The following is a 285,674-nucleotide window of genomic DNA, read 5'->3' as shown; positions in this document are numbered from 1 at the left end:
GGGGAGCGGCGCTGGCTCCGCCTGTCCTCGCCCTTGGAAACACAAACCAGATCGGAAATAAATTGTCTGCTACCGAGGAAGAAATTTCCCCAAACTGCCAGGTATTCAGGTTCTTCAGGACCTGTCACTTCTGCCTTGCAAGCAGCAGCCTGGTGAGCACTGAGGCCGTCTTTTCTCAGCTCCAGCTTTTCTTGGGTATATATTGAGAAGCAGCACTTTACCTCTCTGTCCTTTATTACAAGCATTCTGATTGTTGAAAGTGCTAAATGCTCTGAAACACCTTTCTCTAAACAAGCAGACATGAATTGAATAAAGGATTTTTTCTAACATGGCAGATGCTTCCAAATGGAGCAGGGATCCCACCTGATAGTTCAGTTAAAGGACAGCTAAAATGGCATCAGTGTGAAATGCAGAATGACACCTGTAAAAGTTAGCAGAAATTTCCCAGACAACAAAATGACCGAGCTTCAGGTATTAGAGGAGACTCTCAGATCTCAAAGCAATAGAGAATTGAGCCTGTCACAGTAGAAATTTTTATATAAGTTTGGTCAGAACAAACCCTCTTCCTCTTTATCTTCCCCTTCCCTTTTCCTTTCCCCTTCCTCTTCTGGAGTCATCAGTGTATTTCCACTGGCTTGCTGTTCTGGGATGGAGCTGCTTTTCTCACTCGCCTGCACAGCCTTCTGTGATAGACCAGGTTTTGAAAGACCTGGAGAAGCAAACATTCCTTGGCAGCCTCCGAGTTTGAGATCTGCCAGTTCACCTGTGCATGATGAAGCAGTAACTTGGCTGCAGAGTGAGCTTCCATTTCCCAAAAAGCCACAAGACCATGTCAGCTAGTGATGGAGTAAAAATACATGAAAGGAAAAGTACCTGGATTCAGCATGCTACTTTCTGGGCTGCCTTCCCAGTCTTAGATTCCTGTGACTACCTTTTACTGTGACCATTACCTCAGCATCCAGGTAACCCCAGCAGATGATAGAAATTCATTTATTTAGAGAACACATGAATTGCTACTAGAAAAATGTGGGAATGCACCTCATAACGTGTGCTTTTTTTCATTCATTTTGAAAGTTTTAGGTTAGCTCTCAGAGAGAGCTCTTGTAGAGAATGTTATTCCAATGCACTATGTGGAGCAAGGTTTTTACAACTGCTGCTATTAGATGATAGGAATTAGGAAAAAACGAATATAAAAGATTTTCAAGGCTTTGATGGAAAGTAGCAAAAGCAGTTTTTAGCAGCTTTATGGAAATATACTGAAAAGGAGATGTCCTGTATCCAATAAAAAATTTTGCTCCTTTGTTTGGATGCTTAGCATTCCCAGTGTCACCAGCTCCATGAGAGTGAATGGCCTCTCAGTCCAAAATTTATGGATATCTACCAGCTGCATATTTATTACCAGAAACTCTGCATACATTTTACACTATTGCTGTTGTACATTAGTGTAGTAGTTGGACCAGAATCAGCAGTTCTGCTTCTGAGATATTATCTTAATAGCTATATCCTTCTATAATTGTGGTCTTATTTAAAAGCATAATCTCTTGCTCAGTTTATTATGACAAATAATATTGAAGTTTTGTGCACAAAGGAAATAATTAAATCCTGAGCTCACAGCTTCAAATTGCCTGGTGATTGAAGAGCACATAACTGGTAATTACACATAGCTTTTATTCTTGTTTGTATCATCAGCATACGCATAATCATATGTTTCTTCTAAAGGCATTTCTTGCCTCAGTTTCCCTATGTGTTACAGAAACTTTTCATAATATTGTGCATATTTCTGCCCACTGGCCTTTGTACAGTTCTTTCAATACACATGCTTGTAATTCCTGTCTGTTCTCCTTACGTAACCATGGAGGAGCACAGAGATTTAAAGGAGGTCATATCAAAGAAATGTTGATGACAACTACGTGCTCCTTTGCATGGGTATGAAATGTAAGGCCTTGGGGAAAAGCACATTTTTGCCAGAGTGTGTGTGTTGGAGGGAAAACATGCTTCATCCTGAAAGATATTCTGTATTTTGATTTTCCATGCAAAGCTCTGAGTTAAGTTTATTTACTTTTAATTTCCATTTTAAAGATTTCTTCATGACAGGCATGGTTGTTAAATTAATAACTCTTTCTGATTTTGATCTTTACAGCTATGTTTTAATTACTATAATGATTAGATGGCTAAGATGAATTTGCATGGTACTTGACTGAATTAATCACACTTAAAAAGATTCTCCCAGAAACTTTAAACATCAGTGGTTTATGGATCAGTCCCTGAGCCATGTGGAAAAAGCAGGTTCCAGTGCTGGAATGGCCTCAGTAATTTCTGCATTGCCACTTTACACTGTCATATGTCATAGCACTTGCAGCAATGTTTAGATTACCATTTTCTGGCCCAGCATATGCAATGATATTTCATAACCTTATTTTTTATGTCTTTTCAGTCTCCAAGGACTTTATCACCCACCCCTTCTGCAGAAGTAAGTTTGGTGGAACCTTTGGGGGCAGTGTCCTACTGTGATTAGAATTATTCCCTCAGCCAGTGCAGGCATTGGGTTTGTTGTCAGTCAGATCCATCTCTGTTTGCCACATGAGCATGTTTTCTCAGTATTGAAACTTAACAAAAACTATTTCTAAGAAGGAATCTTGAAGCTCTTACTGTACAAGAAGTGGAGCTGCCACTCCTCCCACTAGAGCAGAGCCCTTTGTCCAGCAGGCGTCACTTCTGGTGCATTCCTGCTCCTCGTGGCACAGGTGGATTCAGGTCTCAAGAGGTGCAGGATTTACAGCAGAAATAACAACCCATGTTTGCTGCTGAAACATCTGCAGTTTTGTCTTGAAGAAAACATAACTGTGGTCTGGTTCGGTTTTGCTTTGCCAGAGGAGATAATTTGAACATCATAATAACGTGGAACAGTTGGGAAGTCATTTGTCAGGATACTATAGATGCCCTTGCAGAGTCATTATCATTGCATTATCCTGTTCCTTATTTGCAACATAAAAGCTGCACTTACTGCTACTAGTTAAAAATTGAGGGACTGTAACATTTCTTGTAAATCTTCATGCATTAATCAGTCCTCTCCCTTTTATCCTGGTTTAGTTTGCTTCATGGATGGGTAGGGGCTGAGGGTGTAGTTTGTTTTGAGGTTTTTTGTTTGTTTCTTTTATTGGCTTTTTTTACACCCAGGAAACCAAGTAAACTGGATTTTGCTGTACAAGGTGTCATGGTTTCATATACATGGGGAATCTGATTTGGATATAAATACCTGCTGATATAGCTGGTGACACATGGTCAGTTTAGCCACAGAGGGCTCTGTGCTGCAGCTATTGAATTCTTTCTGGTCTCCGAGTTAGCTTGCTGATGGCTTGTGTGTCTTGTGCAGGACAATGCAGGACACACATGCTCTGGATGCAGCTTCCTTTGTGGAGTCAGGGAATGTGGGCAAATCTAGGATTATTATAGAGTTTAGTAGAAATTACAGGTGGAGTTGGAACCTTCCACGACTGAATTCTGACTACAAAAATGGGCTGGAGCAGGTCCTTGGAGAGCAGTGCTAATGAAGTAGGTTGAAACCTTAAGGGGTGTTGCTATTTCAGTCGCTTCTGCTGATGCCTTCAGATCCACAGGACTTTAGTGCTGCTAAAAATGTGCATTCACATTTACCAGTGGCTGCCTCTGTCCTGCAGGGCTACCAGGACGTTCGGGACCGCATGATTCACAGGTCTACCAGCCAGGGCTCCATTAACTCTCCCGTGTACAGCCGGCACAGCTACACCCCCACCATGTCCCGTTCCCCCCAGCACTTCCACAGACCTGGTAAGGCCAACTGCATTGCAGATCCGTGCAAAAATATTGTTTCTTTATTATGCCACTCAGTGGTGCAGTGAAGCACTTCTTTCTCTCAGAAGTGGAAGTTTAGGATTGAAAAATTGTTGTGTATTTTAATGTCTCATTTTCTACCTGTTTTTTTTTTTTTATTCTGGATTGACATAGTCTTTTGCACTAGGCTGACTGTTTCTTGCACCATAAATATGCATCTACTGGTTTTGTTTCCAATAAATTCTTCTGAAAATATTTGTATGTTTCTGAAAGCAAGTGAAAATTTGCAGCAGTGAATTGCAAAGTTCATTCTGGGGTTTGAGAAAAGTATCACGTATTGGAAACAAAAGTTATGGCTTGACTGTGCAGAAGTTAGCAATTTAGGTTTATTCCCATGTAAAAAATTTACTTTAAAGCTTGGTGCAGCCATAGAATCTCATATTCAGAAGAAAAACACCCATGTGTTCCAAATTGCTTGTCATTTTTTAAGACATGGACTCGGAAGGTATCTTTTTAATTAAAGCTGTAGGCAATTGCCTGGGAACACTTAAAACATACTTTACTTTCTGTTTTAGCAGTGATGTACAAGTCCTGTGTACAGTATAGGAAATGTACAGGTCATTCAGGTTCCCAGTGCCTTCAGAATTACTGGTTATATATCTAAAAGCAAGATATGAAAATGAACCGTTCATCCACACCCAAAATGCATAAAAATGTATGGCTAAATGCTACTCATTGAAGACTTTTCAAGACTGATTTTATTGTGTATGGTAATGAATTAAACCTTTGTGATCTGTTTTTAAATTAATTGATACAATTGCAGGGTTTCATCTTCCTTGGTGATTACAGCTGAACAGTTGGGATGCCAAAAGCCCATATGCAATAGGAGCTGCATTTTTAAAATTAAAGATTTATCATAGAGCCACCACTGTGGAACTTGAATGCTGTAGCCATTTCCTAGTGGGGGTGGGCTGAAAGCAGCCAATTGTGTCTGTCAGTGAATGCCTTATTTAAGGGACCCAAGGGAGGTGGGACAGAAGCAAATTGTGTCTCATACTTAGTGCTGACAGCATGGCTGTTTTTTAAGATGACGTTACAACTGAAACTGAAAGAGACTTGAAAACGTGAAAAAGCTGCAAACTTCTGTCCCTTGGTTCTCCATGTCTGAGGGGATTTTTCCATTTTTATCTGTTGTCTCAGGGATATGAACAAATCCAGGTCCTATTCCAGACTTGACTGTGATTGAGTTTTACTGTCTGTGTTCAGTCAAAGACCTTCCCCAGAAGCAATCTCTGTTTATGTAACTCTTGTGATGGGCAGATGGGCTCGAGCCAGACTTGTGATCCAATGTAAAATCTTCCAAAGTCCACAGCCTGAAGGATTTTCTGGAGAGATACTTGTTCAAGCTTATCTATGTTCAGATGATCTCATCTTGGGCTCACCTGTTACTGGTCCTTATATGACACAGAAGTAATTCTGTATAATTTGTCATTTGATGTTTCCTACCTTGTTTTGGGGTAATTGTTAAAGCTACTTTAATAATTTTCCTTCAATAATTATTTATTGAGTAATGGCACAAAAATATATGGATTTTTCCTCCTAAGAGCACTTCTTTTCACCACGTTATTTTGCAAGAATAATTTCTCTCTGAATAAACCCAGTGGCCCCAGATCACTTCTCTTTTGCTCCCAGCTAGCCCTTGAGAGAGAAGTGAACTGCTGTACTGACGTTGTCAGGATAAGGTTCTTCAAAAATCGAGTGCTACAAGTTCTGAAAAAGTTTGCAGCCTTTTCCTCCCCTGGTGCCCTAGCTGATGTTGGCAGCATTTTTGGAATGTCTTAAAACAATAGAAAACAGCTTGCATGCCTCTTGACTGACATTTTTTGGTCAGGGACTTTTCAAACCAGCTGCTTTCTTAACTAATTGAGCGTCAGTGTTTGTGATGTTTGCATGCTGGTAGCAGGCTACTTTCTGGTAACAAGGCATTGCTCAGAAGCTCGTTAAGCCAATGATGTTATGCTAAATTAGCCATGCAGTTCAAACCTAAGCCTCTCTCCTAACACTTCCTGTAATTTTGTCTTAACATTTACTGGCCCTTTGGTGCGTCTTTAACCGTTCTGTTGTTTTTTTTCTCCTTCCTTCTTTCCAGAATCCTAATTGTTCAATGCCTTTTTTTTTCTGCTTCCTTCGAAGCCTCCTTCCCTGCCTGTCTCTCTTATTGCTTTTCTTTGTCTCCGTTCTGTCCTGCCCCCGCCTCCCCGCCGCCGCAGAGCTGCTGGCTCTGGGCGCGCGGCGCGTGGCACCCCCGCGCTCCAGCGGCCCCGCGCTCCATGACTCCCGCCCCAACTCCCCATTCCGACACCACTTCATCCCCCATGTCAAAGGTAAGGAGCCAGGCCTCTCTCCAGGGAGTAGCCTCCAGGCTGGAGATGTGTTGGCGCCCTGGCAGAGCTGTCACGGCGTGTCTCTGGGAGGTTGCCTATGGCTGTGGAGCTGAGCATGCCTCGAAATGTGCTGTTGCACTCAGAACTACGTGTAGAATAGACATAATGTCCTTTTTTTGGAGGAAATATGTCATTTCTAAGGGCCCTAGTTGAAGAGTCACCAAGCTTTTACCTGGTAGAAATACACAGAAAAGCATTGTCATTTATTACTAAGAACCTGTATGTGCCGAATTTAGCTTCTTTCTAAAGCAGTACACAGCAATCCCTTCAGCAATTAGTTTATCAAATTTAATTATTACTGCCCCATTCTTAAAACATGCAGTGAAAATTTGATTACAGCATTACCTGAATGAGAGGAAGGTGACCAAAACTGTGAAGAAGAAAAAAAAGATTATATAAAGATCAATGGGAAAAAGGAACTTAATCTTTGTTGTTCACCTTGGCAATAATTAGGGCCCAACAAAGTAAAATCAAAATCTCTAGGCCTCTCCTCAGTTAGTGCAAATCAGCAGGCTCTGCTGAAGGCAGTAGCACTGCAAGGATTTACGTTATTTGAGGATCTGGTCTTTTTTTCAATTTTTACTTTCCATGGTTTGATTTGGAGGAGGATTCTTCTTTCACTGTGTCCCTTCAAGGGACTCATTTAGCTCAGCAAGCTTTTAGTTTTGTTTCCTGCTTTTTGTGAATGTGGTTTTACTCTGAGTTCTGTTGGAGCACTTGGCTGGGCCATCTCTTCTGTTTGGGGGGAGAAGGTCATAGCTTATATCACCTACAAGAGCTCAAAAAGAGAAAGTTGAGTAAATTGAACATAGATTCCAGTCTGGCACCATAATACACATATTCATTCTGTATTCATTCAAACTGGAGATAATCAAAAGCAGTTGCAAGAAAGATACTGTCCTTAAGTTTCAAGAAATGCTAATAGATCTCAACATCATAGCTCTTTAAGTATTCAGATCACCACCACTAATTTTACTCTTGCTTTTTTAAAGGTGGTTTTTGATAATCTGCACTGTCCACTTTTCTGCTATGTCTATATTTTTTTTAAAAATCTCACTCAAAAATATTGGGACCCTTAAAAATAGCTATACTGCTCATTTCAGCATGCAGTTAATTCATAGCCCTTGCAGTTTCAACATTTCTTTGCTGTAAATCCAAATTAATGCTCACACTCTTTCAGGTGGCATTCATTCTTTTTCTGTTGAGAAAATAGCTTCTTCAACAGACAGATGAGAAGAACTATTGGAAATCCATGCTTATTGTTTTCAGATTGCAAAGAATCACCTTGGCATGTAGGTCAGGTATCTTTCTCAGTTATTGTTGGAATTGGGATTGCAAGTGCTGTAGACAGAGGTGGGAAGTATGGTTTTTACCAGGTATGTCCTGAAAGATGTTGTAGGAATCTTCAATTTTCTGAAGCCTGGACAGCATTTATGTGTCATAACTCAGCCAAGCTCCTGAAAGCTCAAATTTTTGCCACTGTGACAGAAGAGGTACCATGTGATCTTTTTAGTGGCTCAGCCTTTCTCACTTGTACTTTTAACAAGAAGGTGACCTTGATGTTGGTTTGTAAGAAAGATTTCACAAAACGATAACTTTTGGGGTTTTCCATTTGGGAATCAGAAAATACAGATCATGTCTCAATTGCTTTGGTAAAGGGCAATGATTTCCCTGCAGCATAATGATAACTGAAGTGTCCTATGACACATTACACCTGTGTTATTTTGTATACTCAGGCCAGAAAAGATGACATTAGGACCAGTTTCAGTGTGTTTTCATACAACATAAGGCTTAAAGAACCATAGTGATTAAACCTCATAAACACAGCCAAAAGTAAAGAAATCAGAGCAGTGAAAGGGGCTAAACATGCCGTAGAGTGAGAGTTTGTTGATGTAACATATATGGTGAAAAAGCTGGGAGAATGTGTAATATGCATCAGCTTAGACTTCATTTAATCTAATTTGGACTCTCCATTGAATTTGGTCTTGTCTCAATAAAGCACTGTCTTTGCTATGAAAGAATCAAAACAAGTCCACGAATGAAAGAAACCCTGACCCTTCTGAAGTCAGAGACAAAACCCTCATTGAGAGCCAGGATTTCATCTTGCATGCCTAGAATTTTTCAGAGGCATTCAAGAATATTACAAAGCCCCCATAAGATTTCCATGTAAAAGAGTTCCAAAGTAATGTGTACTCCTTTGCTCACAGACCTTCCCATGAAGAGTCTACCCACCTTCATAGAGAATTTGGACGTTGGTTTTCACAGGGGGAACCTGTTTCCAGGGTTTTGTGGATGTAGGTGGAAGTTCTCCTCTGGAAGACAGTTATGTATTGGCTTTTCAATGATTTTCATTTTTGTGTGTGAAATAAGGGCTACACATCTGGACAAGAAGATGTTCAGGTTTTGTGTTTGACAAAACCTGAACAGGAGTAAGGGTTTCAGGTACTGTTGCTTGTTTTCCTATGTCTGCTCAGAAGCAGAGCAGCTAAACTGGAACCTGACAGAAGGCTCAGTGTTGGTGACAAGTTGACAGAAGGCTCAGTGTTGGTTACATATGGGTTTTTTGGCCTGATTCTGTGAGGTGAGCTTGTGAATCCCACAGTGAGCCCAGTGGTGAGCACTTCAGAGGGCAGCAGGGACCTGCATTACACCGGGCTGTGTGTGGGCAAGCAGTTCTATTCCTGGCTATTAGGGCAGCTTGCCTAACAAATTCAGCTACAGAAAACAACTACCTGATGGAGCAAAGAGAATGACAGTAAAAAAAAGAATTTTCCTTTTGCTGTGCTGTAGTGACTGATTTTTACATTAAGCCTGTTCCATTATCTCTTAACATCTCCCAGCCTACACACAGACATATTCAACTTCATTACAAGGGTGTGAGAATTAGGTCTTTCTACAGTGTTGGTGAACTGGAGTGCTCTTGTTGCTTTGGGGAGTTAAGAATAGTTACAGCATATCTGCAACAGTAAGAGAGCCATTTCTGTGCAGGCAGGGAACCCAAATTTCATGGGTTTTTATGTAAAGCTGCAAGCAGGCTGGCCATGAGGCCCTGGGAGACAGGCACAGGCAGCCAGGAGCTCTGCTTTCCTCTGTGCATGTGCACATTCCACAGATGTTGGCACTGCTTCCATAAATTGTGGGTAGTTTTGCAGCTGCATCCCAAGCACTTAAGCCTCGTTATGAGAGTGGGCTCCTCAGGGATGGCCGAATGGGAATCTTAAGTGGATGTACCATTCCTTCTTGAACAGATTGGAGTCAATGAGGCTGACATCTTAGGAAGTGTAAAGGGGAGTTATTTGTTACTACTAGCAGGAGTCATTAGGTACCCCAGGAAATAGAAGCCAACAGAGGCATCTGTAAAGCATCACGTGCAGGATGATACCACAGTAACTCTGTCTGGTGCTGGGTGCAATATACAACATGTCCAGGTCTCTCTGAACAAATTATCTGTGTCCCAGATTCAAGACCAGCCAGCATACATTCATGGGTGTGAGCACACGTAGTTGTGTCTAGAGTTAGAGAGGGGTCTAAGAAGGATTTCTTCCCTGTATTTGTAGTGTTAGTGACAGAAGCATTGCAAATTGAACAGCCACACATTTAGCCTACCAGCTCCCAATGGGTAAGATGTGTTTGTGACACCTCTGTTGAGACAAGTCCACAGGTCAATAAATCCCTTTTGTTTTTTCCCTTCCATTGAGTATAATTGCCAAAGGAGGCAAAAAGGCAAAGTGACATGTTCTCTATAAACAGCTAACTGTATCTCAAGACATAAAAATATTGATGGGGTTTTTTTCCTGATAAAACAATGATTTTGCTGAAAAGTAACTCAATTTCTTGGTTGAATCAAGAAACATAAGTAAAATTAAGTGAGGTGTTTCACCATCACAACATCTCACAGGGTGGAGAAGTAGAACACAATATTGGCATTGCTAAGTAAAGGGCTATAGATTGAGATAAACAATAATGTTTAACTAACCATTCATGCAGCTTTTCAGAAGTAACAAACCTAGCCCTTACTGTTAGCTGGCCAGCATCACTGTGCCCAGAATAGAAAATCACCGTCAATGCATGTGGTTGAGAGAGCTTCATGTCATTTAGGGCTGAAATGTCTCAGTGCTAAATACAGAATTTTGCACATGTATTCTTCTGGACAAATTTTGTATATCCAAGCCCTCCTGAACATTGCATGTAATTTTTAAAACATTCATATGCAGTGGTTAACTTGTATACTGGCTGAAGCCTCTGGGGCACATTTCAGCAAGGTTTGTCAAAGAGCTTTTTTTTTTTTTTCCCCCCTTTAGTGCCTTTTAGATTGCTAGATGACTGTTCAAGTAAAAGAGGATTTCTTGTGTAAATTGTAAAGAAAACTTCTTTTTTCCTTCTCCCACACCTATTTCCCCACCTCAAATGGATAAATAGTGTGCTGAGTTTATGGCTTTGGGTCCTCTAACAGGACACAGGAAACAGGCCTGAAATTTATTTTATCTTCTGTTTTATAGCCCTTCTGTATTTGTTGTCATTCCCTCCCCCACTCTCCATTATTTTTTCCCCTGCTTTCTTATTCAACATTTCTAGGGTATTTTAAGCCCTTGTGCATACTCTAAAAATGGAAGGGATTTGATGTTCCCCTACTTTTCACTGCTGGGGTCACCCCCTCCCATGTGAAACAAGCACCCCTGTGGATGGTTTTACTTTGTGTGAGTTTACTCTAGTTTGAAGAACAGTACAATAAAAGAGGCAGCTGCATTCTTTCGAGGTACACACACAGAGATGTGAATGGATATCTGGCTGTTAAGTCTTGATCCTCAGGCTCCACCATCGTGGTTCTGCAGCAGCCCTCACTCAACCCTGACACAGCACAGAAGCTTTCAGGGCCGTTGGATTGCTGTGCTGCACTGTTGGGAGGCAAAGGGGTAGTCCCAGTAAGAGTAATCCTCCAAATGGCATAGACTGTGTGTGCAAACTAGAACTAAGGTTTTTAGGTACTAGATTCAGCTTTGCTGAATTGTGAATTGTCATCAGAACCAAGTTTTGCATTGACAGAGATTTGGAGAGGCACGGACAAGGTGTGTGCAACCGCCAGATGGGCTGCACTGCTTTACAAATTATTTTGCCGTATCAGAATTTTCCTAAACCAATGAAAGAGTGTTTATGGAACAGTTGTGCCTTTTGATATGGGCCAAGTGACCTAACAGCTATTTTCTGTTTCTGGTTTCTGTACACTTTTGGTTTAGTGAACTGTAGTACCTGCCAGCATCTGCTTCTATCTGCTTTGGGTTTGCATATCAACTACTCTGCTCCGTGTTTGCGCCTTTTAATTCCAAATATCAATCTCCGTACTAAAAAATCATTGCTAAGTAACCTTCCATTCTTCTTTTCTATACTGCCCATCTAATCACCAGCTACGAGCACACAGCTCCTGCCTGCATGCCGTCAGAAAGAGTCTGAGCCGCTCAAACCTCAACTCCAGCCTGAACATGAATTTTTGTCTCTGCAGGAATATCAGGGGGGGAAAAAAGTCACCAGGGCTACTACCAGTTCTCCTTATTGTTTGTATTTATACTTTTGGTTCAAACTTCTTTTCTCCCTGGAGGTTTTGATTCCACCAGTTTTGTTTGGGTTTGATTGGGCTTGCTTTTTTTTTTTTTAATTTTTAATTTATTTTTTTTTAAATTATTGCTCTCCCTCTTCTCATTTTGTTTTCTCCATTCTTTCATTGGAGGCAATGAGCCGTCCAGCGGTCGGAACTCCCCTGTCCCCTATCGGCCTGACAGTCGCCCTCTCACTCCAACTTACGCTCAGGCCCCTAAACATTTCCATGTTCCAGGTAGGAGCTGGCACTGTGTGTGTCTCGCTGTCCTGTCACAGTGTAGAATGTAGCCTTTGTAACTTCTGTCTTGTCTCCATCGTTTCACACCGTTTACCATGGGTTGCACCCTCAGGGTTTGGAACTGCTTCTGGGCTTGCTGAGAGGAGTAGTGCCTTAAGAAACGTAGCGGTTTATTGTGATTTTTAGCTACTCTCTTGGTCAAGTGTTTCATTCTTAGAATACTTCATTTTTCATTGTTGTTTGATGGCCTGTGAGCTGTACATGAACTACGTAGGGCCTGATTTTTCTCTCAGTTGCACCAGCTGAGCGCCAGCATAGCTCTCCTAATTTTAGAGGAGTTGGTTTTGAGTCACACGCAGAAAAGAGGTGGCCAGTGAGCCATTAATATATATTGTTCATTCAGATTGTTGTGGCCTGTTTCAGTCCTGAACACAGCAATTCTAGTTTAGTGTCCCTTTCTTTTTAAAGCAGGTGAGGTTGTTTCTTGTTCTTTGCAATGGCTTGGTGTCCTCAGAGAGACCTGCAGATCCACGAGGATATGTGTGCCTTAGGATGTCCTTTCTACAGAGAGCAGTCTCTGCTTTGAAGTGAGCTCTGCAGTTGTTCCAGCATCTGAGAAAACCACGTCTTGGATTTTGATGGGATGAGCTGTGTGTCCCTAGGGTTTGGACATGCATCTGGCTGTTTCAGTGCTAGATGAAAGCCTTGTTCTATCCAGTTACTTTGAGATTCCCTTCAGCCTGGTGTTCCTTCTCACTGCCAGAGGTTACTGCCCTTCCTCCTCCCCTCAAATCTGGCAGACAAACAGTTTGTGCAGCCCCCCTTTCAGTCAGGGTGACCTGGCTTGGCTGAGGTTGGCTCTTTTAACCGCTTAAGCTCACCTGGCTCTCAGTGCCTCACCTAAACTCAAGCCTAATTGCATGAATAGCTGTGAGAAATGACCTGGAGCTTGGTGTGGGAGCTCTCCTCGCCGGCTGGGGCCCTGCAGCCATGGAAGGAGCTGTGCTCCCATCCTCCCTGGAGCTTTCTGGTGTCCGTGTGCGCAGAAGGACTGCATGACTACCCTTGAAATGTTCCTACCTGTTTGCTGGTCAAGTGGCCATAACAGATCCCACACAGGATTTAAATACCACAGCCTTTGTGTGCAATGAGTTTGCCTGTTTATTTAAGGATGTAGAGTTCTGCAGAGTAAGATTTGCCTCTGTTTCAATAGATTTTTTAAGTTTAACTTTCCTTAACACCAAAGGCAAAGTTGTCTCCTATAAGACTTTAATTGGATCTGTGATACAGCACATGCGTTTCTGAAATTCCTTTTCATCTTTCACTCTAATGTAACTGAAAACTTTTTTCAGGCAACATAAAGTAGCAAAATGGGTTTATGACATTAATTTTCTAGCTCCCTGTAGCTCAATTTGCTCTTCTAATAAGATTTTGGCACATTTTTGCACTGTAGTGCTGATTTTGGATTAGCTTCTCTATTTGTAGCTCTGCTGAATACATGAAATGTTGGCTGCGGTGGGAAGGTAGTTTAGAACAAAATGGTTCCTGTCTTAGATTATTATTTGGAAAAATATGGTACAATTTAGATGTGCTATAGATTTTACTGCATTAGAGTTCTGGGAAGTGTTTATTCTGATTTACATAGGTAATATGCAATATGGTGGGCCTTGTGTAAAAAAAATTACAGAAAAAAGAAAAATCTGTCCTTATGGTTTGAGAACTAGTAGCATATCAGTGAACACTGCATAAAGAATCCCTTTGACTCACTGAAGTGTGGCTGTTGTTGCCTGTTCAAAGCAGTTTTCTAGGTGGCTATTTTGTTCTCTGGATTTTGAAGTGAATTGTAGGCTCACTGCATTCTCCTCTGTTCAATCCAGCCAGTCAGTTGGAAAGAAAATTGAGCTGTTCTGACTGAAGCACAATTTTCCACAGAAGTTATTTGGGGTAGTTTTCCCCAAATGGCTTGTATCTTCACCATTGAAATGTCTTGCCTGCTTACATTTCTTCTCTTTTATCCCACTTTAAAATGGATGGTTCATGAGTTGATGCATCCACATGTTACAGAATCAGCTCCAAAGGACTTCATACCACATGTCTTTGACTTTTCACTTGTTCCTATGTTTTCTTTTCTTTAAATAATCTGGTTTTGTATAATACTAGAAATAGTTTTCTGGCTTTTTCTTGTGCTACATCCTTGATTTGGTCTATCTCTTGCTTTAGTGGTTGAGTTATCTTTATCTACAACTGAAGTAGTTTTCACATTCCCTTTTTTCTCTTTCTTAATATCACAGATCAAGGTGTCAACATTTACAGGAAACCACCCATCTACAAACAGCACGGTAAATGACCTTTCCCATTTTATTTCAAAATTGAAGTGTCAACTGAATTTAAAAGTGTGCAGTTAGTGAAAAGCATTCAATTTTTGCTTTGCAAGCATAAAAATTTAGTAGTCCAAGCTTGAAGTGGCTGTAATTGCATGTCCTGGAAAGTGATTATGTTTTAAAGCCTGTTGTTTTGTTTGGATTATATGGTTTAATCTTGCCATGTGGATGTTAATGGCAAAATTGCTATTAGCTGAGATTTTGCTGTTTGCATTATGATACCTTCCAACATTTCTCTTCTTTAAGCTTTTATTTTAAGAGTACAGATACTGGTCATGTTAAAATGGGTTAACAGTAGACTGATCTCTGACAGGGACTTCACAAAATATCCTTATTTTAAACAGATACAGTACAATAATTTATTTCAGCAGCAAAGATGGAGATGTTATACTCAGACTGGAATTCCAGATGTACCTTTAATGTGGTTGTAAATAAGAATCTTTAATTAGTGAAGATATTATAGGTGACTTATCAGTGACAGGGCTAATTTGACTCTCAGCCATGTGATGCAGCTCATGTAGTTTGCTGTACTTGTTTTTCCAGGTGTTTGGGTTCTGAGTTGGACAGCAGTGTTAGTGCTCTGAGCTTTTTGGTGTTGGTGTTGTCATAGCAAGTCTGAAATGACAGTGATGGCAGAAGCCCACAGCCTTGCCTGTCTTTAGTCCACAGGGAAAGGCTGCATCATAAAGGAGTGTGTTCACTCTTACAAGGAACAGTCATAGCAAGTCTGAAATGACAGTGATGGCAGAAGCCCACAGCCTTGCCTGTATTTAGTCTCACAGGGGAAGGCTGCATCATAAAGGAGTGTGTTCATTCTTACAAGGAATGTTATAAAGGAATCATCATGAAGGAGTGTGTTCACTCTTCCCTCCTGCTGTGGACAGACAGCTGTGCATAGGAGATAGTTTTTATTTACCTCAGTGAAAGACAGATGACTCCACTATTTGTAGTCTCTGACTTTTCATCCCTTTGCAGATGTTTTATCCAGTGAAATGTATTTAGGGTTAAGTAGCAAGTCAGCAGCACTGCAGGGCTTAGATGAACAGTTGGCTGAGAGCCAGTGAGCTGGGGTGAGCAGGAAGCCCACAAGTCCATTCTGTAGTTAGGAGTGAGCACTGCAGATTACACTGCTCTGGTATCACATCAGGGTCTTCCCCTCTTTCTTTTTTAAGTTTCAGACCATAAACTCATTTTGAAAAAAAAAGTCTTAACATTTTTTCTGTTTATTTTTATGGTTTTAATGTATCTCCTCACCTCCCATTAACATGTGAATGTTTAACCACTGACACCACCAATTCTAATGCGTAAGTACTGTTTGAAGTCATGCTTTTGTAAACTCTGACCACCTTCCTCCATGCCTGCAGTTATGCTTAGACTTTTCCAATCATCAGCTGCTCAGAATCTCAGAATTCCCAGTGATATCTAACACTGACATTGCTCAGCTACCTGGAACATGTTGGATGAGCAACACAGTGCATCACTTTGTTAAAAAATGTCTTTCCAAAGGTGATTTGAGCTAACATTTTCTGGCTCAGACGTAGTTAAGGTTGGGTTTAATGTACACTGAATCCTATTAGATGATTCTTTTTATTTTAAGAAGAGAAAGCCATAATGCACATCCTCACATGCTTTGACAAGGCTTTGGCTTAAAATGGAATTTAAGTGGAAGCCCTTTTACCAAGCTATTTTGTTGGTGAGGTTCATTGCTTTGCAAGTGCCTTGCCTTGTCAAGTTGATCTTGATGGAGTTTAGTGTTTATTAATAAGTTCATATCTGGTTCTACTACTACTGATTGCTCTAAGCAAGGGCATGCAGCACAAAAAAATCCTCTAGTTAAACTTATTTGTTTCAGGTTTCTTCTTTGTTTTGCAGCTTTTCACAGATGAAATAATTAGCATCAGTAGTGTTAGGATTTGTACTGTTACTCTGATCTATTAGTTGGTTTCCCGTAGAGGGAAAACTTATTAGGACATAAATCTGAGCTCATCTTCATAAATAATCAGCTGTCCTTAGGAGATATTGACAAATCCTGTTAGGTTGCATTTTTTCACTCTTGCATAATCATTCTTACACTGTGAAACCCTAGTTAAATCCAAAGCTGATTTGGGATTATCTTTGGGGTGGGGATGCGGGAGGAGAGGAAGCTTTGATTCCAATCTATTGGCAAGAAAAAGGCATTGCTTTGCTTCAAACTGCAGTTGGAAAAGCAAAACATGCAAATGTTTGCTTTTGAAAACTAACTTCTTGTAAAGTATAAAATTTTGCCAAAATGAGGCTGACTTTGTGCTGCTCCAGATCATGACATGGCTAAGTTCCCTGATTGCCATCTAGATGCAGCTGCCTTGGCAGCACAGAGCAAGTCCTCCGAGGATATCATCAAGTCCTCCAAGTTCCCAGCAGCTCATGCACCAGCACCCAACGAGATACCAAAGATTGAGACTGACCACTGGCCAGGCCCTCCCTCCCTGGCTGCCATAGGTATGGAAACACAAACCCTTCATCTCTGCAGCTCCAAAGGTACTGCTGACCAGGGGACATGGACAGCACAGCTGGAAAAAGGTGTAGGAAAGGTGGTGTCCACTTGATGCTCACCACAAAGTGTAGTTCTCCTGGTGAGACCACTGAGTGTCTGAGTCTAAAACTGCTGAATTGCACTGAGTAGAAGAGGCTTTGCTGAAGGACTTTGGGATTGATCACACAGATATTAACCCACAAGCAAATTTTTTGAACTCTAGTACAGTAACTTAAAATGTGTGGTGTGTCACACAATCCTGACTTCTCTCAGCTATTCTGTTTAATCTTTTAGTCCAAACCTAATAGCAAAAATTCCACAGAAAACATGATTGTTGCCAACCACATGACTAATTTCATGGCAAGAAGCAACAACTGAATTGGAACAATTAACAAACTAAATAATTCCTGATTTTCAGAGTTACTGTTCCTACAGACTTTGTATTTTTCTTTTGTGTTGTAGCACTACCTATGTTTTATTTTCTTTTCTTTAATCCATGTGCATCATCAATTTAATATTTTTTCTTTGTATTTTTTCCCTCTGTTGTGTTTTTATTGACCCCTGTAGCATAAAATAAGTGATCTAGCCTGGTTCATTCCTGAAGTTATGGCTGAAGCACTGAGGCATTGCTTGATTCAGGTCTCTGTGAGGGAATGTATGGCTTTCATAACAGTAGGATCTTCACAGAAGTTTTGGGAGAGGAGACACAGGGTGGGAGAGCTCAGGAGACCAACTGAAGGGGCTGCACATGCAGCAGCAGCTTTTTGAAAATGTCCTTTAGTTGGGATTGCAACCTGACAAACATGTAAAGTCCCTGAGTCACAGGAATAACATCAACATACTTGAAGCTCTGTCATTTACATACTTGAAATGTCTACATACTTTAAACACTGTGAGTTTGTCTAGCACAGGTTGGTAAATCAGAAAAAGCCCTATGCAGAAAAAAGTAGAACTGCTGTCTAAATGCTTGCAGCAATAGCACATTCTGTGTATTCATGGAATTGTCCTGGCATCCAGACTGGATTATTTCTTAAGAGTATTCAAGAAAATAAAAATTATTCAATAAAAACTAAGGAACTAAAATGTAGAACACCTGTGCCTTTATTTATTTTAGCTTTATCCAATGGATCAAATTAGTTTACTTAATTTTAGACTAAAACCAATGCCTTGTTTATTTCAAATACGAGTGTTCATTTAGAAGACTAATGTAGTTTCATTTTCCATTTGAAATGTTAATTCAGATTTGCTTCTCTGAGTCTAGATAGAAGAGTAAATGTAAATGAGAATTTAGGTTTTCAGCTGTGATCAGTTGCTGGTATTATTAACTCTATGTTTCCAGAAGCAGCAGCGTGAGCTCCTTTCTGTATTAGGGTCAACCATGATTTTTGTATCCAGGACCATATCATGGTTTGGAACTTGTGTGTAGTTTAAGTTCTTTTTTAGTTTATAACAAGCCTGATAACCATAGGCCAGGCTACCCAAGTGAGTTTTATTAAGAAGGAATTTTTGAATAAGTCTTTTGGCTTTGCGAGGAAATACTGCTTTGTTTATTCAGCAAATCAAACTGACCAGTTCTGTGAGCTAGCATTGAAATCTTCGAGCTGCAGTTGAACTGATGCACAAAGCTCTCTCTGTGCTGTGGTTTTGTGGAAGCAGGAGCTGACATGAGACGCAGATCAAGTGGAAGGGAGGAAGATGATGAGGAGCTGCAGAGACGCCGGCAGCTGCAGGAGGAGCAGCTCATGAAGGTGGTTATAAGCTTGTCCTCGTGCTGTTTCTGAGCACCATCCAAAAGTGCCCCTGTGCTTTCTGTAAGCAAATCTTACCACTGTCTTGGTCAGCTTTATTTTATTGATATGTTTTTTTTTAATTGCCATTTGTAGCTCAACTCTGGTCTGGGACAGTTAATATTGAAGGAAGAGATGGAAAAGGAGAGTCGCGGTAGGTCAGCCCTTTCTGCCAGTCGTTACGATTCTCCAGGTAATTCATGGAGGCAACAAAGCTAATCATGAATAACGGGTAGTAAACAACACAGAATGCACACACCCAGTAGACACACATATCAAGTAGTGTCCCAGAAGAGAGACAGCTGGGAAAGCTGCTTGATATGTGTTTGTGTGGTGATCTGCCCTGAAAGAGTGGCCTGATTCATCAGTGGCCTGGTTTTGTGAGGGGAGGAATGTCGTGGTTGTTTTTTTAATTAGAAGAAATATGAGGCTGAGGATTATTAGGCAATTTTGAGGAGAGAGCTGCTTTAATATAGATATGGAGTGGGGTGAGGTGTTCAGTGACTGACATCACACACAAGCTAATAGGCTGGGTTATTAAATTACAGTAACACATTTTGCTTACACTGGTGGCTCCTGTCGCTGCTTAGTCTCTTCTTCCAGGGAAAGATATTCACCATTATTGACCAGTAGGGCTACATATTCCAAACACAGCCAGTGTTTTGACCTGGGCTGATATTTTAATTGGGTGTATTTTGCTCCAAAGCAGAAGCACAAAAGCTAACTTAGATTAGTGACTTAGATTATTTGCCTTGTTGCACATTTTTTTGTATGGCTGTGGCCTTCTCACATCTCCAGGGAAGAGTTTGGGGGTTTTATTTTACTGTCTTCATTCACCAGCCAGTGTAACATGAAAGCTGTACTTTGAGCCAAGAGGAGACAAGATGAGTCTCTCTGGAGTCATCCACTGGAGCAGTTGCCAAGCAAACGAAGATTTCCTTGTGTTCCCTGTTTTATAAATGTGTTGCCTTGATGGCCTTGGAGAGGATTCCTCTGGCTCTCACTGTCTTTAATTTTTATGGGGCCAGAGTCTACCTGCTCAAGTCAAAGCTTATGATGCTTTTGTTAACCTTAGCACATGTTGGAGAGCTCCTTTATTTGAGACGTGTCCATCCCTCTTTGCAGGATAATCAGTGCCATCCTGAATTCCCTTTTGGAATCAGGGGTGATGCCAAAGCAGATGCCATGGATGATCCATGAGCATTATTTTCAATCCAGGGGAGACCACCTTGATTTTGAGCCTGGAAAAATCAGTGTTCCTTATTAATGGCCTGCCACCATGGCATGAAAAACCTGTTTGTAACTTACAGAATGTGTGGAAGTTTGTGCTGAGTTTGGGACTCAGTTTCTTACAGTCAGTGTGTCTCAGTTGTGTGTATGTGTATTTTGTAACAGGTGATTCCTCAAGTGCTCTAGTTTTTTAGTGTCCATGGGATTTTTCCAGTAAAATATTTTCCCTTCCTCATTCAACAGCACATGCTTCAGCCTCCAAAACCTCTTCTCTCCCTGGGTATGGAAAAAATGGACTTCACAGGGTAAGAAGATAGTGATTTTGAGAAGTGAAAGGTGGCTTTAATTATCCATGGTATTTATTTCCATATCAATTGTATTGCATTTCCAGTTTGATAAATGTTTCTTATAAAACCACCTGAAGTCAGACCAAACCTATTTTCCCCTCCCACAAATTACTTTGTTAAAAAGGCAAGAAAGCAAAGGAAGAAATGTTGTAAAATTGAGGGGGAAATAAAAAAATTAAAGCAATTTATTTCTCCCCATGTACCAACCTGCTTGTAAAGTCTTGAAGTGTGAATTTATGTTCTGTGCCTCTTTTTCTGTTACAGCCGGTCTCTACGGATTTTGGTCAGTACAACAGTTATGGGGATGTGAGTGGTGCTGTTAGAGGTAAGGATGAAGAGCCTTTTACAGCCTATTAGTAATAAATGTAAAAATGTTATGATGTTTGATCATTTCTGCTGTTTTATATTAAGGCTGTGGATATGATTATTTTGTATTTGCTCAGTACTTTTTAATTTTCTTTGACAAACTCCAGTTAACTCAAAGCACTTCGAATAGCTGTTTAAAATTTTGGGTTTATTTTGCTAAATCTGTTATGTAGAACGGATCCTTGTTCATACTTTAGCATTGGGTCAAATTGAAAGCAAATAACGTGTGCATCATCAGGAATATTAACTGAGTTCTGTGAGTTTTGTGTTTTCTTCTCTGAAAATTACTATCCACTGTGCAGTCTGGAGCAATGTGCCATAGTGAAGAAAGGGAGATAATGCCCTCTAATCCTCATTGCTGCTCATGATCTTCAGTATGACTTTGAGCTGGATGTGGTACCAGTCAGTGCCAAATAAAAATTGACAATATTATTTATGAAAGTTACAAAACTTGGAGAGTTAATGAAAAGAACTGCAATACTTGGAGTGTTTGACTCTACAAACTAAGTCCAAAATTAGAAATGTTGCTGGCTTTAGAGAATCAGATGGGATTTTGGAAAAATCAGGTAGACTAGAAAACAGAGAAGGATTCTCTGGTAGATTGTGACTGATTCCTGTCCTTCCACACTCTAAAGCTGATGAGATTTCTCTTTTGATTTTCAGATTTCCAGGTAGAGTACGGGTTCTCATCAATCAACTGACAGCAGAACCTAAAGCAGCTACTTGTTCAACTCTGAATTTCTACTACAGGGAAGGGTTTCTTAAGACAATAGCTTTGATTTTCCTGCATGTTTAAGCATAATCACAATGTAGATCCTTATCAACAAAAAGCAGGCACAGCCTTGGATTTCTCTTTGTTACCTCCCCAGAGCCGAGCTGAGACAGCTCAGACCTGTTTTGTGACTTGCCCTGTAAACTGCACTGTCTGTTCCTGAATGAGTTATCTGTAATATCCTTCTCTGGACACGTGAGGGTGGATTTATTTCCAGCCTCTCTAGTACTGACCCCAGAGACACATAGAAAGTCTCTTCCGGAGGGAATTTTCTCTCATACCAGGAGCTTTGAACTCCTCAATTTTACCCTGGAATTTGCTCTCCAGACAAGATGGCTGTTCAGTAGTTTTCTACAGTGCTGCCATCCCAGATGAGCCAGAAAGAAGTGTGCTTGCAAATAGAAACCTTTTTACTTCAATTACTGCCTGCAGGGCTTTTTTCAGAATGGTTTGAATCTGCCTGGCTCCTCAGCACAATCACAATATGAAATGGCAATTTAAGAAATTGTTTAATTACTTGGATAATTTTGTTAATGGCGTATCAAAATCATGATGATTGGAAAGGGAATGAGGTTATGGGAGGGGAGCAGAGCTGTCCATGTATTGTACTCCAAATGTTATTTCCTTAGATTTAGTACCTGTGTCAAACCAGCACCTTTTTACCCTTATTCCTGTTTGTGTTCATAGTAAAAATTACCCAAAAAAATTACCCCTTGTAAAAAAAAAAAAAAAAAAAAAAAAAAAAAAAGAAATCCCTCAGCTGATACAGTAAATGACAAGAAGGAAAGCACAGAGGTGTAAGAGTGCTTTCTGTGCTGTTGGGTGGGATCTGAATCAATGCTAGGGAAGAACTAGAGAAGAATTCCACCTAGTCACTGGGGTGGGAGAGGGACCACCACCCTCTTGAGGTGCCCATGTCCCCTGGAAAGTGGTGCTGGTCAGCTCAGGGAGGGGCTGTCACCAGCCTGAGCAGGGACAGGAGCTGTGGTGGCTGAGGGGATGGAAGGATCTGCCTGCTCAGAGGAGTAGTGAACAGTAGCCATGGCAATGATTGAAATCATGGCAATGATTGAAATAGTAAGACCAAGAATTAAGACTTGAAGGAAGTCTCAGGGCAAATTCACCTTTGTCTTCACCACGACTTGAGTGCCTTTACCCTCTGTGTGTGTAACCTCTGTGTCTGATGTGTGCCTGTATCCGATGCAGTCCCTCCCGGATGGTCATGTCCCTGGAATGAGAATGGACAGAGGAGTGTCTATGCCTAACATGTTGGAGCCAAAGGCAAGTGCAGATGTTATTCACTTTCCTTCAAGACTTTGAAGGTGTTACTGTGAAATGCAGATAAAATATGGGAAATTTCTTAGTTTCCTTGTTCTCTTTTACCTCACCTCAGCCCCTGCTCCTTATGTGCCAAACCTGTCCCTTTGTTCTGGACTGTTCTGCAGGTGTTGGTGCTCAGGCAGGCTGAGGCAGCCCAGGTGTGATCCCTGGGTTAGGGAAGCTTTTCTAGGGACAAAGTGACAGATGTGGAAGGTGCTCCATAGCTGGTTCTCTGCCAGGCTTCACCAGCCAAAGCACCAGGCCAAACTCCCTGGGAAGGTCTCAGATCTGTCCAGTTTGGAAAGTGCTGCAGAATATTGTGGCTCACAAGACATTGTTGAGGCTGTCTTAAGTCCAAAGATTATGGGAAATCTTTGACTGGAAGTAAGACATCTACATGTCTGTCTGGGTCTGTTCCTCAGCTCTCAGCACTGCTAACCTGAGACCTGTCCATAATTGAATTCCCTGTATGAGAAACTCTTCAGGAGATTTATTGGAAAAAGAGACAGTGTCAGCTAACTGTAATTTAAGACAAAAATTAAAATGCTTTTACAGCTATGTCTAGAGATGCCTGAGTCAAAAATGAATATAATATATGGAGGGAATTCAACCAGGGCTGTGTTTTAAATATTACAATTTTATTGCTGGTGAACCTTCCATGAAATCATGATTTTGCCAAAGTTGCAAGGATCAGAATTTCTGCAGTTAAGTGAGGCGCTCACTTTGCAAACCAGATTATTTCTTGTGCTTCCGAGTCACCTCCAGGCAAACTGTACAAGGCAATAACCCTGGCTTTATAAGCTGAGACCCCAGTGCACTGTGCAGTTACAAGTGGTTGTATATATTATATAAATAAGACTGTGGGGACTCCTGAGATACTGCTTTTTATTCCAAATAATTTCTCTTTCAGTGCAATAGAAATTCTTACAGTCATCACTGCTGTTGATGTACCCAGTGATTTGGGATGCTATTTTGGGTGGCAAATTCTGTCAGTATTATTAATGACAAAATTTAATGATTATTTATTGATGGTTATTTTAATTTAAAAATTTATGGGAAATTTCCTGAGATAATAGATCACTTTCTGTTGCTATTTATAAAGGTGGTGCCAGACCCTCAGGATGTGTGAGTTGGCACTGTTTTTATTCGTGTCAATTGTCCAACACTAACTTACATCTGATAAAATAAAATAAAATAAACCAGTTCAGAGTCAGCATGACACATATGAAACATAAAGATTAATAATCCTGAGAATGACCAGATATTACCAAATGGATCTCCAGAAAGGACAGAATTTGTGCATCTTGCCAGCCCAGACTGAGACATGCCTTGTTGTGAATATTTAAACATAAAATGTACTTATGACCGTAGATCTTGACTTAAACTCTGCCTGTTTAAATATGAAAAGTTACATTTTAGTTTCCTATAATGCTGTTTATAGTAGCCATTTCCAGTATCATACATAAAAAATGTAATTCCAAGTATAGACCTAATTGTACGATTGTGACAATGTCAGAATCTCATAAGAATCATATCTCATAATTGGTATGTAAGCACACATTATTTAAATTATTACTACTTAAAATAAAATCAAGTGGTGTGTTCATTGATGCCTGAATGTTATTTATTATGTTTTGAAAAGTTCATTGGGATAATTGTTAACAATGGAATGAACTTAGATGCTGAGTACTGCACAAAACTTGATTAAGTCAAACGTCTTCAGATGTTGAAATAATGAAATTAAATAACATTGAATAATAGCTCAGCTCTCTCCCGGAGATTTTTGGTGGTCTCACTCGTGTTCCCAGTGAGCAACTAAGACAAGACCCACAAATGACAGTAAAGGCTGAGCCAGTAGCCATTGAAATTTCCAGAAAAACTTCATTGACTTGGATGAGGGGTCTGGGAATGCTGCTTTCCTACAGTGACATGCAATGGGAAGGGCTCTAGAGATGCTCTGGCAGACAGAACATGAGCTCTCCTAATTCCAGGCATGAAAGTGTCTATCCAAGGGGGAAAAAAAATTAGAAGAGTTTTATTTGCTAGGGATTATTCCAGAAACTGATTTTCATATTTTCTGAAATCCTTTCCAAGCAGCACTGTTTCTGTTAGTTGTTTGAATTCTTTAACTATCCAAAAAGGCAAGGAAAATCATGTGATAAATTCTACTGAATTCAGTGGCCCCTGCTAATTAATATTTTGCTTATTCAGAGATGCTGTTGGTTTTATGTACTTCCATGTTTTTAAAACACACTCACTGTCAGTCCTTAGGGCTGTCCACACTCTGGCAGCCATTAGTTAGACCAATGAGTGACAAATGCAATTACTTTAATAAATTTATACATTGATGGATGAGGAAATGCCTAGAGAGGACTCTGCCTGACCAAAGTCAGCTGATGTATTATATGCAGCATAAAAATTGTGGGTTTTCAATGTGAGGTAGTTTAATGCTAAATAAGTTCTGGATTTAAACTTTAGGAAAAAAAGCATAAGGGGAAAAAAAACCACAAAACACCAAATTGATATTTGCTTTGAAAAGGAAAACAAGTATTTTTGTGTTTATGAAAATGACACACATTTTTTTTCCTGTCTGCTTTAGACTATAAATATAAATATCTCTTTTTCCCCCTTCTTATACGTTGTTAACAGATTTTTCCATATGAAATACTCATGGTGACCAACAGAGGGCGAAATAAAATACTAAAAGATGTAGACAGAACCAGGCTGGAGGTAAGAGAAGCAAGTTCCTAAATGCTCTTTCCTGCTAAAATTGTTTGTTTTTTGTGAAAGCTGAAACACTGAAATGTGGGTCCTGAGAAATGTGGGAATATTTCTCAGCACTAATCAGGGAAGGAGGGATCAGGCATTGGGAGGAAGCAGCTGCATCTCCTCAAACAATCTCCCACATCTCTGTCTCCCTGCTCATAGACTGAGCTTCTCACAATCCCCTTCTGCTTTCAGGCCTTGCATTATATACTTGTGGATTTGCTAAAAGCCCAAAATTGCACAAGTTTCATAAGATCCAGACTGGAATGGAGCAATACTTTGTTCTTGGACCATCTCTTAGCTAAGAGTCAGTGTCAGCCATCCTTGAGGACCAAAAGTCTAACTTTCTTTAACTCATCATGTGTCCTGTGACTTAGTTAGAAGACTGGCTGATATCCAAAAATACGAGGATCTAAATCTCTGCCAACAAACAAATATAGTTTACAGCTTTGTGGATTAGGAAGACTTAAGCAGCCCAGGGGAATGCTGGGGATGCTTAAGTCCTTAATCTTCTGTGGAGATGAAAGGAAGGAGCCACAAAAATGTGGGTAATTTGGGTAACAATTTGGGTTTATGCCCATTTTTATTATTGGATATGTGGTCACTGATCAGAACTCAGACCTGTGTTAGATCAGTGCCACGGGGAGACACTTTCCCCATCCAGTGCCCTGTAAAGTGGCTGAATGAGAAGTAACCTGTGCACAGGACAGCACCAAAAAGTGTTTCATTAGCAGCAGAGAAGTGTGCTGAACAGTTAGCCTGGCCAGACATCTTCCTTCTCAGAACCTGGAGCACATCAAGCTGCATCCCCTCTGCAGAGCACTCCTAAAAACCCAGTGTCTGTTGGGATTTCCAGAAGCAGAGGTGACTTGCTAAATCCTGGTACAGGGGCGTGCAGGAGCTGGCCCTGTTCTCTGATCTGTCACTGCCTTTTGGATGGCTTCAGACCAATAATTTTTCTGTCTCTTGCTCATTCAGCAAGTGAAATGTTCCCTGAATGGCTCCTTGGGCACCCAAGTCCATGAGGACTTGGATATGTGTATGGCCAAAGCATTCTTTTTTCCAGCAATGGCTCTTACACAGCAACATAAAATCCCTAAGGTGCTCCAACCTCCTGCTTGTGTCTCTTTGGCTTTGACTGACCATTGCCTTTTCTCCTTTTTTATTCCTTCCTTTTTTTTTTTTTTTTTTGAAGCGTCACTTAGCACCTGAAGTTTTTCAAGAAATATTTGGCATGACGATACAGGAGTTTGACAAGTTACCTCTCTGGAGACGCAACGACATGAAGAAAAAAGCAAAACTCTTTTAATCTCCCTTTAAACAAACCAACCACGAATGATGCATAGAATATTGTATCACACAGTCCAAACTGTTTGGAAGCAACTACTTATCCACCAAAAAGGGAAAATCAACATAGTGGCACCTCTGCAGTTGAACAAGATCAACAATTGCCCTCCTGGAATGCAGGGAGAAAATATCTGGGCTCAGAAACAGCAGTGATAGTTTCCAGGGGTGTCAGCCTATTACCTGATATTGTACAAGATAGAAAACTGTTCTGTTCTTCTCCCTCAATGATATTCCCTTTACTTCTCTCCACAATATGATGGACTTTATTGCTAGAGCCAGGAAGTGCACTTAGGATGCCTTGTAGACTAAAGTAGTTGTAACCACTCCAAGAACTGGAAGAGAATATATACATATATAAATATATATATATATATATATGTATGCGTGTTTGCCTGTGTGCACACATGTATTTATATCTCTCCATCTATCTATGTGTGTGTGTATGTGTGTATATATGTGTGTATATATGGAGAGGGACATAGGTAGGTGTGTAGTGAAGGAGAAGCCCCTTGTAACTTATCCATATGGTCACATCAAGTCTTTCACCCAACAGTTTCTTACTTGGCACTCTTTTGACACAATGTCTTCTTCGTGTAACACAACCTGTGGTGATGGGCACTCTGCTCACCTGCAGGACACGCCACTTGGATTTATGGAAAATGGACTTGTAAATATGTGCTAGGATATAAGAAGTGAATTGCTGTGTGTGTGCTGTCAGTCTTCCCTCTTCCACACTTTCTGCTTGAATTAATAAGGCTGGAGCTTAACCAGCCTTTTGAATAATTTAAGATCACTTCAGTAATGGGAATGATGGAGAAGAGTCAGTTTTCTTGTAATTTACTCCAGGAGGTGGGTGCATGGGGGTGGGAGTGGCAGAGTGAAGAAATGCTATTTTAAGTGTGCCCTGGTTTGCACCCAGAGATTTCAGGATGAACTCCCTGCTGGTGATTGCTAGTACAGCTCATCAGGCTGCAGTGGAGTTGTAGGATTTTACAACGGCAGGGAGAATGGTTCTCTGCTAGCTAACATGCAAATTCATCCCTCTTAGGGAGGAAATGTTTATGAATTAAAAGGTACCATCAAGGTGCCAAGCTCTGCCAATAGAGGCTTTTTGATTAAACTGCAGTAGCTGTTGTCAATATGGCACAGTGCATGGGGCCAAGCACTCATTTTAGTAAATGTAGGTTTTCACTTGTGCTTGGAAAAGAGGGCACAGACTTTTTTTTTTCTTTCCTGTCTTGAAGCATCAAAGCTCCAGCCTTGGTTATTTTTATTTCCCTTTGTGCCTGACTTGGTTTTTGAAGACAGAGTAATCATGCAAGAGAGTTTCTGAGCTGCATTGAACTCCTTATTGCTTTCAGTCTTCTTCCAATATGCTGCAGCTTGAAAAACTGCCTGTACATACCTTAACTGCTTCTGGGCAAGTCCTATGCAGAGGAGGACGTGAGCACCAAAGTAATTGAATGAATGCAGTGTGGCTGCTTTTTCTCTTCCTTGGTGCTTTACTGCCAATGCATAACTGCACTAATGAGCCTGCCTCCTGATAGGAGAGGGTCATTTAGGTTCTGTGTCTGTCAAAGAATATCAAGGTTTCCTTTTTAATGCAGGAACTTCAGGCGCTGGAGACAGCAGAACCTTTGTATTTTCTTTTCTATGAGACATTGGTGTTAAAATCTGGAAGTCGGGAAGAGGAAACAGTCCCGTGTAGTTCTGAGATTCAGTATCACTGTGTTGAGTTCTCTGTATCACCAAATGACATTTCACCATCAGCTGTGCAGGACAGCCCAAACGCTGCCTCTTCTTTGCTGGTTTAGGAAGTCCTGTTGTGACAGATCACTGTGGTTCCTTCGATAAAATCTGAGATGAAGATTCAGTAGGGGAGAGACAGAGAGCAGGGCTCAGCACCTGCTCCGTGTCCCTGAGGGAATGTGGGTCTGTGGGAGAGCCTGGAGAATGTGCCACCAAGGGTCTGGCACACACACACACTTGTGAGTGAGATCTCTGGGTGGAGCCGAGGTTGCAGCGGGGATCAGGGTAACATATTTCACCTAATTTTTCAGAACACAGATCTGAAAGGTTTTTAGAGGAGCTCTGAGAAGTAAATGGGAGTGTCAGGGGCTCAAAATGCATTTTTGAGTGACTGCTGAAAGCAAATCCATACAGTGAAAGAACAGCAGTGTTTTACACTCACAGACTTTGTGAATGCTGAGGTCTCAGAAATTCAGTGTTTGGTCACGTGCAAGGTGTGGCTTAACTTTGAGACAAACATTTGAGTTTTAATGCATTTAAATTATTAAAATTCTCCACATTTTGTCATCCCACATCCTACAGACACTCAATTAGGCATTACAGGTCCTTTAGTTCAAGTCACCTTGACCATACCCCTTTTAGACCTGAGGAGTTGCTTTGTCAAGGATGTGAGCTGCCAGTCTGCATTTTTCTGTCTCCATCTCTAGGTTACTACTGAACTTCTCACAGCACATATGAACACACTACCCAGTCATTTCAGAAATGACTAAGCCAGGTTGTTTTCTTACCTCTCCCTCCTATGCAAGAAAAAAAAAAAAAAAGAAAAAAAAAGAAAAAAAAGAACTCAGCCTCTTAGCCTGTGAAGAATGGCATGGTAATTTGGATCTGCCTCATCAACTGAGAATTTAAAACTGCAGCTTAAGCTTGGGAAGGAATGAAGAGAAGCCAGGGTACATGTTGCAGAAACAACTCATGTCTGACTGGATTTTTGGGCCACTGCTGGCTCCCATCTCACTGGTGTGGAGCAGTCAGTCAATTCACAGCCCTCTACACTAGACTTACTACAGCTTTACTCCTGACTGAGAACATGAAGGGTTTTCTGAGCTTCAGATTCATGCCTACAGTTAATTCTCCACCACCTACATGTAGACACACCCAAGAGATCATCTGTCCACAAAACCCACGCTGCAGCCAGCCATGGGGGAGGGAGGATGTCTGCAGTGGGCTCTCAGTGGTTGTCACTGCAATATTTTCTCTTCTTTCATCTGGTCTTCCCACCTAATAAAAACAAAATGTAGCCCCAGGGAGAATTTTCTTTGTAAGCAATTAATCATTTTCCTGGTATCCATTGAGTAGCAGTTCTTAGTAATTCCCCTCTTTGATATTCCCTTGGGACATGTCAGGAGTTGGACTAGATGATTTTTAAAGGCCCCTTCCGACCCAAATCATTCTGTGATTCCATGAATATGCCTTAAGTACATGCTTGTGTTCTTCCATTTCCTGCAAAGCATTTGAGCTTCTGATAAAGTCCTGTCCCATCAATGCTGTCAACACAATGTCATTACCAAGAGGACTAAAAACTGATAGCTTTTGTCTTCTTTTTTCTCCTTTTCTGCTTTAGGAGTGATATAAGAGCAAGGCCCAGTCAAAGCATTGCAGAATAACCCCAGGTGCACACATGGGGTTAAGTACACCTGGGATTATGCACAGATGCAGATCCTTGAGCACAGGTGCACTTGTAGCACACACCCTCCCCATCTGGAGCTCATAAAATGTGGGTTGTGATGTGCTGGGGGTGTACTGCAGTGTGCTGTGGAAGGTTAGGCTGGGAGGACTCAGTAGTCCCTCAATTATCCCTTTATGTGGGGTAAGACATCTCTGTGGCTCCTGTAGTGCTTTTCCTTCTGTCAGGACAGGTGTCACCTCTCCTTACAAAGTCCTACAGTCCTAAGTCTGTGATGCCACTGAAATGCTTGCTGCCCTTTTCCTGTTGCAGTTGGGAAATCCTTTCTCAGCCATGTAGTTCAGATGTTCTGTTGCTCAAGAGAGCTCGGCAGCCTCTTCTGTAAAAGTGAGCTACACTGAAGTTGGACACGTTTTGAAGTGATTCCCTTTCCACACTCCCTGTGTCTCCTGGCAGGGTGATGTCAGTGATCAGAAAAGGGTTAAGGTCTGGGAAGGAGAAGGATTGGCATAATCTTGATTTCTCCAGGGCTTGCCAGGGTGATGCTTGGCAGGATTAGAGGAAAACGCTGGCATGAGCCTGTAGTACCTGTTTCAAACTGTGGAGAGGTCAAGTTTGGAGTTCATAGCATGTGAGCACCCACACTGAAATTAATGGTATGAAGCTGTTAGAACAAGCAACAGGAACATTAGGTCTCAAATGGTAAAAATATGAACATCCTCTAAACTCTTCAGGGAATGATTTATCTTGGCTCCTCCTGACTTAGGAGGAGATGTTGGCATATTTGGACATAGGCTTCTAGGACAGACAAATGAAAACCACCTTTTCTCTCACTCCATGATTCATTGCTTTCCTCTGGAATGTGTTTGTGAAGGAGGATGTCCACATCCTGAATGTTACCTACAGCAGTGAGGAGCACCAGTCAGTGATAATGACAATGCAATAAAACACTTGCAGGAAACAAGAATTAAACTAATCTGTCTGAAATGCCACTCATCTTTCCGTGCCAGAGGGATGCTTAGGGCTTGTCTCCACTGCCCCTTCCCCATTCAGTTCTCCCCAGGGCACAGTCTGATTTGTGCCCTGTCAAACTTTGTGGCCCTGTCAACACACCCACTAGAGTCCAGCACAGTCTTCAGGGTAGATGCTTAGCAAGGGCTGGTCTTGACAATATGTGGTACATTTCTACCCCATTGCTGCAAAATGAAGAGCTGGAGAGAGCTCCTGAGCACTGTGACAGTAGCACAATGCACCTTTTTCCCTTAGTGTAGAACACTCCTGTCACTGTGGGCTGCAGCATTGCTCTGGCTGGTGAGTTCTGCCTTGTGATTTCTCCCACACACCTTTTTTGTGCTTAATAAGAAACGACAACAAAAAAATCCATCACAATGCAAGGATTCTGAGTTTTCAGTCAGACAACTCTGCTGGCAGGAGCTGTGTGATGCCCACATTTGGCAGAAGTGTTATTAATGTGCAGTGCAGGAAGTGGGAATGTAATTGGCCATTAATGTTGTTTGCCTGTATGCAAAATAAATTATTTGTTGCCCAAAGGGCTTCTAACAGGGAAATAGATTTCTGCTAATGAGTTGCTCAGAAATGCTCATCTTTGTGAAGAGGTAATACTTCCATGTGCACTGCGGTCCTTCTTTTGAGATAAAGCAGAGATGACTGAAGGCAAGCAGTGACCTGTCGTGTCAGGATCACCACAGGTAGTACAGGTGTTGCTCCCAGGACTCACAGAGCTGAGACCCACAGGACCCTGCCCCTGGGCACTGGGAAATGTGGGAATCCCAGTGGTGCCTTACCAGGCTGAGTCTCCAGCTCCCTGAGGATGCTTGGGCAGGTCCCACTGGACACTTGCCTGGGCTGCTGTCACTGAACACCTTCAGAATGCACTTCCCCCCTGATGCAAACCCACTGGCAGCAGTGGAGCCTCCTCTCCCTGGCACTGCAGCCCTGGGGCCAGGGGAGCCTCTGGCTCCTGTGCCCAGCCAGGAGCTCGGTGTCACCCCCAGAGCAGCCCTGCCCAAGCAGTGGGGCTTGGTCATTGTGGACAACTCTTCCTGTAAGGGGGCCTTACAGCTGGGGACTTTTTTTAAGCTTTGGAAACTGAAACTAATTTTTTAAAGGTATACTTTCCTTTAAATCAGTAGATTTTGGCAATAGGATTTTTTATTATTTTATTTTTTCTTTTCTCCTCCCTCCACATGTTACAAATCAGCGTTTAGGGGAGGTGTCCCTGTGTTTTCCATTCATCTGTCTCTTTTCCTGAGTCTCTGTAAAAGTGAATCAATGTCTTGTCTGTACAGTAAGTCTGCTTGTATGCATAATGAGAAGTTGAGCTGGGTTGCTGTTCTGTACAATTAGTGTTTCCACTGTCATACTGCAAACAGCACATATTGCACTCCTGTGCCACTGTAATCTGCATCACTGTTGTACTCAAGTCAATGAATAAAGTTTGGAGCTTTATTCTTAATTTCTGGATTCATGTTGCCTCATTTATTTTAGTTTTTCTTTTTAATTTTGCAGAGTTGTAAGAAAGTTCTCTTACAAAAATAGTATGTGCTCTCAAGAAGAGAGCTCTCAGAGAGGTGAGATATGAATGATAAGAGCAAGACAGCTGACAGCAACAGATTTGAAAATTGTCACAGGCTTCTTGTAGCTAAGCCACTAGAAATAGATAGAAAATAGATTCATGTAACCACATAGAAGTGTTAATTTCGTTGTCAGTTGAGGTTTAAAATGACCTGAGATACCAGTAAGGTGAAACAGACCATGCCATGCAGTTGTGTCAGCTTCAAAGGTAAATTGTTGCCTTTCAGCTAAAATGTTAGTCCCCATCATGAAAATGTTTTATATTTTAAGTTAGGTGTTGGCTTAATCATCTGGAGTTTAAACCTGCCTGGCCCTGGTGTGGGTGTGGAAGGTGGGGGATGATGCCACCCAAGGAAATGGGGTGTTTATCACGCCCAGAATGTGCTGAGCTCCTGGGGTCCAGCAGAGCATCGTGGCAGCAGAATGAAGCACACAGCCCCTCCAAGGATGTGTGCAGCACAAACCTGCACAGTCCCTGAGCCTCCAGAAAGCCCCTGCAACACCAGGATCCGTGCAGATACCAGGTTCTCCATCTTCTCTCTCACTCCTCAGCCCTCTGAGCCTCCCCCCTTGCCCTGCCTTGATGTTCCACACAGATTCTGTCTGGTGACAAAGGTAAAGCTTCCCCAGGGTTTTACTTCAGTGTGCTGTGAGTGTTTAATGGCTGAACCTCAGATGAGATGAGGACTCGGGTTCCTGCTTGGAGAGCAAAGGGAATTCAATACCACTGTGAAATTATCCTTTAGCAAGGTTCATACCTGCCCCATTCACTTCCCAGGCCATGCCTGGATTTTTGCTGTGTTGTGTGTGTGCTGTGACTTGCACAAGAGAAACCTGTCTCTGAACAAATCCAGCCTGGTGGCAGTTAGAGCAGTCCTTTCTGTCCTTTCTAGAGGTGTCTGTCCAGGATTGCATCTCTGGACATCTTCTCTTAACCTCCCTGGGCACTTCACTCCTTCAGGAGCTAAGCAAGGTCTGTGCACGAAGTACCTGCTTAAAAAACCACAAGTGTAAGTCTATGATTTGGCCTTGCAACTTCTCTTGAAAGTTTCCCAAACACAGAAAAACCTCAAAACCAAAGTCTCCCTTTTGAGTGGCTGTCTCTTGAAAGTCACCAGCTGGCAGTCAGCTCCCTCCCTGCTGCAGCAGCTTCAGTGGAGTGCCAGCCCTGGGACACGTCCTGCCAGCCCAGGCTCTGGAGATCCCAAGCAGCAATCCCTGCTGGGGATCTTTGACCTGGCAGGGTTCTGGAGCAGTTGCTCCATCACAGCCTCCCCCAGACCAGAGCATTGGGAAAATTACCCCGACTGCACTTCTCTGTGTAGAGCAAATTCACAAGGATGTGTTCCAGCCATCAGCCCCACAGTGTGACAGTGCCAGCCCACCTAAGCACATTTTTAATTTCTCTCCAGTTAAATACACAAGTCCACTGAAATCTTAAGTCTAGGATTGCTTTTTCTTTTTTTTTTTTTTTAATTGTCAGCCCATTTCCCCCTGCTCCCCTCCTCCCCACAAGTAATGTGAAGTTTATGACCCCTGAGTAATGACTGTGGAATGCTCTGCATCCTACAGCCATCTCCAGGCATCTGGCAATGGGAATCTTCACAGCATGTAAAAAATACACAGATAATACCATTGTAAATAACTCAGATCAAAACAAGTCAAATGTCAATGCTAATTTGCTGTCAAGTATAGCCCAAGACCACTTCCTCCTGCAAAAAGAGAGACCCAGTTCCCAAGTGTGTCTTGCTCCCTACCAAAAAAAGCTTATTCTCCACCAAAAATCTCTCCAAACTCTGAATTAACAGGAGTGGAGGTTTTTTTCCCCTTTGCTGTTTTATTTTTTCTTTAGCTTTTGTGCCTGTCTGCTGCAGAGTCCAAGGCTGGGAAACAAAACTTCAGTTTTGCCTGACATTTTTCTATTGTAAAAAAAAGGACTCTTGGGAGAGATATTTACTGTTTTCTATGGCTCAGTCAGAGGGCAAGAGAGAAAAGTTGTTCCAGGAGTCCCCATTACAAAGCATTTTTTCACATAGGCTCACTTTTCTTTTTTGAAGGCTGGGAGATGAAAGAGCTGGCAGCCTGGAACAGGAAGTTTGCTGTACATCCAAAGGTCAGGTGGGTCTCAGACAGCCACTGCTTCCAGCTCTTTTATATACACACTGCAGATTAAAATGCACATCCCAGGCTGGATGTAGCCATGGCAGGGATGGGGGCCCAAGGGTTTGGGGGGAAAGGAAGAGAGGGGAAGCAGGGAAACAGCAGAGCACAGCCTCTCCTCGGGCTGGGATTTCATAAGACAAAGCACTGGGTGGCTGTTCAGACAGCTTAAGGTATTCCCACGCCCCCACAGCTTTTTCCTGCATCAGATATGTCAGCATGACTGCTTGTGGGGTCACTCTCAGTGACATTCAAGAACTGATCCTTCTTAGAAAAACATTTTTTACTTTTTATTTCATTGCACAGCATTTTTGGGTGTTTTTTTATATATATATATTTTTAAACTGAGTCAGTTCCCTGCTTTGAGTGTATGTTCCAAAATAATTGTGCTGGGCATGAAAAACGGGGTGGGCACAAGTGTCTGAAGAAAAAGCAGAGCACAGTAAACTGCCAGTGATACTGCACTCTGTGTGTCATGAAATCTGTCTCAAGTCCATGGCAGAGAGGGCAGCTGGTGGCATTCCCTGTGTCCCTTCCATTCCAGCAGTACCACCACACCTTCTGTGACTGTCCCTTTGGAAGGGCAGCATTGTCTTCAAGGCCTTTGAGGGTCACACTGCTGAGGCAGGTGTGTGCAAAGCTGTGAGTGTTCCAGCTTTTGCCCCAGGATGAAAGAGGGAAGGAAGGGGGGGACTGAATCCCACCTTCAGCGTGCACCTTCTGGAGGAGGTGGCTGTGCAGAGCCTGGAGCTGCATGCTCTGTGCTGGGCTGGTGGTCAGGGCAGGAGCTGGACAGAGCCCTGCCAGGCACACTTGCTTTGTATCATAATGTTTTTGCTAAAACTGTGGCAGAGCTCTTTGGACATAGGTCAGGAGAAGATTTACAGAGCTGAGTTCCTCTCAGTGAAATTCCCAGCCCAAAGCTGGCACAAGTAAGGGGCTGGATGTAAATTAATAGAGCATCTCTGGGCAGCCAGTGAGGAAGCATCAAAAGGTGAGCCAGGTCTGACAGGAGCAGACTGACAGATTTGGAGGCTGGGGTCTCCACACTTGGGAGTCATCCATTTCCCATAACTTGGGCAATCCCAGCCCCCACAGCTCCAGGCAGTGGAGGGAAGATGGTAGAACCAAACCTCTCTGCAGGAGTAGCTCAGCAATGCTGCCAGAGGGAAACAGGGCTCCCCCTTGACTGCCTCTCCTGGATTTAGGCTAAGTACTGCAGAGGAGACAAAATGCAGCTGACTCCATTTGAGGAGTTCATTGACACAGGCTCTGAGGCTTTATGTGAACCAAAGTGTTTGCTGTGAAACAGGAGACAAGGTAATAATTGAATCAGGGCTCACAATGAATGAGCTGCTGCTGAGAAATGCCTACTTTACAGCCCTGATATACTTGGGATGTTCAATGACTGCCAGGAGCAAACTCTGTGGTATCTCAGTTAGCTCTTACCCTAATTACCATTTACAGAGGAGTTGCTAGATGAATGAGGACTGCAATATAAAGGCCTTTAGTAAGATTTATTGATGAGACTACATGAATAATTCCCCTTGCAATGATGCATTTAAGACCACAGATATTGTGGGAGGAGGAAAGCCAGTGTTTGATATTTTGAATGATTTTAAAGTGTGTGTTTTATTTTTATGTTTCAGCTATTGCTGTTCCCTCTAACTTCCCTTTCAAAAAAAAATCCTCCTCCTGACACCTAGGTTTGTGAAACAATAGTAGGTAATTGAAAACAAGCTTCTTCTGAGGCTAGTAAATATTGGATCATATAAATGATTCTGTGATAACTGGTCTGCCATGGTGCTCAGGCAGCCCAGAGCATAATGCTTCAATGCTCTGATTTTGCTCTGACCTCTTGGCACTCCAAGTTTGTGTTTTCCATAACTAATTGTTCAGCTTCCTGAAAATTACATTTGTGCTCTTTCTCCCTTGGGAGCAATCCCAGCAGAGGACCCTTTGGAGAATTTTCCTGGGCCTGGCCAGTTTGAGTGAAAATGGAGGTACCAGCAGGGCAGGCAGATCACCTGGGGGGTAAAGCTGAAAGATTGACCCTGTGAAGAAAAAAGTGAGTAACATTTGATCATATCAGCCAGGCTGCCAGCCTCGACCTGCAGCCAGCCCACTGCCAGAGCTGACATAAGGGAAGGGTTTCACCAAAGCAGAATTGACCCCCCTGCAGATCCCAGGATCTGAATTTTTCTCCTCATGGGGACACCCAGGAAAGTTCACCCCAAATAAACCAAATTTACCAATCATCACCCCAAATGTCTTTAATTAGATTAGCTCACTGTGTAATGGAGTAAACCAAAACAAATTTAAGACACTTGTAGTATTAGTTTGGTAGGATGTTCTACAGGTCTCTTGAGAGATAGTAAAGCTGCTGTGGCTCTCTAGTTCACCATCTCTCCTCTGCTGTGTCACCTCTACAGCTGCAGCACTGATGCCTCTGAAGATGTGGACACTGTGCAAACACTTGCAGGTCACTTCAAGAAATGTTCCTTGGTGGTGCTGTGGCTTTGTGCTGAAAACCAAGAGCCACAACAGCAGCATTTGGTGTGTGACCAGTGAGAAGCAAGGAGGGGACACAGCAGGCAAGATCTTTTGAAATAGCTTCAGTTCTGAGAATTGCTTATCAGCAGAAACCTCATCCTGTAGCAGGAACCCACAAAGTCCCCTTGCTGTATGTCCGTGGGGAGGGCACCAAGGTGTGTCCAGGCTGGGCCATGTGCACCTGGGCAGTCCCCTCCTGCCCCACGCAGCCTGCTGTGCCTGCAGCTCTCTGCTCCCGGGGATGGGCAGGTGATGGACTGAGTGTCAGGGGCCTCAGGCAGTGCAGGACACTCTTCCCCCTGCCACGTGCTCACAGGGTGACACACACACCATTGCCCAACCAGCCCTCATGGCCCCTGGTCCTGGGCCACTCTCCCAGTTGCTCCTCTCCTCCAAAAAAACCATTTCTGGGCACCTGGCCTGCAGTGTGAAACAGCCTTTGTGTGATATTTTGTCAGCTACAAATAATTGAAAAAGGCCCACATAAAGTCCTAATTGTGTCACAGAACAGGCTCTTCAGTCATCCATCTTCCTATTAAACTTGTGAATTTCAGCTACTCAGCCCTGTTGGAGTTATTTTCCCCTTCCCCTCCTTCCTCTTTTAAGCTTCTATTTATATTCTCTCAGTTGTCTCTGCCAGAAGATCTCATGTGGATACATTAGGCCTTTTCAAAAGGAAAGTTGGATTACAGCGATTTTTCTCCCCGTAGGACACAACAGCTTCATCATTCATAACAGAGCAATACACTATAACTTCATTATAGATGGCATGAAGCTGGCCTATTTAAACAGAATACTTAATGATGGTTGGGAAGGCAGGAGAAATTCAGCTCCACAGCTCTATGTGTGAAAAGAGAAACTGCATTTTTTGGTATTTACCAAGGCAGATTTCTTGATTCTTGATTAAATCTCTTTTCACAGGAACAAAAAAAAAAAAAAAAAGGGGGAAGACTCAACTGACATGGGTGAAACTTATTTATTACCTGGTAGTTAATTCCACTTTGGCAGGTAGTTTGGCATATCCTAACATCCAGTATTTATAGCAGGAAAGGAAACTTGGACTGCTCCATAGTGCTCAGCCTCCAGTGAAACAAACTGCAGTTTATTGGTGCTGTAGGACCACAGGTTCTCATTCTTTCCCCTTGCCCCTCTCAGCAGTGCTGACCACAGACACTCTGCTCCTTGACTTTGACTGAGTGGAACTGGTTAAGGCCTAAAGAAAAGCTGCAGACTGAAAAACATTCTTTTTGGGGAAATGCCAGAATAAATAGTCTTCTGCAAGCTCACAGTTGACATCAGACCACAGTTTGCAGTGATGATGGGGGAGGCTTAAAAAATCCCAGTGAAAATGTAGCAAGACATAAAAATTAATCTTTCCCCATATTTTGATAAAATTAGTTTTTCTTCTCACCCGGGTAAGCTTTCCTGGTGCTGAAAGGTGCCAAGAGTTCAGCTCTGTTCAGGCAAATCCTCCATCTACATCTTGAGAGTCCACACAGATTTTTTTCTTCTAACTTGAGAGAGACTTTGCTCAATGCTGGCTTACTGGTAAAACCTGTAAGAGTGGAAAAAGTTTCTAACTCAGCTGAAAGCCATTATTTCCTATCCTATCCCCTCAAAAACAGGACCATGTTGCCATGAATGAGTGTTTTGGTCACTTAAAGAATCACCAACAAAGGCATCAGTGAAAGCAGGTTTAATGTGGAAGAGAAAATGCAACAAAGTTCACTGACAGGGTTTACTCTAGTAGTTCCTAGGTGACTAAAGCACACAGAGAAAAAGCAAACTAAAATCTAAAGTCAATTTATCTAAACCCAAAACCAATTCCAAAATTGTGGAGCCTGGGAAGAGGGGTTGGAGAAAGCATAAGGATTAAAAGGAATAAGGGGCACCCTCCCATTGAGTCACGAGGTTCATAGTGGAACCCCCTGGCCAAACTGAGCCTCAGAATTCAATGGTTTAGGCCTAAAGGTTTAGCAGAAATTAAATTTAACAGCACTTAATCAATAGCTCAAGTTCAACAATTTAACAAAGCATTAATATGGAATTTACTATAAGCACAACAGCAAGTCACAGGCCCAGCTTCCTGAAAAATCTAAAGTACTTAAGAGTCTAGGAGAGCAATATTCCCAGTACATTTGTTATGGCATATTCACACCTACACACAGATCTAAAGGAGTCTGTGCAAGGTGTATCCCTGTGAAAAATGCCCCTCAAATCAGGGAAGCACTCACTTTGGATCCTTTGCATCTTCTGAACAGGTGAGAGAGAGGTTGAGCCTCGGGGATTTGGGGGTATCAGCCCAGGATTTGTCAGTGTCTGGTGCTGGTCCTTCAAGAAGAGCAAAGGTGGGAGTTGTGGCTCTGAGAGGCTCAAAGCAAGGGCAGTGCTGGGGCAGCCACTGTGCTCCAGGAGAGCTCACAGGGCCTCCCTTTGGACTTATGTTCATAGGGACACAAGAGACTTGGCTTTCAGTCATGTAATGTTCCATCCTGGCTGCAATTCAGGTCAGTGGCTTCCTTTGAAAGTTCAATTACAAAAAATACTGTTCCACTTGGGCTGTTATTCAGGCAAGAAAAATAAGTTTCCAAGGCTGTTTGTAGAAAACAGGAGCTCGTTAGACAGCACTAATTCCTGGGAGCAGACAGTATTTCTGATAAACTCAAGGAGCTCAGTCCAGCTGTTCCTCAAGGCCAAGACCTAAGGAACATTTCTGAGGTCATAGGCCAGGGGGTTCATGGGGAGATGATGCACCACCACACAGGGCTAAGTAGCATCAGAACTTTATATCAGAAACTCTTGGGAAGCTGATGGCCATGTCCTGGAGGTGTTACCAGCTGAAACACAAGGCACTGATAATAGGGGAGGTCTGCTGGTGTGAGCATCCCCATAAGGAGTTTGCAGGGAAAGGAACAAATCATGCTTTGGGCTCCTTTAACTGATATTGAACATTGTCAAAGGAAAGCTGAGGGGCTTCTCTGGAGTGGGGAGAGGGTCTGGGGTAGTAAAAAAGTACAAGGAAGAAATAGTTTCAGGAGGAACACTGTAGCTGTTGAGCACACTGTCTGGTCAGCATGCCTCATACTTTGGCCACAAGAAGGTATTCTGTCTGTCAAGGGAAAGAAAGCAATTCAAGCTATTAGGACTCCCTGTAATTTGGCCTACAAGCAGTTTGGACTTAACAACTGAAAAGGAAATGTCAAAGAATGGGAAGCCAAGAGAAGCTCATCAAAAAGACATCTGGTCCTGCTGTCCTTAATGGGAAATCCCCCCTCCCTCCAGCCACCCTCTTCCCAGCCGCGCTCTTTTGAAACAGTTAATGTCTGAGAGAATCCAAAACATTGCTGGAATGTATCAGTGATGAAGCTTTTGTATAGCTGAGCAGCTAAACAGCTCTGGTTTTGTTTGTGTTAGGGTTGATTGTCTTGCCTTTCATCGGTGAAAGTCAGAAATGGCTGGACAGAAGTCAGTGCAGCAACAGTGGTCTGAGGCCAGCTCCAGCTGGGGAGAACTTGGTCACCTCTTTTATAGCTGGAATCGTGACATGCTTCACAGGGAAGCAAAGAGACCTCAAAAGAGGCACCTATAGGCAGCATACTTACAAATCATCCGAGGTGAAGGAGTCATGCTCTCCAACAGAGTATTTAAGTGAGCAGCTCTGCTTGGAACAGCCATGCTGTCCTAGTGACCCTCTCTGCTTCTTCTGGCCCTTTTTCCACTGACTGAAGCCTGGCAGGCTGCCAGTGCCTTCCTGGAACCAAGGAACAAGTCTGGTCTGCTAAAAGGCACCCAGAGGGGTTATTCCTGGAGAAAGACTGCTGCTCATGCTCCTGAGTGGGTAGCCCAGGATCTTCAATGTGTTTCTGCACTCAGCCACGTGGCAATGACATTTATCACAGCCCCTCCCAGAAAATCGTGTTCCCAGGGCCTGGGTGCCTCAGTTTCAGCATGGGATGCAGAGTGTTTGATCACATGAATCAGGACAGCTGGCAGAATCCAGCTAATTCCGATCTCCTTAGGGAATAAGCAGAGGACTCCATTCAAATTCCCAAAACCAGCTATTCCCTTCATCCCTTAAATCAGAAAATCTGGAAAACCAGCAGGATTCAGCAGATCAGGGTTCAAAGACATTGATGTGAGCTCCATAAACATCCTGAACTCCTGCCAGTACTCCCACCTAAAAGGAAGACTGGGGGCACTTTCAAAGGGACAGCTGAGCAGTGATAGAGCAGTGGCTGCTCTATCGAGTGCCAGCAGTGTGTTCCCAGCTCTCATTCCGATCTCCTTAGGGAATAAGCAGAGGACTCCATTCAAATTCCCAAAACCAGCTATTCCCTTCATCCCTTAAATCAGAAAATCTGGAAAACCAGCAGGATTCAGCAGATCAGGGTTCAAAGACATTGATGTGAGCTCCATAAACATCCTGAACTCCTGCCAGTACTCCCACCTAAAAGGAAGACTGGGGGCACTTTCAAAGGGACAGCTGAGCAGTGACTGTGGTTGCTCTATCTAGTGCCAGCAGTGTGTTCCCAGCTCCCCGTGGTCTCCTCCTTCCATCCAGCTGCAGGTGCTTGCCATTCACCTGGTACTGTCCCAGTCCTGCCTGGCTCCACTGCAACCCAACTCATCCTCCCCAGGTGGGACAAGAATGTGCCATTTTCGTTTTCTGTCATTTCAGCGTGGAAGTTGGTGCAATAACAGTGAAAATGGCACTAGGAAGAGAGAGATAATTTGGCCAGGAGCAGTGGGAGGGCAGAGACTTCTCCCTGTCAGAGACAGCAATGCTGTTTTGCTGGCTCAGCTGTCCCTAGGTCCGCAGGCTTTGTTACTGTTCAGAGGGATCCCCAAATGGGCAAAAGGAATTCTCCCACCTCAGATTATTGGCAGCATGACAGTTCAGTATTGCAGCCAGGGACTCCAAAGTGAAGAAGCCTTTGGCTTCCTCATTTTGTGGCATTTTGTAGGACACACCTCAACTTTAATCTCAGCTCAGGCCATAAAACCCACCTCTGCTCAAATCTCTCTGAAAAGGTTCTATGTCTGCTTGACCACAGCTGTCCACTACTGCACCTTTATCTAAGTGGGGACCCAAGATGATATCTGGAAGCAAAGAGGACACAAGTGCAACACCACCGATCTGAGATCTCCCTGCTAACCCCAGTCTGCCAGGCCATCTTATTCCTCCACCTGTCCTCCAGGTGCCTGTGCAAGTGGAGTATTTGACACAACTTCCCTTCTTTCAGGAGCTTAACAGAACCAAGTTAACTCTACCTCTGACTGAACTTGGTCTTGTTGAGTAAATTCCTGAACTAGGTTTTTACAGCATTGATAAGTGCATGGGGAAGAGAGAAAGAAAAGCCTCATGAAACAACACACAAACTTCAAGTGTGGAGGAAATGTCTACCTTTTGTTCTGCCAGATGGAATATTTTCCCTGAAGAAAGGAAGAAGTCTGACCACTGGGGACTGCTGCAACTGGAATATCTGAGCAGTGTCTGGGAGAAAATACCCCAGAGAGCAGCTCAGCACTATCCAGATCAGGTGTGGCTCTTCCTGACAGTCTCTATCAAGCACAACTCCTCTGAAGTCAGTGGAGGCACCTGCATACAAGTTCTCAAGGCAGGGCTCCTCTGGCTTTCACCATGGAGGAGTCAGTAAGATTCACCACACTTTGTGTCATGCTTAAACCAGGGAAAAAGCAAAGTGTGTGCAAGCAAAGAGAAGAAAGTCATAGCAAAGATTTAGACAAATATAGACATTAAAGATTTGCTGATGCAAAAGGTAGGTGTAGCAATCAATAATAACAATCAATAATATTAATAATGAAACAATGTACACCTGCTTAGTGTACTTAGGGAAAAAAAGAAGTGTTTAGCATTGCCAGTGGAGAAGAGTGATGGTTGGGATCATGCTACTACATAAGGTATTTAGCAAATCATTGTAATTGTTCACAGAGTTTGTTTAGGCTTCTAAATATATTCTTGATTCCTGCTCTGTTTCACAGGAAGCAAAAGAGCTTAAAGGCAATAAGTCCAGAGAAGCAGAATTACATCAGTTGAAAGCCACAGCATGGTACAGGAAAACTTTAGCCAAAAGTGCCAGTTTCACTAGCAGCCAGACTGCCTTTCAATACAGCATGAATGTGCAGGGAAAATAGGATCAAAACATGTCAGCTATAGTATGAACCTCTGCACTGAATGATAGGATGTCAGCCACATAAAAAAGGAATTAAACAAGATGAGCTTGGCCCTCCAGGGTTTTCACACCTGAGTCATCATTAATGATAATAGTCATCATCACTAATAAGCATCACTAATGATAAGAAGAAAAAAAGGCAAGGAATACATGGGTGTACAGGTAGATGGCTGTCATTTTATTGGCTTCAAGAAGCTCCACCAGGAAAACCAGTTTGCAAGTGTTTGCTCTACTTGAGCACAGTGGTAAACATCCAGATTTCAGCACCAACACTGGGAACATTCATTCCTCATTCTAAGCAGGGTCCGGGAATTTCCCAGTTGTATTAAACCCCAGAACACAACAGCCTATTTGAAAAATAATACTCCAAAGTATTTTAGGTACTTCCTACTGCAAGAGGAAGGGGGCAAACAGGAAGAACTTGTATTCCTCTGGCATTACTATTTGTCCCATTGTCACTTGTCCAGCAATTGCCATGGGCCTAACCAGCAGTCCTGGAATTCCAGAGCATCCTTATCATGGGAAGGAAAGGAAGGGACAAGCAGGGAATGTAAAGGCTCTGGGTCCTGAAGACAGGAATCACAGGTATCTGATGTTTTGATCTTTCAAAATAATCTTTAATTAGTTTGTGTAACTGGTATTATCCTTAATTAGCCTTGCTCAGTCCAGAATTCCTGCTCACCTGCTTCAAGATAGAGGCACACCTCAAAGGTTTGCAAGACCCTGCTAGATTTTGAAAGCTATAGCCAAGAAGCAACAGGGAAGAGCTCCAAGAGAAGTATTTCTATGTGGCAGGCATATTTATTTATTTTTCCCCAGTTACTGCAGACTGCTATCTGCTTGCTGGGTTTGATAGTTCAGGCACTTGGCTTGCCTGTCTCTTTGTGTGGTGGGTATGCACTGGCAAGAGGTGAGAGATGCTCCAGCCTCAGCTCCCTTGAGTGGCAATAGCTCTTTATCCAGCCTTGTTCTTGTATGGAGAGCTCCCAGATGGCACAGATCACTCCCTGGTTCCACAGAGATCCTCTGAGAGGTGTCACTCCCACCAAGCACTGCCTGGGAGGGTGGGGACAGGAGGGGCACACAGGGACCCAAGGAGTGTCAGGACAGTGCTCTTCCATCCAGCCTGGCTGCTTGCTTCCCATGTGAGCCAAGAGAATCTGCTTATGGCTATTTTCAGAAATGTAAGGAGGAACAAATGATGGAGCCTTGGGGTGCAGCAGTGACATTTTCCAGGCTACCTTAGACCATGGATGTCAAGGGTTTGTGGGCTGAGAGGTCCAAAAACTGGGCAGTATGGATTCTGTGAGCCTTCTGTTGGCTTTATCAAACAGGTGCCAGGAGAGCAGTTCATAGATAATGGTTGCATATTTTTCCACAGGAACACTGGAGCTGCACACCCAGGTCAGGCACTTAGCCTCAGCTCTTGCTATAAAGGCCCTGTAATAGGCAGGTATGGCTCCCTTGTCCCCATGCCACTGTAAATTATGAAGATAAAATTTCCCCTATAACCCTCACAGACTGCTGTTTGTTACTTTCAGTGTTCTCATTATTGATATACACATTAAATTCCTTCAGCATCTCCAAAACTTTAGCCTGAGGACAGACTGCCACCTGTGCCTCATATTGAGGTCAGACTGGATGCCCAGTTCTCATGTGACTATTTGTGCACTTTGGACATGACAGTTCTGGCTGCCGGGCAGAAGTCAGGCAAAAATGTCACTTGTAACTCAAGGAGAGGGACACATTCCTGTGAGACCGGCTCCAGGAGCCAGGTCCTATCAGGAAGCCTTAATGAATAAGTCACTGGAAAGAAGAGTGCACATTCAGCGGCTCCGGGATACAGTACCCCGGGGTGGAAGGAGAGCCCAGCTTTCCAGCCTGCCAGCGCAGAGCCCAGGTGTATCTCTGGCAGGCTCCTACCTGGGCTCACGGCATGGCCATCCCGGGATAACCAGGGCGCTCCTCCCAACGTGCCCAAAGCCCCTCTGCAGCCAGAGCTCACCATCCCAAACACGGGGCATCCCCAGGAGCCGCCCCCCGCCTCATCCCAGCGCCAGTGCCCTCCTTTCCCGCCCCGGTCCCCAGCCCGGCGCTTCTCCCGGAGAACCGGCCGCTTCCCCACGGCCCGGGCAGGGCTCGCCGGGCGGCAGAGCCGGAGCGGCGGGCAGCCCGGAGCGCCCATCCCGGCCGGCCCCAAAGCCCGGGCAGGGTTCTCTCGGTGGCAGGGCTCTCTCGGTGCAGCCCCGAGCGCCCATCCCGGCCGGCCCCGCGGCTCGGGGCGGGGCGGCGGGCGGGGCGGCGCGGCCCGGCCGGGGCAGCCGGCGCTGCTGGAATTGGAGCCTGCGGAGCCGGGCGACGGCGTGTCCCGGAGCCCTCGAGAGTCGCCGGGCTGCGCTCCCGCTCATCGCCATGGAGAAGTACAAAGGTGAGGGGATGGGAGCGCCTCGCGTGTCCGTGTCCCGCGGCTCGGGGACCCGCGGGGGCGGCGGTCCTGGGGGTGGCAGAGCCGCTGGCACGGGCCCCTGCGGAACGCTGTCCCCCCGCGTGGGAAAGCGGCGGTGGGATGCGGGGACAGCTCCCGAGGCGATGTTTGCCCAGAGTGGGAGCGGGATCGGCTGCGGGGAAGGGTCCCTGCGAGAGCGGGCGAACCCAGTTCCTGCGGCCGGGAGGGGCTGTCCCACGGCGGGGCCGGGCGGCAGGGCGGGGGTCCCTGGGAAAGGCGGACGGACCGTGGGACGGGAGCTGGCTCCCGGGAGGGGATCTCCGTGTGCCGGGACAGGGACAGCTCGGGGATGGAGGGGAAGCGGTGTCCCCGCGGGGACGGGGACAGCTCGGGGATGGAGGGGAAGCGGGGACAGGGACAGCTCGGGGATGGAGGGGAAGCGGTGTCCCCGTGGGGCGGGTGCCGGGAGCGATGGGGAAGGTGCGGGGCAGCGCGGGCAGGTCCCGCCCGGGGATGTGAAGTCCCTGCGTACCTGCCCCGGGCACCTTCCCCCTTCAGGTTGGAAGAGAAGGAGAAGGAGGGAGGTGTGGGAAAATTTCACGTTTTATCCGATCCGGACATCGGGACCTTTTCCTGCCACTTAAAAGCAGCGGCTTGTTGCGTTTTCTGGAGCCGCTCAGCTGTCTGACATTGCCCGTTCCGTCCTTGGTCCTAAGCCGCCGATCTGCGTGGATTTCCCACCCTCCCAGGCTGAGCAGGCACGACATTGAGCGTCTGTTTTCTCAACGCAAATAGTTTTGGTGGTTGGGGAGAGGGTGGGTGAGAACTCCCAGCTCTCTGCCTGGCAGGTCTCATCCGGGCTGGCTGTCACCCACAGCCCATTTATTCCCCCTCAATCAATGGCTCTGGCGCTCCCTGTGTGATGCTGCTTGGTGGTGAGCACCGAGACTGGCACATCCCAACTCCTGGGCGCTTTTCAAACATGAGCTCTCCTTGCCAGCTGAGGCACCCAGGGAGGAGGTGGGATGAGGTGCCCGGGAGTGCACGGAGCACTCGGATGTGTGTGGGTGCTCTGTGGTTTCTGCTCCTGCTGATGTGTAGAAACCTCCCCTGGAGGAGGCGGATCCACCCCTTGAGTAGCGCGGTAAATTTTACCTGTTGAGAGGAGATGGGGCTCTCCTTTTCACTGCTGGCCTCCTCATGGCACTCGAACATTTATGTGGGGAACTTGGTACTAAACAAATGTATTTCTGCCAGACTCCGTTTGTACTTATTGCTTACACCTCAGTAGATGCATTTGAGCTAACAGCTCATTTCCTAATGTTGAGGTGTTATATTGTGTGAAGTTAACTTTTGCCAGGACTGTGTGTTTTTTTTCACTGTGCAATACTTTAGCATTCTGACAGGGCTGGCACTGTGCTGCCTGTTGCATTTTGATCCTTTTCCTCCTTACAACTGGTGCTTTACAGGCCTGATAAGCACAATAATAACACGCTGCAAAAGCAATCTTAAGGATTATATTACAAATCAAATATTGTGTAGTTGGTTTGGGGTTTTTTTCCATCCTGGCAGGGTCTGCACAATTCCATTCAGTTCCAGTAGCAAAGCAGTAGATTCATTAAGATCCAGCTATGTTTTGTATATTGTCTTTTTAAATATGCACACTGCTCCCTCAGAGCAGCGGGGATGTTCTGCACATGTGTGATGAATAAACAGCGAGCACAACTGCTGGCAGAGCCCTGCCAGGGCTTTTCTGTGTTGGTGCTGATGGGTGTGGGGGTGGTGATGAGGCACGGCCAGCCCTGCGGGGCAGCCACAGGTGACAGCACAGCTGGGTCAGTGTGTCCCCAGTGTGGGGGTGACCCGGAGCTGGTGAGCTGTGGGGGAAGGCTGGGCTGGAGGAGAACATTGAGGAGCTTGAGGAGCAGATGGAGAGGGCAGACAAGTGGGTTGTTATTAATAACAATAGGAAATATGTGCCTGTTCTGGTGGGGATAACTTGTTGATGCCGTGCTGTGGGGAAGGCTTCATCCTTGCCACTAGCCTGGCAGAGTGCTTGTGCAGGGAAATCCTGTAATGATGGAGGTGGATGGACTCAAAGGAGGCTGTTGAGCAATGAATTGGTGTTCTGGGAAAATGAATTTGACTACAAAATCTGTCATACTGCTTATGAAATTAAGCTTGCAAGCATCAGCAAACAGCAGCATCCTTCCTTTAAACACGGGCAGGGATGTGCAGTAATCCAGACTCTGAGGTGGCACGTGCAGCTGTCTCTGCTGTTTCAATGGCAGGTGAAGCAGCCTCAGGAATCCTGCTGGGTGGAGTGTGCAGAGCCAGGTGGGGTGGGAGGCTGGGGCTGGTGGCTGGCAGGGTGGGAAGTGAAGGAGAGATTGTGAAACTCTCCTGGGAATGGGTTTCCTTTCCCAGCCACTGCAAATGAGGTCACAAGGCCAGCTGCATGGGAGGACACTGCTGCCTCTTGACTCCTCTTAGGCTGTTGAAGCTCTGAAGGATAATCATGAAGTTCACGAGGGGTTGGGTTTTTTTCCCTGCCTGCCCTAAAGAATGTCTGCTGTTGGTGAAGATGCTGTTTATAAAGGCACCTTCTCCCTGTGATTAGGGAGTGTGTGTGAGGCATAAAGAGCAGCAGACCCAGCAGCCCAAGGGGACAGGAGGGAGACCTGCAGAGAGCAGATGTGACCGAGGGTGCTCAGCGCAGTGACAAGGACAGAGCTGCTGGGCTCTTGCTCTTGCTCCTCCTCTATTTCCTGTGAGTGCTCTCACCCCCTTCCCATGTGTTTTGCCTTTGGATATGGCAACTGTCCCAACTTGTGCTCCCTGTTCTAGGGGCATTGTGGTTTCTTGCCTGCTCCTTACCACGCTTGTCAGACATGGCTGGCTGGTCTGTGACCCTGGGAGGGGAAGAGGTGCTGAGTGCACTGTTACTGCTCAGGGAGGGGTTGGGGACACCTTCATTTACCTGCCATCGCTGTCAAGTCCTCTCAGACTGACACCCTTGTCACCTCAGTCGTGGGTGATGCAGCCCTAAGCTCACAGTCTAAAATGTTAAGTGATGTGAGCGTGGAGTTTTGTGAGATTATTGCTGTGTTTTAAATGTGTTAGAGGTCTGTAATGGAAATCAGAGCAGCTTCCACCCCAGTTCTTCAAAGAGAAGTGTTTGGCATTCATGTTTTACTATCTTTATTGAGCAAAGATTCAAGCTGCACATTCCCTGTCAGAGGGTCCTTGGAAGTGTTTGCAGTGCTCCCCCAAGGAGAGGAACATTGTTTGCCCACAGAGGAGAGGTTGTCTTCTTAACAGAAACCAACAGGTTAGTGTTGATAAGGAGTAAAATGGTAACTTGGTAGAAAGAAGTGTTTGTTTGCTACGTTAATGTGTTTTAACTGGGAGGGGAAAGGGAGTGAGTCTGTTTAGGACTAGGGCACATATTCCTGAACACACAAAGGGATGTGCTTGGGGTTAGAAGGAAAAGTGGAGACATGATTGAAAGACAAACCCTGGTAACAATCTGAGGTGCTTTATAAACTGATTTTAATCAGAGTTGGAAATGGATTGATTCATATGAACAAAATCTGGTCTGTCTGCAGACATATGTGGTTTCTCCTCAGTTGATTGTCCACACAGCTGTTGTGTTTAACTCATTGTCTTGGTGTGGCAACTGGGGAAAGCAGGGCAATGTACTGCTCTGTGCCAAACCCAGTACAGCTTCCAGCTGCTGGGCTGAGCCTTCTCTTAAATGCAGATGAAAATTAGTGTAATGCATAACCTCATGACATACACAGTAATTCTCACTGATGTGAGAGGGACCCTGGTTTGTTCTGGAGAATGGAACTGGCTCTGTTGGGGAATAGGCAGTAGGAGTGCAGAGTTATTTACTCTGCAGGGTCTGAGGACATGGAGCCTTTTTTCTGCAACTGAAACCACAGCCTGTCTCAAACATCTGCCATGCCCACCCTTCCAAGCCCTGCCACCTGTGCCAGTACAGCACTTCTGTCTGCTCTGGCACAGCTGCGTTTCTTGTTCAAACACGGCACACGAGGATGCTCTGAGCTGCATTACGTGCACACAAGGCTCTCCAGTGTCCCCACACCAGGACAGGCTCACTGCAGATGATGGGCTGTAGGGATTTGGCTTCAGCCCCATTCCATGAGCAGTGATGGGAGGTGTGTGTGGAACTGCCACATTTGGGGTGCTCCTTTTGCTACCCCAAAATGATCCCTGGGGCTGACTCCATCTCTTGAGAGTAAGGGGCAGGGATCCATGCAGTGAAGGGCAGGGGAGCAGTACCCCTGTTGCTCTGGGGTCTGTGCCCCATCTGTGTCACTACGCCAAGAGCCCTGCTCCTAAAGCCAGGAGAGAAGCTTTCCTCCTAAAAGAAGAGGAAAAAAAGAAGATAAAAGCTAGCTCACAAGCTCTGAGCCTTTGGGCATCTGCTTTTGGAATGCTCTAGACAGGGCAGGAGCCCTTCCTTTACCTTTGTGTGTAAGCAAAACCCTTTCCTCCCCACAGCTTCACCTCTCCCCCAGGCTGGCCCTGTGTGCCTGGCTGGGGGCTGTAGACATTGCCTGAATGAGGGTATTGTTCCTGGCCCTCACTGATGGCTTTCACTGAACACCCACAGCCAGCAACACAGGGAGTGTCTATGCAAAAATGCTTGTATGCTTTATGCTGGGGCATGGCTGGCTCTGTCAGCCCCCAGCAGCAGGGAGGGCTGGGGGCAAGCTCATGTCACCCAGGCTGAGCAGGGCTGTGCACCAAAGCAACACAGGCTTTAAAATCTGAATTCTGGACAGCTGCATACTTGTTCTTCAATGTTTCCATCTCAACATAAAGTACATATGAAGGATTTGGTGATTTGTCTGAATCCCTTAAGATTTCATGGCAAATTCAGGACCTGAATCCCAAACTCCTTCATCAGTGGCCAATGCTGTCCTTGCAGCCATCCTCCCTAAATCAAGGGAGGATGCTGTTCTTTTGAGAAGTCTTTGTAAACTCTAATTTGCTGTAGCCTGTGGAAAGGCAGGCCACATGTAATGCAGGGAAGTGCGTCTTGAGGCAATAGCAACCCAGAGAGCCCAGAGCTGTAGGGGATGTCTTGGGGAACTAAAAATAAGAGGTGCACCTATCATCAGAGGGGATGCAGAGCATGTGCACCCAGGGCATAGGTGTTCCTCTTTGAAGCTGTCTGGCTGAAGCACAGATCCAGACCCAGTGAATTGGGATCCTGCAGTCACACAGCCAGTTTGATGACCTGCATATTATTGTTTACTTCATCATGGAAGTTGAGTCATTTGTGCTTTTCTTTTGGGTCAACAGACAAGACAGACTGGTCCAGTCTGTGCAGCAGCCTGTCAGCACAGCTCTGTGGGTCAGAGATGTGTCTGACAGGGTCTTGTTCCAAGGAATGCTGGTGCAGGTGTTCATGCAGCCACTTTTTGGGGTGGTGGTGGATTGGGCAGAAGTGTCAGTGAACTGGTGAATTCCCTGGCAGTAGCTGAGAGAAGGCATTTCCATTTGAAGAGCTATGCTGCCCTGTGAAGAAGAGGGATTAAACTTCTTGCTGTGTGCTATGGTGCATGGCTAAAAACCTTGTGTGAACTGAAGGAATGACTGTAGGAGCTCACAAATGAAAAATCTGTTCAGAAGTGTTCAGTAGGAAGCCGCCAATCCCCTGATACCCAACATTCTTTTTTTTTTTTTAAATAAAATTACTAGATTTACTTGAATCCAGGGAGCAGAGCTTTAGGAGGGAAAGGCCTCCAAAACAAACAGGAGTTGCTAAGGGTGGCCAGAGGAGCTGGGGCCTTGGTGAAGCTCAGCACAGTGGTGCTGGGACAGGGAGCAGCCAGGGCTGCAGCCACCCAGAGTGGCTTGGCTTGGGGCTGGAGAGCCAGGCTGGGAGAGCAGCCCTTGCTTGAGGAGCTGAGAGTGGGGCAGTTCCTGCCACAGGCCTGGGAAATGTGCTGGGTTGGTCTGAAGTTCAAAGGACAAGGGCCAGGACTTACTAAAATACATTTCCCCTCCGCCCCTCCGTTGACCTATCGCTTTCTCCATGGGCAAAATTCCATAGAAAGCAAGCCTGAGGATGGTTTGGAGCATGGCAATGTTGTCTTTGGTTGTAAACAGCTCTGTCTGGAAGTAAATATCTGAGAATTATGGGATCAGACTAAAACTCCCACATAACATACAGACTTGGCCACTTGCAATTTAATAAAAGTATTTCCTTTTTCTTTTTTTTCTTTTCCTTCTTTTATACACTTTGGATCTGCCTAGGATAAAAGTATAGCACGAAGCTTAGAAAAAGCCTGGGAATAGGGAACCACAAGTCTTATGTGGCAGTTTAGCCTGTGGGCTTCTTATTTCTGAGTGTAGGAATCTCCTCCAGAGATAACCAGGAGCAGTAGCTACCCCAGCACTGGTGTGATGCACATGGGGTTTTTTTTACTTTCTTTTGTGTTGTAGAAGACTGAATCTTTTAAAAAGTATCTTTAGATTCCCAATTTTGCTAATAATTAATGAGGCTTTCCAGAGCTGGCACTGAGTTTGGGGTGTAGAGGTGGCAGCTAAGCAGCTGGGATGCCTTTTGAAGAAGTTTGCGTAACACTTTGGCAGCAGTGCTCTGAAAGAGGTGGGTCCGAGCCAGGAGATTCTTACAGTTTGTGCTCGAGCCCTTCCCTCTTGGACTGAGAGAGATGGGGAGCAAGTCTTGGTCTGCTGCAAGGAGGGGATCTCTGTCCTGTGTGTGTTCTGAGGCAGCCAGCCCAGGCAGGTGGCGAGGGGAAGTGTGTGTGCAGCTCCTGTGAGATGAGATAAGGTATCTGCAAAGAGATCTCTGATCCAGAGTCGCTCTGCACATCTCATCATTGCTGTTTGTCACTGCAGAGTATGACAACTATTAAGGCTGGGAAGAATGAGCTGGCTCGCAGAGAGCCTGAGTTGCACAAGGTCACAAGATGTCACAAGTGGCTTTTGCTGAAAGTCCTCCACAAGCCTGTGTGAAATTTGGGGCTTTCTTCTGCTGAGGAATGCAACCAAGCCAGCTGCAGCCCCACAGCCTTCCAGTAGCACTGTCAGTTTGTCATCTCTGGAAGGAACCCATCTATTTGTTCAGACAGTCCCAGTGCCAGACAGCTCTGACTTCTGATGATCCTGCTGTGAGTGAGCTGAAATCAGTAGAATGCAGAGTTTTTGGTGCCTGCTGGTAACAGGTATGTGGTTGCAGAGTTAGGGGGCCAGCACTTCTGGTAGCAAAAATACCACAAGTCTGGGAGTTGGGGCTGACTTTAAAAGTGGACATGTGGCCAGCCCAGACTTGTGCAGTGGCTTGTGACAGCTGGAGGCCATCTGCTCCATCCATCCATCCATCCATCCATCCATCCATCCATCCATCCATCCCTTCAGCAGCTTCATCCAGGCTGCCTGGCTGGGGAGCACGTCCTGTCTCCTGTGTACAAACCCAGCATCTTCAAGGATCTTTTGTGTTCTACTGCAGTCTCTAAAAATGTGCCACGTAGTCTTGAATGGTGGGAACGTCTGCTCTTTTTATTGTCATGCTTTTCAGACTTCTCCCTGGCTCTGGGGAATGCAGCATCAGGCAGAGAGTTGGGATTGTAGTGCACAGTTCCACATCTGCCAGAGGATTGCCTGAGCCTGCTAGCTGCTGAAATGCGATAAAGAGGAAGAGAACACTCAGATTAATTGAGCTCAGTTAACAAAGCAGCTGAGCTGTCTTTGCCTTGCTGTGGTTACCTGGGCAGAGGGGTGGATGTACATTCATACCACCCAACCACAGCCAGAGTTTGGTTTTTTTCCCTGTTGGGAGTTCAGTACACAAGCACAGGGGTGCTCACATCTCTTCTGCTGAGGTGTGAGCGGTGTGTGAAGTTGTATACACTATCTGAGTGGAGGTGCCAGGCAAGCCTGGCTGCTTCCAGTGGTCAGGAGCTCTCCTCCCCAAGCCTGAGGTCACAGACAGCAGGGGACACACTGGCAGGGTGGCTCTGGCTTCACCATCCTCTGCTGCAGGGGTCTGGAGTCTGCTGGGCAGCAGGGTGGCTACGTGCTTTTTCTCCTGGATTTTTTCAGTCCATGTGGGTTGTTTACCTCATCTGGGGCACGTTGCACTTGGTGCCTGGGGCTCTAGGTGTAGCCAGTCCTGGGCCTGCAGGTGCTTTTGGAGTTCAGCAACCTCACCTGTCTCATCAGAAGACGGTCACAAGTGCCCCAGAGCTGTGCAGTCACCAGTGTAATGTGCGCGTGACAGTTTTGGGTGGTTTTGGTTTTCTCCCACACCACTGTTTGTGCTCCACACTTACTTGCGTGCCTTGCTCCTCTGAGCAGACATGTCAGAGCTGGATGCAGTTGTTGGTGAGCCTGTGCAGGGTCACAGTGACCTAAAGCCAGTGACCTCTGGAATAAGTTTGTCATGTCTGCAGAGCAGCTTCTTCACCCTTCACCCACCAATTCATCCAGCAATAACTCCTCCAGCCAGGCTGTGAAGAAGTTGTAGGAAGACACGAGGACTGAACTTCTCATGATGGTCCTAATCAAGGGTTACTGGATTCTGTCTATAACTTAAGTAATTACAACACTAAGGAGTTAATAATGTAATCAGTTTCTGCTCACAAGGGCCTGTCTTGTTTCAACAGAAGTCAGCTACCAAACTATTTAGCAAAGCAACACTTGTAAATGATTTATTCTTGAGTTAAGCATGGTATTATTTTATATAAACACGGGTTTTCATTACTGCTTCAACTTTATTCCATTTTCTCTCTACTAGTCGTGTTACAGGAAGCACACACAAATCCATGCACAGTCTCTTGCCTTTCTCTAATGAGCTAGCTGATGCTATTATCTATTTGCCTATGTGCCACATCAGTTTAATTTGCTATAGCTAGAGCTTTGGAAATTGTCCCCCTCATGAGATGATGCTTCTTGGAAACTGGGTTGTCTTCCAGGTGTTGAAAAGAATTATTGACTTGTTTGGTGCTGGCTGCTCTAATACAGTTCTGTGCAGACCATGTAACTGATTAAAGTGTGTCAGAAAATTATCAATGCTCCAAGTGTGGTTTGGCTTATGTTTGAGTCCATGTGAACTCCAAGGTCTGGTTCTAGGAAAATTCACCAGTAAATCAATCACAAAGTGTATTAATTATGCCAATGTATAGTCTTGATTTCTGGGCTATTGAACTGTAATTCTGTGTGGCTGTGATCCACAGCCCTGGAATCACTGTTGATGTGGTCTGTCATGAGCACTTGGATCATGGTAGCCTGTCACACTCTCAGCTCAACAGGCTCTTGCTTTAATCACCAAGGTATGCCAAAATACTGGTGGACTCTCTTTATATGGCTTACACTGGTCTTGCTGAGCCAGTGTGAGCAGAGCAGACCTGGGCGAGGATGCAGGTGCTTGAAGCCCGAGCCTTTTGGCATCCTGCACTGCTTAACTTCTGTGAGTGTAGTTTTCCTGTCCGGTTGTTCAAACAGATGCTCTCTAAGTGTAGACGAGGTCTATTTCTGGAAATTGAAGTGGGAGTTGCCAGAGTAGGGGGAAGTGAAATGGCAATCAAAATTCCCATACTTTATCCTAAAGGCTGAATTCCCATGTCTGGCTGAGAAGAGAAACAAATGCTTTCTGGACCCAGGAGGCTCAGCATTCCCCGAAACAGAATGATTTATTTTTAATTCTGATAGTTCACTGGAGCTCTTAAACCAAAAGAGCAGTGACAGTTTTATTATACTTAGAAATAAAGGCAGCAAGCTCTGGGCGATGCTGAGGCTGAAAAACCTGGACTGCTGTAGGAAGGGAGAGGGCAGGTTCTTCCAGACGTTCAACCCCTGCTGAGTCCAGCCCAGCCAGAGCATGGCCTGAATTGCAGGGGCAGCACCCAGAGGCAAGGCTGGACTGGCTGGAAATCTGTGTTGAGCAGCACAGGATTTCACATTTGTGTTTCTTTGGATTGGCTACGTCAGCCTTCCTTCAATTCTTTGGCCTAAATAATGGCATCCCCTAAGCTTATATGCTGGGTTGTTTGTTTTTTGGTTTGTTTTTTTTTCATTTGCTGCTGATATCACTTCAGCTATGGTCAGTGTTTTATTCTTGTGATAGTCACTACAGCTCCCACAGGAATGCTGAAGCCATGGGGACTGACAGGAGCACAGATGGGTGTTGAGCACACATTGTGTGAGAGGGAATGAAGATCATAAACAGGGTGTCCTATTAGTGCAGTGCAGGGGATAAAATGGACCATCCTTGTGGTTAACATAGGCTGTTTGCTGCCCCTTTGGAACTGGCATTGCCCCAAAACTAGGATGAGAGCCATGGACTGTTGGGTACAATTTCCAGGTCACACATTCTTACATCTTTGGCTGCTTGGTGTCTCTATTAAAAATGTATAGGTCTGGATGATGCTCCAAGGCTTTCTTTAAGGTGTTCTTCTAACACTTAACCCTGATCAGGCAATCTCACTCTGACATTCTGGTTAGCTACAAAATCTTTGCAGTTTGCTTTTGTTCCCATGCTGGATTGAGGGTTTTTTTGGAAATGCTCTGTTTCCAGCATATGTTCTTGTTTTTCCTGATAAACATGCATGTCTGTTGGCCCACATTTAGACGAGGTGGGAAGGGCCAAATTAATTCCTGGTGTCATTCCAGCATAGTCAGTGGGCTGACCACAAAGATCAGACTGGGTCTAACTGCAAGTTTTACCAATTTTTACTGATCCCTTACCTAACTGTGTTTCTGGTGCAATTGATAAAGATGCCTTTGAATTTAATATAATTAAAGCTGATTTGTTATAGAAGAGGGATGTAGAGCTGACAACTCCTTTGCCAATCAGACATGCTCAGAATTCCAGGTGCTAATAGCACTGACGTGCCTGACCCTTGCTCCAGACCAGTGTCTGGACTGTGTTAGTTATTTGGACTATGAAAGATGAGGAGATTCTACCACACTGGAGACATGCTCTATGAAAATGCAGCCAAATCATCTGTGGACACTTCAGCAAGGACATTGTCACCTTCTCTGATCCTCTAGGCTGAAGCCTTTCCAGCTGATGAAATAGTGCTGCTGGGAATGCTTGCTTATCCCGGATTCTGGGATGGGATTTCACATTTTCTTCCCCCCGTTGATTGCACGATTGCCTTTCCTCATTCATGCAGTTGTTTTTTGTTGGTTGTTCACAAATGTGCAGGCCTGCTCTGCCATCGTACTGACAGAAGGAAGGAAAATGTTCCGTTTTGAATATGGAAAGGGAGTTGCTGCTTAGCACAGGCAGAACTGGCTTCTAGATGAAAGAGTCAAATACCAAACTGTTTTGTTTCAGTTTGAGCAGGACGGGCTTTGATCTAGAGGAGATGACTCAGTCAGTAGCAGGGAGCAATTCTTTATAGTGTATTTAGAAATAAAACCTGAAGATTTAGGCTATGATGGCTTTGACAAGTCAGTCATAGCACATATTATGTGAAAATGAAAACCATAAACATCTGAAATGAAGTGTGGAGGCTTTTCTGAAGAGAGAAAAAAACCATTTCTGATACTGGTTGCCAAGAGTTTTCCTCAAGTCAGAAGGGGCTGGGGGTGGGGTAAGATCATTCCTATTGCGATAGGAATAATGAGCAGTGTGGACAAAGCAGGAAGGGGAAAGACTTCCTGCAGCGCAGCTCAAGCCAGAGGTGGGGCCAGGATGAAAACTGGGCTCTCCTGGCCTCAAGTCAGGCTCCATTATCCATCTCTGCTGCCTGCTCTTCACCCTGCCTGGATGCACCATGCCCTTTGTCACCTCTCACAGCGCTCTGGATCAGCGGCGGCCGCGGTCAGACCCTGCTCAGTCACTGGGCTGGCTCCACTTGCACAGAGCAGGGATGGCCGGATTCCTGCTACTGAGCTGCTTTCATCTGGAGCCAGGTGACGGCCCCGATCAATGCAGCTGTGTTTTGTGGCCCTGCAGCTGGCCAAACAAACACAGCTGGAGCGCGGCTGGGTCTCTGCGCCGGCCGCGCACCCGCGTGGAGCCAGAGCCCTGTGGCGTGGCCAGTGTCCTGGGGACGTGGTGAAACACGTCTGGCTCCACACCACGGGCTGCTGGCAGTCCCAGTGTGAGAGCAAAGTGTCGCTGGTGCTCAGTATTTCTGCAGCTTTATTCTACATCCAGCCCCTGAGCTTCATTTTGTTCTGTGCCACTGTCCTGTGCAGGCTGAGAACAAATGGGTCTCTACCTGAAGAATGTTTCTTGGTTCTTCTTGATGGCTGCATGCAGGAGTGATGGGGGCTTCTTTGGCATAGTTGCCTTGTGAAGTATCCTAATACTAATGGTTTATTTCTGCTGAGGCTGAGGAGTTTATTTCTCCTCAGACTCATGATCCCACCTCCTCACCTGCACAATCTCTGGCATTAGTTCCCCTCTCACCAGCAGACAGCTCTTTTCACAAGGTTATCATTCTGCTGGCTTGCTTGACAGCCTGGGCAGTGATGGGAGCAGGAGCAGGGTGCTGGGGCAGGGAGCCAGTCTGTTGGGTAGCAAAGCTCTGTCAGGTGGGCTCACTTGGGATGCTGAAGATGTGCTGGTCCTTCAGTGATGCCTGGGAGCAGAACTCACCTGGTCTGTCTTGGAGCCCTGGTCACAGAATTTCTTACAAAATAGGAGTCTGATTAGGTGGCCCAAGCTGTGCAGGTTTGGAGGTGACATACCTCCTCCTAGAGAGAGAAAAAATCCTTTAGGTCATGTAGGTCATCCCGTGGTCTGGAGAGTGTGCATCTTCTGGTGTTCTTCTCATTTAAATGCAAAACATTCCCAGTGAGATGACTTGCTTCAGTTCTAAGGATTATTCCATGGTCTGGAAGGTCCTGTTACTCTTATGGGTGTGATTTATAAGGGCATCAGATTACTCAGATTGGATGTATATAATGGGAGAATCAGATCATTTTCTTGCTTGGCATGGCAAACAAAAAGCCATTTTCACTGATGCCAAAGAACAGTGATGTGAGAGCTGGAGACAGTGTGTCTGTATCAGGAGATGGGCTGAGGATGCAGCTCCCCACATTGTGTGCTGTCACCAAATCAGAGCTGTGCTGGCTCTGGGTCAGAGCCTGCACTCAGCAGGCAGTGGCTGTCCCACTGTAATGCCATCGTGCAATTTGTCAAGCTGGTGTGAGAGTGAGAGTAGAGGTCGTGCTTGGAGAGGGGCAGAAGCTCAAGGCTTGAAAACAGAAAGTGTTGAGAGTGTGGCTGGAGGGCAGCAAGGGGCTGGCCAGGCACTGGCTGAGCTCCAGGCAGGCACCCATGGCAGGAGGGCTCTGCTCCCTGCAGCTCCTGGGGATGCACCCAGGGCAGCCTCTGGCAGGGTGTGCAGGGGGGGACTGACCTCTGGCAGGTGTGGAACAGGAGGATTGTGCTCCTTCTTCAAGGAGAAAGGAGCAGGGCCACAGGTGCTTTCATCCTGGGTGTGTGGGAGGGAGGTGGCACCTGCTGTCCATCCTGCAGCAGGGAGGGCTGAGAGCTCCCAGATGTCATCGCGTCCTTCTCTTCCTCTCCAGCTTCCCTTTGCACATACCATTAGGATGATTTGTTTTGCTGATGCATTTCCAGGAACTAACACCCATTTTCAAAGACCTGCAGGGGCAGAAGGAGTTCCTTTCTATGAGGGAGCAGATGGTTAATTTTATATTTTAAGAGTCTTACTGTGGGCAGTGGCTCTTCTGCCACACAAAAGGCTTTTTCAACCCAGGGATGCTTCTTTTAGATTAAGTTTTCCCCCTGAATTCAAGTCTTTTCAACAGAATAATTTAAAATGTGGTTTTGATGTTCCCTTGTTCCAGTTTACTCCTGTCTTGAGTGCATAGAACTGCCTTTGCTATAAAAGAAGATTGTGAAAATTACTGGTTTTACCCAGTGGCATCTCATGAATGTTAAAGGAGAAACATTTTCTTGTGAGTAGCACTGGAAATGTGTATGTTCTCAAAGAGACTGGAAATGTGGGCTCCAGTCTTCCAGGCAGTGAACTGAGCCAGCGGTGTTACTGGGTGTTTTCTGAGAGAAGCTGCTGAGGGACCAGGATAGTTTTACAGAGATTCCTTTCTGTTGGGTGGGACGCGTGCAGTGAGAATTTTCATCTGCAGCCATAAAACTGTAACCTTTACAATCACCTGGGGTTTTTGGACAACACTCAGATCTCATCAAATCGATGTTTATGAATTATAAATAACAGTAAATGTACCTAAAGACTTGGGTGCCATGCTGGTTATTAGCTACTCTTAATGTATGTAACAGAATGTAACTTCACTCCAGATTTGGTGGCAATCCCTGAAGCTATGGGGTGTCCATACTGCAGTATGGTCATGGAGGTCTCTTAGATGGAAGGAAATTGATGTGATAAACATATCAGGAAACAAAAAACTAAAAAAATCTGTAGAATTTTCTGCTTGCAGCAAAAGCCATACTTTTTAAGCATAGGACAAAGAGATAATAAATTATGAATTCGGCAGGGAACAAGGAAGTCATGTAGCAACTGCAAAAGATCCAAACATATGGAAAATTCAATTCTGTGGAGAATTAAGTCACCATTATGTAATAAGGATCAATGGAAATGAGCTGATGTCAGTATTGGACTGGCTTAATGCATGGGTGGAAAATTGTGTTGTCTCAGAGAGACCTGCTAATAGGAGTGGAAGCTCTATGTATGTGGCATGCCCATTAGCTGTTGGGTTTTTTACCTAGGGGCACCTGATTCAAACCCAGCAGGAGTAAATAAGCTTTCCACTAACCTGAAACTCATTTGGGGCCTGAAGATAAAAGATCTGTGTGAGGTGGCAAACACTAAGAGCCTGGGATGCACATGTACCTCATACTGGCTGTTCAGGGTGAGACTTAGCCCTTTTTTATCCATCTGTCTGAACCTTTTGCACTGCAGGTTACCTGTCTGTCCCTCCAGGCTGGGCCACAGTGGCCTTGCAGCCTTGGAAAAGCCCTGCCAGGCCAAAGCCCCAGTGGAGTGGAAGGGGCTCTACCTGGCAGGAGGAGAGAGGAGTGTCCCCTGTGCCCAGGGCACGGGACTCCAGAAGTGTTGGACACCAATAGCATTGCAGAAGTGCCCAAAGACCCTCCTGACCTTCCATGGCATGACTGTGATCCTGTGAGACCCAGCATGTGGTGGGAAGGGATGCAGAGCAGAAGAAGAGCTCCTGGGGGAGGGCAGGCAGCCAAAGCACCTGGCAGGGTCCTGTGCTTGATGTTCTGTTGTGACAGGGCTTGGCAGCAGCAGCAGCAGCTGAGCTTGGAGCTCGTCCCTGAAAATAAGCCATCATCAGCCTGGCAGCTGTGCAGGGAACAGCAGAACCTGCTCCTGGCATGAGCATGCTCTAGCTGGTGTCCCTGTCCTCGGGAAGGAGGGGCAGCAGTGCATCCTCCTGGGTGTGCACGTGTGTGCTCTGGGCACTGTGAGGGGCTTGGCAGCACAGGAGTGCACCCTGCCAAAGAAGTGGGAAAAGCTCCTGGAAAAGCTGCCTGGCTCCAGCAGGAGCAGCCCTTCTGTGGCCTCTGGCTGTCAGGCACTTTGCTGGTCCTGAGAATCCAGCCGAGCATCCTTGCTGCTGGCTTGAGAGCCCCCAGGAAGTCTGGGAGAGGTTCTGAGTGTGGCAGTTTTGTGGGGATTTTTTTATGGTTGGTTGGGTTTTGATGGCTTTCTTTTCTGGCTTGTAAGTGAGGATCATGGGGAGGACAGAGCCTGTAAGGGTTTAGTGAGAAGTGCGGGCTCTGGCTACCTTGAGCCCTGGCAGTGATCAGGACACTGCCCTGGGACTTTCTGAGGGTGTGTTTGAGTGATGAGCATCAGGCACATTTTAACTAGAAGAGACCTTCTGCTGGGAAGCAGTGGGTTTCATGAGAGACTTTTCCCCACATGAAATAGATTTGATATTCTGGAGTGTCAGAATATATAAAAACATGCCTTTGAATCAACAGATATGGGGAAAATGTCAGCTGTTAAATGTTAGTGGATGGAGCTGTCACATGAACTGGGTGTGTGGGTGGTTTCGAATTAAGAGATGCTGGAGGTAGGGAGAGTAATGAGATAAAAAGTGGTGGGAAAGTCTGACCTTGACAGTTTCCAGTCCAGTGAGAGCCTGAAGGGCAGTTTGAAGCGAGTGAGGTTTCTAAGTGGGTCAGCAGAGTGGGAGACCTGATTTGCTAAACACTTCTGGAGCACTGGAAAGGGGAGCTGCAGTACCTGCTCTTCCCTAGCCAGGCACTGCTGCTTGCTCTGTGCTGGCTCTGTCAGGCCACCCTCTGAGCTGATTCATCTGGCCAGCCTGATGGGGGAAAAACACCCACAAAACAAAACAAAAACCAGATCCTTTTGTTGCTGCATGTATCTTCCCCTGAATGAGAATGGATGTGGCTCATCAGGAGCTCATGGGGGGGATGCCACTGTAAATGCAAGGAAAGGCTGAGGCAGTGTAAGCAAAGGCAGGGAGAAGGAAGGGGACAGAGTAGCACATGGATCTCAGTAGCTCTAGAAAAACACCCACAAAACAAAACAAAAACCAGATCCTTTTGTTGCTGCATGTATCTTCCCCTGAATGAGAATGGACGTGGCTCATCAGGAGCTCATGAGGGGACACCACGATAAATGCAAGGAGGGGCTGAAGCAGTGCAAGCAAAGGCAGGGAGAAAGAAGGGGCAGAGTAGCACATGCATCTCAGTAGCTCTATGGCTTTGGTTTTTTGGGGGGTTTTTTTGAAGGTTTATGGAGATAACCTTGGTGTTTCCGGACAGAGTAGCACATGGATCTCAGTAGCTCTATGGTTTGGGGTTTTTTTGGGGGTTTTTTTGAAGGTTTATGGAAATAACCTTGGTGTTTCTCAAAGTGAATTTATTGAAAAGATTCATAGGGGACTACAACACAAAGGGAGCAAACAGTTCCTTAGACATTTCTTTTGCATTTCTAGAAGGCCTGTTTATCTTAACTCAAGAAATTCCTCCCAAATCCCTCCTAATCCCTCCTAAAATCCCATTAGAGAGGTGAAGACACCCGTGGCTTTGTGAGCAAGGTTAAAGTGGTAGAGTCTACGTCCCACCCAGCAGCTTTGCAGATGCATTGAAAGTGGCCAGTGTCTTTCCTGAGAAACAGCTGCTCAGAAATTTGGGAGGAAAATATTTTATTCCTCACATTGTGGTGGATTTGAGGCTGACCAGCTGGTTGAGAAGCCTGCCAAGGCTCCACACTGTTGTGGAAATGTACAGTAACTGGGCAGAAGTAGCTTAAAGCCCTTTTTGGACGGAGGGGTGAAAATGTCTCAATGCTGGAAAGCTGTTGAATGTCTTTTTCAATGTAGAAATAAATCAGAAGGGAATTGTGCTGCCTTTGCCAACAAACTCATTCTGGGGAATTTACTGTCCCTGTTTCCATGGGACCTTTCATGCTCTGCCCGTTGGCTGGGGCTGTCCGTGCCCTCCAAAGCCCTCATGATGTTAATGCCTGTGCTTGAAATACAATTTTCAACCTGAAAAACAGCTTCTTAAATTACACTTTTTGACTGATTGTATACATAATCTGTTCTATCTCCATCTGAGAACCAAATTCTCAGAATATTGATGAAATTTTCTCACTGACTTCAAGGAAACTAGGCCCTACATCTGTCAGTCTGGGTTAAACCAGGAAAGACAAACAGAAGATCTCTGTCAAAATGACTGTGTTAGTAAAAGCAATTGCTGTGTTTCCCTGAGTAAACTATTCTGATTTGCTTTTTTCAGCTCTCTTCCTACCCACAACATGGAGAAAAGTTTATATGAAGTATTTTGACTGCTGAAAAGCAAGGATTTTGTTAGCTGTAAATAGAAAAGAAATACATGTTCCCTAGTCTTAAAGCCTGTCTCTGGATGGAAAACTGGATATTTGCTGGCTTGGGATGCAGTGGGGGTACTCAGCTGTGGGGAAGGTCTGGTCCATCTCAGATGTGTGCCCAGACTGGAATGTTATGGTCCAAGGGCGTGGGCTGGGTGGGTGGGCTAGCAGATGGGTAAAGAACTGGCTAAATTTTGGGGCTGAAGAAGAAAAAAGATTGTGGTTTGTGTTCTAGCTGAACTCTTTCCTTTGGGGTGTGTGGAAGGGGCCCTTGCCTGGGGGGAATGGTTGGAGGCCATGTGAGCTGTGTTGAGCCATTTTGTGAGTCCTGCTTGCACATGGGGGCAGAAAGTCCAAGACTGCCCTTGCTTGTCACCAGGAGCTGCTTGTGTGTGGCTTCACAGTGGGATAAAGATTGTGGGGACTGTCAGTATAGCAAGAGCTCTCCAAGCTGACTTCCTTCCTCTGGTTGGAATAGATCAGCCTGCTTTAGCAGCCCTGTCCATCGGTGAAACTCAGATCAAGGCTTTAATGTGGAGTGAATTGTTCTCTTGGGATGAAGCTCAGGCAAGAGGCCAAGAGCCCAAGACTTTAACAAAGAAGCATCAACCTGTTTGTATGATTTTTGTATACACTATACAAATCTTCTGAACAAGATGTTCTTCTAACCCCATGAAAAGGAAGGCCAAGAGAGAAAGTCTGATGCATTAGTGGGAGGCATTCAAGTGCTGCCAGAATGGTGTGATGTAACTTGACACAGTGCCAGTGTTTCTGCTGTAAACTGAATGCAGGTGAATGCTGATTAAAATGGGCCTTCACAGTATCTGTCTACTGCATCTGTTGTTTGGTTTAAGGCAGCATCTAGAAATGCAGGTGAGGGAACCAGATTCTGTCTGTCTGATGATATATGGATATTCTTATCTCTGTATTTTCATCCTGAAACAGAAATACAAACAACCCACAGATACACAATGTTGCTCGCTCTAAATAATCCCAAGCACACCTTACTACTTATGTCTGGGCTTTGATGAGTAGACAGCTTGGGAAAATGTTGGCTTTATTTATTACACCTTATGTCACAGTCTTGATGTGTGTAAAACTCTTAACAACAAGCTTGGTAAACTAAGAGAGAGCAGTGGGTGTTTATTGACTTTATTTCAACACTCTCTTTAACATCCTCCTAGGCAAACTGGTGAAGTACAAGCCCAAGAAGTGGATGGTGGGGTGAGGCGAAAACTGGCTGAACTGCCATGCTCAATGGATTGTGACAGGAGACACAAAATCCAGCTAGAAGCCAGTCACTTCTCCAGCTGCATTAAGGACCTGGTTAAGGGGCAGTTTTGTAGATAACACCAAACTAGGAGCAGTGGCTGATGGTTGTGCTGCTGTTAGGAATGTTAGCCTGGTGGGATGAGCCGACAGGGATCTCCGAAGTTCCAGAAAGAAGGACAAGGTACTGCCCTCGAGGAGGGATAACCCCAGGGATAACGTGCTGGGCCAACCAGCTGGAATGCACCTCTGCAAAAAGCCTCTTGGTGGACACCAAGATGAACGTGGGCCAGCAGTGTGCCCTCGTGGCAGCAGGCCAGCAGCCCCAGGGCAGCATGCATTAACCTGAGAGCACACTTTAGTCCCTCCTAACACATGCTGGTGTTTGATGCACCCTCAGTAAAACAGGAGGAATCTTCAAACAAATTTGGCACAAGCCATCCTACAGTGCTTCTGCATAGTGGCAAATCTGTGTCAGTCAAGGGAGTTTTAGCTTCTTGGAGCAGGGCCTGTGTTCCTGTAACTCATGGCACATCTGTGAGGATCAGCAGCCATCCCATTCTGCTGCATCTGCTTTTGAAACACTCCAGGTATCTGTGGATTTGTGGCTCTAAAGCTATTCTACAGATGAAAATCTTGAGTGCTGACAGTGTGCTGTCAGGGCTGGAAGATGAGGCTTTTCTGTGCTAATGGATTACTGCCTCCCTGATTTTCTCAAAGCGCTGCTAGGAGAAATGTGTCACGCAGAAAGGTGGTTTCATTAGCAGTTCTGCTTGGCTGGGGGAAAATCACTCTATTTATTTATTTGGTTGGTTCAGCATGAAGTCTCTCTTGGCAGGTCAGCCACTTCCCAGGCCCTCCCAAGCTGCTGGTTTCCATTCCTGTGGTGTGAATGAAGGTGAGCTCCCAGCCCTGGGTGGCTGTGGTTGGTGTGGGCAGAGCTGCTGGCCAGGCCAGCCCCAGTCCAGCCAAGCACAGCGTTTGCCACGTAGATCCTCCTTGGCTGCCCTCTGCTTTTGTTGGTCTGGAAGTGTCCCTGGGATGCTCCTCATCAGAGTTAGGGCTCCTACACACTCCGGAGTTCAGCTGGGAAGGAAGGAGGACTTCTAGTGGAAAGGAACATCTGTTACTCCTTAAGTGTGACCACTGTCAAGGTTTCCATCCCTCCAGCGAAGCAGATCTTAGCCAAGGGCCTGGTAATCTGATTTTTTTCAGGAGGAGAGGGAAAGTAAATCTTCAGGATGATTCTTTTTTTTTTTAACTGAAGAGATTAATTTTGTTTTAAATTGCAGTATATTGAGTCAGTGTCTTTGACACCCACAGCTGTCTTGGTGGAAAGCTGCTGAAGGGCCAGGCCAGGCAGGGCCCACGTGTCTGCTGTGGCTTTGTGCACCTTGCAAGGAGCCTTGCACAGCCACTTGTGGAGGATGGTCTGTGCTCAGCTTCGCTCCTCCAGCTGGAGCATTCCTGCTGGAGGGTGTCAGTGTGCCCAGCAAAACAAATGGCATTGTTTTCACATGGTGCAAAACCACTCCCTGCACCTTCCCCTGCACCGCTGCCCGTGTCCTGGCTGTAAATCCTGGGGGAAGCAGGGCTGAGTCATCTGGCACTGAGTGTATTTATAAATCAGAAGGGCTGGAGCTCTGCAGGGCCCGTGAGGAGAGGCCAGCACTTGGAGGATCTTGGCCAGCCATGGTGGGTTCCCCCACACCCCGTGCCTGTCCTCAGGCTTGGTCACTGACCCAGATCAGCAGGTTCTGGCTGTGAGGTGATGGCAGGGGCTGCCTCAAGGAAACCACCGATGTGGCATCAAACTGCTGGGCTAATCTGCTTTCTTTTTCTTTACAAAACCTCACACGTGAGCTCAGGGCAGACACAGGAGCAGGGAAAAAGGCTTGCACAGGGGAAGAGCTTTGAAGATTTGTGATGCCCACAGCTAAGTTGGCTGGTTGCACTCACCCTTTAGCACCCAAGGTGCTTGTGGGGGATGCCTGTGCAGTTCTGGTCATTCTGGCTGGTTCTTGCCTTGGCTACAGCCTGCAGCAAGGTTTGATCTCACTTGTATAAGGGTAAGCAAGAGGGAGCACCAGGGCTGCTCCTGGGGGCACTTTGGAGTAGCCTGTGCTGTGGCACAGGGGGCTGAGCCCAGCCTGGTTCTGTGCTCAGGGTTAAGTGGTTGTTTCTCAGCCTCCTCACATTCCCTTCCATCCTCTTAATAACAAAGTCAGGGAGCTTTGCTTTATTGTGCTGGGTCTCTCCTTCCTCCACCTGCTGTGGCAGCTGATCTCCTCTTAATGAGCAAAGTTGCCTGGGGATGCCATTTACCCAGGGGAGGCAGTTTGCCCTGCACAGTTGGATTGATTTTTTTTTTTTTGGTGTAACTGCATGTCCAGCCTTGCTTGCGGGTGCTGTTAATGTCCATGCTTTCTCTGGAAAAGCTGCTTTTCAACAAAAGGGCTGTGTTTGCAAACCTTCCCCTTCCTGGAAGGAGCAGGGCAAAACAGTTCATGATCCTGTGATGGAGAATTAGAGGTGGTGGAGGGGACGGATTGCTCCTTCCCTCTCCATACATCCCACACACACTATGAGAACAGGGAGTTTGCTGCTGAAACAAATGGGCAGGAAATGGGAGGTGAATAAAGGAAAGGAAAGGGCTCCTTCACGTGCTGTGTGACTGTGGGAGGTGCTGCTCAGGCCAAGGGATCCCTGCTGTTGACCTTGCTGGTGAAAAGGGCTGGCTAAATGGATGTCACCTAAACCTGCCTGAGCTCAAAGCAGTCAGTCTGCATCGTGCCTTGTGACTGGGCAAAACCAGCCTGCACATTGTGCTCTGCTGAGACCCAGAAATTTCTGTGCCAGAGCCCAAAAAGCAGACCCTGTGCCCTGCTGGCTGTTTCACAGGTGCTGCCTGTGAATCCACTCTGCTGTGCAGCACCAGGTGTTGATTCAGGCTTGCTGGCCCAATGGTTTCCACCACTGCTGCATTTCTCTGGCTCCTCAGGGTCCTGGTTGGGGATTTGAGTCCAGGGGAATCCATTGAGTCCATTTCTCACTGTTTGTTTAAGAATGTTTTATTCATTTATTCCTAATCACTTACAGTTCTCATTATTGCTTAGGTCGTGGCTTTCAGCTATCTTGAAATGAAAAGAAAATACATGTTTGTCTTCCAGCACCTTGGGAGCCAAGGGAAGCCTTAAGCAGAGCCAAGATGTAACGTGGCAGTACAAACACTAATATCTGATGTTCCCCCAGATTTGTAATTAAAAGCTGATGATTTTCCCAAGTTTTCCAGAAGGACACCAGCCTACAGGACCCACTTGTCTGGCTGCCATAACTCTAAACCTGAACTCTAAACCTGTTCCTATGGCAACGAGCTGATTGCTGTTGGGGTTTGTGCTGATTTTAGCCCTTTTTTAGGTGTGCTTTTTAGTTTCTTTGAGTGAGTGCTGCTGCACATCTCCCTGCCTCCTGATGCAGGCAGGATCTCAGCACAGTTTCTTGGCCCTGCAGGATCATCCTGTACGGGCTGCAGGCAGTGCCAGGCGCTCTGCAGGGATGTCCTGGGAAGCAGCCCTGCTCCCAGGGGTCCCTGAGTCCATCCCAGAGATGAACGGGGCCAGTGCAGCTCCAGTGGCATCTGCAGGGCACTGCTGCTGCCTCTGGGTCGTTTTTTCTCAGAGTATTTTTGTCAGGAATGCACCTCCTGACCCTCAGCTTGCAGCGCTGCCTGGGAGAGCAGAGAGCCAGGAGGGGTCCAGCCCTGCTCCAGCTGTGAGTCGCCAAGCTGCTCCTATTTTTGGGGCTGGCTGGGTGTTTCCAGGTCCCCTGGGTGCGTGCTGAGTTTGCCTTTGTTAGTGCTGCTTGGACAATAACGAAGACCTGGGAACCAGCTGTGATTTATGATCTTTTTGTGAGGTAAGCAAAGGACAAAATACAAAGCAGGAGATCCACCTCTTCTCTTTTTGCAGAAGGGATGCTTGAAGTTTGAATGCAGAAGTTTGAAGGGGAAGTGTGCAGGGTGGGCTGTGTTGGTGCAAGTACCAGCTGGTTTTTTAATCTGGTTGATGCTCCTAAGCCACGCTTTGTATAGCAAGGGAAAGAAGAGATATTTTTGTCCTGTTGAAAATTTGGATCCTGCTTCCTGCCTGTACTGGAAGGTGAAATATGCTAGGAATGAGCTCTGTGTACATCTCAGGAACTCCTCTCCTCTCTGTTGGATGCTTTGGGAGGTTTTAAATTGACTAAGCACAGGCATGCTCCTGCCTGCTCTGCTGCTGAGACATCCCTGCCCCAGCCTGAGCATGGGCTCACAACCCACCACAGACTTGCCTCAGAGTGAATTCAAGGATGTGCTGTGAAGGGATGGGGGTAACCATGTGCTTGGCATCTTTAGCTGGACCAGGGCCATCAGTAAGTCAGTCACACCCTTGCTTTTTTGGAAGGTCTGCCCTTCCAAGTTGCCAAAAATGGGCTTGTTGGTGGTGGATTAGGGGAAATAGATGAGTTGAACACAACCTCCCCATCACCCTCCCACTGTACTTGGTACATGCAGGGACTAGAGGACTTTGCTTCAAGTTATGTCTAAGTCCTTGCTGAGCAGGGGAATTGTCCCCTTGGGGCTCTCTAGCTCCATCTCCTCTGTCCCAGGCTCCCTCATTTCCCACTTCTCATGGCATCCTGAAAAGTTTTAGTCCAGCACAGCTCCCAGCTGAAGTCCTTCTGGACACCAGATGTGTCAGCTCAGCAAGACATCCTGCCTAAATATTTCCAAAAAGAAGTTCAAGGTTGCCTTGTGAGTCTTGGTTTGGGTGTTGTTTGTTTTTCAACACTGGTTTTCAGTCTTGTGGCTATGCCTGGTAATTCCCAGCTGCTTTGGGCTTTTTGGGCTAATGCAAAAGGGCCATAAACTCAGTCTGCTAGTGCAGTTAACAGGAGCTGTAAGGGCTTTGTAGCACCCCTCTGGGATGGAGTCACTGGAGCTACCCTGATGAATCTCACCCAGGGGAACTCTGTTGGCATGAAGAAGTCTTATTCTGGTATTTATTCTCTCACACAACAAGTTGAAGATTTTTCTGCATCCTGACCCATCAGGCCAGTGATGGGGTTTTTTTTAATTTTTTCTTAGTGAAGGTGCACAGAAGTATTTTTTTGTGCAAGTTCCTCAGGTCCTGGCTGGTATTTCTGATCAAAAACAGCCTTTGTGGTGATGATCATGTCCAGGAAACCCAGGTCCCCAGACCTGAGCCTCAGAGGTCACCGCCTTTGTTTTGCAGGGACTCCTACCCCAAGGAGCACTGGCAGCATGTATAATGTATGTATAGGGAGTTACTTAAATGGGAGAGAGCAGCTCCAGAGGAACTGTGTTAAGTGTGCAGAGGAGCTGCCTGTGGTGCTGTTGGTTTTGGTCCTCAGTCCCTCCCAGCCTTGAGGAGGGCTCCACTGGCCTGATGGGGTTTATTGTTCAAAACAAAGAGAATCCCAAAGTTTGGGCTTCCCATTGAACATGGAGCGGTTTGCGGTTTCCTGTTTCAATAAAGTGCAGCTTGCATTTGTTTGGCTTACATCTTGGTTTTTCCCTGGTGTTTTGGAATCCCCAGAGCTGGACATCTGCATCTAATGTGAACTGGGAAATTTCTGTACTGTCCACTTGTGCCTGCATAAACCTGGAGTTTCCATATGAAAGAGTATCCTTCTCTGGGCTTAAATTCAAGCTCTGGTAAGCTTCAGTGGGGCTGCACAGATCTGTGTGAGATGAAGGTACAGCTCCAGTAGATATCTGTGGTGGTTGCCCAGCACTGCAGCGGTGCTCATGTATCCTCCAAGCATTTCTGTGTTCCCAAAGGAGTGTTCCTTTCATATTCTAAACACAACCTTCCAACTTCGTGCAAGTCCAAGAGGCCAGGAAGACCAAGCTGACACCCAAATCCTGGCACTGACTGCAGAGGTGAGCAGGTGGAGCTGCATGTCCAATTGCCTTTGATTCATGGCTCAAACACCCACGTGGCTGCCTCTGTAAGGGCCAGGCTCATGGTACAGCACTCATCCCTCCTGGAGCAATTTTTGAAGTGGTGTCTTCACTTCCACAGCAAGAAGCTTTGCCAGTCTGCCACTATGTCCCAAAATGTGGCACCCTTTGTAGACCTTCTTGTGAGGAGTAGCTGCCTTTGTACAAAGATCATTCTTTTTCCCTCAAAACTGAGTCAGGAGCTTGGGAAAGAAAGTCCCCATGAAACCTGTGGGCAGAAGTGACATCATAGGGTGAAAACTTTTATTCCCTTGAGATTATGGCTGCACCCACAAGCCTGAGGCAGATGGAATCCAACACAACTTGAACTAAGTACATAAAGAACATTTGAATGCCGAGACAATTTTCAGTAAATACTTTGTGTTATGACATCCTGTGAGCTTCCTCAGAGTGTTACTGGAAGCCTGTTCACGCCTGCCAAACTCCCAGCAATCTTTTTTTCCTTGCCCACTTGACAGATGAGCAGTTTGAGAGCCTGAGCTGCAGTGACCCACCGAGCTGGGAATGGGGCGACTGGCTGTGCCAGGTGCTGCTGCTGGAGCTCATTCCTCCAACCTGACTCACCACATCCCACCTGCACCTGGGGAGACAACAGGGCTCTGTCTGACCTGGGAGAGCTGGTGACTCATTTTGGTTGTCTCTGGCACTGTCTGAATATGAGCTGTTGAGTCTCTACTGTAGGGAAAAAGTTCAAGAAGATGGGTGTTAATATCTTCAGGTGGAGAACAGATGCTGGGGAGAAATGGCCCTGGTGGATCACCAACTTTGGCTTCACTCCAAAGCTGCACTTCTGCCCTTGGAGTTTACTGCAGACCTCTAGTTTTGGCCTTTGCTTTCCCAGAACTGTTGGGACCTCCTGGTGGAAGGGGCTAAATGCTGAGTTTGTTGTGAGCTGCTTCAGCTTTTTGGGGAAAACCAGAACAGATATTTCTGCTGTTTTGCAGCCTTGCGTTTTTTTGAATCACCTGTTCAAAGCTTCCATAGCAGAGATCTCAAAGCAGCAGAAATTTAGCAATGATCCTTGGTGACTGGAAACCACAGAGTTCTGTGTGCAGTTTGATCTCTGACTAACATCACACCTCTCCAGCTGGAGCAGGGCTCTTGACCTGGCAGGTCACTCGCCAGCAGAGCAGACATCACTGCTCACCGACCCTGCAAGCCTTTGAAGCCTTAAAAAAAAAAAAAAAATTTAAAAAAAAAAATCCAACCCCATGATGAAGGAAGATAAACTGTGCTGTGTACGCAAGCCTTTGAAGCCTTAAAAAAAAAAAAAAATTAAAAAAAAAAATCCAACCCCGTGATGAAGGAAGATAAACTGTGCTGTGTATACAAAACCTCTTGTCTAAGAAATGTCTTATCTCTGAGGGGTTTGCAGAAAGCCTCTCCTCTTTGGGAATGATGAAAGCAAGACAGCTGTTAATAAGCTGAGAAGAGAAATGGGAGCAGGAGGCATCTAGCTTTTGATGGTGGCATCTTTCTCATGTTTTCAACAACTGCAAGGGTTTTCTGTAAAAATGTTTTGAGACAGAGGTATTCATGAAACTGCATTTCTAATGTGGGCTAGAGAAAGCTGGGAAAGCAGAAGAAACTTTTTTGGCAGCAGTTCATCTTTCTTAGCCTAGTGTACTTGTGCAATCTGTGTCCCTTTTAAATTCTAATTACTTCCTCAGGCACCACAAACACTCTGGCCTTGTCACTTATCCTTTTGAAGTTTGCTTCTCATAATGCAGCCTCTTCTGAAGCGCTCATGCTGTCGGTCAGCTAACTAGTCCAAAACATTCCACTGCTTCAAAATCACTTAATTCTTTTTCAAGTACAAAGAACGGCTTTCCTGTTGCTGCCTGCTGACTCATGAGAGGAAGGTAGAGTGCCTTGTGTCAGCCAGGAGAGCAGGTTCCTGCAGGCACCTCACATAGGGCAGAAAATCTGCAAAGTGGGATGGCCGAGGTGGCAAGCAGAGGTCTGGGTGCAGAGAGGTGTGTTAGGGGAGAAAATCCATCTTGTTGGGAACCAGCCTGAGCAGCACTGAGTGCTGAGTGTGTGTATCCTTGCCAAGGCTCAGATTATCAGCCCCATCACTGGAGTCATGTGCTTTGGCCTAAAAGGCTGCCTGGGATGAAGGGCAAGTGAAGAAAGTGGACTTTTGCAGGATCTCTGGAATATTTAATGCACAGTAGCCTTTTTCAGGTGTGCAGGACAAACTCACTGAGTGTTGCCCAAGCTGAGTGTGCATTTATGGATTTCCTCACAGTAGCAGAGAGGCAGAGCTGCTGAGCACTGTGCTGTCCTGAGATGCTTTTCCAGCACCTGAGCACAAAGGATGTGGGTGAAATGTGACTGCCTCCAAAGAACTCTGGATATGGATGGATAATCATGGGTAGGGAAAATTAAATGTTTTAATTTGTTGCTGAGATGGTCCTAGAGGTTAATTTTGTTTTCTACATCTCTGAAACAGTTTCCTTCACTTTCCTTGCCCTCAGGAGGGGGAATTTGTAGAGGCATGTTCCACATGGAAGTTTCAGACATTGTTACTCAAAATGGAGAGGAAACTTAGAGTGTGCATTTCTTGAGTGCCATGAGGAAGGAGTTTGATGGCCTGAGCAGCCCTTGAGAGCTTGGCAGTTCTTGAGCCTGTGTTTTTTGCCTGCAGTTTGTGCAGTGTGTGACCTGCTTAGCAGCTTGCCCAGGTGGCTGTGACAGATGTCCCTGTAGGATGGAGCTAAGCACTGCTCCCTGCCCTTTCCACCTGGCTGCCAGGCCAGGCACTTCTCCCTTTGGGAAGTTTTTCACACAGGTGGGTGTGGGGTGGTAGCAAACTCCTCCTGGTGTCAGTGTGAGAGAAATTGCTGTTCTGGGGCGAGTGCTTGAAACAAACCTCTTTTGGGAGAAACAAAAGATTGTCTGGTGTTCTTTGTAACGAAAGGCGAGTGATGAAGGCCCCACAAGATGTAGAAGCTTTTCAGTGGAACCAAAAGGGACAAATGGTAGTTGCACCCCAATTGCTGTTTGAGGTGGGACCCTCTGGGTGGGAGAGCTGATGCTTTTTACCCTCTCTAGCAACATAAGTAGGTGAAGCAGCCTCCAGAGAAGATGAATTCAAATCTCTTCAGTTAAGGATCCACCACTTTGGAAATAAGGATGAGAGGACAACTGCCCTAGGGATCCTCCTGCCCCCTCTATTTTTTGTCTCTTTTCCTGAAACAAACAAATTAAATCAACCATATTGGTATTTTGTCTTATAAATGCCCACACTTTTTATTGTTTTCATGGTCTTCTGCAACAAAATATGCCTAGTCCTAGCAATGGGGAGTGTTTTCTCAGTCATTTGTCTTTCCTTTCCCTGCCTGTTTCTTTCTTAGAAATACTGAGCAGATAGCAATAAAGCAAAGGAAATTGCAACAAACCACACAGAAGCAATCTCTTAACCTGAGAAGATTGAAAGGCTCTGTGGCTTTGCTTTTGGGGCTGGGGGGCTTAAGCCCAGAACTGGTGGAAGGAAAGACAAGTGTTTGAAAAACCAAAAGTTTGAGTAGAGGTTTGCAGTGGCAGCCTGGGATCTCTCTTGAGCCGTGCCCAAGATGTACTGCTCTTCTTTTTCTCTGGTCCTGAATGGCCAGCAGTTTTCTCTGCAAAGCAGGAAGGGCTGGCTGTGCCTTACCAGCTGGCACTGGTGAGGATAGCATCTCTTTATGCCTGTGAGTGCTGGAAAACTGTCCCAAGGGCAGCTCCTGTGTGGGGGATGCTCCTCCTGTCCTGGCTGAACTGCTTCCAGCGCTGCAGGCGGGGTGGAGGACTGGCCAGGCTGCACTAGCACTGAGCAAACAGAGAGTTCCCTTAAGTTATTACTCTCATTAGAGGTTATTAATTCACTAGTGCCAACACTGAGCTCTATTCCATTCATTCTGGGGATGGAAAGCACAGCAGTGTGGTTTGGAGGGAGGGTGGCGTGGCCTGCCCCAGCCGCAGGGAGCCAGGCACGAGCTGCTGGTCCCAAACCACTGCTCCACAAATGATCCCCGGCTGCCAGGGGTGACAAAAGTGTTTATTAGCATGTAATGCTGAGAACAGAGAAGTGCCAGCATGGCTAGCTTATAGCCAAGCTGCAGGGATGTCTCCAACGTGTGTTAAGAGGGGGATGAAAGAGTCAAAAGTTCATTTAGAAAAGCTCCAAGGAAGCTGAGTTTGCTGGAAAGACTTGAACTCGTTCATCAGCAGTTTCTTGTCACAAACTTTCTGCTGAGATGGTAAATGAAAATAATGATCTAACTTTTAAATCTGTGATAGGATTAGTGATACTTTTGGCATATTTATGTAATGGGTTTCAGAGGTTTAATTCAGAGTATTGTTCCCAGTCTGGATAACTGGCTCTCATTCATGTAAACAAAGTGCAAGACAGACAAAGTAAGAAAATCTTTTTTATCCTGTAAATGGTTGTTTTGCTGGTTTAAGAGCTGTCTTTCAATTCCCATGCCTCACAGTCAGGATAGAAAGGGAGAAGTTTTCCAACTCATATGGGGAAAAAAAAATGCAGGTCATTGTCCTGGTTTTCCACTGCATCAGCCCCCATGGCTCCTGCCAGGCTCTGCTGGGGAGGGTGGCACAGGTGCCATGGGGTGGTCTTGTCCTGAGCCTCCTCTTCCCCAGGGCATCTCTGTGAGCCTGACCTGCTGCTGCTTGGAGATGAGCTCAAGCTCAGGTGGTAAATCAGGATTTATTAACCAAGGCTTGTTCTTGGCAGAATTTTGGGTGCTTACCTCTACCTTACCGTATAAGAGGTTCCCCCGTGCAGTAAAGCATCCATGGGCAGGGGGGCAGGGCTGTCACCATGAGTCAAGCCAGGAGCCCTCCATTTGGTCACTGCAGCTGCTCATCTCAGCAGGGAAATGTCTGTGGCTTCTCTGCTCCCTGCTCCATGGGTCAGATCACCCCACACAGGGCCTGCATCTGCAGGAGACAAGTGGGAGCTCATGTGTCTCCTCCTGCCACTTGTGGTGTGCAGCTCCTGTAGCCTCCAAGTGATGCCACCTGTGTTTTGGTGGGACACATTTCTGTCACGTGGATGAGCCTCTGTTGGAAATTTAATGTGTGTGCAGCCATTGCAGAAGTTGGGTGGCCTGGGAGAGGTTCTCTTCTGAGCATCCTCTCCATCAGTGACACTTGTTTTTCTTGAGGCCACCAATGCTTGTTTTTATGAGTATAGGACAAAGAAGCTCCATGAAGAAAATATATTTGGGAGTTTCTTGGCAACAGGAATTAATAACACAGATAAAAAATGGCACCAAAGATTTGAATCCCATTTGAAAACCTGTTGAGTGATGAAAGGGGTGTGAAGCAGGGCAGAGCCTCTTTTTCTCTGGGCATCACTGCAGCATTAGGACAAGACTGGTGTTTCCTAACAGGGCGCACGTGTCTTGAAACATCTCATGTGGTGCCCAGCTGCCTTGGTAATCCATAGCAAACAGAGGAGCTGCCTGTTCCTGGGAGGCTGCTCTGCCACCCTGACTTAGTGAAATATCAGTTTGGAGGTGTGGGAGAGGAGTAAAGGTGGCATCTCTTGAATACAAGAGTGAGGAATGTCCTCAGGTCACCTGGCAGGTGTGCCTTCCCCTCACACGTGGGAGGGTGGTGGGTGGGAGCTGTCACCTCCCTTGGTGGCAGATGCTGGGAGGTACTCACTGAGCAGTGGTGACTCGTGGCAGGAGAGGATTTGTGATTTGACCTCTTTGTAGTATTACTAATGCTTGTTTTCTGTGCTTCTTAACACTAAACTGAAGTGTAGTGAACACTGGTTTGCTTTGAATCTTTTTAGTGAGGAGTGTGAACTCTGGTCCTTAGTGATGTCTGTAGATGGGGGAATTTTGTGGGGGTGGGGAGGATTTTTTCTGGGGGGGAGCATTGGTATTGGGGATTTTAGCACTTTTCTCTGTTGATAATAAAAACAGCAGATTTCCAGAGGAAAAAATCTCTGGTTTGCACATTGTTCCATCAACACTGCTCAGTGACTCAGCTGCATGATTCTCCCTCTTGGAGTTCAGGCTTCCAGATTACCTTCAGGAGGATGGATAAGGATTGCATGCTGGACAAGGGATTGAGCAAGATTATTAAGAAAGAAATCTAGCAATCAATAATGATTGCTAACTCAGAATGATTTAGGCTCTGCCAGCCTATCCTGATACACTCAGGATACTTAAAAAGCCTGTTCTGCCCCTGCAGTAATGCAATAGCCTGGTGTGGTCATTCTGCTTTTCAGAGGCAGGCACAGAGACACAGCCCTGGCTCCTGTGGGCAGCGTAGCTTGAAAAGCTCTTTCTGCAGAGGAAACAGCAAGGAAAGACTGGGGACTCCAGGGCTGTGTGTCTGTCTTTCTCTCTGACCCCAGAGCTCTTGCTTTTGCTTTCTTAAACATAATTGCTTTCCCCTTCCTATTGTTCGTTGGAGAAATGATGCCATTAAATCAACAGAGAATGGTGGGAAAGTGCTTTGATATGAGGCCTTAGGAGGGTGTGTGCATGTGTGTGTGTGTGTGCTTGTCCTCTCAAAAAAACAGCACAACCCCATGTGTATCTGACAGCTTCCTTTAATTTGTGTCTGGCCTGGGAGAGAGAAATCCATCTCAAAATATATTTGGCAGTTAACCTCCTTTATTTGTATTGAAGTGGTACAAACCATGGGTGTTGTTCCAGGGCTGTCGTTCACCATCGTTGTGAGAGTTAATCTCTCCAGGACCTTGCATTTTCTCACTCTCTGTTTTGGGAATGAGATATGCCAGGCTTCCTTTTTCCATGGGAGAGAGGTCCCATGGCTGTGGGCTCAGCAGGCATTGGGGACTGTTGTGTGCCTCTATTCTGCTGTTGCGTAATGTGGACAGGGATGGAAATGTGCTTTCCTCTGCAGAGTGATGAGCAGGGATGAGGCAAAGTCTGCCACAGCATTTTGACTAAAACCATGCTCCAGGAGCCTTGGCAAAGAGCTGAGGGGAGGTCCAGGGAGCACATTGCCCCACTCATGGAGAAAAGGCTGCATGAAGGCAGGGAGAGCAAGGCTGTGCTGAGCAGGCAGCTCTGGGACACCTTCTTGCACAAGGTTCCCCTTCCTATTGTTCAGTGTCCGTGGCATTTGGTTGAGTGGGGCTGTGCTGAGCAGGCAGCTCTGGGACACCTTCTTGCACAAGGTTCCAGCAGCAGTGTCCGTGGCATTTGGTTGAGTGGGTTTTTTTTGTGTTTCTTTTTCTTGAAGGCAGCTGTTCCATGTGATCAGCCACTTCTTGGTAGTCCCTTCCTGGGCACAGCTGTGCATGGCAGTAGCCAGAAAACAGCAGATGTCCTTTGGGCTGCAGGTCAGATGGTCACCAGCCCCTCCAGTGAAGTCATTCCCATAGGGTGATGGAGAGGAGAACAACCCTTCACAAGGCAGAGAAAACCCAAACCAGCCAACCACCAATCTTAGCTGGAAACTGAAGGAGTAAGGGGAAAAAGCAGAAGGAAGGTTTGTGGGAGCAGAAGGGAATCAGTGTAGGCAGCTTCACAGGAAATGGTGTCTCTGTCTAGGATTCAGCTCTGGGGCTTGGCAGCAGACGTGATTTCTGCTTTGTAAAAATTGTTGGGATTGTTTTTCTCCCCACTGGGAAAGGAGCCCACCAGGCCCTGCTCTTGAGGATATTTACCTTAAAAACAGTGTTGTCTTTAATATCCCACTCTGCCTGACTTGGTCCAACTTTTTTTAGTTGACGTCTTAGTTTGGATGGATCGTTAATTACCCTCTTGACTACTGCACTGGTATTTAGTGCTTCCTTTCTGTTTCCCTGGCTGGGTTCTGTTACACAACTTGTGTGTGCCCTGGTGCCCTGCACAGCGAGGCTGTGGCACTTGTCTGATCCACCCCAGGTCCCAGCATGGTCTTCCATGCACTCTGTGGTATGTTCCCATCTGCTGGGGCTATGAGCATCACTGAGCACAGGCCTGCAGTTTGTAGCCTAGCACAGCTTTGGGGACCTTGTGAGTTTGATGGGCAGCTAATATGGTCTATCTGCTCCAAAGAAAGAGGTGCCAGCTTCTCTCGGATGTCATCCAACAAATTTGTTTGGCAGTGGGGGACCTCCAGTGACTCACCAGTTGCTCTGTCATGGAAAGGCTGAGACCCTTTGTAAAGAAGCACATTGCTATGTTGCCTGTGAAGTGTCAAACATACACCCTCCATTGCATACCAGATGATCTTTAAGGTCCCTTCCCACCCAAACTCTTCTATGCTATAATAGATCAATATGGCACTAAAATGCAGGAGTTCTCAGTAAAATCTCCGTGTGACATGGTAATTTTCATGTTTTTCTTCTCTCTTCCTTCTTTTTTTTTTCTCCTTAATTTTTCTTGGATGCCGTTTCCCACCTTCCAGTGGAGGGAAGAGGAGTCTGTTGTTTGCTCAGCTAACTGAAAAAAGCTTTGTGTGCATTTTCTGCTGCCGTTCTGTTAAAGTTCAGAGTTCCTGGGTTAGAGCTGCCACTTCTCAATACGAGTCTTGTTCGAACTTCCAGAGCAGCCCACGCAGAGCTGCTTGGGTTCATCTGTGCAGTTCACAGCCCACAGCCAGCCAAACACATTGTTTGCCTCTGTCCTTCCATGAATCATACTTTGCAACAAAGACCAGCCTAGTGCTCCCAAGGAGAGTGTGAATCCAAGCGGTGCTGGATTTTAGGTACATTAATAGACTAGTCTGGGTGGGGATTTTTTTCTTTCTTTCTTCTCTGTGAGCACTCATTGTGCCTAAAAATCAGACAGCTTTGTGACAGTGGTCATAGCTGTCTGACACTTGTCCGGCTTATTAGGAATACTCTGAGGGGAGTTCTCCAGTTTTACAGTTTTCTTATTTTGAGGGATTTTAGCTTGTCTCAGGATTATGAATTTTGCCTTTTGTTTTGTTTAATCTAGCAGTGATTCTCCAATGAGAAAGTTCATTGTTTGCCAGAAGCATAGAGGGGGTTTTTGTGGGTTTTCCTTTGAAAAACACAAAAATATCTCATTTTGCTGTGGGGAGATTTCTTTTTACTACAATTACTTATATATTCATAATTATTTTTTCTGTGGGTAAAAAAAAGCCTTTTCAACTGGACAACAGTGGGCTGGGCTTTTTATTCTCTTCCCATGAAAAGCAAGAAGATGGAAGGCCAGCCAGTCATTACAGGTGCAGGCATGAGAAGAAAATAATTTTTTCTGATGGTCAAAACCGAAGTGGTAAGCCTAGTCTCACTCAGTGTGAGTGCCTTAGTCTGCACTCACCTGGTTTATTCTGCTCATCACCCTGGCTGAATGCTGGTGGGGTCTCAGTGGGATGGGGATGCTTTCCAGAGGGATTCAACAGATGTTGCTGCTTCTCAGTGTACTTGGATGAACCATCTGCCATCCCTGCTCTGCATTGCCAGGGCCAGCAGCACCTGGGGCAGGGCAGAGGAGCTGCATCCACTGCAGAGGAGCCAAAGCACTGCTGTTCCCTTTTCTTCAGTGCTCCTCTGCACAGCCCGTGAGGAGGGTTGGCTTGTCTGAGGAAGGATCTGCTTTGCTCTTCTGGAAGGTGGCCCAGTGCAGGGGTCATCCAGCTGTTACAGCTGTCACCATCCACACATCTGCCTTTCCTCACAGCTGGGGAGAATGGCCTTCTCTAGCTGTAACCGTGGGTGACTTTTCCCTCTTGCAAAGCCCAACTGTTACTGTAAGACTCCAAATTGGCCAGGGAGGCCTGGGCTGGGTCCTCCTGCTCTTCTGACAGCACTTGCTATTCAGCAGCCTGAATGCTGCCTCTGTGCCTGCCTGTCCTCCCTGCACGCTGCTCAGCTGCCCTATTCATTTTATGCAGCAAAGGAAAAAAGAGAGCAGGGCTAGAAAGGAACTGCTGTCTGCCAAAGCAGCCCCTGGGGAATCCCAGTGCTGCCAGCCAGGGCTGGGCAGTGGGAAGTGGGAGCTGAAAGGTTGCCATGGGATGTGGTGCATGGTGGAGGCAGTGTGGGGAGGCTGGGTGTGGGCAGATATCTCAGGATACTCCTCAGGAACCCTTCTGCTCCTAGAGCTGGCTTTTTCTTGGTTCACAATGCTGTTACCAGTTCTGCTGTCCCTGGAGTTTCCAAGATTTTTGGAGCAGGAAGCTTGGCATGGCACAGGCTGCAGGTATTGGTGCCTGAATGGAGTTGTTTGTCAGCAGCTTAGCCCAGCTCCTCTAGGAGGGAAGGGTGAAGCCAAAAGTACCAAACCCAGACTATGCTTTGGGCAGGAGGGTGGAATATCTCTCAGCAGTTTGGGATCTATGGATGGGGGGTTGGAAACACAATCCCCAGTCTGGGATGTGGGAAAGCTGGTTTATATTCCTGATCTGCTGAAGAATATGCCCATATCCTTGGACCAATCACTTTATCTCCCAGTGCGTTAGTTTCCTGTTAGCAAATGATACTCCTTATCTTTCACCTCTCATCTCAGCAGAGGAAAGAATTTGTCTTTTAGTATATATCTCATTACAGATCTTTGTCCGGTGGCTGGGGCCCCTCTACCTTGATAAAATAAGTAATTGAATTTAGATTAAAAGGTCTAATACAATCCTGCCCAGTGGTTACTGAAACACTTGAATGAAAGTTCATTCAGAGCCTGTCTTCCCATTTCCTCATAAGGCCAAGACATGAAGTAATTAGATGTAGACTTAGGTTGTTATTGTAGCACAATGACAGAGATCAGTGGTTATTGGTAGGAATGGCTTTTATAATCTAGTTTAATGGTCATTTACCTTTCAGTGACCTTGGTGTCAGGCAAAATTGGCAGCTCTTTTGCAAGGAATGTGCTTCCTCAATGAGGGCTTTGCAAGCTGTTTCATTTTTGGCGTAGCTTCTCATGAGCTAGGATAGACACTGCTGCAATGCAAGAGACTTTCAGCCTGCAAAGAAAGGCACAGACTCCTGCCAAAAGAAGCCCTTTTCAGTGCTGTCCTGCTGCCACTGAATTGCTGTTGGAACAGATCAGTCGTGTTCAAAGCATCTTTGCTTATTGCTGCGACCGGAGTTGCAGCCTTCAAACTGAGAGAGCCTGTGGTGGTCAGGGGCAGCCCAGGAGTTGGGGTAAACCCAGTAAAATGGGATGCATTGTCCTGGAGCAAAAGGAGGAAGAACATATCTCATCACCCAGTTAAGTGCATGCAAGAAGAAGAAGCTGGTAATTCTGACTGTAACCCCCACCCTGAAAGTCCTTGTTACATCAGTAAAGATGTGATATTTCTATGTATTTCAAAGTACCATCCTTCCAGTAATGATCATCCACTCACTGCAGATACAAATCACTCAAGCTTCCCATTGGCTGTGATGCTCCTGTGCCTCTCCATCATGTGTTGAGAAATTCCTACAGGTTTTATCCAGTTACTGATGTCTGTTGCCATGGAGAAGAGCATGGCATGAGCTGTGCTGTGATTTCTGATGGTACCCCAGGTCTGTGGCCATGCTTTGTAGGGAACTGGAGCAGGTCATATCCTGGTGCTTGAGGGGACTGGATTCAGTGCAGGTATTCACAGTTACCTCGGCCAAGCCTTGTAATTTTTTTCTGGCAATCAAAACCTTAGAGGTAATCCCTGTTTTCTGTGAAGGGGTCTGAATTTTTGTAAGATCTGTGAAGCTCTTTGTTTGAGGTGGTGCCAGAAATATTACTTAAGTCACAAAGAAGTGCTATGAGACTTTGAGAAGAGCAATACAGCAGTGGAAAAAAAGTTTCAGAAAAGCATCTGAGAATTTCTCTGCCTTATGACTTAGACTTCTGTCTGCTTCTGGTCTCTCATAATGCTGCTCACTGCCATACAGTTTTGCAAATACGTTCCTTGGATTTGTCACTATTGCCCTGCAGAGCAGGAACCATCTCTTTATGTGCTCTCATTTCTAAACTAAACTAAGATAAGGAGAGCAAAACCATGCAGCTTGGAGGGAGAACCATTTGTTTCAGGCTGCTTTGAAAAGCCACCAGCCTGGTTTTACCATGAGCGTGGTGCATCCATACATCACCAGCACAGCACGATAGGTTTTTAGCTGAGATCAAGCAGTGACTTCCAGCACTCAGAATCCTGAAATGGTTTCATGTACAAAGGTTCTCAATTGTTTTTACTGCTGGGACCTTCTGTGATAGTGTCTTGCACAGAGAATCTTACAGGCCCTCTTCGTATTAATTTATTTTACTTGTCACACTCATCAGTCTCTGATAAGTACCAGCTTGTTCTCCCTCTGATAGGAGAGATTGAATGGTCAGTGGAGTTTTTGGGGGGTTTTTTTTGCAGGTATCAGGTTTGGATTGGGAATGTCCAGCTGAGGTCAGAGAGATACTTGCATAGAAGCAGATGGATTATATACTGCTTCTTGCTGAAGAACAAAATTAACCTCTCTTGAGGCCCTGAAGTCTGAATCCATTGAGGTCTGACAGAGTCTTTCCACTGACCTCTGTGGCCCCAGGATCACATCCTAAATGAGCTGCTTTGAGTCACTGGAAGCCTGAGTTCAGCTTTGGTGGGCTGGAAAATGTAACCTACTGTATGGGCTCTGCTATTCATAAGGGCTCAGCCCTGTGTGTGTGCTAGCTGTGCATGCCTGGGAGAAGAATAAAGTCATTTTCTGCAGGCTGGGGGTGGAGGAGGGAATGGGAATTGTACCCCCTTCCCTGCAAACCCACTCTTGTGACATCCACATGGGTAGCTGCTTCTGAAGCTTCAGATTGAGGTTAGGTGTCCTTGGTGCTGTTGTTTCTGGTATCATCCCTGACACATGGATGTCCTGTGCAGCTGGACCTGACCTCAATTTGAATTTTCTGAAGTGGGCCACTGAAGCGGATGAGTATAGCAAGGCCATGATTTACCATGGGGAGTTTCCTTAAACTTGGAAGAAGGAGGGGCTCTGAGGCTTTAGAGAAGCCAGTTGTGAGTAGGTTTGACACCATTCATTTCTTATTGGCATCCAGTAGTGTTATCAGCAAATGCTACCTGCTTCCTCACAGCTTGTTTCTCTGGGCGAAACAGAAGCTAGCAAAGACCTTTGAGTTAATACAGCATGATGCAGCTGTTTTCCATTCCCTCCTGGTCCTAAATCAGACCAGAAGGGAATTAATTGTAGAGGGTGGAGGATAATGTGTGGAAAATAATGTGCAGAGGGTATAGAATGAAGTGTGAATAACTACAAGTTGGTTGATTCCTCTGGAGCTGCTGTTGATTGATCTGGAGTCATTAGGCTGTTTTACAGTCAGTCTGGTGAAGATTAATTCAGTTTGAGAGCAGTAGCAAGTTGTTTTTTTTTTTTCAATTAATGGCTAGCAACATAAACCTTTACAGTGTAATTCATTTAGCAATCTTCTAACATGCATTTACCCCAGGAAGGTTGCCTGGTGGCTAAAGATAGGTGAGTAGGAAGGTGATGGCTTTCTCTTGCCTTTGAAAAAGTGTTCTTTGTGATCTTAAATGTGGTAGCCCTTTAACTAGAATTGCTCAGGTGCTTTGTATTATGAACCCAAAGTGCTAACACTTTCGTGGTTCATGGGTGTGAGCTGTCACTCACATGGGATCAGCAGTGTGGGAATGCTGTAAGTGCAGGGAAGGGAGCATTGCCCCTCTCAGTTATCCCTAAGCTCCCTGGTGGGGTGCTCAGGAGTCACTGCCTGGCTTGCAGGGTGCTGGTGGCAAAGCCAAGCTTCACTGCCCATCCCTGCAGCTCCTCAGCACCAGGGAGCCTTGGAGAGGGGAGGAACAGTCCCAGCTGGGCTTGGCACGTTTCCCCACACACTGTCATTCTTGCACAGTGCTTCCTCTCTGCACATAATACTCTGTTATTTCCTCCTCCTGCCCCTGCTGCTAATTAGCCCACGATAAACTCTGGTGTGAACAAAAGCAAGCAATTAAGAGTGTGTTGCTTCAGCGTGAGCCCTGTCAGAGCGGTGATTTGTTGGTGGCAGGGCTGTGCAGCACCTCCCCAGAAGGAAAACAAACCCATTAGCCTGGCTCAGCTGGGCAGAGCCGTGTCCCAGCTGCTTGCTTTGGGTGTGCAGGGATGTCTTGGGTACAGCAGGGCTTCCTGAGCCTCTGGGAGATGCTGCTGAGCCTTGTGTCTTCAGTTTCATGTGATACCGTGGGTCTGTGGTCACTGCCTAGGCAAGGTGGCTTGAGAAGTTCCTGGATGTGATTTATGTATGTGAGGGGGTGGGGATTTTTTCTTTTCTTTTTGGAATACACACATAGACATTTTCAAAACAACAGACAGAGAAATAATAGTGGAATGAAACATAAAATTGTTGAGTGGTTTGTGCTGGAGGGGACCTTAGAGATCATCTAGTTCCAGCTTCCTTACCATGGGCAAGGACACCTCCTGCTACACCAGCCTGCCAGGGCCCCATCTCTCCCAGATCAGGAGGAGGCTTAGAAAGAGGAAGAAAAAAGCAGGATTTTTGGTAGTCCCAAGCCAAATGAGGTTTGAATGACGTTTTGCAGGACTCAAGGTGCATGTATCAAGACCTTGCAATCTGCTTTTGTGTAATCTCAGCCCTAATGCTCAAAATCTCTTCAGGTTGTCTTTGCTTGAGCAAGAAGTCCTAATGGAAGAAGAAGAGGTATTTACATGGGATTTCACTGATCTGTGAACAGACTAAGGGAAGTTGGAGATTTTTTGGTTTGAGACCCAGTTCCTTTCCAAAGCTAGAGGCAGGGTTCAAGCTGGAAAATTAAATATGAACTATTCCTGGGCAGAAAAAGCAAAGTATTTTGGAAATCATTGAATTAACATATGTCCTCTTTTGACACACCAGCCAGCTGCTCTGCCAACAGTTGTTCTCTGTTTCTGTTGTAGCTCTCGAGCAGCTGCTCACAGAACTTGAAGATTTTCTGAGGATACTGGACAAGGAGAACTTGAGCAGCACTGCTGTGGTGAAGAAGAGCTTCCTCTCTGACCTTCTGAAAGTCTACACCAAGTCCAGTGGTACAGATGAGGAAAACCAAGGATGGGGTTGTGGGCTGTCATGGGAATTGCTGCTGGGTCTTGAAGCAACATTTTCCTGGCTGCTGGTGGGAGTGGGAGACAGGAAAATTAGAAGGAGAAAATGAAACTGAGTTTATTTTTGCAGTGACCTCTAATTGTTTATGTAAAATTACTATAGTTATGTGTCCAGCTTTATAAGCAAAGGATTCCCAAGATTCCTGATCCTTTCTGTTTTCCTTATTAAACCTTAAGTTTATTTAATCCACTTTGTAAGATACACAGGATGTACTGTTTGGCCGAGTTAATGTTTAAGTAGAAATTTTAACTTACGGAATTTCCTGACCATAAAGCACTTAATTTTTCTGCTTTTTATTATTGCTTGGGGTTTTTCCTGCACATTGCCTCAACCAACATGCTCTCTCCAAATGTGCTCAGCAGAGACACTTTTTACATCTGCCTTTGTGGAAAAACTTAGCAGTGTGACAGCAGCTTGTGGGTAAAGAGTTCACTTTTCCCTTTGTTTGCAGGTGGTGATGAGGAGTATATTTACATGAACAAAGTGACAGTCCATAAACAGCAGGGTGACCAAGAGAAACAAGACAAAGGTAGGGAGCTGGAGATTAATGGTTTCATCGTGTCTCAGGGGATGATGAAGGCACACAAGGTTAGAGCCTTGCTCTGGCAGCTCTGAGGGCTGAAGCAGCTGCTGGTTGTGGAAGGGCCATTTTCATAACATTCCCTTGGAAATAGTGGTGCTTGCCAACACTGCGAGGTTATTCCTGGAAGTAGCACTTTGGAGGTCTTTATTTTGGGAGAAAAATGTTGCCTTCTAAGGCTTGAAGCTCCAGTGCCTGAAATATTCAAGGAAGCCTTCATGCTTTCTTTGGCCACAAAACAAGCCACTTTTTGCATCTTTGGGACCTTGAAAGTGCATTTCTTGTTTGCTGTGTTGCTCTGCCCTGGCCCAGAGGGTCTGTGCAGTCACAGCCTTGCGAGGCGAGTTCCAGGGCTCAGCCCTCACCATCTGCAGGGGCAGAGCTCCTTCATCTCCCGGGGGTGTGAGAGCTCTGCAGAGTACAGGCTGAGAAGTCAAACCTAGGTGAAATACTCATTTCCAATTTAGTTTTCCCAGGTTTGGAATTTGTAACACGGCAAAGAACATAATTGTCTCAAAAAGTTCTTCCTCTTTGAAGTTCACCGTGAAAGAGGTTGCTGATAATTGCATGGAGTGAGAGTATTAGTGACACACATTTTTAAAGGCACACCTAGTCAGGGGCTGATCATACCCCAGAGTTTCCAATGCAGAGGGATGAGACAAGGACTCATCAGTGCAGCCTGCTGCTGATGTGCTGGTCCTGCAATAGTTGGGATTGCTCCACTTCCACAGTTGTTTGTTTTGGTTTTATTTCTCTGTGGTGGTGTTTTGTTGTTTTGTTTTTGTTGGTTTTTTTTTGTTTATTTGGTTTGATTTGTTCTTTAAACTACCTGCAGCCAAACTTGGGCTAACTTCAAATGTCTCTGAAGACAGGATGTCCTCCCAGATTACACGTGCAGCCCCAGTGTGACCTCCAGACAGGGCCCTCTGGGTGATGCTGTAATGCTCTATAACAGGATCACACAGCCTCCCAGCAGCTGAGCAGCAACAGAAACATCTCTTTATATAGGTTCTCATTTGGGTGGATAAAGCCAAGCTTGACCATACTCAAACACAGGGAATATTTCAGACAATTTATTTTTAGAGGTGCTTCTTTTGTTTCAGACTTTTCCCTATCAAGGCTATGACCCTGCACACTCAGGCACTCCCTGCAGGACCTGGCACTTCTCTCTTTCTGTTTTCAACAACTTCCCTATTCCAAGTAAAACTTCTGAGTTATTTGGAAATGCTGAAGTCAGTGAGACATGTGTGGGGTCTTAGCCACAGCTGCAGCTGGGTGTAGAGCCCTGATCCTGCCCCTATGACTGGATGGAGAGGCGCCTGCACTTCAGGTTGAGTGGATGGAGGGGGCCCAAGTGTCCACTGGTGTGATATTGATCTTGCAGTGATCATACAACTCCCTCTGTCCCTTTTATCTGCTGCAATTCCATGCCTGTAATGGGATTGGGGACCACACTTCTGTGTCTGAGCTGACAGGACCTCTCTTGCTCTGCAGAGCTTCTTCCCCACATCAGCTGTGCTCCAGGGTGAAATGCTTTCCAGGGTGAAATGCTTTCCAAAGTCCATGAGCTGCAAAAGTCACCCCTCTAAACTTTAAAATATGCACTGCAGAGCTTCTTCCCCACATCAGCTGTGCTCCAGCAGCACAGGGTGAAATGCTTTCCAAAGTCCCTCAGCTGCAAAAGTCAACCCTCCAAACTTTAAAATATGCTATTTCTGCACAAAAATGTATTTCCCTGCTCCTTTTTTCTACTTGAAATTCCAGTGGTAAGGATTTAAGCAGAACAGACACAGCTTTTGAGATGCCTTCCTGTGGCCCAGTAATTGAATTCCCTGCGCTGGGTTATGAAGGCACCATCATTTACTGGATCTCATTTACCTGAGAGATGCAGCAGGTCTCTGCAAATCCACAGGGCTCTTCAGTGAGCCAAATGCCATCTCCTTCTGGGAGACAGCACAAAGGGGCAGGACTTTGGGAGATGGGACTGATGTGAAGGGCTCCTGGTGTGGCCACTGGGATCCTCTTAGCCCAAATGCCAGGTGACATTCACTTTTACAAGGAACAGAAAGGACAGATAAGTAACAGTTGGTACAGATGTGAATTTCAGCAGGGTTTTGGATGGTTTTTCTTTTTCCTCCCTTCTTCTAAGTCCTCTTCAAACTGCAGGTTTTAGAGAGGCATCTTTATCAGAGGACACCTGCAAAATGTTAATGCTTGTCTAGGGAAAAATATTCCCTCCCTCCTGCCTCAGCAGGGAAACAGTCTGTGATTTGTGGTGCTGGTGTGAGTAGCTGGAGAAGGAAGGGGTAAATCCATCACTGCACTATCTCAGAGGCCATGGGTTTTGGGCACTCACTGAGGCCACCCAGGAGTTCTGTGGTAGGAGAAGGGGGATTGAACTTAAGTTTTCTGAGCCTTCAATGTACCCTCCAGATACTAAATCACTCTGCATCCAGCTGCTTGGAAAATGTGACTTTCCAGAAGCAGACAGGGATCACCTGGAGCACACGTGCCACATGTTTGGCCTGGGCTGCTTCAAGAGCAGCCCTCCCTTGAGCAGTGATCACACAGCTGATCAGGGCTGGCTGTGATAAGCCACTGTGCACTTAGCTGAGCAGCCACCTTTGCAGTTTGCCCTGGGAGCAGGGTGTGGTGCTGCCCCCATTTTTTGGGAAAGGTAGCAGAGGAGCAGTACTGACCTGTCTGCAGAGATCAGAGCTAGCAAGGACTAAGCTGCCATGAGCTTCCAGACACTGAGTGGTGTCTGCCCATGCTGCTGCTTCTCCCTTTACCCTTTAAAGTCTCAGCAGTGGGTCTGGCCTTCACAATTTTCCCTCCAGAGGGAAAAACATGCCCTAAAACCAGAGGTCAGCTCTTTTGCTGGGTCTCCCGGTGCCACGTTCCTGGCTATGGCCTGAAATGACATGGTAGCCCTGCCTGTAATTGTCACTCTGCTCCCCACTGAAATAGCATCCTGCTGCTCCAGCACAGCCCAGGGTAGCAAGTGCTCTGCTGGGAGAGGCCACATGTCATCTGTGAAATTGTTTCTGCCTTGCAGTGCTGGATCGGAAGAACTCCCTGACCAATGGAGACTCAGGACTGCATTTGTCACCCCCTCAGAAGAGCCTGCCAGACCTCCCCCCTCCAAAGGTAAGTATCTCACAGCCTTTGCTTTTCACTGCCTCAGCCTGGGGCTCTGAACCCCTCGAGGCTTTGCTGTTGTCAGGTCCTGTGCAGCATGGCTGGGTGAAAGCACCTCTGCCTGTGTATGTTAGTGAGGCAAAGAGTCCTGGTGAGCTCTATTTTAAAAATAATAACAAAACATTGAACTAGGCATTTCCAGCTGCATGTTTCATGTTTATAAAGACTGTGGGCCAGTATGTGGTTGGTGCAGCTGGATGGTGGCCTGGGCTGGTTGGGCACTCAGGAACCCCTGTGGTTCCCAAGGCTTGTGCACAGGTGGGGCAGGCAGCTGTGGGAGCTCCCCATGGATCTGCAAACTGGGCTGTGCCCCCTGCCAGGGAGACCCACACCCATTGCATGGCACTCCAGGCTCAAGGAAGGAGAAGAGAGGTTTTCAAAGAAACAGAGGTGGTGATGACTCTCAGCTGTTGCTTTGGAAATCTCTCCTGGACTGTAAATCAGCTGTGCCTGGGCTGCTGACATGATCTTAGAAAAGCCAGGAATCCCTCAGCTGCAGGGTGGTGGGGAGCTCCCTGGGCTGTACCAGGACCTCCCTCCCTTGCTGCCAGAGCCTTTCTCAGTTTGGCCAGTGCCAGAGGTTTGCTCACAGCTGGAGCACCTGGTGTTGTCTGTGCACAGGGTGCTGCTGTTGTTCTGGTTGTGCAGCCCACAGGACTGTGAGGAGGAGTTGCTGGCTCTGCAGGTTTTTCTGTAGGGCAGCTCTAAGTCAGCTAAACACCATCAGCTCTCAGTGGGATGTTGTCTCTGTGCCAGGAGCCAGCCCAGCTGTCCTAGACACAGGTCATCCTCGAGCCCCTGAGTGTTGCTGTTTGGTAGTTGGTGCAATGTGGGAATTGCTGTTAGCTGGGATTTCAGGATGTGAAGGGAAAGGAGGGCAGGGAGCATGCATGGGGAGGAGGAGGAGGCATGGAGGAGGATGGGGTGGTGCATCCATCAGCTACAAAGGAGGATCTGTTCTTTTCCCAGGAAGGAGGATGCAGGGTGAGGCCCCAGGACTTTTGCCCAGGGACCTGTGTGGCTCAGCTGGAGGAGCTGGGAAAACAAGGGGTAGGATGGGATGCAGCTGACAAACTCTTGGATGCAGTGTGATTGCCTGCTGGGAGCTGCTCCAGCCCCACAGGGCTCTGCCCACGCAGATGGCTGGAGCTGGAGTGCCTGGGAGCAGTGGCCAGAGCAGGAACCTCCCTTTAGCTCTGGATTTCACAGTGGGCAGGAGGTGGAATGAAGGCACCACTGGGGAAGCAGCAGCCAGGTGTCCCCAAGGCATTTCTCTTGAGCTTGGTGCAGCCCAGCTTTCTGACTGGGCAATTGGGAAGTTAAATGAGGGAATTAGAAAAAAAATAGTCTTAGATTTTAGCTGAGAAGGGCACCTGTCCTCTCCCAGACCTGTGCTGGGAATTACCTTCTCCCAGCTGCTTAGCACTGGAGTCAACCTCCCTTGGATGCAGCAGTCAAGCACCTCCTCACTGTGAGCATCTGAGTGTCAGTGAGCTTTGGCAGCAAGGAATCAGAGTGTCCTTCAGGGAACAGGGCTGGGGAGAGCTTTAATGAGTGGAAATTGCTGTTAGGGGGAAATGGATCTTCCCTGTCTGCATGTGCAGCTCCCAGTGCAGGCGGGAGCCACAGCCACCTGGGCAGGGGAGGGTGGAACACAACTCCTTGCACAGAAACTGAGAGGTTAGGAGAGGAATTCAGATTAGATCTGGTTTTGCTCTGCAGATTTTTCTGTGGTTTGGTGGCACTCAAATATCCTGTGGTGTTGCTCTACACTTGCCTTTCGAGGCACGGAAGAAATGTGGTGATAAAACTGTGCACAGCCAATTGTCCCTGGCACCCACAGACACCAGCAGTCACTGGGCAACCCAGCAGGGGTGGCCCACCTGGATCCCACTGATTCCTTTGGATTTGTCCCAGACCAGCCTTTAAACAATGAGTTCTGCAGGCCTTGGTGACCTCTCCTGTGCTGCAGCCCTGGCAGCTCTGCCTGTTCCTGAGCCATCCACAGGGAAGGTCCTGTGGTATGCATGCAAACAGCCAGGGTGGTGATATTTGCATGCTCCTTGTGCCATAATGCAACAGGCAAATGTTCTGCAAGGGCCAGCGTGGTTAAATAACACAATATAGAGCCTTTGGCTGAAGTTAGAGAGTAAACCACTCCACACCCCTGGGGAAAGAGGAGACAAAACAAATACCTTCTGGTCAACCAAGGTGCACCCTCTAGGCTTTCACTGTCTGTAGAAAACAAAACAGAGCAGCGCCTTCCCTGACAGTTGTGGGATGGTGCTAAAAAAACCCACAGCATTTCTTTGTGTGAGCAATTTCTTTATGGTCACAGCACAAAGTGGGCTGGCTACACGCAGGAGGCCACTACAGATGGCAATTACAGACACATTTCCTAGCCAGGGAAGAGATTAAGTAAAGCCCTGGAGTGTCTGGGTTTGTTTTTGTTTCTTTAATGCAACACATTAGGACAAGAAGTTCCTAAACCTTTTAAGTGTTTGCAGGGCCAGTGTTTTCCAGTGGTGTTCTACGTGTCTCTGGAAGGAAAGTTCAGTGTGCTCACAGCATCTGGCAGACCCACATAAAGAGTTTTAACACTGCAGAAGTTTGGGAGGCTGGCAGAGCCACGGGCAGCTTGCCCAAGTGGGAGCAGACGTGTGACTTTGGTGTGGTCAGGGTTCCTCACTCCCACGGCCCAACAGCTTCCCTTTGTGGGCAGCTTTTGGCCAGAAAATCTCTTCCTTCAAAGCTTCCTTTCTGCTTCTCAGCACCAGTAGCTGCTGGTGGAAACATCCGGGGCAGGGTGGGCAGCTTTGCACCTGCACTTGGTGATGTTGGCATGGCCTGCAGATGGGCTGGTCCTGCAGTGCTGCTGCACAGCTGGCCCCTCTTCCCCAGGGGCAGTTGTGGGCTGGCACAGTGCACGATTTGTGACCTTCAACACCGCTGTCTCTGCAAAGAGACCTGCCCCAAAGACTCCTGGAGGGAGTGGGGCTTTAACCCTGGGCATCCTGTCAGGGTTTGCACTGCCTCAGCCAGGGCAGCTGAACACAGCAGGACACAGCATCCTGCTGTCAGCTGGCTGGGGGGGCTTTGACCTCAGTGAGGAGCAGGGACACCTCACTGGGGAGCAGGGGAGTGCTACTGTCAGGTCAGGGTGGGAGATGGGGTGCCAGGTATTTGGGAAGAACATAAGCTCTGTGCTCATCCTACTGATCTGTTCATGCTGCTGCTCTGCTGCCTCATGTCCAACATCTCTGTGAATCACCTGAAAAATAAAAAGTTTGTTTCTTCACTTTTTTCCCCTCATGTATTGATATTTCTAAAGGATCAAGACATGTTTTTCCTGCCAGCCCCTGCTTGTGTTTAGGGAGGGGTTTGGCAGGCGCCACAGGGATTTTCCAGCACTTGGACTCTTTTCAAAGACTTATTTTCCACTGGTGTTGTTTATCCATTTCCTTCATTTTTTGTTAAGAGCACAATTAAAGATTCCCAATATAGTTCCTAAGGCAGAGATCTTTTGTTGTTGGTTTCTATCAGTCAGAGACTTGGAGACACGACCAGAGACTGCTCAGGTTATGTTTTCAGTGTAAAGCCAGGGTTGCACCAATTGTCCTCCCTTCTGGTTCCCAAGATAACCCATAGCACAGAGAGCCATCCCCAGTTTCCATGGGCAGCTTAGGGGGAGGTCAATGCAACAGGAAGAAATCTCAGTTCAGGATAAGGCTGATGGTTGCAATTGCTGCTATGAGTTGGTCTTCCCAAGGCTTTCAGCAGCATGGATGAAGGTAACATTTGTAATGCAATTATACAGTAATTTCAATTTATATTTGAGCTAACTGTACCACATCTAAAAGATTTAATCCACTGGGATGCACTTGAGTGCTAAAAATAGGGGGAAAGGATGTCCTGTTGTTTTGGTGGATCTGTTTTTACCTGAAATCATGTTTCTTTTATGTGTTTGTTCTGCAGATTCTCGAAACAAAACAACCACCAGTCCCCAAGATTGAATCCCCAGAGGGATATTACGAAGAGGCTGAGCCCTATGACATCTCTGTAAATGGTATATCCCAGCTGACCCTTGGGAGGGGGTTCGTGTGGGAGGTGGAGGACATGAGATTTATGAGAATCAGTAAATGAAAGCACAGATATTTCGTACAGCTTTTGGGACAAATTTGTTTTCTGCTGCTCATCACAGTTGATATTACAGACCTAATGCTAGCTGGAAAACAAAGACTACTGAATTACTCCAATTTTTAAACTTTCCTGTAGAAGTTAGTAATATGCTTGGGTCAATATCTTGTCAGTGTAAAATGTTAGAAACCATTGTGGGCTCTCTTTGTCTTGGTGTTTTTCTGGCAGATAGACTGCAGTCAAACACAAGTTTCTATTCAGGACTGAGTGGTGAAGCTGTGGTGGCTTGCATTCGTGTCCTAGCACTCTAATTGTCCCCTTGGGGCTCAAAATCCGTGGCTCTGCTGGTCTGTTAGGAGTGATAACCATTTTTATAATTGGCTCTTTATTCAGCTCTGTCTCTTGTGGCAGTTTAACCATCTGTAAACTTGATTAGAGAGCCACACTTCGTGTGAGGGGAGAGCGTGTGGGTTCCCTTGCACACACCCTCACCCCCTGGGACAGCACCACAGCCTGTCCTGGGACAGTGCCACCCTTGCCTGTCCCCGGTGGGCTCCCCACCCCTCTGGGAGGAGGCTGCTGCATGCTGAGCTCCCACATTCTCACTTTTTACAATGTGTTCCTTCATCCTTTTGTTGAACACCCTTCACTGAGATTGCCTTGCTGTGATCTGATAGCAGAGCTGATCTTGTCATCGCTTTCTAATCCATTTAAGCCCATAGGAGACAGATTGTATCACCCCAAGCAGATCTCTGCTCATCAGCCTTGGCTGCAGCAGAGTGTGTGGCAGGGCAGAGCTGAGTGGCAAGAGTGGAGGCAAGCAAAGAGGGTGACAGATTTGGATCTAAAGCCTTGGCTGTTGAATCTGAGCTTCATCTGGAAGAAGCTGGGTCCTCTCCAGCCCCAGTGTGAGCTTTGAAGCTCTGTGTCAGTGCACAGGAAGGTGGTGCCCAGCTCAGATGGGAAAAGGTTCAGGCTCATCGAGGCCAGGCTGAAAGGTGCTGTTCAGTGCAGAGGAGAGGCCCCCAGCTCTGCCTGTGTTTTGCTGAAAGGCTCTGGGTTATTTGGCTGGGGTGAGGGCTGTGATGCTCTGTGAAGCCCTGCTGCAGCCTCATCCCCATGCCTGCAATGTAAGATAAAGGAGATTCCTTTTCCCCCTGCTGCACATTGGGAAAGTGGATAAATTGTTAAGAGCCATGCATAAAAAAGCACATGCTGGATCAGCTGGAGTACAGCCATGGATCCACGTGCTGGGATACCCAGCTTGTGTTATCCAGGCAGCTGCATAAAGTCGCCCTCAGATCAGAGGCTTGGCTGGCAGGAGTGATAAGTGCACACCCAGCTCCCACCTCTGCTTTCCCTTGGTAACCTGCTGCTCCGAGATGCAAATACACCCACTACCCACCGAAATCTAGGTCAGCCAGATGCCCAAGGAAATGAGAGATGAGAGCTGTGCAAAAAGCACAAACGATGGGAGCACTGTCCAAACGAGGCAGCTCTGGGCGGCTCTGTGGCTGCTGTGATCAGCTGTTGTACCAGCAGGCTCTGTGTTCTACTGAGCACTGCCACAGCTGCACGTGGGGAGAGGAGCCTGTGAAAGCAGCAGAGATGGGGCACAGGATTCCAGTGATTCCCCACCACCGAGGTGTGTGGTGCCTTTGCATCCTGTCATTGCTCAGCCACTGGTCCCCTCTGCAGACCCCACCACATCCCTTCTACACAAACCTCCTGGTGTGCTCCTGGCATGCTTTGTGTGAGCAGGAAGGAAGGAAGCATCACGAGAATCTCTGTGCTCTTTGGCAACTCATGTTGGAGGTGGTTCCTTGGGGGGTGAGCCAGAAGGAGGAGCAGGGAGAGAGGTGGAGCAGCAGGTATGTGGCAGCAGAGGCTGCAGGGGCTCAGAAGGTGAAGTGTGGTGTGCTGTGCAGAGGGCAGCTGGGCAGTGATGCTGGTTTGCCTCAAGAGATCAGGCTGCAGCAGGAGGGCAGTCCTGCAGGTCCCTGTCCTGCCCTTTGTTTCTACAAGCACAAGCTCCCCGTGCCTGCCCCTGCCCGACCTGTGCCCTGTCAGATGTCAGTGGTATTTGTACCTGTCCCACACAGTGGTGCTCACTGCTAGCAGATGATCTGGGACCTTGGTGTGGCTGCTGTTGTTCAAGGGCAGTCTGGACATGCCTGGCTTTGCCCTGGCCAAAGATGCTGAAGCCTCACCCCAGTACGTCCTAGCTCTCTATGCCGGTCCCCTGAAGCTGGACAGGGAGGGGGTGGCAGTCCAGGAAGTTGCTGGTGGTTTTCCACAGAATCACACAATGGCCTGGGTTGGAAGGGACTTTAAAAATCATCTCATTCCAACCCTCCTGCCATGTACAGGAGCACCTTTCACTACTAGACCAGGCTGCCCAGAGCTCCAGCCAGCCTTGCCTTGAACACTTCCAGGGCTGGGGCATCCACAGCCCCACTGAACAACCTGTGCCAGCTCCTCATCATGTTTGCAGTCAATAATTTTTTCCTGAAATCCAAGCTAAACCTACACTCTCTGTTTGAATGCATTTCCCCTTGTCCTGCCCCTGTAAGGTCTTGTGAGAAGTCCCTCTGTGATACTTTCTGACAGTGTTACAGAACGAGCCTTGGAAGACACCCATGTGTCCCCAAACAAATGGGCGTAGTGAAGTCGGACAAAAATAGGAACACAACTAAAATAAGTGGGTGCACTGCCAAGAAAGGACATCAAAGCAAGCCTCCAGATGGGCTGAGGAGATAGGGGTTTCGTGCACCATCAGAGGTGGGACTGTGAGACACTGGAGCAAACGTGGGTGAATTAATTAAAACGAAGAAGTGGGCGAGTCCGCTGGGTCTCAGGGTCCATCTTTCATCAGTATCATTCCCACCCCTCCACTCGGATGCTCTGCCTTTCATTTTCCAGCTCCAGCAGAGGCTGCTGCTTCCCTTCCCTTTTGGGCTGAAATGTGTTGAAGCCTTATCAGCAGCCTTTGCATAATTGGAGGGAGCGATAAGGAGCAACTTGAAAACGGGAGAGGAGCAGCGTGGCTGCCAACTGAGCAGTCATTATTCTGGCTGAGACAGCTCATCAGCCCTGGCTGCTTTTAATTGCGATGATGATGATTCTGTTTCAAAGGGAGTGCCTTGTTTGAGGGGATGGGTTGAAAATGCTGTCCCTGCTTGAAATCTCAGCGTGCAGGGATGGGACAGCCTCGCTGGCCGAGGGGATTGAGGCTGTTCTCTGCTTTTGCTTATCTGTGGCTTTCTCTCTTTGTCTTCTTTCTCTTTCTTTTTGACTGTGCAGGTCTTTTTGGTAGGCTTGCTGCGGCTGGACCCAGGCCAGGGTTGCAGGTTACTGAGGGCGTTATTTATGCCACAATAACTATGGGTATGGCATGCTTTCCAAACCTGAAGTGCCTTTTTTAAACAACAACAACAACAAAAACCCAACCCAAAAATACCCCCCAAACCCTCAGTTTTAGCAAAGATTATCAGATATCTGCCCCTGGATCTGCCTGTTACATGCATGGAGGGTAACCGCCCCTTGCTCTCTGTTTTGCACAAAGCTTTATTTTTTGTGGCTTTCCCTGTGCTCAGGATGACAATGAAGAGGAGAGCTCATCTCATGAGGAACCACACTTGGGGTTGTGGTTGATGCACAGAACAGCATCCAGGGCTTCTCAGGAGTGAGGTGGCAGCCTGAGATCTGCTGCTTAGGTGGGAGCTCCAGAGACTTCCAAAAGAGGCCAGAGGGCCCATGTGGAAAAGGAGGAAGTTTTGGAAGATGAGATTCCCTTAGGCATCCTTGCTGCTGCATATGGAAAGGTCCTGTAGCAGTGCAGAGGTTCAGCTCCTTGGTGTTCATAAGGTTGAGAAACACCTGCACTGTTACTCCATCTGAATTTCTGCCTGTGGACAAGGTCTGCATAGTGAGAATGCACTGATGTTTCCCATAAAAGATGAGCATTTGATACACTGAGGGCATGGAGATGTGCTCCATTCAGAGACTTTGAAAGGGAGTATTTGCTTTTTAAAAAGTTTGTTTTATTGGTGAAGTTTTGATTACTTGAAAGAGGTTGTAGAGTGAAATTTCACTTGGAGTAAGAGTGTAGCTTTGTTAGTGCATCCCAGTTCCTTTTATTTAAAGAACAGATAAACCCAACTGAAACGTTCTTCAGTGAAGCTCCTAATGCCTTTTTCTTTCTCTTTTCTGGCAGCTTTTCTTCTTTTCATTTGCACCAATCTGATAATGTTATTTTTATGTAGATAGTAAGATTTGGTGAGAATCCAAGTTAGATTAAATTCCAGTGAGAGAAACTTAGCAATATTCCTCCATGCTGTTTGGTAGGACAAGGATGCCAGACCCTACACAAATGTTGCCCCAATGTTACCATATTGCTCTGTGAGCTTATGTTGTGACTTAGAGCTCTAAATGCCAGCAGAGCATTGCAAATCCCCCTGCAGTTAGGGAGAACGTTTTCAGTGTTTTTGATGAGCCTGGTACCAGTGATCAGCTGAAAACTCCAAAATTCTGCAATGCCTTAGAGCTGAGTATTGAAAAGTCCAACTCATCCCAGTAACATAGCAATTTGTTTAAGAATGGAAGTAAAAAATGTTCTTACTGCTCCTCACATTTGCCACTTATGACTAATTTTTGGTGCTGCAGCAGTGTATTACTTCAAAGCCCTTGCTGTCCATTAGATGCTGAGTAGAGAGAGGGGGATCTGTTAGACCAGAGAGGGAATGTGAATGACATCTCAAATACAATAGATCATTGCTTGCTGCATGGCCTTGCAAATACCATTTTTACTTCTGGCATTTAGAGGACAAGGGCTGATTGTAGCTTGCTGTTGTCTTTAAAATTGTGTGTATTTGGCTTGAAGTGGAAAGTAGTAAAAACATCTTTAGGGGGAAAGCAGCAAACATCAGGAAATGTCTAAGGGAATGTTCTCAGATTTGTGGTCAACCGAGAAGTGTCTTTTGAGTGTTTGCTAACAGAAGCTATTAGGCACAAAATACTACAATGATATTCATATTGGGCTAGAAAGAAAAAAGGATCTGTGAGGGTAATTTCCCTATTAATTATCCTCCTGGAGGAGAGCCTCAAAAGACACATCCCTGCACTGGAAGCTTGTGCATGTGTGAGCATGGCTGAGGGAAGCATTTGGCTCAGAGTTATTCTAAAAATGGATTTAATGACAGAGCTTTGCTTTTGTTATAGAAGATGGTGAAGCTGTTAGTAGTTCCTACGAATCTTACGATGAGGAAGAGAGCAGCAAAGGCAAGTCAGCAACCCATCAGTGGCCATCCCCAGAGGCCACCATTGAGCTGATGAAGGACGCCCGCATCTGTGCCTTCCTGTGGAGAAAGAAGTGGCTGGGACAGTGGGCAAAACAGCTGTGTGTTATCAAGGACACCAGGTTGCTGGTGAGCAGATCCTCTACTCTCTGTCTAAAACAATCTGGTTTTATGAGCTGAGGAATGAAGCGGCACCTCAGACCATGTTAATGAGCTGGCAAAAAACAAAGTACCCCTAGAAGCAGTGCTTCAGAAACCATGTCCTGGAGATTTGGGGATCTTACTCCTTTTTTAGAAGGAATGTGGGCATGGAATTGCTGAAGGGGCACAAGGACACATTTGTGACCAAAATCACAATCCCCCAAAATGTCTAGGGATACTTTTTAGGAAATCTTTTTGAGGTGGTTGAGCAGAAGGGATACTTACTCCAGGGCTAACTACATACTTGATCCTGTGTCAGTAGAAGGTATTTCAGACCATATGTGCATGCAGTCAGACATGTGTGTACCTGTACATCAGGGATCTCCTGTGTGTAGTCTGTGCAGACTTGTTAGAGCTGTAGGACCTTCTTGTGTTCAGTGCATTCAATGCACGTGTCCCTTGTGGGGCTGAGTTCATGCCAGTGGGCAGGAAGGCTCCTCCTCTGCCTCTCACCCGCTCCTGTCTTCCTTCCCCAGTGCTACAAGAGCTCCAAGGACCACAACCCACAGCTGGATGTGAATTTGCTGGGCTGCACAGTCATTCACAAGGAAAAGCAAGTGAGGAAGAAAGAGCACAAACTGAAGATCATCCCCACGAACGCTGATGTCATCGTGCTGGGGCTGCAGAGCAAGGACCAGGCAGAGCAGTGGCTCAGGGTCAGTGGCACCTTCAGGATTTGTCCCACTGGTGCTCCCATGCTTTGCTGGGAGAGCAGATCTTATCTCAGCCCTGTCCTTGTGTGCTCTGGCTCCCTGCCTCACTGCAAGCCTTTATACAAATATACCACTTCATTTTCATGTCCTGGGATAGATTCTTCCTGCAGCTCCCTGCTGCCTTCAGTGTGCTGAGGCCACGTGGGGACCTCCCAGCCCAGCTGCTGTGGTGGGGGCAGTGGGGGAAATGTCTGGGGTGGGTCCCCAGCATGAATTGGCTGAGGGCAGGGGTAAATGTCACCCTACCCCTGGGACAGCAGCAGGAGGAGCCTCCTGGAGCCCAGGACAGCCCCGGGGCTGTGAGACGCCAGGGCTGCCTTTGCTGGCAGTCTCTCCCAGGGACTTGGATCCAGCAACTGCTGCTGGATGCCTGATGCAGCACCAGGACAGTCCCCAGGGTCACAGGGACAGTAAACCACGGGCCTCCCAGGCTGATGTGGTTTTGCCTGTCCTAGTTGGGGGAGATTAACTGATCCTGTTACTCTCAGGATCTCTCACAGGCTTTGGCTTCTCCCTCTGCACAGGTAATCCAAGAGACCAGTGGTCTGCTCTGTGAAGGAGGCAGTGAAGGCAATCAGTACATCCCAGACTCGCAGCGCCTCAGCTACCCAAAGGTACATCTTGTCTCTACAGACAGAGATAGCACTTAGGCTTCAGCCCTGTTCCTTCAACAGACAGTAGTGTAGGTGCCTGAATTTTAGGTAAGAAAAGACGGATAGAAGTGTAACCAGACCCCTGCACTGCTGAAAAGGAGCATTCTTGGAACCATCTTAAATTTGCCATATCTTCCCTCCCAGACGAACTCAGCATTTGGCTACCCACTGTCTAGGGCAGGAGCTGCTATCTCATCCAGATGGGATGGTTGTGTTCTCAAGAGCTCTGGGAGGGTCATAGACTCTTTGATGCCAGGGCTTGGGCCATCTCTAGTCCAGGTTTAGGTGACACTCCCCTGGGAGCAGCTTGTTCCAAAACAGTGGGAGGGCAAAGAGACTTTCCTGAGTCTCTGGTGGGCACCCAAAATGGACCTGTTTGGGCACCTGGCTGGTTCCTCTGCCCATGGCCCCTATAGGGACTCTCAAATGCCCCCACCAGGCAGGCTGCAGGGTAGGAGCCATAGGGTAGCCCCAGTGGTGCCACTGTCTCCTCAGAGGTGAGCCCAGCTGGGGTGGGGCACATTCAGGACAATGGGAAGAGCACAGTGTGAGTGAGCTGGCTGGGCATGGCTGGGTGAAAGCGTCTGCTGCAGAGAGAGTGGGACCTCATAATATGGGAGAATTGGGAAAAGGTCCTTGCAGCACGTTCTGGCTGGAAGAATGGGTCACCTGCATCCGTGGAGCCTGTGCCTGGTGCTTGTTGACAGGTGGAGGTGTCTGAGAGATACTCTGCAGCCTCCGAGAGCGGGAGCAGCACCGACGGCCACGCAGAGACTGCCGAGGCAAAAGATGGTAAAGCTTTGCCCTGGGAATGACAGGGAAGATGGGCCCTTGACCCTTCTGTAGCTCCTGCCACCTCAAACAGACCTGATGAAAGCTGTGTGTGCATTCATTGCCTGGGAATTTGGTATTCTTACCAGGACTACCTCTTGGTTCCACAGGCTTATTCACACACTGACTGATGTGCTCAGTAGGAGAATGTTGAAGAGGTTCTTTGGACATAAACTTTCCCCCTCCCATCTTGTATCCCTGTTTTAGAGAGAAAAAGACTTAAATATAGTAAATGTTAATGGGTAATGGTCCTTAATTAAATTGTTTGTGGTGTAGGAAAGTGAAGGGAGGTTGGCAAATGCCCAGCAAGAGCTGTGCAAGCACCTCCCACTGCTCCTGCAGTGACTGGCCTTTGGTGAGAGCCAACCCACGTGTAAAGCAGACAGATTAGCATCTTCCACAAATCCCTAACTGATCTTACTGGTGCCATCTTCCTCCTGAACTCCCTGGGCTTTGGATTTTTCCAGCCTGTCCCTAGTTGCAGGTTTGCTCTCTGCAAGGGATGTATGTGAGGTGGGGGCAGGACCCCCAGCTAGGACAGCAGCTGGGAGCTGGGAAAGCCACACACGTGTCTTTTTAATTTCTGGTAGTTAAGAAGAAAGGCACAACTGGCCTGAAACTGAGCAACCTGATGAACCTCGGGAGGAAGAAGTCCAGCTCCCTGGATAGCCCAGAGAGATCCTTGGAGACTTCAAGTAAGTGGCAGCACGAGTCCCTCTGCAGGGATTTGCCTCAGGGCTGGATCTCAGTGTGCAGGGCAGGATGAGCACCAGGCATCATCATCCTCCTCAAACATGCCTGTGCCAGGTGGTCCTGCCAGTAAATCCCTGCAGATTGTGGAGCCTGTGGCTCCCAGGGTGACCCAGGGGGAAGGGGTGGGTAAGCCAGACATGCACACACAGGGCATTTGTGCTGCCCAGGGTGTGGGAGCCTGCAGGGAGAGCTTGTATTTACCACCTGGGACCAACTTTGTCCAACCAGCTGCAGCCATCTTGCTGCTCCCAAGCTATCCTGAATATCAAGGGTCTCATTTTCAAGATTTTTACCCTTTTCACCCTGTTTTGTGTGGATAGGACAGCTTGTCTTTGTGCTTTTGCTCTTTGTTGGTGCCTATGACTTTGTGTTGTGTGGTGATCTCATAACTTACCCCTTAGACATCCCCAGGCACACAAATTAATATGGATTAAATGGAAAATGTGTCTAATGAGCTGTGATTACGTGCAGGTTACCTGAATGTGCTGGTGAATAGCCAGTGGAAGTCACGGTGGTGTCAGATAAAAGATGGGCACCTCCATTTCTACCAGGACAGGAACAGAAGCAAGCTGGCTCAGCTGCCCCTGAGTCTGGCAGGTTGTGAGATCATCCCAGAGCCCAGCCCTGATCATCTTTACTCCTTCCGCATCCTGCACAACGGGGAAGAACGGGTTGTTTTGGAGGTAGGGTGTCTGTCTCAGAGAAAGCTCCACTTAAAATCCTCAGCTTGGGTACCTTAGGAGGTCTAAATGCCAGTGAGTTCCTCCAGAGGAACATCAGTCCAACAAAACAGAGCCTGAAGAGCAGGACTTTGGTTCATCTGCCTGTGGTCACCCAGAATTGTGTCCCACCTCACTGGTAATCCAGGCTGTGGATGTGTGTGATGCTGGCTCCTCTCAGCCTTCATCTTAGGGGGCACGTGGGGTCCTCTGGAGATTCCAATCTCCCCCCCGCCACTGCAGATAACCTTGGATAAGTAAGTTTTGTAGAGTGCATTGCAGATGGTTAATGTTAGATGAGAACAATGCCACTTGAGGGATTTAAGGCTGTGGTGAGGAGGAGCAGAGAACTGCATGTTTTGACAGCAGAGCCCCAAAGCCATGGGGCACACTCCCAAGTAATCCTATCACAGATCTGCCCCTGAAAGTGCAAGTGAATTCATCTCCATCTGTTACTTTCCTTTGCCTGCATCCAGGACTGTTTATCTCTAATCTTACTTCTCTCTGACGACAGCATGGTTATAGTGGGAGGTGGACAATGTGAGCAATTTCCTGTATTTTTCCAGTGGGTGGAATATTTATAGCTAAACAACTGACTTTGAGGGCATGCCATGAAATTGGAAGATGTTTTTGTTGTTTCTGATTCAGGGTCTGTCTGTATCTAAGAAATTTTGCCCAGTTACAGATGTGAAGAAGAGGTGCTGGGAAAATTTACATTTTGTGAATGGAAGAATATGTATTTTGTTGAGATGTCAGACTCAATGTACAGATTGGCTGGCTGGCAGGCTTCCCAGGGACTGAAGTCTCTGCTAAATAAAACAGACTGAAAGCTTAAAATATACTTTCCACTTTGGAAAGTGTATATATATTCACTTGCTCTGAATTTTACTTTGTGGTTACTGCTTTGACTCCTGAAATCAGTGCAAAAGTGGCTGCATCAGCCAACTTCTTCTTGCTTCAGGTGGAGTCCCCTGCACTGGGAGGTGCACATGGCTGTTTGCTAGAGCTGACTTCGTGGCATAGAATTTAACTCTTTGTGTTGCAAAATGTCAGACTGCTCACTGCAGCTGACCATGGTCAGTACCATTGGTACTGACCATGTTAAAGCAACAGACTCTGATGCTCTAAGCTCCTCTCTTCTCTCCAAAGAACCATGGAAGGGGTTTGTGCTCTGGGACCTCTCAGGCTCGGGTCTCCTTGCCTCTGTTTGGCAATCCCATTGCTGCACTCTGCTGGTGCAAAATAAAACCCGCAGGTTTTCTTCATCCACAGCTGCTCCCTGCCAGCATCTCCAGCCCCAGACACTTCTCTTGTAGACAGCTGAGTTGATCATGACTGAAAGGAAAATGCAGACTAACTTGAAATTTTAGGAAGGAACAGAGCAAAGAGCTGCATTTATGTAGCTGCCAAATTTCTGAATCAGTCCATATGTAGAGCTGTACTTTTAAGGTAGCCTCAGGTTTATATCAATACCCAGCAGTTCCTCTTCCCCCTTGGAAGCCCAGGGGATTGCCAGCATGCTTCCCTACCCAACTTAAGCCAGTATCAGCCCTGTGAGTGCAGAGAAACCACTGCTGCAACCTGTCCTGTCTGTCTGATCACCCTGCAGGCAAAGTCCTCAGAGGAAATGGGCCACTGGCTGGGCCTCCTCTTGTCGGAGTCAGGCTCCAAAACAGACCCAGAGGAATTTACCTACGATTACGTGGATGCTGACAGGGTGTCCTGCATTGTGAGCGCTGCGAAGAATTCCTTCTTGTAAGTCACTGGTAATGGGTTGGGGCTGTGTGGGGCTGGTAGAGGGAAAGCAAGCCAGAGCAGGGGGCTCTCCACTTGTGGGAGGTTGGCTGCCATGGAAATAGGTGGTAAATTCACAGCTGCAGCTCAGTCACTTTCTTTTGGGACAGGAGAGCACTTCCTGTCCCACCAGGTTGCAGCTTGCCATGGGGCGTGTGCCTGAGTGGCTGCAAAAGCAGCTTGGGCTCTCAGCCACCCAGTCCATCATGTCACTGGGGCAAGGTGACTGTGCTGCTGAGGCTGAGGGCTGGGTGAGAAAGGAGAGAGCCCAGCGGAAGTAGAGCCCCACTCTGGTGGGTGCTGCTTACGGGGCAGCAGCAGCGACCCCTCTGCTCTGTATGGCTCTGCCTTCTCCTCTCCTGCATCTGGCTGCCTGGCCTTGCCCAGACCTCAGCACTGGTGTTCTCAGATGTCTCAAAATGCAGCACTGCAGAGCAAATCCAGTCCCCCTGATGGGATGTCCTGTTCACAGCCTAATGCAGAGGAAATACTCTGAGCCCAATGCCTACATTGACAACCTCCCCAAGGGCAGGGTGCAGCAGGACGAGCTCTACGACGACGTGGACCTGCCAGACCTGCCTGTGGTAAGACAGCTGCCCTGCTGCAGGGAGCTCTGGGGGGACCACGACCAACATCTGCCCATGGGGAGTCTCCAGCAGTGAAAGGGGGGATTCCCAGCCCCTGGGGAGATCATGGCCTTTGCAATGGAGCAGAACCAAGTATGGAGAGGAGTTGCTAAGGAATGGGAGAGAAGTTTCCAGAAAGGAGCTGTAGGGATCCTCAGGCAGTTGGGATAAAATTCCACAGATTTCTTCAGCAAAGAGCATGGATTATTTGGTGATAGCGGGCTTTTGGAGTGGCCTTTCAAAGATTCCATTTTGTGCCTGTAAGAGCAAGTCCTGTGTGAAAGGACAAGAACAATGGGTCATGCTGGGAATGGGACTGTCACCTCAGGAAAGGCAAAGAATGTGGCATGGGTTGCTGGATGTACAACAGTGTGATATCCTTGCATGAGGCTGCTGCCGCCATCAGAGAGACCTATTGAAGGAAAACAGGAGGGGCCTTTCCTTCAGTACTTCAAAAAGGCCTCTGTGGAATGACTCAGAGACTGGCATTTTAGTTCCTCTAAGATTTTTGGAAAGTACTCCAGATTGCCTGAGATAGTGCTGTTCTGCAGTGAGATGTTTCTTGTACTTCCAGTTGCAGCAAATGGTCTCTTTTGCAGGAAGAAGTGCCCAAGGGTGAGAGCAAACTGGAGGGGGATCAAGACAGAGTGTATCTGGATCTCACCCCAGTGAAGTCCTTACTACACTGTGCTGGCAAGATGTCATGCCAGTCTTCCCCCCTCGGCTCACCATCTCTAGAGAGGGCTGCCAACAAGGCTGCCCCCGAGAGCACAGCTGAGACAGCCCCCATGGCCAAGGAAGCTGAGCCCTGTGCTAAGGCAGCAGAGACCTCGGAACAGGTACTGCCCAAACTCTGACACCAGGCCAGGCTGAATCACTGAGCCACTTCCCTACACCTCATCCTCCCACTTCGTTTCTCCTTTCCAGAAACACCCGGAGAAGCCAGAGCCTGAGCAGGCTGTGCCACAGGTGCCTGCTATCAAAATCCAGACCCAGCAGCAGAGCAGTGTGGCCCCCGAGGTGCCAGGGGGCCCAGTTCCAGCGGGCAGTCCCCAGCTGCTGCCTGCACACCGGCCCAAGATGCCCCTGCCAGGTGGGTGAGCTGCTCAGGTGGCCCCAGGGTGCTTAAAGAGAGGTGGTGCCCTGTGATTTAACTTGCCGCCGCTCTCCAGCAGTCTGTGTGCTGACTCTAGTGGTTGGTGACTTTTCAGACCTTCCCCTGTTTTCTTTTCAAGCACCTGAAAAGGTTTTCTCCCTCCTGCTTTTTCCCCCCTGACTGAGCTTGTTGTTGGTGGGCTGTTTCCAGCAGCAGCAGTGGAAACCAAGCTGGGCAAGAACAGGACAGAGGCAGAGGTGAAACGGTTCACGGAGGAGAAGGAACGGCTGGAGAAGGAGAAGGATGAAATCCGAGCTCAGCTCACCCAGCTGCGCAAGGAGAGACGGGAGCTGAAGGAAATGCTTGGGGGCAGCACAGGTGGGGCAGGGCAAGGTGGGATGTGTGGGAATGAGCCAAGGTGGGGCCTTGGAGAAAGAGGGGGCAATGAACCTGGCCCTTCTGGGACCAGAAGAGATGGGGGGAACCTGGTGCTTTGGGCCAGACTGCACTAGAGCAAGAGCCACAGTCCCTCTTGAGATAAAACCCAAGGAAAATTTATGGGATCCCTGATCCCTGCTCCCCTCAGGAGCTCCCCAGGTTCCCAGCAGGCACCAAGATTCCTCTTCCTACACAGACAAGAGCCTGGAGCAGAGGCTGAAGGAGATAGACGAAGAATGCAAAAGGAAGGAAAGCCAGAGGGTGGACCTGGAGCTGAGCCTGGTGGAGGTGAAGGAGAACCTGAAGAAGGCAGAATCTGGCCCCGTGACACTGGGCACAGCAGTGGACACCACACACCTGGAGAACACAGCCCCAAGGGTATGTGGGGCATCCCTGGGAGGCACAGCAGCTTTCTGACAGCTAGGCAGTCACACAGTCTCAGCCTGCTTAAAAAATTAATAATTAATAATAGCATCATTATTCTATTTAATATGCAATCTTGTATGAATATATAGCTAACATGTCTGTATTGACTATTGTATATAATATACATTGTGTAATAATAATCTAATGAGGTAACAGCAGTAATGGGGAAGTGAAAGGTGGATGGGGCTCAGGAGAGTGGTCATATTTTCCTGTGGGACCTTGAGCAACACCCTCCAGAGCCATGCAGGTCTGGACTCAGCTCTTTCTGCACTTGGCTGAGGTAAGGGTGGTTTTTGCAGGAGAAGATTCAGGATTTTCCATGAAATGGAGATCTCCACCACCTGCATCCTGCTCTGTATCTCTAATTCCAGAGTCCTCAAAACCCAAACACACCACAAGCTCCCCCGGTGTTTTTGTGAAATTGGCATGTCACTGAAAAAATGCACCTCCATGTGAATGGGATGACACTGTGACTAGGAGATGGTGGGAAAAGGCAGCAATCTCTCTCAGTAGTCTGTAGTCATAACCATTTCTGTGATTTTTATTGTAGGTTCAGGCAAAAGGTGCCAGTCCAGCAAACAGCGCAGAGAACTCACCGGTGAACTCAGCAACGGCTTTAAAAAACCGGCCCTTATCTGTTATGGTCACGGGGAAGGGAACAGTCCTACAGAAAGCTAAGGTGAGGCACAGCAGGAAAATCTGTCTGGGACAGCCTCTGCTCTTCCCTTCTGGCAGTGGAGCAAACTGGCTGTGGTGGGATGGGGTTTTGGGGGGGTCCCATGTCTGGGAAACGCCCCTGACCACACAATTCAGACATGTCAGCCTGGTTTTCCTCCAGTCTTTTCTCCTGTGTTTGCTTTGCCTACAATTTAAATGAATAAATACATGCATTGTTTATAACTTAAAGATATCCCTGACCCACCCTGCAGCCAAAATCACCTGGGCACCAGACAACCACATTGATCCCGTGCACACTATGGTTGCCTGCTTTGCATTTCAACTAATTTGCCTTTATTCCCTGGCAGGAATGGGAGAAAAAGGGAGCTAGTTAGAAGCTCATTGTACAGAGACGGACTAAAGACTCGAATTGCCCACGCATGGCCCAGGGGATTCAACCATCTGTGGTGGAGGTTGGGTGTTCAGCACCACCACACACCAAGTGCCTCCTCCACGTCGCGCCCGCGGCTCAGACGCAGCGCTGGAGCCCACAGCTGCTGACACGAGTTACCCCTCATGAACCTGCTCTTTCCAGACAAATCCCAATCACGTAGCTAAAATGATAACAACCAGTGGCAATCCTTCCATCAAAGTCCTAACCCAGCTGATGTAAACAAGAATGTTACTGTACATAGGGGGTGTTTTGTGTATTTCTACTCTGAAGGTTTATCAATGAGTTATTAAGGTTTCTATATTAGTGACTGTAGTGGATTCAGAAGGAACCTCTGCTGTTCCTCAGCCCGGTGGGTTTGTACCTGTCCTGATAAATAGGAATCAACTAAAGTTGTCAACCTGTCTTGCTGCCACTCATCACTTAGCTGCATTTCATCCATCCTTCAGCCAAGGGCTATCCCACACATGAGAAATTCTTCAGACATGAGTGAGAAGCACACAGCAGCCTGTCCAGGGCATTTTTAATCAGTGCCCTGATGCATTCCAGCATCTCCTACCAGCTGCAGGTTTGCTAGAATATTGAACTGCTCACCTTCTCATGCTGTAAGCTGTGTTACAGACTGGCAGCACCAAGAGCTCTGAGCAAAGAAGACCTGCCAGGCAGATTCATCTAGCTTTCTTGAAGATCTTACTTCACCTGAGGAGTTTATTCTGAAAAAAAAAAAAAAAAAAGAAAAAAAAAGGAAAAATAAAAAAGAAAAAAGTAATATTGGAGGGCTTGCTCAGCTGTTTCTTGGGAAAGGTGGATCCCAGTGCATTCTTCAGGGATCCCCTTTCCCAAGAGAGGGGAGGTGAAGCAGTCCCCATGCTGTGACGGTGTCTGGTCCTCACAGAGCTGCAGCTGAAGCCATCCCTCTGCCCCTGTGTCCCTCCCCACTGCAGTAAGGCTGCACTGCCAGGGCTCTGCTGGACGTCTTGGTGCTGTCACCCTTATTTCCTGATAATTAATACAGCCTTTGGGCCCTGGCAGTATGGCCCACAAAGCACCCCTCTCTGGCCTAGCCAAGCTCTCTAATGAAAGAGGTTGGAGATTTGGAACAGCTAAACTCCAAGGCATTGAAATTTGAAGGGTGGCAGTGGGTTTTGAGAAATCTATGCACTCCTTCCCTCCCCATAACCTGCTGACACATGTGATGGCCTGGAGACATTTCTTCCTGTCTCCTCTGAGGGCCCTTCAGACCCAGGCTCAGGAACTGGGTTGACTGGGTGGGCTGGAGCTGTTCTAACCCTACAGAGTTAAAGCAGCACCAGTTCCCAGGATGGGTTGTCCCTGGGCTCCTGTGGCTACACCAAAGCCAAGGTAAAGGCAGACAGGAAAAATCTTGTACCTTCCTCACTCCTGAAAATATTTGGCAGGCCTGAGACCTCCTCTAAAGGGCTGTTCTTTCTTCACACAAAGGCCAAACAGCCAGTGGGAGCACAGTGCTGATACCCAGAGCTGGTGCTGGCATTGGGGTGAGTGAGAATGGCCTGACAAGGACCACAGAGCTAGGGTGCAACAAAACACCTGGTCAGGGTATCCTGGAAGCAAGAAAGGTCACTGCTCCCATTTTTTTTACCCTTTAGTTTCCACTGTGGTGCAGATGTAGGAATTGCTAATGCCAGGCCTCTGGAGCCTCAGCTGGCAGGTTGGCCCTGTGCAAGGTTTTGCACATAGGAAAAAATCATGCAAATAAACTGCTAACTCTTGTGGTTCAGGATCCTGGGGACTTCCTTCTCCAGAGCACCAGAAAGCCACAGACTCCATGAAGCTTTTGTTTTGGCCCATGATGAGCTGGCAAGAGCCCCTCTCTGTGCCCTGAATACCCCTGACACCCCGCTGTCATCCTCCAGGAGTTGTCCAGACATTTCACAGTGCTACTGAGACAGCCGTGGACAAGAGCAGCTCTGCTTGCCCCTTCACAGCCCAGTCAGCCTCAGTGCTCCCGCTGGGATGGCTCCATGAGGGAATGGTAAACATAGGCAGGTCCTGAAGGACACACTTTCCCCAAACAAGAAATGTTAAACAATGTCTCTGTGTCCCCATTGTTTTCCTAACTCAAGGCATTTCCTTTGTTGTAACTGTGACCTATAAAGTGGCGCTTTAGAGGGTTTTATAATAAAATGTTGAGTATATTATGTTACCAGTGGTTTTCTCAGTAATGGGGCTTGTCCCTGCTCTACTTTCCAATAGATTTCAAGTACATCAAATCCCCAATACATTAGTTAGTACAAATGCTTAGCTGTGCAGTCTACAACTGCAGTGCACTACATCTTAAACAGTAGTGAAAAACCTTCCACTACCTTCCTCTAGCCACTAGATAGCAACGGTGTGCAGGCTCACTGCCTGCTGCAGTCTGAGGGAAAACCGGGATGGGCTTTAGCTGGGAAGGAGAGAAAAAAAGTTATTAAAGAAAACAGTTGAGGTCTTTACAGAATGGACACCAAAACAGACACATCTGTGAAATATCCCTTGGTGGCTCCACTCCCACAGCTTGGGGAGGCACTGGAGCTACAGCACAAATTCCTGGGCCAGGTCCCACTCCCTGCCTCTCCAAGCTGACACAAACCTGCCAAGGAGCTCCTTAGTGCCCTGTCAGCCTCTGAGCCCAGGAATCCCCAAATAACTCGATTTTGGGGGCTGGTTTTGTGCACTGAATGGACAGCAGCAGCAGCTGCTTTTGTCCTTCCCCAGCATCACTGCCCCATTGCCTACAGCTGCTTTAGGACACCCCTGTACCAGCTCCAGCTGGTAAAATTGCTGCTTTGTTAGACATTCCAGTGCAATCCTCCAACTGGAGCCAGGCCACCATGGGGCCTGAAGTGTCCCCAGCAAAATTCCATATTCTTCTGGAGGGAAATTTCCTGCTACAAACCATTTTCCTTAGCAAGTTTCCCATTTAAGTACCTCCACATTTCTTGCTTTGGATACACAGAGGCCCACAAAAACTCCTGGGTGTTCCTGACTAGCACAGCAAGGCTGCTAGCGAGCATGCTGATTTCCCAGTAAGACAGAAGTGACAGATTTTAAAGGAAAGAAAAAAAAAAATACATCATATCAGTGGATAAGGCCTGAATGTTTATGTAAGATGTCTCAGGTATGAAGCAAATTAATTTACTTTACTGCAGAGTGAGATTGCAGGGGGGTTGAAGCTGAAGAAGCCAGCTGGCTTTACAGGGAGCATCAGCAGACCTGTTACAGGCTGGCCTTGGCTTTTGGTATGCAGGGAAAATGGCACAGTGGGATCAAACCCCAGCTTCCCTGCTGCAGCCTTTGCAGGACAGCTGCCATCCAACATTTATCACAAACAGGCATGGTTTTGCTTGCTGAGGGAATGTAAGACTAAAGGGGGTAAAAATCATGGTAGTTGCTTAAATCCCATTTTTAAAGGAGAAACAGGCTCTCTCCTGGAGTCAGCAGTGGCCCAGGACCAGCCAAAGCTCACCCAGCAATCCTCCAAGATTCAGAGAGTAATTCAGAGCTCCATCAGCAACAGCAGCCCAGACACTCATGACAAGCTGGCACAGACAGCATCCTCTGAGCTCCTGTGATGCCAGACAGGATTAGTGCTGGCTTTGCAGGGACCCCACCTCCCCAGAGCCTGGACCAGCCTCAAGGGAATGAGCTCCCATCAGGTAAAGGCTCATTAAATATTTCTGATTGAATCATGGCAAGTCTGAGAGTGAATTTAATAAGGGATCATGTCAGAGACCCAAGTCACTTAACTACTTACTCTTTTTCAATTAAAATTTACAAGAGAAAGGGCCTACAGATTAGCCAGGAAATCCAAGTCACATTTTTAAAAAGAAAACAACTCCAAAAACTGCTCAGTAGTGTCCTGCTGGATTAGCAGATCTCTCCAAGACAATCCCATAGATCCTAATATCAGGCTGGCTTTTCCCATCTCCTCCCAACGCCCCATGACTTTCTTACCTTGCAAAGTGCTTTGTCTCATACAAAAGGAGAGCTGGTGGGTGCTGCTGCTGCCAGAGAATGTCTGAGCATCTATCCAAGGCTTCAGGAATCACCTGCTTTCAGGAGGAATGTCAGGAGGAGGGTCTCATGTAGATCCCTGACATGTGGGGATCCCTGGGGCACTAAGACCTCATTTGGCTGTACTCAGAGCCCAAAACCCCATGAGTTTCCAATATCTCACATCATCTCTACTTGACAAATGGATGCACAGAGATAGATAAATCCTGTCCATCATTAAATTCCTGTCTCCAGCATGAGATTTTGCACTCTGCTTCCTGAATCACACAGAGATGTTTGTGTACCTGTGGTGCTTAAAGCCAGCAGGATGGTAAAAATGTAGGGTTTCCCCAGGACCCAGGCAAGCCTGCCTTGTTCCTTGTGCAGCCCACAGGTATAATTAACACCTGTGCATTAAAATAAAGAACTCACAAACAGATTACACCACATTAGCCACAAGCTAAAGTGCTCAGCAGCAGCACTGCACACGCTGTCCTGCAAACAGCACAAGGAGAAGCACTTGCAGAAGGCCAGGAGGGCATGTCCCAGCTCCAGAGCTGTGTCCCAGGCAGTGTGAGGACACTGCTGTTTGAGAGGGCAGGCTGATCCTGCAGAGGACAAAGTCTGTGAGGAGTGAGCTAATGATGCTGTTAGGAAAACCTCCAGGGAGCTGCAAAGCCAGCAGGGTGAGAAGAGGGGTTCCTGGGACCCTTCACACAAACAGGATGCACTCTGCTTTTGAGAGCAGTTGGTCTAGAATCCAGCCAGCTCCACAGGCACTTCTGCACCACAGCATGAACCACGGGCTTGCTGTGAGCCTGGCCAAGCCCTTCTCCCCACGTGAAGAGAACACTGACAGGTTAACAGCAAAGGCAATGCTGAGCTACAGCCATGCCTAAGTAACATTAATAGATTCATTTCCCTTTTATCCCAAATGTCAGCCCTTCAACTAAGCCTCTGTTCTGCCGTGCCTTAGGACACAGACAATCTACCAAAGTGACAGTGAAAAGAAAGCAGAATTTCCTCTTTCTCCCAGCCAGGTTTCTCCCACAAGGCATGACAGTGCTCCTCCTGTCTCAGTGCCAGCTTTCATCCCTGAGAGTGCTTTCAGACCATTCTTCTTTTGACAACAAACCTGCTGAGCAATTTGTGTCTCTCTTTGTCCATCTAATGTTACTATTCAAACACGGGGCCAGGACTTCTGGGTGAAGGGATTTTTCTTCTGCTGGGAACAATAGACTCTATTCTCATGAGCACTGGCAGCCACAGTCAATATCTCTGCCTTGGCCCTCTACAGACCTGGTTGTGCTCTCCTGAGGTGACAGACACCATGGGAAAGTCAGGAGACAACAACCCAGCACTGGGAACCATGGGCTTTGGGGAAGCAGTTCTGTAAATTTTACAGGTTTGGGGGAAAATTGATCTAGTGATGAGGTGAAGCTGATGCTCCAAAGGATGCAGGCATGTGGCCAAACTGTCTTTGTAGACGTGAACCATCACAGCCCAATAAATTCAGAGAAGAAAGCAGAATGAACAAGCTAAAGAGAAACAGAATAAAGACTTGTAATCAGTTCTCCTTCCTCTTCCTCTGTCTTCCTGCTTGTAATGAGCTATTCACTCCAGCACCTGGCTGCAAGTGCACCATCTGTATTATACCCCTTCAGCAAGAGCTCAGAATTGCTCAGACTTCTGCATATTTTTAGACTAACAGATCTCTCAAAATCTGTTTAAAAAAACCCCAAAACAATCACAACCTTAAGACCTGGATGAGGAAATGCAAAATGCCAGAAAGAAACACTTAAACACAAATATTTACTTCAATTATAAAAGATAGAGAGTGCTGGGGAGCCCAGTTTGTGCAATTCAGGAATTGGGAATGGCCTCAACACACCCCCTGTGCTGGAGCAACTCCATCCCTGCCAAGGGCTGGATGGTGCCTGTGGGTGGCAGGAAGTGCTCCTGGATGGAGAACTGCAGCACTCAGCACATCTGTGTCAATGCCTCTGATCCATTTGCCTTTTGCTGTGCTGGAGGGCTCTGGAGAAGTGCTGCAAACCCCTTGGACTCCACTGCACATGGGAACGTGGAGGAAGGGCTGGAGACCTTGGAGAATCCCCCCGGAGAACTCCTGTGGCAGAAGAGAGCACAGATGTGGGATGAGGGTTCAGGACCAAGGGGTAAGGTCACAGTCCACAACAACCAACCAACCATTCCCTTAGATGACAGATATTAGAGGCCACAGGCTGGAAGCCAGAATTCATGAAAACAGCAAGGGGAAAACCCACTTAAATTGAGAACTTCATGCTGTGGGCACAGGGCCACCTCTAGGGAGCCAGAGACTCCCCACGTCCTGGCCATTGCTCCCCTGCTGAAGAGAAGAAGGCAATGGGGAGGCTTTTATACCATGGACAGCATTGAAAGGGGTAGTGAGGGAAACAGCTCCTTCCCATTCCAATCTTTCCACTTAGGAAGCCTAGGGAAGATTGTTTCTTCCAGCACGGCAGAGGGAAAAGGGGAACAGAACAGAGCTTCTTGAGAGAAGCCCTTGCTCCCCACAGCACCCAAACCCCTCCACTTTCCATAAGACAGAGACCACACCAGCACCAAGGCGTGCCCACTACACAGCTGTCCAGGAGTCACAGCCTTTTCTCTGCTTCAGGGAGAGGTGGGATCAGTCTGGAGGGGCTGCTGGTCCTTACTGGTCTCGCAGTGGGGTCCCTCCCAGCCGTGGCACTCGCAGCGGTAGCTGCCCGGCCCGAGGATGCACACGCCCTGGTTCATGCAAGGGTTGGGCTTGCACAGGTTCACAGGGCTTCTGGCTTCTGCAACAGACACAAACAGAGAGCAGGCTCAGGCACATCTGCATTGTTCCTGGCTGAGACCCGCATCCATCAGGAATGCTGCAAAATTGTCATCGGGGGTAATGGGACTGGAGAAAGATTTGAACGTGGCAGAGGGCACAAGCCACAATTCTGGCTTGACACTTCAACCTAGAGAACAGAATGGCTTTTCTACATGTCCTAATCTGGAGGAAAATATTCCTAGTAAAGCTTAAAAGAGTAATTTAATGATAGGCTGCATATCCCAGAGGAAAATGGAGCACCTGCAGAGCTGTGAGCACCCCCAAACTCCCCACAGCAGACATGGACAACACAGAGCAAGACATGTGCCCTGCTCTAACAGGTTCACAATCCCAAATGCCACTCAAGCTCAAACCTCACTTTGCCTCAGAGAGGATAAAAGTTTCCACTGGAGAGGAATAATAAGTTGCCAGCTGGGAAGCAAGGATGGCATGAATGTAAACAAAACAGGGAAAAATTCTGGGTTTCTTTTCTAGGGGGTTTGAGAGAAGCCTGCAAGCACAGCCCATGTTATTAGCCCTGTTGTTATGAAGTATGTGACAGCTTTCCCAACCCTCTCAACACAACAGAGCCCAGCTGTCAGCAGGGCTGGCAGAGTTCCACGCTGCCTTGCTGCCAATACATTAGGTTAAGTAGCAGCATCCCAGAGGAATTTGCTTCCAGTCTGCTGGCAACACCACTGCGGTGTTGGTGAGGGTGCGAAATTCCTCTGCTCAACAACTAAGTGGTGTAGAGCTGCTTGCCTTACTCTTTGCTCCAGGGTAGAAAAATCACAGAGAAAATAGAAAAAGGGGAAGGAAAAAGAATACAAATCCTATCCCCTGTCTTAACAGACATTGTGCTCATTCTCCCTCTGCACGTCAAGTCTCAACCCACACCTGACGCTGGCAAAATTATAACAGAAATTGCCTTTTTTTTTTTTTTGACATTCCTAAACCTGACACATATCAGTCTTTAGCTCCAGTTGATTTTATAGGGAATCAAGCCAGGTTCAAAAACATTTTTGTCATCATGGGATTTCTGAGCTGGGGTCCTGCCTGAGAGTGTATTCCCAGGGACTGGCACTTTCATTGGGCTGGAAAAGCCACTGGCAATGGAATCTGGATCTCTTGGACACACCACTCATCTTCCAGGTGCTGCTGTTCCCCAGGGAGCAGTTCCATGGTGCTCTGCTCTACAGGTCACGTGTCCACCTCATTCCTCCAGGGATGCTCCACAGCATAACCTCACAGACCCTGCTGTGGGGAATCATTCTGCCACAATTCCTCTGAACTCAAGCCTGCTCTCAACATACCTTAAATAAGGTTCTGCACTCTGATGATCCCAATGACTTGTATTTCCATTAATCTGATTCATATATATATAATGCTTGGGAACTTTTCTCCTAAACCCTGGGTGGTTTTTTTCTGGCCTTTTCAGATGAGCCTCAAAACTAATACCATATTCCAGGTATACAGGGTCTGTTTCTCAAATACTTTTATAATTAATCAAATTTTTTAAAGTCCTTTCACAGACAATGGTTCTGTTATTAAACCTTGGATTTGGGAGTAGAAGACTGAGTGAAGGGCTTATCTTCACATCGCCCTTGGTCCCAGCCTATCTTGCACAAACTGTGATTTACCTGTACATGAAATGAAAGCAGCAATTCAGTCTCAGGAAATGATATGTTATTACCCTGACTCATTGAACCTTGCTGTCTCTTCCTCTTCACCCCTGGCATTTTAGCTAATTCCAAGGTACAGTACATTGTTTTTGTAGTAACACAGCTGAAAGCAGCACTGCAACAGAAAGACACTGAAAAGCTCAGGCAGAAACCATCTGCAGAGCCTGCCAGGAGAGCAGCTCCTCACCCCAAAGAGATGATGCTGTAGCTCTTTCTAAGCCTGAAAGACACAGGCATGCCCAGAGATGAAAAGGACCTCTGAGCTGCAGCTAAAACATGCTTCTTTTGATCTTATAAACATGTTAAAACAAGAAAATGGATAGATGTTAAACTTAGGCTATTTTGAATGAGAAAACAAGGCATGGTATTTTAACTAGGGGGACTTTCATTGTCACTGTCTGAAAACTAGAGCTGCTGTCCTTCCTGAAAAGCTGATTTCTAGACAACATGCAAATGTTTCAAACTTAGTATTAGAGCCATATTTTTCACCAGCTGAGGACCGGCACTCATGACTCAAAGTTTTGAAGAAAATTCACCTTTTTTTTTTTCCAACCCCAAAACAGGAGTTTTTACAGAAATATTTGAAAATTCTTCCCTTCCACTTTAAGGATAAGGATTTGGTCCTACAAATAAGATAAATCACAATTTGTCTGAAGGCTTCAAAATGGACACATTGTGATTTTAAGATTAAATGCAGGGCAACACAAAATCTCAAAAGCCTGCATGATAATTTCAGCAGTGAGATATTAAGGATGAACAGGAGTGATGAGGTTGCAGACTCACTTTACAAACACCTGGTAACAAACCTGTTGGACAAGAAGCAGAGACCTCACTCAGGGACCAGCACAAAAAAGGGGCCCCCAGAAACACTGAAGGGGTTCAGTAATACACAGCAAATTCTACAGATTTAAAGCAACAACAGAAAAAGACTAAACTTCTTTTTCCTTCAGAGATAGCAGAACCTAGACCTAGCAGGGCCAGTCACACTATGCCTACTCTCACCTACTGGACTAAATCTTGGGAAAGTTGGCTATTAATTCCTGCAGGATTGCTTTGGGCAGTCATCAGACCTCTGTGTCATAGTTTCCCCCTCCATAAAACGCAAAAGGTAGTATCAAGTTCAGTCAGTAAAGCATCAGAAAACCTACAACAGCAGCAGCTGGTGGCACTGACAGAGTGAGTGATGACTGGAGGCTCTCCTACCTTCACAGATCCTCTCGATGATAAGGCCTTGGTAATACTGCAGGTCTTCATAGGAGGAGATGTGGAGCAGGTAGCTGGGAGACCCAGCAACCCTCAGCAGCGTGTCCCTCTCTGTGTCCCCAATGACAACCACAAACAGCAAGATGCCATTGTGCCTCAGCTGCTGAGCTGGGGCAGCTGCATCCTGCATGCCCCCTCCGTTGGTGAGCAGCACCAGCACCTTGTTGACACCAGGTCTTGCTCCCTTCTGCACAGTCATTACGTCGCTGTAAACATGCAGCAAGGCACTGCCAGCAGAGGCTGAGTCCCCAAGGAAGGGCACCTGGTCGATGGCCTGGAGAACAGCAGAGCTGCTTGTGTGGGTGTCCAAGGCAAACGCAGTGTGAGGTCTGCTGCCATAGGCCACCAGGGCAATTTGGGTGACGTCCCTGTTGATGATGAAGTGCAAAGAGCTGCTCCTGACAAAGCGCCTCAGACGCAGAAAGTTCTCCAGGCCAACTCCAGACGAGGCATCCAGGGCAAATGCCAAATCAAGAGACTGGGCCTGGCAGCCTGTGGAAAGGAGCACAGAGATGGTATCTCTCAGAGCATGTATCTGCTCCTTTCTGACTGAAAAACAGCAGTGAGAGGAAATCGTGGGCAAAATTCAACACTGCTGATCACCCATTGTGAAGGCTGATCTATGTCTCTTTCACACCCATAGGCAGAGATCGATCACAAAAAATGACTCATGGAAGGTTAGTCCCTGGACTGACAAACAAAAACAAGGACATTTGTCCTTCTGTCCTTCCCTCCTCCCTGCTGAAATTCAGGACACCTCTGCATGGTTTGGCAAACTTGCCCATACCACAGTCTTACCTTCAGGATTGCCCACACTGCAGATTTTTCTCTGCAGCTCTGGCATCCTGTTGAAGAGGTCCTGAGGGTCTGAGTAGACAATGGTCTGCTGTGGATTGCCAGTCACCATGGTCAGCTCTGCTCTCATGAAGCTGCTGCCTATGCCAATCAAGAAGATATTTTGGTCCTTCGCATACTTAGTGGCTTCTGCCACTGAATCCTGGGACTTGGAGTCAGTGAGCAGGACAACCACACGTGGGAGATCATCCTGCACATCTGCAAAGACTGGGGTGCTCCTAAAACCGTGCTGTGCAATGTATTGCAGGGCTCTGCCTGTGAGGGTTCTCCCTCCACTGAAATTCAAGGTATCAATGCTCTTTGTGAGACTGAGGGCATCCTTGTGTTGGCCCAGTTCAATGGGTACCTTCACATCATCATCATACTGGGCCACCCCCACGCTCATTGGTGAGTCGTGGCCCACCACAGCCTGGAGGAATCTCTTGAGGAAGGCCTTGAAGCGCAGGAACCCTTCCAGTGTGACCCCTGCTGAGCTGTCCATCAGGAAAAGGAGGTCCACACTGCACTCGAGGCTCAGCTTTGCTGCTGGAAAGGGAGAAGCCAATCAGTCATTTGCAGGGCAGCCCCAGCAGGGGCCAGCTGGAAGCCTTGTGGAGAGGGGACATTGTGTCCAGCAACCCAAACATTTATCCATTCATACCATGAACTGGAGGACAAATGAGCCAGGAGCAGGCTTTGTTTTGGTTGGATGCCATATAAGCCTTTATTGACAGGAAATATCTATGGGAATTCATGACATTTTGGATGGCAAACTTCAAATCAGAAATTACAGCTCCACTCTCTTAGTGCTGTGGGTAGAACACTGAATGACACAATCACATACTGGAGAAAGGAGAGAGTCCAAGCACCAGACCCTCACCTATGACACCCTGAGACACTCTGAAGCTGGAACCTTGGTTCTGGGGAAAGTACAAGGTGTTTTCTAATGATCAGGAGCTCTTGGGTTTTTTACATTGAGCTCCCAAAACCAGGAGCTCCTGCCACACCCATGTGTTTGGGGAGGGGACCAACAGACACATCCATGTCTCTCTCAGGGACTCTGTTCTCCTGATCCCTTGGCACCTGCACTAAGACACAAAGGCAGCCATGCCAGGGTGAGACTGTCAGTACTGGTGCTGTTCATGCCCACACAGTGTCTGAACAGCAGGGCCCAGCCACTGGGCCTGACACAGTCATGATCAGCATGGGAGTAAACTCAGCCTGCCTTTTGCAGCAAAGCACAAGGACTGTGGCCCCAGCCCAGCTGTCCCCAGGGTGGCTCAAAGGGTGTCACCAAGGCAGGACTCAGCTGAGAGGGAAGGAGACAGAGCACAGGTTCATACCCACCACAGTGGATGTCTCCTGCATAGCCCAGCAGGCAGAGGCAGTGGAATCTGTCCAGTCCCTCTGGGACACACGTGCCACCATTCTGGCATGGCTGGGAGTCACAAGGGTCTGCACAGGACAGGGAAGAGAAAGACAGGTCATCATCAGGGAAGCCTGCCCTTCCCCTCCTCTGCCAGCAAGAGCATCACTGTTAGTGGAAAAAGGGTCACAGCTCTGCCCCTCTTGCTACAGTCTGAACTAACACAGGGCCATGTGTACCCTCACCTCCATGGTTATTTCCATTTGGGATGGCTCTCCAGCAGGCTGTGACAAACCAGACAGACTTCATTTGATTTGGAACTATGGCAGTGACACCATATTCATATAAACAGAGAATTGTTAAAGGTCCTGCAGCCCTGACAGATTTTCAGCAGCAATGAAGAGGTCAGGGTCTGGCCTGCTGCTTGGACAGTATTGTACTGATAAAGAAAATGAAGCCACTGTCACCTGAACTTGCAAAAAAGACGGAAGGAGCACAGCTATTTCAAAAGCCATAAAAATAGGCTGGTGATCTTCAGGCTCCCCACTAAACAGGTGCTGCTTATGGTACCTAGTGTATGACTGGAGCATCACTGCATGCTCCCCTGACTGGAGAAGAGTGACTCCCTGCAGGCACTGGGAAGCAGTGCAAGACTCTGCCCCCAGGACATGAACAGATGAGAATTCACTGGCTCCTCAAGTGGAGGAGAAACTATGGGGAGACATTTTAATCCAAAAGAACTCTGGTCATAGATACCCATGAGAAACAAAAAATGGATTAAATATCTACTGATCATAGTGTCTCACTCAGAACAAAATTTTTGAGAAGTGAAAGTAAATCCCTGTCTTTTTGTTCTTTAGCTATTACCTTTTCTGCTTCATAAATTAAAGTTTTGGAATAGCAAAATCCCACCTGGACATACAGTTCGGAAACATCTGGATGGGTGTTTTATCAAGACTCGCTTCCACCTGAAACAGGAAGAATAAGACCTGTCATGAATTTAAATTAACAAGGTGCCTTCAAGGTGGACCTTACTGTGTTTTCAATGGAACAAATTTTTCTTTGAAAACACAGGTTTTCAAAACAAGTTTTTAAAAACAGTCCATTCTAAATGAGATGGCGAAAGGAAAAGGATAATTTCATTGAATCTACCTTTTTTTTTTTTTTAATTCAACTGTAATCTTTCCATTTTAAAATTATGGATGTATTTTTAAGACTCAAAAAATTATTTTGTTTGCTTGCTTCTCTGCCAGTGATCAGAGCAGAGACTCTTCCTACGACTAGAGACTGTTTGCATCAGTCTTCTGAGGGATCTCCATCCCAGTAAAGAGCCAAGGTCAGATAAAAGCCTCATTGCTGTATTTTCTATCTCTCAGCCCCACTCATTTTTAGAGCTGTGGGTGCCCAGCTTACCTGGTGAAAGGGCACAGTGAGGCCTGCACTGCATTGGGCTGCTTTGAGCCTTTCCAACACACATAGCTGCCAGCCAGCTCTTTCACAGTCTCCAGGCTCCTGCGTTCACAAGGGTGGGACTCAACTTTGCAGCCTGCAGCAAAGCAAAAAGCAAACCAGCCTCCACTGCCTGAAAATACACAGGCTGTAAGAGCAGACAACTGTTTTCAACTACCTAACAACAGACTGGACAGAGCTTCCAAGAGCCTCTGTGAGACCCCAGAGGAGAGATTTCTTGTTGAAAAGATCACCAGCCTACTCCACTTTCTGGAAACCTAAATATTCTGTGTCCTTTGCTTTGCTATAGACCTCACACAGCTAAGTTCATGGTTCAGTGACAGCTTTTCAGCCCCTTTGGTGCCTTTATCATTCATGTGTTTGATTTTCTGCCACCTCTGGACCACTCTAGTTCTATCCTTTCTAACCCCTGCAAGCCCTGGGTGCTTCCCCTTAATACATAGCCAAATCCATTAGAAAATTTAACACAGCTGCTTTTATCCCTCTATCCCCTGTCACATGAGCAAAAGCCAATATTCCCATTTTCAGAGGTGAATCGGGATACAGAAAGATTTAGGTTTCTGCAGCTTGGAGGTATTTGGAGAGCATGCCATCCAGTCTGGGCACCAGAAGCAGATTACCTCGAAGTGCAACACCTGCTAATTCCCCTGTATGCTTCCTGACACTGCCTTATGTCCTTCACTCAGTGCCATGTCCAAGCTGAAGGCATGGGCATGGAGGCGTGGCCAGCAGGGTCACCTGGAGCAGTGGCAGTGCAGACAGGGTCACCCAAGGTGCTGTACAGGCCGTTGGCAGCATCGTCAGCATCTCCAGCAAAGAGCAGGTGCCGCTCAGGGGGCTCGCTGGCCAGCACCTGCAGCTCCTCCCACCTGCCAAGCAAGGCACAGGTCAGCTGCTCAGCCTCCCCCACAAAGAATTAAGAGCCAAAACCAACCCTGTGCAGCAAATAGAGAGTTGATGCAAAACCATGATACTCCTCAGTTTCCACGATCCTGGCGTGTTCAGTCTCAGGCAGCAGCATAGCTCTACTAAGTGGAAAAGTTTCCTTCATCAGCTCTGGTGCTGCTTCTACATCAGCCAAGTCAGTGTTTTCCCCATGCCTGTATTACCCTGCAAATTCCTTTTTTTCATGGTTTGAGTGTGGTATTCCCCAATTTAGTGCTCTCACTGAAACCAGGCTTTCCCTTGCCTCCCTTCTCACCTCCAGCTGGAAACACGAAAAGCAAAAATCATGGATTGAGATAAGAACAATTTACTGAGAACAAAAACAAAATAAGAAATCAAGCAGTAACAGCAGCAATAAAAATATGAATAACAAAAAATATAACACAAAATCCATTTACTTGGAAAGTCCGTCTCAACACTGATTGTTTTGTCCATCACACCTTCTCCCCTCCTTGGAAGGAAGGAAGGAATGCTCTTCCTCTCTGAAGGGAGAAAGTCCCTTTCCCCCACCCCTGGCAATGATAAAGTGGTATGGATTATCTCCTAGATATAACCACAGATACAGAAAAAAACCAACGAAAAGCAAAAATCATGGATTGAGATAAGAACAATTTACTGAGAACAAAAATGAAATAAGAAATCAAGCAGTAACAACAACAATAAAAACATGAATAACAAAAGATAAAATGAATTTACTTGGAAAGTCCATCTCAACACTGACTGTTTTGTTCACCACACTTTCTCCCCTCGAAGGAAGGAAGGAAGGAAGGAAGGAAGGAAGGAAGGAAGGAAGGAAGGAAGGAAGGCCCTTCCTCTCTGAAGGGACAAAGTCCCTTTCCTCCACCCCTGGCAATGATAAAGCATATCAATGATAAAGGTATGGATTATCTCCTAGATACAACCACAGCTACAGAAGAAAAAAAATAAAAATCAGCCCTGCTCTGGCAAAAACTAGGACACCTTTTCCCTAAACAAAAACAAAAAAAACCAAAAACCAAACAAACCGAAAAACAAAAACCACCAACCCTGCACTGGCAAAAACTAGGACACCTTTTCTCCTTCCAAAACTCATATCTAGCCTGAGACAATCCCTCACTCTGCAGGACTGGCCATTTGGCTAGCTGGGTGTCTACTTCCCACTCTGGAGAGTTTCCTACCTTGGAAACTTGATTCCCACAGCAAAAACTGTAATGTGTTTCTCCTTCAACTGCATTGCAGGCCTTGCAGTGCTGCCCTGGGACTTTCCATCCGAAATGATGATCAGGACTTCAGGGACACTTGAGTTTCTGCCACCAGGGAAACCCTTGTGGAGAATGTACTTCAGAGCCTGACCTGTCTCTGTGCTCCCACCTCTAGAAAGCAGGGAGATACAATCAGAAAAGAAGAAATCAGAATTCCTCCCCTGCTACTGAATTTACCATTTGGGTTTCAAAATTTACCCACTGGTAATGGGAAATGTAGCCTATTTCTGCTTGTCACCACTAACATATCCATGGGGACGTCTAAGCCTGTCATTCTTCTCATCTTCCTACCCACTGTCCCATCTATTCACCCTTATGTCCTCTCCAACTCAGAGTGGTCTCCAGGAGACTTCAAACATACAGCAGAGTGTTTCTGCTCTCATCTTCCTACCCACTGTCCCATCTATTCACCCTTATGTCCCTCCTCTCCAACTCAGAGTGGTCTCCAAGAGACTTCAAACATACAGCAGAGTGTTTTTGAAATTGGTGCAGTAACCAGAACTCTTGGACATTTCAATTTTATTTCCATCTTTGACAAATGTCTCTACAGCTTCTGTTTTTCCATCTGAACATTGTGGCCATTCCGGCTGTTGAAGGGGTGCCGGGTGTGGCCCTTTGTGACACAGGGTGTGTTGTGCCAGGGCCCTGGGTAATGTGGGACACCGTGGTGCCCAGTGGCCCTTGTGACATGGCAGAGCCCCCCCTGCCCTGTCAGGGGTATCTAGAGGCCCAGGCCCCAGGAGGAAGCAGCTCCCAGGATCCCTGTGTCCCGACGACGTCAGATGCGGAGCAGAAGAGGGTGAACCCCAGCTCTCAGCCCCCAGCCCCTTGCCTGGCTGGATGGAACACCAGCCCTCAGCGGGCAGTGGCTGGGGGCAAGGGGCAGCTCAGGCCTGCCCCTGTAGGACACTGAGGAGGAGGGGGTCTTTGCCCACATGGACAAGGATTGGGAATATGACACGGATCAAGAGCTTTCCCAATGGGGACGCATTGCCAGACGACGGCGCTGCCTTTGGGAGGAAATGATGGCCCAGGAGTATTACCGACTACAAGACGATGTGATGATCCAGGACATCAACTCACAGGGAGTGGGGAGGCACCAAGAGCTGCACCAGAGGTGCAAGTGCAAGAGAGGTGTCAGTGTGAGAGTCCAGTGGGGAGATGCCACACAGCAAGAGCAGGAAGCGGAGACACACGAGGAACCATCTCCTTTGGAAGAAGAAGTGCAAGGCCATCCGGACACATTCCAACAGGAAGGATACAAGACAGACCCAGAGTTGTCCCAAGTGGGAGACAAGAGAGACAAGGACCTATCACAAGGAAAAGACTACAATGTCCAGGAGCTTCCCCAATGGGAAGAAGACGGGAGCGACCAAAAGCTGCCCCAACAGGAAGTTGGGCTGTCCCACTGGGAAGAAGGCATCGATTACAAGATATGGGACAAACCCCTGCACCCAGAGAAGGATGAGGATGCCCAGACTTGTACCGAGGAGGGCCCCACCTCTCCCAGCAGTATGGGCACCGAGGTGGCAGGAGAGGCAGCCCGTGAGCTGCCCAGAACCTCTTCTGCCCTGGGGAGTCCCACGGAGGATGAGCTGGCAGTCACTGCTGCTCTGGCAGGAGCTGATGAGGAGGAAGAGCCCCCCGAGCCCCTGCCTGCTGAGGTGGAAAAGGCACCAGGTTCTCCTGCCCTCAGGGAGGAGGAGCCATCAGCAGTGGCAGAGAAAGCAGACCCTGCTTCATGCTACCCCCCAGACTCCAGCGAGGCTCTGCTGGATTTAGCGAGGCACATCAGCTATGACATTGTGCACAAGGCTTTGCTTGTGATCCAGGAATCTGGCCAGCAGCCAGAGGAACAGAGGGACCTGGAGCAAAGCAGGGCTGCTGAACTGGAAGCAGCAACTGCAGGAGGAAGATGGGAAGAGAGCCCAATCTTGGCCCTGCACAGCCCACTGGGAGCCCAAGCCCCCAGTGAGGAGCAGGAGGAGGCAGATGAAGGATCAGTCCTGGCAGAGCAAGAGCCTGAGGAGGGGCCCTTGGCTGGGGAGCTTGAGCTTTCTCAGTCCAAAGATGAGGAACACACAGAGCTGTCCCAAGGAGAAATCAACAAATACCAAGAGGGGTCCCAAGGGGAAGCCTCAACTGAGCAGGAGCTGTCCCTACATGATGATGGTAGGTACCAGGAAGGGTCCCAAGGGGAAGCCAGAATTGAGCAGGAACTGTCCCTAGAAGAAGCAGGTAGGTACCAGGAAGAGTCCCAGAGGGAAGCCAGCAGTGAGCAGGAGCTCTCTTTAGAAGAAGCACAAAGCCACCACGAGCTCTCTGATTGGGATGAATGCATCGAGGAAGAGCTGTCCCATGGAGATGCTGGAAGCTACCAAGAAATTTCAGACTGGGAAGAGGCCAAGGAGCAGGACCAGTCCTTAGAAGAAGCCCAAAGCCACCACGAGCTCTCCGACTGGGATGAATATATTGAGGAAGAGCTGTCCCATGGGGATGCTGGAAGCTACCAAGAAATTTCAGACTGGGAAGAGGCCAAGGAGCAGGACCAGTCCTTAGAAGAAGCCCAAAGCCACCATGACCTCTCCGACTGGGATGAATATATTGAGGAAGAGCTGTCCCATGGGGATGCTGGAAGCTACCAAGAAATGTCAGACTGGGAAGAGGCCAAGGAGCAGGACCAGTCCTTAGAAGAAGCCCAAAGCCACCATGACCTCTCTGATTGGGATGAATATGTTGGGGAAGAGCTGTCCCATGGGGATGCTGGAAGCTACCAAGAAATTTCAGACTGGGAAGAAGGCACGGAGCAAGGCATTGAGCAGAAGCTCTCCTTAGAAGAAGCCCGAAGCCACCACGAGCTCTCTGATTGGGATGAATGTACTGGGGAAGAGCTGTCCTATGGGGATGGTAGCTACCACGAAATTTCAGACTGGGAAGAAGGCACAGGGAAAGGCCTTTCCCAAGGACCAGTCGGCAGCTCCCAGAATCTCTCTGACTGGGAAGAAGACAGCAAGCATGAGCTGCCCCATGGAGACATTACTCGCTACCAAGAGGTGTCTGATTGGGAAGAGTCCATTGGCCAAGAGGTATCCAAGAAACGTCCCTCCTGCCTGCAGCGGGCACTGCGGGCACTGCGGGGGCTCTTCTGCCCCTGCCTGGCCCCACAGCCCGAGGATTAGGGCTGGCCCACAGCCTGCCCCCCGTCCTGGGGCAGCCACACGGGCTGCCTTTGCCCAGACACAGCCCTGCAGCCCAAGCTGGCCTCCCCAGGACGATTACCCATGTGGCCAGCCCCAATCCAGCACCCCTGGGGGACACTTGGTGACATGTGACTCAGAGGTAAAGGCCACAGACTCATCAGGGTGGGAAGAGACCTTGAATGTCATCCAGTCCCACCATCACCCTGAAATCATGTCCCCAAGTGCCACAGCCAGATGATGTTTGAACATGTCCAAAGATAGAGACTCCACCACCTCCCCAATGAACTTCTTGCAATCAGTGCCTGACCACTCTGTCAGGGAAAAATTTCGAATATTTCAACAGAACCTCCCCCTGGTGGAATCCAAAGACATTTCCTCTCATCCCGAAAGGATTACATGCTGATCCTTTGGGATTTTATCCACCGGGAATGGGCACAGACAGGTATTTTGCACACTGAATGACTCCATTGCACACTGCATGACTTCGCCAAGCACAATTCATCCAAAACAGACAGAAGCTGGGTTTTAGAAATAGTAGCAGTAGTACAAAAACCAAAACAAAAACAAAACACAAAAAACATCCAAAATACAACAACAACAACAACAAAAAGAGAAAAAGAATAGTAGGACTAATAATAATATGAAGAAGTTTGAGAAGATAAAGTAGTAGTAGTAAATAAGAAAATAATTAAGCGTAAGAATAAGAACAAGAAAAAAAAAGTAAGAATAAGAATGAGAATAAGAAAAAATAATAAGCATAAGAACAAGAATAGGGATAATAAAATTATTAAGAATACAAAAAAGAACAAAGGAATAAGAATGAGAAAAAGAATACAAATAGGAAAAGGAATAAGAATAATAATAAGAAAAAAAATAGGAAAATAATAAAAAAGAAAAAGAATAAGAATTAGAGTAAGAAGGAATAAGAAAAGGAATAAGGACAATAAGAAGTTGATGTAGAAGAAGAAAAAGAAGTAAATACTAGGAAGAAGAAGAAAAAGGAGAAGAATAATAGGGATGATAATAATATGATGATGATAAAATAGTAGTATTAGCAAATTATTATTGTTGTTGTTGTTGTTGTAACATCAAGTTAAAATACACATCTACACATCCTCTATCATCACAGAATGGTTTCGTTTGGGACGGACCTCAGAGATCATCTAGTTCCAGCAGATTCTCTTCTGCTCTTTTTCTCTCTCTCTGACACCTCTTTCCTATTTCTCTCTCCCTCACATTTCTCGCAAATAAAATCCATGTTAAATAAAATCTGTATGTTGCCATCATATGATCTCACTTGTATCTTCATTCTGGCAGAGGCATCTCTCCCTAAAACACATTCTCTGCCCAGCCTGTCTCCAAAGCAGAGGTTCTCCACCCCTCTGAGGATCTCAGCTTCTCTCCTCTGAACTCATTCTAACAGGCACATCCTTCTGATGCTGTGCCCCAGACAGGGCTGCAGTGCTCCAGGGGGGTCTCACACAATGGACTGGGAGCCACAGTCACCTCCCTGACCTGCTGCTCCTCACTCCTCTCATGCAGCCCAGCCCAAGGGTGGCTTTCTGGGCTGGCAGCACAGATTGCTGACTCAGGCTCAGCTTCTCCTCCATCCACACCCCAAGGGCTCCTGCTCAGCTTCTTCCCACACATGCCACAGACCTGGTGGTAATAAAGCCACTAGAGCAGAGTGACCATTTCCAGCTGTCTTGTAATTTGTCCAAGGAGTTGTGCTATAAATAATTTCCTGTAATTGCCCTTAAGAGCTGCTTTTATTGCTGTCCAGAACAATCCAGGGGAACCAAACCATAAGTGCCACTCCTTCCTTGGAGCATTCACATTCTTTGTCTGCATTGACACAAACACACCTCATTTTCTTTCTGATCATCTATCCTTTGCCCAAGCACCTGGTTCCTGATTTGCTTGTCCTAGAAAAGCATTTCATCATGCCCAAGTTCACTGTTTTTCCATCTACCCTCTGATTTTCACAGAAACTTTTTTCATTCTGTACTTGCCAGGCATCTTTGCTTTTAACTTCTTCCTCCTCTGCACTGCATCATTTCCAAGCATACTCAGTGACCATGTGTTCATAGCAAGTCCAAATTTGCCTTTTTCTGACCAGATGTCTGTGAGATGTTTCACTGAATAGTGCTTTGCATGAGGAAAAATACCTGTGCATAGTCAGCGTAGTGACTAAATCTTGATGATTTAGCTCAGTACACTGTGCCCATGTGAGCCCTGATAGGAAAAAAGTTAATAAAGAGCTCATTAAATTGCTTATTAACTTGCATTTGGAGCTTCACTGGGGCTTGCCACAGTGGAAGTGTGTTTGAGGCATTACTCCAATAAGGATTTTCTGAAATACAGAGAGATCTGGTCTTTACCTGCTGTCTTTCTTCAGGGACAGCACTAAGAAGGTTTCTCTCCTGGAACCAGCTGCTGACTGATATGAAAGAAATTCATATGAAATTTAGCTTGAGATTACCACCGAGTATGGCTGGAACTGGCCAGCAAATTCCAAAGCTGTTTGGACAGCATTCACAGAGAGAGACCAGCAGACTCCAAATAAATCACAAAAGCTTCACTTTAGTCTGGTGCTGCCTCCTTCCAAGCACTGTCAGCTCCGGGCTGAAGTCAGGAAATGCCTCACTGGCCAAAGGCTCATCAGAACACATCAAGGAACCTCTCAACCAAGATGTCAAACACCCATTTCTTTTCAGAAGCCAACTGGAATCCATCCATAACTATTTTATCAACTGCAAAATGTCAGCTTTTCATTTGAACTAGATGAAATGGCCGGGCGAAAAGTAATTATTTCTGTTTGATCTGTCAGCGTCCCTCTGTTGTCACCAAGGAAATGCAGTGCCAGCCAGCAAATGCTGCTTCACCTTCTCTGCTCTCACAGACTTTCAACAACAACTAGAGAGGGGGAATGCATCTTTTTTTTCTGTAAGTTTTCCCTGTAACAATACACAAGAGGTTTTCTTGATTTGCTAAACTCATCAAAAGAAATACAACAAAATCCAGCCAACTGATCTTGCTTGAAAAATGCAAAACTGATCACATTTGCTTGCAATATGTACAACATCCTGAGAGCAGCAGATATCCATGGGAAATGTTGATCTAACCCTTAGTCCTAAAGCAGATCAGCTAAAAGAGTAGACATCCAGAGGCCCCACCAATACCTCATCTATCATCAACACAAGTGCTGTTTGGGGGTGATTGTCAGACCCTTAGTAGATCCAGATGTATTTTTCTGAGATGGAAAGTTTGGATTTTGGGAGGTTCTAAGCACAGGTCTTCTTTGGACTTCTGGCTCCATTTCCTGGGGTCATAGGAAGACATCCAAGTCTTAACAGTCAGGAAGAAAAAAAGGTTTCTATCTGAAAACCTGATCCTCTTGAATTCAGCAAGCACACACAGATATCTAGAGACCAGCAGTTCATCACTGACTCACAGGACAAAGGAAATTGCAACCACCAAAAAACGAAGCAGAATACTGGTCTGCCTTAGCTCAGCCATGAGGAACAACATGCTTGCTTTTTCATGGAGGATGTATCCCACTGCCTGGCTCAGACAGACAGAAAGAGCTGGAAAACTCCCTATTTACCACATTAAAATAGGACACTGAAAACTGTATCTCCTATCAGCTTTCACTAAGACAGACCAGGTTTCACATTTTTAGTGGATTGTGGATCATGGACCACAGTGTTCATTCACCTCCCTCCCTGGGGACATCACACTGGTGTAAGCACAGCAGAAGCAGAGATTTCTAAACCTCAAAAAACCCCTCAATCCACAGATTATTCATAGCCCAGAAAGAGAAGAGCTGTAAGATAAGCTGACCTGAACACAGTCCTCTTGATTCTCTCTTTCACTTCTTGTTTGGTTAGATAAGAATCCAGTGGGAATTCAAGGTGGGGAGTTGAGCTGAACTGTATCATTCCCACACGGACCTAAAAGAAAAGGTTATGGAAGGTTATGAAAGGTGTCTGTGCCAGTTTTACTCTTTTGATCAATTTACAAACTTGGGAAGACTAAACTGTATGAAGGCAAACTGTTTTTGCTGTTTAGCCACAGCAGTCTAAATGAACTTAGAAATACAACAGGAACTCCAGTATTATCTATACAGACTATAAACAAGGCAAAAAAGTTTATCTGGAAACAACAGGAGCCTCTGCTGCAGCTGGAGGCAGCTCAGGATCTATATTTATCCACTCAGAGCAGCTCACAGCCTCAGGGGCAGTAAGTTTATAAATAACACCTTCTACACCAACCCATTTACACACTGGGCAGGCAACCTTTCCATTACTGAGAGTAGCTCCCTCTGGCACTGAGCACAGCAGGCAACACAAACCAATACTTTTTCTAATAGCTCTTCTAAAACCTTTTTCTCTAGTTGAAAATGCAAATGGACAAATGTTCTGTACTGGGCAATACATCCAGAATACTTCACTGAAGCCTTACAAGAAGTATTATGGAATGTGACAATTTCAAAGGTGAAAGGATTACCAATTTTCAGCCCAGTCTATGTGAGGATTAAGTGAAAGACTAGAGGAAGGATGGTATTTAAAAAATAAAACACACCACCAAATCTGCAAATATTAAATATTCACTGACACAACCTTCCCAAAGACCTGACATTTATTTGGAAAGGCTCTGGCATGGAATCAAGTCCAGCAACCATCCCAGCCTGCTCCAAGGCCCTCAGCTGCGGTAGTGCTGTGGCACTGATGCACACCTGGAACCTCTGTCAGTCTGGCTTATGTCCCCTCAGATGAACCCAGGATGTGTCACTCAGGCCCAAAGGTGCCCCAAGGCTGACTCCAGGGAGCAAGAGCTGAAACTACAGCAGCACAGCACCCATCTCACTCTAGGGAAGAGACCAAGCAGACTGTAGCATTTACATCTGTACAGAAAGGTGGCTAACTTCCCAGAGATTAATTCTGCAGCTTTCCAAGGAAAAGCAAGAGAAAAATCCAACTAATTGATGAGCTTCCAAACAAAAATAAAATCAGTTAAAAAAAACCCCAAATCATAATCTTTAACCTGAAGAATTATGTATTTTCTCAAGTTCAAAAGGAACTGCTTAAAACCTGAAGAATCAAGAAGAATCCTCCAATGCCACTGCTTCACAAACCACATCTTTCTGATACAAATAAATACCCTGCCCTCATGGCAGCTGGTAGGTTGAATTTTGCATTTTCACTCAGCACATTACCACTGACCTTTAGACACACTGCCAAGCTGTTTGAAAATTAGAGGAGATGTTCCTGACACTCACTCTGTCTGGATGGATGTCCAAGGCATCACAGAGCTTGCCTGCAAAGTGCTTGGACCTCTCAAAGCTTCCTTTGCCAATGCTGTAGGAGCCATCCAGGAGGAAAAGCACATCTAACGAGGCAGAGCACTGCATCACTAGGAGAAAAAATATATACACTGTGAAACTGCAAATTGCTAGCCCTGCTCAGGAAGCAGGCAGCCAAGAGCTGAAAATCCAGACAAACTGCAGAGGATGGACAGGGGCAGCCAGTGCTCACAACCCAAACCCCACATGCACCCCTGCTCTGGCCTGCAGCAGCTCCAGCTCAGCTCTCAGCCTGCCAGACTCAGCTCAGAGCTCAGCCTGGTCTCAGGGACACAGAGCAGCCAGTGCAGTGGAGTATCAGCAAATCCAGGGAGAGCTGTCCTCTCAGAGAGAACACAGACAGAGGGGTGAGCAGCAGGGAAAGGGAGCCCTGCCCAGTGGGATCTGCAGACTCTCCCAGTCCAAGGCACAGACATAAATCCAGGAGGCATTTATGAAGTCCCACAGAGCCCAGTGTGTTGCATCTGTAGCACAGATGCATCACAAAATCTTTCCATTTTCTTATTTTTCTAAACACAAATTCACTGAACAGCTCCCAGACACTGACAGAAACACTCTTCATGAAAATCTGCCTTTTATCTCCCCTTCAGAGATGTGTCTTTGTATCACCCCTGCCTGCAGGAACATAACTGCTGCCACGTAGAAGTTTTTGAGGTACTTTTGCTGCAGTGGAAACCCACAATTTCACTGACATTCACATTTAATTTTAATTCACTGAAATAAATAAATGGCAGATTGCAGACTATGAAGAATCATTTTCAAAGCATTAAAAGGGAAATTTTAAAGCCCCCTCTGCAGCATTGTCAGAATCAACTTCAAGGGAAAAAAAAATCCAGAAGTTCAATAGAGATCAAGCACACTGACCCCTAAAGAGCTGTTTTAACCAGTAATGTTACTCTACCCCCATTATTATAATCTTTTTATTGCCACTACTTTTTCCAAATCCTTCCTGCCAGCCAAAACCTGAATTTATAATTAGGGTTTTCTAATACCAGATTACAGGGACTGAAAGTTGTGAGGCATTCCCTTCTGGGTCACTGGCTCTCCTAAGGGGGCACCCAGCCTTGCCCTGGGGCTCTGTGTTGAGGACAAGCTGCAGCACAGCCTCCCTGCCAGCACTGTCCTGGCTTGTCAGCCTTGCCCTGGGAGCTGGGCTGGACCTGGAGCTGCAGCAGGGCTGTCACCCCTGCCTAAGCATGCACAGAGACTGCAGAGCCCCCAGACTGGGCTCAGCATGGAGAAACACTCCTCAGGTGGCTCTGCAGCTGAGGGTGCAGTGCAGCTCTTCCACAGGATGTCTGCAGCCCACCAAGGGACTCCAGGGGATGTGCAGCAGGGAGAAACACCCAAACATCCATCCCTGGGAGGGGACATCTGATGAACACGTGGTGCTGCAGGGTAGAACTGGAGGGCATGCCTGGCATAGGAATGAATGCACTCTATCCCTTGACAGACAACAGAAAAAAATGGGGATCAGGAGAGAATTCACAACAGAGTTTATCAATAAATAATTGCAAGCACAAGGGAGCTCCAGGTGAACGTGGGCCAGCCAGAGCCCATCACCCCTGCTCCCAGCAACCTGGCTGGGCTGGCTTTACAGCCTGAAAAAACACCCACGTGGGAGGTCTGATCAAGGCTGTAATTAAACACAGCCCTGCAAATCAGGATTGCTTGGAGCAGGCTCTGAAGCACTGACAGAAACACCATCCAGCTGGCAAATAGCCAATTTGGGAAAACCAGAGTAGATTGCATCCCAGGAGAGCTAACACCAATGGGGAAGAAAGCCAGGCTGGGGTAGAGGCAGCCACAGTGCTGTGACTGCCAGAGCATTGCTGGGCACTTTATGGACTGAAGAGGGGCTAATAAATGTAAATAACTCCAACAACAAAAAACTTAAAAAATGCCAAAACAAAACACACCAAAACAACCAAAGAAAGAAGGAATTCAGATATAGAAAATGCTTTATAAAACAAACTTACACTGGCCAGCAGCTGAGATCTTGCCAATCATCTCCTGGCCAACGTGGATTTGTTGTATACCCAACACCAGCAAAGCTGTGGGATCAAACAGACAGCCACCCATGAACAAGACATACAGGATTTAACTATAACAGCAAAAATGCTGGTTTGTTGTGTAGGTTTCACAGCTGCAAAACATAGTTTGGTGACACAGCAGTGTATCTATGTCAGGAAATTCCTTCTGGCAGGGACACACAGAGCAGGAAAATGACAAGGACATGACTCCAGCACAAAGGACAGTCTCTCTGCTCACTGCATACAGGGCAAGAATGAGAGCTAGGCCAGCCTTAGGCTTCTGAGATTACAGCCATAAACACTGGATAGATTTATGAACTTCAATATAACATCACCTTTTCCCACATCAGTTAGACACTTCACATATAGATCAGTCACATGTTCATATTCTCAGAAAAGCTGCTTCTCCAGGTATTATTTTCTCCCCTTTTGTGTGAAACTATGTTTCAGAAGTTTATCCCTAAACCTCTGGAGAGGCACTGACTTGGCTCTTATTCCTTGAAGTGAGGAACCCCAGCTGGAGATAGGAAAGCACCCCAGACAAAAACCACTGATGCAAAATGGCAGCTTTAAAACATACCTTGGGAAAGCAGGAAAATGCAGATGGGCTCAAATGACAAGAGGTTCATGGTGACAAATCTGGAAGGGAAAAAAACCAAAAAGAAACAAAAGAGGAGAGGAATAGAAATCCAATTCCCAAAGCCAATTTCTTTACCTGCAGCTGATCATCTTCTTCCTGGATGTCTCAGGTGATGAGCTCAGAAACATTTTGTCTGGGGGGCAAAAGTAATTCCTGCCCTGGGAAGAAGGGTGGGGAACAGATAGAAGGAAAAAACCATGAAAATGAGGGAATAATAGAAAAGGAAATCTCTCAACATACTCCTCTCCTTTCCCATCACATCCGGAGAGAGCAGCCCTGGCAGGGAGGGAGGGAGGGACAGCCAGCCCTGCCTGCCCTCCTCTCCATGCCCACCCAGACCTGACCTCTCCTCTCCTGGGCACCTCCCTTTCCCAGCTGAGTCCCACCAGGGCATGGGAAAGCCGATGGAGAGCCCGAGAGAGCTGCTCGGGGCTCCACCTAGGACAATCCAAGCCTCCTCCCCCCCGAGCTCCCCACCCAGCCCAGGGATCCGTCCCTCGAGCGGCGCTGCTGCCCATCCCATCCCCATCCCCATCCCAGGGCTCCAACACTCAGCCCCAGACTCTTTCACACCTCGTGTTTTACAAGCACTGGCTTTCTGAGGAGATGTTTTTAATGCATAACTGTCCAGCACATCCCATCCCCATCCCCATCCCCATCCCACGGCTCCAACACTCAGCCCCAGGCTCTTTCACACCTCGTGTTTTACAAGCACTGGCTTTCTGAGGAGATGTTTTTAATGCATAACTGTCCAGCAAAGTCAATTTTCTGCTCATTTTTCCTTTGAAATCAGCGAGGCTGCCATCACATCGTAGGTAGATTTCAGTGACACTTTCAAGCATGCCCAGAGTTAGACCAAATGTATCTGGTAGAGCTCTTGGCTTTCTGTTTCAAACATGTATATTTATTTTTTTCTCCAGATTAAAAGCACTCACTAGAGCAGATTCCTGATGGGTCTCTGCCCCTGTCATTGCACAAGGAGATTTTCTTTATGTGTTTAAAGACAAGTAAGCGTGCTTCTTGATAACCAGCTCTATTAGTTGTTTTTATAGAAAATGGGTGGATTTTTCCCAGGAAATTCTTGTTTCTGCAGCAAATTATATATCCCTCACATCAGACAAGACAAGATACCCAAAGCAGGCCATGCCCAGTTACCTGCACAGGTACAAAATGAAGAGGGGATTAAGAAATCCCCTCTGGCATCACCCCACCAGGGATTATAGACACAATAACCCTGTTTTGCAGCACCAGGTGCATCAGGCATCTCCCTTCAGCAGATTGTCCCCACCAAATAGACAGTAAGTAAAGGGAGATCAACACAAAACAGGACTTCATTGGGGAAGCCCCACTGTGTGTCCCCCAGGAGCTTCAAACCCTGCAAATTCCACGGAGGAAAGGTCATTCTTCTGCCATGCCTCAAGGAGATTCTTCCCAGGAGCTGTTTCCAGGGTGCACATCACCCCAAGCTGGACAGGCCTCTGCTTGCAGTCAGATGTGACAGGTGTTGGGGATTTCACATTGTTTTCATACAAAACACTGACAGGTCAAGATGTTTCGCCAACTTGGTTTTATCTTGGGTTTAAATCAGCTAATCTGCAGGATGAATTCTTTGCCTTTTAGCCCAGCCAGACTGTCAGCAACAGGAACTGAAAGAAAGCTTCATCATCACCTGCTGCTCATCAGCAGTAGCCCAGGATTAGCAGCAGCAAACTTAGCAGTTTGCTGGGGGGGTGGGAGTGGGATGATGAGTGAAGGACATTTTCATTTTATCATCTCAGCCATTAAGACAGGGAATTTTAATAACATCTACCTCAATAATGAGTCAAAAATACATATTTTTTTAAATACTACACTAAGTCAAAACTCCTATTTTTGTACCCAGATTCTCTCTTGGACACGTGAATATGACAGCAACTTACTCTTGCAAAGTAAGAGTTGTAACCATGTGTACTGTGTTTGGAGGAGTGAGGCCAGAGATGGGAAAGAGAGGTAAAGGGGAGAAAAGCTCCTCTTGACAAGTACCTTCCCAACATGTCTTTCAACATTGCAAAATATCACTCATTTAAATCGAGGAGAAAGCAGGAAAGATTACACTGCATATTCATTAAAACATATTGTTAACAAGCCAAGCAGCTCCTGTCAGTGCTGAGAAATGGCCCCAGCTTGCTGAGGGGAGCTCACCGCTACGTGCTCATCTGATGTTCAGATGTAGGGAGGGAGAGAGGGAACCAATCTTCCTGTCTCTTTTTTCAGTTCTCTCTCAGCTTGTTTTCCATAAATAAATTTTGCTTTTTTCTTCTTGCCAAGGTTGGGAGGCAGTGAGCAACTTCTGTTAGGAACCCCATGCATCCCCTCTGCTCAGCCACAGGCATTGCTTGGGGGCAGCCCACAGTGGGATCTGAAACTGAAGGGCAAGGAGGAAGACAACGCACTTCTCCCTAAAACAAACATCACAAATTTCACTCTAAAAGTTTTGACAATGTTTTCCTCCAAGGGATAAACAGGATTAAATTTGCAGAAGATTCTCTGCAAAACCAGTTTATTTGTTCTCCCCAGCCCAGTTCTGCAGTGAGGGAGTTTTGAGAGGCTCTTTTCCCTTGTACAGCAGACTCCTGTGCATAAAGAGACCTTGATCTTGCAGCACTGCTCACATGGGGTACTGTCAAAATCAGCTGCAGATCAGATCTTGTACAACCCATGAGCTACAGAATAAAAGGCACTTTTCTGACCCAAGAGTTTTGCTAAACTTACTGTGCAGTTTATTCTGACAGAAGTGCTTATGCTACTGACTTTGCCTGTGGCTAGAGCACACACTGAAGATGACATGGTTGATACCCCAACACACAGATGAGAAGCAGGTCAGAACACACACTGCCTGTCCAGCACAGCCCTTGCTGAATAACGTGGGGAAATCTGATTGTGTGGATGATTTATCTCACAGTGATATCTCACCTTTACTAAGCAAAATAAACAAAAAGGCTACTCTCATTTCCTTCATGAAGCATCCGGACACATTACAGGTATCAATCAGTCCTTCCTTGATTATTAAGTAATGATCAAGTTGTTATTGTGTCTTTTGCAGAAAGATGTCTATTACAGACGCGAGACACAACCTGTTGGAAAGCCAGCCCTGGCAGGCTCAGCATTTCCCCTGGCCGCACCCCAAAAGTGCTAGAAACAAAGTAATTAAAGCACTAGAGCACGGGCTGAGTCTGGTTTCCCGGGCGGTGGGGATTATTTTTATTTTACTAACGCATCACGGCCCTGTTTATTCATTGAAGAGATTCACGCCGTGTTCCTGCCGAGCTGCGGCAATCCCCGCACTGAGCTCGGCATTCCCTGCGGGGGGACCAGAGGCACAGCGGCCGGGACTGCTCCAGAGCCGGAACGGGACCTGGGCTGCGGAACCGCCCTCGTGGGAGCCTCCTGTCCCTCCTCCCTGCCCCGGGGCTCGGAGCCGGCCGCCGCATCCCTGCCCCTGGGACAGCAAGGTGTCCCCCGCCCATGGGACAGCCCGGCCCGCTGGGAACCAGCCCCAGCCCTCCCCGGGAAAGCTCTCCCGGCCAGCAGCAGCCGGAGGAGCCGGGCGGGGCTGCCCTCGAACCCCGCTGCGCACCCGGCTCCGCTGAGCGAGAGAGCCCCCAGCACCTGAGCCCCACACGGCCCCCACCCTCCCGGCCGGAGCTTTAGGCTGTTCTCCGTTTCAAAGGATGGGGAAAAAGCTCTCCGAGCCGCACTTTACCTTTTCTTGGCAGGCTCTGCACGGCCCCGGTGCACCTGCGGGGTTGTGAGCAGCCTTCTCCCCACCTGGAGTGACACCGTGACAGCCCCTCCTCATCCACCACAGCCTGAACCTGTAACTGCGGATTGGGGGGTGGGGAAACAACCCCAGGAACACCCACACTGCTGTAGGTTACATTTAGGAGGAACATTGGTGTATCCACTCCTCCAATAGGCTCCGTACAGCCCAAACTGTCAGCAGCCCTGGAGCACAGCCAGCAGGCCTGGCAGCAGCACCGAGCGCTACAGTCACAGTCCCTCTGCTCACAGCAGCCCCCAAGGAGCTTCATGTAGGAACCAGGCTTTTGGAATGCTTTTTATAATGCTTTCTTTTCCACAGAAAACTATTCTTGACCCATGAGCAGAAGTACCACATTCACACCTGCTACACCTGGAGGAATGATGTAAGGGGCCTGTTTTAAAAATTATGTTCTGTTATTATGCTATTATTATTATTATTCTGTGCCAATACTAGCAGTTGCACAGCACTGAGCTCTTTCAGTCAAAGAAGAGCTTGCACGCCTCTTCCCACACAAAGCCTAAATGATCAATTATTTTTGAATTGTACAGGTAAAACACAGCCTTGTGTCTACCTCACAGTATGCAGTTAGGTACACACCAAATGCTAAATAATAAAGAATTTCAGCCAAACTTAGTAAGCAAAGTATACTCAAGTTTCTTCAACAGTACTTCATATATCAAAATTATAAGGATAAAAAAAGCCTTGTTGCTTTGCAGTGCTAGGTAATTTTTATTAATTTCATACTACTTCCCTTTCAAAAGTGCTGTTATTCTAGATTTCCAGTTCACTTTTGAGGGAGGATGTGGACAAGTGAACAAGAGGTGTGGGAGTACTAAATCATCAGTGAGGTGCTTTGCATGGAGGCAAAGGCTTGTGCAAGTCCCAGAGAGTCCAAGGACCCTTGACAAAGCCACAGTCTTAGTTCAGAACCAGGGGCACGAATAGAACTCCAGAAATTCAAGTGCAAATATTCATCTAATTATTAGTTACTGCAAGAATATGATGCAACAAAAACTAAGAGGCAGGGGAAAAAAATGGAGGCAATTTGAGTGTAATAAAACATTAAGTCAAAGGAGAGTATTTCGCAACAATTTTAATCTCAAGATTCTTCTAATCTGCAAAAGCCCAAACTTGAAGTGTTGTAAGTGGACAAAAAGGCTGACCCTGCAGTTTCAATCAGCAAATGTCTACTGTGTTCCACAAAATATAGTCTGACATTCCTGAATTAGTCAGAAATGACTGATAATCTCTTAATAATTTGATTCGGTATTTTTGTCATAGCCAGGACTGGGTCTTTTTTATTACAATGTGAAGACTTGATGGGGTAGAAATCCTGATGATGTAGCCACACAAAAAACAGCTTCAATACAATTCACTTCAAAATAGCATTCACAGATGCATATTATACAGCATAAGTGTAAAAAAGGAACTGTGCACATTAAAGTGTTTACTGATTTCAGAGAGAACTACCTGTGTGCAGTCCAAGACAACATTCAACCTTTAATGATACTGAAATCAAGGTTATGAAGAACACATGGAGGTCTAACTTCAGACCAGAAATCAGGTTGAAAGATGAGTAATCAAAAGAAGATACAAAGTTTTTCAAGTAATATAAATGGTACCAAAGTGAAGTGAGCCTTACATTTATAATAATTTCAAATGCAAGTCTGCAGAACAGACTCACAATGTAATGGCCATTCCATAAACTTCTGTGCATTCAACAGGAAAATACATGCAAAATGTTTACTAGCACATGGTGGCATAAGAACAGAACAAAGTTTTAGCTTGCAGCTTTGCAATCCTCCAAGTTACATACTTGTGTCACAGTAACAATCAAGCATACAGATAAAAGCAGTACTTAAACAGCACAGTTTCTACAAAGTGACCCTCATTGTTTAAGCTGATGCTCTTGATCTTCTAAAAAAGGAACTGCAGCAACTTGGTGGACATGAAAATGAAATGGTGCGTGTCAGAGACTTAGTGCTTCAACAGATTTTTCATATCAGTGAATCCATCTGGATTCCCAAACTTGTTTAAAAGGAAGAGTAGGACTTGTTTATGCTTTTCAAGCTGTGGAATAAGCAGAAAGAGTTAGAAATATACAATTCTGGTGTTTTTTAAATTGCTGATCTCAGATCAGGGTAGATGCTAATATGACAAACTCAGCTAAATACTGTATTAATTCAATAAATAGATTTAGTTCCTTTCTGTTGTAGAATTTTCTGGAGGGGGAAACAGCCAACAGAACTGTAGCTGACTTGCCCTTGTCAATGTATGTGTCCCTCCCCCCTTTTTTCTCCTGAAGCAGCTTCCTTAAACTAAATTGATTAAATACTCAAATTAAGATTGAGATCAGCATCTTAAATTAGATAACAGAGAAAAGTGACACTCCTGAGACTTCAAACACTTGAAAAATGAAGTAAGAGCTGTCTGTGGGGCAAAGTACAGACTAATGAAGTCTGAGTGCTCTAAACACCATCCTCCCTCAGCTTCAGGGTGCTCTAATTACCACCATATATAAAAAAACCTGAGAACAAGTGTCAGGATACATTTCACTAAACTTCCATGTTTCAGTAGCTATTATTCCCCTTAATCCCATTTGCTTCCTACACAGGGTTTCTTTTGAATTCTGGAAACATAAAAAAGGAAGTATTGCTTGGAGTGAATCTTACTTGCACTTTTAATTCCTTGCAGCAGCAGTTGGTCTCACCTTCATTACCTACAAAAACCAAAGTGAATGAGCAAAATACACACATACATTCCTTTCCTAATTTAAGACGTGACATGTGATGTTGTCCGGGACTTTAAGAAGCAAAAGTTGTTTAGCCACCCCATGTGCTTACAAGTTCTTCAGAATAAGCAAAGAGAAGTAATCAAGCCAAAGTATGTACCTTGATGTTCACTATGCGAGTTTTTAGCACTGCAGGATGTGACCAAGCCCTCCTTTAGAAGTTTGTCAGCTACATTCACATAACCATCATCCAAGTGTTTCTCCACTGTTACTAAATTAACATTTCCATTAATCCCTTTCACTGTAATTATAACATGTTGCTTCAATAATAGTTTTTTCAACTTGTCAAGCACTAATGGAGACCACTCAGCTTTCTCTATTCCTGCAAAAAAAGGAAAATCAAATTTGTTATATAAATAATTCCTTTAAACTATAACTTGAATCGTACATACATGCTTTGGAAAATATGATGCTAGATTTTCCTAATATAAATAGCTTAAATTCTAATAAACTAAAAACATGTTTTCTAAACCAGCTTTTATCATGCTTACCAATATACTATTTCAGAAGACCATCAGGTTGTTTACCAGTATTAGGGAATGAACACTACCACCAGAACAGGTAAAAAAATTATAATATTCAAGAAAACCAGTCAGGGGTTTTGGGGTGGGGTTTTTTTGCTTATTTTGAGGAGTTTTTTTTTTACCTGCAAGTGAACATGTAATTGTCTGAAAAGGCAGCTGTAAATAGGAATCAGTGATTGGCAGCACCTTTGAAAGGGGTAAAGTTTCTGTGTTGCCATAGTCTCCATACAGAACTTTCACTGCAGACTGGGAAGCTTCCAGAACAACAGCTCTGTACCAATTGCCATTACCTGAAAAGATTGGGACAAGAATGGTAATGTGTGAAGAATCATCTTATAAACACACGTTTATCCTGAGAACAAGAAACTGTAGCATTTTTAAAGAGATTTTAAATACTGTGGTGGATATATAAAAGGCCAATTGACAAGAAGCACAATTAAGAGATCCATAAGCACTTTCAAGTTGGTGGTCTTCCTTTGTCTAAATCAAAAATGAAATCTGTGTTTTACACTGGCCAAGGAAATGGAAGGACAAACGATTGTCTCACCTGAAAACTGAGCACAACAGGCTTCACCCAGTTTTGGTTGGAAGGGCTGTTTGTTGCAAGATCTACAATAGTCTCCCAGTGAAATCAGCTCCTTAAGGAGCTTCTTTTGATCTACAGGAAAAAAACACATTCACTAACCACATGTGGGTACAATGAAGAGCATACTTAAGCCCCCTGCTCTCCCCTTTGACATTTTTTATATTTTCCTACTGCCTAAAATACATTTCTACATGGTTCAGTTCACTACACACATTAATTGTATTAACTAGCTTCAACAGTGACCTCTTATTGGTATTAGGAACAAGGAACACTTTTTCTTACCTTTATTTGGAACTGGTACAGCATAGAACAAGTGTGGGCTTACAACTTCAGTTACACAGACAGACATGGTTTCATCTACAGCCAATTCAATTGACTTCCAGTGCCCAAGTGAGGCTGCTAATAGAAGTGGTAAGAAAATGCAGTGTTACCACTATCCTCCAAGCATACATCTATTTTAAGGAACTGTTATTTTAATTGATATTTGTAATATTTTTTTGAATTTCAGACACGACTACATGCCTTCCCTTCAGGAAGACAAACCTAAAGCAAGATAAATGATGCTTACTTTGCTGTTCATAAACTGTTGGCATATAAAAGTAGCTAAAGTAAAAAACAGCTCAGAAAAAATAAGACCTTGAAAAGCAAATTTGAGAAAAGTTTCAGTCATAGAAAACTTCTAATTCTCTGATTCCCACAGAGTCAAGCAACATTCATTTAAGACAAACAGTGATTTTTAACTTTCTTTTTTTGTCTGTAATGCCACCTGCAGGGCAGCTGGTGTTCAACTGTAAGAACTGACAATATACCCAAAACTATGCATTGACATTAACTGTAGTTAAACAAGAAAATAACAGTTAAAGGCTGGAATACTGAAAATTATTGTTAAATCTATAAGTTAACATTCCTTTAATTACCTTTTTGGTCAACAGATGTGTTTGGAAAGTTATTTTTATCTTGCAGAACATCCTTTACAACCAGTTTTTCTGAAGTTAGTATCTCATTGATAATTGCTGGACAATCTGTGGAATTATCAGTAAGAATTACACCTGCCCCATCTTCAGAAAGGGAAGTTATTGTGGCTTGAAGCTCTAAGCCTGAAGTGTACATATGAAATCTTCTTGTAGCTTCTGGATTCCACTTGGTATTTCCAGGCTTTACACCTGGGAAGTAAGAAATGTTAAAATATCTCCATTCATTATTACTGATTTTCCTCAACATTATAATTTCCTTTAAAAAGTACTTTAAAAAAAATCTCTTCAGAGCATATCCTGAAATATCAAGGCTACTTTTACTACCCTAGGGCAACACATTGCCCTTCATCCTGTTAACTGCTCTCCCTCTTCCTCCTTTTTTCTAAATGCCCACATTTTCTCAAGACTCCCAAGTCTCATCTTCTATATTTTATGATTCAACCAAGTAAATCCTTTGCCTCAGCACAAATAACATTATTAAAACTGGTTTTGGATCAGTATAGCCAAGCCTTTTTATCAAAGGAGCAGACAAAACCTAAGTGTTTTAAGGGTGGGTGGGCAGGGGAACAGCACAAGACATTTGAACAAAATGAGGTTTTGAGCTTTTTCCTGTTTCCAAATTTTTCATTTTTAAACCAAGCAGACTACACCAGAAATAAAGAGAAGCTCTGCAGAATGTTGAACGGTGTGGAAAAGGAATTTGCAGAACACTGAGAAAGCAGTACAGTGCCAAACTCTTCAGGAGTCAAATGAAAGAGAACTGAAAGGCCACCTTGCTTTATTTAAACAGATTAGCTCCATTGCCTGCAAAAATTGTGAGAAATAAAGTTGCACAAAAGCACATTTACTCCTAGGAAGACACCAACTAAAAACCAGTAAGCACTACAGATGAAGCAGAACTAAACAAGCTCCCTTTTGAGCAGTAAAGCAGTAAGCAAAGTCCATGCAGGTCACTCCAGAGAACTGGCAGGAGCTCAGAGAAAGCAGACAAACCCAAAAGAACAGAGTTCTGCACAGTATTCCCTGTCATCACCTCCTTCCCCAAAGCAGCAAGTCTCTACATGCAAGAGCTCTTGTAAAAAAAAATAAGATTCACCTGAGAGCCAGCATTTAATTGCTTGAAATGGAAGTTTTAGGAATGAGGACGAGATCTGTCGGATATTATCCCGTGGTACATCCTCAGTGTTTCCATAGTCCACAAAGCTCACTCGAACACTTCCCTCTGAAGTGACATTTTGCACCACAGCACGGTACCAGTTACCATCCTCTAATTTTAAAGAAGATTAAAAAAAATAATAATTACTTCACACATTTGGTAAGTCTACCAGCTTTCAGGTGTTAGTAAATAAATATAATTCTCCTCTACCAATGTAAACTATCAGCTGATTTTTCATGTTCACCCTATAAAAACAAAACTACTTCAGTCTGTTACTTGCCAGAGTAAAAAGCACAGCAAGGGTCTCCATTCTCAGGCTCAAAAACATCTGGTGGTGTTCTCTGACAGTATTCAGACAATGATTTGTTAAGTGAGTTTAGAGCAAGTAACTCTGAAAATTAGAAAGAAAACCAAAGAAAATTAGAAAAAACCCCAAAGATGAGATCAATGAAATGAGCTGACTTGAACTTGATCCATGCTGTTTTACAGTTTACTTGTAAACCTTCAAATGTATTCCTTGACTACAAAAGTCAAGGAACAAACACCCCTCATTTTAAGAGCTGCCCCGTATTTTTTGTTTGGATGCCTTTAGCTCCCTCTTCAGCCACCGAATTTTGTCACATTCTTTTTCTAGCATTTAAAACACCAATGGCTATCAGAAGTCTTTATACAGACTTCTGGTAGAGAAACAAGATTACTTTTTAACTAATCCAATAGGAAGTCATGTCTCAATGGCTGCTAATTGTGTTGCAATTATTATATCTCTAAGTTTTTCTAAGTTACAGGAGTGCACTAGAAGAGAGCTCCAGTGAATATTGTCTTGCAATAGGGAACATGTCTCTTATTTGCTTTTTTTAACAGAATCCATAATCATGAAGATAATTCAGCCCAACATCAACCCAGCACCACACCACAGTCACCCCTAAGTACCACATCCAGATGCCTCTTGCACACTCCCAGAAACAATGACTCTACCACCTCCCTGGACAACTTATTCCAGTGCCTGGCCACTCTTGCAGTGAAAAATAAAAATAAAAATAAGATATCCTTTGGCTAGGTTATGGTAACTCTTTCACTTTCCTCTACTGCTTATCTTCAACATTTTCACATTTCAATACCATGACCTAATTTCTTTGTCACTCCATTTGTATTCTTGGATAAAAACCTCAGAGGTAAGCCTTCATGCTGTAAGCTTACTTGACATACTAGTTCATTAGAACTATAAAAAGTGACAAAGCAGGAAATCAAGAAACTCTCAGAAAGAATTAAGCTGAATGAACTTACCATGGCTGTTTGAAATCTGACAGTAGAATTCTCCAGGATTGTACACTGTACATACTATGACACTGAGTGTTTGGTTAAGAGTTAATTTAATCCACTTGCACATTCTTTTGTTTGTTGTGTCCTCTAGAAAGAACAGATAAAAACATAGAATGAAAAGAAATTAAACTTTTACAGGAAAAAAATCCCTTCCCAAATGCTCATTTGCATCCTTGAATTTCTTGTTGTAAACTGTCCAACAGACTAATCACCAGTGAGAGGCTCTTTGCAGAGTAAAGCCAAGATTCTTTTAACTTAATGCTTCATTACCAAAAAGAGCAAGCCATAGATAGCAGTGAAGAGCAATTACACAAAGAGATAAAGACTAGCTGGCAACAGCCTGGGCAAGAGGGACACTGGGGAACTTTGGTTCCTGGAAACAGGGTAAGGAGCATAGAAGAGGGAAACATCTGTCACCAAGACAACTGGAAACAACCTAAGGAGGAAAAGCAAAGAAGATTACTAGAAAGACTGGTTGCAGAAATTTGCACTGAATATTATACTCAGGTATCTGAAAGAAATTTATTATTTAACACAAGTTGTAGAATACATCATGAGAACACTAAATCATAGCACTGGAGAACAGTCTATTTAAAACCTGCATTCAACAGCTCTGGCTCAGTGATGGAAATTACAAAAGGGTGAGAGGCAACCAATAAACCAAGTAAGTACAAAACAGGCCCTCGATGAGGGCCACAGATCAAAATGTGTTTAGATACAGCCAGGAAAGTTACTGCTTATTCTAATTTTTGTAAAATTCCTTACTCTACTGAACAAAGACAAGGAGTAATTGTGTCCCGGCCACAAGGCCTTGAGTGAGAAAGATTGAAATTATTTGAACATAGACTTGACAAAAAGTTTTCAGAACCAATGGATCAGAAGAGAATACATATGTTTGCCAGCCACAGGATGGAAAAAAGAGGAACTTAGCATGCTTCATAAACCAGGAATCTTCCCCAAGATTTCAAAGAAATTCAATGTAACTTAAGTAAAAATATCTTGGCTTGAAGCTTTGGTCACTAAATCCAAGAGGACAATTTAAGCATAGACTTAAAGCTTTATAAGCTACTACAGTCAAATTTTCAAGGACTATGTATGTGGGTTTATGTGTAAAATATAGGACAATGAGGATCACAATAGAGCAAATATTATTTACACGAATGGATTAGGGCGGAAGAACAAGCAGGTAGTAACCAGTCACAGCCTACTTCAACTGGAAATTGTAAGACTTACAACAAGAGTAAGTACCAGCTTCCAGAAGCAGGCAGTTACAACTTTGTTAAGCGTGCACAACTGGACACACACACAGACACACAATTCTTTACTGTTAAGATGCCATGGCTAAACTTTGGACTTGTGAAAGCCAGACTTGATGAGCCAGGCTGAAAAGCTCTTAGAGATAAGAGCTTGCATTCTCTGTACCCACTCCAGCAGGAGGCAAACAATGCCAGGGCAGCAAGACATGTCCATACTCACTGTTGGCTTGCTCAGCATCACTCCCTCTGGCTGCTGGTAAGGCCATGCTCAGTTCCTCAGCTGCAAAGCCCTTCTGGATGAGAAGGCTTGATACATTTATTACTGGAGTACCTGATGCATCTGTGAGCTCCACCACGGATTTAGAACTCTCTTTATCCACTACTTTTACTGTCAACACTTTGTCTTTCACCAGTTTTTTCATGTAAGAAATACCTTCTGAGGTCCATGCTCCTAATGGTGGCTTTACACCTAAAAAGTCACATAGTATGGAAAGGTTCTGAGGTCAGTCCAACTCTCACAATGTGTAGACAGGTATAACAACTGCAAGTACATTCTGAAATATTGCCACATTTTGTAGATATGCCATGACAGTTAAGAATTCTGGAAATAATGCCCACCATTACCTCCATCCTTCCCCATGTTTCAATGTGAGATGCTACAGGTGTGGTGGTTATGAAACACCTCTTGTTCTCCCCCTATCTAGTTTGAAACTGCTAATCATTTACTTCGTACCTGCCAGGCTACATCTTATGGCTTGAGCTGGCAAGTCCATTAAGCTTGGAATTATAGGACGAAGTCTGGTCAGTGGAAGAGAGTCAGAATTACCATAATCCATATAGTCCACCAAAACAGTGTCTTCAGAAGCATAAGCTGTAACAGCAGCACGATACCAAAGGTTGTCTTCTACAAAGGATGACAGAGATGTAATGTCTGAGAACAGAATCATTTTTTTGTTATAAACCAATATAAAAATACATCCATTTCAGCACAGCTCAGGACTACCAGGTGCTGGCTAAAGTAGCATTTTGAGAAGAAGTCTATCAGAATGGCATCTTTCCATATAATCCCATTTCTTCTGTGCTTTTTTGTGGAACTGAAATTTCAAAGATATACTTATTTCCAACCCTGGGAAAATAGTACTTAGCAACATAAAAACCCCAAACTTTCCATGATCTCTTAATAAGCTATTCTAAATAATCTGAATCCAGTGTTAAGAGTTTGCTCAATAAAGGAACATTTTAAAATTGGTATTTTACAGATACAATTTTTCAAATCACTACCTAGCATTGCCCACAGCTAAAAATTAAAGATAAATAAATTCTATATAAAACATTTCTAAACATAATTACAAAATGTATATTTTTGATAATAAATTTAAGTGACATAACTTAGTATTTTTAGTCCATTTTTACCTGTGAACTGGGCACAGCACACATTGCCAGCAGCAGGACGGAAAGATGGACTACTGGGAATTTTGCCACAGTATTCATTAAGAGATACTTCAAGCTCAGCAAGTTGACCTGATGTTAAAATACATAGGTTTTGGAACATGGTCTGTCTTGCAATTATTACAAAATAATTAAGCTCAAAGCCTGGAAGAACATCTTGTAGTGTAATAGAGAGAATTTCAAATGTTTAACATTGATGAGACTAGGGCCCTTCAATCATTAACATCCAAGGGAGTCCTCATGTGTGTCTGAGGAATCACAGCAGGGAACAGACAGGGAAAACCAGTGATGGATTTTTTCAACAAAGGGACAAAGCTGAAGCCAGTGCAAATTGAAAGCAAGCTAGTGGAGGCATGCCAAGAGGAAACCAAAGAAGACAGCTCTTCCAACAACAGGCAGGTGATGAGGCAGTTCACTTCTTCCCAAAGGACACACTTTGCTACTGATTACCCAGAATTAAAAGGCTGCACATGGACAGAGAAGAAAAATCCACCTTCCTCCAGCCATGCCCTACTAAAGAGAAAAATTCCATACCAGGCATTCTACATCCCATTACCAACCCTTCACTTACGGGCACTTTGCATCCGCTGACAAAAAAAGGTGTCTGGATTTTGAATGTGAGAAACCACACCAGAAAATTCATCTCCAATACTTAAAGAGACAAACTTGGTAATTGAATTAACACAGTCTTCATCCTCAAGTAATTTTTTTTCACCTCCCTTTGAATGGTTTTCTGATACTGCACAGAAAAAAGAAAAAACATTGCCAATCAAAAGCTAGCTGACTGAAAATATAAACATACTGAAATAGTTTATTCTTTTTATTGATACTTTGAACTTTGAAGGCTCCTGTCATATTATGAAATTAATGCTCACATAATAATCACTACACAAATGTTTTATACTATTACAATCTCTATGAGCTAATGTGAGCAGTGACTTGAAGCTCCATTAGCCAACATTTGTAAGTTAGAGGTGATGCTAGTGAGCAGCTAGAATACCAGGCAGCACCGGAGGACCTAAAATTCCCCAAGTTTAGTTTGGTTTGCTTGCTTACCTCCTGGAGAGTCTACTTTGGCATCACTTCCTGAAGTTAAATGAGACTTCATTTCTAAGGGAACTTTATCTAGGCAGTCTTCTAAAATACAGATGCAAGAACAAATGATTTATCACACAAAATAGCCATCAGCTAGTTTCACTTCAGAACCATCCTCTAAGCCAGATCTATATTCTTATCACAAGGTGAGCTCATTCTACTTATTTGCTCAGCACTTAACATTTAAAATGCAAAACAAAGGTAATTTCAGAGTAGCTCAACTACTTGAGTTCTCTGAGCACATTCACAGCTCCAAGACTGTCTGACTTCATAAAATGAGCAAAGCAGTAACAATCAACATTTACTTGCAGTCACTAAAAGCTGTGAGCTGAAAAACTGATTACTGCTTTTTAGACACCAGGATTCTTAACTTACCTCATTATTGACAACACTGAGTATGTAATGATTTAGTCAGGATGTCTTTGTAAATCTTGGTTTTTCAGCTATTACATACTCCATTTCTGATGCATGAAGCACCATTCCAAACTTTCAATACCATTATTTTCAAATTAAAACCTCAATACAAGTGTTTCAGTTGCTTATAAAGTCTGGAATGAACACATGGAACATTTCAAGAATGCAGTGACATTTATGTGACTTTCTCTCCAAAAGGTTGGCAGGTTTCACATCACTTCTCCACTAGTGTGCTGTGAAGCAAGCAAATGTGAAATATGCCCAGCACAATCCTTAATCAGCTGAATTTACAGGGGATAAAGAGAACCATCCTATAGTATTACATGGAGATAAGCTTCCTGCACATGAGCAAGTTTAGCAAGCTTGGAGCATCAACCATCACATCTCTGAATGTTTCTGTGGGATGCAGATCAATTAAATTAATATGGTCTTGGCACTACATTGTTCCTGCTCTGCAGCCAGAGGAAAATCTAAACAATAGTCTTGCACATAACAAAAGGTACACCTTTGACAATCAAACCCAGCTCAACTGAAAATCTGAATTCTTACTCCTCAAAGGTCTTGTGCTTGGCTTGTCTCTCATAGAAGCTTGCAAAGTTAGAAATATAAATATGCTTATAGAGTTCTCCAACTGGATACAGCAATATCCAATGATTGTTCTTTCTCTGGAATACTTAGTGAGCATGTATGAAATATCATGAAAGCTGGTAAAATCCTACATGGAACTGAAAATTGACACTAATTTTTAAAGAGTTAAAAATGCATGAGAAAGAAACAAAATTGTACCAAATTTTCATGCATCTATTAAAACAGAAAAATAAATAAGATGATCCAGAACACAGTGAAGTTAATACAATTCTACTGGAAAAGTAAATGTTGGGGTTGGTTGTTACTTGTCTCTGCCCCAGCATGGGAAAAAGTGGTTTTGGGTAGGTCGTGCTCTCGAAGGAGGAGTTTGGACTCTTGCTTTTAGGTCTTTAGTTGAGTTTATTATTTCTTATTTACAAAGATTTTCTTTTTGTTTAGCTGAGGTCTGATTAGTAAGACAGCTAAAGGTACTTTCTTCTGTCTACGAGGTGGTTGTCTTTTTTATAATGAAAATTATGTATTAGATATTTACTTTTACTTTTCAATACTTTTTGTTCTTGTTGGCAAGTGTATTCTTTCTATGAACTAATTTACACATGTCAACATTATCTTGAACATGGATGTCAAGGAGAAGAAAGAAGAAGGACAGGGCACGCCCAAATTCTTTTATCTTGGGACTTTTGATTTATGCACAGAATTTTAGACCCTCTTGTACAACACATAAAACCCCCCTGTACAGTGTATTCTAACTTAAGTTCTAACAAGTGAATAACATCTCCTCACCATTCAGACATGAAATTCTCTCATTTCCTCACTTTTAGGTGTTATTTCTTTAAAAGGATCAAAGTCAAGTCACTAGGTACTTTTGGTAACATTCTAGGGCCTTTGAGTCCCCCAAGGGTTGTCTCGGTAGCTCTGGACATTTGGAGTGATGTACTGAGTTCCTACAGTAAACTTACTAAAATTTAAGGTTATTAAGCTTAGCAAGGTATTTCAGGCACTGACATTTTTGTGGAAAGGTGAAATAAAGTACAACTGAGAAAGAAAAAGTCAAGGGAGAGGCTGGCAAAGTGACAAGAGGGAGGAGAGCAAAAGAAATAAACAGGGGTTATCTTTTACAGGTGTTAGGAGGGGTGTGAACATCAAAGCCTTAATTATGGTGAGTTGTTTTATCCACGCAACCAAACACTCACCAGAATCTGGAAGCACAACATCTACAGCAAAACTCAACCTCACTTCCTCCTGCAATACATCAACACCAGTTAGTGAACAGTGCTTTCCTATGAGCTGAGAGAAAAACCTGGCAATGCCTTCATTCCATCCTTTTCCTTTTGGATCAAAATGGGCAAAGAAACACTTAATGGCCTGGAAATAATATAATTAGAACAAGAGGGGATAGCAGATTATTTCCCCCTATCTAAGTGACTAAATAACTAAGGCCTTCAGAAATATCACCTTGCACATTAAAGCTGCTGTTGGGGCTTCAATTCAACTAACTTCTGCACTCTCTTCTAAAGCATTGGGAAATTAAGGTAAAAATAAAGAATCCCTAGAAGTTGAATTGCCCTATTTAAAACAGGTACAAGTTATGTTTAATATGAAGCTGTTCAGCTGTAGCTCCTTGTAGTAACAAAGTCCAAGAAACACTGCAGAGATATACTGAACATCAATGAAGAACAAGTGCTGCAGACTCACACATTCACCTCCCCACTCCTGTTTTACAGGACAACTCAGCTGAAATTCCCACTTATGATGCTCTCATAAATAAGAATCTAATTCCACCTGCTTCCTCATCACCTTAACACCTCAGAGTAGATTAGAACTCCTGTTCTATCTGCTGGCATCCATTTTTAAAAAGTCTAATAATTTAATGTAACCCACCTTAATACCCTTCAACATGTAATCTCTTACTTCTGCAGAACTCATGAGAGCTTCAAAAGGTGAACAAGATCACAAAACCCCTTCTGTTCTTTGAAAATCAAGTGACTGCAAATTTTTTGCTCATATTGTACAACCACTTGGTGTAATGGGCCCTCATCATCAATTGATAAGTTTCATTAGAACCCAGTCACAAGCACACACACAACACGAACTAACAGGATGAGCTAACAGAAGTCTCATGACATGAAGCCTCCTTTCCACATTCCTTCAAAAAGTTAAACAGATGAATAAGCTACTTCAAAGAATGACACGACAAAGGAGTTCTGCAGTGCAAGCAAGAGGCTAGCTGGAGGTATGCAAACTTATCCACCTTCAAAAATGTTATCCCAAAAAACCACAACGACACAAAAATCAACTCCTGCAGAAGAGTTCACAGGAAGACATGTTTGGCTCAAAGAAAGATCAAGAGAGGCTTTAACAAATTACAGAGGAGAACTGTGTCATCTTTAGTTCCTTCTACAGCAAAGAAGCAACAGCTTATCTGCAACTGTTAATGTATACTACATTAAATATATTTATCTAATAAATTTCCTAGATTCTAAGAGCCAGCTCATTATTTCTTCACAGAAACAAGACACCAGAATTTTTCTGTATTGGACACACTACATCTGCTTCCTTCCCACACTATTTCTCTAGCAACATCATATGTGTCCTGATTTTTAACTTTTTTCACAATTTTATTTTTTTCAAAAAAACTCCCAGGGTGGTCTGATAGTGCTTCTAGGAGCTCCAGAAGTAACATTTTTCTGAATGCTTCTCCCAATAGCTTTTCATTTGAAGCACTGATCTTTCTAAAATGAGCAACTTGCTCCTTTTCTGTACAGGTTAAATGAAGCACACTGCCACTCACTCACAGCAGATCCAGTCAAGACACAGTCAAAATTGTATGACATACCTTAAGATACACTCCTGTCTTGGCTTTGCTATTATTTAAACTGTAATCAAAGAAAAAGATGTCAGTTTGAAGAACCAAAGACTGACAAGTAGCATTAATAATACAATCTACTTGCAAATAGATAAAACGCTGTGTTTGTAGTATGTGATTTTTGCCAACCCTTATTCCTCATCCACTAAAATGCAGAATTACAAATGTGGCAATATGCAATAATGACAGGCATAAGATAATGCAGTTCTAGCTTAAGAATAAGCAACATGTTTGACTGGAATAGTGCCTTCCCACGGTCATTTATGTTGTAGTGGCAGGGACATTGTCTTCCTGCAAAGATTATTTGGCAGAACTTTAAACAAACTTACTTCTGTTTAAGGGGATCACAAACTACTCTATGTGCTGGCCAGTCCTTTTTCTGGCAATCTGCAGAGCAATAGTATGTTTGCAGACACTGTGAGCATCTGAGCTTTCCTAAAACAAACCAAAAGAAAAGACAAGAGAAGTCTGAGCAAAACACGTATTGGAAGGAACAACAACTGTTTAAATAACTGCTTTACAAAACAGCTCCCCTGCAATTCTAAGCACATACAAATATGTATTTGTATTGACATACAGTTATCAGACATTGCTGCCCAAATATCCCAAATTCCTTCTATATTTAAGGGGAAAAAACCCACCACTTTTGATAAAGAAATGCTCTCTTCTGCTTGTCAGTCCTGTTACTCTAACTATGTTCTACACTTGTGTCTGAGAGTTAAAAATATTTCTCCATTTGAATGCATTTCTGAGCAAACCTGATCTGGTTTCAGTGATAGATGTACTGTGTGTCACAGGCCACAGGACAGCAGGCACTTACCAAACAGACCACAACGATGGCAAGTGCCCCCTTTAGGGGGTGGCACTAACAAACTCAAGAAACTCTTATCATAGCAAATAGAAAAAGCACTCTTAGAGGAACATTGCAATTTCTTTGGCTTCCCATTAATCCAATTAGAATGTGACACCTGTGGAAGAAAAATTGAAGTCATTCTTACAGGATAAAACCTCCCCATTAGGGTAGAAATATTCTAATATACAAGAACATGACAACAAAAGGAGACAAAACTTCTAAGTTCTAGAAAGAGAAATACATGCTGATAATTCCTGCTACCTAGAAATGCTCAGAATACTTGGGGCAACTATAAAGTGAAATAACTCACAGTATTTTCTTTATCAGCTGCAGCTATGCAGTTCTCTCTACCAGTTTTGTCTTCCATAGAACTTCCTAGAAGCAGAAGTATTTGCAAAGGGATCTGATTAACAACACCAACACATGCCTATGTTATGGAATATTTGCAGGAAGAAACAAGGCTCTTGGCTACTCCTACTATTCTGCCAGCCCATTTGAGTGAATGGAGATGTTGGACACACTCTGGAAGTCACTTGTTTTCATTCTGATACCACATTCACTCAATCATGCAATCAGTGGCATTATTAAAACAACAGTTTCACCTTCTGTGCTTATCACTCAATACTGAGAAACAAAACACTCTGAAACGAGATTCTGACTTTCCAGTGAGTGCCTTATAAACCTTGTGGTCTTTCCTGTGAGTTTTTACCAAACAACTCTTAGAAGACATTCAACTAAGCCTGCATATCAATACAGCAGGAACTCTGTTTTTATAAGTGGGCAACTCATCCACCTACATGGAATTTGTTTCTGTGCTAAGCTAGGTATGGCACTCAAATCTTGTTCCAGTCTGGCAGGCCTGTCCAAGATCTCCACTGAGACAACACAAAGCTTACACGGCCTTTTTTCCCACCTGGAAGCAAGTAAATCTTATAAACTCTGCCTGAACTAAAACTCTTGCCTAACATGAAATCAATTTTCATGAACTCTCCAGAACCAAAATGTCTGCACATAAAGCTAGTTCAGATCTCCCAAATGAAGCCTTTCCCTCTCCCCAACTTGGAGTAAGACAACATGGATCAGACAGTACTGAGACAGAGACAAGAAGCATTGCTGAAAGAACTCCAGCTCCCATGTATTGCTCCAAATTCCCTGACACTTCAATTATCCTGGTGGCTTTTTCAGTTTCTGAGGCATTTCAGCAGACACAAGTTTGGAGAATTAGGAGTCATATTTATAAGCCATACTCATAGTGATGATGTGTATGAATAATAAAGCATATACACAACCACAGAAGAATAAAGTCAAGATCTCTGTCAAGCTTAGGACAAAGTCTCTCTTACTGCACTTGTGCTGTTGTTAAAACTTTCTGTACTGTTTCTACATTTGTCAAAAATACCCTGTATTGTTTGCTTACAAAATATTGGATTTTGTTCAATATTTCAGAAACTCAGCCTCAAAACTCAAAGCTTTTTAACAGTAAGTTTGTACCTGTGACCCTGTCGCTTAAATCTGCATCTGCAACTTCATTATGCTGAAGATTAAGTGGTTCTGCCATCATGTAAAGGTTGACATTAGAGTATGACCAAAGGTGGCTGTGGGCCAGGTAACTGCAAAAGCATGGATTTAAAGATTAATTCAGGCAGGCGCACAAATTGAAGAATTTTTGGGTCATATTCTGAAGATGTATTTAAGCATTCATTCTGTAAGGCTAATTTCTCTACCATCTATTACTTTTGTTTGCACAGCAAAACACTTTCTGCACTAAGGAACTCAACAATGAATACTGCAGATTAAATGATGAAAATTCCTTCAGAAGAGGAACACACTGACAAATAGCAGCAGCCACCAACACCTGCACGTGAAGCTCACTGTGTCTCTGGAGGAGACCTCGCTATACTTTTGTTAAAAGAGTTTGTAGTAATAAAAAGCAGAGGCTGCATTCCTGGGTTCCTCATGCCGGGAGCCTGAGGGGAACCACTGCCCGAAGAGCGGCTGCCTGAGGGGAAGCACAGCCCTGGGCTCTGCCAAAATGCATTTTCAGCACCTGCTTTCCAAGTGTTAAGACGCAATAGAATTGTTTTAAATTAAAAATATAGGCAAAAACAAACTAAAATGAACCTGTGAATAAAGCAGAGTAGTCTCCTAAGTGACACTGCAAACTAACTCCACCAGAAATGTGCTTTCAACAACCTCAATTAAAGGGGTGTCATTAAAATTAACTGATTCTAAAGTGATTTTTAAGTGATTAAAATTAAGTGATTTTAAGTAACTCAGACTAAAATTAGACAGCCCCGTCCCACGGCCTGCACCCAAGCTCGCAGCCAACCCCGCCACCTCCGGCCCTCTCCTCTCAGCAGAGCGCTCACCCCCGGCTCCTTTCCCGGGGGAAAGCGAAGCGCCCACCCCCTGCCCCTGTGTCCCCCGAGAGCACCCTCACCCCGGGCCGCCCCGAGCCCCTCGGAGCAGCGCTCACCCCGGGCCGCCGCCCCGCCGTCGGCGCTGCCCCACGCGGGAAGCAGGGCCGGGCGCTCACTCGAGGACCGTCGGCGGGAAGAGAGGAAGCAGCGGCCCCCACAGGCCAGCGACGGCTCCAGGCGCTGCCGGCGGGCCCGCGCCGCTCGTTCCGCCCCGCCCAGGCGGGACCCGGTGCTCAGGGGCGGAGCGGGGCCTGTGCTGCCCGCGGCGCGGTCATCGCGGCCGGGAAGGCGCGGCCTCAGGATATTCCACTAGTTCGGGTTGTTCTAAACCCCATTCAATCTGGACTTGAACAATTTCAGGGATAGGGCATGGGGCCTCCACACCTTCTCTAAGTAACCCAGTGTCAGGGCCTCACTACCAGCACAGCAAAGGATTTCTTCCCAATATCTAATCTAAGCCCGTCCTCTCTCATTTGAAGCCATTCCCCTTTGTCCGATCACTACGTGCCCTTGTAAAAAGGCCCTCTTCAGGTCTCTTGTGCCTCTGGGTACTGGAAGGTGCTCTGAGGTCTTTCTGGAGGCTCTCCAGGATGAACAGCCCCAGTTCCCAGCCTGACCTCATAGCAGAGGTGCTCCAGGCCTCTGCGTGTCTTTGGGGACAGAATTATTCATGGTTGAACCAGTAACCCAAATTTATTTTGTACAAATTCAGAAAATGGCTGTGGGTTCCCAGCCTGACCTCATAGCAGAGGTGCTCCGGGCCTCTGAGCACCTTCGTGGACATAATCATCACTCATGGTTGAACCAGTAACCCCAATTTATTTCATACAAATTCAGAAAATGGCTGTGAGAGCTATGCAAAAAGCAGAAATTTGATACACAAAATTGATGCATTTGTATTTTTAAGTACTTGAATTTCGCCTTGCAGCCGAGAACATACATCACTTCATCTCCCATTCTCATTCTCCTTTGTCCTTTTCCCTCTTTCTTTTCTATACAAGGTGTTTTTCCCTTTTCTTCAACTTTTGTCTCCAATCTCCATGTCTCTATCTTAATGGGAAAATATACTTCATCCTCATGACTACTCAGACATGATCTCAGGTGTTCTCAGTGCTGTGCAATTAAGCTTTCACCAAAAAATAAATTAATCTGATCTATTTTAGTGCCTACATTGTTGTACTTATTATTAAAGTATATAAAATCAGTGATGGATTTTATTGTTACATGTTCTGTACAGCAGGGAATAATTATCTCTGTTCACAGAGATGTAACTGAAGCACAGCTATTTTGCCTTAAGTCATTTGGCATCTGGCTGTGACAGCGTTTCAGTCTAAATTACCTGTATTTAAGTCTAGGATCCTGTCTGCCAAACTAAGCATTCTCAAAAGAAAAATGAACAACACACCTGATGGCTGCTGCGTTTTCTCTCAGGGGTTTAGATACCGCCTACTAAAGTCAGAGGAAAGACTCCTCCTGGCTCACATGAACCTCCAGCCCCCAGCTCCAGGCTGAGCAAAGCTGAGTGCATCAGAGGCTGCTCTTGCAACAAGAAGGAAAATTAGGTGGGATTTGGTGGGATTTCAAGAAACCCACATGTCAAATTGCTCAGCATTGTATATCAGAGTAGGCACACCTCTGTGTGGGAGATTGTGGGGAGACAGGGTGATGATGGTCATACAGCCTTCATCATCTCCCTGCCCCTTGTTCCTCTGTCCCTAGGATTAGCCCAGTAATCCTCATGCCTAGGAAAAGCTAATACTCTTGCAACAAGAAGGAAAATTAGGTGGGATTTGGTGGGATTTCAAGAAACCCATATGCCAAATTGCTCAGCATTGCATATCAGAGTAGGCACACCTCTGTGTGTAAATTTGATACATAAAATTGACGCATTTGTATTTTTAAGTATTTGAATTTCGCCTTGCAGCCGAGAACATACATCACTTCATCTCCCATTCTCATTCTCCTTTGTCCTTTTCCCTCTTTCTTTTCTATACAAGGTGTTTTTCCCTTTTCTTCAACTTTTGTCTCCAATCTCCATGTCTCTATCTTAATGGGAAAATATACTTCATCCTCATGACTACTCAGACATGATCTCAGGTGTTCTCAGTGCTGTGCAATTAAGCTTTCACCAAAAAATAAATTAATCTGATCTATTTTAGTGCCTACATTGTTGTACTTATTATTAAAGTGTATAAAATCAGTGATGGATTTTATTGTTACATGTTCTGTACAGCAGGGAATAATTATCTCTGTTCACAGAGATGTAACTGAAGCACAGCTATTTTGCCTTAAGTCATTTGGCATCTGACTGTGACAGCGTTTCAGTCTAAATTACCTGTATTTAAGTCTAGGATCCTGTCTGCCAAACTAAGCATTCTCAAAAGAAAAATGAACAACACACCTGATGGCTGCTGCGTTTTCTCTCAGGGGTTTAGATACCGCCTACTAAAGTCAGAGGAAAGACTCCTCCTGGCTCACATGAACCTCCAGCCCCCAGCTCCAGGCTGAGCAAAGCTGAGTGCATCAGAGGCTGCTCTTGCAACAAGAAGGAAAATTAGGTGGGATTTGGTGGGATTTCAAGAAACCCACATGTCAAATTGCTCAGCATTGTATATCAGAGTAGGCACACCTCTGTGTGGGAGATTGTGGGGAGACAGGGTGATGATGGTCATACAGCCTTCATCATCTCCCTGCCCCTTGTTCCTCTGTCCCTAGGATTAGCCCAGTAATCCTCATGCCTAGGAAAAGCTAATACCACTAAGAAATACTTCTCTGTCATTCAAACCTCTCTCTCAAAAAAAAAATGAGGCTCCTTGTAGCTTAAAAGGTCTAGACAAGATGACCCAGCACCATGTCCAGCTGAATCTTAAAATTGTCCAGCATTGGGGAATCCATCACTTCCTTAGGGAGATTATTCCAAAGCCTGTTTTTTCTTATTGTGAACAAAAAAAAAAAAAAAAAAAGAAAAAAAAATTAGGCTTCCTTGTAGCTTAAAACATCTAGACAAGATGACCCAGCACCCTGTCCACCTGAATCTTAAAATTGTCCAGCATTGGGGAATCCATCACTTCCTTAGGGAGATTATTCCAAAGCCTGTTTTTTCTTATTGTGAAACATTTTACTCCTGTGTCTAATTGGAATCTTCCCAGAAGTTATTTGTATCCATTACCCTCTGTCTTTTCCATGGGAATCCATGTAAAAAAAAATAAAAAAAATAATTTCCATCTTCTTTGTATTCACCCTTTAAATATTAGAATGTGGTGATAAAGCCTCCCCTTTATCCCCTTTAGGAGCCTTCTCTACTGACAGCTGAGCAATCCCATTTCTCTCAGCTGCTCTTTCTATGTCAAACTTCTGAAACCTTGATGTTCTTTGTGGCTCTTCTCTGGTGCCTCTCCAGCCTGTCCACATCTCTGTTATGTAGCAGGGACCAAAAGTGACTGCAGCATTTCAGGTGTAGCCTGGCAAGCACTAAGTGGGGCAAATACTTCTTTATCTGTGCTGGTGATGCCCTTGTTGATGCAGCCCAGCATCCTGTTGGCTTTCTTTGCTGCAGCAGCATCGTGTTCACTCACAGTGAGCTGCTTGTCCACCAGGAACCCCAGGTCTGTTTACACAGAGCTGCTCCTCAGATGGGTAGATACCAGCCTGTGCTGCACTTCTGGATTATGTTATGCAAGGTGCAAGATGTTACACTTGGCCTTGTTGAACTTTATAAAGCTCTTTTCAGCTCACTCTTCCAGCCTGTCCAGGTCTCCCTGCAGGGTAACTGAGTGTCTGTCAGAGGTAACTGAGGAGAGTGCTCTTAGCACGGTGGCTGATCAGGACAAACATCCCAGGAGCTGCACGAGGCTGGTGTGACTGGCCTGCAGTTGTTAGAAAGAGCTTTGGGCTCTTTACATTAGCTTTGGGCTTACCTACATGTATGTTCTGTAATAACTGTACCAGTCTGTCACTAGCTCCAGGATCTAAATGCCTAGGAACCTGCTGAGACACCACTGTGCTACATGCTGAAAAAGGACAGTCCAAGCAACATAGAATGAACAGAATTTTTTCCAAATGTAACTTGCTTAGAGCATTTGAGTGATCACAGTCACACTTGGGATTTGCCAGGTAGAGATCAGATGTGGTAGTGGCAAGCAGCTTCAGCAGAGATGCTGTCCTTGCCTGACACGTGGAGGGAAGATGGGGCTTTGTGAATGGTTCTCCCTAAACACCCCTGGCAAACTGTGCTGGCTCAGAATGAAACAGTTACACAATGAAAACTATTCCCCATGAAGAAAATAATAACTCTTTGTGTAATTTTGCCATGATGTGAAATGCAGGAATCAATTCAGCCTGCAGTAATTACATTCCAACAGACCAGCCCTCTGACAAATACAGAAGATGGGAATTGGGCAAGCTGGCTCTGCTGCCAGCTCCTCCTCAGCAGTGCCAGACATGGTCCTTTGACACTGGTGGTCTCAGAGGAGTGTGGGGTATCACTCAGCACATCTGCCGTTTGAGCCACCTCACTGTTCTCCCTTAAAGTGGAGTTGCTAACACTTCTTTAGCTGAAGGAGAAAAAATAGCTTTGTAAGCCTTTCCAGTGGGCAAAGCTATAGAAATGCTCTGGATGATTAACAAATGTCATCCGTAAACTGAGCAATCAGATGAACATTTCCTTTCCTTTTTCTTATATAATAAAGCACAAGCCAAAAGGCAGAACGACAACCTCTTGAATATGTGGGCCAAATTCTGCTTCTGCCTCTGCAATGCAGAGTTTGTCTGCAGCAGACAAATCTGTTGTGTAGGACTGTCTGTCTTTCAGATGGTAAATTCTCTCAGGAATTGTTTTCCTCAGCATTTGTACATGCCAAATAAGAGCTATGGCTGGCTAATTAAGAGGTACAGTATTTAATTTTGATTTAACACCATGCAGGTAGTGTGGAGAAGGACTCTCTCTGTGACCTGTCATTGTCATTCCTGGGGATAAGATACTCTTCACATGAAAATGGGACTCAAGCACAGGTATTCTAAGAGTCAGAACTGTCAGCATCAGTTCTAGGACTGAAGCTGTGGGGAGTCTATTCCTTTTCTTCTGCCTTTAAGGAAGAACTGCACTAACCAGGCTCTATTTTCTTAACCTGATTTTAATCCTTCTCTAAAAAATGCCCAAAATAAAAGGCAAAAATCAGATTAAATTCTTCTGTTGGAACACACTAAACACATACAGGTCACATCAGTGGGACTGTAGACAAAGTGTACAGCAAGGTAAAAGCACAAATCTTAAACAGACTGGAGTCAGAGTATACTGATGTCTCTGCAGTCGTCTTTAAATATCTAGAAGACCAAATAAGAAAAGAAGCATTTGGGCACTGAAGTGACTGTGTTACAGAGCAGCAGTGTGAACTTTGCAGCTCAGCTGCAGAACAGCAGCAGTAGTGGCAAAGAGCCCTTTCTGAAAGCAGAGCTCAGACTTGTGCTGCATGGCAATTAGCAAGTGAGTGTTGCATGGCACTGCTTTCTGAAAAGAGACAATTTTTACTTGTCTCTGTTCCACACCTGATTTTCTATGTATTTTTAGAAAGATGGCATGCACAGTGTAATTTGAGCAAAGCAAGGGCTAGACACTTGCCTTTAAAATGTTATTTGGAAGTTTAAGTTGAGGGCATGAGTGCTCTCTGCAACCTACTTCCATTTGTGCTTTCAAATTAATGTTTCTAAAGACATATGACTGACTCCTAGAGGTGATGGCTGCTTAATTACTTGAAGCAGTATTATCTTTCCCAGAACAATGGACACTGAAAGATTTATAGTTATGATGGCACTGAAGGTTTACAGATTGATTTTTTTCTAAGATCCCACTGTTGTTTTTAAGGATCATTTAATCTGTTTTGTCCTGGTTTTGGCTGGGATAGAGTTAATTTTCTTCCTAGTAGCTCGTACAGAGCAGTGCTTTGCATTTAGGATGGATTTAGAAAAATGTTGATAACATACTAATGTTTTTAGTTGTTTCTAAATGTGTTTACACTATTGTCAAGGACCTTTCAGCTTCTCATACCCTGCCAGCAAGAAGCTGGGGTGGGGGGGGAACACAGCTGGGACAGCTGATACCAGCTGGCCAAAGATTATTCCATACCAAATGGCATCATCCTCAGGACATAAACTGAGGAACAGCTGACCAGGGAACAGTTTGGGAACTGTCTGGGCATCAGTCAGTAAGTGGGGAAAAATTGCATTGTGTATCACTGGGTTTGTATATATTATCATGCTTATTATTTTATTTTCTGTCACATTAAACGGTCTTTATCTTGACCCACAAGTTTGAGTCTTCCATTTCTCTCTCCTGGCCTGCTGGAGCCAGGAGAGCCAGCAGATTTGTGGGGCATAGTTGTTGGCTGGGGTTAAACAGCAGGTTTCAAGGAGCATTTTCTAGGACGCCCAAATTTGCAGTTGCAGCTCTGAAATTCCAAATATCTAGAAAGAATATGGAGAAAAAGAACTTGCTCTGAAATAACTCTCTCAATTAATGTTTGTAAGTGAAATTATGCAGCACATTCTACTTTTAAGGTCATCCATGATACAAACTGAAGGAATCATCACTGCATCATTGGGTAGGTGATGCTTTCATACATGTAGGTATTTGTATGCTTTTATCCATATATAAAAATAAATTAGCCAAAATAAAGCAACAATCTGATCTATCATTAAAGTTAGTCTTGCTATGAGTAGGGGATTGGACTAGATAATTTACTGAGGTCCCTTCCAACCTGAATTATTCAGTAATTCTAACTTGCTTTTCTATTGTTATGTTTAAGATGTTACTTCCAGGAGAGGTGCCAATGCTCATCTTAGCTGAGCTGCTATAGCAAATACAACTGCTTTTACTTAGCAGCTTGTCTGCTAAGGTATTTTTTCAATTTCTTTTTTATTAAAAACCCGGCATTTATGCTGTGCTCTGGATTCAAAAAACCTTTATGTTCCACTGAAAAACTGCTGATCCCAGCACTGAAATGCAGTCCAGATTTTTGATGCCCAGCAAAATTTTCACCTTTTTTTCAAAATCCAATCAGAATGAAGTCCCAGCAGGTGCTAAGTACTAAGTGAAGCTCTTTATTAACATTACTGCATTGACTCTTGCATGGCATGTAGGTGCAGGTTTTGACATAATGTGCAGGGGTTGGTTATGGAGAATGAGATGCTCTTAAGAGAGAAGATTCTATTTGTCATTACTTGTGCACTGGATCTTGCAAAAAGGAGAGGCATCTTCGTAACCATCTCTCTGAAAAGTGCTGGGGTGAAGAATCCCTCCTGTAAGGCAGCTGCTCAGGGCTGTGGGCTTGGATAGTGCCATGGAATGTCTGACATGGGATCCCTTGTTAACATAAACACGTTTAAATAAGAAGAGAAAAAAATTCATCCAGACTGAAACAATTTATAGACGCATGCCTGAAATTATCTTGTGTGAAATCACAGAATTAATTAGGTTGGAAAACACTTCTGAGATCATCGAGCCCAGCCTGTGACCCCACACCAGCACGGCGCTGAGTGCCACGTCCAGCTCTCCTCGAACACCTCAGGGACGGTGACTCCACCACCTCCCTGGGCCGTCCGTTCCGGTATCTGATCGCCCTTCCCGTGAAGAAATTCCTCCTAATGTCCACCCTAAATGTCCGCTGGCGCACTAATACCGCAGCATTATGTCCCACATCCAGCCGCTCGGAGCTTTTAGCACCGTCGGTGGCTCGCAGGCTTTCGGCGGAGCGGGTGGGAGCGCGGCAGCACGAGGGCGAGGGAAGGCGGCGAGATGGATCCCACGTTACCTGCTGGTCCCGGTGGCTGCCGCGGTGGCCCGTCCGCCCCCAGCCCATCCCGAGCGGCACCATAGCACCCGCAGGGCCCTCAGGACCCGCGGCCCCGCGGGGCTGGGCCGGCCCCGCCGCCCGAAGCTGCCCCGAGCCCNNGGGGAGCGGGACCGCGCTGCGCCCGCCATGGCCGCGCCGCCGCCGCTCCTGCCGCCCGCCTAGCGACCGGGTGAGGGCCGAGCCGCAGCACGGGCGGGCGAGTGGGTGGATGCTCGGAACCGGCGCCTTGGCACTGCCGGCGTCCCCCGGCCGCGGGCACTGCCGCGCTCCTCGAGGGGAGGCGTGGAGCGGCCGAGGGCGCCGGCGCTGGACGGGACGGGCGCTGCCCGGCGGGCCCGGGAGGGCAGCGGGGCCGCTGATCCGCTTCACTGTCAGCGGGAGATAAACCGTGGGGGAGGCGGGGGAAGGACGGGCGGGAGGCAGAACTCCCCGGTGCCAGGGGCTGTCCCTGTGCAGGTGGGGGCGCTGGGCTGGCGGGGTCGCGCTAGGGCCGGGGGCGAGGCGCAGGAGGAGGGAGCGAGGTGACAGCAGAGCCGGGCTGAGGTCCTGCCATAGCAACACCTCCGGTCAGGACCTCCGAGCGGGTAGCGCAGGCTCCTGTGCTGGCTCGCAGTCTCTTTGTTTCTGTACAGCTTTTCTTTTCCGTGGTGTTAATTACGCTGTGCTGTTTCATTGACTGCGTGTTGATTTTCTGTATGGGTAAATAATTAGATAACAAAGCCCAGCAGCTGTTAGGAAGGTTATTTGCTAGAGCCGGCTGCGGTGTTGCGGTAGGGGTACGTGTCCTTGTTTTTGCAGATGGTATTTGTAAAAGCTGCCTGCCCTTCTAGGTTTGAAAGAGGGACTTCAGCAATATGATTATGATGTAGGCTTGCAGATTTTGGCTCTTGTCCCGGAAAATAGTCTGCACAGGTGAGTCTGGTACATGTATCCTTGCAATGAGACTCCGTGCAGACCAAAAGAGGATTTCTTAGGGAATTGAAATGTGTGAAGATGAGAAGTATGACATTCCAGCTTCAGTGCTGCTTTGCTTTATCTCCTCATAGAACTGCTTTTCAGAAGTTAAAATGTTGCAAGCAGAATAGACTAAAAATCCAGGTATGGCACCTATGTCAGTATGTTTTGTGGTATAAGGAAATGATTGAAACTGTGAGCCACAGCTGTGTTTCTCTGTGAGCAAAGAAATGTAATCACTGGCTGCAGTGAATGCTTGTGTTGCACTTGACTTGAGGGAGGAGATAGTTAAGCTCTGAAGATATGAGAAACTGAAAGTATGAAGATGTTTCATGAGGCTGTTAGATGACATTTCAAATGTCATTTGTTTTATTTTAAAAGAAGAACTAGTTGCATATTGCCTTGAGCTCTTTCTGAAAATCTTCAATCATCTGTTCTTGCCTGGTTTTAAAACGGTATTTTTCTGTCACTTTATAAGACTTGATTTGGAGTTTTTGAGAGATGTTTATTGGCATTGTGAGGTTCACTGTTTCAAACTGTTGAGAAGAGGGCTGAAGAACCACATACAGAGAGTGGTTAATTTGATTCCAAGTAGCAGCTCTGTTGCTTAATGCTATATGAAGCTAATACTGAACTTCCTGAAGCTGGCTTTTAAAAGAGCTATGAAAAATAGAAATGCAATGTTTTTCTGGATTTAATTGTGTTATTAAGCATGTTAAATTAGTAGATGTGGGGTCCAAGAAGCAATATGCTCTACTTAGTTCTGGACTGAATTGTTCTGAACTTATTTTCCAGCTGCCAAAGACAATATTGGATAGCCTGATGGATAATACTTACCTTTGAGTCGTAGTCTAAGACCTGCTGCCTCAAATTGAGCGTGAAAAAAAACTCATCAGAAAGAAATCAATGTCAGAATAGAGGGGAAAATCATGACCCTAATTTCAAGAACTACATGGAATATTGCTACTATAATAATATTGTCTATAATACTATGTTTTAGATGAATTAACAGAAATTAATTAATCTACAGTCTTCTATAGAGCTCACAATTGACTTTTTCACATCCTAAAGGATTGAAGTGTTTGCTTATTTGTTTTCAGGGATAGTGGAGAAACTCTAGGAAAGTCAGGTTTGAAAACATTAGAGCTCTGCTATCCCCCCAAATGGTGTTTTTCAGTACGTAGTGACCATACAGACAGTAATTCCATTGCTGGAATTTTACAGCTTTTGACGTGTTCTGGAAACAACATTTGAAAAGAGCCATTGAAAGCAAACATGCTGCAGTCTCCAGTGCCAAATATGCCAAGATCTGTATCTTACCAATGCCTTGACACTACAGGTTTGTAGGAAGGTCTGCCAGAGCTCTGCCTTCTGTAGTGTGAACAAGAGTTATGGCTCTGTCACAGGTGTGGAGGAGCTGTCATAGAAGGTGTGCTTTGTCCAGGTTGTGTACTCAGTCATAAATTTGATTTCTTCCCCTCCCTTAAGACATTCTTCTTTGCACAGGTGATGTTATCAGTGTCAGAAGGTGAATGCAAACTGGGTTCCAGTAAGGACAGAGCTGCTCCTGGCCTTCTTATAAGCAGAGCTAAAGGCAGAATGCTTGTCACCTGAAAGGTGACAGTAGTGCTATTGCTGGCATTGAATTCATGGGTTGCTGAAGTAGAGACTTATTTTACTGACTTGGAAGAGTAAGAGTTGTTCTGTGCTGAAGACACAGAAGATTGCAAACCCTGAAGTATCCAAGCCTCCTGTGATGTTCACAGTGAGGATGCTGTTGCTAAGGTGTTTTCTTCCCCTGATACATGAGCTTCCAATGTTGGGGCTCCTTGACAAAAAATAACACTCTCAAGGTGTATCCCAGTGTATCCCATGACTTGTGTTATGATGGGAGCAAATCCAGCCTCACTTGTTAAACCTTAACTGACGAACTTTATTTTGGACTTGTTAACTCCAGACTTGGAGTTAATATGACCATAATATTAACCATGTGCATGAGTTTGATAGAAAACCTGGTGCTGCCTTTAAGGAATTGTAAATTTCTGTTTAACTATCTAACTTGTGATGTAAACAAAGGAAAGCAAATGTAAAATTTGAGTAAACCTTATCTTCTAAAGCTTCTCTGATGTTGAAAGAATAGATAGAAATGCTGAGCTTTGCACCTTAGCACTGACATTGGTGTTTAGAGAAGTCACATTAAAAACCTGAGAGGAATAATTGAGTTGAAGTGTTAAACTGATAAAAGCAAGGAAATCCTGTAAGTACCACTGTGTATGTTCACTGTTCCACTCCTTCCCTTCAAGCACATGCATCAAAGCAGGTCTTTGTGTGAGTTGAGTCAGAGGCTGTGTCGAGTTCTGCCTGGGCTGGAGGACTCAGTGTCCCAGTGTACAGCCAGCTTTTCCATTTCTATTTGATCTTGGGCAAAAATGAATTAATATTGGGACACCTAGTGTGGGTGAGACTCTGGTATGTGTCTTTTGCTTCCTTTATGTGCTGTCTGTAAATACAGGATGGCTGTGAGTATGTGACACCTATGGCCACCCTCTTTTTTGTGTGGAGTACAAGCAGGGGTGATCAACATCATATCTTCTTCAGCTTAAGAATTCTGTCTTTTTCTTAGGCAGTGTGATGCTTTCCCATCCAGTTCATCTCCTTTTAGTGTGTTTCATAACTTGGGTGGCTTGCTGCTCTGATTAATGTTGGATGTGTAATTGTAAGCAAATACATAAACCTGAAGCCAGAAGGAGTTTGAAATTCATCTCACATTAGATTACGTAAAATATCTGGGTTTTTGGATCTTTTTACCCCAGTCCCTTTAAGTTTAGTTCAAACCTTTGTTTTGTCTCTCTACGCAGCTGCTACACAGTAGAGCTGCATTTTGTATCTTACGTAAACCAGAACTTCTTTAGCAGAATCCTTTTTCTTAAAGAAACTTCAGTTGAAAACAGAGTTATCTCTTGTACTTGAGCTTCCCTGTTTTGCAGTGTTACCTGGTGATGTAATGCTTAGTCTGAGAAAGCCATTTATGACAGAGTTCTTGTGAAAGATACCATGCAAAACACAGGTAAGCTGGGTATTGACTGGAAACAATAGGAAAGTGTGTTTGCTGATCACTGTGTTGACTAGTAGACAGTAGCTATGGAAAAAGTAGCCTTAGGAAAAAGAAACCAAAAACTTCACCCAACAAGTGAAATAAAAAGGTGTAGTCAGTCTGTCCAGATTAGTTTAGGTAAAAGTGTTATTAGGATTACAGTGAACTAAAACAAACTATAAAATTTCTCGTCAATTTTGTTTTTAGTCTTATAGTCATGTAAAATTCTTACCAAGAGTTCTGATGTGATGACAGGTTGGCACTGTTTGCTTAAGTAATGATTATTGTGTAATAAAGATGTGAGAAGTTCTTGAAGGCAGGCATTTTGGGTTTTGCAATGAACAACACCAACTGTAAGAAGCTGGAAATGTTTTCATACCCCAAAATTATTCTTTAGCAATCTTGTTGGGTTGTCATTGTACACGTGGTAGCACATAAACTGTCTAACAGGTTCGTCTCTTACCTGAGTGTAATAGGTTGGAAATTTAATTAAAATGGCAACTGATTCTAACAGTTGTCTGGCTGTTAATGGTTCCTTTAATATCTCTGGCTTAGGAAAATGTCTTCAAAGGTAATAGAAAGTATTTTATTTTTCTGTTGTGATTCATCTGAGATTGTGTTTCTAATGGAATATTTTGTAGCATGATAGGTAAAGGAGACAAAGAGATCTTTGTGCAACAAACTATTCAGGCAAGTTTTGTTATTTCCAATGAATGCTGGGCCATTTGTGAAGCTTTTTTACATTGGGTTGCTGGTTGCTTCATATGTGTGTGACTTGTCAAGAAAACTCTACAAATCATTGTTATTCTCTCTGGTATTCTTCAGCCAATAAATTCTAGTTAAGTCTTTGAAATACAAAGTCCATCTCTGGTGTTAGACTGGATTATACTGCATCTCACATTAACTCTTGAATTTGCAGTTGAACTGGCTAAAGCACTTGCACTGTCTCCTTTTGTTGCCCAGGAACCTGCAAGAGGGAAGTGGGTCTGTAACTGAACTGTGCAAATGGTGCTCATGCACCTTTAGCTTTTCGTGGGGTCTTCTGATGAGCATCAGAGCTTTATCATGAAAGTCTTTTGTCTGTTGACATTTCAGTCATATGTCACTTCATTTCATAGATGCATGAGTGGAAATGTAAGGCAGTATAAAAAATCTCTTCAGCAGAGCCTTTAGTCTGTTCTGCAGTGATTAGGAAAAGAACCAACCTGTTACTGCACTATAAATGATAAATGTGCTTTTGGTAAAGTTAAGTATGTATATTTGCTTCATGAGCTTCAGTAGCTGCTTACATGAAGAGAAGTGCTTCCAAGGTGGGATTCTTGAGTGTAATGAACCATGTATAAGTATCAATTTGTGGATTGGAATTTAACATTATATATTCTTTAATGTGAATGAGTAGGAGGCAAAGTAGTTTAAATGGTGGAGTATATATTGATTCTGAGTTGGCATGTACACTAGCCTCCTTTTTAAAATCCTAATTATTGTTGAATAACAACTTCCAAGGGTTAAATGTAAAACTGCTATCTCAGGATAGGCTTAGGGCATTGCTGACCCTTATAAGAATTTTTGAAAATCATGTCAGAAAAAAGGTATCTTTTGAAACACTGCTCAGTATTACTGAATAAAAGGCAGTCCTTGCTTGCATGTGAAGTAAATGTTAGATTCCATTCCAGCAGAAAGAGCTGAAGTCTCAGCTCACCTCCAAGTTGTTGCCTAGATGGGGAACTACTTGTGCTCAGTGCTTTTACAGGTCAAAACACAGAACACTGCAAGACATAGTGGATGCTTTATTTGTAGCTGAGTCCAGTCCACGGGTGTGTCTGTGCAGGTTCCTGAGTAATGGGAGTGATTTACAGTGTGAATCTTCAAAATAGCTGTAAAATGCACATGACTTCCTCTTGCAAATTCAGACTGCTGTGTTTTAATTTGCTATTGGGTGATACAGGAAAAACAGTCAGTATTTTTTTTGTAGTTAAAATTTTATGAGGATAATGCTTTCCATTGTAAAAAAAAAAATAAATCTGTCTTCCAGACCTCCCAGTCCTAGATTTAGCTGGTAGTTTGGAGTTTTTTAGTAGCCTTTTGGTGTGTGTATCTTGGCTTTCTAACCTGTATTATTTTATTATTGGATAATCTTTGAACGATTGTACAGCTGAGTTTAAAGTATTTACTTTTCAGGTATCACACGTATCAATGATCAGGCCTCTTGATTGAGGGCTGTTAGCAAGCCAGAGTAATAAAAGTGAACAGTTCCTGGTATCTCTTTAGACCAGCTACAGTTTCAGGTGCTTCAGTGCTCTGCTTTGGTTTCTGGAGTATTGCAGGTGAACAAACAGGGCAGCCATTGTGAAAGCATTACATTTCTGCCTGGTTTAGCTGGGGTGTAGAATTTTCTGTTAGTCTAGTGCTGGGCTATGCAGAGAGAAACCCCACAACTTTCTATATATGTAGGCAAACTGTATGTCTGCTTTCCTAAATTCAGTTTTGCCAAAACTGGAGTGATTCATAGATTTATCCAGCACCTTCAGTATCAAAATGGAGCTATTTTTACCCTTCTTGCACCCACAACATTAGGATCAGCTAGCAAACAAAATCTCTGTAAACCCATAAAGAGGCATTTTTGGTTGAATTGGAGAGAAGGTTGCAGAAGAGCAGAGCTGTTTTTAAAATCAGTTGGAATGTGTTACAGAGAGCAGTAACAGTGCCTGGGAGAGACAGCTGGTTATTTGAGCTATGTGTTGCTGCCCACTCTTCTGGTGTGGTACTAGGGAAAAGAAGTCATTATTAGCTCTCACTGGGGAGCCTGAGAATGTTAAGAATAAACCTCTTTTCTAGCTGTCTCCTTAAGAAACTCTCCAAAGAACAAGCATCCCTTCTCCTGGTTGCTGCCACTGGACACTAAACCTGAACTGCAGAGTTCAGGAACCAGAGCCAATATGGAAGGATAGTGAGTGTTACAGAGCATTTACTTGGATTTTAATAATGAATTTCCAGTGGAACTGATCTTCAAAATATGCCATCTTGGAAAATAAAATAAAGAGTAACAGCAGGAATTTTGTGAGTTATCCAGTTCTTGACAAAGAACCAGGAAGTACAGATCACAGATTACAGCATGAAAAGAATTGCTCTGAAGCAATTTCTAGGGCCTTATTTTCTAGATAGGTTTCTCCTGTAAATACATGGACTTTGTTTAGAGGTGTGCAATGATTCCTTAGCAAGTTTACAGCACACACTGCGGTGACAAAGCAACTCTGAGTCCTGAGGTGACTTACCAGTATAAGAACAGTAAGGACTTCTGGGGACTTCGGCTGCTTGTGTTGGTGTCACCAGGTTTTTCTGTCACTGAACTGCTTGCCAGGCCATGTCGCGGTACTTTGGACACTGCTGAGTGTTAGAGTCATCTGCCTGTGACTGCTGGAGCACTGCATGACACTTTTCCTTGTCCCCACCTGCTTTCTGAAATTCATCACAGCTCTATGGCAGCTCTGAGTAGTTTTGAGACTTCAGTTCATTACTAAAGGAAATTTGCATACTCTGCTGTGACTGATGTGAAATGGAAAGAGGAAAGCTACCTTGTACTTCTATTTAGAAATGAGTTTATTTCATATCCTATAAAACCTGTCTGGATGCTTTTTACATATCCAGAGGTAAAGAGCAAATATGGTCTGAGCTGGTGTGAGAAATGCTTTTTCACGATTTTGTGGATTGCACGTGTAACTTTTTGGAGAGTAGATGATTCCTGAGCACAGCCAGGACTGGAAAACATCTGCCCAAAGATGATGCAAAACCCTTTCTTGTTGAAAGGAGCTAAAAGAGTTGACTGCTACTGGCCATTATATTATGTAATGTGTAGTTGAATGTGTCTGGTGTCCAGTGAACTGCATTTGTTGTATTAAGTTTTTATTACTCTCCTTTCAGAAGGTTTTGTGCCTCAGAGTCACTTAGCTCAATGTTCTTCACTTTCATTTCAAGCCTAGGTTGAACAAGGTTTTGTATATGCACACACCTGTGAAGCATTATTCCTTCCTGCCCTTTTTTGCCCCTCTCTCTGCGGTATTTTTGGGCATTGAGGTGTAAATATATATATATATTCTCTTGAAGCAGTGATTTTTGTTTCTCAGGATCTTGACCTTAGGTTTGCTTACAGAACCACCCCAGTCATCTGTCATTCTTTAATCTGTTTGTTGTGAAAATCCCATTGTGATAGTTACTAGGTGACAAGGCACACTTTCTTTTTTCCCCTTGTTTTTAGTGAAGTCTTCTAGACAGCCACACCTCAGTGAAAGATTCCTATAGTTACCATTTAATGTGTTTCTTTAGCTGTCATCTCACATGTGTTTTGAAATTGGCTGAAACAAGGGAATTTTCCTCCTTCTTGAATATATACAATATAAGTATTGACAGTTTGGGTCAAATTCTGCCCATTTTATGAAATTAAAATCCAGCATTAGTAGTGCATCTGCTTAGGAAAGGTCTTTGTAGTGAGGGATTTAAAAGAATCATGTTTGCATTCAATAGGAAGATTGAAACAACAAGCAGTTTGAAATGGCATAATATTGAATTAAAACAGACCAGAACCTTGGCACATGCCTGTACTCATTGGATAGCAGGCTAGAGCTGGGAAAGGTGGTGTTCCTAATCAGAATTAGCAGTACTGCCATGGTACGAAGGATTTCAGCCAGTACAGTGGATGAACAGCCAAGAGACGAGGGTGCCAACAGCTTCCTTAACAAGTTAGGAGTGTAAGCACTTTCAGCAGAGGAAAGAGGAGGACTGAGTGCCACAGAAACTGCTTTGCTCTTTGCTAGTGGATGGACTGAAGTGAGAGTTTACTATTACAGCATAAGCTTCTCTGGACTGCTGCTGAAGGTAGCTACAGGAATTTTTTTTCTTCCTTTTGTTGGCATGTTACAGGAGTGTGTATTGAGATTTTTGATGTTCTCTCAGGATAATCAATACTTATGTTGTGTCAGATACTTCCTTGAAGAGCTCAAATGACTCGTTGTATTTGTTCTTATTTGTATTAGCAGTTAATAGAAGACATCTCTGTTGTGTAACAGAAAGTGAAATAAAAAATTGTTTTTTCCTGAGTCTTTGTATTCACTGCCATACCTGGGAGACATTTGTATTCAAAAGCTGGTGTGCTGTTCACGTGCTCCATTGGCAGGCTCTCTGCTCCCTGCCTCTGATTCCAGTCAGTGTGCTATCAGCAGTTTAGCTGATAAGCACATCTTAGTTTAAGTAGTGTGATAAATGGCTGTAACCCTTGCCAGTACCAGCCTTCGATGTTGTGTGTCCTGTGCCAGCTATTTAACTACTTACTCATTTTAGATGTTACATTGGAACTCAAGAGATCATCTGTGCTGATGCAGATTTAAACTTGGTTTTGTGAATAATGATGAAAAATATGTATGCTCTTTACATCTTTGAAGGACATGTCTGTGATGAGAAAAAACAATGGCTTTTTAAAGAAAAGGCAGTTTTGGTTTTGAAGGGTACAACTTGCCAATTCTGATGTATAGGGAGATGTTTTGCAGAGGTGGCTGAGCTGTGCTCCTGTTCCTCATTCTGCTGCTCTCATCAGCAGGATCTGAACTGAAGTATTTCCACTTGCATGACTTTGTGTCACTGCACTGGGGAAGGCACAGCCAGCTGCACCTCTGCTGTGGAACAGGAGCATGGGGACAATGTGTTCAAGCGTCAGACTAACTGAGAGCTGTAAAGCAGAGGAGGACAGCTGGTCAGACCAGTCAGGGCAGAGTCCTGTCACAGGGCAGTGACAGAGCTTTTCTCCTGCTGCCCTAGATGGATGGCAGTCATTCATGGCATGTGGGCAAGCAGGCTTGGGCTGGGCCACTCTGAGTGCTGCTTTGGGAAGTTCCTGTGACACAGGCAGCAGAAGGGACTTACAGTCAGGGTGAGACAGACATCACACTTCTGCCCTGGTGTCAAGATGATCATCAGGCATATCATTACATAAGCCAGTTCACTTGCTTCAGTCAAGATTTGCCTTTTTTGGTTGTTTTTGGTGCCTTCTCAAGACATGGTAAGAGGCACTAAGCCATTTTGTTTCCTTAATGCAGTATACATAACCTTTGTACATCCCTGATTTTGAAAACGTAATTTGTAAGGATAAGTTGGGTAGCACAAGATGGATATTAAACCTTAGAAGTCATGGAGCTCCTATCAGGTGGTGTCCAAATATTATCTGGTGGATTTATGTGTTTGGTGTGAAACAGTAAAATATTAGCATGTTTCATCACAATTGGCTACTGCGAGACTGATTGATTCTTCTGTCACAGAAAATGTTTTGCCTACAATCCATGAGCCTTTTCTTTAGTGACGTCACTGCAGTTTTCTGTCTCTGGCATTCTATAGGAAGTAGCTGTTATATTCAGTTGCCTGAGGTAGGCAGAACAAACTTTGAATATTCAAGAGATATTTGAATATCAGTATGAATTTGCATTGACAGCTGCTCCACATGAGTTCTTTGTCTGCACATTTCTGGTGTGAAAATAAACTGTGATCCTGTGATCAATTATTTAATTTCTGTTTAAGAGTTAGTAATTAGAATGTAGAAGCTAATATTATTCATTGACAGTGGGGGAAAAAAATTATGTATGTCATGAGCAGATGCAGATAGGTGCGGGTAGATTTGGGCAGATAAGGCTAAATCTAGTGTATTGAAATCATAAAGACTGTGAACTTCATGTGGTAAATTATATTCTAGGTACCACTGAAAATTAAAGTACAACTCCAGGGAACACTGAATCATCATAATTTACTTTTCATGCTTTAACTGATTTGTATAATCATTACTCAAATTCCTCATGTGTTTGATATAAAACCTACACTTTATTTAGGATTAATAATAACTAAGTTATTTGGATATGGAGTCAGTGGCTCTTTTTTTCTCTGTGACTGATTTGTGCAAATAATTGTATTTCTGCTTCCATGTAGATTAGTCTTTGTAATACTAATTCACAGTATTATTGACAGAAGGAAGTAACACAATAAAAAGAAAACTTTGTGACCTTCCTAATGTACTCTTTAACAGGGCTGTATTTTTCACTTGTTGTGTCCATATGGAGATAAATACCCTCCAGCTTGCTGACTGGACTGGAGATTTTATGTGTAACAACCAACATGGAAGTTCATGTATCCAATTTACCACTCCCTTTCTTGTGGTAAAGGTGAACTGCAGCAGCTGGGCAGTCACAAGCAGGTTTGGGGCAGTAGTACATCATGCAACTGCACATTTTGGGATGTTCTGTAATACTTCAAAAGGTACTTTAAAAAAGGCTTAAAATGAGGTAAAAAACACCCCTTTGATCATTCCAGACATCATCAAGAACTTTGACTGGAGTAACTGCCAGAGAAAAAACCAGTTCCTCAGCTTTATGCTAATGCAGTATCTTTTACAGCTGAGTGTGAAGGGGATTATAAACTTCTTCTGACAAGAGGGTACAGACACTAGAAGGTGAATTTTTCTTCTGTCTTAACTGCATAATTGGCAAATTATCTTACGATTATTGGTTGTTTAAAGTGCACTAATCTGAAAGCATTGGTTTTTAACAGCATTTTAATTAAGTAGGAACTAATGTGTTCTGCAGCTATCAAACTGAATACTTTTTCTTGCAGTTATGTTCACCTTTACTTTCACATTGAGACTGTCAGTTGGGTTTGTTTTGTTTGAGAATAATAGTGGTATATTGTGAACTTTCATTACTAGCAGAAGTTAGCAAAGGATAGATGAGTTTCAAAAGATCATTTGTTTGGACTGCACAAACCAAGTGGTGGGATTTGCTGGTTCCAGTGTTGACCTAAACATAAATCTTTTGAAGCAAAGGGTAATCAGGGATTTTATTAATGCCAAAGAAGATCTGTTTGTAGGTATAGACTCGCTCATTCCCCGTCTATCCTCATTTGTACCTCTCTCTTCCCACTTGTGTTCTGGTTCTTGCTGATTTGTACTGGGTTAGAGGCTGTAGCATTGGAGATTTCTTTTTGCTTGGAAATCAGAAAAGGAAAAGTTCTTTGCTGGTTGCTTAAAAAATGTGTGATTCTCATTTGCTGATTTGTGACTCTTGTCCAGTTGTGATATGTTCCCATCCATACTCCCAGCTGAATGCTCACTTTTCCATGTGCTTCCCGCCTGTTGATTGAATGCCAGGTGTAGTCCTGCTGTAGGTTTCAGGTACTTGTGGGAGGTGTTTTGTGGAATGCTGTTTCCTGGTAGAAAGAGCTGGGCTGGAGCTGCTTTGTGTTTCTAACAGAGAAAGGTGACAGTGGTAGCAATCGATGACAGGCCCAATGAGATTCCTAAACCCCTCTGCTTTAACAATGTGAGCCTCAGAAGGAAGTGTTGGTTAAATAAGGCAGCACTCTGGGGGAGTGGAGTGAAGCCAAACAGCACAAAGGGTTTCCTTTCAGGCTGAGGCAAAGGGAGGAGCTTGGAGCAAGTACCTGAGTGGCTCAGATGGTCTGGCTGTGTAAGGGAGAGCTGAACAAGTCAGAAAACAAGGATGAAAACAAGTTTGATGTGGCAAGTAAGCACTTTCTTTGAGATAGCTCTTGGAATAGCAGAGTTGAATTTATAAATTAAATGTTTGCTTTGTTTATAAATAGCCTAAATTATCCAGTGTAGGAGGATAGGGTTGCCTATAAAAGTTAGGACTGCTGTAATGAATTTCTCCTAATGGAAATAAGGGCTTCCTGTGCTTGCTGAAAATGCCAATAGTCTTTTCAGATACTGGACCATCTGGGATTCCTGAAAAAGTATTAGAAATAAAAAAGTATTATACCCAGGCTCTTCCATAATCATTCTGGCTATTTGGTTCTCACTATGGTATCCTTCCAGAGAGCTTCTACTGAGCTTTTCAAGTCCTTGCTCTGCAAGCTATTGTTTGAGAGAGCAGATCTGCCACAAACCATCTGTGCTCTTCCACAGGGGATTTTGGTTGCTTGAAAACAGATGGGAAAAGAGAATCTCACCCCCATCCTCCCCCAGCCCCTTCCCTTAGTTTCCTGGGTACAGATGCATTTTGCTGAATGGATGTTCAGTGAGGACATGACTCTGAGGAAATTGGATATTCTGGCTGGACCAGGGAGTCACCCTGTGTTGTAAAAATGACTAAGTCAAGACATGTTGTTTCAAATCATGTGTAGGGAAGTGAAAGCTGTGAGATGCTGGATGCTTAATCTTTTTGGGTTATTTATTGTAATGAAGTATTTTTTAGAAGTGATTACTTGGAATTTTTGTGGATTTAAATGGTAGAATTATTAATTCTGACAAGTTCTGCTTTTTTATTGTCTTGGCATTTACGATCTCTCTGCTTCCTGTTCACTATTCCCCTTTTCTCACCTTCTCTTAGAAAGACTTATATTGGAGCATTTACTTAAAGGTTGGGCTGAAAGATAACAAACTCTGTATAACATGTATCTAAATATTTTTGCACTTTGAATTTTACTTTCTAGTAGCCTTTATTTCCCCTATCTCAATCTCTTGATATTGTATATAATATGCTGTAATATGAATTCTCCATCTAGATTTCCAAAGGAAGATTATGGAGGAATATATACCAGAAATGCAGAGCACACTGGAGCCAGTCAATCTGTCAGATGATGCCTCTTTCAAATCCCCAGATAATGAGAAAGCTGATAAAACACCTGGAATGGAGGAGGAGTGCCCAAGCACTGGATGTGATGCTGGTGTCTTGGAGAGGGAATTGAGTTCCTTGCCCTCGGATCAGGATGCAGCAACTGTTGGCAGCAGCAGCAGTGGGGTCCCAGCAGAAGGACAGCAGCACTGTGGAGGGACAGACTCCTCTGCCAGCTGTGAAAGAAAGGCAGAAGGCTCCACAAAACCAGAACATCTACCTAGTGAAGAACTTGAACGACACGATCCAAAAACTAACCAGACAGAGCAATCATTAATGGAAATATTACAGGATCTAAGGGAGGAGTCTGACTTTGTGAAAAAATCAAGTGATAAAATCTATTCAGAAAGCCCTTATGACACAGACTGCACAAAGAAACTTATTTCCACAATACATCAGACTTCCTCACAGGAGGATTTGCTAAAGGAAATAGAGTCTGAACTGTTATCCACAGATTTTTCCAAAGAACCAAAGCTCCCCAATGGTGTGCAGAAGGGTGAACATGCCTTGGCTGTGTTTGAAAAATGTGTACAAGATAAATACCTACAGCAAGAACAAACTATTACAAAGTGAGTATTTGAATATGTGCTTCACAGTTGGAAGTGTATGCTGAACAATTTTGGCTGCATGTTGTGGGCACCTGCATACAACATTTTGGTATGAAGCAGCTTGTCTTGAGTTGGTATGAGGATAGTTAATTAGATTTTATTAAATTGTTTTTAAGCAAGGAATCATTTTTACTTGTGGTATGTATTTGTAAATAAAATTGTGTGCTTAGATGTCTGAATTCTTGCAGGATTTGGCAGGAGCTGAATAGCCAACTGTGTCATTGAATAGCTTGCCAATGTCTAGAATTACTTAAATACTGCAGCAGTAATGCTGATATAAAAATAGTCTAGGATTCATTCAGTCCATATGTGTCTGTGGAGAAATGAACCTTTGAAAGTACTATCTCCCACAATGGGCATTTTATTTATATTCAGAATTGCTGGTTTCTTTTTACAGTAGTATTCAATCTCCTGTTGTCATCCAGCAAAGCTGTTAATCAGATGAGAGTATTGTTTGAGTTGGAAGTGGCATATATAGATAAACTACTCTGCACATTTTGTAGGAGGACTTGTGAAATAAATGGCTTATAAGTGTTGTTATAATTAACTGGGCTTAATAGTTCTACCAGGCAGTATTGAACATGAATATTTTTGTTCATCAAAAGCCAGTTCATTGCTTGATTTCGTGATTCCTTACTTGGTGTTTAATACTCTGTTGCCTCTTTAGAAATGTTTTTTGCTAACAAAATGTAGCCTCTAACTTAACATTTATTCCTTTTTGCAGAGCTGGAAATGGGTCCTGTTTTCATATAAGGGTCTCCAGTACCATGATACAGGAGGATATCAAAGGAAGGGATACCAGACAGGGGGAGAGAGTCCCAGTAGGGAAAGGATCCTGTTGCACTTCACCAGCTAACCTCTGACAGAAACCATCCATGTGAGGAGGGTCAGCTGATGACAGGAAAGCTCAAGAATGTACAGTTAGACATTCAGAAGTTACAGAGGAGGAGTGGCAGTCTGAAGTGGTGGGTGTGTAGAGAAGGGTAATTCCAGGAGATCACAAGGAAAAGGGTTTTACTTATCTGTGGTGAACTCAGAGGCAGGGCAGCATTTTCAGCCATGGACCAATTACTTCCTCAGAGACGAAAGTTTTTATATGTGTGTATGTTATATATACATACAGAAGGCTTTATGTAAAAACATGTCTCTTTCTTTTGGCCAGCTGCAACCGTTTGACACTTGGGAACTCACATCCAGAGTGTGAAACTGCTGTGGAACATTTTGTGTTTAGTCCAAAGGGTATTCTGGGTTTTGTTTGTTTTGTTCCTTACTCGATGATCAGCAGAATTTCTTGTAACATCATTCTGGAAATAGCCCAGTTGTCTCCTGTGATCAGATATAAATATATATGTCAGCAGCTGTGGCATGAATTAAGAATTTGTAATCCTGGAATATTCATTAATAGATGAAAAAGCAGATCACAAGTGCTAAGCTCTTTGTAACTGATGGCTTTGAATTCCTTATAATTTAGGAGACCAGTTTGTTCAGAGATTTTTTTTTTATTTTCAACAAAGCAGGGGATAAAGGGATAATTAAGTATCTTTTTCAGGTAAATGCTTGCCTCCCACAAATTCCTGCATTTAGTGGCCTAAAATACCCACCATGTAATAGTATCTACAAACATGTAAATACATGTGAGCCTGTTCATTCAGTAGTTCTGACAATGTAACTTCTGAGTTTTATGTTAGAATGTCAAACTAGGTCTGAATTGGTTTCAAGTGGCTGAACTGGAACTATTGCTAAAAATTAAGCTTTGTACAGAGCATGGGTGCAGATACTTGTTACCTATTTAGGACTTAAATCAGGATTCTGTTTCTTACCAGGTTGTGAACTTCATGGATACTCTTGAGAAATCTGTGAAATTAATAAAATCTCTGTGTTTTCAGATAAATGACTGGTGAGACTGTGACTGGAAGTTACTGTATTACATCACCTTAACATTACTAGCATTTACAGTTTCATAGGGTTATCAAATGTCCCATGTCATTGTGGACCACAACAACCCTAAAAGGCTGGAAACAAGCAGTTTCCTCACAAGGAGGTTGCTGCTTGATGTTTTGGAGTTAAGTTCCACATGCACAACATTCTTTTTTTTTTTTCTTTTAAGGTTTTAATGGATTTTTTTAGGGTTTCTCGCTTACTGTAAAACTTGCAGATTGAAGAGCAAACACCATGTTTCTCAAGATTGAAAACAACCAAAAAACCCCAGTACTGATGTACCTTGGTTTTAATTTTTTTGTTGTTGTTGTTTTCGTTTACAGATTGATTAAAGAAAATAAAAAGCATCAGGAACTGATTTTGGAAATTTGCTCAGAAAAGGACAACTTAAAAGATGAATTGAAAAAACGAACAGAAACAGAAAAGCAGCACCTCAGCATTATTAAACAGGTACAGATAACAAAACAGAAATGCTGGTTAGTATTTCACCTGTGTATAATGTCACTGTTGCCACTGTTGATTCCTGTGCTTATTTTCCTAAGCTTTTTAAGAGGATAAATCTACTCTTGTATTCCAAGAAAATGTCTAAATGGCTTTAGTGAATTTGGATAAACTGTCTTTCTGGATTCCCATCCCCCTAAGTGTTGTGTATCTGGAAGTCTCTGCTGTGGTAGTAGCAGGTACTAAATAGAGGCCTTTTCTCAGGGGCTTGTTAGAACCACAGCAGGCCAAGGAGGACCATGGTGTGTGCATGGTCAGGCTGGTTTTAGTGTGGGAGGAAAAGGTTTCACACCAGGTGTCACTGCTTGGCTGTGATCAGCTATCTGCTGATGTAACTGCAGCTGGCTGGCCAGCTCTGTAAACTGATTACAGGTTATATCCTGGAAATCTGGCAAGAGAAACATTTAAAATACTAATTTCTGTTTGTCCAAGTGCTGGTGACTATCCTGGTTGTCAGGTTTCTTTGTTGGTGTCTGCATCACACAGCAGTCTGTTCACAGAGCAGGTTGTCAGGCTTGAAGTGTTCTAGAGGAATATAATCATGTAATATATTCATATATTCATGGTTGATTTCAGAGAATATTTGAAAATCCATGATGTGATTGAAAAGTGTTATTTTTAGGCTACAAATTGCAATTGCTTGTGCCTGAATAAACCAGTGTGAGCAGCTCCCTCATTTTTTCTTGTCTGTATTTCCATGATAGCTCTGTCATGAGTCATGTATGATTTCTTGAAGCTCTGTCATGCAGCAATTGCTTTATTCCATTCTGAAAAAAAAGTATTTGTCAGGGTGTTTGTGATACTACATGCTTGCAAGTGATTCCAGGAAATATTCTTTTGGACTATAATAGTTTTATATGGCTGTTGATAGCACCTGAGCTCTAAGACATGGCAGTGAATCACTTGAATTTTTTCATTTGTGATGGTAGTGTTTTATTGTTGGAATTTCTGTATTAGTGCTTTATGGTTACTTTTATGTAAATGAAAGCTTGGCTGCACTCACAGCTCTAAACAAACTGTACCTGCCTCCTTGTACATGTGAAGCTTTTTCTCTGGCAAAAGATGCATTTGGAGAGCTGAACAAAGTGTGGTCAAGTCATGGTGTGGTAACAGAAGCAAATTAAGTTGTTCTTGCCTCTTACACAGCAGTTTGGGATTGCACAGAATGTACAGTACCAATGCTCAGATCCTGCCCCTTCTCTTCCAAAGCAAACTAAACCCCCTCAGCTGGGTGAGTTGGCTTTCCCCTGGGACAAGAGGAGGGTCATGAGGCACAATTTGAACACATTTGGAGCAGTGTCACAGCCTTTGCAGCCACCACGCTGTTCCTGCTGGACTTGCATGGCTTGGCAGGGAGCACACTCTGGGAAGTGTTCCAGTTAACACTGGGGATTATTCTTCAGCTGGATCAGGTCTCTGACTTGATTCACTAGGTGGATAAAAATGTCAGCATGATGACTAAGCTCATCTTTATTTGCCGAGTGTTTTTTTTCAATGAATTAATTCTCAGTGCATTTCAGTATGGATGCATGGCTGCTTTGCTGGCATGGTGAAGGATATGGCACAAGGATAGGAACAAAGGGATGGAAGGTGAAGCACCCTCAGATAGCAGCCAGTGCTTCTCTGGCAGCCCTGACTAGCAGTCAGTCTGTTATTTTGTGTAGTAAATTACTGTGCCTGGTGTTTTACTTGATTTGAAGCATCATCAGTCTCTCTTCAGATGAGAATTAGCATCTTTCATGGTTTTGCTAGCCATGCAAAGCTAGATGTTGATATGGGTGGTTGCAGCCTGACACCTGTAAAATACAGGTAAATATCTGTTGAAGCATCTAATTTTGTGTGAAATATGCCTGCCTGTATAAAACATGATCAAAGAGTTATTTTCCCTATAATTATATCATGATGTTGTATTTTAGCTGGAAGCAAGAATAGAAGAGCTTAATAAAGAAGTGAAAGCTAGCAAAGACAGACTTGTAACTCAAGATGCAGCAGCCAAAAATACTATTCAGCAGTTGCATAAAGAGATGGCGTTTCGAATGGAACAGGTAATATGGAAAAACTTAAACTATTCAACATCTGCATTATTAAACAAACTTGGTTCTTGTAAGAAACATATTGGATCACTATGTTAGACAGAATTTTCCAAAATTGGAACTATTAGTGTGCAGTTATATATGCATTTTTGATAACTGTCAGCAGTTAATTTCTAGATAGCTGATAACACTTCAGAGTGCTTGATAACTCTTTTAAAAAACACCTATTTTTATATGTATTGAATTCAGCTCTCAAGGAAATCTCATTTTCTTTACCTATAAGCTGAACTTGATTCAAAAGGAGCTAAAAGCTGGCAGTAGCTTTTTTCAGACAGGCTGTCACAAAATTAATATTTTTCTCAATTCCAGCACAAAGCTTTTATTTTCTCTTTATGTATTACTGAAATCTGGGACTTTTTTTCCTCTTTAATATCTTACTATATCAAGTATTTTCTCAGTTGCATGTGTTCTAAAGCTCAGTGACTGATTTTTATTATTTTTTTTCTAATTTGAGGCAGAACTTGTCAGTGCTGGGGTGGGGAGAGTCTGTAAAAGTAAGCCACTGGAAGGAATCCAACTGAAAAATAAGCCACTGGATAATGATTGTGCAGTTGGCATGTGGATGATGGAAGACAGAGTACCAGTACTGAGTATTTGCAAAATTTTGTTCCTAAACATTATACTTCTTTCCTCCTAAAAACCAAATTACTAATGTATTGATAAATCATTTGAGATGTTCGGCTGTGAAGATGCAGCTGTTACAATATTTATTGTTAGAAGTAGGAGTAATTTCAGTGCTTAAGAGGAATTCAATGATAGTCTTTGTCAAACTGGAGCTTTTGAGTCCCATCTTGTTATGCTGCTCTACTGCAGTACTAAAAATATCTGGGTTATTATGAAATACAAGGTTTGATTGCTTGTGTTTTGGTGTTTTTTCAGGCAAACAAGAAATGTGAGGAAGCTCGCCACGAGAAGGAGACGATGGTGATGAAATATGTCCGAGGGGAGAAGGAGTCCCTTGACCTCCGAAAGGAAAAGGAGGGCCTTGAGAGAAAACTCAGAGATGCAAACAAAGAAATAGAAAAGCTTACAAATAAAATCAAACAACTTTCTCAGGAAAAGGGAAGATTGCACCAGCTCTATGAAACAAAGGTACTCCAAGTACTGCTGAGACATGATTAAAACCACTATCAGAACAACCTGATCACTTGCTTGGTGTTGTACTTGGTAAAAGAAACCTGTTCTCATTCAGTTTCTGCTGCACAGCTGTGAAAGTGCCTTCCTTCCGAGGGAAGGGGAAAAAGTTACTCAGTTCTCATTGCAATCTTTTTGAAGTTCCTTTTAATATTTACCTGAATATTAGTTTGTGAAACATTAGGTTTGGGGTTTTTTTTTTTGACAAAATCGAGAGGACAGCTTGTTTCAGTTGTCTAGATTTTGAAGTAATTTCTAGCATCAGATTTTTCTTAAAGGCTGCAGTGGCATTAAATTATTGCAGTAATTTTTTTTATGTTTTTCTATGTTTTCACTCTGTATTTCCTCTTTTTACTACTAAAAATTGATAATAAAGCAATAGAATTTTTCGTCCAAGATTTTTCCACTCATTTTTAGAAAGCAGTAAGATTATTATTAAATGATCCAAGTATTTTGGTAGTCCTTCACAGCTGTGTTTTACAATTCTGTTTTGTGTGGAAGATTCAAAAATTAATAAATTACTAGAAACTATGCTTCTGAAACAAAAATTGCCTCTGTGGTGCTTTGTCGTTCACAGTTATATAATATTAACATATACTAACAGTAATGCAACCTTACTTTGCTATTGAAGCCACAACACTAATGGTTTTTTTTTACCACTGATCAAAGCATTATTGGGCATTCTGAAATATGTGCATGCTTTTGCAAAATCCAGACATTAAGAAAAACTCAACTTGTTAACTGGACAGGAGTTTTATTCTAGAAACACTAGATCATTTAATTTTATAAACAACCTATGACATTTTTTTCAGGATGGTGAAGCCACTCGACTCAACAGAGAAATAGAAAAATTGAAAGAAGAAATCAATTCTCATGTTATCAAAGTAAAATGGGCTCAGAACAAATTGAAAACAGAAATGGATTCACACAAGGTGGGTGAAATGATGCTGATACCATTGCATGAAAATATAGTCAGAGTAATGTAGTTGTTACAGTATTTACTTTTTATGTACTGTTCCAATGTGTTTCTGTTTAATTTGAGTACCTGCGGCAAAAGTCAGAACAGTGCTCTCAAATACTGATACTGAAATGGAAATGTTCAGAGGATGTGAAGGGAGGATGTACTTGGGACATTCTCTTTAACTTGGTCATCAAATTTTAATTTGTTGTTAAGTTTGTGTTTTGGGAGGGTTATTTGTTCAAAATAACTGTTATCTTAGTTTTTAAGTGATGGAGTTAAATCTGCTGTCTGAAAACGTGCTTGGCACATAAGCAAGAGATCTTTTTGTTGTGCCTTCAGTGTTGGCTCAAATGGAATTACATAAATTAAGTGCTGAGTGGAAGCAAGGGGGAAAATAGTGTCGGACCTTTTGTTTTGTTAATTCTTTTCAAACTGGAAGTTTTATTATGAGAAATGTGTTTCTCAGATGAAGTTAAGTAAATGGGTTTTACTAGGTTTAATCCATTCTTTTAATTACTGGTTTTTTTTAGGAAACCAAAGAACGCCTCAAAGATGCAATGACAAAATTAACCGAAGCAAAAGAAGAAGGAGATCAGATAAGGAAAAACTGTCAAGAAATGATAAAATCATATCAAGTAGGCACATTTTCTCAAGAGGTCAAATTATTGTTTAGTGCCTGAGTCTTCCTTTTCATTTCTTTCTAGCTTAAGCTGTAGCAGGAAGGAATTATCCTGTGCAAGCTCCAAAGCTGAGATGAATGGGATGGGTTTTTTATTTTACTGAAAAGTTGTTAAATAAAAGGGAAAATATTTATCTTGATTGGCATGCAGTATGGGGTCTTTCTTGGCATGGTCAGGATTATCAGAGGTGTACTTACAGGAAAGACTCAGTGATGTGAAAAGATTCTGTACACTCATAGAATAGAAAGGGAAGCATAAAACTCTAAAACTCCACTGACATTTCTTCAATCCCTTTAGGAGTCAGAAGAAATCAAGTCAAATGAATTGGATGCAAAATTCCGAGTAACTAAAGGAGAACTAGAGAAACAAATTCAGGAGAAGTCTGATAACCTGGAGGTAAACATGTGCTGTGTGGAGTCCACTTTCTGGTTAAGAATTTTTTGGAGGATATCTTCAGGTGTACTACCTTGGATATAGTGAAGATGAAATAATTCTCTTTCATTTATAAACATGAATGTTGCTGTAATTAAAACCACGAATTCACTTGAATCAGGCCTTTCTCTGACCAGTGTTTTGCCAAGATAACTGGCAAGGAGAGACAAGGACCAGCCTCCATTCTTTGCTAGCCCCAAAGTGAAACTCTCTAATGATGTGTCTGCTCTGAGCTCATCTGTGCACATGCCATCTTCAGAGGTGACCAAGTGCCAGTTTGCTCAGAGCTTTCCCAGGGCCTGTTGTGCCATGGATTTGTGTACTTAAAACCAGGGTGTGCAGGCTCACTTTTCTTCTTAATTCTCCTGAGAGTAAAGAAGCTTTCAGGTTTTGCTTTCCTTTCTGAAGAAGTAAACCAGGCCTTTGGGGTACCTGTTCTGCCTCAAGCCCTCTCAGCTGTTGTGATGGCCAGTATTGGCCTAGATTTTTATTTTTTTTTGAGGTGCCACTGTTCATTTAATTTTCTTAGTGAACTTTTTGCCCTCTAAAAAGGTGCATCATGCAAAAATAAAAGAAGTGGAAGACTTGAAGAGAACATTTAAGGAAGGCATGGATGAGCTTCGAACACTAAGAACAAAGGTAAATTGTGCTGAGTTGGATTGGGGTGGGCTGAAAGCACAGGGCTGGGTTTTTGGAACAAGAATATGATCCACTCCTAATTGTACTTTTACTTCTTCAGGAATAAACAGTGTGATTAGAGATTGGCTGGCATGAGACTAGAAAGGATCTCTAATTGTTGACTCTGGATATCCTTTTTTAGAAAGTAGGAGCTGATCTGTAACACAACAGTTACAGTTGCTTCATTGTGTGCACCTCATTCGACTGAAAAGCCGAGAAACATTTTAGATTTGTAATCCTGAAGATATTTTAAATCTTCTAAATTTAGTATAAATAAACCTCTGGTAAGGAGGTTATGCTGTCCCTAGCTTGTGGACAGTCTGATAAGGAGGTTATGCTTCCATAGCTTGTGGACATTCTATAGAATAGCATGCCAGTCCCTCTCTCCAGAGCAGCTCAATAGAACTGTGGAAAAGAGAGGGAGACAGAATAAGGGGTTGCCATGGTGTCTGATAAGGAGGTTATGCTTCCATAGCTTGTGGACATTCTATAGAATAGCATGCCAGTCCCTCTCTCCAGAACAGCTCAATAGGACTGTGGAAAAAGAGAGAGAGACAGAGTAAGGGCTTGCCATGGTAACTGGGGAAACATCATATCTGTGGACCTTGATCCATTAGGCTGATCAATTCGAGTCTTTGGACAAAACTAATTTAAGCACACTTGTTGAATTTAATTTTGTTTGTTTGTTTTTCTGACTATTTGATCTGAAATACTTTGGGATATTGGTCTAAGTTACTTGGAACCACCGAAAAATTAACATGTGAGCTTTGTACAACAGTCTAAACATATGATCAGAATAATTTAGCTCTGAAGTTTATGAAACTAAATAGTTTCTGGTTTTGTTTATTTTTTTTTTCCATTTAGGTAAAGTGTCTAGAGGATGAGCGCTTAAGAACAGAAGATGAGTTATCCAAGTATAAAGAAATAATAAATAGACAGAAAAGTGAAATTCAGAATTTGCTGGACAGAGTCAAAACTGTAGATCAGCTGCAGGATCAGCATCAGAGGTACAGCTGTGCACTTCGTGTAATGATTTAAAAGATTATCTGAGATGTGGAAGGGTTTGTTTATAGAGGTTATTGATGCTTTAAATGTATTGTAATTTGAAGAATGCCTGTCCTGATTTAAATCAGTGTTGCTAATATTGAAGATAACCTTGATGGCCTCTTACAAAACAAGGGGATTGAGATTGATAAATCTAATTTAGTGTCTCATTATTAGAATAACAAAATGCCTGATTGCCAGCATACTTTACAGGAAATTGTCTTCTAGGTGTCTGCTCGGTGCTTGTTTTATTGAAAGATGGAGGGGAGCAATTAAACTGGAAAGATAAATTGCTTTAAAATTGTGATGGGTGAATAGAAGTATTTAATGGAAAGAATTTTATTTACTTGAGAGATGCTATATTCAGACAGTGTGAGGCACTTGTCTTTCTAGTGGACTGGAATTCATTCTGCTGTGTTGAAGTTCACTCATTCTAGAATGTTAGGGAAATAATCTCAGGGGAGGGTTGGGCTCCTGCACGATTCAGGAGTGTCTGAGCATGGCCCTGTGTCTGTGGGGTACACATGGACATGCTGCCCACTCTACTGGTTCCAGTGGTGCTGCTTAAGTGGAGATAGATAAATGTCAGATAGGCAGAACCACCCCTGTGTCTGTCCCTCTCATGCTGTTTTTAGTTAAGATTAAAAAGTATTTCCATAATTATAAGCCTTCCTCAGGGCTTAGCAAATCAACCAGTTTCCATGTGCTGTGTGCTGGTCACCTGTATTGTCATGGTGTCCTCAGCCTTTCCAGGGAAACTGCTGTGTGCTGGAAACTGCTGGAGCCCACACTTGGATCAGTAACAGTAATTTTTCACTTGGAATCTTGCCAAATGAATTGAAGTGACTGTGATCAAAGTGTGAAACTACAAATGTGTGTTTCCACTTATCTTTTCCTCTCAGTAATTGAGACATGCTTAAATATGTCTCTCCTTCCTATTCAATTTGGATTTTTTTTCCAGTATCCTTCCCATACAACACTTATTATCCCTACATTAAATTTCATATTGTCTTTTACTTCAATTTCAGTGCAGACATTCTGAAATGTATAAAGGCTGTATTGTAAAGTGAATGTTCAGCTGTGTTTGTTCACTGGAGGAATATGATTTTAGGTTGAATGCTGGGAAGAACTTCATGGCTGATCTGGATACTGATCACCTCCAGTGTTCCCTGGTCTCCTAATTTTTAAGGATAATGTAGACATCTCTTTTAGAATGGTCTAAACTTTTAATTTTGTCTGATCCAACCCTGACTGCTAGGCAGGGATTTCTCTGTCATGATGAAACAAGGTATTTGAAAATGTAAAACACAAGCATAGATGCAACCTTCTGGCACAGGTTTTTAAATGGGAGCTACAGGTGAGACACTTCACAGCACAAATGACTGGGTCTCAGCTCTTCTTGGAGAAGCAAACAGTACAGGATTGTTGGTTTAAAGTGAATTGATCCCTCCTCATTATTACACTGTGTGTCAGGAAATTAAATGAGATGTGTGCTCTTGCTTTGTGTAATTTTAATTTTATTTTTAAATTTGATTATACACACTCCCTGTGAGAAAGGTGAAGTTGTTTCTGCTGATGTTAGAAAGTAAAGTTTTAGAAAAGGTGTATCAAATTTGATAATAAAAGAATTAATGAACTAATATTGCAAGAGCAAATAAGAGGGAGGTTTTTCATCTGTAACATTTTTAAGAGCTATTAAATTTTGGAATTGATTTCAAACATTTTCTGTAGAATGTTGATGATAACTGAAGATGCAGCATTTTTTACTCAGATGGATTGGATATGAGAGTCTTTCAGTAGAAACAAAAACTTGTTTCGTAGAGGGGAAGGACTTGTTTTTGGGGGAAGGAGTAAGACAGGCCCTTTGGTTCAGAGCTGCAGGGCTTGGATAAGGATGTGTCAGGAATTGCCATACTGCTGTCCCAGAGAAATCCAAACTGGAGTATGTGCCTGTTTCTTGAAGAGAAGGCCTCTTACAGATTGGCCACTCTGGCTTTGCACACCTTCCTCTCACCCACTAGGTCTGGTTTTGAGGGTTTTGTTTGTGCCCTGATCTGAAGGTCATATGGAAAAGTTGAGAATGGAGAGGTGGCCTTCCTTGAGGAGCTAATGCCTGAGTGTCTTCTGTGGGATGCAGAAATCTGTCATTTCAGCACTGCAGCTTGTTGTGAAACAAAGTGAAAACTCCCTTGACATTTAAAATGATCCAGTGACTAACAGATACCCCAGGGTCATTCCCCTGCCTTATTTGAACTTGACCTCAATGCTTTTATTGCAATGAATTTGTCTCTTTAAGCTCAGGTTATCCCTAATGTGATACAACTGTTTTGACAGAGATGAACAAGAAATCAATGCTTTAAAGGAAGAAATAGATGGTTTCAATTCTCTGGTTGCTGATCTTCAGAAGGACATTGAAGGTAGTCGGAAAAGAGAATCTGAGCTATTGCTATTCACTGAAAAATTAACCAGTAAGAATGCACAGCTTCAGTCTGAAAACAATTCCTTACAGAGCCAGTTGGATAAGCTTTCTTACAGTGAAAGAGAGCTGCAGAATCAGCTGGAGTGTGTTCAACAGACTAAAGATGATCTGGTGAGTACAGTGGGCTTTTTGTTTTTGCTCTAGTAAGATGTCTGATGCAGAAAAAGATGTAGCGTATGAATAACACCTTATGTCTTTGTTTACCTGACTGCAATTTCTCCTTGAGTTTGCCATTAGTAGCAGTGGGATATGAACACCTCATGTTCCCAGGCTGAAAGAAATCTTGAGGCACACTGCCCTGGAATGAGGAGGTGTCACTGTGTTGCTCTTTCTGGTTTTTTGGGAGCGGAGAGTTACTCACTTTCAGAGGAAGTGAAACAGAGAAAAGGTTCTAATTTGCCTGTGAAATTTGTTATTGTAAATTGTTCCTCAGGTCCTGTTTGTACTATGAGATAAATGTAATTTTTAATAAACTTAGTGTGTCATGGAAGGTAATGTGACTTTGTACTGTATATGTGGAAGTTTTGGAGGTAGTTGAGGAATCTTACTAACATGAAGTGCTAGTGTCCAGCCTAAATAATAAATGTAAAGTGTGACTGATCCCCAGGTGAAAAGTGCAGTTAGGGATGTTGAGCATGCACTGTGGTTAGGTTAGAATTTTTTTGTGTATGACTGAAAATAAAATCCCAATTTCAGGCCATCAGGTTACAGAAGGAGGAGGATCAGCGAAAGTCAGAGGTTGAGGCCCTGCAGGCTCAGCTGGCCTCAGAGCAGGAAGAAGTGTCAGCCCTGAAGACCCACGTGGATGAGCTGAAGGATGACCTGGCTACCCAGAAGCGCAAGCACGCAGCAAACCTGAAAGACCTCACAAAACAACTTCAGCTAGGTGGAGATTATTTTCACTTATCAGACAGCTCCATCTATGACCTCCTCAGTGTCTGGTAGAGATTCAGGTCCTGTCTGTGTGTGCTCAGTGCTTGAGCGTCACCCTTCAAGCCCTCCCTGTTCCTGAAGACAATGAGTGAGCAAGTTAGACCTTGTGGAAACTGCAGTTACAGGCCTCTGTGTTAATTTTCAGTCTAAAATGTAACTTTAGAAGTGGGCTTAGACATGAAATATTTATTTCAAAAGAGCTTATCTTTGTTATGATATATGTGACTACTGAAATGTCACCATAGGTATATATGGATCCTGGTCTGTGTAGGAGTATATTCAGAAGCTGCCAGAAGCTTCCTAGTTGCTGACTGTATCAGGAATTGCTGGTTATTTTTTTCAACAGAACACTTCAGTTTTTAAAGTTGGATATGGAGACACTGGTGACTAATTTTGTCTACAAATAGAAGTCATCAAATACCCAACAATGCATGAATAGGAAATAGATTTGAAGATAATCAAATGTGTTTGAAAGAAGAGATCCTATTGGCAATTTGCAAGACAAGTTCCATGTCCCTTTTTGTGCATATAAGAACAGCTGTGTGCTGTCACTCTTGATCCCTGCTGAGGGAGTGGTGCTTCTGGCACAAGTACTGCTGTAGTGACACAGTTATGAGAGGCTGGAACAGAGTTGCTGACATCACTAGTGATTTACATGGCAGACCTAATCAAAAGTAAGATCAAATTGAAGTCTTACTGGTCCCAGTTAATCCTATATATAACACTACCCCTTCAACTGGCAACTACAGCAGTATGTAAGGATCGTGGTGGGTGTTACATGTGCTGCATGGCTGTTTGGGCTTTAATTTTAGTTGCTACCATTGTCTTTCAGTTGTCACATCATGTTAAATTAGTCCAGGTCAGAGATGATTAGAGCTTCTGTATGTTGGGTAACACTGTAATTTTTAGTTCTTACTCTGCTATTGGTAATCATCATTTTGTTAATACTTTTAGCACGGAGGAAATTGGATCAGATGGAAAATGGTAATTATGACAAAGAAGTCAGCAGCATGGGGAGCCGTTCCAGTTCATCAGGTAATGGAGCACATAGCAGGGCTGCCAAACAGCCCTTCAGTCTTAACAAGGTTGCCACAGTGTGCTTGCTGTTTATGTGGTTTGTGCATATGCAGTGTGTGGGCAGCCTCCCATTAAAACTGACAAAATAGCCTCTAAGCACCAAAATGCACTTGACTGACTGCAGTTGTAGGTGCTTATTATGAGATTGAAGTGTAATGTTTATGATGTTTATATATTTTGGTTCTTTTAAAATACCTGCCTTTTTTATTTCATTGCTTTTATGTTTGGAGGAAGCTCAAGAGGACTCCAGTTTATACGTGCTCCTTTTACAAGCTGCCGGAGGCAAAATAAAAATGAGCAGTGGCTTCCAACATTGTTTAATTGCCCTATTGACAGTTGCGACTGTGTAAATGAGAAATCAATTAGCGTCATTAGAGACATCAGTAGGTTTATGTAATATTCATTACTTTCTATCCAGTAGAAGTAAAGGAGTGATCTTTAGCACTGAAAACAGCATGTTCCTTCTTTGGTATCTTTGGGTCTCAGGTTGGGTTGGTTCTGTCCAGATGTCCTGTAATCTCACTGTGTGAGAGAGACAAATGCTTAAAAAGAACAGCAGAAAGTAGAGAAAATTGAGAAACCACTGCGAGCTCGAAGTGATCAGTGCTGCAGAGTGTTTAGATGTAGGGCTTTTGTGACTCTGTATGGTTTTCACAGTATTGTAATTTTAGTTTACTCCAAAACACACATTTAAAAGTAAAGTAAATGGACATGAAGGTATTTGAGTGGGAATAAGCATTACACCAGAGGTGGTGCATCCATAGGAGGGGACACAGCATGTCTCATTTAAACACTGCAAGGATGCTTGAGAGAAAACCCCACTAACATAAAGAGAAACTGGCATCCTGGGGAAAGTATCCTCAGCTCCTGACAGCACTGCTGTGCTGGGGGCACTTCAGCTGATGTAAGATCCAGAGGAGCTTTTACAGACACTGCTGTGTTGGCAGGGTCCCTGAACGCGCGCAGCAGCACCGAGGATCGCTCGCCTGAGAACACCGGCTCTGCCGTGGCTGTGGACAGCTTCCCAGAGGTGGACAAGGCTGTCTTGGTTGAAAGAATACTAAGGCTGCAGAAGGCACATGCTCGGAAAAATGAGAAGATGGAGTTTATGGAGGATCACATTAAACAGCTGGTGGAGGAAATCAGGAAAAAAACCAAGTATGTTCTGTGTTCTGTTCATGCAAGTTTTCAGTGTTGAGCTGATGCACTAGACAAGGAAGAAAACAAATTGCCTCAGTGAAAATGTTTAAAACAGTAAAAATACTGCAGTATTTTTCAAAGATGGAATTAATTTTGGAGGTTTTTTCCTTCTTTTTTTTCCCAGCAGTTATAGTAATTGCCATGTTTTTGGCTATTAGTACTATTACTGAATTTTTTCAGGAGGAATAAACTGGCACAAGTGGGTTTTTGGTAGCAAAATAGTCAGCAGGTGGCTGATTTGTGGTGGACTGCTGCCACTGGCTAACAGAAGCGTCCATTCTCCTCATGTGCTTAAAAGGGTGCTGATTGTGTTTGTTTTGGAAGGAGAATCTGCATTATTCCAGATGGTAGTCTGGTATACATATCAAACAAATGATGTATCCGAGCCAAAGGTGGTTAGTGGTTAATGTGTGAGACAAGATTCCACTTTAGTGAAAATCTCATCTTACAGGATAATGTCTGGAACTTCAGTTAGGAGGGTAAGAAATGCTGGCATAAAGCTGCTTCTGGAAGGTGCAGTTGCCTGTTAGGAACAGCCCTTGCTTAATGAGTCCATACATTTATGCCCAGCTGGTACCACTTCACAGAACGTGATCACAGCTTGGGAAGACTCTTGAGAAATAGCTTTGTAATCTTTTTCCTCATGTGTAGAAAGCTTAAGATTCCATGTCTGGAGTCCTTCATCAAAGAAAGGTAGACTTTTAAAATTACCTTTCTTGTCCCAATAGCTTTTCAACATACTTTTAAATAAGTGAACCCTGCACATTGTAGTCTCTTGGCTTACCAGTGTTTCCTGTATCACTATTGGTATTTCAGGTTTTCCTCTGACATAGAAATTGCAGGAGTAAATTTTTACTGCTTTTTTGGTAATACAGTACTGCTTGAAAATAAAATTACTCATCTCAGGAATCTGAAGTTACTTCAGCATCTGACTCTCCTCTGCCTTGTAATGCTGTGATGTTGTTGGTTTATTTTTATCCTCCAGAATTATCCAGAGTTACATTTTGCGGGAAGAGGCCGGAACGCTGTCATCAGAGGCCTCCGACTTCAACAAAGTACACTTGAGCAGGCGTGGTGGGATCATGGCATCCTTGTACACTTCTCACCCTGCAGACAGTGGGCTCACGTTGGAACTCTCCTTAGAGATAAACAGGAAGCTTCAGGCTGTGTTAGAAGATACATTACTGAAGAATATTACATTGAAAGTGAGTAGCTGTGCCAGTTCTTCTGCATGTTCTTGTGGTTCTCAGGTGCTCCCTTTGCTGCGTGCTGTTAAAGGCTTTTCAGAAGTCAGCTCATTGTGATTTGGTGCCACTGGTAGCACTGGGCTTAACCAGGGAGTTATGTGACATGGTGCCATTTACCTCCAGTGTAGGACCTTCAGAGTGTGCTGCACTAATGGGCTCTGCTTGAAATAAGTTCTGGAGTGCCTGTGCCTTAGCTCTCCATGCTCTGCCCTGGGCATTTGGAGCCAGGAGTGCAGGCTCTGCTCCTGGGGCAGCACATCTTCTGCCAGGGAGAGGTGGCAGGCTGGAAAATGGTGTGCAGGCTGCCAGCTGGGCTGCAGGGCTCTGCACAAACTGGAGATCTCTTCCTGTAATCATCATTCCCCTTGAATGCTAAGGGAACTAGCATTCTACCTTCTAGATATCATGTACCAGTTACAAACTTGTAACTGCAAAAAAGGACTTGCAGAGAGCTCTGAGTTTCTTACTGAAATGAGTTTGTTTTTTCTGACTCTAATAATTTGCATTTTTTCTGGATACTTAAAAGTATTAACCTGCTGACATAAACAGTAATTTTGACTTACTAGTGCATTTTGTGTGATGGATTCATTTCCCTGTATAACTTACCTTATCATTTTTCCCCTGCTTCCAAGGAAAACCTGCAGACTCTAGGAACAGAAATAGAACGGCTTATTAAACACAAGCATGAACTGGAACAGAGAATAAAGCAGACATAACTAAAACTTCTGGGGACTAACCAACCTGAAGATGCAGAAGAGGCAGGTGCTACAGACCACTGTGTTTTACATTCTGCCTGCCAGCACAAGCATCTGGGTTTTTGCAGAAGAAGCCTTTGGCCACACAGGCTCACTTGTGTGAGAGATCAACAGGGTTTGGCATCTGTGTGGTTCTGTCTACCCAGGACCAGCCTGAGGCACTGCTGGAATTCACTGCACACTACATTTATCTGAAACTTCTATTTGAAATACAGATGCTTTGCAGTGCAGACTGTTTGGAGTGAGTTGCCATGAGATTTTAATTTCTGCACTGTGTAATTAATCAGTCTCTTAATGATGGAGCTTGAAAAAATAAATAAAGCCAATTATGTCTTAGTTGCTATTGAACATATCCAGTGTTACTGAGCTTTAAGGGCTTTAAGACATTTATTTCCTTTCTTGCATATTATTTCTGATCTTTGGGTTGATTAAGCATTTTTGACATATGCATGGAATAATGCTTTGTTACAAAATTTTGGGTTTTAAGTGGTGACCATGATATTGCATATTTTCTGCTTTAGATTAACATTCAGCTGGTCAATTTCTTTATTCCAGAGGAGTGAAACAACAGTAAAACTAAGGAATTAGAAAGTATTCTGATTCAGTTTTTGAATTAATGTAGTCGAAACCAATGTCAGTTCAGCAAATTTTGTAAACCCTTGATCCTTAGACATATGGATCAAAAGAAGTCTGATATCAGATAGTTGGTTAATAGAGTTCTCTGGGCTTCTGCATAACTAAGAGCATTTAAGGAGTTTAAGCTGCCCATTGTAAATCTGTAATTACATGTAGACATGGTGATTGCATCTGTTTTCAAAGACAAATGGAAGCCAATAAATTTTCTCATTAGATGTGGCTAGACTAACTAGTGACAGTAATGGTAAGAAATAGATCTAAATGGGATTTTAATATATTGTTGGACTGTAAAAGTGGCACAGAAATCCCTACAACTGCTTGATCTTACTGTTGTGAAGAATTAGTTGGTGAAAATACCTGAAAACTGTTACTTAGTCCTTCAGTGGCTGAGGGTGATGGAGGAAGAGTATTAAGGTGACAGGATTTGGGTTAGTCACAACATCATGTTCACATTTTAATTCCAGAATAAGTAATATACAGGATCTGAAATATCTTTATTCCAGCAGTAAATGCATAGTTTCTGTATCTATCACCTTTTGACCAAAATCAGTTGATCAGATCACCCTGTAAATACATACTTCAGGTTTTTATTAAATACTTGAACTTCCTATTGCCATGAAAAGAGTCAGTGTACATTTACAATAGCAATGCTTTAGCTACTTTAATCAAAAAGGGGGGTGTGGGGAGAATCTGTCTTACTGCAGGTACTGTTTGCATCATACACCAAATGAGGGACCTGAACTTGGCAGCACAGAGGAGACTAATTGATCAGACATCTGGATGACTTAGGGATGTGAACTCCATTTTCACATCCCACTGAGTTGCCTGAGCTTTGTAACAAAACAAATTGAGCAAAAGAGCCCAGTTTGATTTGAATAGTTTGGTTCAAGAAAGTGGGACTTCCTTGTTACTTTAAAGATAGTCATCTGTGAAAGTCCTTGTTGGGATCAAGACCTGGTTTGTGGTCCAGAGAGCTTCAAGAGTCTGGGATAGCAGGTCCCTTCAGTATCAAAGGATTAAGTATTCCTTTGGAAAAGGGAGAATGGGAGCAAATAGTTAAAAACCTGAGCAAGTATTATATAGAAACTGCAAGCCTTTAATCTGGGTGGGGTTTTATACATCTATTTTTCTAATTCCTGAGAGCAATGGTTATCTGAAATGTTAGGAAATTTGGGCCAGTCCAGTCATGGGACTAGTTCTGCTTTACTGTTGTTTAAGTGATGTGAAGAGGCAAATACCTGGCTTTGCTGAAACAGATTTGTCACAGCTTCCAGGAAGCAAACAGACAGTTGTTCATGACTGAGCTTGGACCTTCTGTTGGGAGAATGTACTTTAGAACAATTTGCATGCTAAAACATAGCTTAGCTCTTGTATGTTTGTGTTTTCATGCTTTAATGTACCAGATCTCTGGATGTTTTCAGGCATTCAGCTGAATGATTCCAGTATTTTAGATACCATGTTAATATTGTAATCTTTTAATGTATGTTCTCCAGGTGTACAGTGTGAATGAATGAGGGGTGTGGTGCAGATGGAATCAGTGCAATGACTTTGTGGAAATTCTTATTTCTTTTTGGCATGGTTGTTCTCCTTTTAAGTTGACAAACCTAGTTAGCTGTCCTCCTGCCCTGCTGAAATGCTGCTGGCTCTTTGTAGCACTAATAACTTCTCAGACTTTTTTTTTTTTTCCCCTTGGTTATGGAGACACACAAAGCAGCCAAAATACCACGTTGTTTTTTGTGCACGGTGTTTTCATGGACCAAAGCTTCATCCACAGGTGTTATTTTAAATGTATCTCTTAGAGGTGGGAAAGTCATTCTGGCTTGCACATTGCCAAGTGACTCTCCAGCCAGCCTGGGGTGTGATGAGTACCTGATGGGGTCAGCCAGCAACTTGGCATAAGGATGTGCCTCCTTTTTGAGAGGCAGTGATGTATCAGCCATAAAATGTTGCTGGCCCCGTTCCCATGGGGTGGCTTGTCAGGAGTGTGATGCTCTTGGTGCAGCACTGGGAGCACTTTCTGTGGAAAGGTGTTTCTGTGGGGTGGCTCACACAGGTAAGCACCAGCTGGTGCAGGGTGGGTGTGAGCCTTGTGTAATGATCTCATCCCACTTATCCTTGTTTTGGGAATGGTATTATGGACCTGAAACTGAAAACTGTCCTCACATAAACTGAATTTTAGAGACAAGCTGGTGAATTCCTAAACTAATCATGAAGGCAGCCTGGAGCATGTAGCTCCAGCCTGTCACTGAAATTCAGTGCCCATCAGATGTGGAATTGCCACAGGCTGCTTTTGAAAATTCCAAGCTTGTGGCTGGTTGTGTCTTACAAGCTTAAACATCTGTTTCTTAAATACTCAGGGTGCTCTTTTCATTCAAACATCGCACAAACAGATGTTGCTAGAGGCCCTACAAGAAAGCTGCCTATGCTTTTCCACCTTCTGTAAAATCCAGCACTGTCATTGTCAGAAGCCAGACCCTCTGACCTGAAGAATACAATTTTATGCTACAGAAATCACTGGCTTGTTGCCATATAGACTTGTGCAATATTTTTAATTGTAGTGTCCAGAAAACTGGAGATTGATTTCTTCCTTGAAGATTTTCTCATTATCTTCACTTGTTGCTGGCAACACCTGTAGTATCTCTCTTAAAATATTTTTAATTGCAACGTTTTGGTTCATAACTAAAAAAAGAAAAATTTAAAAACAGTATGTCTGGCTTCCAGTGCATTGAGTGTAAACCTGAGTGTCCACATGATGCAGAGACCTGAGTCTAGGGAGGGGTTCAGAGGGCAGGGCCTGTCCCAAGGGGCCTTCAGCCTTCCTGTGCCAGTCACTGTGACAGTGAACACCAGCATGGGTGGCACAGGGAATCAGGTGTTCCCTGTCTCACCTGTCCAGGGACAGGTGCCTGGTTGCAGAGGGAGCTGGGTGGTATTTAGAGCTTTTCCAAGATGGATGGGTGTTTCCTTCCCATTTTCGTGTTCTAACTGGAACTGTTGATTCTTCCAATCTATGTGTGTAAGTCCCGTACACAGAATGTCTTGTTGATTTAATTTTGTAGATACCTGTTTCTGTATAAAGTTTTCGAAGGTATTGCTATACCTTATGTATATACTGTACTTTGAAATAATAAACATACAAATGTATGAAAGCCTGGTTTGGGTGTGATTTGTCCCACTGTGGTGTTTGGAGGTGTTTTTACTAACAGAATGGGACTGCTGGACATATTCCTTGAGCTTTTATTGGAGCATCAGCCTCATTACATAGTTGAGACAATAGAAAGATGGCAAAAGCTCACGTACAACCAGCAACAGCTGAAGATTTATTGCAGAGAATTTAAAAAACTTTCTAACCAGTAACATGTTGCCAAAGCTTACAGACAGTTGTTCTAGCCAATTACTAAAAGTACACGTACACCTGCTGACACGATGCTTGCTTGTCTTCTTTATATTAAAAATACTTCATTATTAAGCTTAAAACATTCTACTATCTTACTAAGCATATTTTTCTGCAGTCTGAAGGTCTATCTTAGCTAAGCCTAAAACTCAAGCTATTGTTTCATGTCCTTACTTACTATACTATTGTAACTTTTTCTACTTTCAGACTTTGCAGCTGCTTCTAGTTCTGAGTTCTCAGTTCTTTCGATTCTTAAGACCTGCTCTCCCTAACTTTATAAGAATCTTACCTTTACTATTTCTCACACACCATTTGCTGCTGCTGGCAGCTCTCAGGGTGGAGTGGCAGCAGGGTCTGTGCTGGGTGCTCACCCTGGGAGTGGTGCCTGCAAACAAACATTGGGCTGGAAGCAGCTGGGCTTGCCGGCACCCCAAACCCTTCTCGTTCCCCTGGAGTGGGTGTCAGGGTCAGGGATGCGAGCAGTGCTGCGGGCTCTGCCGCTCCGTGCTCGCTGCCTGCCTGTTGCAGCCGGCAGACGGGAGGTGGCAGTGCCTCTTCTCCGGTGGGAGGAACAGCAGAGCCAGGGAAAACACCTCTGCCGCGGCATTCATCCCTTGGGAATGGCGCTGGACGGGCGACAGCTGTGCTGCAGTCACGGACTGCAGTCAGTCCCTGTCAGTGTCCTCAGTGCTTTTCCCTTCCATAACCTGAATTTTGGGAATCCCACAATCCCAGCAGCAAGGAATGGTTCCTTGGCTGCAGCTCCACATTTGCTCCTCTGATTTATTTATTCTCTTGTAGAGATCTAACAGAGTTTGTTTTTTAGCCATTAAAGTGTTTTTTAATAAAAGCAATAAGTGATCGTGTCTGGGTGCTGGCAGTGCTTCTATTAAAAACCTGGGAATGGGATTGATATGGGTTGTCCTGCCCTTGCAGGGAGCCACAAAAAAGGGAAAAAGAATACTGTGAAGGTGACAATTTATGGAGTTTATTCTAGTATCTCCCAGAGTACCTTAAATGAGAGAGGGGGCTCTCCTATATTTTGCTGAAATTTAATGGTAAAGAGCCTCAAGCTTTCCAGGACCAGACCAAGGGCTCCCAGTGATTTTTCTGGTTACAGTTACCTGCATGACCCTATGCTGAAATTGTTTTGCAGCTCACTGGTTTTCTTCCAGCTTTTTCCACTGATAACTGGTACAGTTGTTGGTGACAGATGTGACCAAAAATCAGGTTTATTTGTGCTTCCTGGGTATTTAACACTGCTGCTTGGAAACGACAGCCTGAAGCTAAACTTCCTCAGGCACTAATTTTGGCTTTGGTGCTATTTGCAAGTGGCCATTTGGCAAAACACTTCCCACCCCTGTTTTTGGGTGTGTGAGCCTGGCCCAGCTGAGCTCTGTGTGCAGAGGAAGGGCTCTCATGGCACTTGTTAAGTGCTGAAGTAAGCCAGGCTGATACTGCAGCTACTGTGTGATAAATATCTCACCAAATGCTAGCAGCTCTCTCCTCTGGCTGATTGTGAATGAGGAAATCATCACTGCTATTTTTTTTTCTCTCTCTCTGCTTTATTTTAAGGGGATTTTTAATAGCAAGCTCTGCTGGAGGTTTTGTTGCTGCGGTTGTTTTTAGGCAATTTTACATCAAACCACAGTGGGTCTGTGCCAGATTCTGTGAGATTTTTGCATGCATAAATGTAACTGTTGCAGTAGCAGAGTGCTGCCGAACAAGTTGTTCTCATCTAACTGTGTATAAATATGCTGTTAGATATTTGTGTGTTTGTTGCTGCTCTGCTCCAGTGGATGCTCTCTAGTCAGGAAATCCTCTGGCCCTTGGCTTTCTCTGGGCTCTTGACCATGGGCAGCTGCCCACTGATCCCAGCAGGGCTGCTCAAACGCCTCAAGTGAAGCATCTTGCTCACTAACAGGCTGAGCCCTATGAATGTCTAAGAGCTTCTTAAGAAGTTTCTATTTTAAAATAACCTCACGTGTGTGGCATAAGGAAAAGCAGCAAATGAAAGCAGGAAGTCTGTGAGCTCTGACTGAAGTGCCCTGGTGTTTGACACAAGGTGGGTGAGCACAGCTGCTCTCTCTGGGGTGCTTGGTGTGTCCTTAAACACTGCCCTGGGCCATCCAGCCTGCAGTTCTTTGGGAACTGCTGCTGCCTTTGGAGATGGATTGAAGCAGGGTGCAAATGCAAGGCAGTCTATTCAAGCTGTGATCTGCAGCCAGACAGAAGGGGTTGTGAGGCTGCACTGTGAAAGGAAGTGGTTAAAAATACTCTGAAAATGATAGATCTTAAATTATTTTAACTCTAGTCAGTACCTAGCACAGGGGAGAGGAAGAAGGTGAGAATTACTCATATCAACACTGTGGGTAAAAGCAGAATATGTCTGAAAAAATAGACCTTGTGCTGGCCAGCCTAGACCTGTGTTGTGGTCCTGCAAATTCTCTGAAAACTTTTCAAGTCCAACCTTCAAAGAGGTTGAAAAAATCAAATTTGGGCTCAGAGCTCTGATGTGTTCATGCTGTGAAGTGGCTTGTAGTAATCAATTGCCCTGGCTTCACCTTAGTAATTAGATTATCAGAGCAAGTGATTAGATGGACTCTTGAAAATATTTAAGGGCTTCACCCCTCTGGAGAAGAGATCTTCACCCATGAGGTAAAATGAGAAATCAGAACGAGCTGCTGTCAGCTTCTCATGGGCTCAACATGTGGGGTGACAGAGGCTGCTGACAGCCAGACCTGTGATGCCCTTTCCCTGGTCCCTTCCCCTTGCCATGTCTGCTTTGACCCAGGGCTGGCTCAAACCCCTGGGGGTGGCTGGCACAGGGACAGCACTGTCCCACAGTGAGGTCTTTGCCTGCCCACCTGCTCCTAAAGCTGTCCAGGCAGCTCCTGGTGCACTGCAGGTGATGGCTCAGCCTTTTGAGGCAAACAAGGATATTTGTTTTCCCTGGCAATGCTGCTCTGTGAGCTGCACAGAGGTCTGGGGTGGTTGCACAGTTCCCACATCCCCTGTGCTGTGCAGCCAGAGTGCCTTGAGCGAGGCAGGACAGCTGGCAGTGAAACCCATCCACAGCTCCAGGTAAAACCTTCCCCAGCATCCACAGCCCCTTGTTTTGCTTGGCTTTAATCAGGCATTTCTGGGATCTAGAAAGATCCAGCTAGTGCCAAGCAGGTGTTTTCCATCAGCAAGGACTGGCAGAGGAAAGCCTCTGCTGCATAAACCAACCTGCTGAAGAGGGCAGCCATCAATCTGGGTACCTCTGACCTTGGACACTGTGCTTGGGAGCCCTCGTGGTCTTTCTTGGGCTATCCAACCCCAAAACCAAGTGCATCAAGATCTCCTGCAGCAGACTACCATACAGACACTTCAAAAATACAGGCACACCTCTAAACCACCAAACAAAGGGTGGGTGGAGTCACCTTTGCTCCTCAGGCAGGTGAAGCCCTTGGAAAAGAGATTTGGCAGTAGGCCTGTAGCACAAGGCTTGCAGATTGCTTTTTTTTGTTTACCTCAATTATGTCAAACTATTTCCCTCACTCAGAATTTCCTTGCAGTTTTCCAAGGCTGCTTGTTGATGCTGAAAGATCAGTCAACTATTTCAAAGTGATTTGACCTTGCTTGGGCTGGTGACAGAGCCCAGACCTCGCAGGTAGTGGTCACCTTGTAATGCCAGAGCCACTGTGGCGTGTCTCTCATTAAAGACAATGTTCAGGCAACCACAAGCAATGCCAGGGCACAGTGGCAAGTGAGCTCACTCCCATCACACTGAAGAGAGTGTGATTTAGCTTCCCTTGGCTTTGGTGGCAGCTGAAACAATAGAAATGTCCCCAAAGGCCAGGACTTGCAATCCAAGGGATTCTCTAGGGAGCAATAAATGGAGGTACTTACGTTTCATTAATTGTGTATCAGAGCAAACACTGGAAAAACACCAACCAACCAAAGCAGTGAGTTTGCCACTGACTACTGGGGAGAGGCCTCTGCCAAGACAGCAGCCTTGGATCGGAGAGCAAGGAAGTGAAGCCCTTCCAGAGGATGATTCAGAGCAGGCTCACGGGCTCCTGCACTGATGCCTTGTCACCACTGTGCTGAGGAGGCATGGAGCAGTAGCTCCTGTCTGGCCACCATCCTCTGCATGGATGCCTTGGGGCTGGTGAGGAGCCTTCCCCAGACACCACTGCCAGAGAGGTCAGCTGGGACTCTGACCCCTCATATCACAGAATCACAGGATCATTTGATTGGAAAGGACTTTAAAAGCCATCTATTCCCAAGCCCACTGCTGTGGGGACACCTTCCACTAGACCAGGCTGTTCCAAGCCACATCCAGCCTGGGCTTGAACACTTCCATGGATAGGGCATCCACAACTTCTCTGCTCAATTTGTGCCAGTGCCTCCCCAACCTCACAGTAAAGAATCCCTTCCTAATATCTAACAAAACCTGCCCTCTTTCAGTGTGAAGCCATTCCCCCTTGTCTTATCCCTACAAACATTTATAAGAAGCCTTTCTCTCTCTTGTAGCCCCTTTAGGTACTGGAAAGTGCTCCAAGTTCTCCCTGGAGTCTTCCCTTATCCAGGCTGAGCAATCCCTACTTTCTCCACCTGTTTTCATAGCAGGGTGCTCCAGCCCTCTGAGTATCTTTGTTGTTCTCCTCTGAACTTTCTCCAACAGGTCCTTATCCTTCTTCTGCTGGTCCCCAGAAGTGCATGCAGCATTCCAGCTGGGGTCTCACCAGAGTGGAGCAGAGGGGGCTGCTGGCCACTCTCCTTTAGATGCAGCCCAGGACATGATTGGTTTCTGGGCTGCCAGCACACACTGCCAGCTCATGCTGAGCTTCTCATCCACCAGAACCCCCAAGTCCTTCTCCTCAGGGATGCTGCTTGTCCCCAGAAAAGGTCTATGATCAACATAGAGGGGAGAGGAAGGAAACTGACTAGCTGGTTTAAGACTGAGGGATGTGGAGAGAGAAAAAATGTTTTTTTAGAAAGGCTATACTGGCACAAGAGCAAACCCTAGTTGCTTTTGGAGTGTCATGGCTTTCCTTCTCCTCCGCAGAATGAGCTCAGGGGGCTGCATGCCCAGATCCGGAGTGCAGCTGACAGCATGATCTTAACTTCTCTTTGTTCAGCCCTGGGGCATCCAAACATGCACTTCTGAGTGGCTACATGTGAAACAGAAAATTCTCTCTTTGGAAATGTGGCACAGGAATGGCTTGCACAACTGTATTTACTTTGGAGATTCCTTTTGGGAAGCCTGTTCTGGTCTGTGTGTCAGCTCACAGCCCCATCAGTTTTCCCTTTCCCTCCTTCCTCTCCATGCTTCTGAGGGTGCCTGTGTGGGATCCAGGGACCCCAGCCCTGTCCAGACCTCACTCAACTTCCCGACTCCTGACATTGTGTTTCCTCCAAGGAGCAGGACCCAGCAGTGCAGGACCATCCCTGGGCAGAGAGCACAGAAATAGAAATGCATGGGCAGGGGGAGAGGAAAGGAAAATGCAGATTCTAATTTTTGATGGGTTTAGAGAAGAAAGAGGTTGTTTTGGGGAAAGCTGATTGCTTTGTTTTTGTTTTACAAACGGCACAGGCAAGAAATATAATTGGTAATATATAGGAAAACACAACTCTCAACTGGCAAAACATAAATGTATGATTTGATTGTCAGCTCATACAAGGGCAAATTGTGTTATAACAGTACTGGGAATAAAAAATGTGAGGGTTTACATGAATTCAACAAGAGCTCTGCACAACTGTTTTAGGACACCTGTGTTGCTGGAGATACCTTTGAAGCAGAACTACCAGGAATAAGGAATGGCTTTGCTAAACAGCCCAGGGAAAAAATATAATCCTAAACTCATTCTGTTGGGACAATGTGCATCCAGGAAAGGACAAGCAAAATGTGAACACTCAAAAGTACCTAGATATCCTCCCAAATTCCTCTGAAAATTCTTTGCACAGCTGCTGACAAAGGTCTGAAAATGAGTGATGCCAAGCATATGCATGTCATGATGGGTAACATTGCATCATCCTTTCCTGATGATCCTATTTTCCTGTCCTATCCCTTTGCTGTCCCATATGAAGGTTAGAGCAGAAGCACTTGACTACCAGGAGTGTTGGGTTTTGCCTGTGCAGAACAAATTCTTCCTGATCCTTGCAGGCATCTTCTAGGCACTGCTGTCATAATGAAAACTTTTCATGTAGTACAGTTAGAACTTTTTCAAGTGCTGATACATGAAAAAGAAAGGAGCAGAGGAGTGTGCTGGCATTGTGAACGGGCAAGGGGGGATTGCAAAGCCAGTCCTCTGCAGTTTGGGCTTGCAGGGAGAGCGCGAGATGCGTGGAAGGGGAAGCGGCGAGTGCAGCTATCGGGTGTCCGTGTCTGCAGAGATGCCCTGACTGCAAGGCCAAGAAAATCAAACTTGCAGCCAAGAAAAACACCATTAAAGTGATGCAATGACATAAGCTGAGTGCTGCTCGTGGAATCGAAATTACACGCAGAACAATCAAGAAGGAAAACAGCGACGACATTCGCTTGTGTAACAGGGGTGTCGACCTCCCGGCTCAGGCAAGGGCACAAGTGCAGGCACAAGTAAAACCAGAATTAAGAAGAGGGACTTGACCTTACTGAAAGCATCAACCAAGCCTTTCCATTAGGGGTAATACTGCAGTAACCATGAAGACTTCACGTTCAGGTTTGTTTAAACTGGTTAGTTTAAAATCCGCCACATTTAAAAACCCTACTAGGACAGACCTGCCTGATGAGGAGGGTGAGGTAAGAAAGATGCAGCTCAGCACCAGAACATGGCCTCTTGCTCAAATAAAAAGCTGGATAAGGAATTGTTTAACATTTTTCTTAAAAAAGAAGAAATACATTTTACCAATGGATCTTTGAGATATGTGTCAGGAGGGGTTGTACCTGTAAGACAAATCCTGGTGGTTGCGCTGCAGGTAGCACACAGGTGTGGGGTATGTTCTCTAGATTTCTGCTCCGTGTCTTTTATGGGCTCTGAAAATGCTGTGATGCCAACAGTATGTATACTGGCAATGCAGTCAGGTTGTAGAATAGCCATGAGGAAATGCAAATGTAGATCCACACAAAAAATAAAAGCATTCTGGCTCATACCCAACACTAAATTATGCTGAGATGAAGTGAATAAAAACTTCTCCATCAGGGAGTAAAAGGCATTTTATTCACTCATCACCCCTTATTAATGGGATGTGCTTCTGGGGTATTTACTGATGAGTAGCATTTATTGTTCATGCTTCACAGCTTCATCTCTGTTTTGGACTTTAACATAAGCAACATGATCCCACACCTGATAAGTGAGAGAGAGGAAATAGATGTACAACACAAGGTGTTCCCATCAAAATCTCAGTTCCTCTTAATGCACAGAGAACCTACAGGACACAGTGTTGCTCAAAACCAAACATCCTACTCAAGAAGCCCTCAAATTGGGAAGAAGAGGTAATCTGGTGCCTTTAAACACAGCCTTCAGTTACCACATCCTCAGGATCTCCTGGTGGCCGCTGTCCTCACCCTCAGAGGGTGGGATGCAGCTGCAGGTCATTTGAGGGCGTTTGTGGTGGACCCCAGGCTGCCTCACCCCACACCCAGACAGCTCTGCAGGGAGCTTTCAGGGGAGCCTCCCCACAGGCTCAGACCCCCAGACAAGCCACTTCCCACCCTGCCCTCCTCTTCCCCCTAAAATGCCTCTTTACTGGCAGCTTTAGGACCTAGATCAGTGAGTTAGAAAGGAGCAGCACCCAGAGTCACCAAGCTACAGAAAGTCCCCAAGAACAAAAGATTAATTTGAATGTCCTGGCTTGGCGCGGCCTTGGCCGTTAGCTGCAGGAAGTGTTCATCAGTTGTGCGGAGGAGGAAGCACCTGGAAATCACAGAATTAATTTGATCTGAAGAGATTGCTTTCTGGAAAAAAACATGACTCAAGATTGCAGGGGCAGGGATGGGACAAGGACACGTGGTATGCTGGATGCCAGGCTGGTGACATCAGCTGAACCAGGAAACTGAACCAGGCGTTTCCTCGAGCCAAAGGCCTGGGTCAGCTTGGCACCAGGCTGGGCTGTGCCTGCCTAGGACAGCTGACACGAGCAGGGAGCCATCACCTCCCCACAACCCTGCCTCCATGGGGGTGAGGTCAGAAACAACCAGAAAAAAGGAGAAGGTCTGGAAGGGAAGTTCAGAGCTTCTCCACGGATGGGGATCCCAAGTGAAGGCCAGGTCCCATGGGAGATGCAAGCCTTCTCTCCACAGCCTACATGTAAGCTCAGAGCTTGCTCTGCATTTGACATCAAGCCTTGCTGCTCACTGCTGTCACTGAGAGTGAGAGCAAAGCCACAAGGTGACAGCTGCAGTGACAGCAGTGACCAGCCAGGGTGGAGCCGGGGTGTGCAGTGCCCTGGGTGTTGTGCAGAGGCGTTTGGAGGTGGCAGCAGACCCTGCTGTGTCCCTCTCACTTCACAACTGCTCTTAAAAACACTGAGTTTCTGTACCCTTTATCCTGAACTCCACTCTCCACACTGAAGACACTGACCCTGACCCCCTTTAAAGGGGATGTATCCCATTCCTTTTGCTAAATTTGATTGAGTCCTCACAGCCAAAATGCCCACCTGGTCCAATAGCTCACAATTAGGATGTGTGCAGAGGCAACTGCAGTGCAGCAGATCCTGGAGACAGCTGCAGCCTACCTACTGTGGCCAATATGCTCCTCATTTGAAGTGCCACAGAGCTGGGAGCTAAAAGTACTCTTAATGTGCAAGAATCCTTCTGTAGATGATACTGCTGGCTTGGAAGAGAAAGTTAATTTGAACTTTTCTGTCTCCACAAAACAAGAGGCTATGTTTTGTTGTGTGACAAGCAGACACAGGACTTCACAATGCCTTGGTGTCATCTCTGCTCACTCTGCCCCACCCATGCTGAAGTGCAAAGCCAGGACAGGGACTGACTTGTTCTCAGTGCAGAGGATCCCAGGAACAGCAGATTTTGGGAAATCAGAGCCAAGGGACTTGTCTAAAGGGGGTTAAGGGCATGTGTCTCACTCATGATTTCAATGATGCTAACAGGTTAGTGGCCAAGTACCACACTAGGTCAGGAAAGCAGGTTTGATTTCCCATTGCAAAGTGGGAAAACACTGCAGACCACCAAGCCTCACTTTTGGTGGGGTTGAATGCAGAATTGCTCCTCCCAGCCCTTGTTTTAGCACCACAGTGTGCCCAAGCAGTGTCACATTCCTGCAGGAAGCAGTCAGTGCTGCACCTGCAGTGGAGTTAAACAGACTTAGCACAAAGCCAAACATCATGTGTGTGGCTGCCTCCCCTGTGCTCGGGGTGCCTATAAATAGGCTGTGCATGAATTCTCACAAAGGGTGGCAGGCCTTTGGGTCACGGCCTGTCAGGCTGCTGTAACTCAGTTGTACTTCCTGGCTCTCCCTTTCCTTGAGTGAGGAGCTCCCTCAGTCCATGGCTGCCAGGGGGAAAGGCCTGTTGTTGCAAGTCTGAGGTGTGTCAGAAAAAGGAAATGTGAGGAAAATCCCTCAGCTTATCCACAAGGCCAATTTCACCTGGCAAACTCTCATTGTTTGGAGCATCACCTCTGTGCTGGAATGGGCAGGGGAGGCAGAGGCAGTGGAAGGACACCAGAGCAGGGCTGAGACCACCCTTTCTCCTCTCACCCCAGGCAGTGGTCCCAGAAGGGTTGAGAACATTGCACCCATCATGTACCTGGTGATGGGAGCCCAGAGAAGGGCAGTGCCAAGATGGGAAAGTGTCTTCTCCCATTTGGCACAGCTCAGAGCATGATGCAGGATGCAAAGGGGGTTGGTGAGCACAGGGAGCCTCTCAAGCTGCTCCAACCTGAAGATCTGCCTCTCTCTCAGAGCAGTAGCATTTTGTAAAATGCAGACAATTCTTGAAGTGACCCCACAGGCATTTTCAGTTAAGTGGTCTTAAGTTTTGAAGCAGCTGGACAGTTATTGGGATAAGTGTATGATAAAAGCCTTCCAGCCCCCATCCCTCCCACGCCTACATTTGGATCCCATGATTTCTTCCTTGTTTGAAATGATTCAGCAGTAGACTCTCAGATAGTCTCCATCTGGTTAAAAATAGTTACTTGCCTCATATGGCTTTAGCATGGTACTGTCAACTCTAAAATGTTCCACCTTCCAAAAAAGTAGAGTGAAAAATGAAAGTGAGCTTTCACACATCATTACTCTCGGCAGTTAGACCTCCAGAGCTCATTCCAAACCCATCAAAGGAGGAGAGGCGAGCTGGGAGGGCGGGCAGGCAAGATGCTGCCTGCAGGTCCTTGTGAGGCTCTGCCCTCTGCACACCAGCAACCAGGAAGATGGTTTGCTCATTTCCCAAAACAAAACACCAGCTTATTTTCAAGAAACATTTATTTGTCGGAGCTCTGGAATGTAAGAAGAGTTTAGTCATCGCAGCTGGACGTCTCCTGATGTCAGGTGGGGGTCAGTCAGCCAGTTCCCTGCTCCAGCAGGGAACCAGTACAGCCCAGCTGGCTGAGGAACATTCCACAGCCACCCCATAATGCTGAGGCAGGAGACCATGAGAGCCAGAAGTCCATCAGCCATCTCACAGCTCTTCTCTGCAAGCATGGGGGTCGGTGATGGGCTGGCAGAGCGTGGCCAGCTGTGCTGAGCTGCATGTGCTCTGGGGACAAAATGGGTCACCTGGTGGCAATAGTGGACAAATGGTGCAGGTGGGCCATTTCACTTGGCTCTCTGGGCTGTTGGAGTCTTGAGTGTGTTTACATTCAGGCCCAGCTGCTGGAGGGTGTGTGGTGGGATCCTTCTGCCACAGGGGTGTCACAGGGAGGGGACACTGAGGCATTGCAGAGTGATAAATGGGAAGTGTGTCAGGTCCAGCCCAGGAGGGGACAGGCAGAACCTCTGCAGTGCCCTCAGCCAGCTCCTGCTGCTCCCACCAGAGAGGGAAGCATGGCACAGAGGGAAAGGCTGAGCTGCAGGCTGCCCCATGCCCTTGCACAGAGGTGGGACAGCAGCAGCAGCTGTTGTGTTCATCCTGGCTTCTCCCTTTGCTGAGCAGTAAACAGGCTTGGTGGTATCCACCTGCTCCCAGGGCTGAAGAGCTTCACAGAAGCCAGAGGAGGTACAGAGGCATCTACTGCTTTTCCCAGCACACTTCACATCATCAGAAGCTGACTCTAGAGGCTGTATGACAAATTGCTGGTTAATACCCACATTAATTCATTTTTTCCCTCAGTTACTTTTGCTGTGGCTGCAGAACTATCCTCTGCTCGTTTCCTCAAGGTGATATGCTAAATCCTGCTCCCTGGACCATGGCACTCAGCTCTTGCTGGAATGTGATCAAGCTGCAGATGTGGGCTGAGGGAATCACAGGGAATCTGCACTGCTGAGCACCACGGCCACATCCTGGCCAGCTCCAGTGGGGCAGGCTTTGACCCCAGACTCAGACCTCCCACAAAGAGCTGAGTGAGCCAAGTGCTGCAGCCTGGCCATGGGTGCTCTGAGCACCAGCCCTGTCCCAGGCAGTGCTCTCAGGTGCTGCTGCTGTGTCTGTGAGCTCCTGAAATACCTGTCATCTGCCTCATCATGGTCACTCCATCCTAAGCCTTCACTCTTGACAATGCAAGGGATGAGTCCAGAAAGTAATTACTCCTACAGAAAGGGAGAGTTTTGAAGAAGAGCAGAAAGGGACCAAGATTCCTCATTTTGGATGCCTGCTTGTGTACCAGACCGCAGCTGTGTTTATGGGAAGAGATATTTTCACATGCCAATAATTTTCATGCACACCAGGCCTTGTGTAATTTTTTCTTTCCATTTCCAATATTATGTATTTTATATGATAAACTTGAAGTGAGGCTTTCGTGCATGAATGATACAGTTTCCATAATATTTTTTCATATGCAGAGACATTTTGTTTTGATCTCATGGGGCATGAGTCAACTCCTATTTCAAAGCCACTGGAGTCCTTCCAGTGACTTTCCCAGAGCCTGGCTGACTGGGAAGATGAAGCCTGATGCATTGTATGTGCATGTCAGCATGCACTGTCGAGGCTCAGGACAGCTTGGTAGAGCAGCTCAAACAAAAAAGGCTCAATCAAGAAACTGTGTCAATGGCATTCAGTGAGCTTGGTGCAAAACCAGTCTCTGCCCCAGAAAAGCACATGCTGCAACATCACGAGCCCCTTGGAGGAGCTGGCAGCAGTGAGAGCTCAGAACTGCAAGATCCACAAAGTGCCCATCCAGAAAAGGTGCCCTCAAGGCTGCAGGATCGGGGTCAGCTACGGAACTCATCTGAGTGGGACAAACACGACCTTGGGTTTCCTGGATTGCCCAGCCAGGCTCTGCACCCCACAAATGCAGCAGCCCTCTGACCTGACCTGGCTGCTCATGAGTGCTGCCTGCAGGGTGGCATTACAGGGTGACACTGCATGGTGACAGTGCAAGGTGGCACTGCAGGTGACAGTGCATGGTGACACTGCAGGGTGACACTGCATGGTGACACTGCATGGTGACACTGCACGGTGACACTGCAGGGTGACACTGCAGGGTGATACTGCATGGTGACACTGCATGGTGACACTGCAGGGTGACACTGCAGGGTGACAGTGCACAGTGACACTGCAGGGTGATACTGCATGGTGGCACTGCATGGTGACACTGCAGGGTGGCATTGCAGGTGACACTGCAGGTCACAGTGCATGGTGACGCTGCATGGCAGAGCCGAGGCCACACACTGCCACCATCTCCCTGGAGAGCCCTGAACATGCAGGGGTGTTTCCCATGAAGACTTTCCAGACTCCCTGTGCAAGCGTGGGATCCCACACAAACTCAGCCATGTGCCCATCCCATACAAATGAATTTTATTCCCCTTTCTATGGACTGATGGAAGAATAATTTTGGTTTTTGGCAGGAGCAAGTTTCAATGGGGAAATAAGAGGTTCCCCAATTCAGCAAAATGTTAGCGATTTGCCTCAGCTCAGAAAGATGACCCTGTTCTGTGGGGTCAGCAAGGAAGAGAAACAGGCTCTGGAAGACATAAAATGAGCAAGAAACAGGTCAGGTGCCCAAAGCTACTGAGTAAGCATCCTCCCTGCTCACAGGGCTTGCATGTGAAGCTGTCAGCGACACAGGGCTGGCCAGAGGGCTTTGTGCCATGCACACAGGGCTCCTGCCAGGCAGCAAGTGGCACCGTGCAGAGGGGCTGAGCAGCACTCCCCAAGGAGGGCCCAGCAGGTGGTAGCCTCTGCCTGGCTCTGCTGCCAGCCCTGGCAGGGCCCTGGGGCTGTGCCCTGTCCTCCACCACCGGCCCTGCTGAGGAAACCCCACGTGGTTTGGAAATTAAGTGAAGTACTTTGTGTTTATGAAACAACTGCTAAGAGTTTGAAAAGGGGACTAGCGGTGTTTGCACACAAGCTGGACAGACTCTAACACGGTGCATGCTCTGTTGTGTCAACTCCTGCACCTGCAAAAGATATTTTAAAATATCCCTGAGAAATGAGGGAGCCAAAAAACTGGGTCCAGTCAGCCCTGCCTGTGCTCCCACTAGAGCCACACTGAACATTTTTGCTAATGGAGCTGTGGGATGCTGTGGAAAATCTGCTCTCCAAGGAGCCTTTGCTCCTGTCTGAAGTTAAGGCTGGCCAAAAGCAGGGTGTGGAGCTGCAGGGGAGCAGGTGCTGGAGCAGCCTGGGTGCAGAGCTGATGGGGTGCTCCTCCAGAGGAGGGGAGACCTTGGGGGGAGCCCAAGTGTGGCAGCACTGCAGCCCACTGCTGGCACAGGGAAGCACAGCTCAGCTAACACCACCTTCATCCCCTCTCAGGCAAGGAGGAGGCTTGGCTGAAGAAGAGTGAAGTTGAAGCACATTTTCTTGTGCTTTCCCAAATTACCAGAGTTACCAATGTGCTTCTCATTGTGTGTTTTGGTTTCCTATGCCAGAGGGTGCCTGAACCCCTTCTTAGAAATGCAGGGTCTCTTTTTTGTACCACCTGCAGAAGGTCCAGCCTGGCCTGTGTTTGCTTGTAGAGTGACACCAGGATCCAGTCCATAGAAGGTTGTTGACCTGGGAAGAGAGAGCTTCTAGAATTTAAGGGCTGGGCAATTTCTTGGAAACTGCCTTATCAGCACAACTGCAAGCTGGAGCTTTAACAGCCCTGCACGTCCCTGGTTCCTCCTCCTGCAGTTCAGTGTCTACATGCTGTACACATATGTTTATTTTGCAGTTTTCCATTTAAAATAGCCTTGGGCCCAGATTGGCACAGAACCATGAAGCCAGGATCAATTGCTGTGCTGATACTGAAATCAGGGGTCAGGGAAGTCCTGGAGCAAACCAGCAGTGGGGAGCAGTTGTTTGTGCACAGAGGCTGTGAAGGCTGATTCCAAGAACCTCACGTGCTCTTCCTCCGTGGTGGAGAAGGGAATCATAGGGGGGGTCAGAGGTTGTTATCAGCAGGGCAAAAGGTGGTGAAATGGGAGCAGAGAGGCATTGGCTTTGCATGGCAAGGACAGTCACCAGGGTGCAGGCTGGTCTAAGAGCAGTGGAGCTGGGCTGGGAGGGGATTGATGAGTGCAGCACACCAGGGATTTAAAACAAAACCTGGCAATACATTTAGGTCTGCTGGAGGCATGAGCCTGCACTTACAGCTTCAGGCAGAGAAGTTTCACAGAGTCAGGACAGGCTGGGTCACTGTGAGTCCCCAGGGTGTCTGTAGTGCCTCAAACTTTCCATGCTAGAGAAAATGTGGCAGCCCAAACAGAGCTACCACCCCTCATCCTCCCCCAGCTCCTGCTAGGATTTGGGACAGTGCAGAGCTGGGCAGTCTCCATCCCACACTGTCTGGGATTCTGGGGAAGGCATCTTCCTGGGAGAGCTGTAGACAGCAGCAGCTTTCCATCTGGGATTCAGCCCTCATCCCTGAGGAGGTCTGAGTGAGAGCCTGGGGAGCAGCCAGCCCAGCCCACCTGGCTGCCCCCAGCAGGACAGGCTGCTCTGCAGAGCCAGCACCTCCCTGGGAAACAAATGTCCCCAGAGCCCCAGGCACGCAGCACCAAAACCTTCACCTCCTGAGTCGCTGCTGTGATAATCCTGTTTGCTCTGTCTTAGTGACTGGAGAGAACCATAACCAGGAAAAACAGCAGGATTATCCCCCAGCACCTGTTCCCCTGAAAGGATTATCACAGCTGGCTGCATCAGTGGTGTCCCCTGGGTATCACCATGAAAGCAACCTGAGTGACATGGCAGCCCACCAGAAGAAGACCTCTCTCCCCTTCTGCATGCCCCTTTCCTGGGTATTTTCAGCTCCTGGAAGCTCCTCACAGACAAAGGCCAGCCCATATAGATACGAGTGTCAGGGTTTTCATGTCTGCAGGGCACAGGCTTGCTCTCCAAATAGCTTCATCTCTTGTTTGTCTGTCAGGGAGGCAGTGTGAGAAGTATGGGCTGTAAACTGCAGGGCTGAGAAGACAGACAGCAGCTTTAAAACACTTTAAAAACAAGCTTTTTTTTCCTGCTCAACATTCCATCCCTGTGTTTTTGTTGTTCCAGCACAGTATCTGACCCACTCACCTCACAACATGGTAGGGCTCTGTTGTGCTGCCTTTACACCAACAATACAATGGTAGCTGATGTCAGAGCTATTTACTGCAGAATGAAAATGATTGATTGCAGAAAGAGACATCTTCCTCAGAGCTGTTTACATGGGGAAGCAGGAAAACTGGAGAGGAGCCAGAAAAATTTTGAAGGGACTCAGATCATCGGTGGATGCAACAGGAATTCAACCCTCCTGTAGATGGAGGACTTGTGTTTCAAACTCACCCTCCAGACATGAAACCTGCCCCCTGTGCCCTCTTGGCTCTCCTGTGGGGTCACCTGAGATACCAAGATTTGCTCAATCGCTGTGAAATTGTCAGTGGGCTTTGCAGCAGTGCCCTGAGGGCTGGTTCTGCCTCAGAGAGGTGCTGCAGCTGCCCCAAGGCCTCTGTTAAATGAGCTGACACCTCTTTCCATTGGTCTTCTCAAGGAAAATCCTTCCATCTCTTAAGCAGAGGCCTTGGAGAATAAATTACCACAGATACAATTTTTTGTTTTCTATAATGGAATGTAACATTAAACTAAACACTGGAACATGGAGAAAAACAAAGCAAAAAAACCCACAGGAATTATCCTTAGCTTCTAATGATTTTTGCAAAACACTGCTGAAATTAGGTTTTATAGAAAAAAAAAAGTATTTATCATATCTGTCAGCACTGGAAAGCTATGGTTAAATTAAAACTTTATTTTAAACTCTGACTATGATCCAGCAGTGATATGAAATTTATAAATAGCTTATCATACACCACAGTATAAAAAGCACATTTATCCTCTTGTTATTGAGACTAATTCATTGTTTTATATGAGATAGGAATTAGCTTTGCTCCTCTGACCATCAAAACAGAGAAAAAAATTAAAGCCACAGGGAGGAGAGCAAAACCAACCCACACATCAGAGTCTCCTGTGAAAAGGACCACAGGAAAATGGTCCCTGTTGGAAAAGCCACCCTGATGCTGAAGCTTGCCTACATCTGTGCTGAGCCCAGGCAGCACCAGCAGCAGAGGTCTCTGATCCCCACCGTGGTGCACAGGGTCTCAGCCTCTGACTGTTCTCAAGCCCTGGGCCAGCCAGGTCCCCAGCTTAAATCAGTGACACTATGCATGGGTGGCTCTTTCCAAAGTCTTCACCCTGTTGTTTTTGGCCATGGCTTTGACAGGATGGCTGCAGACAACTTCTTGTGCCAGCTCAGCTTCAAAGCAAGAAAAGTCCCAGGGCACTGCAGAGACTCTCCTGGCACAGCTCAGTAACACGGGGTACAAACTGGGCACTAAGTGTGACTGTGCAGCTGTTTAACTTGGCCAGGAATTCCCACATGGCTGATGATGCTGGTGCCTCTCCTGTGTCCTTGCCATGCTCCTGGTGCTTCCCATGGCTCAGGCACCATGCTCAGCTACAAGAGTAGAGCCTGCCTGGGTTTTTAAGGTGCTCCTTGAGATCTCTTAGCAGCCCTACATCAGTGATGCCTCTGCCAGAGGGGACCAGCAGCTTCCAGGTGGGAGAGGATCAGAAGTATTCTCCTCGGATGTTTCAGTCTTGGAACCTCAGACAGAGGAGACTCCTTTATCAAAGCTTCATTAATATCCCATAAAAAAAGGCAAATGTTCCTCATTCTTGGGGCCAGGCAGAGTCAGTGTGCTCTGCTCTGGCCACATCCCAGACCCTGTGTGTGTGTGTTGGGGGGATGCAGACCATGGGCTGTGACACAGCAGCACAAATGCAGCCCATCAGCACGCTGGCTGGCTGCAGAGCATGCAGCAGCACAGCCTGCTGCTCCTGCATGCAGTGCAGAGGCCAGCACTGAAGTGGCAGGGGGTCTGTGGCCACAGGGTGGCTGTGGAGCAGCACAGAGAGGGAAGATGGGAAGCTGGTGGTGGGAGGCTCCAAGCAGCAGCAGCCAGGAGCCAAACTGTGACATGGGGAGATAAGGCTCTTGATGGATAGACCTCAGAAGGTTTGAAGGTTTTTGTTCTGCTTGGATAAGCAGTCAAATATTCACACAGATAAGCTTCAGAAATGCATCTGCTCTGAAAACCTTTGTGTCTTAAAAAGCAGGGCTGGAAATAGAACAAGAGAATTCCTCTGTGGCTTTTGTGGCTCCTGGGTTTTCCTTCCCCAGCACCGGGAAGACCAGAATTACCCACACAAGCAAACCAAGAGTCAGGACAGCTCTCACAGCCAGACCTTCCTGAACCTCAGGCATCCAACTGTGCTGAGTACCAGCCCAGCTGAGGGCTGAAGGCAGCATTGAGGATGGCCAGCAATTAATCTGCACTTCCAGTATCAGTGCTTGAGGGGAGTGCTTTTGGAGGGTGCATCACTTCCTTGGAAACAAATTAGAGTCCTGTACTTTACTCCAGCGAGTTTCCTTGTACCATAAGTTGTTTAAACTCTTTGTCATTATGCATTTCCCACTCAGACAAAAACAGACCACAAAGCCTGAGGCACCAAGGCTGGTAGGAGAACGGAAATCCTGCTCCAAGTGGGCAGAGAGCAGCTCCCTGGCTCTGGGCAGCGCTGGCAGACCCAGCAAAGGTTTGGGGCAGGAAGTAGCAATTTCTGGCTCTGTAGCAACCTTTCAGGTTCACCTTTGAAATATGACTCCCAATCAGTTCTGCAGGATTTCTGTCTGAGCATCCCCCAGCTTTGGCATGCTGAGGGAGGAACCAGGTCCAAACCCTGAGGTCAGAGCAGCAGAGGGCTTCCAGCAAGCCAGAGAGTCCCTTTAGGGTCCCATTTGGGGTCAGCCCATCTCTTCCCCTGTGTCTCTCCCTGGGCTTTTCAATTTGCCATTTATTACTTTGCCCTAATGAGTCTCCCCATCCACCCCCTAGCTTTAACCTCTTCCCTGCCAAGCCGTGTCTGGAGTTTACAGGAGAAAGTTGTTTATGTTAAATTGCTTTGTAATAGTTTCCTCCTCCGCCACCTCCCTTCCTTCCCCAATAAAAGCCCTACGGCATGTTTGGCAAATCCTCTAAACAAAGAGGAGGGTTTGGAGACCCAACAAATATTTGGTGAACCCAGTGGGGAAATAATGTCTTTTTTGAAGGACGTTACAGCCTGAATTCATAATAGTAGGAAACTAGTGTCTACCCTAGGTAAGGAATTGTCTACTTGCAGCTACCAGAAATAAAATACAGATGCCCATGCAGCCAAAAGTCACCACTGGGTGCAGGGGGTTAACCCTGTGTTTTCCTCCCCAGTCAAGATGCTGCTGATGGCAGCAAACCTATGTGTTTGCTAATCTCCAAATGCTTGAGGTTGTGACAAGTGGGCAGGGAAAGGAGAACATAAAAGGGCAGGAGTGTTTTGAACTCACCTAGGCTGATGAACAGAAGCACAAGGCAATGAAAATCCATTAGCTTGACTGCTCCCTGCAGAGGAAAACCAGGCACACAAAATCCAATTCATTATTCTCTTTCTTATTTAACGCTAAGTAAGTCATTGAACTTTACTACTTGATCTATCCATTTGCTTTAGTAGTAGGGCTGCAGGAAATCTTTCTCTTCTCAAAGGGGGTTTCAAGTTTCTCACTGATATCATGTAAAAAATACTTGGGAGTGTATGAGTAAAAAATAACTGCATTTCAAAGAGAGCTTGAGCCATGCAGATAATGATAATTTTTCTTCTCTGAAGCACAGAACAGAAGAGTGGAGGCCCCTGGGATCTGGGAGCACCATTGTTCTTCTTCCAGGCCATTATCTGGAGACAGGCCTTGAGATAGGCTCTGATGAGGCCATGGGAAGGATTATCTGCTCCGGGTGCTAATGGCATGCATTTGACAACATCAACCTTTTAATTTATGAGGTGCCTTGTAACCTAAAGGCAAAGAAATTCATACCATGCAATAGCCCAAACACATCCGGTGCAATTAAAAATTGTCTGATCCAAGCCCAGCCAGCTCTACAGCCCCACTTACCTAATTGCAGCTATGTAGAAAAGTTCCACCTTCCTAAAGGCACCTTACTGGGTTTTGTACTGTGATGGCAGCGTTATATAACGAGAAATATATTAATGGAAACTATCCAGCACTGAAATCATTCCAGCCTTTTTATCACCACATTCCTTGCTCCCACATAAGTGAAGTGTGCAGGAATAAAAGCTGCTCAATATCATTCACCAGCAGACACACATTATGGGGTTTGCTCACCACTGAGCTTGTGAGCACCACCGCCCATGAGTGTTGGGATTCATATACACACTCTGGGCAACACAGAGCTGCTCTTCCTGGGAAATTATTTTTCCACTGTCCCTGGCTTATGGCCATGTCACCTCTTGCATTTGAGGACAGTTTAGTCCTGTGACCCACAAGAGTTACTCTTTTAGCTGCCCTGGTCCCAGTCTCTGTCAAAAATTTGTCCCATGCCCCATGCTCTGGTCTTGGAAATAATCAGACTTAAATAATTTTTTTTCCTATTGCACCAGTATTTGTAAAAAACTAAATTTATTTTGACTTTTCACATACAGTGAGAAGCTTAATGGCTTAGTCTCTGTGCCTCTGAATAGAATATTCAGAGCAGCTTCTGAAAGGGAGGGAAGGTTTGGGTGGCAAGCCCTCTTTTTTCAGCACCAGTCAAGCAAAACAATGGGCCAGAGAGAGCTGGTCTGAGTCTCAGCTTCTGCATCACCAATGGACATGAGACTGGTGATCACAGTGATGGATCCAAATCAAGGCTGCTACCAAAACAGATGATCCTGAACCCATCTCTCTGCATCTTCCTATGCCAATTGTTACCTGTGTTTGTGCAGCCTGCTGGGTGAGCTGAAACAAACCTTGTCTGAAAGGGTTGGTTCCAGCCACAGGAGCCCACTGCCCATGCAGCAGCACAGCAGCAGAGCCAGGCTGGCAAGCAGGACATGCAATGGGAATTGAGGGTGGGGAGGAGAGGGGGCAAGCACTAGCCTTGCCTTGGACAGGCTGATGTTGAAAACCACAGACAGGCATCTATCTACCCTGTTGCCAGACAGCTGGTAACTGCCTGGCAGTGAAACAGGAACAAAACCTCTCCCCTGGATGTTCTCAAGGTGGCTTAGAGCACTGCTACAACACCTGTTGTGACTGGCAATTACTGCAGCACCTGCCTTGCGCTGCATATGAGATAAAAGCTCCAAAAAGCGTGAGTATTGGACGAAAGCTGTTTTGAGAGCATCCCCACAGGTGCTCCCGTGTCAGATCCAGCCTGGGTGCCCTGGTGGTGTGGCTGTCCTCATCTGGGATGGGAACTGCCGGGGTACCAGTGATGCCTGGGTCAGGGCTGTGTGTGAGCAGCAGGTCCCACATTGCCCTCCTGCCTCCCTGCCCACGGCGAGGATGGAGGATGGAGAGTTGAGGATGGAGAATCAAGGATGGAGGATGGAGGATGGAGAATCGAGGATGGAGGATGGAGGATCTCTGCCTGCCAGGGAGCGCTGCCTGCCAGCACATCCCACACCGCCCCGCGCGTCCTAAGTGAGCTAATTGAGATTTTATTTGACAGCTCCCAAGTGAGCAGTTAGGGGAAGAACAGACAAACAAAACACCCGTGGCTGAAGGCGGGCTGTGGAACAATGGGAGCTTTGTGGGCCATCTCCCAGCTCACCTGCTGCAGTCCAAGAGGAAGCGCTCCTCCCTGCGCGGCACAGTGGGATGGTGGCGGCGCGGGCTGGCACTCACCTTTGTGTCTCAGGACACCTCTGGGTCCCTTCTGGCACTCAGGAAAGGTGAGAGGGGCACACATTGTACACCCAAACAGCAGCAGACTGGGGGCACAGAGAGTGTCCCTGGGGTGGCTGTGGTGGATGGCATTTGTCCATCACCAGGGCGTCTGTAACCCTCACTGGGCCGGTCAGCGCAGGGCTCTCCATCTGCACATGGAAACTTTAACCCTGAGCACTGATCTCCCTTCCCCACTAGGAATTCCCACCAGGGGCTTTTCTAGATTGCTTCTTCTTAACAAGAGGCATCTACATTTTGGCAGCAAAGCACTGTTCAAATTTTACCAGCTGGAAAAAAATAATTTGTGATGAGCTATTGTGCTGCAATGGCAATTGTTCCTTACAGTGGCAGGGTCCCCCTCTGAGGGAGGGCAGCTTGCAGATTTTAACACTCACCTGGCCCTGCAAAATGGCTTGTTGGTAGCTGAACTACTTATAAACCTAGCAGCTGCTGAGATTTTGAGCTCTTTGGTGTCTCTGTTTGCCTCTTTGGTGTATACACTTAGACCTGCCTTTCAAAGCATTGTGCCAATGAGCTTAAGAGCAATTATAAAAATAATTTTAGTAGGAAGAAGCCAAATATCATGGCTTTGAGAGAGACACTAGTCCAGGCTTGCAAAGGTACATCACTGCCTAGAGACACACAACAGTTGCTAATGGCTAAGGCAGTGAACTAGTAAAAAAATCCTCATTTAATCTCATTAAGGACAACAGGATTTGGTGCATTACACAGGATCAGATGGGAAGGGTACACCATTACATCTGAGATGCTCTGCTAATCATGCCAATAGCAAAAGTCTGCAAATGGTAAGCTGCTGTTTTTTAATTTAGGTTGTGAACCTGGAGGTCAGGACTCATTTCCTATTTGTCTGGGAATTTTGCACTCTGGTGCAGCCAGTATTAATAACTGAGCATCAATCCTGAAAGGAATGGGTACAACCAAACCCAGACACTGCCCAGCACCAGGTACTGTTCATATCTGGATTCAAACAGCTGCCAGGGCACAGACAAAAAAAAGTGCTGCTGGGTGCTAAGGCCAAGCAGGCAAACATTACCATGAAAAACCTGGAAGCTGAATGGGGCAGGGAAGAAAAAAAGTTAGCTTGTGAAGCAAATGTGAGTGCCAAGCTGCTGGTTTTGGTGAACCAGGAAGCTGATTGCCAGTTTACATAACAAACCCAAACTCCATTTCCAGCACAGCAGGGCCGATTCTGTGGCTGGTTGGAAGGACAGAGGATGAGTCAGGGCAGGGGCACGGCTGGCAGCCAGTGCCAGCATGCCAGGGGCACACCCTGCACCCCACAGCACCTGCCCACAGCACTGCCACCCCCCGAGGCCATGGGGCACCTCCTGCTTGGCACCACGGAACAGGAGGGTGGCTCCAGGCTGGGGGATGGCTCCAACTCAGCTGGAGCCACTTGGAGAGGAGGAAGGGATGCTGAGGGAGTCCCATGTGTCCGTGGCTGGCCAGGGAGCTGTGTGGCTTTACAGCAGCTGAAAGCTGCTCAGGTGTGCTTTAGTCTGCTGCTGTTATCCACAAAGAGTAAGAAAAACTTCTAGGAATGTTTTGGGCATATTTCAGCTGCCAGTCCTCTGGTGGCATAGTCCTATATGGAATGTCTGACCTCTCACACTTCTTAACCTGTTTCCACAGTGCCTCTGCCTGGTGTATCCCCCTCCAAACCAATCACACTTTACCAGTAAAAGGCAACACCTTCAGCATTGCCAAAGATACCCCAGTTTTCCTTTTTGCATTGACAATCCTGTGCTTGCCCACCAGCATCACATTTCTTTATCCTTTTCCCATCTTGGTCACTTTTCCCAGCAGAGTTTGGCAGGCTGAAGTTACTGAATTGCAGGGATAAATCACCTGCTGTTACCATGGGCAGCTGCTCCTGGCGGATGGGCAGGCATACAAACATCTTAGAGAAAAAGCAGATCGATTTCTTCTGCCACATGATTGTCAAAAAATATTGTTGATCTTACATTATGCGTTGATTGTTTATATGAAGAGAAAGAACCCTTACTTCCTCCTGGGGCGTTTGGGAGTTTGGCAGGGTCTGAAAGCGAGTCAGTGGTGCATGGGGTAATGCTCTGTGGGGAGAGTGTGCTTAGTGCTACTGCAGGAGATCACATTAGTGCTCTTGGCACAATCAAACAGAACGTCCCAGCTGAACAATGAGTTTTTAGGAGGAAAAGTGAAACGTTAGCAAGGTGTGTACATCGCCGAGAATTTGCTTCATCTTGCTCGTTGATGTGGTGGTAACAGAACTATTTTTAGGTATAATCCTTCAAACAGAACATGACTTCTCCTTTCTGATTAGTACAAAGCTGGCTGCTAGTCAAAGGATAATTATTTCCCAACACATCACCTAACACACACCAGCAAACAAAACGCTCATTATTTGAACTATCCAGCACTAACTGTTGTTTAGCAGTTAACATTTTCTCGACAGCTTTAAATAGGACTAATTGCTCCAGCTTCATTAGCAGAGGTCATTTGCTGTTGGTAACAATACTTTTCTGGAGATAGTCTCTCGTATGAGATTAGATTATCAGGTCAAATTCTGCTCCCAGTGGCAATGATGCCTGACCGCATTTGGCCTCACGAAAGTCTGCTCTTTTCAGTTCATAGCTGCCCAATTTCCAGGCCTGCAGCTGATATATTACATAAAGGAAGTAAGTGCACTCCACCAGACGGGAAATTACAATAAATTAGGAAAGTGTGCAGCACAAGGAAGGTTTGCAAAATAGCCTCTTCAAGGTTGTTAATAAAAACTCAGCCTCAGATAGTGTTAAGGAAAAAAAAAAAAGCTGATAAAGAAGTTGTCCTTATAGTTGACGACACATGAGGGAAAGCAGCATCTGCATAAGAACCAGTGCATGCAGGGACTCAAACACCCAGCTGATGCTGTCAAATGCACAGTTTAGATCATAATCCCCCTTTTTTGCACATAGTTCCATGCTGCTTGGAGCTATAGACAGTGGATGCTGAGGGCTGCAGTCTCAGAGTGCAGTGGATTTGCAGGAGGGCTTCTGTGCAGCTCTCACCAGTGGGGAGTCTTTCTGCAGAGCCTGCTGGGTGTCTGAAACAGCCTCAGCTTCCCTGAGCACACGCAGAACTGAATCCAGCCCTTCAAGCTGGTCTATTCCCATTCAAACACGTGGAGAGAGGCAGCCTTCTTTTCAGAAGTGCTGAGCAAACACTGCACAGAGTGTGGCCGGCGCCTCGGACAATCAGGCGTCTTCCATGTGGAAGTCTCCAGGCATCCTCGCCAAGCAATTTTGGTCCTGGCAGCTGCAGGACATTTTCTCTGGGCGGATTTCTGGTTTACCTGTGTCTCCCTTCCCTGCAGGCCTGCAGCTCCTGGCTGCTGCTTTCCTGCCCACGTACGTGTGCAGCCGCATGCCTACCACCTTTTCTTTTTGACTTGCAGCTCCAACTGCTAATCCACGTCTGGTTTTCGTCAGAAAAAAATATTCATCCTGAGTGTTTGACTCATTGCCTCCGGAGTATTTCAGCTGCCCCACAACACTTCTCAGAGTATCCTCCTTCCCTGCAGAGAACAGCGTGTTCTGAGTGTGATCCACAGCAGACTGCTCGCCAGCAGCCTCCCCTTCCTCGCACACGTGTGTGCCACATGTCCTGCTCTGGCCTCACTGTTACTGTACCACTGCCTTTTCCACGCCGTGCAAGATGGACTGGCATCCCCTGTGCAGGCTGCCAGTGGGATTGCTTCAGCTCTCTACGAAAGCACTCAACATGTCAGCCTCCAGACTCTTCCAGCAGGTCCTCAATTGGCAAAAATTCAACAGCAGACAAATCCTGACTGCTTTGCTGACACAGCTGGCCCTTCTGGGGTCAGTGGGCCAAACTCATCCTACCTCAGTGCCATTACACTTATCCAGGAGATGCATCACCCAGTACAGCTCTTCAGCAGGGCAAGCAGAGTAAGTTCTGGCCATAAATTTCCCACCTAAGTTGGACCCTGTTGAGGCAAAAATGTCACCACTTTATAAAGCCTAAGGACAGGAGTGTTTGGATAGTTAAAACTGAGTGTATGAACTGATTTATAAGCTGAAGAGCCAAGTCCATCAGGCTGTCCTGCTCCATGCAGTAGGCCCTGTGCTTCTCCAGGATCTAGTACCCTGCTGAGGATAAGGGATTGACAGTCACTTCAGTTCCCAGCCAGGTGCTGGGATCCTGTCCTGCTCTACCCAGCAGGCAGGGACCTGGCCCTGCCCTGGCTCTGTGATCCACAACATGCACAAGGAGAGCAGCACTGTCTCCCCATCCCATCCCATCCCATCCCATCCCATCCCATCCCATCCCATCCCATCCCATCCCATCCCATCCCATCCCAGACATGCACAGCCAACATCTGGCATCAGACATCACCATCCAGGGCACCCATTTGGTCCTGCTATGTTTGCTGTAATCAAAGATAAAACCAGAATTTTAAAAAAATCATTTGATGGCAGAGCCCACTTAGCTCCTGATCTGATGTCACCCCAGCATTTTAAGGAGCCCATTTCACTGTTATCAAGGAAGACACCATTAACTGCAGCTCACATCAAACTCCAGTGACATCAATGGAAAAGTATTATTTACTTCTCCAGTCCCTTTATTTTGTATTTGCATAAAAAGAGTAACTTTTTTTTCCCCCTGAAAATACAACATTAGAAATTGCAAAGGACAAATTCCTTAACTTTGAAAACAAAGAAAAATGAACAAGTGGTTTCCAAAACAAACTGTGAGCCACCACCCTGAAGAACTCGCTTTGGGAAGTGCTGTTCCTGGGAGCTGATATTTAATTAAACTGTACTCCTGAGTTTAATAAAGCCAAAAAATACTTCACTTTTATTCTGCACTGTCTTTTTGTTTCTCTGTCTGCCATTTATTCATTTCAGTAAGGAAAAACTTTATGAAACCACAAGGATAGAACACACCTTCATAAAGCAATAAAGGAAGACAATCTTTTGGAGCAGGAACACAAAGCTGCAGCACTTCTGCTCACTGTAACTCTTTACTTAGATCAATGAAAAATACAACATTCAGTTATCATGACCTGCTTGGGCAGGATCAGGCCTGCTGTCAGCATGAGGTGGACCCACTTGTGGGGTGGCATGTAATGCTTACAGAGATTTCTTTCTACTCAAGACCATTTTAAGCTTTCAAATTAAGCGTCCTCTGTAATCTTAAATATTCTGGTCTCCTGACTCCCAGCCATGTACTCCAATGACAACGACAAAAGAAAAAAAAAAAAAGAAAAAAAAGAGAAAAATATATTCCAGAAAGGAATAGTTCAAGAAAATGAGTATTCATTATCAGAGTGGAAACACCTTGTCATTAGCCATTAATTTTTTCCCATTAATAAGGGAAGTCAGTGGATCTCACTGCAACAGGAACACAACCATACTGGGTTTCAAACAGGTTTTTTACAACACTGTGTCAGGAAAAGCCATTAGATCAAGTTGTATTGGTAATCTGAGCCATCTTTGGAGAAAAACAAATGCTGTTCTTCCCATTACAGGTTGGTATTGTTTCAAAACCTATAGAGACACACTTGCATGTGCTGCAATGGTATTTATTGCACATAGACCAATTACTTACACAGTAGTAAATTGCACCAAAGTATAAATATGTTATAAAACACACACAGAGAGAAAAATGGAAATGACACACAAGTGCTAAAATAACAGCAGATTCACGTGGGCATTTGGAAATAAAAATAAAAATAATAAAGTCTCTTAAGATATTTTAATTTATAATATGGATATATTTACAGTACCTTCAAAAAATAATATTAAAAAAGTCACTCTCTCAATAAAACTATAACAGATCAGACAAAACCAGAAATCAGGTTCAGGGTCGGTGTTACGCAAACCTCCGTTTCCTTTTCAATCTGCATGTGTGTATGTGTGTGCAAGTAATATCCTCAAATAACTTTACAACTCTTTAACACTGTGCAAAAAACGACTTTGTCGCCATTTTTTAAAAAAAAAGATGTGCAGTAAATTTTTTGTTGCCAGGATTCTCCCCCCTCCCCCCGTTCATCTGTAATTACAATGAACAAGCTGCAGAAGGTTCCTCACCCCCCCTCCCCGGCCCTTGTCCTAAAACCCCATTAGTGGTATGTAAATATGCTGTTTAATATAAACATGGTCCGTTCATTCCCCTGTACAATATGCACAGCTTGAGGTAGAAGTTTCTCAGCCTGACTGCTATTGTCTGGCCGAAGGAGATAAGCACAGTAACTCACTGCTGGCTGATGCAGAGGGAATAAGCACAAGAGTGTGGGTTGGGTTGTTTTACCCCCTTCCAAAATACACCAGCGCTCCTCACTGCTCATTATTTTCTCTCTCGCTACTCTGCAGGCGAGCAGAGCACGGCCACTCCGAGCTTAAAACTCATCTTGCCGGCAGGTCTCCGTCTTGCCGGCCGCGCTCTGCGCTGGAGCACCTGCAGCACCGACCCCGCGCCTCCCCAAAATCCCGGTGCCCTGGGAGAGGGGATGAGCGCCGGGGCCGGCGGGGTGGCCGGAGCCCGGGCTGAAGCCGAGCTCGGCCGCCAAGGGCCAGCAGCACGGTCCTGGGACAGCCACCCGAGCGCGGGCGCTGCCGCCACCGTCCCCTCGGCAGCGCGTCTGCTACAGACACGGCGGCTGTCCCCGGCATGGGCCGCTTGTTTCCTCTGCTGTCCGCTCAGTGGGTCTCCTGCTCTCTGTAGTTTCGGATGAGGTATGTCGCACACCAGTTCACCTGCTTTTATTCCTAAGTAAACACCCGCACTCCCGCTGCCAGGGCAGGGATCGTTTCGCTCGGCAGTAGCATTACCATCACCATCAGGCAGCTGCCGGGGCTTTCTCCGCTCCGGCGCGTCTCCCTGCCTGCCTTCCCCCTGTCCCGGCTCCGCCGCGGCCCCCACGCCCCCCTATACCTTGGACTCCGAGTCGGAGGCTTTGCTGTGTCTCTCCTCCAGGCTGGACTCGCTGCCGCCCCGCGTGCCCCCGTTGCAGTCGGACCAGGTCCCGGCCAGGCTGCGCTCGGGGGAGCCCACGGTGCTGATGAAGCCCCCGGGCAGCCGGGCCAGCTCCCCGCCGCCGCCCTGCAGCCACCGCTCGGCTTTCCGGCGGCAGCACAGCAGCCTCTTGAAGGCCTTCCGAAAGTCGGGGCTGCGGCAGTAGATGATGGGGTTGAACGCGGAGTTGGCGTAGCCCAGCCAGTTGAAGAAAACGAAGAGCCAGTCCGGCACCAGGTCCCTGTTGAAGACGTTGACGATGTTCACCAGGAAGAAGGGGAGCCAGCAGAGGGTGAACACCCCCATGATGATGCCCAAAGTCTTGAGGGCTTTCTGCTCCTTCATGGCCATGATGCGGGAGGTCTTTCTCTTGCTGGCCCGGCCGTTGCCGAGGATGGGCTGGTGGTGAGGGTGAGCGGGCAGGGGCGTCTGCGGCTGCTCCTGGCTGCCGTAGAACCGGCCCTCGCACCTATCGATCTTCCTCATCTGCTCCTTGGCCTCTCTGTACACCCGCAGATACACAAAGATCATGATGAGAAGGGGGATGTAGAAAGAAATGATGGACGAGGCGATGGCGTAAGCCCTGTTGGTGACGAAGTCGCAGCAGCCCGGATCCTGGTAGCACTCCAGCGCCTGGGGGTCGTCATCCCGCCACCAGTGCATCATGATGGGCAAGAAGGAGACCAGGGCGGAGATGGCCCAGACGGTGCAGATGATGCCCTTGGCCCGACCCTTGGTCATGAGGCTCTGGTAGCGGAAAGGCGAGGTGATGGCCAGGTAGCGGTCGATGGCGATGACGCACAGGGTCTCGATGCTGGCCGTCACGCAGAGCACGTCCAGGGAGGTCCAGCACTCGCACAGGAAGGACCCCCAGAGCCAGGTGCCCCGCACCACCAGCGTGGCCCCGAAGGGCACCACCAGCAGCCCCATCACCAGGTCGGCGCAGGCTAGCGAGGTGATGAACAGGTTGGTGAGGGTCTGCAGCCGCTGCGTCCTCCCGATGGCCGCGATCACCAGCACGTTCCCGGCCACGATGAGCAGCACCACCAGGGCCATCAGCAGGCTCATGCCCACAGCCCACTGCTGCGACAGCTCGGCGGCGGGCAGCTGCCGGCTCCCGGGCGGCACGGCCGTCACCCCGGCCACGGAGCGGTTCGGGGGGCCGCAGTCCGGGGGCAGCCACCCATCGCCCATGGCTGTGCGGGGCGCTCCGGCCGCCGCTCCGCCCCGGCACCGCCCTGGTACCGCCCCCGTACCGCCCCCGTACCGCCCCGGTACCGCCCCGGCACCGCCCGCCGCCAATCGGCACCGAGCGAGCGGCGCTGAAGCGCCCCGCCCGCGCACCGGCCGTACCGCTGTCCCTGTCCCTGCCCCTATCCCTGCCCTATTCCTGCCCCTATCCATGCCGGTACCCCGCCGGACCCCCGTCTTTGCTCCGGCTACGCTCTGCCTGCCCCGCGGCTGCCGGGCACAGAGCCCCCTTCCCGCACGGCAGCGTGGATGTCCCGGGCAAGGCTTGTCCTTGTCCCGGGTAAGGGGTGTCTGTGCCCGGCAGCCGCAGGGCAGGCAGGGTGGCTCTTACCGGCTTCTGGAGCAGAAGTTACTTCTGTTTATCCCTGGAGAAAGCAAAATGCCAGCGCTGTCAGCGTCATTCTCCACTGGAAAGTAATTGACATCCCCTCCCATTGGATGTCCCCATCAGGGACAAGTGTCGCGCTTGCAAGTCCCTTGTCCCCAGTGCCTCCTCTCAAAGCCTGGGCAGCCCCAGAGCTCCCGTGCAAAACCCGTTTAAAGGCATGATGCTGCCAGCTCCGTGCGGGGACTGCGGCTGCCGCTTGTCCCCTGCGTCTCCCCATTGCGAATCCTCTTTTCCCCTTCTCCTCCAGCCCTGCCAGACCAAGGCACTGCAGAGTTGAGAGGTGGGAACCCCAGCTCCCTTTTTTTCTCTGCTGTGTTTCTGGACTTTTAAAAATGCCTGCAGTAGCTTTTACACAGTCTGGTCAAAGCCACGAAATCTAGGGACTGCTCTAAGTATTAACGCTGTTAGTGCCTGTTTGGTAATGAACACTAAAGTACGTGAAACATCAGGAGAATGCAATGCCCAGATAACCAGCTGAGCAAAGCCCTGCCCAGGTCCCATTCCCTTCTGTGAAACCGCCTGCTAGGAACTTATTTGGTTATATTTCCATCTACCTGCTTGGCTCTCTGTACTGCTCTGAAGCTGTAAGACTGCATTTTACTGCATTTTACTGTTTTAAACTTCTTAAAATAATGTGGAGCAACCACTGAGTAAATGAGAACAATGTCCCCTCTCTCCTGCCTTTTAAATCATTGGCATGCCTTTACAGCAGCACCAAATGTTCCCCACAGCACTCTGGGAGCAACTGGAAGTCACAGTTATTTTCTTCCCCCTATATATTTATTCTGCTAAGACTGCTCTGCTGTTCCAGCTGGCCCATAAAAATCCCTTCTAGGCTTAGGCTTGATTTACAAGGTCGCAACCTGGGAAAAAAATTATTTATTTATTTACACACTGTTTATTTAACCCTGACTAAAGGCCACACACCAGCGTGGACCTGCTGCTTGGCAAACCATTCCCTCATGTTCCCATGGACTTTGCTTTGCTGCTCGTCATCTGCTGGACCAAAGCATGACCCTCTTTAGTGGGAAGGGAAGGAGGCATGACATCTTCAAGAACAGAGAGAGACCTTATGCCAAATGAAAAGCAGAAGGGTTGTTTCCAGGAGTATTTGCTCAGGTCTGGTATCTGTAATTCTGATCTAAAAAAAAAAAAGTAATAATATGAAACCAGGTTAGTGGAACTGTGGGATAGAAATGATTTTTTCTTTTCTACATTTAGCTGGAGCACTTAAAGTAAGTACGAGGCCCATGGTGCATCATTGCACCAAAACCTTCACAGATGAGTTGCTTGGATGAATTTTGTGAATGTGTACAATCCATTTTAGCATAAAATCAGCCAGAAAAAAATCTGATAAAATCTTACATATTTTTCCCAAGATGACACTGAAGCAGTGGTGGGGATACCCTGCAGCTGTTTTGCTTGCTATTCCTGGAGCACCATCCATCTGTCATCTGTCCAGATCCATTATTGTTGTAATATCTTTACACAGTTAATAAATACCATAAACTAATAAAATGCCAGCTCTTTGCCTATCAAGCTATCCTATCAGATCTCCAGCAGGAGGTCTCTTCCTACCGTAAGAGAAGATAAGCTTAAAGGCTGGAGGACTAAAGGAAATTATTAACAAGTATGCAATAAAGCAGAAGACACATAATTGTGTGTTGCTTCTCTGTGTCTTTGTTGGTTCCACACGCGTCAATCTGGAATGTCAGATCAGAGCTGGAGCCAGAATGTCTTTGGGAAACAATGCATCTCCAAAGGAAAAAATAAGCAAGTTTACGAATTCTGTACAGAACATCCCTCTGGCCCTTGCAGTACAGAGCAGCCAAGAATTCACTGTGGGCTTAACCCCTTTCAGAGCATTACCTTTTGCAAATCTTCTTCTCCTAATTTCCTTTTTTTTTTTTTAATTTCAGACAGCTCTTTAACATGATTTAAATATTTCCATTCACTTGCATATTATTTAAGGATGTTCTGTTAGGTCAAGAGAAGAGCTTAAGCACTGAAATGGTTTGTTTCTCCTTCCTCTCCAAATCACAGTTTTTAATGAGCAACAGGTAGATCTGACGAGAACCAAAATGTATTGCATTTGAGGAAGCCTGTTGGCATGAGCTGTGAAACCTCAGCATTTCAGGAGCTGAAGTGAGCTATGTGGGTGTTTTTATACACACTCAGTCCTTTGAGATGCTTTGCACAGCTTCCAGCTTGTCTTCATGCACCTCCCTCCATGCAAAACAGATTGCAAGAGGAAGGTCCTGCTGAATGGGTTCTGTCCCTACCAGCAGCACCAGCAGTAGGGTAGGAGGTTGGGAATGGTGCTGGACACTGGGACTAACCCCTTCCTTCATTGTAGCTGTAGCTAGGGCAGTGGATTTGCTGTTGCCACTCTGACTTGCTGCTGTAAGCCATCCCTGAAGCTCCAGGGCTGCTCTGAGCTCTGTGTGTCTCATGATGCCCCTTAGACAAGGATCTTGCCCAGTCTTGGTCCAGCTGTGCCTTCATGAATCAAATTCAGGGACCACTAATATTAACATAATTCCCTCTAAAAACATGAGCTATTTGTTCTCTTAAGGCATTTATCAAAGTCCACTGAAAAGCCTGGAAATCCTCCCATTGATTTCAGTGAGCCTTGTGTTGTCGTTCCTTCTCTGGAGAAAAAGAACTACTGAAAAGCAAATTAAAAATGCATTTGCTGTCCATTTTTCTTCCTGCTGTCTTCCCTAATCTCTTAGCAAACTTAGCACGCATCTGGTAAATCATTTTGTGTTTGCTACCTGGACAGTTGACTAAAACCTGCAGGAAAGTAGGTGAGAAACAACTCTGAGAATCCTCATGTGAAGTGATCAGGCTTCACCCTCTCCCTGCTGCCCCAGGAAGAAATCATCACTTGGCTCTATTCACACTGGACATTTGTTATTAGAGAAATAGAGACATGATGGAACATTGCCACAAGATCCATGTCTCTTGCTTTTAAAATAAACATCTTGGCTTTGACTTGACGTTTATTTTCCATAAATGCCTCGGCTTCAATTTGGCATTTCAGCAGCAGCAGGAGGCTGTTACCCTGTGACAACACACAATTCCATTGACATTATCTCCTGAGCACGTGTGACAGTGCTCCAAATACTGTACGTAGTTGAACAATATCAGAAAAATACAAGGCAAAGGTATCAAAGAACAGAAGTTCCAGCCCTGTGCTGGAATTATGTGACACCATAATTTCATGGGGGATGCTGTGTACAAGTGTGAGCTACCTTAGGAAACACATCCTGAGTTTGACTTTGGGGGTCCAAAGCAGTGAATGCTTATTAATTCCTGTTCACTCAAGGGTTGTGGCTGATGGTTAGCATGTACAGGACTGAGCATATCAATGTTTTGAAAAGCTCCAAACCAATCTGAACACACATAAATAAATCCTGATGCTCTGGAAGACCCTGTCACAGCAACCCAGCCATTGTTCAGAGCATTTTTGTCATCAGGAGACTGTCTTACAATCATGCTGATTCATTAATTCTCATCAGGTGATAAAAGAGATTGCAATATGTCTTTCTGTCTCTCTTTCACACACTGAGCAAAATAGTGCTGAAGAACAGCCAAGCCATGTTTCTTGTCTCCTGAAATCTGTGTTTCTTTGCTGTTAAAAGTGAAAATTCAGAAGAAGGCTGAGTTTGACTAACACCATTCAATTCTCCCAGAATGGACTTTATTTGCAATCTGGACTAATATTAATCTGGACCAATAATTATGTGCTCATTAATTCAGATTACAACTGACTGCAATTGCTCAAGTTTCTGGGTATTCCTGGCTGCATCCGCCTGTACTTTCTTGACATCCTGACTCCTGTACAGAGACGCTGGCACTATGAGAAAAGGCTGCCTCTTTTTTAAGCATCAACAATTCCTGTGAGAGGGGTGGCAAAACATTTTACAGCAGGCCAGAAAACCCTGCAGTGGCCAGAGCCTTTGTTTACACAGAGAGATTGTGGTCAGAGATGACAGCAGAGGAGTGATGACTGAGTCCTCTGAGGTTTCATGTTAGTCTATTCCTGCTTCTATGTATACTGGCTGCAAAAAGTTGCCTTATTTCTCCATCCTGATGCTTACCCATCCATAGGATGACAGTGGCAAGCTTTGGGAAACTCCATGTCACATTTTACCTGGAAAAACCTGGTGCTTCAAAACCAAATCTTGATGTGTGGGCTTGATGAAAAAGCACAGCAGCAGCATTGCGGTGTCCAGCAACATGCCGGGTGCTGAAATGTGGAATTCACAGACCATTTCTTTCCCCTTCACATCATGGATAACTAGAGCACATAAACAAGTGCCTGGAATGTTAAAAAAAGACTCATTCAGTGTTTTTGGATGTGTGGGAAATCTGTATCTCTGTTCTGAATGGCAAAACTGGCTCGAGCAGCGTGGCTGAGGGTCAGCTCCAGCTGCCTGTGCTGGTGAGTGATGGTTGAGGCTGATTTGGGGGTCTGGTCAGCCCAGTGCTGCTGGCTGAGTGTCTCCAGATGCAGCACTGAGGCCTTGGATTCTGTAGGGACATGGGTTAGGGCTCCCACTGCGAGAAAATACATTCTGGATTTTTTTTAAGCAAGAAAAGTCAGTTGTGGTTCATGCTAACTTAGGACAGTGCCATGGGAAAGATCTTTGAAGAGCTGAGATTGTGTCACAAGATGTGAAAAAGTTAAATAGTTGTTCCTTTTTCTGTGGCATTAAGAGTGCCTTTAGAAGGTTTGAGAGATTCTGAATTGCAAATTTTAATTTTGAAACCTATCTTTTTGGCAGTTTAAAATATTCAGTGACAGGCTTTTTCAGTGACTGCTTTTATTTGGTGCAAATACAGGATTAGCTAAAAGAGGAAGAAATAGTAGGATGCATCAGTGTTAGATGGGGGTCTTGCAGAGCCATGCAAGGCTGTTATCAAGTAGCATAAGAAAACACAAATATTAAAATAATCTTGGAAAAATATATTGCAACAACTTTATTTCTGCATTGTTGTTTTTTTTCCCCTAACCTGTTGCTTTATACCTGTTTGATAAATGTCATTGATACCTGCTTCTGGAATCTGCTGAAAATGTTTAAACCTCCTTAACATCAACCTCAGATGTAGTCAATGCCTGTCACAGAGTGAAAACTGCTGGGCTTCAATCATCACAGAATAAATGGTTGATTTGCACCCACCTTGCATATGGTGAGCTCACCCCTTACCAGTTAATGCACTGCCCTGACTGACTTGCAGACCAGCTGAGCCTCTGGCAAGTGGGGAAGGAAAAGTGCTGGAATCCTGTGGTGCCTCCTTCTTAACACATTCCCAGTGTTTAAAGCAATGCTTACAGTAACACCTCTGCTGCTAATAACATCTGCTGACCATTTCTTGGTGGAACTGGATTCTTGGGATTAAGCTTTTTGTCACCTCTGCATCTTTTGGTTTTCAGTAGTTGTGGACCAGGGCATGCACCTTTTTTATTTATTCAGTCTACCATAAAATCATTTTAAGATGGTAATGAATTGCCTCACTTTTCACCTGCATGCTTATCAATTTGTTATTACAAATTAAATTATGATAATCCAGCTCTGCAAGCAACATTTCTGATGGCAAATTCCCTTTTAGGTACCACCTATTGGGAAATATCGCTTCAGTCTGCATTTGGCAACAGACACCATACAGGTATGGTAAGAAGTGCTCAGCATTCCCCTGTTTCCTGGAGGTAAAGTGGATCAACATGTGTCCTGTACTTTTGGAAATCTGGTCAGAATTTAAAGCTATATATCTACATCTTTCAGTAAAATAATTATGGTCTAAAAATACAGTTTTAACTAAGTAAAAAATAAAAAAGAAAAAATATGATGAAGTGACCCTTTCATCAGTGAGCCTTCCTGTCAGATTCCTCTCTAGTTTTGTTCAATGACTGATGAAGCAAAGTTAATATTGAGTCTTATCTCAAATTTTATTGTAAGAGTGTACTTTTGAAGTGAGTTTAACCAGAACTCCCTTTCCCCCATCGTCTTCAGTCAACAAGACATTTAGTAATATACAAATACCTCACTATGGCTTCAAGCTAAATTCATTTATGACCAAGTAACATAAAGGACACTTGCAAGAAATTCTTGATATGCCTGGTTTTTTTAGATACAATGTTTTTGGACAAAAAAAAAAAGGAGATTAACGTTTTTTTCCATTTTTTAATGTTTTCTCTGTTAGCTATTAGACTTAATGCATATAACTCCTTCATATCTGAGTAGCAAAATCTTGCATCTGCCAACAAATTTGTAATGCATTAGTAACAAAGCCATAATTGTATCTAATAAATACTCTCTTTGCTCTCACTGGGCTTTTGTGAATCTGAAGAGCTGTGAACCACTTTGCAGTCCTCATTTGAAAGGTCTCCTATAGACAGAATATTATGACTATTTTAAATAGAAAAGCTGTTATTGAGGCACCCCTGTGTTCAAGCTGTTCTTGACAGTAACCACAGGCTGCTCACTGCAGCCTTGCAATCTGAAACTGCTAAGATTGTAGTTAGCTTAGCTGTTGTCACTCAGCAAACACCTTGTTCCTTATAATTTATTTATCCTTCTATTCTGCAGACTGTCCAGGAATGAGTTTGGGACTTTTCACACGTTAATTATTCATAATGATTCAGGGAGATTGTTTATGCAAACACATTTCAGGCCACAGGCTCTCTATGAACCCTTTGCCTTCCTGATGTCTTTGTGTATTTGCTGTTCCTCATGTATTGTCCACAGAACCCATGGATCACTGCAAACCATATCATGTGGCATTGCTTTTGTTCCCCAAAGGATGAGTCTCCAACCCATGAGAGGCACTTCTGGAAGGAACACAGGAGGGCTTCTGACATGGGCATGAGGGCATCTCACTGTTCCCCAGTGCTAGGCACCTCTCATCCAACTCTTTCTGAAATCACATATTTTTGGAGACTGGGTTGGGCAGTTGGCATTGCTGTCAACTTTTTACTTAGTTGCTATTTGCAGTTATCCAACAGAGGGGTTGGTATTTTGAGTGAGGTGGGAGAATGGCTGAATGTGGCCTGTGGTACAGAAATGCCCTCCTGCAGACTCAATCACACTCACTAGGTGAAAGGTAGGAAGGGATTCAAAAGGACAGACAGGAGAAATGACATTGCCCAGAAGGAACATTGCAAGGTGGGATTGTTACAGGCAACTTCAGCATCTCCACTGGTGTGTGGCCTTTGTGGTGGGATTGGTGCCTCTGATTGCAATGAACATGTCTTTTCCTTTTTATGCCCATTTCCTGCTCTTATTACTCTTGGCAGCAGTTACCATCCCATGAAAAGCCATTCTTGTGGGAGCAGGGCTAGGGGGGCAGGGCCCTTGTTTCTCTCCCAGTGAAAAGGTCTGATGATCCCGACATGCTGCAAGGCCTCTGGGGAGCGGTGGCTGCGCTTGCACAGCCACCAGGAGCAGGAGATACATGCAAGACATAAAGCAATCCCTCTGCTCTACTGAAAATAGAGTAGCAAATAAACACCTGGCACTGGCCTACTGGCAATGCCTGTGCCCACGTTTAGGTGCCAGCTTTTAGAAATATGTGAGCCCAGTGGCAGGATCCCAAAAGCAAGCAATGAGAACAACCAGAGGCCTTGACACTGTAGCTGGAGTGGAAAGACTGAAAGAACTGGCTTTGTTTACTCCAGAGACATCACTAAGGGGACACAATGAGAGTGTAAACTGTTCCTGCAAAGAAGAGAGGAATAAACTGTTCTCTATTGGATACAGGAGAAAAAGGAATGGACATACATTACAGCAAGAGCCATTTGGGCTGCAGAGCAGACAGCTGGACTCAAGTCTGGGGTGGCTGGGAAGTAACTTTATGCAATTAAGTGAGGTCTCAGGTTAGAAGCATCACTGGATTTTAAAGTTCTCTTACATGTAGTAAAGAGAAATGTGAGTTCTGGCTGTGCTTCAATGCTCTTTGAAGAAGCTTTTTTCTCTGTATTGTCTAATGAGGGAGCCCAGCTCCCTACATTAGCCAATTCATTTAAGTGCTTGAAGTTAAATGGGATGAATCTGGGCCTCAGTGGCTGGCCTTTAGCCTATGGCTCATCCTCAGACCCTGTGGGTCCTGTGTCATGGTCTCCAGTTTCTGCTTTCACCATTGCCTTTCAACTTCTTTGATGCAGTGAATCTTTGCTTCACAAAAGCTTGAACAACCTTAACATTACACATATTTTCTGTTCTTCAGAAAAGTTAAGCATTTGTTTACTGTGCCAAACTGTTTAATTATTTGCCCTTTGAAAATATAAACATTATTCTAAAGGCTTTATCAGGTAAACCATTTTCCTTCCAGAATAATTGATAATGAGTAACATTTTGCCTACTGGGTCATATCGCAGTGTAAGTCCTAAAAGGCAGATGAGGGAAAAGAGGTTTTATTCTCAGTTTTCAAATATGCTTTAGAAATACCATGAAGTAGTGTAAAAAAACCTAGAAAAAGGTGCCATAGCAACACCATAATAACCTGACTGTCCTACCAGGTCAGAAGATGTAGCACTAACAATAGTTTATCTCTAACCTCATTACTGTGAACTAAGGAATTATTGAGTCATGATCTTGGTTATTTAACACCAAACACTGTCTTGTGGCAAAGGTGTCCTCCCCAGAAAAATCATACTGGCCTAAAACTCTTATGCTTTTACATTTAGAAAAACTGAGGTCTTTCTTAAATGCTCTTTATTCTGGTTGTTTTTTGCTTGTTTTCTAGTTTCTGGTTGTTTTCTAGTTGATTTTTTTCCCTTGAGCTTTTAAGGTGTGCTTGCTTTGCTTTTCATGTTGTAAGCCTGCAAGAAAATAAAAGGTGAAGGTATTCAATGAACTTTGTGGAGCTAAAACTGAAAAAAATCATGGAATTGATATTTCAAACTGGAATCAAAACACTTGCATTGGGAAAGCTTCTGCAGCATGACAGAAAGTCTGTTACATGGCATACATTATAGCCATGCTTCCCTGGTCCATTCATGGCAGGAATAAATGCTGATGGAATGACTGCAAAGCATGAGGATGATGATGATGATGATGATGATGATGATTCTAACCTATCTTCTCAAGTCTTTCCTCCTGTTGTCTAATTTCAACCAGGGCTGACAGAGCACAAAAGATCTCCAGTAGAATAATCTCCTATCAATGTTATTGAAAATGGTATTTGGGTTGAATTAAGAAAGCTTACCAGTGCCTCACTCACAGAAAGGCAGCTGCAGAGCTGCTTTCACAGCAGATATCCAAGAACCCACAAGGCAGAAGTATATTTGAAATGAAGCTCCCACTGTTTTAATTTTCAGAGGGGTAATTGCTTAAATGATATGTGGTTGGAATTATGGCACTTAGAGACTCAATTGCTCTATTGCCACCTACTCCTCATCCCCAGCCCCAAGTACTTTGAACCCCTTTGCTTTCCATCAACAAATTAAAACTAAAGAAAAGGTTAAACACCACCTGGGAATTACGTTTCTCAGCCCTGTGTTTGTTCTCTATAGCCAATCTTTACTTCATACTCACTGCAGTTATTGTTAGAAATCAGGACTGACTTTCTAATTTTGATTGCCATCTCAAAAAGGTCTGCTTGATCCCTTAGAATCAAACACTGTTTTTCTTCCAGCGAAGCTCCCGGGCTCAGCTAGACAGCAGCTCCTGCTCTCACACTGCTGTAAAGGCATGAGCTGTATCAGAGCACAGCTTGCTCCTGCAGCTGCCTTGGCTCCAGAGGGGTGTTTGTGTCACTGAACTAATCACACATGACTTGGACAAGAGGCAGGCAGGAGCAGATAAGGGGCTGTTTTTGCAGAGTCCGTTCTTTGTCCGGGGCTGTGTTTTGGTGAATGAAATCATTGCAGTGCAGACAGCAGTGGGACTGAGCAGGAAGGGAGCCTGGTTGCCCCTTAGTTACAATCCCCACTTGGTTATGTGCTCCCAGCCTTGGACATTTAACCCTTATGTGGCTTCTTCTCTAAGCAGTAACATTTTGTGTAAAAACAGTGGCATGTTGTCTGGAAGTGTGAACTTTGATACCTTTAAAAACAGCATATATACTAAACAGGCTGATACTTAGCAAAAAGAAGCAAAAACTTCCCTGGCATTTTCCTCATATGTGTGACAGAATAGGAAGAAATAGAGCTTTTCTGTGCAAGATTTGTCCCTCCAGTATGAGTGGGAAGCCAATAACTTGGATATTTTTAGTCCCAGCGCCATGAGCTGCTTATGGCACAGAGTAGCTCCAATACAAAATTATATGCTGTTTTTCTTCCCTGGGTGCAAATAAGGCTGTAATTTCTTAGCTAGGCAGCTCCCACTTTTGTTGGTTTGGTCAGTGAAATGGAGATGGTCTGTCTGTGGGTGCTGGGGCTCGATTCCCAGCAGGAGCCATTCCCAAGAATCCCAGCTGGTGAGCAATGGTTTGCCCTGCTGGGCTTGAAAGCAGGTGTGCTTTCAAGGGAGGACCTGCTTTTGAAATTTTAATTGGCTGCATGTTCTCTTAATTTCACAGGAAGATGATTGCAGGAAGGAAATGGGCTAAGGTGAGCTGTGAGGGAAAAGAAAATAAGCACTGTGAGAGAGATGACAAACCTGGTGTGCTGCTGGAAAGGATTGCTGTGAACACGGATGGGGAAGAACTGTGCAAGGGAGTGTGCTTAGCACATAATGGGAGATGTCCTGAGGAATGGCTTTGCACAAGACACTTGAACATAGCAGCTGAAGAAGGAGGAATATAAAAAAAAACTTCCTGCTAGTATGATCTAGTCGGCTGTGGAGCAGCATTAGAGAAGAGCAGAGATCTTGAACAGATCACAAAGCAGAACACAAATGTGATCAGTTGTGCTGAAGCAGAAAGGTTTGGACTATTCCTGCCTTTGGAATTCAACATAGTAAGGACAGTCTTCTTCAAGAGAGAGATGACACTGAGGCCAGAAAAGACTAGAGATTTTATTTTGTGTAAGCAGAAGGCCCATGGATGGGCTGATCCACACCGTTATCCACTAAATATATCCGGCTGGATTCCATTATTCCTTATTGTTGATGTGTCTTCCTTGGAAGCTCAAAAATATGGCTCTTCATCAATTAAAAAATGCTGGATGGAGTTTTAAAACCTCGCTCAAGGGCCACATCCAGAAACTCAGGCAGCTGACTGGATCTGAGCCACAGGATTTTGACTTGAAAACAAAGAAAACCCTCCTATGAGCTGAGAGATCTATTACTATCAGTTTGTCCTTTGTCTGAAGTGAACCATTATCTGCTTCCTGAGGATCAAAGGTAAATAATTCATGAACACAACAAAGAAGGAAAAAAGGATCCTTTAGCAAGAGAGCTGCACATTTTGAGGCAGCCTGTTGTCAGGTCATGGCATGGCATGACATTCCCATGTCACTGATCTGAACAGTGACAGGGAAAAAGGTTTAAAAAAATGAATGAGTTCAGATTTTTTTTAACAGGCAGCCTTGCAGTGATGAGCACACAGGGTCTTCAAGCTGTGACTGTTGGATTTGTCCACTGTCCCTTCAACTCACCCAGCCTGAGTGGATGGAGAGCACTGTGCTGTGGCTCACTCTTGGCATGTGCAATTATTAGCACTTTGAACATGTTTTCTTCTACATCTCTCAATTTCTCAACTCTTTTACATTCTCAAGGCATTAGACTGTACTATATGTTTGATCCACAGGTTCTCCATGCACCTTTCTTGGTTGGATGGGTAAAGTGTGGTGTTGCAGCCATGCAGAAGAGTCAGTTTGCAGATGTTAGGTCAGGCTGGAATAGCTTACCCTGTACTACTGTCCCTCAATGCAGATAGGAAAGTTTGGATCCTCTCATCAATAACAAATTATTTGTCTCTAATTATGTTTCAAACTCTGTGCTGCCTTGCTCCTCGACACAGTGAACTCTGTCAAGTGTTTATTGCTGTCCTGGTTACCTTTCCCTCACTGCATCAGCCATGCAAAGAAACCCCCATTTTTTATCCCACTCATTGTCATGACAACAAGTTTGTGTGCTGCTGCTTGTCATTTTATAGCTCTAAAGCTGAGGAAACAGCACTGCTGTACTTCAGCCCTGTGAGCCCCAGTGCTTTATGCTCTTGTTCTGCCCTGAGCTCATTTAAACTTCTGCTTACCTCCCTTTCTCTAGGGAAAACAGGAGGAAGGGGCCAAACTGTTAAAGCATGGGTGATGTCAGGATGGGCCAAAAGGGGAATGAAGGGAAAACAAGAAGTGAAATAAAGCTGGAGACAAACCTCTTCTCTGCAGCACTGATAGACAGGATAATTCCTCCCATCCTCTTCCCACTTTGAATTCATAAACTCAACAATATGTTTAGGTAAATCTATTGTCTTTCAGCCTTCCCTTTGCTGCAAGATATTAAAATTTCATGGAAGAAAGGAATCCTACTTTTTGAGTAACTTTTGTATTTCTTATCCTCAGATTCTCCATTGGTAACTGAGGAAGCAATTTTAGCCTACTTTAATATGGTGTTTGAGACAGGGATTATGCTTCCATGGGCAGGGGTTGTCTTCTGATAATGGGATCCTGGCTAGCACTGTATTCTGGCTGGTGTTCTAAGCACTAAAGACCCCATCTAAATTATAGAAAAATGCCAGTGATTATGTTGATAAATAGGACAATCCCAAAGGGTTTTAAATAGCACTTAACAGCTTTGACAAGCTGCCTCAAAATTTCCTTGCAAATGAGAAAGTTAACACCTGGCTGGGAAATTTATTAAAATTGCAAATGTTAATTTGCTTCTAGCTTGACTTGGATCACTCATCATCTACAAGAAAATTGCACAGAGAGATTTGACCCAAAACTCTGAATTATTTGAAGAATGCTTCCATTTCAAGAGCATCTGAACTGGTGAAAATGTTACTGGAAATAATTATATTCTTTAGAATATATTTAGAGCCTACCTTGATGCTACAGAATTCTCCAAAGTGGTCTGATGGCTGTCTCCAAGGACTTTACTTGTAATCATTGCATGGAAAGTTCCTGTTACACAATTATACTTTTTCTTTTTTCCTGAGAGAACTAGTGCCTCTCCTGGCACTTGAAGTGCCATAGCAAAAAGCACTTGAGACCATCTTCCATGGCAAAATGAAGTTGTGCTTGACACCTAATGATATGTAATTGGAAGTGGAGTTATCCCTGGGAAAAAAATATGCAGACTTAACCTTCCTCCCAAACCACTCATGACCATAGGGCTGTTTCCTGCATTACTGAACAGAACACAAAGATTTGTGTTACTTTATGCCACTGAAAGGGGGCTGAAAAGTCTTTCAGACCTTGGCAAGTAGAAGGAGACACACGATAAAATCTGTGTTTATGATCAAGACAGATGGAGTGTCCTTCCTTTGGCCTGATCCAGTGAGGATATGAATCAGTCATGGCTCTGAGTTTCTCTAACTGATTTGGTACCTCCACCCTCAGCTGCTGGGTTTGGGAGGATGCTGGGGTGCAGTACCTGCAGCTATCCTCACCTCAGCTCTCCTGACCCAGCCACTGCAGCCCACCAGGGTGACAGAACAGTGTAAGGCAAGTGGATTCTGTCTTATGGTGACTTTCTTGACATCCTTATCTTCTGAAATTTTGTATAAATGCAACAGAGTTTGGCCCAGTACAACTCTCTGGGTTTGAATTTCCCCAGCCCACCACAGGTTCTGCCCCTTCAGGTACATGACTTAACCTGTTTCCATGCCCCAGGGACACCCACAGCATCCCAGGAGATCTGTTCAGATCTCTCCAGCTCCCTCCCTCTCCTGGGTGAGGCCATTTGTGTTCCAGGACTCACAGATCCTCCCTCCTAGCAGCTGATGTTACTTCAGCATGAAGAAAAAAAAAAGTGGGTTAAGCTTGATTTTAATTAAACATTTCCTGCTTTCACAATGAAAGTGGAAAACACATGTGGGTGTCTCCTCACACAGTGAAGGACAAAACAATGCTCTATAGGAATGGTGTAAATGTTAAACCCTTTGGCACATCTTGTCCAGCTCACTTTCCTTTGAACTCAAGCTGGGAGGATGTACTTAAAATGTTTCCCTCCTGTGTGTGTCATGGAGTCCTACAGAATGAAGATTCATGCAGGCTCTTTCAAACAGAAAGGATTCTTCACAAAAATGGTCTGTTTTCCCTAGTTCCTAGCCCTGTAAAGAACAATAAGATGTGGAATATCATCGAGATTCAGTCTCAGAAAGAGTTGTGATGCTTTGATTTTAGAATGGCTGTAGGGAATCAATTGTTTCCTGTAAATCTGTGTGTACAAGTTGTAAAACTTCTACAAACTTCTACCTGGGCAAAACCATTCACAACTGCAAGATTCCTTTTTTGCCCTTCTGCAGTCTTGCCACTTGCCAGTGTCTGGGACTACATCCAAAGGTGCTTTTCTGAAACAAGAAACTGGATTTAGAGGCAGATACTCAGGGGCAGTCAAATAGCAATCACAGCCTGGTTGACTTGATAGGCTGCAGGTGTGGCTCAGTGTGACACTTCATAGGCTTGCAAATCTCATGGAAGTGGCAAGGAACTCTCCCATGGAGGTCTGTATTTCCTAAAAGATGTGGAGTTAGTGGTTGCATCTGTTGCATTTTTGGCTGCAGTGCCATGACTGAACCCAAACTCGTTGCTGATGTGAACTGGCAGTGCTCTGGCACTGGAGTGAGTTGGCCCCTGGAGCAGAGGGATTAACTGGTGGCACTGAAGGTCACTCAGGGATGTTTTCCTTGGACTGCTGCCTTCCTCTTTCTGTGAAGCAGCCCTGTGGGCAATGAATTAAGATGAAGACACTCTGAGGAAGCACATGGAAAACACCCTGTTCTCCTGCACAACCCGTGATCCTGCACAGCTTGAGCGGCTGCAATTGGCTTTAACTCATTTTGGCTCTGAGAACTCAGGCCCAAATTCCAGCATGGCAACCATGGAAAGCAGGAGAGGAGGCCCCCTCTGGCCTCTGCCCCTCCTCCAGGACAGAAGCAGCTTGGCCTTTGCCATTCTCACCCATTCCCCACTTGTTTTGCACAATCTCTTTTCGTGGTGATTCTGTGGTATCCTCAAGAAATCTGCTGCACTGCTTCCCTACAACTTCAACCAAAAGATTTTCCCTGCTCTCTGGATTTCCCATGTGGCAGCTGATGCTTCAGCTCAGATGTTCCCAGCCCCATCTGGAGCAGTGCTACTCCACCAGTCTCAGGACCCAAAGTTTCCAGCCTGGGCAGCCCCACCTGCTGCTCACCTTTTTACAAAGGGACAACATGAAACTCAGCCTGTAATTCAGTTTTCCCCTTTTTCTGCAGTTAGTTTAATTATTTCTGCTCTGCTGTAGTCCCTCCAAAATTATTTTTTTCCTACATTTGTGGGTTTTTTTCCTATCTGCCAAGACATTTTGGCATTTAACTATGTTTAATTTGCAGCCCCTCTCATTTTAGTGGCCTCTGCAACTTTGGTCTCTCTTGGTGGAATTGTGAGGTTTGAAATCATCTGTATAGCAAAGCTCTGAAACTGGAAGTGAATCTGACATCCAAATTGTACAGCTCTCCTAGAACCCAAGGGGTTTTGGCTGAACTTTGTCTTTTAATAGCTTGCATTAACATCTAGGGCCACAATTGTGGCCTGGAACAAAGCTATTGTTAGAGATGTTTGCACTTTCCTAATAGAATATAAATGTTCTCTGAAAACAAAACTCCAGTGAAGCTTCATTAGAGCAGGCTAGAAGCTCAGGGGATGGAAAGAGTCACCAAAGGCTTTCAGGTATGAGCTTTTTTTTCTTGTCTGCTTGTAGTTTTATTTGACTGCCCATATTTTGATGCTGGCACAGATAAAAACCCCATTTGTGTGTGATCAGGCAGCAGTACTTACTACCTCATTGTTGGACTCTGCTGCAGGGCACAAAAGCATATTTCTTTCTTCTGCATACAAATGGATGTTCCTGAATAAGGTAGATTACATCCAAATATTAAGGAAACAACTTCCAAGAATAATTTCTATCCTTCCTGGTACTAATCTTGGTTTTGCTCTTTCTTTAATTTATAAAGGCTATTTACTGTTACTCTGACAAGGTTTGGTGAGATGTGCAGCCCTGCACTATCAGGCAAGAAGAATTATTGTGACAGTGCAAGCTCTAACACCATCCATCCAGCCCATCAATCACGTTTCCCAAAACACCCAATGAAAGAAAGCAGTATTCTGTCCACTTCCTCACTGTTTTTACTCAGAATGAGCAGAAAATAGATGAGGCCCTGTGAGGCCAATCAGACTGAGTCAATGCAGTGCTGACTGTGAGCTCCTTGCCACGGAGACAGATCCATTGCAGGGGCAGATGATGGTGGCATTGTGGTGACATTCATTCCTGTTAACAACGTGCTGCACTTCTGCTCTCATCTCCTGGGCTCCACTTTCCCTCTCAGTAAGGCAGAGACAGGGACAAAGATCTGAATTCTCCTCTCAGGTTACCCTGTGGGTCTCCTTGCCAAGTGGTTGAAGAACCTGATTTGGAAAAAAATTTGTCAGAGCTCTGTTGATTTCTGTGAAGTCAGGATAAATTGCATCAGCACAAGCTTTCTCAGGACTCTTAGGAGGAAATAAACTTGAGGATTACTGGGAAAACTGTACTGATATTCACAGGAAGGGCTAATCTTGAGTAGGATTGGCTAAAGGAATTGCTGGCACCAGAGAGTAGCAGAAGTTAAGAGGCTGTCATGAGGAACAATCTGTCCTGGCTCATATTGCTCTGGTTATCTTGAGAGCTGTGGGCTGGGGAGATGATGCTGACCCAGCCCCACCTGGCAGGGCTGGCTTGGCTGTGGTTTGGTGCTCTGGAGACAGCAGAAGGGGTCAGCTCAGGAAGCCCATTTGTCCTTTCAGCTCAACTTATCTGCTCTCCCTTGAGCAGTTTTCTCTTCTGCAGAAGGCAGCAGCAAATGGGTGGAGGGAGGAGGCAGGAGATGTGTGGTCTCTGAATTCACTCAGGCCTTGCCCATGGCTCATCAATGGTTTTAGTGGGGCTGAGGAACTGGGGCTGTCAAGGAGGAGAGAATGAGAGCAGAGGAACTCTTGCAGTTTTCATTAGAGTAGGGCCCACTGAGGTCAGTGTAACACAAACACGGGCAGGGATAGCTATACTCCAAATTAAGATGGAAAAACAAAGGCTTAGTAAATGTCCTGAGATACCCCAAGTTCCATCAGAACTCAGAGGCAAAGCCAGGAAGAGAACTTTTCCAGTGATTGATGGTTCTGTTTATTTAAAAAAATTATTAAAATCTCTCCAACTCCCTACCCCACAAGTTTCTGGAATTTGATGTAAAGAAAACATTTCATTTCTGTTTCAAGCATTGTAGGATGTTCTAAAACCTATTTTCTTGAACAAAAGGGAATGAAATTTCTAAATGAAGACCTATTTCCAGCTGGAAACCAAATGTTCTGGCTGGAGTTGCCAAGAGGAAAAATTTTAGCTTTCACCATTTATTGTGGTTTGTTATTCATGGACAGTTGAATGCAACTGAGACAAATTCACAAAACGTTTACGTTTGCTGGCAGGTCTCCTGATGGGTCCCATCATGAGGGGCTCCTTCAGCTGTGGCCTGCCAGGACATCTTGCTTAGTCTACTGTTTTCCAGTTGGCACCTGCCTTTCTAATATATGGTTGAAGTTTTGTGCGAGGAGACGGGAATTTTGACTCTATGTTTCAGAAGGTTGTTTTATTATATTATGATGTATATTATATTAAAATGATATACTAAAACTATATTAAAAGAATAGAGACAAAAGGATTCATCAGAAGGCGAGAAAGAACAGGAATGGAATGAAAAACAAAGGCTCCTGACTCCCAGAGAGTCTGAGCCAGCTGACTGTGATTGGCCATTAATTAGAAACAACCAACATGCACTAATCACAGATGCACCTGTTGGTAAACAATGTTCACGCTACATTCTACAGCTATCAGATAGTTAATTGTTTACATTTCTGTTTTGAGGCTTCTCATCTAGAATAAGAGAAAAATCTTAGCAAAGGATTTTTCATGAAATATCATAGCTACACTAATATTGTTACCTGTGGCCTGTGTCACTTGACAAAGGAGCAGCAGTGGACAGGAGCCCCTGTGTAGACCTTTCTAGACCTGGGGGCTCTGGAAATCCAAAAAGCTGCTTGTCCTGGGTGTGTTTTCAGCAGGGGTTGTCTGTGTGAGCTTGGGCTGTGGTGTGTAACCCTTGGCAGCACCTGTCCCAGCTCTGCTGGGTGTTGCTGCCCAAAAATGTGCAGCACTGGAGTGTCTCACTCAGAGGCTGCTGTTGTGGTCAAAGCTGATTTCTGGCTGGGTGGAACCTGCAGCTCAACATGTTCCCAGTTTGCTGGAGTGTGTCATTCCAGGGGCATCTGCAAGTTGGACTACCCACAGGCTAGTTTAGCTGTGCCACTACTTATTCTCTACTCAGTGAATATCTCCTAGGCATTCAAAAACCTTCAGCTTCTTAATCCAGGGAAAGGAGAGATTAAACACTCAGCAGCCCATATCTGTATTAGCAATTTAATTATTAAATGATTTTAAAAAGAGAACATGAATCTTTTTGTCACAAAAATATCCCCACAGTGCTAACAGAAACTTATTATTCTGGATATTTGAGTAGAAGGAATGTTTAGCAACTCTTTGCAGGTGCAGATGGCTTGATGGAATTTAAAATGACATAAAACTGTCTCCTCCTTTAGACAAATCTTAAAACTATTTATAGCTACTTATCTATTATGTTGTAGTCCTTCCTGGCTGTTTATAGCACCGTGCAGGGCACCACTGGGAGTTACCATGGTGCTTGCAGGGAACAGAACACAAGGATGTTGGTTCTGGTACTGCTTCCATTCTGCAGCACACTCCTGCACACACACTTCTAGTGCTAGTGGCTTGCCAGTACAAAAGAACTCCCTGGTGTGCCTAGAACATCAGCCCTTCACATCAGCAGGGCATTTGGGCTCTGTGATTCATGCCATGCTGCTGCAGGGTAAGGTATCTCCTGCAGATGGGAGCGAGAAGCCCTGCAGGGCACACAGCAGCTGCAAGAGGATATAGCAAGAGTGCATTAAAGTTTGTGTCAAGCTTTCAACAGCTTCAAGGGTGTTCTGTACATGCTCCTGGGCATTTTTGTGTCATAAAAAACAACAGAAAATTGAATGAAATGGGGATCTTGATCTCTCCAGAGAGAGCACAAAATCTTGAAAAAGGGGGAAATGGGTTAAGTTAGTCCAACAACAATAGTATGTCCAACAACTGTTTAAGCTTCTCCCTGTCCAGGAAGAGGAGAAACACAGATTTAATGCAGAAGGACCTTAAAGCAGAGGAATTTAACCTGCTGTGGTGTCCACTGTTGTTTTCCTTCTCTGACCATTTTGGGCAATGATACAGATAAACAGAATTCACTGGAGTCTGGGTTTAAGCTCCTGGCTCATTTTCCCAGGACTGTTGCCAACAGAATGAACTTTGCCCTGAGTTCTGTTTGGAGTTTTCACCCATGATTTGACAAAACGTGAAAGGTATTAATGATCTGATGGTTTAGTGCTTTTCATCTAAGGTGCCAATGTTACAACATGAAGCTTCATAAACAAAGGGCCAGATTCTTTTTTTATAGTCCAGATCCTTATCACACAAGTCAGCTTTCCTTACACAGGAGCTGCATGAAGATTGCTGCCATATTCCTCTGATTCTGCTCCTTCTTGTGTCAGGCTGGTTCACCTGTGCTGCCTTTGAGCTGTCAGAGCTGCTCCATCTTACAGTGCCCTTCAAAGGCAATAAAAGGCCAGAAACAATTCAGTCTATGAGCAAGCAGAGGCCATGCAGTTCCCATAGCCTCCCACAGAACAGAAATTCTCATTTTACTCCTACACAGCTGGAAGATCATCCTTTGCCTGAAGTGACCCACACAAGCCTAGAGATTTGTAGCAAAGTGAAGCCATGGTTTTGCACAGGAAAATCTAAAGTTTATTTTCTGGTCTAATTAAAAAATATACTGATGTTTCTTTTAAAACTCATATGGTTTGGTTAAGAAATTAGGCTTGTTATTTGTCAGCTTTGTGGAACAGATTGTACATTTGGTTAACCCAATGAGTAAGCAATCTTGAGTTTGCATCTCTGAAAAGAAGTTTGTTTGGGCACTCAGAGACTTGCTTTCATGGTGAATGCCATGGTCATTTGCCACTTGCTGGAAAAAATCTCTGTTAACATATTACCAAGAGGGCAAAATCCAGGTATGTTTCTCATGTTCTTATTTTCACTGCTCAGTCAAGTAAAGAGCTGACATTGTTCTAAACACTGGTCACAGCTACATGCAAAACTTTTTATTCCCAGACACATTCCTTGGATAACATTGCTGTAATTCTTAATAATGAAATACTCTCAAAACCTCTCCTGAGACATGAGTAATACAGGCAAATCCTACTATTTGCAGTTGTAGATAAACCTAGGAGCTAAAGCCTCCTAAATAATCTGGAAATTACCACCATCTGCCTTCCGAGAGCCAGGAAATGGGACCTGCAATGGTTGATGCTCTGCTCAGGTAATTCAAATCAAAGTCTTGCAGGAATGGCTCTTCCTAGGCAACAGTGGCATTACAGTGATCCAGACTTTTTTTTTTTTCCCTTTCCTTTAAGGTAAAGATGCTCTTCCTAGGCAACAGTGGCATTACAGTGATCCAGACTTTTTTTTTCCTTTCCTTTAAGGTAAAGATAATTCAAAGATATCCTGGTGTGTGAGAATAGTTCAGAGACATGATGGGCCTTCTGTGAAATGTTGTGCATAGATGTGAGGAAATTGAGACTCCTAAAATCAGCAAAAGTTGGTGTGACCTGAAGCCCATGCTCCTGGCAGGACTCCCAGCAGCTGCAGAGAGCTCTGGGATGGGTACATCCTCACAGAGGATCATGGGGAATGATGGGATACAGAAAGGAAACTGCTGGGAGTGCTCCACGACAAATCATTGATTTCCTACTGTATTTCCCAGCTTATCTGAACTTCTGGACTCACTAGTGTGGAGAAAATGGGGGAAAAATACAGTTGCCACTTTCCATTTATTTCAACAGCATTAAAAAATAAAATCCACATAATCTCAGAATAGCAGAAATGGTATCAGAGAGTTTACAGACAGAAGGAGCTATCTGTTTTAGACCCCATTACATTTAAGTGGATTCTTTTCCCTGAAGCAATTCACTCTCTACATTTTCTTCAAGTTAGCTCACAAAGTGGAGGTGTTTCCCCTGTGCAGCACCTGCAGCAGAGGATGCTGAGAGCTCATTAGCCCTAAGTGCTGTGTAGCTCCACATCCATCAGCATGCCAGCTGCTTTCAGCAGAACACAACTGCACTGTCAGTCAGGAGAAGGAGAGCTCACCAGAAACTAGAAAATACTTAGGAAGATGAAAGAACAAGATTTAAAAGTGGCGACTGGAATAGGACATAAATGCTGTCAGATATGAAAAGATACAACAGAGATTTGTAGGGAAAGGCTTGGAAGGTCCTTCCAATTACAAGTCTCCACAGAGCCCAAAACAAAAGGGCCACAAGACCCAGCTGGGGACTGTCATTGCTAACATAACTCTTCAAACTCAGTAACTCTTCCATCAAATACACGATTGCTTGTCAATGAGTTATCTCACCTCCACTGTCTTTGAATAAACAACACTTTATGCCAGCAGAAAAGTGTGTTGTTTATTAATGATTCCGTGGGTGGTGACATTTTTACCAAACATCCAACTCAAAAATTCCCCTTTCACAACAGGTGTTTGCTGCTGGTATCTTGAAGCTGTTTTCCACAAAAAATGTTAAGCTTTTAATTTCTTTCATGAGCAAATATTACCCAGGTTTATATAACATCAGCAATCTCAGGTCTTTACAGAAGAGCTTGAAAGAGTTTTAAAAGCAGGACTCGGCAGAGAGGGAAGTTAGATTCCCTTCAAGTCTACAAACATAGAAGTTCTAAGAATGCACATATGTATTTTCCATTCTTACAGAACTTCCTACCTAATGTTAAACTCTGCCTGATTCCCTTCTGTTAATGAAGAGTTAATACCTGGCACATATTTAGATCCATATAACATTAATAAGAATAACAAATAACAGCCAGGTCTAGAGATATTAAGCAAGATTAACAAAGGATTAAAAGCTGTTTCTATGCAGAAGGAGTAGAACACATTCATCTTTAACTGTAAATCTAGATCCAAGCCCTTATAAAGTGCCATAGATATTCTTTTGGTCTGTGTTTTCCATGGGAAGGAAGTGGGTGCCACACTTGCTGTGGGACTAATGGCTGAGAATTAGCAGCCTTAGCTCACATTTTTATTAAATGTGCAGTGGCAATCATGCAAGATGCTTTCGGTGCACAGAATTTTTTTTTTAAAAGTCTGTCCACATAGTTTTCTGCCTTAAGCCAGCTTACAATGAGGAGGAGAATGAACTGAATTCAGCTGTCACTCTTAGCAAAGTGTGGTTGAGAACCTTTGGTATTAAGGATCACAACAGTCATTAAAAAACAGGCAGTCACCGCCCTTCCCCAAAAGACTGCTTCTGTGACTATTTGGATTGCAGAGAAACGTAAAAACATCATCTATGAAGACAAAATATAGGGTTTCTAAAAATGCATTTTGATTTTATGTCAGGTTTTTTGATGTGCAGAAAGCGTGAGGGGAAAGGCAGCACATTTTGTCTGCGTGATGTCTGTATACTTGCTGTGCATTAGGGGTTTGTTTGGTCATGGAGTACAAGTCTACTTGGAAACATTTTTGCAATTTCTGTTGAATTTGTGAATTGTGCTGTAGAAAACTGAGTTACAACAACCTGTAGATCTTTGAAAAGCAGCAAGTGTGTTTTTCCCATCCAGTTCTATTTATAAAAACACGCAGCAGCTGGTGAAAAATGAAGTCTGTGTCTCTCACACTGCCCCAGAAGTTGTGAACAGCAGCTAAATGCAATCCTGACAAGCCACAGAGATGCTGTGAGCCAGAAGCTGCATCTGTTCACTTCTACCCTGTGAAATAGATGAGTATGAAGGCAGGGAGTGGGAAAACTCTTCTGGTCCTTTCTTTGCCATTTGTTCCAAGGAAATGATGGAGGAAAACTAATTTCCTTAAACTAAAGAGGGCATTTTGAAGGTAGGAGTGATAGTACTGATTCTCTTCTTTCTGGCTGAGGATTTTGAGTCTTTGGAGTGGTGCTGCAGGAAGCTAAATTATTTCCACCCTTGCAACACTGAAACAAAATTAGAACATAATTCAGAAGCCTTAATTGGGATCCCAAGTGGCTGTTGCCCACACAGCTTTGAATTGGCAAAATCCTCAGAAGAGCACAGGAACACAAAGCAGTGCAGGAAAGCCCATAAGGTATCAGGAAGATGCCTCTGGTCTCTGCCTCACCTCCTCCCACTGCAAAAAAAAGGAAGTTAATTTGAAGTTTTACTTTTCATTAGCTAGTTGTTGTTTGCTACACCTAATCTGTAATTGATGGCATGGATGTTGCATTCTGCAAAGTTAAAATATCACTTATTTCACTATTAACTGACTTTGTAAAGCTTTACTATGTCACTGCCTGCCATATTAAAAATACACAGGTGAGTGCTTGTGTATTCTGAGTGCTCCTTCAAAGGGAAATCTGAAGGTCTCTGTGGAGTTATATCACCAATAATATCACCATCACAACCTTTAAACTGCAAGACATGAGGAGTTAGAACCAAAATCCATTGCCCTTCTCCAATTTTTAAAAAAAATGTTAATAGGAGTTTATAAAAATCTCACATGACTCACTGAAGTGCAGGGCAAAATTTATATCCTGCAGACAGGATATAAGAGAGTTTATAACATTGCAGTGAGCTATTTTCATCTCAGTGATTCTTTTTGCACCCTGGGCCTCTTTCTGCATTCAAACAGGAGCCTGGCATGCTGTCACTCCACAGCTTCCTGGCTCTGCTGCCAGGTCTCCAGGGCATCAGGATGTAGAATTAGAAGGCTAATATGATAAATTCAAGAAAACTCATCATAACCATAAGACCTGTGCCTGACACTGCGGCCTTGCTGCACTGTGCAGTCCTTGTGCCAAATCCCTGGACCTCTGTTTGCCTCTCACCCACTCACCTCCCCTTGGATAAGCTTTTCATTAACTCACCTCAGCTCTGGATCTGACAGCTGACAACTGCTGTGCCAGCTGCAAGGGCTCCAAAGGCATTTTTGTTATCAGAGCTGGCTGGTGCACGCAGCTCTCACTGTGCTGTGGGGAAACATCACAGGGAGGTGGTAGGGACCCACTCCTTCATGGGTCAAAGCTGCATCACGGCTTAGACTGGACATGACACAGCTTTTCTTTAGAGAGAGGGTGGTCAATCACTGGAGCAGGCTCCTTATGGTTGATGCCCCAAGCCTGTCAATGTTTAAGAAGCCTTTGGACAATGCCCTTTACACACTTTAACTGGGTCAGCCCTGAACAGGTCAGAAAATTGGATTGGATAGTTGTTGCAGCTCCCTTCCAACTGAAACATTCTATTCTATTCTATTCTATTCTATTCTATTCTATTCTATTCTATTCTATTCTATTCTATTCTATTCATTTCATATGCCTATATGCCAAATAAAACTAAAAAGAGGCTGTGAATGCATGATTAAAGATATGTGGGAAATGTGTTTGTGCTCATCCACTTATGTTGAATGGAGAAATTTGTTCTCACCCCTGGCTACCTGACATCCAAAGCGTTCATTTTCCATTTTCCATTTGCACATGGAGACTGCCTTCTCTTTCCTTTAATTGTGGTTGGCTCCATGGTGCCTTTTAGTTACCATTACTCACAACTGAAATCATGAAGATGCACAGTGAGATCCTTTAATTCAACATAAGCTTTTCACAGCTTGGCCTCCCAGGGATTTGTTACTGACCCAGTTGTGCTGACATGTGGGATGACTTCTGCTGGCTGGAGAGCTGAAGACTTGAAGGAACTTCAACTCAGATTTTCACATGAGCTTCTGACACATTTAATAGTTGAGGATTCATGACCAAAAGCTGTAATTCCAGCCAAAGGTTACGTGTGAGAACCCCTCAGGCTGTTCCAGTCCTGTACAGCCCCAAGATGCCAGAGGAAATATCACCTTTCATGTTGAGGCATTGTCCCCTCAGGTTGTGCCTCTCCACGAGACTTCACCAGGAACCAGAAGTAATTTCCTGGCTACTTTGTGTTACTGAAGGACAGGACCAAGTCAGACTGACTGGGTGTTAAGCTTTGTGATTTAAGGCTCCAGTTTACAAATGCACTTGTACTGTTTTATACACACAAATCCCTAGGAAAGAGGAGCCAAATCCTCCTCTCCCCCAGTGTAAACCTTGTGCCATCCAAGGTGCCAGAATTCCCTTTTCTTTGGATTTGTACTAGACAAAGAAGTATTTGTTCAGTGCTTTTCCTGTCTGACAGTTATTTCTTTCTCCTGTTTGCTCCATCCATCTTTGGTAGGAGTTTAATACAGTAAACTAAACAAAAAAAGAAAAACAGCTGCTGCCCCAAACTACTCTAAACCCACCAAGGGTCCTAATTCCTTCACCATCTCACAGTTCCCCATATGGTAATATTAATGAGGGCAAACTCCTAGGGGCTTAAAAGGCAATCTCTTTTTACCAATTAAAAGGAAATTAATTTGTCAAGTGGGCTGACAGGGAAGTCAATCCCAGCAGCTCTGTAATCCTACCAGGGCAAGGTCCCAACTCTGTGGCAGCACTAATAATATTGAATCTGCTGAGTTTATTACATTGCTGGTATGTCAGACTTAACTAAAGAAGGAAAAAAGAATGGAAATTTATGTTGGCATCTGCTTGCTAGAAAGATCAGCAGTAGAGCTTAGGTATTAAGGAGTAGAAAAGAATAGAAAATAACCCCAAATTGATATTGCCTGGATTGCTCATTATAATTCAAGAAGCTCCCTCTGGTCTCCTTAAACTTCTCCATAAAAACCTGACACATAAAAAGCAACACACCTTATGGCTACAGATGATATTCCTCTAGTACTGCATTTTACTCCAGAACAGGAAGGAGCCAGAGACTGAAGATTTCTTTGGCATTTAAGCAGGCTTTTAAATCATAATGGGGTTCTCTGCAGAAAAACTTCCTGAAGATACAGCTGAACTTGCTTCTTTAAAGTTCTCTGAACACTTCTCCTGGGAGTGGGTGTAATTAGGGAGTCCTCATGTTATAATTGTATGAACACATCCTCTGCTTATTCTCTGACCCCTCTCAGACAGAGAATGATTCTCTTCCTCCTTCAAGGAGAATTGAAGGTGCAGAGGAATGAAGTTACTCCTCTGGATGACACAAGGAATCCACGTAGGAGTGGGAATGGAGCCCACAGTTCAGCACTCAGTGCAGTGTATTTATGGATGTTATTGTATTTTTCTGGGGCATAATTTTTTTTTAATGGGGCAGCAATGAAATCCAAAACCAGTCCATCCCAAATCAGCTACATGAGCTGTCTTTGATGGGAAAGGAAGCATCTTTATTTTTGAGATCTCTGCTATGCCAATAACCTGGGTTATTTTCTAGATCATTTAATCTATGTGCCTTGATCTATGATACTGTTTTCAGCCACAGGAGTTTTCCTACCTGGATGAAATATTTCCTTGAAACTGTACAAAATCACACTTCCTATAAATGGCAGAAATTGATTAATTGATACAAGAACTAGATTGGTTCAACAATGGTTCTAATATTTCAGCCCACTGAAAAGTACATCTTGTCTTTAAGAGAGAATTTATAGCAAATTTGTGATTTAGTCCTCCCACAGCATCATATATAACCAGCTGCACATGGGAAAATTCTCCAAAGGGTGACAAATCTTTTCTTGTGGTAGCTGGGAAACCTTAGGCTTCTTAGCATTAGAAGCATGGAGAAAAGTTCACACAGAGTTTGGCTTGCTGCTGAAAATTCAACACCTCCTTGATATTTGATGCAATTTTTTGCCTGTCACTGGGATGTTTTGGATGTGAAAAAATAAAATAGAATAAAATCGCTGCAGAAGCACTATAAATGGGCACACAGAAAGAATTTCAGTTTGTGTAGCAGGATGTTTCCTGGATGAAGGCAGCATGTGCCGTGCTGCAGATGATCTATGAGAAGAACCAGAGCCTAAAGAGTTCTGGAGATAGAAGGAGGGATTTTTGGAGGAGCAGAAAGGCAGGTATCAAAGCAGGCAGCCTGGGAACAGAGAGTCCCATGTGAACAACTCCTTGTCTGCTTGGCTGGCACTGTGGATGAAATCACAGGGAGTTACACTGACACTGGCAGTGAGCACAGAAAGGCTTGGCATCCCCTCTCCTTTACTGGAAAGGGATATCATGTGGAAATACGGCAAAAAAATAAAACCGTAGGCAGCAAAGAACAAGCCAAATCCTGAAATATTAAAAACACTTTCCTACTGAAATTTAAAAGTGTACCATAATTGGAAAAAGAAGAAAACAACTTTCAACTGATCCAATGAATGATTGGAAGGAGTGAAGAACTGCAGAGCTACTATTCATTTTCCTTCTCTTTTAAAAATATAATTTAAAAATTCATGCATATCTTCAGTATTTGTTACTAAACCAGAACATAAATATATCTGACACTGCAGTCCTGCTACTTTTACTAGAATAAGCACAAGTCTTAGATTCTTGGGGAAAGGGGATTTTACAGAATTACAGAATGGTTGGGATTGGAAGGGGACTATGGAGGTCGCCTTGTCCAACCTCCCCTGCTCAAAAAAAGTCCCTCAGAGGAGGTTGTCCAGGAACATGTCCAGTCTCTGCTTCAAGTGCCACGTGAATTTCTGTGGTGGGGATTAATATCAGCTTAAGAGTTTTCATCCTGTTTCTCACTTGAACCTTCTGGTCCATTTGTCTGTAAACCCTGCTGAGATAATCTGATGTTCTAGATCAGCAGAAGGAACAAGAGTGACAACACACGTGAATGATGTCTTAGGACATGAAACAAAACACAAATCAGCTTTTAAAGTCATTACCTCTGAATTTTCAGCATGCAAAGCAGAGCATGCTAGCCCTCAGATAATTTGTTAATTTGTTCTTATAAAAGCACACAGAACATTTAATACTGCGTCAGCCAGTCCAACTTGCTCCATTTACAGCATCAAAGGGACGTGAACTTGAACCTCAGCTGAAGCAGAGACCATTCTAGATAGTGCCCCAAGATTAGGCACTGTTTTGAAATCAAGTTCAACGTAAGCCTTCTGTTCTCTGTGGAGCAAGTTATCACTAGCTCTGCAAACAGAAAAAGATATCTTATGTTTCCCAGAGTAAAAAGGGTCTCACAGACTGAGAACCCAGCCAAAATCAGAACAGCCTCACTGTATATCATGTTTATTTCAGCTGTATATCTTGGGGTAATGAAGTAATCACTTTTGCATTGGGCAAAGGCACAATATTTATACAGTTTGAGGCAATCAAGCATTTATGATGTTACTGTAGATACATACATCTTTCAGAGCAGAAAACATACAGCACACTGAATATTTTTCCCCACTTGAAACAAGATGAAAACTGAAGAGGCTGAAGGGCCATTGTATTTTAAATACCATGAAAAGGATTGGTGCTTTTCACATCTATATTTAGCAACAATAAATATTGCACACCGAGATTCATAAACCTAAAGAGGTACTGAAACCCTCTTGTGCTCTTGTAAGAAATATAGCAATACCTGTTCTCTTAGCAAGGAAAAAATGCAGCAACTGTTTAACATGAAGCAGGAGACGTAACAGTTCCCCAGGAAACTATCTTGTGGTTAGCACAGGTATTAAAAGACAGGTTTAATTCATAAATCCTGTTAGAATCCCACACATGTCTTATTTTTTTATTCTAAAGGTCATGATATGAGTTGAAATTTCTTCACATTCTTACTCGGTTTGAAGATACTAGTTGTCCAAAAATCATCAGCCAGAGGCTCTTCCAAGGAAGAGACCCCTAATCTGCCTGCCTCTGACCCTAACCTGATCCAGACCACTCAAAATCCTGCACAATGTGCCAATTCATGTGATGGTGCATTATCTGGCATGCTGTAACGCCCACAGATCTCGAAAAATGGGTGTCCAAACACCTTTGTTTTGCCTGGATGCAGATGAGGCACTTCCTTGCATGTCTAAATTAGTTAAAGGAGAGCACAGAATCTCAGAGGTGAATCAGCACTGCCAGGTGTGGTCACTTGTTTTCCACCTGCAGGTATTCAAGTGACTACACAAAATTCTGGACATGCCTCCCAAGGTTGCTGTCAGAGTAAAGGAATTGTTCTGAGCAAGAGCATGAAGTGAAATCCTTTACTAAATGTAACCATGCAGGTTATTCACTATTTCAGTATTTCAGTATTCTGCTTCACCTTTGCTTGTGTACAGGGGTATGACCAGCGTGCCTGGTGACTCACACCAAGAGACCAGAATAGCACCAGTGAATTACTGGAGTGTTTACTGCAGAACTTGCCAGAAAGGTGCCCCATTCCCAATTTTAGATAAGACTCCAGCTACAGTTTGTAATGTGATATCCAATTGCTCTGAAACCTGAAAAACTGACTTTATTAAGCTTGTCTCAGCTAAAAGTTGCTATTTCCCTATCTTACACTAGCTGAACATTCACACGAGGCTTTTATTATTGCAAGAGTGTCAGAAATCTCTCAGCAGGAGCAGCAAATGCCAGTGAACTGTAGAAGTGAACCATCCATTTCTAATAGCGTGCTGAAGGAGTGTGATAACTTGTTGAGTAGCTTATCAGGAAACTTTCTTACATGATAAATCTCTTTAGTCATTCAAAAATATGGAGAGGCTGAAATGGTCTGGAGAAAACAACTTATGTAATGCAGCTCTTCCCAGAGCCATCAGATGTTTCAAAAAGGTTTTACCCTCTTTATTACCAGAGCATTGCTACAACTCTCCTGAGAAGACTCTGCACACCAGACCTAAGAGCAGTGTCATTGTAAAACAAGGGTACCAGCTGAAATGTTTTCCATTGTTCCAGGTACTGAAACAGCAACTTCCCTGCAGAGAATATTCTGGTTAGATGCAAAGACACTTTTGTTAGACTTTAATTTGAAAAATGTTTTAAATTAAGCTAAGTGTGGTGGTAATAATCCTCTAAAAAGGCAATGGACTGAAAGTCATTAAATCTGTGAGCATAAGGCTAGGTTTATCTTTAGGCTGCTTCTTAGGGAGGTGGCACCTGGATTCCTCTTAGGAGAACAACTACATCCACAGATGAAAAAGAACTTTTACATTCTTCCAGAAATCTCCAGAAAAAGTGTAAAATAACTATCTGACATTCCTAGTGGTTTTAAAATACACAATGTGCCCTTTTCTATTTTCTTTCTTATGGATTATTATGAAAAGTAAGTCACTTTGAATCAAAATTGATATGATGGAAAACTATGGGAACTCAAAAAGGCCACTCTGTGACTCAGTGTTTATAGGAACTCAGTGTTTATAGGGGATCCCTAATTACTCTCTACAATTACCTGGCAGGAGGTTGTAGTAAGGTGGGTGTCAGTCTCTTCTCCATGTAGCAAAGAAATGGCCTCAGGTTGTGCCAGAGAAGGGTTAGATTGAATATTAGGAAAGATTTTTGCACAGAAAGGGCTGTAAAGCAGTGAAACAGGATGCCCAGGGAAGTGGTAGAGTCAGCATCCCAGGAAGTGGGATGTGTGCATGGGGCACTGGAGGACGTGGGCTAGTGGTGAACATGGAGATGAGTGATGAACTGAGAAGTCTTTTCCAACCTGAACAATTCCAAGATTCTGTGAGTCTAATGTCTCCATGCTTCCTTGATCTGGACTGCTCTACACAAATGCATCTGCTGACAGAAAGGCTGCTCAGGCAGAGCTGCTCAGGTTTGTCCACACTGAATTCTTCTTTTTCCTTTTCTGGCAAGGCCACTGTGGAGCTGCTGCTCCTTGTGACCATTGCATGGCTCTTTTGAGGTGAAAGCAAAGCCTACTCATCCCTGAGTCTGCTGTGGAGCCTGTGGTTTCATAACTTAGCAACTTCAAACAGAAACAGGTATGGTCCTGCTCTCCTACCTCCAGCAAAGTGAACAGCAAGTGCCTGGATGGGCAGGGACTGGGCTGAGACAATCAGGTGTCGTGGAAAAAAACAGTGTCCTCTTTGCAGCCCTTCATTCCGTTCTTTGATTTCCCAATGCCACCCACATTTCTGTGTTGTCCAAGATCTGATAAGTCTGTTAGACAACATATTTTATTTCTTGTGGATAAACAACTCAGAGAATAGGTTTTTAAGTGCTGTGAAGGATAAGAGCATGGAACAACAGCCTCACCATTCCCAGAATTTCTACAGCCCTTAGCTACCTCGTCTTCCTGTGTTTCTGTCTGAATACTGGCTTTTTATTCAGTCTAACAAAGTTAGAACTTAACTCTGCATGTGCTTTCCAGCACGTCACCATTCTCAAATGCTCAATCTCTTTTCTCTCAATTTTTCTGATTTAGCTTTCAGTCACCCCCACCCCACGAGTGCTGCTGGACCAGTGAAGACTAGAGCTCCTGTGCAGGTACCACACCCTCAGCTTTTAAACTCCCCCTCTGTTTTGGAGTTCTTACCATCTACACACACAAGGCAGATAAGGGAAAAAAAGTGGACAAACAGTGAGCTCTGCAGTATGGTAAGACCATGGGTGAATTCAAGTCCTCAGTAGACCCTACTTCTTCTTCTAAAATCCATTTTATTTTATTTATTTTATTTTATTTTATTTTATTTTATTTTATTTTATTTTATTTTATTTTATTTTTCTTGGAAGACTTTATTCAGCTCTGATGTTTTCTGCTGACTGTAGCTCACTTTGAGTGTTTTTGCAGTATGACTTGAACAAGTGGGAAGACCTAACCTGAGCTGAGAGAAAACTGTCACCAGTGTCAGTGAATCACACAGACATAATTTGCATTTCAAGCAGACCTGGTGCATTTAGCTGCTTCTTAATGAGAAATTTACTGGAATGATGCTGTGCCTGCCTACCCATCCCCCATGTCGAGGGACTGATTGCACTGGAGATCAGGGTGAGAAACTTTCTGCTGCATGTTGAGATTCTTGCTAGTTAAAAAGAAAAGAAAAAGAAAACAAGTCTGGGCTTTTCATTTTGACTGAAAAAATTGTTCCACAGAGGAAAAGGAGCAGAGTTGCTGGTCCTCAGAGCACATTTTTCCTTCATACCTATTGACCCTTCTCCTGCCCCTGCAGCAGCAGTGAAGCTGCAGGTGACCTTAGATACTGCAGGCAGGAGGGCATTTGGTGGCCATGCAGTCACCACATTTGGGAAAGAAGGCTCCCATTTCCCAGGGACTGTGCTGCCAGGGCAGCAGTTCAGATGCCACCCCCTTTCCTTATGGTCAAGGGCTTTTTTCACCTCTGAGGCTTTGTTGGATTTGCATTAATTCTTAATGGCTGGCTGGCTGTATTACAGGAGATTTTTATCAAACGTGCACTTCTAGCAGAGGAGCTGAAGGAAAAAGGGCAGGAAAACTGAGCTGCCCTGTCACCTCCTGTTGGGGTGGGCAGACAGAGGTACCAGCAGAGGAGGGAGGTTTGGGCTGCCAGGAGGTCCCATCCCAGCCAGGTCCAAGGGCAGCAGCCCTGTGCCTCCATGGCTGCTCACTCATCACTCCTCCAGGATCTGCAGCCACCCAATTTCCTCCCTCCACAGCCCACTGGGGGTGTGAGACACTGCATTTGCACCTCTGAGCCTTGGTGGCACAGAGAGAGGCTGAGGGAGGGCAGGCACCTGCCTTGAGTGTGGCAGTGCTTACAAAGGCTGAGGAGGGAGGGAAGGAGAGGAAATCACATGGAGTGCAGGGATCCAGTCTGTCCCTACTTCTGATTTACAACTGGGAGAGCTCTAAAACAAGAGATGTAAAACTTCAGGAGGATGGTGGCTGAGGTATCAGACAGTCAGCACCTATTTCTGGAGCAGATGACTTTTAGGGAGACTGTAACTTGTATTGATTTAGATTTTGCCTCCCAGCCGAAAAAGCTGACCAGGGTTTTTTTACTAAATGTAACCACATTTTCCTTTGACAGGTTTTTAAATTAAATGTTTCCTCTTGGAAATAGTGAAACATTTTTTTATTTTGATGTTTTCCAAATGAAACTCACCCTTTTGAAAAAGCCTGCTTTGCTAGAACTGTATTTAAAACTACATGTATCAAAAGAGAAAATTGAAGAAACTCAAATCTTCAAAAAATTATTTTAAAGGGGAATGAAACAAAATGTTTGCATCCCCAAAATATTACTATTTTGTTTTACCCATGATTAAACCACTTGCCTCAAACTTTCTTTTAGAATTGGGATACTGGGTGAAGAGACTTTGTATTTACCTACAGAGTAAATGGCACCATAATGCTACAGAACAAGAGTGGAGGTTAAGCTGAGCTGAGACAGATGGCAGCAATAAGCCTTTCCAGAGACTACTGCAAAAGCACACCCTTGCCACTCTTAGATCATTTTGTTTGAGGAAAACAAAGTAAAATGGCTTGGAAAGATGATGGGCTGTGTGTCATTGGCAGTAGGAGCACGCAGGAGGAGATCAGCAATGGAAAATGTTCCTGCAGAAGAGGCTCTGTCTGCAAGGGCTCTCTTCTCCTCACAAGCTAAGTGTTAATCAACACAGCCAGTGGTGAGGGCTTCACTCTCTGGGGTTTCATATAGCTGAAAAACTTATTGTAGTTGTGAAGCTGACTTGTAAAGTACATGGGGAGGAGAGGGATGTAAAAAGCTCCGTGTTGTTTTTAAACTTACTAACTTACCTCAGAAGGTTTCTCCCAGATCTAACTGTGTATTCAGAGAGTTAGACCTAAGCAGAAATTGCCTTTTAATTAACCCTCAGCAGCAATAAATAATATGAAGAGAAACCTGCAAGTGGAAGGCAGTGGAGTAGACCAGAGCAGGGCCAGGGAAATCCTGGGAGTCAGCCAGCCTGGCTGTGCCGCAGCCACATTTTAGTTGGCTTGCTGTGCATGTCACATTTCAGTGAGAGCAGTAAGTCATAGACTAGAAAATCTAGAATGGTACTAAAATTAATAGCACATGGCTAAAATTAAAAATTAAGCATGGCCAGTGTCCATTATGTAGCAATATAGATGGTTCAAGCTGTTTTTCTTAGCAAAAGAATTAAATCACAGTGAGCTGAACAGTTTGTGGTTACTTGACAGTGTGGCTTTCTCCAGCAGAAGCCAAAGGAGTCTCTTTTAACTGATGTCTGCTTTCCAGAGAAGAGTGTGCACTCTTCCAACTCTGGGGTAGCACACAGGTCTGAACCAGACCACCAAGCTGGTGGCTGATAGAAAAGCAGCCTCAAATCCAGACCTACAAATCCAGGAATAGGTTCCACCCCTGTAGTTTGTCAGGTTCTTAGAAATCTAAGAGTGCACAAGCTCCAAAGCTTGTGAAATTCCATTGTTTTTTCTAAAAAGCCTTGATAGGAACCTGGAATTTAAATGCCACTTCATATACACAAAGTAATGCAGGAGTAAACAGATTTCAGGAAGAGATCTCAGACTGATCCTGACTTCTTAATCTCTGTATTGACCTTCTTTTCAATTTGCTTTCTGTAATGAAAGAGAAAAAAAGATAAAAGCTCATCTTCTGATCTGAGAACTTCTTTAGAACATAAATGGGAAGATGGGCACACATTCATCCTTGCCTGGTTTCTGACATAAATAATCTGTTCTGCAGATGCTCATCAGCGTGAGAATTCTTCTGAAATAAAATGTCTTCTTGTGAAAGGCAGGAGAAAGGCAGCAGCAGGAGCAGCCCAGAAACAGTCCTTCAGAAACCAGGTTAATTTCTCACTTGAGCTTGAGCTTGAGCATCACTTGCTTTCAGCCTCAGGCTTTAGAAATGTTATTGTCAGTTATACTTTCTTTTTTCCCAGACAGAAATGGTGAAGAAAATATGGAAAATTATTGAATGAGCTCTTCAGCTTCAGTGGCACAGACTCCCACCCTAAAGAGAGCAGGTGGGAGCAGAAAGCTCCATTCATCTGTGAGCAGCAGAGTACCCACACACAAAGGGGAGTTTATTAAGCTTCAGGATCCATGCCTGGCTGGGATGGAGTGGGACAGCTCATGCTTCTCAAGTTGTATTTCTTCTCACCAAGCACTCGTCACTTCAGTGTTTCTACCTAGATCTTGGGGAGGAGGAACCCCCTTCATTATATTCAGGTTGTGTTTGCAACACAAAAGGATGTAAATAATTCCTTCAGTTGGACTCTACAGAAGCCCATTGAGCCACTGGAGCAGGGCAGTATCACTTCATCAAACATGCACACCCCGGGTACAAAGGGCCAAAGGAAAAGGGAACAAAGAGATTGCAGAACTTGCCTGATAAACACAAATATGTATGTTTCATCAGGGTGTTTAGATGCAAAGAACAGTAAAGAGGAATGAGACCCGGCTTTTCAAAAGGATTTAATTCAGCCTGTAATGGTTTGCAGACATATCCAGCAAATCTCCAGATAATTAAGCCTGTCTCTGGCATACCAAAGCAAAATGTTTACATCTTTTTCCCTTTAGAATCACATTATCTGGAATGCTTCCATTGATAGCAGAAGGATGCAGCTCAGAGGTAAAAAATAATTTGTGCAAGACAACACAATTGTAATGGCCTTTTCCATTCATTTCTGTGAACTTCATCCTTTTCCTTGGACAGTTTTCATCATGTGAATCAACTACCCCTGCTGCAGCAGCAATCTGGGGTAAGAAGGGGCAGCTGAAAAAGTGCTGGGAGATCTCTGTTCTCTCCCTCTGCCACCTCAAAGCCCTCTAGAAGTATTTTTCTCTTCCATTACTACCAAAAAGAAAACACACAGGGCTTTCCTGCTTATGGAAAATTAATGTATTCCCATCTATCACAAGCCAAGCCAAAATTAGCAAGAACTTCATTTAATACCATGCTGAGAGGGTTTTATTCACTGAGACTCCTTGACTCAAGACATACTGCTGCCTTAGAGCAGAACTCCCACACATCCTGGTTTATTACCAAAGCTCACATTTTATAGGCAATTCTTAATCCTCATGTTATTTTGTTACTCAGACAAATTTATCTAAATCTATCTGCAAATTCTTGCAAATACAGACTGTGCTGTCTGAGGATGGAGGAGTCTGGTACTCACAGCATAAGGGAATTCAAAAATCATGGGGTTTTTTTCCTTAGAAGTTGCAGGCCAGGAACCTCATTAAGCTGCTTGAAAACTCCCTTTGCTGCACTCATGGAGGCAAGGTCTGGCAAAACAAGGTCTGTGAACCCCACACCAGGTTAATTCTCATGACAGGAGTTACTCTAAATTTATAAAAATGGAACTCCTGGTCTTTCTTCCCTCTGGTCACTTTTTAATTTTGGAAGGAAATGCTCAAAATTCTTTATAACTCAACTTTATTACCTCTGAAATGATAGATCAGCCTGCATTTTTACCCTGTACATTGACCTCCTCAGATGTGGAGCATGTGACTTAGATCTCCCCTTGAGGTATGTGTTGACTTCTGGCTGATTTTCTCAGTTTACCACAGCTGAGGGTCTGTCCAAAGAAGTGTCCAAATTTTTTGTTATAGCTCTTCCTTCATTATTTAGGTGTGTCCTTCTGTTGTGCCTAAAAAAGGTAAAAAATTCTATGCTTCATCAGTTCAGAAGGATTCAGGAAGGGGGTGTTAAGAACAGATTTGATGTGCTAGTGTTCATTTTAAAACTAACTAAAATTTCTTTGGGGTCTATCAGAAAGGTTGAAAACAGTGTCAAAGCTTATAGAGATATTTGAAGTGGAAGGTGTTCCAACATACAGATAAATAAATAAATATGCAGTGGAAAAAAAGAGAATTAAACTATTACTTCACATATTTTTCAAAGTCAACCTGCAGAAGCTGCTCTGAAATTAATGGATTTGCACCTGCATGGTTGGAAGTAGAATCTAATTGTCAATCTATAATTTAAAGGGGGGATCACACTGGTATCTTGCTATTTTCCACATTTTGGATTGCTCTAAAGTGCATTCTGAATCTTTAATGTGCATCATTGATTCGTGGAAAAGGCATCATCATTAAAGTAATTTGTTTCAGACAATTCTGTTCACCTGGAACAGATTTCTATTTCTATTCTTCATAGTCAGTGGAAAGAATAGGAAAAAAAAAAAAAAAGAAGAGAGTGTCTGGAAAATCAGAGACTTTACTTTAGCCATCACTTAATTATAGTGTGGGACTAAACCATGAGCTTTGCTTCCCAGGCTTGTTCAACAGTGAAGCTGTAGAAGAGTGGGAGGAACAGGGTATGGTAAAAATAAGGATCTATATTGCAGATAGTGTCTTGTAAAGATACACAAAAACAGTTAAGATATGGGTTTTTGTATAACATATTAAAAACTGCATAGGGGAATCTCAACTCTAAGTAAATGACAATTCTCTGGGCTTTCAAATTCTCAGAGAATTATTTCTAGGCTTACATGAAAGTAAACATAATTATCTTTAATTTTCAAATGTGAGACACAGAGGTTAATCAAATGATACAGCTTTTAATTTTCCTGTTTTAAATCTCTATACAGTGTTTGTGATTTGCTATTTCATCCCTAACAATCTGCCCACTGGAAATTGCTGCTGTGTAATGGGAGGTTGAGTTCTCATTTTCAAACTTTGGAGTCACCAAACACATACACACAAAAAAATCTGTAAAAGGAGAAATAATCCATCTGGTGCTGCTGCAGGTTTCCCACTCAAACTCTATAGAGATGGACCAAGAACAAAAATAGCATGTAATAACTAGCCTGGACTTAGAGTAGAAGAGAGAAAGATCATATGAGTGTTTGTACTCCTAAAGCCTTAGGCTGAACTTTGATAAACTAGAAACAATTGAACCAAGTTTAGTTCCAGTGGGATAGAGAAAGAGGAAGGTCTCTCTCCTCCTATCAAACTCTACTTGCTCTTGTCCATTTTGTTGATATTTATAGAGTTGCATCTTAGTAAAAAAAACCTGATTTTAATCATCCTCTATGACTGCCACAAAGAGCAGCATTTTCCTCATGTGGACTCTTACATTTCTGGTAAAAAGACTGACAGAGTAAAAACATGGAGTCAGTTCCTAACTAGTAGATTATCCTCAACTCCTTCGTTTACTGCATGTTATCCAGGGATGGCAGTGGGGGGATTGCTCCTTTAGATGGAAGCAGCCACCCCCTCAAACACTCCGACTGAGCCAGGGAGCCCTGGCGTGGGCATGGGCTGGATGCTCTCCCAGGAAAACAAAAGCTCACTCTGGAAAGTTACAGATGGCTTTAAGATGGAAAACCCATGGGCTGGGCTTGTCCCAGTTCCCAGATGGATGTCAGATATCTCTCATAACTGCTGATATTCTGAAATGCCACTCCAACCTCCCACCTTCATGGACCTGCCCGAGCCACCACCAGGGACAGGAGCAACCTCACAGCTGGAGCACGCCAGCTCTGGCAGGCAGGAGGTGTTTTTATTCGCAGCAATCAACACACAGAGGGCAGGAATCCTGTGTGCAAACAGGCTTCTGGATGCAGCTCTGTGGAGGAGCAGATCAGAAGAGCAAACAGCCCTTGACACAGCTAATGAGTCACTCTGGGCTGTGTAAAGGACAGTGGCTTTGTGGAGCTGCTGCCTCACAGCTACTCTACAGAAGATAAGATCTGCATTAAGCTATATTTCTTTTGTTCCATGAGTCAGGGAAAGAAAAAGTGCAACAAAAAAAGGAAGGGCTGGAAAGGAGATAAGGATTCCATTCTGAGTTCTGTTAAAACCTTTCTTTTTGTGAGACAGCTATTTTCTCCCTCCACAGCTCAGTGTCCGAGGTAAACCCCTCTGAGAGAGCTGTACCCAGGATACAGCTGGAGTTTGATGCACTAATATTTGAAGAAATATTTAAAGACATGTGAAGGACACAACTTCATATAAACTAAGACATATACACACCATTACTGCATTGATTATTATATTTTGTACACAAAAGGAATAGTATTTGTACTATTTTGTTTGGTGGGGCAATTCTGTATCTTCATTATAATAAATAAGATTGAGATTCCATCTTGACTAAGAAATGACTGTAAAAATGAAAGGATAAGGCTTCTAATTCTCACTCACTCGGTAGAGAGATATAAGAATGGAATAAAATCACCCCCAGGAAACTTTTCAAATGCATGATTCTGGGAAATTCAAACTTTCCTTTGTAGCCACATAATGATTCCTCTGTATGCTATTATATTTTTGGGGTTTCATTTGGAACCAATAATGTCTATAGAAATGTTGTTGGTGTTCCTGTGACCTAAAGAACCGAAGGTCAAGCCTTAAAGCTGAATTTGAGAAAGCAAATTTCAGCTTAGATTCTGCTTCCTTAGAAAGCTGCCTTAGCTTATTTTTCCTCCCAAGAAAAGTTGTAAAGTTCATATTTTTTGATTTGTTTGTTTCTGCTTCCCTTACTGAAATTGAAGGAAATTTGAGAAGAAATCATGGCAAGTTCAAGAAGAGAAGCAAATATTTCTGTCTGGGCTGGAGAACCATGGATTCTTTGGAATTGCTAGCAACAAGCCAGCAAATCCAGAAGCCAGAGAAAGAGCTGCAGTTTTACAATTTCTAAGCAGCTCTGACTGTCCCTGGCAGTCAGCACTGCTCTCAAACCAGCTGAGGATGGAGAATAGAGTGGCAGTCCAAGAAGCTTTGGCCATGCCGTTCCTCTCAAGATGGTAATGACCCACAGGCAAAGTGAAGATGTAATATTCCAAATGTTATGAGCAAACAGCACACAGAGCTTTCTAAAGTGCTGGTATCATCACTATGGGGCCCGGGTGAAAAAAGAAAGGCAACAAACCAGCTGTGTAAAAACTTCCTTGGTAATCTTAAACAACGCACTGCTAAGTTTGATATGAAGTGACTCCTAAAATGTGCATTGGTAAAACTTAAATCTTCAAAATATAATGTAGAATTCACTGTTAGAAGCAAGACCTACCTGCAGAAAAACTCATTTCACTGGTGCCAGAGCTCAGCAATGGAAATGAAGTAGATGTCCCTGCATTGATCAGGATCATGTTCTTTTATATCTTTTCTAATGCTTTGTTTAGCTTCATTAGAGCAAAGTGAATTTCCACATTACACTAATTTCTATACACCTCAGAAACAAAATACTTTTACATTTAAAAGCATTTTCCAATGACAGAAAGAAAGAAACCTGTAAGTTTAATAGAAAATGTCTCTAGTGTCTGGAATATTTAAATAAAATGGCTGCATTAGAGAAATTAGTAAGGTGCTGCTTTCCTGGGCTCCTTGTAATGGAAAGGATATTATCCTGAAGAACAGAAGGAGAAAGAAAAAAAAAAAAAGGCACAGACAGAAATAAAAAAACCCAAAAAGTCATAAAACCCAAAAAAATCTATAACTGAGTTGGCAAAACTACATGCCAAGTTTCAGCTAAAGACATCGAATTTCCGCTGACTGGTTCATCTAATTTACTGCTTTGTTTTGGACACAGGTTAAAATGCTTCAAAGGAAAGCTGGACCAACACAGCTATGTCCTGAATTTTCCAAGTGTGATGAACTCAGTGTGGAGAAGGAGCTGAGTATTTGACCTTACTGTGCACAACTTGGGTCCTCAATTTTTTTTCTTCCTTATTATTTTTAAAAGGGTTATTAAACCATGTATCTTATAAAGAGAATATCTTTTCAGGGCAAAGGTTTAAAAGCTCAAGGAGGACTTCAGGGAACACTGAAATGAGGATTTGTGCTTAAGGGTGATATTCAGATTGTGACCCAGGTGCTATGTAAGTCTGGCCTTGGAGAGCAACCAGATTGCCTGCACCCCAGAGGAATCTAAATACCATGTCTAGATTTGGCTGCAGAAATCTCTATATTCCTGTTTAGGCACCCACATGTGTGTGTGAGGATCACAGCACTGAGGTGAGGGAGCTCCCATCCTCCTGGGACAGCAGCACTGGCCCAGCAGCCCAGTCCTGCTCAAGGAGAGGGTCCCCATTGGCCTTTCCTGAAGTGTATGGAGATTTGGGAATCAGGAGCCCAGGCTCTTGCCTCTCTGCTGCTCATTCCCTTGTCACAGCAGCCAAGATTTTCAGCTCCCTGTGTCACACCCAAGCCATGATGAGCTGCAGGACCTTCAGCTCCTGTGACTCCTCTCTGCAGCTGATGTGCATCCAGCACAGGTTGGGCATTGCATCCTCAGTCCAGCCCCAAGAGCAGAGCACAAAGGCAAATGCAGTTGCTCATCCAGTGATATTCTCTGTGGGCATATGTCCTTGGGGGATAAACAGCAAAACCCAGCTGAAATGATTTGGAATGCTGCAGCATGACTGAAGTGCTCAGCCCCGAGGATTTCTAGTAACCAAAGAGCAAATGATGCTGCAGATGATGACTTAGATGAGCTGGCAGAACAGCCTAAGGTCTGTACACACTGTTGCCTAGCCACGTTTTTAAATCATTCCAGTTACCAAAATAGCCTAGAAAGTCTGCTCTGTCTTTCACCTTCCCAACATAAATAAAGTAATAAAAATGTTGGCTGGATTTAATTTGTGTATCTCTGCTTTCTGCACATTCTTTTTGGGTTCGAATAGAGAGGGACAGTCCTCTCATCCACAGGACAGCCCCAGTTGTGAGAGCAGCTATTCAGGATTAACCAAATCTGGGGATGAAATGTACTGCATAAAAATGTCTGTTATTGTCTTTCCAGCACTATATTTTACATCAGTTCTGGAAAGACCTGCTGGAAGGCACTTCCCCTTCCAATTTCCTCAGTATTTCTCCTTTCTGCACTCAGCCAAATGCCAGTCAGCTTTGTTGACATATTTCTGGAGCCTGGCTGCATGACCACTGAGAACAGACTGACACTTATAAAGGGTATTATATAGCTATGAAGTGGACAGTTCCTGTTTGCTCCCTACTTGGAAGCCTTCTGGCCCACAAATTTCTGGTTTCTGAACAAGCAGAGTTTTGGTAGATGTAAACTGAGTGAGAATGATATCTGTATGAATGAAACTCACAATATTATCCCTTCCACTCTAAATATTCTAACATTCTGTGAGCGTTTCAGTCCTCCCAAATGCCACACACACTCTCAGAAGTTTTGGTTTTGCTGTTCATGGATATTGCTGCATACCTGCTGCAAACTCTTTGCAAATTTTGCTTGTAGTCTTTCACTCATGAACTGCAAGTGTGGTGATTTAATCAATTCCTGAATGTCATATCCAATATATATTTTCCCACAGCTCCAATAAAAGTCTTTCATAGCTGGATTATTTATTTGCTTTTTTTGTCTGCTGTATAAGTTTATTGGTGTCACTTGTTGAAGAAGAAAAGCAGCAAAGGTCAAGCTTTAGCTGGAAAGCAATACCGTTTTTGAGGCTCTTGTCATTATTAGGGAAAGTAATATCAAAAGAGACAGTGAAGGAAAAATAATTTTGGGATTCCAAGGTGTCTAGAATTCACAAATCCGTTCAGGTGTGTTTCTGTTATTCCTGCCCCTTGAGGCTGTGCTTTTTTAGTTCACAGCAAACATAAAGTAATCTGAGTTACTGTGGCCTTTGCTCAGATAACCCTGCTGGTGACACAGGCAGCAAAATGTCCAGCTGATCTTTCTAAGTCACTGTAATTTGACTTAGGCATAAGAATTTTAATTTTTTCTTTCCAAGATGCTGCCCTGATGTGCTGAGGGTTCCAGTTAAAGCTTGGTCCCTGTGACACTGATTCAGAGATGTTCTCAGTGCTCACCAAAGCTCCCACTGTCACATTCAGCACTTCGTTAGGGGTAGGGTGACACCAAACCCCCACTGTGGGGGTGATTTCCAGCAGCCCCTGGCAGCTTGGTGCTCACTGGGAGACATTTCATCACTGTCAGTGCCCTTTAGGTGGAGTTTGAGCTCTTCAAAGGTCCCCCACAAACTGCTGACCTATGAATGTGAAAAACTACAGCCATATCCATTCTGGAAACCATTGTCCTGGCTGTATAAGCATATTTAAGAAAATCACTGACCATAAATCTTCAGTATTTCTTTTGCCTATAAGGTTGTATCTCCATTTCCCATGTTCCTTCATACATTTTATTCTGTGATTTACATCCCATGCTTTAAAAAGCAAAGCTTTTTAAAATATAGAAGACCTGACAATTCCCAGCTGTTGTAAAGGGTTTGCAGTTAAATTGTTGCCTCAGTTTCTAGATAGCAGAAGATGAACAGCCATCCTTTGTAAATTAGCTCCTTTGGGGAAACATTAAGTTGGGAATCCCAGAATTGAGTGCTTAAGTGCTTAAGTCACTTAAAAATATTTAGAACAGAGAGCTCACCTGACAATCTGGGAGCAGTAAAGTGCTCACAGGACTTGCATGGATGAAAGACTTTATGGTAGACTAGCACTGCATTGCCAGATTCCTGCTTGATACATAATTTAATTTTGAACTTAAAGCTGCTCAGGTTATTTGATTTTTTTTTATTGTGTTTATTGAGGATTTGCTCTGTGAAAACGTTCATATGTTTTAAAATCAAAGGAAAAGAAGAATTCCAGGAGATTAAAGATGAGAGCGTGTTAACTCCTGAGATTTAGCATGACAGAGCATTGTACAGCAGACAATATCTTGCTTACAGGGTGGAGGATGTGTACTACCAAGCTGGCATGCATAAAAATCTGACAATCAGCATTAACCACCTGGCCATACCACTGAAAGAATCTGTTTTAAGAAGTTGTGTAAATAAACTTTGATAGTTTGCATAACAACATATTCTTATCATCTCTGAAGCTGATGAGTTCAAACAGCAAGACACAGAGATTAGCAGCAGGAGCTGGTAATCTTCCACTTCTTTGGAAGTGAGATCCAAATTCATCTGTTCTTTGAGCAGACTAGGACTTCTTTGCCACAATGAGAACCTCTCATAGACACATTACAGGCTTTTTCCCTCCCCATTTTTTCCATGTTTATTTTGTAGGATAAGTGGTACCTACATGCTTTATTCAGGGCTTTTAATTCCTTTTTCACACAGCAGAAAGTTTTCATTAACAGCACAGAAAATGTAGCGCAACCTCTTAAATATCAAGCTAAGGAAAAAAAAAATCTAGAAAATGCTTTTTATGACAGAGCTATTTAAATATAATCACATATCTGTCACCATATAGGACTGCTTATAACAGGCTGTCAGTTCTCTTGGAGAGAGGGGGATCTGCAGTCAAAGGTTTTAATCAAGGCAGGGTAGAATTTTTAAAACTTCTATAATGGGCATCCAAGAAGGAATATAGATATTCTGGAGCAGGGGAAGACAAGTACACTAGAAAGTGGTACATTAGTAAGCCAGTACCAAACAAGGAGAGTACTTATTTATGGTTGAGAGGGTAGGAAACTGATATATAATCACTGAGAACTGAGTACTCTCTCCTCCTACTGCCATAAAGGACAAAACCTGACTGGGGCTCTGTTGTGTTTCATGACAGCTTTGGTTATGCAGCCTTCCATTCTTGACTAGAATATTAGCTGCATTAACTATAGGTTGTTTATTTTTTAAATCTGGAAAGGTGTATGTGTGACCCTCTTCAGGCTTTAAAAGAAATAAACCAAAGTTAGAGAATCTGGAAAAGATCCTAAGATAATATCTTACTTTTTGTTGCTGAATTCATGGGTCTTAGATGCCTTTTTCCCAAGTTAATATCATGTATTAGGTGTTTTACACTTCAAGCCCCTCAATTTTACAGAAAAGGAAAAAGAGCACATTGTTCCTTCCAATATTTTCCTTAGTACTCTATTACCTTAATAGAAAAATCAACTAGGGAAAGGTGTGTAAGAGTTAAAAAGGCAGCTTTTACTGAAGAGCTGAGCTCAGGATTCCATACATACTGGAAATAGACTGTGCAAGTTAGTTCTAATAAAACATCAGAAAACAAGGTTAGCATATCAGACAGGAATTCTTCAGGATTAAAGGTAAAAATAAACCAGACCAGGCCAGAAGATATATGTATCATTGCAGAATTTCCCCCAGAAAAGCTTTTGACCATCCATCTGTCAGGGTGGTTCCACTGGGGGTGCAGCTGGAATGCTCTGTGATTCCTCACTCACAGGGAGGGATCACACAGCTCCATCTCAGGGCAGGGCTTTCCACCTCCCCCACTGACCAGGAGACACCAAACCTGGCAGAATGTTGCTCTCATTGTGAATGGCTTTGTTTCCTGCTGCCTGGGCTGCAGCTCTGCAACACTGAAGGTGAAATCATCACTTGTGCCATGAACTGCAGCAAAGTCCTGGCAGTGAGAGCAGCAAGCGCGAGGTCAGCACATCTTCCCTCTCTGCTGGGAAAGGCTTCCCATGGAAGAGTGCCCTGTAACTGGGGCTAACAGGGCTTTGACTCCTGCCTTTTCTCAGAACAAACAGCCTGTGCTCCACACTGCCAGGAGCCTCTCCCTGCCAGAGGCACCTGAGAGCCTGAGCCACTCTGCAGGAGCAGCGGGAGCACACGCAGCAAAGGTGATGGGAACGATGGGAAGCAGCTTCTGATGCTGAGTGTGGAGAAGTGTGGAAAGAACAGTTCATACAGAACAAGAGGTCTGTGGCTGAGGAGATTGAATCCCCCTGTCCCAATCTTAACCCTTCAAATTAAACCCAGGAAATTGTTTGTGACCTTCCAGAGGTTCAGTGCTGAAAAGTCAGGGGGGTGTTAAGAGCAAGCATTGATCAGGCACTCAGATCCCCACATCAGGGTAACAACCTGCAGTGCAGGGGACAGCCTGCTGGCTTTTCCAAAGCCATGGACTGTAATTCTCTGGGAATTGAGCACAGCCACAAAACTTCCCTCCCAAAGAATCTCTAAATGTGCCCTTTGCAGCAGCCACAGCGGGAAGGCTCATCCCTCCCCTCACATGTGTAGGATCTGCTGTGTTTTGGAGGAAGTCAGAGGTCACATCACAGATCAAACCCCATGTGTGATGCTCCTGTGTTTTTTATCTGTTTCAATCGTCTCCTCATCCACTAGAGGAGAAAAAGAGCCAACAAATATCGTGAAGGCAGATGCATCTCTAGCCAACTTCAACATTTTTTCAGTATGTGATTAAACATCCCTATAAAAAGCATGATAAAATCTTTGGATCCTTTAGGATTTGAACCAGGACAGACATCCAGCTCAGCTGAACTCCATGTGCCCTTGTGGAATTCCTGGACTAAGGGCAAAATTCCCCCAGTTCAGGAAAGTTTTTTTAAATTTATTTTCCTATACATTGCTTAAGCTTCAGTGGGACAAGCAATGGGAGATTTATCTACCAACAAGTGGGAAAAATCAGGACATTGGAATGATGGAAGCAGAAATTAAAATTTTGTACAAGTCACCTATTTTATTCTTCTGGCTCCCAAATCAGTTTTAAAAGCTGTTTTGCTAAGATTAAGCGCTGCCAGGGAAATAAACCTGTCACACCGACTATTATTACCCTTTATATTAGCACAGTTCTCAGGAAAAACTCCATGGCACTGAGTGCTGTGTAAACACATGAGGAGAAGAAAGTCCCATGTCCATGGAGAGCTTACACTGAGATTTTACAACTGAGGGGCAACCCCAGGCACCAAGTGATGCAGAGTACAGCCAAGAGCCAGAGTCTGACAGCAAACAATGAGATATTATTGGTGTAGGAGTGAGTGATCTCAGTCCAGGAGAGCCTACAAGTTGATGACATTTCAGTGTTGTAAGAAAGGCTTTGCCAGTGTTGATGAGGAAATCCTTTTGAAAAATTAAGGGAAGCTTCAGAGCTTAGCTGTGCAATATTTGCAAGAATAATAGTGGATAATGGTGCAGAAAGATTAAAAAACCCCAGAGGATGGAGCTGGTGTATTGAAAATTAATAGAATTTCACAAATAGGAAATGACCAGGCTGAGAGGCACAGTGAGATATGTGAAGGGTCAGCATGTGAACAACAGCAGCAGGCAGAGCTGGCACCTGGGTTCTAGAAAGTCACCAGCCTTTGGACTGTGAAATCAACACCTGACAGAGTCACATTTGGGACAGGCAAGAGCAGGCCAATATTCTGTAGCTAACAGTGTGTATTGTAGAAACTGAGACATGAGGTAGAAAACCTCAAACAAATGTTCAGATTAGAGAGAGCAGAGAAAAGCTGGGGAAAAAAAATCTGCAAATATTCAGATACTGTCCAAATGCAAGGATCCAGTGAGCTGTTTAAACTGAATGAACACTGAACTTCTAAGGCTTGTCTGTAATCAGAATAATAAATAATTTGTAACCAGATGAATTGTAATCTAGCAAAAGATTGCTTGCAAAAAGAAAGGAGTAACATGAAGGAGTAATGAAGAGATGATTAGGAGTTTTCGGGTGTATTACATTTTATTAAGTCAAAGGAAGATAAATGGTGAGACTTTAGTGGAAAGAGACCATTCTGGAGGGGAGAGGGAGGTCTCTGACTCCTCAGCATGGGTGGTTGAGGAACTTTGTACCATCCAGGGACAAAATGTGCAAAGGCAGCAGGGAAAGAAGGATAGCAGTCCACAGGAATTTTCACCAAAAACTGGAGAAGGGAAAGAGGACTATTCAACCAAGGACATGATGAAGGAACAGTGTCCAAAGTCTGCAGAGATTTGGAATAAAGAGAAGTACAGAGGTAAGCAAAATGAAAATTTCAAAACTAAAATAGTGTTTGTGGACAATGAAGGCAACTGGCAGGCCAAGGAGACTGAAGATGGTTAGCAATGGATAATTAGAAACCTTGCTGAGAGCAATTTCAGTGGTCAGCATTGAGACACCACATTAGTGGGATGTGGTACAGAGGTGAAATAGAGGAAGCAGAACCTCTTGCAAATAACACATCTCATGAGAGTAAAAAGAAAAGGGTAAGGGATGTACATGGTAGTAGCAATTTTTTTCCAATACAGGAGAAATTAAATTGCTTTTCTTTTGAGAGAAAGGAGCTACAAGCAGAGAGTTACTGGGCTGCAAGCCTTGGGAGAATTAATTACAGAGATGAATGGAGATAGAAAAGGGTCACATGATGGCCATTAACAAGAAATTCAGCCGAGATTAACAAGAGGAGCAAAGCAATGCAGGGATAAACACATCTATTTGCTGCCTGAGAGAAATGTATAAACTCCACTGCCCAGTTAGAAGCAGGAAAATTTATTCCACCTGAGGGTTCAGCCTTCATCACAGGGTCAAACTTACCAGTGAATTGAGTCTCTTCCCAAACTAGGAGAACTCAGTAGGCTTTAATGCTGAGATGTGCTATTGAAGTGCTGTGCTGGAACATAATTCTAGTGGATTTTCCTCACTAATTTCCTTAGCTGACAAAACCAAAAAAACCCCAAATGAACAACAAAACCCAGAAAGCATGGGATTATAGAATCATAGAATAACTTGGGTTGGAAGAGACTTTAAAGATTGTCTCATTCCAGCCCTCTGCTATGGGCAGGGACACCTTCCACCAGGATGTGCCATTGCTTTCTGTAGTCCTCACAATGTTAAAGTGGCAAGAATTGCTTTGGGATGACTTGATTTCTCCTCCTGAAAATTTCTTTGCTTGACTGCAAACATTTCTGAGTTTAAAACATACAAGTTTTCTAGGTCAGCTTGTTGGGATTTTTTGCAAACAGCCAATTATTTCTTTCCTGGGAGCACTTTAATTGTAAATGCAGCTTTCCTGTGAGACTGTTAGAAGTTGAGTATGGATTAAATCCTGGTAATTTTTTTTGCTTGTCACTGTACAAGGTAGTCCATAAGCTTTCTGCATGTTAGGAAAGGGTGGAAAACAGCCACTCTGACAGGTTCACCTGACCTATGCTGTTCTTGGAAACCAGATGCATGCCTGCTCTCAGGTGCCTGTAGCAAGGTGGTCCCTCTTATACTGCCAAGAAAAAAAGCTGTGAAATGCAGGGTCCCAGAGGGTGTCAGGGTGGTCAGCCCACCCCTGAATGTGAAAGACCCTGTACCAAATGTGTAAGAAAAACACACAATCTTGTGTTTACAGGTGATGCACTCACATACACCAGAAATGGGTCTCAAAGCTGCTGAGACCTCCATCTACTAACAATTGAACGAAAGTATTTAAAAATCAGCAAGCTTGCTATATATTGGAAAAAAGACACACTTGTATATAAAATATACCATCCGTCCTGTTTCACTTCTCTGGGCTAAGTTCTGTATTTTTTCTCTATTTTATGTACTTCCATGTAATCTAAGCCTCCTGTAAAGAGAATTGTTCTGTTCAGCAGCCTGAAGTAAATAAGAATTTTAATCCCCTGATAGTTTAAATTCATAACTAATCCAGTTATGATTCAGTAAATGTTTCATTTTACACTTAGCAGTGAATTTGTGAGGCAAATTTTTGTCACTGTCTGCTAGAGACTCCATTACACCCTCTGCATCTTCCTCATAAGCTCTCCGAAGTTCTGCCACATGCACGTCTGATTTGAGTCTGTGATAACAACAGCACTTTATAGCACTTCCACTGCTAAGAGCATGGCAAAAATGCAAATTAAATCCATCTTCTTCACTCAACTGCATAAAGGAAAGAAAAATTTAAATGATGGGTTTCTCAGTAGCCCCCAGCAAGTTTCCTTTGGATTTAACTGCCACTTAAGCATTGATGCACCTACTCACTGCTGGGTGCATTTCAATGTTATATTTTATCCTGTGGTTCCACTTGCTGAATGTATTAAGATTTTGAAAGAATGTTATATCTCTTGCTCTTGGTGATCTCTGTGTCTCAGTATCAAGCCCAGATAACTTGGAAAACATCACAGCTTTAGTCAAGTGTGTCAGTGTGCTCAAGGAGGAGGAGGGAAGGCGCACAGACCTTGATGAAACGACTGCTTACGCTTGCTGCTGACACACATCAATGCTCTCATCAATGATAAATCATTATATCAATAAAAACATCATTAAACTGCTGAGTCTGCTTTGCTCTGATTAAAACACGTCACACTTTATGTGCTGTCATCTCAGACACAGACACCCTGCAGAAGCAATGTGCTCACCCAAGTCCTGCTGTCTAAAGTGGGTATTAAACCTGATGTTGCTGCCTTCTTGATGGAAAATAAAGATGGTGTTAGAACAACTATTTAGTTCTCAAGGACAGTAATTGTAATGATAGCTTCAAAAATAACACTGCAGCTCCATGGTGAATGGATTTCAACAGCTATGCAGCACAAGGGTAAGTTTGACTAAATATTTGGTTGCAGTGAAACAAAATCTTCATTAATATCTAACTACTCCTTAATATTACAGCTTTCTTCAGTGTTTGGAAAATATCCTCAGAATTTACAGCCTGAGCTAGGAGCTCTGAGCACTGGCATTCCCACAGACTTTGCTTAAGGGAATGTCTGAGATAGTAAAATTATGGGGAGATTTAACTAAGGGTTATAACTTGCTAATGCTTCTCCAAAAAAAGAAACAGTATGTGCTGCTCTAGCAACACTTTAGAAAGCTACTCCTTTACAGGCAAAGGCTGAAATCCTCACCTCTGCTTTGACTTCTGTGCTTCAAGCAGAGGGCAGAGGAACACAAACCTCCAAAGCCCAGTTACAGCAATGGTGGAACTTTGCTGCCCACACTGGCATGTAAAATAGCCATCAGGTATTGTCTTCAGTTCCTGGTGGGATTGTGTGCACAAAATACCAGGGTGACAGGCAGAAAAGATAAAATTCAGAAGGGCAGCAGAGTCCTGAGTTTGAACAGCCACAGGAAACTGCTTCAGATGGGAAGGACAGAGGGAGGGGAGCCCTGTTTAAAGCCCCATTTACCCAATCTCCAGATAAATTGCTCTTGGCAGGAGATGGCAGAATCCCTTGCAATAACAAGAAAATATCTTGGCCCTGTCAGTGATTTTAACATGAAAGGCTCTTTCCCCTTGCTTTTAGAAACAAGCTAATTAATAGTTTCCTAGAGCAGTAGCTTTGTGACCACAGAAATCTGCAGCAGGCAGTGCCTCCCGGGGCTCTGGCAAAAGGCACCAGCCCAGCTCAGCCCCACAAATGCCATCAGCCATGAAAACATCACAGCCTGGTTTGCAGCTAGAATGTGCAGGTCTGTGCTCACACAGGATTTCTGTTCTAAGAACACACAGAAGTTGGGGGTAAAGGTGTCATTTCAGAGATGACAACAAAGCCTATCAAGGCTCAGCTTTGTGACCTGTGGCAAATGCTCACTGAGATGCTGAGAGATTGTGTGACCTTAACTTGCTGAGTTTAGCTTGGTAGAAGCTTTTGATGAACTTTTTAGTAAAACAGAGAAATTACAATCGAATTTGAGTGTCTGCCAAATCTAGACTTGTTGCTGAATATATTGCATCTGCATGGAAATCAAAGAAAGTTAGCAGAGTTTTATAAGTAGTGTGTATAAATATTTTAAATATTTGAATAGATGAATGAACATGAGGAATAATCTTTATTGGGGTGGTGGAAATGACACAAATTCAACATAGTTACACTACAGTTTATAAGGTTGACCTACAGTAGACATCCAGAATTTTTGTCACACAATGCTTTCATTAATGAGAAATCACTGTATCAATAAAAACATGATGAGCAGCACAAATAATAGATCATCTCTGGAGGCACGTTGGTGTCCATCTCCAGTTCTACAGGAGCCCACAACAGCCTGCAATATTGCCCTGTTCCCACAGGTTCTGGGTTAAGGCTGCAAAACTGTTCTCAGAGTAAAACAATTATGCTTTTTAGACACTGCTGCTAAAATACAGTTCAGCCATAATTATAATTAAACAGGGACCCACATGCTGCAAAGTGTGGCACAGTCTAACCACAGCAACAAACACTGAGTCAAGTGGAGCTCCATGCAGAGGGATCTCATCCCGTAGCTAAATTTGCTCTGGGATCTCTGCAATAAACTGAAGGACACAATCAGGCAGCCTGTGACTCATGCAGTGCACCATTTCTAATGTGCAGAAATGAAAATAAAAGCAGATCTCTTGTTCCCAGAGCCCTGGAGGGGGGAGTCCTCACAACTCAGGCTGTTTTACAGACCCTTGGTCACCGAAGGGCTGACTGACACCCACGGCTGCAGAGCCTGTGGCAAAGGGAGTGGGAAACACACAGTACTTCTTAATTAAAGCCTTTTACTCAAGCTGCAACCCCTCACAGCAGACACATTTCATAACTTCTAGATCTATGTTCACACAAAGATTGACAGAAAAACCCAGCCATGAAAGAAAACATAAATTTTTTTAATGTTTATTTTTCCATGAAAAAGCTTTACAAGGAGAAAGAGGCTGCACAGGAGAAAGCATACATTCTTTAATCACTGTTTATCTGTTGGTTTGATAGCCAAGGCTGACATTTCTTCTACAGTGTATTTATTTGTTCTCATAATATTACAGGACATTTACCCTTTATTTATAAAGGATATCATCATCTATGAATATTGTTAAGAACAGTTAGGCAACACTGTCAGTGAAGAATTTACACTACCTAGATCAGCTTAGATGAATTCTTCCATTTTAGTTCTCCTCATATTTTGTAACAATAAATGTAAACCACATTTTTAAAATATTCAAATATGTGAAAAGCTTTGCATCAAATGTAATGGAGAAACAAAGGTTTAGTATCTCAAAGAACAGACAAAATTTTCCAATTCCTACAAAGCAACACTGAAATTCTCAAAGAAGAAAGTAGAATTCCTGTCTTTCCCCTTAAACCACCTGGAGACATTTATTAAGGTGTTAAGTGCTTGAATGTGACTTCCCTCACTAGCATTGTACTGCTGGGATTTTTAGATCCCAGCAGCACAACCTAAATGAAGTTACACATTTTCACAGTGACATAACCTGACCCTTCTTCACTGCCCCTACACACAAGCCTCTGCTGTATAAAGCATCTTTGCTGATCTGTAGAACAGATGAAAACTCCAAAACAAAGACCAACTCTCCATCACTCAATTACCAAGAAGTGTCACCTTTGCCCCATTATCAGTGCATGTCTTTGCTGATCTGTAGAACAGATGAAAACTCCAAAACAAAGACCAAGTCTCCGTCCCTCAAATACCAAGAAGTGTCACCTTTGCCTTCCATCTCACTCAAACCACGATTTCAGCAAGCTGTCTGAAGTCTCCCTGCCATATTTGATCTGGACTGTACAAAAGAGCTAACAATAATTTCAGGAGTAAGCTCACAAGATTGAGAAACAACCTAATTTTGAAGTATTTTGTAAGGAGTTTGACAAATAAGCACCTTAATTTCAAAGTAATTCAGTGACATGACAGAGAAGGAAAATTCTTCACAGTTTCAGAATTAGTAGAATTAAATCCCTCTGAAACTTGCACACAATGAAGGTTAAATAGCTTATTTCAATCAGTACTCCAGTATTTCTCTAAAGAAACACTTTCAAGTATTGTTACAAAAGGCACTGATTTTTTCCTTCAGCCATCAAGATGTAATAAAAACACAGAATTTCTGTCACATTGGGCCAAACTCCTGGCCCTAAAGGTATTTTCCGCTAACCTTAGAGCACCTGGATTTCACCCAGTCATGGTTTAACAACCACCTGCTTCTTCTTTATTGATTTTCTTACAAAATCACATAGATCCACCACAGGTTTTAATGATACAATGATTAATGGTACATTAATGGGAATGACAGAGGAGAACATTTTAGTTGTTCTAACTCTATTTTAAAAGTGAAATTGCAGACTTCTGAAGTTAAATATTCAACATATAAAACATTTAGCAATTTGTTTCTCCGCTTTACTATCAATTAATTTTTGAAATCTGGAAACCAGATTTGGAAATATGATTCAAGCAACTCTCAGGACAGATTCCTTGAACATATGGTTCAAACTCAGTATTTCAGATTAATCAAAAGCTTGGAAAATAGGCATTTTTTTCCTCTTCTTTTAGATGGATGTAAAATCAAATTGGAAATTGCTGTTTTGCTTTCTATGAAGTCTGACAATGGCCAGATGGGTTGAATTTCTCAATCCTTAGTCAAAATGGGAAAGAATACAGTGTGGAATATCTCTCTTCTGAGGCATGTTGAGTACAGAGCATTAAGTTAAGGCAGATGTATGAACAGGTTTTCTTCAAACGGGATTTCTTTAGCTCAAAATTGTCAATGTTTCAAAGGAACTAGGCAAGACTTTAAAAATACTTGCAATTCTTTTGCTTAGCCCTAGAGCCTGCAATTGGACAGAGCTCCCTGGTATGCTTGAAAGTAAAGGACCACCAAAGAGGTAAACTAAGCAGTATTTAATTATAGCTACACAAACATTCCTCAACTCACACCCAAGCTTCCAGCTTCTCATCTGCAGCAGGAGCGCATTACCTGACAACAATTAAATAACCTGCAACAAGACAGCAAATTACTTAAGAGCTAAAATATT

At 44.6% G+C, this 285,674-nt stretch overlaps 6 protein-coding genes across 42 annotated transcripts in view; 3 read left to right on the top strand and 3 right to left on the bottom strand.

The window, feature by feature from the left end:
- The window catches only part of ABLIM1 (actin binding LIM protein 1), a 185,611-nt gene extending 158,322 nt beyond the window's left edge, over window positions 1-27,289 (top strand). For 5 of the 20 annotated variants that reach the window (XM_039709090.1, XM_039709086.1, XM_039709089.1 and 2 more), the window contains 13 exons: window positions 2,435-2,470; window positions 3,678-3,807; window positions 11,977-12,081; window positions 14,376-14,423; window positions 16,761-16,943; window positions 18,634-18,725; window positions 18,861-18,957; window positions 20,238-20,299; window positions 20,606-20,666; window positions 21,371-21,378; window positions 22,686-22,760; window positions 25,449-25,529; window positions 26,761-27,289. In XM_039709090.1, coding sequence (XP_039565024.1) covers window positions 2,435-2,470; window positions 3,678-3,807; window positions 11,977-12,081; window positions 14,376-14,423; window positions 16,761-16,943; window positions 18,634-18,725; window positions 18,861-18,957; window positions 20,238-20,299; window positions 20,606-20,666; window positions 21,371-21,378; window positions 22,686-22,760; window positions 25,449-25,529; window positions 26,761-26,874 — 1,092 coding nt within the window. In that variant the 3' untranslated portion in view covers window positions 26,875-27,289. The remainder of the gene's footprint in view (window positions 1-2,434; window positions 2,471-3,677; window positions 3,808-11,976; window positions 12,082-14,375; window positions 14,424-16,760; window positions 16,944-18,633; window positions 18,726-18,860; window positions 18,958-20,237; window positions 20,300-20,605; window positions 20,667-21,370; window positions 21,379-22,685; window positions 22,761-25,448; window positions 25,530-26,760) is intronic. The other 15 variants (XM_039709081.1, XM_039709077.1, XM_039709080.1 and 12 more) reach the window with 9 other exon arrangements.
- An 18,834-nt stretch (window positions 27,290-46,123) lies between these two features.
- Window positions 46,124-111,230, top strand: AFAP1L2 (actin filament associated protein 1 like 2). Of its 5 annotated transcripts, none has more exons than XM_039709136.1 (20): window positions 46,124-46,275; window positions 86,273-86,401; window positions 86,929-87,006; window positions 90,116-90,207; window positions 94,234-94,324; window positions 97,699-97,782; window positions 99,616-99,821; window positions 100,370-100,549; window positions 101,131-101,220; window positions 101,967-102,051; window positions 102,681-102,785; window positions 103,315-103,526; window positions 105,172-105,317; window positions 105,829-105,940; window positions 106,582-106,821; window positions 106,910-107,075; window positions 107,292-107,456; window positions 107,713-107,894; window positions 108,493-108,621; window positions 108,968-111,230. In XM_039709136.1, exons 1-20 carry the CDS (start codon window positions 46,260-46,262, stop codon window positions 108,992-108,994), a joined length of 2,535 nt encoding a protein of 844 aa, XP_039565070.1. In that variant the 5' UTR covers window positions 46,124-46,259; the 3' UTR covers window positions 108,995-111,230. The 5 variants fall into 5 exon arrangements, with proteins under 5 accessions (XP_039565070.1, XP_039565067.1, XP_039565068.1 ...); XM_039709133.1 differs by having other exon boundaries at window positions 46,128-46,275; window positions 107,289-107,456; XM_039709134.1 differs by having other exon boundaries at window positions 46,129-46,275; window positions 99,619-99,821; window positions 107,289-107,456.
- A 3,688-nt stretch (window positions 111,231-114,918) lies between these two features.
- Window positions 114,919-136,105, bottom strand: VWA2 (von Willebrand factor A domain containing 2). 3 transcript variants are annotated; one of them, XM_039709130.1, is made up of 14 exons: window positions 136,021-136,074; window positions 135,886-135,944; window positions 135,252-135,326; window positions 133,189-133,322; window positions 131,751-131,860; window positions 124,624-124,818; window positions 123,260-123,390; window positions 122,465-122,597; window positions 121,964-122,019; window positions 121,033-121,140; window positions 119,650-120,231; window positions 118,792-119,343; window positions 115,764-115,886; window positions 114,919-115,192 (listed from the first exon to the last, which is right to left on the bottom strand). In XM_039709130.1, exons 1-14 carry the CDS (start codon window positions 136,071-136,073, stop codon window positions 115,059-115,061), a joined length of 2,445 nt encoding a protein of 814 aa, XP_039565064.1. In that variant the 5' UTR covers window position 136,074; the 3' UTR covers window positions 114,919-115,058. The 3 variants fall into 3 exon arrangements, with proteins under 3 accessions (XP_039565064.1, XP_039565065.1, XP_039565066.1); XM_039709131.1 differs by having other exon boundaries at window positions 119,650-120,228; XM_039709132.1 differs by lacking the exon at window positions 135,886-135,944 and having other exon boundaries at window positions 136,021-136,105.
- Window positions 136,106-140,825: 4,720 nt separating this feature from the next.
- TDRD1 (tudor domain containing 1) lies at window positions 140,826-167,355 on the bottom strand. Its single transcript, XM_039709103.1, has 23 exons — window positions 167,242-167,355; window positions 165,620-166,432; window positions 158,096-158,348; window positions 155,930-155,994; window positions 155,587-155,734; window positions 155,096-155,201; window positions 154,737-154,776; window positions 153,094-153,142; window positions 150,860-150,940; window positions 150,375-150,542; window positions 149,768-149,875; window positions 149,088-149,258; window positions 148,575-148,823; window positions 147,063-147,185; window positions 146,059-146,169; window positions 145,719-145,889; window positions 144,566-144,811; window positions 143,931-144,047; window positions 143,610-143,720; window positions 143,185-143,352; window positions 142,639-142,860; window positions 142,420-142,466; window positions 140,826-141,817 (listed from the first exon to the last, which is right to left on the bottom strand). Exons 1-23 carry the CDS (start codon window positions 167,353-167,355, stop codon window positions 141,725-141,727), a joined length of 3,774 nt encoding a protein of 1,257 aa, XP_039565037.1. The 3' UTR covers window positions 140,826-141,724.
- On the top strand, window positions 165,986-201,138 carry CCDC186 (coiled-coil domain containing 186). 6 transcript variants are annotated; one of them, XM_039708884.1, is made up of 16 exons: window positions 165,986-166,055; window positions 179,484-180,162; window positions 182,463-182,589; window positions 184,557-184,685; window positions 185,613-185,825; window positions 186,680-186,799; window positions 187,359-187,463; window positions 187,806-187,904; window positions 188,493-188,579; window positions 189,483-189,625; window positions 191,997-192,252; window positions 192,838-193,027; window positions 194,029-194,109; window positions 195,099-195,309; window positions 196,337-196,556; window positions 197,231-201,138. In XM_039708884.1, the coding sequence occupies exons 2-16, from the start codon at window positions 179,501-179,503 to the stop codon at window positions 197,312-197,314; spliced, it is 2,727 nt and encodes a 908-aa protein (XP_039564818.1). In that variant the 5' UTR covers window positions 165,986-166,055; window positions 179,484-179,500; the 3' UTR covers window positions 197,315-201,138. The 6 variants fall into 6 exon arrangements, with proteins under 6 accessions (XP_039564818.1, XP_039564819.1, XP_039564817.1 ...); XM_039708885.1 differs by lacking the exon at window positions 165,986-166,055 and adding an exon at window positions 166,717-166,798; XM_039708883.1 differs by lacking the exon at window positions 165,986-166,055 and adding an exon at window positions 169,880-169,907.
- Window positions 201,139-211,786: 10,648 nt separating this feature from the next.
- Window positions 211,787-231,120, bottom strand: ADRB1 (adrenoceptor beta 1). Of its 7 annotated transcripts, none has more exons than XM_039708969.1 (3): window positions 229,621-231,120; window positions 220,306-220,360; window positions 212,456-212,587 (listed from the first exon to the last, which is right to left on the bottom strand). In XM_039708969.1, the coding sequence occupies exons 1-3, from the start codon at window positions 231,103-231,105 to the stop codon at window positions 212,568-212,570; spliced, it is 1,560 nt and encodes a 519-aa protein (XP_039564903.1). In that variant the 5' UTR covers window positions 231,106-231,120; the 3' UTR covers window positions 212,456-212,567. The 7 variants fall into 7 exon arrangements, 6 of the variants coding, with proteins under 6 accessions (XP_039564900.1, XP_039564903.1, XP_039564901.1 ...); XR_005627429.1 differs by having other exon boundaries at window positions 212,488-212,587; window positions 216,966-220,360; XM_039708968.1 differs by lacking the exon at window positions 212,456-212,587 and adding an exon at window positions 217,531-218,529.
- Window positions 231,121-285,674: the final 54,554 nt, after the last annotated feature.

This window comes from Passer montanus, unplaced genomic scaffold (assembly GCF_014805655.1).
Source record: "Passer montanus isolate IOZ18808 unplaced genomic scaffold, ASM1480565v1 scaffold21, whole genome shotgun sequence".
Classification (NCBI taxonomy): Eukaryota; Metazoa; Chordata; class Aves; order Passeriformes; family Passeridae; genus Passer; species Passer montanus.
This window is presented reverse-complemented; position numbering and strand designations above follow the sequence as displayed.

Bases quoted from the DNA above. Each gene is read 5' to 3' on its own strand.
- AFAP1L2 (XM_039709133.1), top strand. The intron at 90,208-94,233 runs GTAAGTATCTCA...TTTGTTCTGCAG, and splicing joins CAGACCTCCCCCCTCCAAAG to ATTCTCGAAACAAAACAACC. The intron at 108,622-108,967 runs GTGAGGCACAGC...ATTCCCTGGCAG, and splicing joins CAGTCCTACAGAAAGCTAAG to GAATGGGAGAAAAAGGGAGC.
- VWA2 (XM_039709130.1), bottom strand. From the start codon at position 136,073: ATGTTTCTGAGCTCATCACCTGAGACATCCAGGAAGAAGATGATCAGC. The intron at 115,887-118,791 runs GTAGGAGAGCCT...TGTCTGTTGCAG, and splicing joins CATCGAGAGGATCTGTGAAG to AAGCCAGAAGCCCTGTGAAC. The intron at 115,193-115,763 runs GTAAGGACCAGC...CTTCTGCCACAG, and splicing joins GGGACCCCACTGCGAGACCA to GAGTTCTCCGGGGGGATTCT.
- CCDC186 (XM_039708882.1), top strand. From the start codon at position 178,414: ATGGTCTGGCTGTGTAAGGGAGAGCTGAACAAGTCAGAAAACAAGGAT. The intron at 178,484-179,483 runs GTAAGCACTTTC...TTCTCCATCTAG, and splicing joins AAACAAGTTTGATGTGGCAA to ATTTCCAAAGGAAGATTATG. The intron at 182,590-184,556 runs GTACAGATAACA...GTTGTATTTTAG, and splicing joins ACCTCAGCATTATTAAACAG to CTGGAAGCAAGAATAGAAGA.
- ADRB1 (XM_039708966.1), bottom strand. From the start codon at position 231,105: ATGGATAGGGGCAGGAATAGGGCAGGGATAGGGGCAGGGACAGGGACA. The intron at 212,588-229,620 runs GTATAGGGGGGC...TTTGTCATACAG, and splicing joins CCTCCGACTCGGAGTCCAAG to CCTCTAGAGTCAGCTTCTGA.